This window comes from Vipera berus (assembly GCF_964194415.1).
Source record: "Vipera berus genome assembly, chromosome: Z".
In the NCBI taxonomy this organism is placed as follows: domain Eukaryota; kingdom Metazoa; phylum Chordata; class Lepidosauria; order Squamata; family Viperidae; genus Vipera; species Vipera berus.
The window spans coordinates 112,263,251-112,551,608 of record NC_138205.1 but is presented as its reverse complement, the minus strand read 5'-3'; the positions used below and the strand labels follow the sequence as shown (position 1 = coordinate 112,551,608).

Below are 288,358 nucleotides of genomic sequence, written 5' to 3'. Positions count from 1 at the left end.
TGACTCCCCACAGAAGACAAGCCGAAGGATCAATCTCTGTCCCCAACCAATACTGATTTTGAGAAAGGAAGAGGACCACCATAGAATGGTGGAGCCAGTCCCCAGCCCACTGAGCTGGTTCAAAAGCACACCATACCAGTGTATCAAAAACTGCTGAGAGATCAAGGAGCACAAGGTTGCATGTATCACCTATACCACCTCAGGTCACATACAAGTGAATAATAATAATAATAATAATAATAATAATAATAATAATAATAATAATAATAATAATAATAATAATAATAAGTTGGAAGGGACCTTGGAGGTCATCTAGTCCAACCCCCTGCTCAGGCAGGAAACCTTATACCATTTCAGGCAAATGGCTGTCCAGTCTCTTAAAAACCTCCAGTGTTGGAGCATTCACCACCTCTGGAGGCAGGTTGTTCCACTGGTTAATTGTTCTAACTGTCAGGAAGTTTCTCGTTAGTTCTAGGTTGCTTCTCTCCTTGACTAGTTTCCATCCGTTGCTTCTTGTCCTGCTTTCAGGTGCTTTGGAGAATAGCTTAGCTCCCTCTTCTTTGTGGCAGCCCCTGAGATATTGGAACACTGCTATCATGTCACCCCTCACTCTTCTCTTCGTTAAACTACACATACCCAATTACAGCAACCGTTCCCTATATGTTTTAGCCTCCAGCCCCCTAATCATCTTTGTTGCTCTTCTCTGTACCCTTTCTAGAGTCTCGACATCTTTTTTACATCGTGGTGACCAAAACTGGATGCACTATTCCAGGTGTGGCCTTACCAAAGCATTGTAAAGTGGTATTAGTACTTCACTTGATCTTGATTCTATCCCTCTGTTAATGCAGCCTAGCACTGTGTTGGCTTTTTTGGCAGCTGCAGCACACTGCTGGCTCATATTGAAGTGATTGTCTACTAGGACTCCGAAATCCCTCTCACAGTTACTACTATTGAGCAAGGTACCACCTATACTATACCTGTGCATTTGATTTTTCCTGCCTAAATGTAGAACCTTACTTTTTTCACCATTGAATTTCATTTTGTTAGATAGCGCCCAGTGTTCGAGTCTGTCCAGATCCTTCTGTATCTTACTCTTCTGGAGTATTGGCTATTCCTGCCAGCTTGGTGTCGTCTGCAAATTTGATGAGTTCCCCATCTATCCCCTCATCCAAATCGTTAATGAAGATATTGAAGAGCACTGGGCCCAGAATAGAGCCCTGGGGCACCCCACTACACACTTCCTTCCATGTAGATGCGGTTCCATTGAGGACCACACGCTGAGTACGGCCTGTCAGCCAGCTACGAATCCATCTGGTGGTAATGCTATCTAACCCACATTTTTCTATCTTATCAAGTAGTAGGTTGTGATCTACTTTATCAAATGCCTTACTGAAGTCCAAGTAAATTATATCTACAGCATTCCTGTGGTCCACTAATTTTGTCACTTGGTCAAAGAATGTAATAAGATTTGTCTGGCATGATCTGTTTTTGACAAACCCATGTTGACTTTTAGTGATGACTTCGTTTGCATCAAGGTGTTCGCTGATTTGTTGTTTGATTATCTTTTCCAGAATCTTCCCAGGTATTGAGGTCAGGCTGATAGGTCTGTAGTTTCCTGGATCTACTTTTTTCCCTTTTTTGAATATGGGAACTACATCAGCTCTCTTCCAGTCCTCTGGTAGTTCCCCAGTGCTCCAGGATCTCTGAAAAATATAGCTCAGTGGTTCTGAGATCACATCTGCCAGTTCCTTGAGAACTTTGGGGTGTAATCTATCTGGTCCTGGTGATTTGAACTCGTCTAGGCTGGACAGGTGTTCACTTACCATTTTTTTCCCTATCTTAACTTGCATTTCTATTCTGTTTTTTATGGCATTGGTTTTGGTAGGTTGGACTGTTTTTTCCCTTTGTGTAAAGACAGATGCAAAAAACGAGTTAAATAGTTCTGCTTTCTCCCTATTGCTTGTCACCTTCTTGCCACTTTCCCCCACTAATGGACCAATCATTTCTTTAATTTTTTCTTGTTTTTTATATGTTGAAAGAAGCATTTTTTGTTATTTTTGACTTTGGTCGCAAGCCTTAGTTCATTTTGAGCCTTAGCTTTCCTCACTTCATCTTTGCAGTCACGGGCTGTTTGCTGATATTCTGACTTAGTTATGTGCCCCTCTTTCCAATTCTTATACTTGTCCTTTTTATCTTTCAATTTATCAGAGAGTTCTTTATGCAGCCATGCTGGTTTCTTTTGAGAGCTGTTATTTTTCTTCTTTGTTGGTATTGTACTAGACTGGGCCTTTTATTATCTCACTTTTCAAAATTTCCCAAGCTTCTTGAGTTGTTTTCCCCTTTAGGATTCTCATCCATGGAATTCTTCCCATGGTCTCTCTAAGTTTATTGAACTTAGCTCTTTTAAAGTCCAAGACTCTAGTTTGGCTGTCTTCTATTGCTTGTGCCTCCAAAATGTTGAATTCCAATATTGCATGATCACTTCCCCCCAAGGTTCCTGTGGCTTCGACACCTATCATTTCATCTCTGTTAGTGAGAATTAAATCCAATATGGCTAATCCCCTAGTTCCCTTCTCTACTTTTTGGGAGAGAAAGTTGTCTGCTAGGTTTGACAGGAATCTGTTTGATCTTCCACTTGGTGCAGAGTTTGTCTCCCAGTTGATATCAGGGTAATTAAAGTCCCCCATTACTATTGTGATGTGCTTCTTACATAGCTTAGTTACCTGACTAGCAAAAAGTTCATCTATTTCCTCTGCTTGGTTGGGCGGCCTATAGTATACACCTATGGCAATGTCATTTTTCCCCCTTTTATATTGACCCAAATGCATTCAAGTTTACAGTTTTCGTCATTGTTGTGCTTTATTTCTGTAGAGATAAAGTTATTTTTTATATAGAGAGCAACTCTACCTCCTCTTTTGTTTAGTCTGTTTCTTTTAAATAATTTAAATCCCTCTAGCTGTGTGTTCCATTTGTGGGTTTCATCCCACCATGTTTCCGTAATGGCAACAATATCATATCTGCCCTCATTTACCTGAATTTCTAGTTCACCCTGCTTACTGTTCATACTCTGTGCATTAGTGTATAGACATTTGAGTCTTTTATGACTGACCCTGTGTTTACTTGACCAAAGCCATCTCAAGAGTACATCCTGGCATGAAACCTGACTGAAAAGGGTGTAGACAATCTAGACCAGTTTTTTTTTAGGATTCTTATCAAATGCACATCAACCACCTATCAACAATATGCCCCAGAAAGGAAAGCTTGGATATAGTCTTGGATATAGTTATTGAAACCATTGGGTCCAAGGATGGCCTCTTCAGGAGGGGCACCACCACTTTCAAAGCAGAAGGCATCACCTTCTCCAATAAGGACTAAACTTCACTGAGGGTTACTTCCACGGTCCTTTTTATGGAAAGGGATCTGGATCTAGTAAGCAGATCACTGAACTACCAACATAGTCTACAGGTAGTCCTCGGCTTACAATGTTACAATGGCACTAAAAAAATGACATTACCATTTTTCACACTTACAGCCGTTATAGCATCCTTGTAGTCACCTGATCAAAATTCAGACGCTTGGCAACTGACATATTTATGATGGTTGCAGCATCCTGGGTTAAGGTGATCCCCTTTTGCGACTTTCTGACAAGCAAAGACAATGGGGAAGCCGGATTCACTTAACAAACATGTGACTAACTTGACAACTGCAGAGATTCACTTAACAACTGTGGCAACAAAGGTCATAAAATGGAGCAAAATTTACTTAACAAATGGTTCACTTAGCAACAGAACTTTTGAGCTCAATTGTGATTGGAAGTTGAGGACTTCCTGTACTTCCTTAGGAGTCACTGGCTTAAACTCATCCCACATCATATTACCAGGCTGTGTTGTCGGCCCTGCGAGGTAGACCAGACAGGAAGCACAGCTAAGCTAATTCTACTTTATTGTAAGATTACATTATCAGAATCTTGCAAGTCAGAAAGACCCCCCCACACTGTCTCCTTTACAGCCCAAGAAATTATGGAGGGTCCCTTCTGAACTACTTGTACTGCTTGCATTCTTGCTGCAAGTTAAGTTGCCTTTTATCTGATCCTTGTCTTAGCTGCCTTTCTTTGACCTGTCTCTCACGATCAATCCCATGTGCCATTACAGCAACCTGGAAACCTCAGTCTGTGTTCTCCAGTCATAGTTCAAGTCAGAATGGATTTGAATGATTTCATTCACCAGATAACCTGGCTAATCCTCACAGCAATCCTGGGATTAGGACACCCTGAGCGGAGCTGCAGATGTAATAAGTATGGAGAAACATTGACACTTTGCTTCCCTTAGTCTTCTTCAGATGGTGTTCCTTGATCTGTCCTGGTGTTTCATCTCCCGGTAATCCAGGGAGTACCCTAGGATTGGTGCACATGCAGAATTTGCGTAGGGGTGATGCAGTCCTTGTCTTTGATTCCATTCCAGGTAGGGTCTAGAACAGTGATGGCGAACCTTTTAGAGATCGAGTGCCCAAACCACAACCCCAAACCACTTATTTATCACAAAGTGTCAGGGCTGCTGCAGCATTGTGGTGCCCTCAAGGGGGGCATGGGTGGTGTGGCTGGAGTGAGCATAGCCATCTCGATGTTGCTCATGGGGGATGCCTGTAGGGGCCGGGCAGGGTTGGAGATCCAAGGGGTCTCCGGCGGGTGGGGTGGTATGCAGGAGGCCCAGCATAGATGGGGGGAGGCACACAATCCTAGCTGGGCCTGGGGGGCCATGGCGCTGATGGGGATCTGGCTTTCCCTGCTCGGGGTGGCCTTTGGCTTGCTGGACGTGGGCATGTTCTACCACCTCTACTCGAACTTGCTAGCTGGCTGCTTTGCCTCCTTTGTGTTGGGTGGGGCTGCTGCTCCGGGTGGCGGCCTAATGGACCTGCGCAAGCTGCTGGCAGTGGTGGCACGCATGCCCACAGAGAGGGCTCTGCGTGCCGCCTCTGGCACGTGTGCCATAGGTTTGCCACCACTGGCCTAGAAGCTTGGCCAAATCACCTACCAGATCCTCGGGAAAAATTCCAAGCTCTTTTTGGAAGTCACTTGGGGCAAGCTGATCAAAGAGGCCCGGTCTCCTTGCAGAGAGGGCAACACCAGTGAATCAAAAAGCAATCAGAGAATGATCTGCCCATAACAACGGTTTGTTCTCCATATTCTCCCCTGCTAGATGACTTCTTAACTGCCCTTAGACTACAGCCATATCCAGGGTGCAGCCTCTGGTATGTATTGGGCCATTGGTTACTTGAAAGAAGTCTGTGGTTGTCATGGATGCCACAGTCTCCTTGCCTGTCCTGTATTCAACATTATTAGACAGACTGAAATCTTCAAGCACCAACTACCTCAGGGACTCTTATTGCCAACCCAGCAATGAGAATCTAGGGTCTTGGAAACATTGAAGGGAAGTTAACATGGAATGAATATGTAGTGCAGTTATTTTATTGTTAATGAATATTTACCAAACATCTGTTTCACAAATCATTTAAATCAAGGGTGTCAAACTCGCAATGTCACGTGACGTGTCACGACTTTTTCCCCATTGCTGGCAATGGGGTGGGCGCAGTTTTGCTATGATGTATCTTTTTATGTTATAGGAGATGATTAATCGTAGCGTATGGCTGCCCACTCACTGTCAGTGATTCTGGGCAGCTTGCAAAAGGAAAAACCTACTATACCAACAATAAACAATAACCACTACCATCCCATTCCCTGTTGGCGAATATACCCCTTATTTCTTTTTGCTGCCATAATTGTGTAATTGTTTTATTGTTTGATCAACTGTAAAAGAATTTCTGAATTGAATTACAAATTGACAGTATTCTAGTACTGAAGTAAAAAAAAACTAAATTCATCTACAGTATAGTCATAATGTTTAGTCCTTATTTACAAACATAACAGTATTGCAGTCAGTTATTAGCATCTGCAGCAATCATTACGTGTATGTGTGTGTATATTTTGGACCAAACTTATTTATATAATTATATTGTTCATTGGAAGTAAGGATGTCATCTTATATTAGTAAAAAGGTAATAAATTTAATGTATCAAAGAGTTAAGAAATGGTTCTTCAATACATTGGGAAATACACTTATGAAATTGTGCAATTTATGAAGTATGAGCTCCCTCTCCTGGTAAAAATTAATATTTTTTCTGTAACCCCATGGAAAGAACTTTCAAAGTTAGTAAAATGAATTTGAATTACTGGCTAAATTATGCTGACATTGTTTCCCTAGTTATTTGAAATTTCTAGCAGTGAATAGCTTCATATTTTATAATAATTCAATAATAGTCTATGGACGCGTGAGCAAAAGTTTAAGAATAACTGTTTTTCAAGATTCTTGAAAATTGAATTGACTTTGTGAAATAATGCTTTCAAGCATTTGGATTTTGAAACTGAAAGTTGGAATATCCTTGATTTTATTTTAGTCCAGGCTGGCAACAGTCATATGCACTACAAACTTGCATTTGTTGAAGGGTAGTACCCTCCAAATTGCATTTGGTTATTAATTTGAATTTCCTTCCGTAAACAAGCATCAGTGCTGTCTAAAGCAGGTAAAAATATTAATAGCAGTTTGTGGGGCAGGATGAGAGACGTTGGGCTGCTGAACACTCCATTATAGGATTTCCAGGGCTCTTTTTTCCCCCCCGCAAGTCGTCTTTCACATGTGCATGATAAGACCCCAATACCACCACACTGCTAATGCAGAGTTAAGTACCATTCAGATGACACCTACCTAGGTATTTGCACGCTGGGTCAAATGGTGTAACAATGGTGGCCTCACCTGGAATAGGTTACCCTGAGGACTGTTCTCATGATTTTGCCTACTAGTCTGCAGGACCAGAGATTGCTGTCATTAAAAATAAGGAGAAGGGGTACAGGAATGGGCATTATCTGTGGGGCTCCCCTCTTTAGGACTGTTCAGTGTATTGGATGAGCACTTTCAATACCTCTTAAGTATTCTAAAATTAATGTTTTATCCCTTTTTGTAAATAAGATCTGACATGCATTGGTGTTAGAGGAAAACCATCTGTCCAGAATTTAATAAGGTAGTAGAAAAGGGGGGAAGTGGGAGTGGATGTTTGTGTGAAGTAATTTTAAGTTTCTGCTATTTATAGAAGTAGGTATAAGGTTTCTTTGTTTGATGAAAAAGAAAGATTGGATTTTAAATAGTTGGTTTTAATTTGGCGGTGATGGTAAAGGGAACCGGAACATTTAAATGCTCTCAGCTGTAATGTTTCACTGTAGTAAAATTTCTGCTAGTTAATTTATTTAATACATTTACTGTATATATTCATCCAACTTGCAAGGTATTAGAGACATGCTTAAGCAAAGTTGAATTTTGAAGAAGCAGGTTAGGAAGAATATTGGTGCTTTTTTCACATTGGTGTTGGACGATGTACCTGAGAATACAAGAAAACAAACCAATGAGTCAAACAAGTCAACCCAGAGGTCTCACTCAAATTATCCGCTATGGGCACATTATATGAAGATCTGGGTCTCTGGAGAAGGCCGTAATACTTGGAAACATAAGGAAGGCAAGAGATGAAAAAGAGGACCAGCGGTAAGGAATCCACAGTTGGAGAGCCTGAAAGAATGGATTGTCTTGCAGAAAATCTATATATTATTAGAAGTTAGAACAACTTAATGACAACATAATCCAAAAATTAAAAATGGGATATCCTGAATAAAGTTGATTGAGGAAAGATATGTGGCACTTTACAAGTTTGCTAGGAAGCAGCAGCAGCCTACTCTTTATTATCCCAGAGGGAACGGTGCAGAGTAATGACCAAGTTCAAAGGAAGCAGATTCTAGTTAAATATTTTTTTTGGGGGGAATATAGATAGTCCTTGACGTCCGACCACAACTGAACCCAAAATTACCTTTGCTAAGTCAGACAGTTGTTACGTGAATTTTGCCCCCTTTTATGACCTTTCTTGCTACAGTTGTTAAGTTAGTAACATGTTTATAAAGTGAATCTGGCTTTCCCATTAACTTTGCTTATCAGAAGGTCACAAAAGGCAGTCAGATGACCTGGGACCTTCATAAATATAAGCCACTTGCCAAGGATTAAATTTTGATCACATGACTATGGACGTAAGTGAAAAACAGTAGCAAGTCACTTTTTTCAGCGCCTTTGTAATTTTGAATAGTAACTAAACAAAAAAACTAAGTCAAGGACCTCCTGTATTCAGTATTTAAAGCTGATCAACTGTTGTATCATATATTAAAGGTGCTAATAAACTGTTTTTCTGGATGTATTCAGATAGTATCCGAATAATTGGATGCTTTGATTTGGATTCCTGCATTGAGCAACAGGTAGCAGTCATTGCTCTGAATACTATTGTTTTACTGCACTAGCCCCCTTAACCACTAGATGGCATAGGCACTACAGGAGCCTGAGAGGTTACTAAGGGCCTGGTGGAAATTCAACATTCTGTTGTACTACACATATTTCACTGTTTCCACATGGTAGTTGCCAGAAGAATCTGATACAGTGTGATATAGAAACAAGATATAACTGGAATAATGAGATTTCATTTTGATTTTTAAGGCCTTTTAAATGTCTGGTTTTAACAGTCCTATTGGGCACTGTAAATGCCTCAGGTGCAGTTGATATTCCTTTTACATTCCTGGCTTTTGGCTGTGTTTTTATGGAAAAACACATTGAACTTCAGTTGAAGAATATTTGATAATCCCTCTTAGAACATACTATAACAGCTGGTATTTCTGTGTTGTAGCAAATCTGTTCTATGCAGTAGTTAGCAATACTATAAGCTGTATTCTGCTGCAAAATAAAGCATTTTTAAACCAGTTCACCATAAGAAGCTTCAATAAAAAATGTAACTTAAGTTATGTGTTTTGTGGAGAAAAATATTTATTTCACTTTAAGCTTTTTACTGGTAATGATTTCAGCAGGTCATTTACTGTACTGCATATATACCACACAACTCTTTAAGACATTCTGAAAGTAAATATTAAAGTTTTTAATCAGAATAAAAATGGTAAATGGTATCTATTCTTAATAGTTATTTTCTAAATTTGTAGGACTTTCATTTTTAAATAAATTTTATTAACTTTGCAAAGAACCCAAAGACAGCTAACAAGTTAATGAATAATCCAGCGAGAAATAATGAAAAGCTGTTTGGTTTCAATTAGCATTTTGATTCCTTAATAACTATAATTTTGGGTCCAAGTTTTAATTTTAATTTTTATTTTTGACTTTGCTATGTGTGTGTTACATTTATACCAGGAAAAGTGAATTGATGCTTGCAATGCTTGTACGTACGCTTTGTCCTTGGCCTGATTTCAGGTAACTTTTAAAAACTTAATCTGTAGAGATATTTATACAAGGTTGCATAAATGGAGTTGTGCGTAACAGCCATAATTCAGTGCAGAATTATGTACACTCAAGAAAACATAATAATCCATAACATAGGGCATCTGCCTCTTGAATATTCTGTATTACTATTTTTTTAAAAAACCTCAGATTGAAAATTTTTAACTTCTGTTTTATAAACAGTTCCCTTGTATGAAATAAGTCCTAACTATTTTAAAAGGTTTTAGAAAAGAGTATTCAGATGCTGAAACTGATTGTTTAGGAAAACCCAAAATTACATATTTACACTTTGTTTGGAAACAGTATACAACAAGTAAGGTGTATCATTCATAAAATAATGCTTTAAAGCTAATAATTTAAGTAATACAGTATGAACGTGGCTAAATTCTCCAAGCTGAGAACATATAATGCTAGAGTTAGCTTGGGGATATATATATATATATATTCATAGTTTTTGTTGACATGCCAAAAAAAAGTTCATACTTTTGGCTTTATTCTTAACTCTGTGATTACTGTATTCTACTTAGAAGATTTCAATCAGTTTAAACTACATTTTAGAAGTATATTAATATTTTAGTCTGATGGTACTCTTAGTAATTGCTTCTGACTTGGCCCACTAATATGTTCCTTGGTGCTTTCCAGTGCCCATGCTACGTGTAATAAATATCCTACATAACTGAGAATGAAACAAGGTGATTGTACCAATTTTTTTCCTAAGAGCCATTTTAGAAAGTGGTAGAACTAATTATAATATCTGAATTCAAGGGGCTTTTTCTTAAATAACTTGCCAAAAAACAAGCTAATTTTGAAAATGTACAGATTATAACAGGCGGTTGTTTATGGTGATACTGAGCTGCCATCTTGTTAAATCAAGATTTCCTTGCATGTTCTTTGACACACTACATTCATACGCAGACATGAGTAAATGAAACATTGTAAGAATAATGCATGTGCTATTTTAGGATTCTATAATAACATCTTGTAATGGTTTAAATAAATGTATTTCAAATTGCTATCATTTAGTCACTTGCAGTTTTTAGTAATCTAATTTATCCACACTTAAATGCTTTCAGAGTACTTGTCTAAACGTTATTGAGGAAGGTGTTGTCAACAATTGAAGTGAAGTACAACCTTCCAACTGAAGTTCTTAAGCATGCCAGCTTTATCAACTGGATCTAGTGGTGATGCAGGTAGGGTTCCTGGTTTTCTGTACATTATTAGCTGTTAGTAACTGTTTAGTAACTGTTAACTACTGGTTATTAAGTCCTGTGTAGTTATCTGTATATCCAATATCTCATGGTAAACACAAATGTGGGTAGGGATCTGCATCCATACTTAGATATGCTCAGCTGTATATATCAAGCTCCTGTACAAATAATCTCCCATATGTCAATCTCATTTGTTTTATTGAATTAAGTTTTATGTATAAGAAACCAATCCTCATAAATGAAACAGTTTGGTATGACTTTTTTCTACCAGTTGTATCAATCAATTTGAAATTAACTAAAAATTTAAGGAAAATTGGCTGATTATAACGCTATATAAGCCTAAGTCATGCTGTATTTGAACTTTGTAAATCACTTGCCTAACTCAAGTAAACTTTTAAGCCCTGTATTTTTAGGGGGGGAAATCCGCTTGAAGCAACATTTTTGAGTGGTTTCATGAACACATTCATTAAGCATGTTCAATACATTTAAATTTTGAACTATTTGGAGCTCAAAACATTTTCAGAATGGTGAAAATCAATGCTCAGAACAGCCATTTTTACATTCAAATTGGGGCATTTCAGATTTGAGGTACTTTGAATTCAAAATTTGTTGGATGCTTTTGTAGTTTCCTTATTCTGCTAGGAACAATATAGAAATGGCTTGCTATTACCTTCTTCCTTAACGAGTGGTTGTTCTGTAATTAAAGCATTATGAATAAAGTTGCATGGTTATCACTTACAATTTAATAGTACAGTTCAACGTTTTTAAAACATTTGAATTTTAGAAAATAAAAGTATAGCCTCTAGGCAAAAGTAGTATGGGTCAATTGACCTCACAATTTTCCGATTTCTTTCCAGTTAGTTTCATATTTAGATTGTACAGCATCCTGAATAATAGGAGTCATCTTAAAACTTTCTGAAATAGAAATTAATTGAATTTTAATTAATCTTTGTGAAAATGCCAAATTTACATGTTAAGATGTTTTGATCTATTAATTCATTAAAAATTCGGTGAGCTTAGTGATATATTCTTTGAGTTCATTACCACAAATTACATTTGTAATGTTGAAGCATTAGCCTGGCATGGTTCAAAAATCTGATAAAGTAATTAACAAATAAAGGGAGATAACCACTTGTCATTGTATTGATTTAAAATCTCCCAGACATGATTGTAATACATAAAAGTGATGGAACAAAATGACCATATTTTTTTATCGTTTAGGTTTATTTTATAGCTTCCACAGACTAGTTCTAATAATGAAGCTATGAAGGATATGACAAAAATGGTGATATTAAATTTCTCTAGACTAATAGTAAAATTTTCCATTCTGATGTCAAGAATGTTGAGCATCTGGACTCTTGAGTAGTTTACCACGTGAGCACTTTCCCCATTTTTTTTAGCCATTTATTCTTTTCCTAAGAACTTTCAATCTTAGGTAGAAAATTGCAGTAACAGAAACTAGTTTCTAAAATTGGAAAATATATTTTGCGTTGATCATTTTCCAGTATTTGTAAAAACTATTTTATTATATGTCTCCAAATATGCAAGGCTGTCCATGTATTCAGTAAAATCATTCAGGAAATTGGTAGTTTAAATGTAATATAGGTAATGTTTATCATTCTATGTGGTACTATTGTTTTGTTCTCTGAACCGTCATCCTGTCCCCAGCAAGTTCCTGTATTAACTATTTCTAAAAGCTATATGTCTTGTTGAGGCAAACTTCCTCAGACTTACAAAAACGGTATTATAGTGAATATTGAGTGCAGATAACATACGTTTTCAGTAGCAGAAGATCCATGTAATTATTCTTTTGCTGTTATAGTTCCATCAATGAACTGGATTTTGTGGCTTAAATTGCTGAATCAGTTCTAAAAAAATTCAAAGATCCTATAGTTCACTTCTTAAATAAACAGTAATTCTAGATGCTTATGTTTATTTAATGAAAATAGATGATAGATAGATAGATGGATAGATGCAGACTGTTACAATTCCATTGTAAGTGTAAAAAGCTACAATACTGTGAGTTAAGAAGAAGGTGGGTGGAGGAGCAAAGTAGCTAAGTCCTTGCTGATTGGACCCTCTTTGCTTTTAAACTGCCAGAGGCTGCTGGGAAAAGCTACAATACTGTGAGTTAAGAAGAAAGGTGGGTGGAGGAGCAAAGTAGCTAAGCCCTTGCTGATTGGACCCTCTTAGTGTTTAAACTGCCAGAGGCTGCTGGGAAAAGCTACAGTACTGTGAATTAAGGAGAAGGTGGGTGGAGGAGCAAAGTAGCTAAGCCCTCATATAACTAAAAATCAAAAATAGTGGTGGTACATTCAGGGCAAGTGCATCTGAGATTCCTTTCATCTCAGCATGTCTAGCTTAGTTCAGTGCAACACTTGTGTTGCAGCTGTCTTTCGCAGCACTCTTTTCAAACTGGGAAATTGTTCTATCTACACAAATCACTAGTCTACAAGGACATATTTATTTAGGGTCTGTAATCTGTGCTCTTCAGGCAGAAATTAGGTGTTCAGTTCAGCCCTCCTACTCTACTGAGCCTCCGCGCTATCAGCTCCCTCTACTGCAAAGATCCTGCAGGAGAAGGGCAGTGTGGACAACCGTGGGATCTGGCAGAGTGAGAGCTGGGAACCATAAACCCAAAGCTTTCGCTGTGTCCCTGCATAACAGATACAGTGCCCTTGCTGACCTTAATAGGGACATTAAGGAAACAGGTCAAGGTAGTTGTGATCATAACTCAAATAAGCAGGGGACCATGGTCCGAGATGAACTTGTTTTTGACAGGGAGAAGTGCGAATCAGGTATTACACATCAGTCATGCAAGAAAAGAAAGGTACCCCAAAAGAGAAGCCACCTTCTGGTTGGTGATTCAATTATAAGGGATGTAAATTTAGGAAAAGATACAGAGATTTCAAAAGAGGTCAGGTGTCTTCCAGGTGCTATTGCCAGTAGGGACAAGAAGCGTATTTTCAAAATAGTCAACAATGCCAGCAATGACTGTGATGTGGATGCTATTGTACATCTTGGCACTAAAGATCTGTCCCAAAAGGATGTACTCTGTGTGCAGAATGATTTCCAGAGCTTGGGGCAGGAACTCAGCAGAATAGACTGTAGGCTCACCTTTTCAGAGGTCTCACCAGTGTATAAGGAGCAAAATGGAAAAGGCCAGCGTATAGCAGAATTTAATATGTGGCTAAAGGAGTGGTGTAAAGGAGAAGGCTTTGGTTATATTAGTCACGATGTCTGTAGCTGGTCCAATGAAAAAATGTACAAAAGAGATGGTCTGCATACATCCAAGAAAGGGACTGAGTTACTTGGCAATAAATTCACAGCTTTTCTGGAGGAATATTTAAACTAAACAACGGAGACAGTGAGTTAATTGATACAGAACATCACTGTCCCTGGCAATCTAAGAAAATACGGGAACTCAGGCACCACACAAGTTATGTAGCAAGTAAACACGGGGTCAGTCATAAAGGACTAAAATGTCAATACACCAATGCGCAGAGTATGAACAGTAAGCAGGGTGAAGTACACTGATGATACCCAACTTTTTCTTTCCACCCCGAACCAACCCAGCGATGCCCTCGCCGTGATGTCCCGTTGCCTGGAGGCGGTCCAGGTCTGGATGGGGAGAAACAGGCTTCGTCTCAATCCTGCCAAGACTGAGTGGCTGTGCATATCGGCATCTCAGGTTAACCAGACCATTCCACCTTTAATGATGGGGGGTGAGGTGTTACCCCCCCGTTGATAGGGCTCGCAACTTGGCCGTCCTCCTTGACTCCCGGCTCAATTTTGAAGACCATATAGGAGCCGTGACCAGGGGGGCTTTTGCCCAGGTTCGCCTGGTGCGCCAGTTGTGACCCTACCTGGACCGAGATGCCCTACGCACAGTCACTCATGCGCTCATGACCTCCCGTTTATACTACTGCAACGCTCTCTACATGGGGCTGCCCTTGAGGACCACTCGGAGGCCTCAGCTGGTGCAGAATGGAGCCGCATGAGTTGTGATGGGGGTTTCCCGATAGTCCCATGTAACACCTCTACTCCGCGAGCTGCATTGGCTTCCGGTTGCCCTCCGGGTGAGATTCAAGGTGCTGGTAATGACCTATAAAGCCCTAAATGGCTTGGGTCCGGGATATCTGAGGGAACACCTGCTGCCAGCATCAAGTTCCCTTCGTCCAGTGCGCTCCCACAGGGAGAGTCTTCTCAGGGTGCCGCCGGTAAAAGATTGCCGGCGGGTAACACCCAGAGGGAGGGCCTTCTCTGTGGGTGCGCCTACCCTCTGGAACCAGCTGCCCATGGAGCTGAGGACTGCCCCCGATCTCCGTTCATTCTGCCGGGACCTGAAGACCTGGCTCTTCGAACTCTCTGGCCCAGGCTGAGAATTTTAATTTTAATTTTAACTGGGGTTTTTTTACTTTTTCAGGGACTGTTGTAATTTTTTTAATCATTTTTAACTTTTGTATTTCTTGTTTTAATTACCCTGTAAACCGCCCTGAGTCCTTCGGGAAAGGGCGGTATACAAATCTAAATAAATAAATTAACTAACTAACTAACTAACTAACTAACTAACTAGAAATTCAGGTAAATGAGGGTGGATATGATATTGTTGCCATTACGGAAACATGGTGGGATGAAACCCACAAATGGAACACACAGCTAGAGGGATTTAAATTATTTAAAAGAAACAGACTAAACAAAAGAGGAGGTAGAGTTGCTCTATATATAAGAAATAACTTTATCTCTATAGAAATAGAGCAAAACACTGATGAAAACTGTAAACTTGAATGCATTTGGGTCAATATAAAAGGGGAAAAAATTACATTGCCATAGGTGTATGCCATAGGTGTATACCTCCCAACCAAGCATAGGAAATAGATGAACTTTTTGCTAGTCAGCTAACTAAGGTATGTAGGAAGCACATCACAATAGTAATGGGGGACTTTAATTACCCTGATATCAACTGGGAGACCAACTGCACCAAGTGGAAGATCAAACAGATTCCTGACAAATGTAGCAGACAACTTTCTCTCCCAAAAAGTAGAGAAGGGAACTAGGGGATTAGCCATATTGGATTTAATTCTCACTAACAGAGATGAAATGATAGAAGGTGTCGAACCCACAGGAACCTTGGGGGGAAGTGATCATGTAATATTGAAATTCAACATTCTGGAAGCACAAGCAATAGAACATAGTCAAACTAGAATCTTGGACTTTAAAAGAGCTAAGTTCAATAAACTTAGAGAGACCTTGGGAAGAATTCCAGGGATGAGAATCCTAAAGGGAAAAACAACTCAAGAAGCTTGGGAAATTTTGAAAAGTGAGATAATAGCCATATTGGATTTAATTCTCACTAACAGAGATGAAATGATAGAAGGTGTCGAAGCCACAGGAACCTTGGGGGGAAGTGATCATGTAATATTGAAATTCAACATTCTGGAAGCACAAGCAATAGAACATAATCAAACTAGAGTCTTGGACTTTAAAAGAGCTAAGTTCAATAAATTTAGAGAGACCTTGGGAAGAATTCCAGGGATGAGAATCCTAAAGGGAAAAACAACTCAAGAAGCTTGGGAAATTTTGAAAAGTGAGATAATAAAAGCCCAGTCTAGCACAATACCAACAAAGAAGAAAAATAACAGCTCTCAAAAGAAACCAGCATGGCTGCATAAAGAACTCTCTGATAAATTGAAAGATAAAAAGGACAAGTATAAAAAGTGGAAAGAGGGGCACATAACTAAGTCAGAATATCAGCAAATAGCCTGTGCCTGCAAAGATGAAGTGAGAGAAGCTAAGGCTCAAAATGAACTAAGGCTTGCGACCAAAGTCAAAAATAACAAAAAAAGCTTCTTTCAACATATAAAAAACAAGAAAAAAGTTAAGGAAATGATTGGTCTATTACTGGGGGAAAGTGGCAAGAAGGTGACAAGCAACAGGGAAAAAGCAGAACTATTTAACTCGTTTTTTGCATCTGTCTTTACAGAAAGGGAAAAAACAGTCCAACATATCAAAACCAGTGCCATAAAAAACAGAATAGAAACGCAAATTAAGATAGGCAAGAAAATGGTAAGTGAGCACCTGTCCAGCCTAGATGAGTTCAAATCACCAGGACCAGATGGATTACACCCCAAAGTTCTCAAGGAACTGGCAGACGTGATCTCAGAACCACTGAACTATATTTTCCAAAGATCCTGGAGCACTGGGGAACTACCAGAGGACTGGAAGAGAGCTGATGTAGTTCCCATCTTCAGAAAAGGGGGAAAAATAGATCCAGGAAACTACAGACTTATCAGCCTGACATCAATACCTGGGAAGATTCTGGAAAAGATAATCAAACAACAAATCAGCAAACACCTTGATGCAAACAAAGTCATCACTAAAAGCCAACATGGGTTTGTCAAAAACAGATCATGCCAGACAAATCTTATTGCATTCTTTGACCAAGTGACAAAATTAGTGGACCAGAGGAATGCTGTAGATATATTTTACTTGGACTTCAGTAAGGCATTTGATAAAGTAGATCACAACCTACTACTTGAGAAGATAGAAAAATGTGGGTTAGATAGCATCACCACCAGATGGATTTGTAGCTGGCTGATAGGCCGTACTCAGCGTGTGGTCCTCAATGGAACTGCATCTACATGGAAGGAAGTGTGTAGTGGGGTGCCCCAGGGCTCTGTTCTGAGCCCAGTGGTCTTCAATATCTTCATTAACGATTTGGATGAGGGGATAGATGGGGAACTCATCAAATTTGGAGACGACACCAAGCTGGCAGGAATAGCCAATACTCCAGAAGATAGGCTTAAGATACAGAAGGATCTGGACAGACTTGAACACTGGGCGCTATCTAACAAAATGAAATTCAATTGTGAAAAAAGTAAGGTTCTACATTTAGGCAGGAAAAATCAAATGTACAGGTATAGTATAGGTGGTACCTTGCTCAATAGTAGTAACTGTGAGAGGGATCTCGGAGTCCTAGTGGACAATCACTTCAATATGAGCCAGCAGTGTGCTGCAGCTGCCAAAAAAGCCAACACAGTGCTAGGCTGCATTAACAGAGGGATAGAATCAAGATCACGTGAAGTATTAATACCACTTTACAATGCCTTGGTGAGGCCACACCTGGAATACTGCATCCAGTTTTGGTCACCATGATGTAAAAAAAGATGTTGAGACTAAGAGTACAGAGAAGAGCAACAAAGATGATTGGGGGACTGGAGGCTAAAACATATAGGGAACGGTTGCTGGAATTGGGTGTGTCTAACGAAGAGAAGGGTGAGGGGTGACATGATAGCAGTGTTCCAATATCAACGGCTGCCACAAAGAAGAGGGAGTCAATCTATTCTCCAAAGCACATGAAAGCAGGACAAGAAGCAACGGATGGAAACTAGTCAAGGAGAGAAGCAACCTAGAATTAAGCAGAAACTTCCTGACAGTTAGAACAATTAACCAGTGGAACAACCTGCCTCCAGAAGTGGTGAATGCTTCAACACTGGAAGTTTTTAAGAAGAGACTGGACAGCCATTTGTCTGAAATGGTATAGGGCACAGGTCTGCAACCCGCGGCTCCGGAGCCGCATGCGGCTCTTTCAGCCGTCTCCTGCGGCTCCTGGTCCTCTGCCATGTGCAGTCCAAAAAAAAAAAGTGGGACTAAAAAAGTTCAACCAATCAATTCAAATATGCAGGGTAGGTGCATATCTCACCTTGGCTCCACTCTTCAGTCAAACCCTGTTCTGCGCATGTGCGCATGTACGTCCATGCGCACATATTTTTTGCGGCTCCCAGTTTTTCCTTTTGTGAGGGAACCGGTTCCGAGTGGCTCTTTCACTGTTTGAGGTTGCTGACCGATGGTATAGGGTTTCCTGCCTGATCAGGGGGTTGGACTAGATGACCTCCAAAGTCCCTTCCAACTTCTCCTCCTCCTCCTCCTCGTCGTTATTATTATTATTATTATTATTATTATTATTATTATTATTATTATTATTATTATTGACAAAACATTTTCCTTATCCTCTCAAATTTCTCTTTAGCCTTTCCAAAACTATATGAAAACTTCTAATGTAGAGGTTAGATTTGAGATATCCTAAATGTTAAGTACTCCAAATGTTTTATAGGAGCTACTCAGCATCTGTTCAAATGGGCGGTATAAATTGCTGCTAATAACCAATCAAATATTTGTTTCAGTTTCAAATGTAATTAATGAAAAAAGCCATTCTCATATAGTGTCTTTTCTGTGACAAATGGAGTTAGAAAATACTTCTAACTAAATACAGTAATACACTCCTTAAGAAAGCTGTCAAACTATGTCTCAATGGTATAATTATAAGCAACAATGAAATGTGGTTTTGTTAAATAGTTTATATATATTGAAGACTTGATAAAATATATAATCAAGAGTGAGCTTAATATTATTTAAAGCAAGATTCAAATAATTCAAAATAATATCCATCATAGATATTGGGTGCTAATCCAGAAAGTTCATTTTGTTTATTTTTAGTTCAACTTCATAAAAGATAATATGTCTATATAAAAACAGCTGCCTCACTAAGAATGTATATACTTTGCATAAGTTCTGATTTATGGCGTGATGACTGAGGGTATTTCAGGTAGTTGATTGTTTAGATTTCTAAAAACAAAAATGGATATTTAAAAATTTGAAATGTGCTTTCCAGATTTGGGTAGCTACATTTTGATGTAATACATAAACTAGCTTCTGGACCATAAATGAATTGAAAATACAGAAAATCCTAAGAGTACTATGAATGCAAGTCTCATTTCTCCAGTCAACCAAATGTTTAAAAGTCTGTTAAAGGACTTGGGATTAACAGTCCAGTGGCAGGGTAACTATGAAGACTGAACAGAATTATGTCAAATTTGATATGATGGAAGAAGTGGAGAAAGATTGAGTTTGAAAAATGGCCAGATCTTATCAGGGATGTCGATTAAAAAAAATATCATCCCTTTGGGAGAGGCAATTGAGCAACAGTTCAAAATGCTGCTCATTCCCAATGTAAGATAAATTCCCTGGCCATGTGACCTGGAGCTGAGCATTCACAGCCACTTTGTGCTTCCTGATGCGCACAGATTCAGACACCCTTGGAGGCAACCTGAGGAGAAAGCAATATATGTATGCTTAGAAACATGAAGTGCTACTTCATTCATAAAGCAACTAAATTTCATTGTTAACGCGTGCCATTGTGCTCACAGTAAAAAATGACAATAAATGTTATCTATCTATTACACAGCAACACAGCAGTAATTACAGATACTTTCTACCACTATTGCTGATAGAAAGATTGGGAAAAAATTCTAGAAGCCAGTTTTTATATGTCTGCCTTGGTGATTCTGAATAATGTTGAGTTATCATAACATGAATAAACCCGCTCCCTGATTTTCACAGGACCTTCGTTCCTTGTAGCTGCTACCATGCATACATTCAAGTGTAGCATATCCAGTTCATGCACCTGCCATGTACCCCAAACCTTACTTGTTAAAAAGGACTATATCCCAAAGAAAGAGGCTTTGTATGTAAAGGTGTCAAATGCCTGTGAAAAAGCCTAAAACCCTTGAGTATGGAAATTTTGATCCAATGTTATTCATGATTTTTCTAAAGAATATTAAATGAATGGAATGCTTGTAACATTAGTAAATGATGTCAAATTGAGGACTGATATGAACATTGGGGTCAGTTCTAGTAAGATGTTCAGTTGTGATAAAAGTGAAATCCTGCAGATTTAATGTCTAGGATTGGAGGAACTTCCTGTGAAAAGTACATAAGGAAAGTAGCAAAGCACTTACTGAACATGAGCGAGCAAGGGAATTCACTCGTAGTCTGCATTAAAAACACTGTTTTTAATTGATTACACCAAACATGGTATACAATGTCCAGTTCTGGGCACTGGACTTCAAAATGGACATATAGATCCTGAAGAAGGTTCAGAGATGATCTTCCAGGCTGTTAAGTCTGCATAAAAATATGCATAATAATAAGGATTCAAGAAGTGCAAAAGAAAAGGTTTTGGGGGCATACAGTAGTTAACAAACATATAAAAAGCTGTTACATGAAAAATAGAACATACGTGTATTGAAACTGAAAGCGGGCAAGAACAAATGGATATAAAAGGAAGGAAGTTTCCATGTGGTAGAAGCTATTGAACAGTGGGACAGTTGGTCCACAGCAACAATAGACTCCCCTGCAGGAGATCTTTAAATGGGGGTTGGATGGCTGTCATGTATGGTTTAGTTGATTTGTCCATTGAATGTAGGGTGAACTAGATGACCTACGATAACTCTTCCAACTCTAATATTCTATGATTCTTTGAATAATCATAATTACTTTTTTAATCCATTTTAGATAATTCAGGGCAGAAATCTTCAAACTGGAGTGAACACTTGAAACTAAGGTTTAATAATGCAAAATATGCCATAAGTATGTCTTCTGTGTAACAATGCATTCTCAAACATTTTGGTGGATTTTATTACCAGTATTCTGAAAAAGATTCTGTGATGTTACTGACATGATCTGATCACCAGGGAAAGAACAATGCTAGCGAGAAACTTAAATTACTTTAACAGGTACTACTACACCTTAGAGAACTTTAAAACTCTAGACCTATAAACGAGACTAGGAATTTCTAACTTTACCAAACTAGAAATCCACAACAGTTAAATTAATTTCAAGCAAATACAAATGTACAGAACACAGCAGTGGCTTCAGAGCTTCCTTTTTTCCCTCCTACGGAGAGCCTCTTATTTCCTCACTGAAGACATCATAATGATGAACAAGTTTACTACACTATCTGTGCAGTGCTAACTGCAGGATATTGGATGTGCTCTAAAACGTATTGTTTATTCATTCTGCTTCTGAACAATGGCAGTATGTTTGCAAAGCTTTGAAGAATCTCCTGTTTTCTGGTTCTAACAGCATGAAATATGGCCTCTTGATACTTACCTTTTCTAATCTTTTATAATTTTCAAAGAACTGAGAAGACTTTATCTTGCACAAATGACTGTCACAACAAATATGGCCAGATAGAAGCAGCAGTTAACAAAATAGTTCCTGCCACCCCGTTATGCAGGATCTTATTATTTCTGATTTTTTTTCCCTTTCATGCTTTTCATGGGGAGGTAGGTATAATGCCAACAAACCTGGGCTGCAGCTGCCCTGCATTTTTATTTTCTAACAGTTGGGTCCCTAAGGTATTCTTTAAACGTCTCCTTCTGAAGTTTGGGCCTTTGCTTTGCTGATTCTTAGCTTCCCTTTTTAAAAATAGAATGACCTTTTAAAAAATAAAATGTCAAGTAGGTAAGGAAGGAATCAAGCGAAGGTCATAAGTAAGTTGGCACCACTTTAGATTTAATACCTATCTGAAAATCCTTTTAAGCTGATGAGGTAGGAAGAATTCTTTGTCTGCAGGGATTATTTACTGTTGTAAAAAAGCAATCCAATACTATATTTCCTTTTGCTAAGTTCTTGCTGTGTTAAGAAACTCTTGCAGGAAGTGCAAGCTGCAGCATATACTTCAGACAAACGTGATCCCCTCTCACTTTGAAATATTTAAGTAGCATCCATGTACAAGATATAGGTTTAGCCATCTAGTACTTCCCAGTATTTTTCAATACTGAGTAAGCCATGCTGATGAGTAAGCCTTACAAAACTATAATGTGAAACAGATGGAAGGCACCTCATTGCCTATAGCTCTTACATAAACTTTGCACTTAGTGCTTTGCTTCTGTAAGTGACTTGGCTGACCTGAAGTCTGAACCTATAATCTTTTAGTGTGAATGCTGTTGGAAGAGGTTCATGATGTAGATTCAATGCTTGTTATATTCAGGAAAAACTACAGCGATGTGGGCATTCTATTTTTATGGTTAAAAGCTACTATAAAGAAGATTAGCTTTAAAATAAATCGAAGTTTGAAATATGAGCACTGCCTCACAAAAGACCATAGAAAATTATGTCTGGAAGGATTTTTTTCCTAGCATATTTTATTAAATAACAACAGGAAGACAGGAAAACAATACATTGCTTCCAAAAAATTCTGCATTTAATTTTAGAACCACCATTGAGTGCCACAATTGTGCAATGGTGTTGACTCAAGAGTTTAAACTACAGGCTTCAAGGTGAAATGATCCCATCTATAGATCATTCACTATAACTTAATAGACAGTATAATTTAATAAAATTAATGTAATGTAATACAATATAATTTAATAGGCAATCATTTTGGAAAGGTATTTTTGGTGGTTACTTTGGAAAGCTATTACTGTGGTGGATAGTGCTTAGTCTGATCATAAAAAAAGCACACTTGTTTAATAGACATAATATCTTAGTACACTCAGGATTGCCACAATGAAAGAAAAATAATTGTTGATATTGGATTAGCCAAAAAGGTATCACTGTTTGCTGTCTTTGATTATGACAGGGAAGTATTGTATCTTTTAGGCTTAAAAATTCTCCACTGGATAAACATGCTATAAATAGGCCAAGTCTTGGCGGGAAATCAGATTGATATATTTTTTGGACAGCTTTTTGAAGGATAATATTATGCTCCCTGTTATTGAACCTATATGCTACTGTGTGTCTCAAGAAATTGTCATGGGACGTGACCATACAAACTAGGGCAGCCACTGCTTTAATCTCTGTGAAGGAGTTTGGAGAAATGTTCTGCAGGTGCACTCTTTTTAATAACAACAGCAACAATAAAAAATTAAATATACAAGGGTTTTTTCAGGAGTTATTTATCCATGCATCTATTATACCCAAGATAATTTTAAAAAGCAATGTATCAGAAGTATTCAGAGAAACCGCAAACTCTTTTCAAGGAACCACCCTATCCATTTTCTATACTTACAAGGATGTTTTTCTGTTCATGATTCATTTCATTCCAACATCAAGGGAACTGGAATAACGATTAAGCAAAGGAATGCATGTGTTTCTGGGTTTTGTCCCTTTCCAAAAAGTTTTATGAATTCTTGATTCAGTGTTGAATAAATATGTTGCCCAAAGACACTTTAGCCACGGTTAATAAAGTAAGAGAATACACACCGCTACTGTAGCTTCTTTCTCTTTTAATCCATCTCTCCCCCCCCCCTCTCTCACACACACACACACTAAAATTCTCTTCATTGTTTTATTAGGTATATCCATACCCTCTATTGTCTCAGTATAAAATGGTATAAAGCAGAAACTTACATTAGACTGCTAAACAAAATTAATAAAAATAATTTTAATTTCTACTTTATGTTCTATTTATTATTTATAGGTCTGTATGAACTGCTGGCTTCACTGCCAGCCCAGCTGCAGCCACATGTGGACAACCAAGAAGACATGACCTTCCTCTGGGATATGTTTGGTGAAAAAAGCCTTCATTCTCTGGTAAAGGTAAACCACACTAAATGTTCATTCTTTTTGAGAAACATGTATGGAAAAACGTTTTGAGCAACCTCTAGTACACCAAGCATCAGTTACTCTATGGAAACAAAACAGCCTTGTTTCGCTTCTGTGCTTCTGTGAGGGATGGAAGTTGTTAAAGGTTTCTACCAAAAATATTGCAATGATTTCATTTAATAGTGATGTTTTGGCAGAATGCATTAATGTAACAAACATATGATGTTTGCCCTTGTTTAGAATGAGGCAACATGAATTAGTAGCAGGAAATCTGAAACTCCTTCATGGTCAACATTCATGGCCTGGAGTTTAGCTTACATAAACAAATGTTCACAGCAGAAATTAGATGGCATATATTTTTGAGGTAAAGTATGGCAACTATTCAGTAGCCACATTAATTTAAAATAATTTCCTTTAACAAAATCAATTGAAATTATACTTGGTTCTTTAATTGGCTTGTATCCATCAAAGATTGTGTTTTGTATATAAATATACTACACTTGTATGATTAAATAATTGAGTGAAGTAATTGAATTGAAATGAAGTAATTAATGGATATGTGTCATCAAAAATGATAGCTGTTTATGTATATTGTACTTTATAATTTACAAAATTATTTGCAGTTTTGATGTTTATAATTATTACAAAGCTATTAGATTAGAAATTGGAAATTAGACTTGTAAAGAAATGTGTAAAACAAGTCTGCTACTTTGATTTTATACTAAATTTGGGGTCCCTAGGTTCTTGAAGAAATAAGTGCATTTATACAGGAGAAAACAAAGGGGAAAATATTTTTTTAGACTGTGACAATTCTTTATATGCTCATTTAGATATTTATAAATTATTTGTATGTTGTGTAGCCATGGACTCTACTGTAAAAATACAGTAACAAATAACATCTCACAAAGCCACTAGTTGGCTTAACTGAATTTTTTATCATGGTGTTCATGCCTTCCTGAACATTAGCTTAGGGTGGGGAATGTCAAGTTATTCTACAGCAAGGGAATTACTGCTAAGAACTCCATCCTCTAGGTCTCCTAATTTTTCAGATTCAAGGATCCCATAGAGCTCTCTGCTGGCTAGCATGTATTGGCTGGCGCTGATCCTGGAAGTAACAAGGCAGTATTTATGGCTGCATTTCTGCCAAAAGACAATTAAAAAAAATACAAATCAGTAACTTTAGGATGTTCTGAGTTGATAAATCTTTTCTTAGGTTGCAATAAAGGAGTGCTTTGGGATATATTACTGTATCAGAAAGACGCCTAAACATCTTTAACTCTATTTGGCCAGATGGTTTACTCGTTAGATGGTAACTGCAATTATTAAAGCACTTAAAACTTCTCTTAAAGGTTAACATAGAACTCAGTAGAAGGCTAATCTGGAAGAAACACTTCTGAAAAAAAATGGGGAATTTAGCTAATTGTTAAGAGAGTTATTCAAAATGGAACATTTCAGATGATACTTAAAAGTGTTTGACCGAGACTGGGAAAACCCAGATTCAAATCTATAATCAGTGATAGAAGCCTACTGGTTAATTTTGGGCTTGGTAACTTTTTATTAGTTCATTATTACTTTGGGGATATTGCTTTGTAGGGGGAAAAAGGAAGAGGAAATGTTGTCTCTATGTACATCTTGTGGTTCAGGGTATAAACCCGGATAAAAATCTAATGAAAGACAACAAAGGTGGCTGCTGGAGTTTTTAGGATTGCAAAGTATTAGACATCCTTCCCAATCAATAAAGGAGAACATTTGTAGCTCAGAGTTGAAATGAAAGGTCCTTGGTGTTCTCTGTGTTGTTTGTTTTCTTGCAGACGTTTCAATACCCAAACTAGATAACATCATCAAGTGCTGGTAAGGAGTGGGCACTCAGGCACTTTGATAAATTAGCCATCAGTAGATACATAGACATTAACAACAACTATAAGACTATGCAAAAGAGACAGCCAACCAGCCCAAAAGGGAACAAAAAGATCCAAGCAGCCCTCCACCAGCAATCAGCACCCAGATCAGCATAGATGAACTCCACGGTCAACATCAGACCAACAAACAAGTAAACAATAACCCCAATCAAGAAACTGCCAAAGAAGCCAACAGTCAACAGCCCAGCCAAAGAATCTCTAAGACCACTCCCACCAACACCAACAGGGGAAGGCACTAGAATATAAACAGAGAGCAAACCCCACTCCTCACTAGCACTGATGATGTTACCTAGTTTGGGTAATGAAACATCTGCAAGAAAACAAGCAAGCTCAGAAAGTATCAAGGACCCCTCATCTTTCCCAATCATTTATATAAAGTCTAGAAAACGTTATTTCCCCTTTTTGTATTTATTGATGAAATTTCCATGGGAAGGTTTCAGACACTTGAAGAGCATACATATTGATTTATATATTTATTATTTATTTATTTTATTACATTTATATACCGCCCTTTCCCGAAGGACTCAGGGCGGTTTACAGGGTAATTAAAGAACAAAGATACAAAAGTTAAAAACAGATTAAAAAAAAATATATTCGTCCCTGCATAAGTAAAACCCCAATTAAAATTAAGATTAAAACTAAAATTAAAATTCTCAGCCTGGGCCAGAGAGCTCGAAGAGCCAGGTCTTCAGGTCCCGGCGGAATGAACGGAGGTCGGGGGCAGTAATGCTGTGTAGTTCTTTTTTCCATTTAGTATCCTATATTTCCAAAAGTTAAATAAAGTAATTTAAATGTTAGTAATTTACTTTTATAACATATGAAATATAGAATGTTCTCTGTTTAATATATACAGTATATAATTTATGGACCTTTTTCATTTCTATTTTTGTAAATCCGAATAAATTTAAAAATTGCTGTCTTGAACAAATTTGTTTTATCTAATATTAAGAGAATGAATTAAATGAAAGCAAAGAAAAGAAATTGGATCCAAAATACAGACAGTATGTTTTGTCTGACATGGAAGTACCCTTTTCTATTTAGCATGCTTGTTTCAAAATATAAAAACAATAATTCTCTCAGAGAATGTCATGGCAAGTTCAGTATTCCAATTGCATTTGGTGCCAATTGACAGTCATAAATATATTCTTTAGAACTGTTGAAAATACAGGGAATATATACTGCTCAAAAAAATAAAGGGAACACAAGATAAGACATCCTACTATTAAATACAGTACAATGTGTTGTTTAAGTGTTCCCTTTATTTTTTGAGCATTAAGGTCCACTAAATTTTGCATTGTCTATTGTGAAAATACCTATACATTAATTGTCAAGGCCAAAAATATCAGGACCTAGGAAAAATAGTTCTAGGAAAGTGCCCATCATGTTAATAGCATATGAATTATTTGTGACTTGTGAAGGTAAGTAACAGTGATATCGCTTCTTTTTCATCTTCCCAATTTTTGCTATAATACTTACGATACTAGATCACATTAGATCTTCTTTTTGAGTTGCTAACAAAATTGTGTTCTAAAATGAGAATCTCTTGCTCTGAATTCTATGTAACAGTTGGCAATTAAACTGAATTTTGAAGGTGATGTGAGTCGTAAAATAATTTTTAACTTATTGGAATTACTATATTTTAATAGACACTCTGGGTGATTGTCATTTCTATAATGTGAAGTTCTTTTTTGCTTGGCAGTCTCCTGTAATGGAAGATGCATCACTCCTGGCTAACTTTTGAGGCTTCATAGTATATGCTTTCCTGTCAAAGGAAATTATTTCTTGAATAATTTTATGAATGCATACACTAGTTTACACAATTCTTTCTAAAAACATAATTCTACTAGCTTTATTGTTTCTATGAAATTATGCCAGCCATACATGTTGGAAATATTACTTTTTTTTTTTAAACATAGCAATCTCATATTTAGTTGTAAGATCTCTATGTCACATCTATTTACTTATTTTCATGAATGGAAGTACAAAACAAGAGACACTTATGATTATACCCCTATCTTCACCTCTTCAATTATATCCAACTTTAAAAGATTTTGTAGATTTAGATTTCTCTTGGTAATGTTGCAGTGTTTTTCAACTTAGTTTAAAGTTTCTAGATTTAAACCAGTATCTCACTTGATTATATATTTTATCATATTCTGTTCAGCAGCTCCAACCATTCATAATCCAGTTTCTCTAAGGAATCAAAATAATGCATCCATAGTTTGGTACTCATAGCTCCCAGTGATATTTCCAGTTCGTCATTTCATTGTTTGTTATTTTTGCTGCCCAAAATACTTGAAATACCATAATCTGAAGAAGTCTAGTTTTCTTCTATCTGCTTTTTAAATTATTATTGTCTAGATCTTTTTAATATTAATCATTGCAATGTGTGCAGTTAATATATCTTCATTTAATTTGGGGCAGTAACTCCTGTTAGGTAAATTTTGGAACCAAGAAAAATGAAATTCTGGAGTGATTCAATTTTTCATTGTTCATATCATTTCTATTGCTGTGGAAACTTTAGTCTTCTTGATGTTTAAATGCAATCCAGCTTTTTTACTTTCTTTCTTGACCTCTAGGATAAATTATTTTATACACTCTTCATTTTCTGCAATAGAATGGTGTTGTCTGCATATCTTAAAATATCAAAATTTCTCCTAGCAAATTTGATTACAATATCTGATTCTTTTAAATTAAAGTTGCCTCAAAATTGTCCTAAAGATGCTTTTCAAAAGGCAATTGGACTTTCTTTGTTTGTTTTTTTCCTTGAAGTTGTTTCGCTTCTCATCCAAGAAGCTTCTTTGGTTCTGACTGAATGGTGGAGAATAGAAAGATTTATGTTCCTTGTAATCATCATTTGTTCATTAGCACTCTGAAGGTTGGTCCCTAGCTCTCTAAGAGTCACTGAGGCCATTTGGGGGTTTATCTGTACCCTCAGGCTTACTTGAATCAGAATGCAAATGGGTGTGGAACTTTCTTGGAAGAATTAAAGTATATCCTTGAAGAATTATATCCTAAGAATCACTTTTGAAATGCCATTTCTCCCTTCTGGCCATATAAATAAGATTTCTGAAGATTGCCTTCTACTTCCACCACTGGAACATGGAAAAGATTGGAGCAGCAATCCAGCACACCTTTATACAACCAGCTGTAGGGCTGTTGAGGGATAAGAAGTGAAGATATTTTTTTCCTGCAAGACCTGTATAGCTTGAGGGCATAAAATAGGGTTCTTTTGCGCTCCTTGTCTTCAGCAATGAACATCTCGCAGTGGATGCTTTTGAGAGATAGGGAATAGAACAGGTGCCTCAAAATTGCTTCTGTGTATTAATTGAATAGATGTATCAGTGCAGCCTTGCTGCACACCTGTTCCAGTCTTTAAGCAGTCTGTATTCAAGTTGTTATGGGTTGCATATGCATAATTAATAAACAAGCATATAAACATATAGGAGAAAGGTGTATTTTAAGCTTTTAAATATATTTAAAGAAAGAGAGCATGGTATCCCTTTATAGCTGTTCAAGGATTTCAAGTTTAGTATGTCGGCTGCATTTATAAAACAGGATTGTTGTTAGAGCCTCATGATTTCATGTCAAAAAAGACAAGATGAGAGTTTCTCTTCCAATTTTTGAATCCTCTGAAAGTGTCCAAGATATAAAAAAAACTTGAGATTAAAGTACACAACAAAAACTCATCCAATTTTGAAAACAGTTTTTTCAGCAACTGAGCAGGGAGTTTGGCTGTAAAAGCATAGAGAAATTTATCTTGGAGGAAGGCTAATTTATTTGGCTTTAATCTGAATTTCCTCTTATCTACCATGGGGACCTCTTCCTATAAGCAGAGTCATCAAAACACTCTCTTTATTGACCAAAAAGTTTCATTTGAATGAAGTCTCTGAAATCTCAAATAATAGTTGCTTTATTTTGTTATATGAGGAACAAAGAAGTTAGTTTCTTTCAGAAAGACCAACATTTGGTTTTTAATGAGACTGTCCAAGAAGTAAGGGGTTTATAATAGTATTTAGATTATACACTTGCAAAAATAGAATAGTCTGTATAACTTAACTATTAATTCAGAAGATGAATTTCAGCTTTGTCTAGATTTTTTCAGTTATATCTATAGACTGAAAATTGAAAGGGGAATGCAAAATAATATTGCAGTACAGATAAGGCAAATACATTGAATTAGAAGGAAATTCCAACATTAATTCTAATGAATAAAACAGGATACCATTTTGCAAATAAAACTATAGTCCTAACATTAACGTTTTATAGTTTAAAACAGAATATTTAGTATAATTATCATTTCTACAATTATAATTTTAAAAATACAGCTAATCAAAATTTCAAAGGAGCTTTAAATTCTGAATTCAAACCCTGATATGGTTAAACCAATGATTAACATAGTGGTTAAAATCAATGAGAGCTTTAACTACTGTTAAGCTTAGGGAAATTTTAGAGAAAGTAGCAATCTCTTAAGGGTTCCCAAGTCTTTATGGATGTGTTGACACATCTGCAATTTTATAATTTGTTCTGAGAATTATATACAACTAGAAAATGGTAATTTAGGAGAGTTATTGTATAATATTTTACTATTTTATAGTAACTCTCTTAAATCACCATTTTCTAAGAGTTTATAAAAAAGGAGGGGTGGATCATATGATCAGTTTATCCTTTAGAATAAAGGAAGTGCTTTTTCAAATAACTTGCAAATTGGGTTTCTGGGTATAGAAATATAATAAATAATAACTCACAAATTTTATTGTCTCAATATAAATGTCCCAAGATAAATCAAAATCCATCTTCTTTAGATGGCTTCAAAATTAATCATATGTGTGATAGGTAAATAAGAAATCATATTTAATAGCAGTATGTTTTGGCCACTAGATGTGGGGAAAAACATGAAGGTGGGTTCTTGCAGGTTTTCCAAACATGTTATTAACTCCATTTTGGGCAGAGAAAATGTTAAATTATATTGACTTGGTATAGTCTAACAAAAAAGTTATGTAAATAAGCAATTTGCTTATTGAAATGTTAAAAATAAATCTATTGCTTTCTTCTTTTGGTTATTTTTAAAAAAATGTTGGAAAATGTTCTAGCATTGAAGAAACATTTTATGCAAAATGGAATGCTTGCAAATCATTGTGACAGAATGTCTAGATTTTATAATCCAACTAAACAGTCATTACTTGATTATGTTGAAATATGAGGAAATACTAATGTTAGTTTGTTTAAATGCAGGAATATGTTCTATGTTTTAAATAACTTGATATTTTATATGTTTTAAACAACTTGTAGAAACGACCTGTTTACATCTTCTTACAAATGTATTTTATTCTATAGCTTGTCCAAAAATGTTTAATTGTATGTACAGAGGATAAAAACAGATGTTTGTGACATGGCTATTAAAATCTAAGAAACATGATATCTAAGTATATTTTCTGAATAAATATTAGGAAAACAGTGTAGCTCTTTGCTTGTTTATGTTGGTAACTTCAGAAGTATTGGTAAAGTATAATATGCTATGTATTTTTGTTTTCCGAAGAATTACATCTAAATCGTAAGTAAGGCGTGAGACAGGACAGAACAGAACAGAATAGTATAACAGAATTGGAAGGTACCTTGGAGGTCTTCTAGTCCAATCCCCTGCTCAGGCAGGAAACCCAATATCATTTCAGACAAATGGTTGTCCAATCTCTTCTTAAAAACATTCAGTGATGGAGCATTCACAACTTCTGGGGGCAAGTTGTTCCACTAGGTTAATTGTTCTAACTGTCAGGAAATTTCTCCTTAATTCCAGGTTGCTTCTCTCCTTGATTATTTTCCATCCATTGCTTCTTGCCCTCAAATGCTTTGGAGAATACCTTGACTCCCTCTTCTTTGTGGCAACTCCTGAGACATTGGAACACTGCTATCATGTCATCCTTAGTCCTTCTCTTCATTAAACTAGATGCCCAATTCCAGCAACCGTTCTTTATATGTTTTAGCCTCCAGTCCTCCAGTCTTCTTTGTTGTTCTTCTCTGCACTCTTTCTAGAGTCTCAACATCTTTTTTTACATTGTGGCGACAAAACTGGATGCAGTATTCCAAGTGTGGCCTTTCCAAGGTGCTATAGAGTGGTATTAACACTTCACGTGATCTTGATTCTATCCCTCTGTGAATACAGCCTAGAACTGTGTTGGCTTTTTTGGCAGCTGCAGCACACTGCTGGCTCATATTGAAGTGATTGTCCACTAGGACTCCCAAGATCCTTCTCACAGTTACTACTGTTGAATAAGGTACCACCTATATCGTACCTGTGCATTTAATTTTTCTTACTTTTTTCACCACTGAATTTTATTTTGTTAGATAGCACCCAATGTTCAAGTCTGTCAAGATCCTTCTGTATTTTAAGCCTGTCTTCTGAAGTGTTGGCTATTCCTGCCAGCTTGGTGTCATTTGCACATTTGATGAGATAAAGAATTACAAAGTAAAAAACAAGAGAAAGAAAAGTGAATGTTTAATTTGAGTATATATTTCTCTATAATGGTTATTTTTTTCCATTTGATTTCATAATTTCATCACTTCACCAAAAGGTGATGACGAATTATATCAATATGTTCACTATTAGATGCTTCCGTAAAATCGGTGGGTTGTTTTTTTTGCAGTTGTTTAACTAGCCAGTGTGTATCTCCAGAATATATTTCTGCTGCTAACTAAACCTTTTTGTTCCATTATTTCCTAGATTCATGAGAAATTGCATCACTATGAAAAACAGAGCCCCGTGCCCATGTTGCACGATGCATCAGCTTTGGCAGATGATGTAAGTGTGAATGAAATCTCCATTGAAATCACAGATTTTAAAGACGGAAAGCAGTGGATAGAATAAGTATATGAAGTAGATCATCTGAAAAGAATAGAAAACAGTTTCCAAAGAACTATGGTCATAAGATTTATCATCTTGTTTTGAATTGTATTAGGTCTTTAATTCTAAAAACATGGCATTTAGAAGAGTTCCCTTTCTGTCTTGATAACCAAGATAGATTGTAGGCAATTATATTTTATCATCTATCTTGAAAGAAAAGTTGCCATCTAATACGTTAAGTGAATAGACTGCAGTTTTCCAAAAATACATATAAATGAAGTAGCTAATAAACTGAAGAGAATAAGAGAAATTACTAATAATAATTAAAGAAATGAGACATCATTTCTAATTGCTTTCCTAATTGAAAATGAAATTATGCCAAATGGCACATTATTTAATTCATTGTTACTATAATTTCATAGTAATTTTATCAAAAATTACAATTAAAATAAAAACAATACAAATTAAAAAATAAAGGAATTAGAACACAAAATAGTACAGAAAATAAAAAATAGAAAAAATAAGAATGCAGTAAAAAGAAATGAAATATATAAAGAAATACATCCACTTCATCAAAAGTATAAACAATTTTAGTACGGTAATTTTATCTCCTTTTCTTAAAATGCAAAAAATGATCTCTTCTTTCTACATCCCATCTCTTATCTATAAACAAATCCTTAAAACGTCATTGTTCAGTACTTGTCAGCTAAAGTCCATTAAAGTTTAGCAGAGACAACAATGTATCAGTTTTAACTGATTAAATATACCAACTTTATATTCCTTTTGCTTTTAAATCCTTTTAAATAATGTCCTAGAACTTGATTTCTTTTCATATTTTTGGTGCCTTCTCACAAAATTCTTAAAAGCTTTGCATCTCTTTGTAACTCCAATATAAGAATCTAATATAAGAATGTTATGCAGATCCCTCTCTTGTTTTTTTATTTGTATATCCCTTTTAACTATTAAAACATCAACTGATTTTATTAGTATATCTATGTAGCATCTTTTCCCTTCTAGCCTGTTATTTTTAAATCCACTTTCAGATCGATCTCAATCTTATCCAGTAAAAATTGTTCCTCTTCAATAACATGTTTTAAACAAAGTCTAATTATAATGGCAAACATTCATAAAAGTAACGGGTTCCTTTGTAGCAAAGAAATCATGTGGCATCTCACTTCACAACCGCTCTGCTCATTGATGGAGATTCCAATCCCAATTGTCATAAATTGAGGATTGCTATATGCGAACCCAGTATCATTTTAGATATGCCAACCATTGTTTGAGCAAGATTGCTGTTTCTTCATCTCCCAGTGTCTAAATCCATCAGAGACCACTCTCTGGTAGTCTTTGCGAGGAGCTACTGTCTGGAGCACTTGTGGGCAACTCCTTGTCTGGAGAGGAATTATAAAGAGCTAATCTGCTTTCCAGTTCTTCATTCCAATCTTTTTATCAGCTCCACTTTTAGCAGGGTTGTCTTAAGTTTACCATTTCTTCCCTGGAAGGCCTCTGGTGTTACTAGAATTGTTATTACGGTAATAAAAAATCAACCCTGTATTTTCTGATTGTGTGCATAGTTGTGTAAATTGAACATGAGATGCTGGGAGAAAAATTAAACTGATTTAAAGGAAAAATACATATAGTGATGCATACTTAAAGACAATCTTTGATACAGTGCTGTAATTTTATTGTAGACTGACACTTTCACTGATTTTTATTTAAATATTTTAAATAGAAAATGGGGAGGGTGTGAAAACAACTTTTTACAAATCATAATTCATTGGACTGGATGATTACAGAATATTAGCTTTATGATTATGGATTTGCAAAAAATAAGTTCTATAGCATGCATATCGTTGTATAACAAGAATGCAATTATTGTTATATGAAGTTAGAGCTTCTTGTTATATTATCTAGATCACTGCTTTGGATTATACTCCGACATAGTTGACTTCATTTTCAAAGACTGTTTAAAATGCTTGAATATCTGGAGATTTGATTCTAATTATATTTCTGTGATTCACTTGTCAGACATTAAAAAGTATTTGCTTCTTGTATACAAACATAATAAAATCTGGAGTAGTAACACAACAGAAGCACCATGATTCTGTAATCCAGCTCTAAACAAAAAAAAGCTACTGTGGGTTTTTTGGAAGCACTGTAGATTTCATCTCTTCACTCGCAAGCTAGTATTTATAGACAGCTCTAAGTTTGATCCAGCCATTTTTACAAGCAGTGCTTTGTTTGCATGCAAAGGACCATTCACTTAGATGAGTGTTCTGGGATTTGCTCTTATTGCTATAAATCAGAATGTGATCTGGGTGCTGCTGCCAGAAATGGTCACTTAAGTCAAATTCAGTTGAAAGACTTGCCCAGAAAAGGACAGAAAATGAAGAGCAGTGATTGATTATCTGTTTTCCTTCATGCTAAAACTACTTGAAAGTAATAAATTTGAGCAAGACTGATTTTGGGTTGTCATCAACACATTGAATAAGACAATGTATTGGCTAATGTTCTTTGGGTTGTTTTAATCTCCTTCACAGCTGGCTGAAGAACTGCAGAATAAACCACTAAACAGTGAGATCAGAGAACTCTTGCAGCTGCTGTCCAAACCTAGTCTGAAGGTAAGGGTGTGTTGGGTGTACCTGTTAAGCCACAGAATTGCTTACTCCTCTGTTTTCAAAGTATGGTGACATTTCTCTGAACATTCTTGTGTTCCAGGTGTACATGCAGAATTGCTAGAATAAAATGCTGAAGGGAGATAGAGAAAAAAAATCTAATATAGTGCATTGTTTGATTGTAGCTTAATAATAGATTTTATATCTTATACCATACAGACAGATTAAAAAGCAATAAAGTTTTAAAACATAAATATCAATATTCATTTCCTTGCTACCATCCAAAATCCTTATATGAAAGACTGTCTCAACTTTATTGCTATTAAGCTAAATCTTGCTACATTCTTAGAGTAATATCAATTTTGGATGGGATAATAGCATAACAATAATACAGTTGGAAAGGACTTTGGAGGTCTTTCCAACCCCCTGCTTAGGCAGAAGGATGTCAAACTGCCGGCCCACGGACCAGATGCATCATACCGAAACCGCGCCTATCCCAGCTCTGGCAATGGGGAAAAAGTCGCTGTAGGTCACAACACGTCATGATGTTGCAAGTTGGACACCCCTGCTCTATACCATTTCAGGCAAATGGTTGTCCAGTCTCTTCTTAAAAACTTCTAGTGTTGGAGCATTCACAACTTCTGTAGGCAGATTGTTCTACTGATTAATTGTTCTAAATGTCAGGAAATTTCTCCTTAGTTCTAGGTTGCTTCTCTCTTGGATTAGTTTCCATCCATTGCTTCTTATCCTGCCTTTAGGTGCTTTGGAGCAGGGTCCCCAACCCCCGGTCCATGGATCACTACTGGGCTGTGGCATGCCAGCAACCGGTTCACACAAACAAGCAAAGACCCATCTGTGGGATGCAGGCAGCACACAAAAGCACACACTCTCCTGTCCGCAGAAAAAACCTCTCCATGAAACCGGTCATGGGTGCCCAAAAGTTTGGGGACCTCTGCTTTGGAGAATAGCTTGACTCCCTCTTCTTTGTGGTAACCTCTGAGATATTGGAACACTGCTATCATGTCACCCCTCACCCTTCTCTTCATTAAACTAGACATACCCAATTCCAGCAACCGTTCCTTATATTTTTTAGCCTCCAGTCCCCTAATCATATTCGTTTTTCTGTACACTTTCTAGAGTCTCAACATCTTTTTTACATGCTGGATGCAGTATTCCAAGTGTGGCCTTACCAAGGCGTTATAAAGTGGTATTAACACTTCACATAATCTTGATTCTATTCCTCTGTGAATGCAGCCTAGGATTGTGTTGGATTTCTGGTAGCTGCAGCACATTGCTGGCTCATATTTAAGTGATTGTCCAGTAGGACTCTGAGATCTCTCACAGTTACTATTGAGCAAGATACCATCTATACTGTACCTGTGCATTTGTTTTTTCTTGCCTAAATGTAGGTCCTTACTTTTTTCACCATTGAATTTTATTTTGTTAGATAGTGCCCAATGTTCAAGGCTGTCAAGATCCTTCTGTATCCTAAGCCTGTCTTCTGGAGTGTTGGCTATTCCTGATCAGAGTTCTTTCCAAGATCAGCAACAGCACACAAAACTCCAAGAAATCAGCATTTGTTTCTGACAAATGTCCCTCCCCACAGCGTCTCCTTAAGTCTCAGTCTCCAGGTGTGCCTTTTGGAGAGGGGAGGAGCACTCTCCTCCCGAGTAGTTGAGCCTGCCTGTGTTGTTCCCTCTTCCTCTCCACTTTTCGTGTCCCAATCCTGAAAGGCCCTGGCCTGCCTCGGCCTGCTCTTCCCTACATTCCTCTGAAGCCACAAACACCTCTCCCTTGACCTCCATAGGGTCCTGTTCCAGCTCATTTTCCTTAGCAGATTCAGGCTCCAATGGAGGCATGACAGCCCTGAGGCACCCCACTACACACTTCCCTCCATGTAGATGCAGTTCCATTGAAGACCACACGCTGAGTATGGCTGGTCAACCAGCTACGAATCCATCTGGTGGTGATGCTGTCTAACCTACATTTTTCTATCTTATCAAGTAGTAGGTTGTGATCTACTTTATCAAATGCCTTACTGAAGTCCAAGTAAATTATATCTACAGCATTCCTCTGGTCCATTAATTTTGTCACCTCGTCAAAGGATGCAATAAGATCTGTCTGGCACGATCTGATTTTGACAAATCCATGTTGGCTTTTCGTTATGACTTTGTTTGCCTCTAGATTTTGCTGATTCGTTGCTTGATTATCTTTTCCAGAATTTTCCCAGGTATTGAAGTCAGGCTGATAGGTCTGTAGTTTCCTGGATCCATTTTTTTCCTCTTTTGAAGATGGGAACTACATCAGCTCTTTTCCAGACCTGTGATAGGTCCCCAGTGCTCCAGGATCTTTGAAAGATATAGTTCAGTGGTTCTGAGATCACATCTGCCAGTTCCTTCAGAACCTTGGGGTGTAGTCCATTTGGTTCTGGTGATTTGAACTCATCTAGGCTGGACAGGTGCTCTCTTACCATTTTCTTGCCTATTTTAACATGTTTCTAATCTGTTTTTATGGTACTGTTTTTGATAGGTTGGACTGTTTTTTCTATTTGTGTAAAGACAGATGCTAAAAACAAGTAGTTTTGCTTTGTCCCTGTTGCTTGTCACCTTCTTGCCTCTTTCTCCCACTATTGGATCAGTCATTTCCTTAATTTTTTCTTGTTTTTTACATATTGAAAGCAGTTATTTTTGAGTTTTGTTGCAAGCCTTTTGAGCCTTAGCTTTCCTCACTTCATCTTTACAGGCTCGGGCCCCTCTTTCCACTTCTTATACTTGTCCTTTTTATCTTTCAATTTATCAGAGAGTTCTTTATGCAGCCATGCTGGTTTCTTTTGAGAGCTGTTATTTTTCTTCTTTGTTGGTATTGTGCTAGATTGGGCTTTTGTAATCTCACTTTTCAAAATTTCCCAAGCTTCTTTAGTTGTTTTCCCCTTGAGGATTCTCATCCATGGAATCCTTCCCAAGCTCTCTTTAAGTTTATTGAAATTAGCTCTCTTATAATCTAAGACTCTAGTTTGACTGTGTTCTATTGCTTGTCCTTGCATAATGTTGAATTCCAATATTGCACGATCACTTCCCCCAAAGATTCCTGTGACTTCCACACCCTCTATCATTTAATCTCTGTTAGTGAGAATTAAGTCTAATATGGCTGATCCCCTAATTCACTTCTCTATTTTTTGGTATCTCAAACGTCATCTAGTTCAAGCGCTCCTTCAATGTAGAATCTGCTAAAGCCCTTTGGACAAATGGCCATCCTGTGTCTATGTGCAGATCTTACTGTGGTGCAAAACACATCCAAAGAATTTACCAAAACAACTAGAGAGAATCTAATTACAGGCTTATTCAGTCTTGTAAGTCATTAAACTGGGTCTTTGCAGCAAGGAACCTGAGTTAACATAAGTATACATGTAAACATGTTACACACATGAATGCTGTCAGTGAATCTGCATTTCTTCCTTCACCTTGGTTTATAAGTGTAAAAATGACCAATGAAGTATCGCAGTTCCACATTCAAATACTGGGTTCTCACATTCCTTAAGCCATCGTGTTATTTGTTTTGACACACAATTTGTATAGATCCAACCAAATGAAAGGTAAACAATATATGAACCTTGCCAATTGTAATATATTAAATAAAGCAAGAATAAATAACCCATGGTTTATTTTGTGTTATTCCAGTTATCGTGTTGGGTCTCGATTCACCTTTATTAACTTCTATTATTTTTCAACAAGAGCTAAGTTCAGTTTGTAATAAACTGATTTTGTTTACATTCAACTATGCTATCACTTTCACAGGTACACAAATTTATCTGGGCTTAGAAGCTAGGCAGGGTGGGGTCCGTCTAGTACTTGAATAGGAGGCCTCTATGAATTACAAAGACTGTTGGCTGGATGTAGAAATGACAAATTCATATTTCCATATTGCTGCTGAGAAAATGATCTGAATAGGTCCATCATGTGATCCTGAATCAAGTTCACTTTGCAAAGAATTCACCTTTTCAACTTTTCAAATTTATGTGGTAAACTCTTCCATGCTAAGCCCCATCATGGGGTGATGATAGTGCTTGGTTTAGAGTGACCTAGTTTGGGGGATTCTTAGCTAATTGGCTTTTGCAGTTTCTGCTTAAGTAGACATTTCTGCTTCCAAAATATGTGGATTAAAATAAAAGTTGTGAAAAACAGTAGAAACAGTATGCTTCCTAAATGCAGTTTGGTGATGTACATAGGCCAAAAGCATAGCATTTAGATGAATCTTTTGAGGCATTACAATGATAATGGGGTTGGTATGTATCCAAAGGAAAATTGGCATGTGTGTGGCTAATGTAGGAGACACATCATGCTTTCCTGCGTCAGTGTTAATAACAACTGGAGCATTGCTGCCTCGTGCGATTAGCAGTACACTGAATTAATTTTATGTTTTAGAAAAGAAAGTGCTCTATTTATCAGGATGAAATGTTCTAATTCTGTTCCACTTTGTGTATGATTTTGGGAAGGACTTCAGGAAAAGCATAGACTTCTTATATCCCAATTGTTAAATAGTTGGCAGTCAGATTGCTGCAAATAAATTTGAAAATCAGTGCAAATACATCGAGCGATAAATCTTATGGTTTTGAGAATGACAAAAAAATTAATCAAGCAGTCTTTTGAAATTGCTCAGGAAAGAAAACCAGAACAGTTCAATTCCTTAAAGTAATATAAAGTAAGAAAAAAAAGGAGAGATTTTTATAGAGAGTGAAGTTTTTTGTTTTGTTTTCTACTTTCATGCTATTTTATCCCCCCCCCCCCCCCGGCTTCAGCAATGTAGTTTTATATCCATGCAAGTCTGTTATCTTCCTGGTTACAGTTGCTTACCCATTTTCAGTAAGTGGGTTAATGAACTAAATTTGAACATATGGTATAAGCTGGACTACTGTGTACCTTGCCAAAAATATTATAAATCTTTATGTTTAAAAGTTTCTAAATGAATACTGTAGTAACCTAGCCTGCATGTATGTATGCCCATATGTACCAAGACCAAAAAAAAAATCCCTCCCACCCTTCCTCTCTATCTATCACATTACAATATAGAGTTTATTTTGTTTTATTCTCAGGAATTATTCTTCCTGTTATCCTGTGGTGTTCTGTTTTACTATCTCGTCAGTTCTATTTTATCTACTATACTATAGTCTGTCCAATTATTATAGCATTGTGGTCTAAATAAAAAAAAATAATATTGTTTTCTACTATCTTTAATTATTTTAATTATCCAAATCTCTTTGGTCTAATTCTCCTAGTCCTTTCCACCCACACTGTTTCATAATTGTGTGACCTCAATAGGCTGGATACTGAGTGAAAACCAATCATGTCTGCTCTTCTCTTTCCCTTTTCCCTTTCCCCTTCCCCTGTTAGAGATTTAACTTTCTTGATATGGTGGCTGTGACTTCCTTAGGATATCCTCCTGTCCCGTTCTTCACCTGGCAGACTTGGCCTTTAGAGTTCCAGGCTACCGTTCACCATCAACTTCTGCGCTGGTTCCTGGAGTCAGTTGTAACATCACCGGTCTGATGGGGCCGTAACCCATTTGTCTGCTAGTCAGGAGTGTTGTCTGTTAGGGTCGGGCCAACTATTCAAACCCTAATTTCCCCCCCCCCTCTCTCTCTCTCTCTCACACACACACACACACACACACACACACACCCCTCTATTTTCTGGTTTTGGATGTCTTTTTGCTATTTATTTCTGTTTCATTCTACTTACCTGTCCTTCAGTTCTCTTTCCTTCCACTTTGTGGACTTGTCTTTTCTATGAGGGCTCTTTGCATAGTTCTGTCCATTTGCTGAGCAACGGCTTCAACTGCTGCTCTTCCTTCTCACTCCATCCATCCTGGAGTCCTACTGAACTCTTAGGAGTGGTGACCAAAAAAGGGAGGGGGGAGAGGAAGAAGGGAGCACAGTGGCTTGCCATTGGCCCACTTTTCCCTTTTTCATTCTGTGTACCCATTAGGTGGCTATAATGGGCATCTGTTTCAAATTTGCTTCTGCTTTTCAGAATTTGTTTTTTTTCCATTTGAAAGCTTTTTTTAGAACTTTAAAAATTGGTTAACTAGATGTTGTACAGCAGTATCATCTGTCACGCTTATTCTACTGTAGGGGAGAATTTTAAAGACTCCCTAATTTAATTGTTTTTATTCGAAAGACTTAATGACCTTGTGTGGGCTCAGAAATCAGCAGGATCAGGCATAGTTAGTACTTGGAAGGAAGACTTTCAGGGATTAACAGAACTGTAAATTAGACTGGAAAGCTGAAAAAAAATATGGCAGCCACCTTTGTATCATGTTGTGATTTTTATGTTTTAAGCAAATGGATCTGATTAAATAATTTTTTTAAAAAATCCTTCTGAAAGTATGGATTGAATTAGGAAGGGAGGAAAAAGAGGTGCCACAAAAAAGAAAATGAGTACTTTAACCAGATGGCGTGAAGTAGCTGCTTCTTTGGGTAGATATTTAAGAATATGTAGACAGTCCAGTGTCTTCTGATATTAACAATCCCAAAGAAGAGGAAACGAGTTTAAAGATGGAAAAAAGTGTCTAGCTTCATATGTACTATATCCATATTAGTAAGAGCTGCAGACCAATTCACCAGTGCAGAAGAGTAGATGTTCAATGATTAATTAATTTCAGTGCAGGAAATTATATTTTTTACAAGTAAAAATAAAATTCACATGGTAAGGAAAAACCACGGTAATATTATTCCAAACAGCACTGTTTCAGCAGTCATTGTTTTAAAATAATAAGCATATTGTGTCATATGGATATTGTTGAGCTGCAGTAGTATATATCTTATTTGCAAAAGAGAGAGAATGGATAGAAAGACTTACTATGTATTCATAGTTGGAACTATGATGGTGGTTGCAATTTTATTGAGTTCTAAATTCAGTTTAAGAATAGATTTTAATATATTTTCTTATACATTTAAATGAGAATTGGTACCAGTGTCTTTGTCCAAAGAATATTGTACATCAACTATGTCTGATACAGGATTTTCAATATTACAGTTAGATCATGCATACAAATTCAATATCAATATTTATATTAGCTCAAACAAGAATTTGACTCTTACTAGCTTTAACATTCTAAATGTGATGCATGGTTATATTAATGAATATACTTAATTTTTTTCATGTGAATAATAGCTTTTAGATGGTGAATCTGGAAAAATAACAATCCTGTGAAGACAAGATCTCTAAAATACTCATAACCATTAAACATTTTCTTTCCTTTCATGAACAAAAACAATCCAGTTTTCTGCTTCTCTTCACTGATGTCTTAGAAGTTTATGTTTGTGTTGCAGTTTTGTTAAATTGAACAAATACATCCTTTCAACAATACAGAATGCAGCTCCTTTGATTTTATTCTGGAACAAAGTACTGTTCCTAAGCTGTGAGGCACACTTCATGCCAGATCACTGCTGATGAGATGCAAACTATATCAAGGTCTGCAGCAGTAATAGTAAATTACCAATGCAGATATCTTTTTATGCTTTTTTACTTGATGGTTCTTTTTAACCCAATTTTTGCAGGCTTTGCTTTCTGTACACGATATTGTTGCTGAGAAAAGCTATGATCCTGTATTGCCTCCCATGCCTGACGATGTTGATAACGAAGAAGATTCTGTAAAAATAATCAGACTCGTAAAAAATAGAGAACCTCTGGTAAGTTTTAGCACTTAAATAATAATAAGCAGTAGCAATAGCAGCAGCATTTGACTAATATTCTAAAAATGAGTTAATGGTATCACATGGTTTTATTTTTATTCTTTGCCATACAATTCAGTGAGAACATTCAGTCACATTTAAGCCATACTGATTTCACACAACTAGCTAAAGAAAAAATAATGGAATCAGGATCCAGAATCTGTTGTATTCTGCATCTTTATTTTCAAAGATAGCCAAGAAGACCAAAGAGGACCATATGTGTTATGTTGTTTTTATATCAGTTTGTACAATCTTCTTCACAAGCTGGCTTTATGATGTACTGTTTCTTTGTATAATCTATATTTTGAATCATTTGATGATTTTTCAATTCTTGATTGCATTAAGATAGCTTCCTCTTAAGCAGCCAAAATAAAACCTTCAGTTTCTTTTTTTAATTCCAATTATAAGTCATTGCCATGTTTTATCTTTATCTACTTACCCTCCAATCTTTTTGTAGAAATTGACTATTGTTGTTGTTAGCTGCGAAGTCGTGTCCGAGCCATCGCGACCCTATGGACAACGTTCCTCCAGGCCTTCCTCTCCTCTACCATCTTCTGGAGTCCATTTAAGCTCACGCCTGCTGCTTCAGTGACTCCATCCAGCCACCTCATTCTCTGTCGTCCCATTCTTCTCTTGCCCTCAACCTTTCCCAACATTAGGCTTTTCTCCAGTGAGTTCTTCCTTCACATTAGGTGGCCAAAGTATTTGAGTTTTAGCTTCAGGATCTGGCCTTCTAAAGAGCAGTCAGGGTTGATCTCCTCTAGGACTGACCGGTTTGATCACCTTGCAGTCCAAGGGTCTCGCAGGAGTCTTCTCCAGCACCACACTTCAAAGGCTTCAATTCTTTGGCGCTCAGCCTTTTTTATGGTCCAACTTTCACTGCCATACATTGCAACTGGGAAGACCATAGCCTTGACTATACACACTTTTGTTGACAGGGTGATATCTCTGCTTTTTAGTGTGCTGTCTAGATTTGCCATGGCTTTCCTCCCAAGGAGCAAGCGTCTTTTAATTTCTTGGCTACGGTCCCCATCTGCAGTGATCTTGGAGCCCAGGAAAATAAAATCTGTCACTACCTCCATTTCTTCCCCATCTATTTGCCAGGAATTGAGAGGGCTGGATGCCATGATCTTGGTTTTCTTAATGTTAAGTTTCAACCCAAGTTTTGCACTCTCCTTCTTCACCCACAACAAGAGGCTCTTTAGTTCCTCTTCACTTTCTGCCATTAGAGTTGTATCATCTGGATATCTTAGGTTGTTGATATTTCTTCCGGCAATCTTAATTCCAACTTTTGATTCATCAAGCCCTGCCTTTCTCATGATGTGCTCTGCACATAGGTTAAATAGGCAGGGAGACAGTATACAGCCTTGCCAGACTCCTTTCCCAATTTTGAACCAATCAGTGGTTCCGTGTCCAGTTCTCACTGTTGCTTCTTGGCCCACATATAGGTTTCTCAAGACACAAATAAGATGGTCTGGTACGCCCATCTCTTTAAGAACTTGCCACAGTTTGTTATGATCCGCAGAATCAAAGGCTTTAGCATAGTCAATGAAGCAGAAGTAGATGTTTTTCTGGAACTCTGTAGCTTTCTCCATGATCCAGCGTATGTTGGCAATTTGATCTCTAGTTCCTCTGCCTCTTCAAAATCCTGCCTGTACTTCTGGTAGTTCTCGATCCACATACTGCTGGAGTCTAGCTTGTAGGATTTTAAGCATGACTTTACTAGCATGAGAAATGAGTGCAATGGTGCGATAGTTTGAACATTCTTTGGCTTTGCGTTTCTTTGGAATTGGAATGTAAACTGATCTTTTCCAATCCTGTGGCCACTGTTGAGTTTTCCAAATTTGCTGGCAATTTGCTGCACTTTTACTGCATTGTCTTTTAAGATTTTGAATAGCTCAGCTGGAATACTGTCACCTCCACTAGCTTTGTTGTATCTCAGCTTTTCTAAGGCCCACTTCACGTTCTAGGATGTCTGGCTCAAGGTCAGTGACCACCTCATTGTGATTATCAGGGACGTTAAGCTCATTCTTGTATAGTTCTTCTGTGTAATTTTGCCACCTCTTCTTAATCTCTTCTGCCTCTGTTAGGTCCCTGCCATTTTGGTCCTTTATCATGCCCATTTTTGCATTAAACGTTCCCTTCATCTCTCCAATTTTCTTGAAAAGATCTCTGGTCCTCCCTATTCTATTGTTTTCTTCTATTTCTTTGCACTGTTCATTTAAGAAGGCATTCTTATCTCTTCTAGCTATTCTCTGGAATTCTGCATTCAATTGGGCGTATCTTTCTTTTTCTCCCTTGCCTTTCGCTTCCCTCCTTTCCTCAGCTATTTGCAAAGCTTCCTCAGACAGCCATTTTGCTTTCTTGCATTTCTTTTTCTTTGGGATGGTTTTGGTTGCTACCTGTTCTACAATGTTGCGAACCTCTGTCCATAGTTCTTCAGGCACTCTGTCTATCAGATCTAATTCCTTAAATCTATTTGTCACCTCTACTGTATATTCAACAGGGATATGATTTAATTCATACCTGAGTGGCCTAGTGCTTTTCCCTACTTTCTTCAGTTTAAGTCTAAACTTTGCAATGAGAAGATCATGGTCTGAGCCACAGTCAGCTCCTGGTCTTGTTTTTACTGACTGTATAGAGCAGGGGTGTCAAACTCAATTTCACTGAGGGCCGCATTAACATTGCGGTTGCCCTCCGGGGGCCGGGTGGCTATGGCCTGGGTGGGCGTGGCCTACTGGGTGGGCGTGGCTAGAGTGTGTATGGCCTACTGGGTGGGCATGGCCAGCTCTACATCGTTCACATCAAGGGTGCCTGTGGGGGCCTGGGCAGGAGTGGGACAGATCTGAGGGTCTCTGGTAGAAGGAGGGTCTCTGGGCCAGGGCCAAGGCAGTGGGGGCCGTTCCCTCACTGTTTCCAGGATGGCTTTGCAGGCCACATGAAACCACTTCGCGGGCCAGATCCGGCCCCCAGGCCTTGTGTTTGACATGTCTGGTATAGAGCTTCTCCATCTTTGGCTGCAGAGCATATAGTCAATCTGATTTCTGTGTTGACCGTCTGGTGACGTCCATGTGTAGAGCTGTCTCTTGGGTTGTTGGAAAAGAGTGTTTGCTATGACCATCGTATTCTCTTGACAAAATTTTATCAGCCTGTACCCTGCTTCATTTTGTACTCCAAGGCCAAACTTGCCTGTTATTCCGGTTATCTTTTGGCTTCCTACTTTAGCATTCCAATCCCCCATGATGATAAGGACATCATTTTTTGGTGTTAGTTCTATAAGGTGCTGTAGAGCTTCATAGAACTGGTCAATTTCATCCTCTTCAGCACTGGTGGTTGGGACATAGACTTGGACTACTGTGATATTGAATGGTTTACCTTGGATTCGAACTGAGATCATTCTGTCATTTTGAGGATTGTATCCTAGTATTGCTTTTCCTACTCTTTTATTGACTATGAAGGCTACTCCATTTCTTCTGAGGGATTCTTGCCCGCAGTAGTATACCTGATGATCATCTGAATTAAATTCACCCATTCCTGTCCATTTTAGTTCACTGATACCTAAGATGTCGATGTTCAGTCTTGTCATCTCTTGTTTGACCACGTCCAGCTTGCCTTGATTCATGGATCTTACATTCCAGGTTCCTATGGAGAAAAAATCTTTACAGCATCGGACTTTCCTTTCACCACCAGACACATCCACAGCTGAGCGTCCTTTCGGCTTTGGCCCAGTCGCTTCATTCTTTCTGGCGCTACTAGTACTAGCCCTCTGCTCTTCCCCAGTAGCATATTGGACGCTTTCCGACCTGAGGGGCTCATCTTCCAGCGTCATATCGTTTTGCCTTTTAGTACTGTCCATAGGGTTTTCATGGCAAAGATACTGGAGTGGGTTGCCATTTCCTTCTCCAATGAATCACGTTTTATCAGAACTCTCTGCTATGACCTTTCTGTCTTGGGTGGCCCTGCACGGCATAGCTCATAGCTTCATTGAATTACGCAAGCCCCTTCGCCACGACAAGGCAGTAATCCATGAAGGGGGAAATTGACTATATAATGCTTTATTTTCCTTGCCAGCATTCTATTCATATTTTTATTCCTTTATTTTATATTCATGCTTTATTTCATATACATTCGGTGAGTTCTAATTTTTAACTCGCATCCTTGCTTATTCTTGTCTGTCTTTAGTCAGCAGATGAACACTTTTCTTATTTGACAATTGGTTCAACTTGAAGTAAACCTCTGCCTCCATTTTAGAGGGGCAGATATAGACCATCAAAATCACTACTGGAATATAACACATAGTGAATAGTCATCAATTTTCTTCGTTTTCAGTCCAAGCTGTCTAGCTCAACCTGTGTCCAATTAAGAATTCCAGCCATGTATTATATTCCAATGATGTCTTTGTTTGTGTTTCTATGCTTCAAATTTGTGTTTTTTTCTCACTCTTTGAATATATTATTTAGTAGTCACATTTTTAATTTTCCATGCCTTGATATTATCCAACTGAAAAATTTCCAGATATTTGTGGGCTTCATCCTGATGTTTTTGATGGTTTGGCTATTTGGCATTTCAATTCCATTATTGTTTGTGATTTTACCCCAATTTATTTATTTTTATTTATTCCACATATGCTGCCCATCTCACCTAGAGGTAACGCTAGCACATTTAAGCCAAATTTCATTGCTATATTTACGCTAAAAATTTTATTTGTCAATGACTGAATTTCGATGTCGATCATATAAAGCAAGTGTGAGATTGTATTAGGCCTTTTTTCCTTTTTGGTATCCAAGATGCGTTTTAAAAAAAAAAACTGAAAATGGATCATACTAGTGAACAAATAATAAGGGTGATAATGAAACTCCCTGGAAGATGCCTATCCTAATGTCGACAAGCTCATATTTTTCTAAACCATTTTATTGAATCCAGTTGTTCCCAAATATTTTATGATCAAACAATATAATAAATCAAATAAGTTTTATAGTCAATCCGCACCATACAGTATGTAAATTGGTTCTTAAGCTTTTGCATTTCTCCCAAATCGTTTGTGCCTCTGCATTTCCTTTTATTTCCATTCTGTTCTGTTAAATATTGTAGTCAACGATGTTACCGACCTACAGTTTCGTGGTGTGATTTTTTTAACTGTGGTTTTTTTTTAAAAATCACTGTTTTGCCAGCTACTAACCAATCACTGATGTCTCTTTTATGCAATATTTCATTTAGCTGTTTAATTATGATTAGATATAAACCTGTCAGATCTTCAATCCCAAAACCATGAAATCGATCATTTCCAGGAGATGTTCGGTTGTTAATATTTTCACTTGATTTTTAACTATTGCTGCTGTTATTATTATTAGTCATCTAGAAAATTGTTTTATGTGGTTCAACATTAATTTTATCATAATTCTTAAATTTATTTTTAAAGGGAGCTACTATTAAAAGGGATGAAAATACAGGTGCTGTTGTTGTGGCTCGGATAATGCGTGGGGGAGCAGCAGACCGAAGTGGTAAGAATTTTTAAACTACAGTTATAGATATTGAATGCAGAATTTAATTTCTAAATTTTTAAATGCTAAATCAAGCAAAATCTATTAATTGGATCTTGCTATATTTTAATATGTCATGGAATGTAATTTACCTTCTATCAGGTACAGTTTATTGGAGCAGATGTACAATTATGATATTGTGTACATTATGCATGCAGTACTTTAAAAAAGGAGGAAATTGTCATTTTCTTCATATTGTGATACTATTTTAGTTTGAAAAATCAGTTTCCATATTTAAGCATCAATGTATTCCTGCCAATGTATTCCTGCCACAACAATGCATCACATTTCATGTAGATTGTATATCTAATATATTAATAATTAGAAATTCTGCTTGGTAATGAACAAAGAGGTTTTTAAAAACTTGCCAAAAGAATATAGTGTGTACAGTATTGGAGAAAGTTTATTGAAAAAAGAATTTCACTATCTTTGGTTCTATCTAACATCATACCATTAATCAATGAAGTTTCTTCTTACGAAGATAGATCTAGCCAATTCTAGATGTTTCTCAATTTTCAACGCTGCCAAAAGCGATCACTTTCATAATTACCTCCCAGCCCTTAAGAAAACTAGCTCAGGAAATTTTAGGAGCTGCCAGGTGACGGATGAAGTGGTTAGGGAAGTTCATTAACTTAATGTTGGATATAATTCCTTGTTGATATAGACACACATGAGCACATATGAACACACATATATAAATCATCAGTACATAGCTAGGCTTGTGAAGAAGCAAAACTGAAATTTAGTTGGAAAGAGCATGATTTGAAAAAATGTTCAGGTTGCAGTGATTCATTCAATATAAGAATTATCTGACTGTTACATAACTGTTTCGTAGGTCTCATTCATGTAGGTGATGAGCTAAAGGAAGTCAATGGGATTTCAGTGGAGGATAAAAAACCAGAAGAAATTATACAAATTCTGGTAGGTTGAAAATAGAATATTTAATTGAAAAACACAGAAGACTAATTTTTCAGTATTGAAGTTTTTGATGCTATTTTCTGAAGTTTCTAGTAGATGTTTATAAAGAAAAGAGTATAAAGAGAAAGGGTATAAAGCAGTGTCCATAAAAAAGTGAAGCAACTAAATTACTCTGTGGTAAAAGAACAGTACAAAGCTAATAAAATGTATATTTATTTTACTTGCATAAAATTTAAAATAGATATATTTAGACCAACACAAAAATAGTAATTTAAAAGAAGTCTCCTCCCAGTGTTGTTTTTTAGGTTAAATTCTGCTCTCCACAGTGCAAAAAATTGGGTCATATCATACCTGAAAGATCCATTATTGGCTGTTGGAGAGATTGCACACTTTTGAGTAATAATTACTTCTATTCAGTGCAGAATTAAGTTTCAAGGAAATAATTTATTGAAAAATATCTTTATAGTATATTTATGGTATATATCTGATAAACAGCTATCATCTTCTAAATTACATTACATTACATTACAGTACATAAATACATAATTTCTTGTGATAGAAAACAGAGTAGTTTTTAATGCATGTACAATAGATCAAAATTGTTTGCTATTAAATAATAGGAATTGGACTGTTTTGTTTTTTTAAGTACATAATTTAGTAATTTATATTTACATATTTTAGTCTCTGTCCCAAGGAGCCATTACATTTAAGATTATACCCAGTATCAAAGAAGAAATCTCATCAAAAGAAGGCAAGGTAAACAAACACTTGTTGGATTCAACTAAGGTTCTTCACATGATGGCTGTGCAAAATTTATTACTTACTTACTTATTAAGGCTTAAATGCCAGTTCAATCCAGCATTGCTTCTCCATATTTAAATGTTTTTATCATGATAGGTAAAATTATTTTATGCCAGCAAGCAGCAGTAACAACAAGAGAATTCCATATATTTTAAGTAATTCAGTGTAAAAAATGTATTTTTTTCTCCAGATCTTCATGAAAGCTCTTTTTGACTATAATCCCAATGAAGATAAAGCAATTCCCTGTAAAGAAGCTGGACTGCCTTTCAGAAAAGGCGATGTTCTTCAAATCATGAGCCAAGATGATGCCACCTGGTGGCAAGCCAAGCTGGAAAGTGATACCAATCCCAGAGCAGGCTTAGTTCCTTCAAAACACTTCCAGGAAAGGTATGTTATTACTGATTTCTCATCCTCACTTCCCAACACTTAAAAATGTGATCAGTCTAACCATTAGAGCCGCACTGAAATGCAGTACAAAGACTGAACTTGGTATTCTGTCTCCAGGGAACTCCATGAATTCTTAAAAGTACCAAAGTTTGAAAAATACTGGTTTAAATTGGATGTTATTATTCAGCTGCTTATATTGATAATGACAAAACCCGATACAGCATTTATAATTTTATTTATTTTATTTTATTTTAATCCCATTTATATCCCGCCCTTCTCCGAAGACTCAGGGCGGCTTACAATCTAAGAAGCACAAATCAAAGTGCTTAGCAATAGCCTTCATTCTATGTATATGCCTGCTTATTAGGGCTTTCACACACACCCCAAGTGGCATTATTACAAAGTCAGCTTAATTGCCCCCAACAATCTGGGTCCTCATTTTACCTACCTCGGAAGGATGGAAGGCTGAGTCAACCTTGAGCCTGGTGGGACTCGAACCTGCACTAATTGCAGGCAGCTGGTGTTACTTAAGGAGGCATTAGCCCACTGCGCCACCAAGGCTCCTAATCTTCTTTGCGAGAATAAAACCGATGGAAAAGAGTTCATCAGTATCTACACCACAACTTGTAGAATTTGCTGATGTGTTAAGAAAATGTTACCACTTCTATAAAAAGAAGACAACTGCAGAATTTAGTTTAGGAGAGTTTAAATAAACTTCACTGTTTATTATAATGTCTTAAAATTCTGGGTGATATTTTTTTTAAAAAAAAATATAGATAGCCTCAGACCTACAACCATTTGTTTAGTGCCAATTCAAAGTTAAAATGGCACTGAAGAAAGCTACCTATGTCCACTTTACGAATGTTACAGTATCCCCGTGGTCACGTGATCAAAATTCAGACGCTTGACAACTGACTCATATTCATAATGATTGCAATGTCCCGAGAATCATGTGAACAACTTTTGTGACCTGACAAGCAGGGTCAGAGGGGAAGCCAGATTCATTTAACAACTGTGTTACTAACTTAACAGCTGCAGTGATTCACTTAACAACTGTGGGAAGAAAGATCGTAAAATGAGGCAAAACTCTTAACAATTGTCTTGCTTAGCAACAGAAATTTTTGTTTCAATTGTGATCATAACGTGAGGACTACCTGTACATACTGTTACTAAAAGAGCATTAAAAAAGCTTAAAAGTTTTGTTTTCTTCCCCTCCTCAAACTACTTGATAGGAGACTTGCATTAAGAAGATCAGATGTACACTTTCGGCCCTTGAAGATTTCAAATAAGAAATCATGTAAGTCTGTTGCTACACAACTTGCTTTTGGCATTTACAAATTACACAGTAAAGGAATGATGCTATTCATTCTTTAGGCCCAAACCTCTCTACTTGTATAAGAAAAATTGCTGGTTTTGTTGCTGATTCCAGATCTTAAAGTATATGCTTTTACCATAGCAAAGAAAATAAAATAGATGTAGGAAATAGATTGTTTCCTTAATCATTTGAACCGTTCTATTAATGTACCACTCTTTTTAAAATTCCACGTTAAGTTAGTTTGAATTCCAAAAATAAACAGTCTATAATATAATTACCACTAAATTGCAAGTGTGTCCTTTTAAAAAAAATCTGTTATAAAATATTTATCACATTTAGAATCATATGATCATATTCGTGTATCAATTTTCCACTTCACTGACATGTATTATTAAGAACATTGTAAATAAATGGTATTTTGTTGCTGTATTTCCACTATTCTTTTTTTCCATGTTGGAATCAGTAGAAATACTTCATCAAGCCAATTATTCCGTTTTCTTGAAGTTTCTGTTCTATATTGTGAAAAACATTTAATGTCTATCTCGGCACCATGCTCAATGCTTCACCAATTTTCATTCTGCCAGCATCCAAGGATGATAGGATATAAGAAAATAAGAGGTGGAAAACATAAGAGATGGGTAATTTGATAAAAGCTAAGCAAGCCATGCCTAAAAACAAATTCTATAAATAAATAAACATTTTAAGATCAGGAGATACTTAATTTTCTATTCCTCATGCTATCAGAATTAGAAATAAGAAAATAAAAACTTCCATGAGGAGTTCAAATTTCCATTAATGTATGTCTTATTATCAACGGGACTGATGATGTTATCTTGTTTGGATAATGAACGGTCTACAAGAAAACAACCAAGTTCAGAGAACACCAAGGACCCCTATATGTGTTATGCAGGAAAGAATCATAATGACAGTCAAACCTCTAGCATTTTTCCCACTGTTACTAATGTTTCATTGAAATTCTGGATTTGAAGAAATAAATAGTGTTTTTCAGACAAGGTCTGAAAAGTAACTAAGCCCAGGAATTGATTAATCACAAATTTCTGGAAGGTACAATCAGGCAGAAAATAGACTTGTCAAACATCATGGAGCCAGTGGTAAATGACTAACTCTATGTTTCATGTAGTAGCACCTAGTACCTAGATTCATATATGTAAATATGAGGTATCTCAGTTGCACGTTATCCATTTGATGGTTTCTCCTGAGGACTTAGATCTGTAGTTCTTACAGTCATTCAGCACAATTTTAGATTTCATGTGCTCTTTAAAGAAATAAAAACAACACACGGTTTGCCAGACCTTCATGAGCATATGTTAAATTCAAAAGGTGGTATTCAAAGAAGAGGTATTTACGCATTTTATTAAATCTGAATGAGTAGAACCAAATTTATATGCTGGCATAATTGATAGCAAAACTATTAATCTTTAGAGACTGCTAATTCATTTTTCTTAGTAAAAGTCATCTCACTTTTCATCAACATTTCTGTCTTGTCAGTTAGCAAAATACACTGTGTGGATGAAGCCACCAGCTCAGAGAAAGAACCTTCACCTCATCCTACACCCCAACTATAGATATTTACCACTATTGTAAAATACACTGTTATCTCAAAAACAATATTTTCCTCCTGTTACTGAATTGAGATTTTTCATGTTTACCATTATAGCAAAATAGTTATAATGAACATCTTACAGAAAAACAGGTACCAAATTAGTTATATAACTGTATGGCTCAAGTCCCTGTTAGGAATTCTTTGTACAGCCCTGGCCTTGAGAAGTTTGAACATGTTATTTGAATTGAAGCAGTTAGGTAATGAACTGATCACACAATTATGTGATTGAAGGAGCCATAATACCGGTGTAATGCTCCTGGTAGTTCAGCATCATAGTTAAACTAAACAAATGACTATTTCCGACAAAAAAAAATTAACTACCCTTTTTTTCCCTACTGTCTCAGCTGAATGCTTTGTTAATGAGAGAAAACAGATTTTGGCAAATTTAGCAGGGGCTAAGTATTTCTCTGGTACTGGCTGTTCCACAACAGATGTTGCATCAATTAAAAGAGCAAACTTTGGGAAACTACTTCCCAATGAAAACTACTTAAAATTATGTTCTTAATGCATTCACAATGCTATGCGATTATACATTTTCTTTCCTAGTTTTATTATTATTTGCTGAATATATTATTTTAAATAAATCGTGTCTACTTGTTTGTTTTTTGGCTCTTCTAAGCTGAGGAGACAGTTGAGTGTGGTAGGTGTTTTCTGAGTTTTAAAGTTTTTAATCTTACTGCGTTCTCAGTCTGTAATCTTGCCTCCTGTTTTTCCCCTTTTTTGCTTTTCAGAGAAAATTGAAGGTACACATGTAAGTTTCCCTGCTTGGTGGTAGAGATGGTCTGAAAGCTAGATTAATTAAGGCATCTCTAATTTAGAAACAATTAGAAAATTAAATGTGGCTTATAACAGCACATTTAGTGATAAAGACTAGTAATTTAGCTATTTCAATAGAGTTCCAAAGTGAGTTATCATGTGCTGTGAAGGCTGTAAGCAAGTTGGTCCTGTGCGAGGTAACATACATGCATGATGATAACTGGGGTAAGGCATGGGGCTCCTTGGGTATTACTCATTGCCAGATGTGCCTTTTCTATTTATTATTCCCTACATACTTCTCTTCCCACCTAAGATACTCTGGAAAGAAAAATTCTCCTGCAGAAATATGTTTTGTTATATGGATTGAATTTGTAGGCTTTGGCTAAATTTCTGGTAATTTATTTGAATGTTACTAAAACAAAATAAGATAATAAACAGGTGCTATCATTCAAAACATTTCAGTTGGCCTAAAGATAGAGTCAATGCTGTTGCATGATTCTAAAAGAATTCATTTTTTAAAAAAGTTGTTTTCCATTGCAGATTTCAGCGACATAATTTTAGAACCTATTTTCTCAATTTACAGGGGTCCTTTTCCTTCTTTTTAAGCTGCTGGGCTGCTGTCATTTGCAGAATACATAACAATGGCAGTCATTAATTCACCAAATCAACTGTTTAATATAACTAAAAACGACTATAACCTGCTTTGTCAAGAGACCTCTGGCATATTATGAAAAGTGTGAAAATATTTTGAATTGAGCAAATGTGCCATATGTTCATCAGAAACCCTTTATGTCTGATCCATTGAGCCAAACATAAAACCTCTTTGATATTCTTTGTAAATAATTTCATCTTTGCTTCAGCTACTGCATTTTTATCTTCCACTAAAGCTAAATAGAACACCTTTAATTTCTATCATGAAAAGGCAGTAAAGACATGGAGTATGCATGTTGCTGTGTGTAGAAAAATACTATAGAAAATACGATGCTTTATTTTTAAACTGATTTATTGAAGGCTTTCCATGCTAAGCTTTATACAGTTGTCATTCTAAAGTATCTCTTCTTTTGCATTTATGGCTGGGCATCTAACTATTCTGCTTTATTTCTTGGCTTTTGTTCTGTATGCTTTTACACTTCATCCAGAGGAAGTTGAATGTGCTGGTCACAACAATGGAGCCCTTATAGGTGAGCCGTTGCTTACATAAGACTCTTTTCTTTCTCAGTTTTTTCCTGGATGAGCTACAAATTTGCAGGTAACAAATTGGCATTACTGCATGTTGTGAAATGGTTAGAATAAAAAAAATGGCTCACTGGATTGGACACAAAGGATCAATCTATTAAAAATAATCTATTTTATTCATTTAAAAATAGGGAAATTATTGAAATAGTATCTTTAATTTGTGAAGTAAGTGACTTAATTTTTTAGAAGTATATATTACAGCATTTCAATTAAATTTGAAGTTAGTGTTGGACTGACTCATCCTTAACCTCCTGTTTCAGGAAATACTATCATTGGCAATTCCTTCCACATTATGATCAATACTGTGATTGTTTTTATACATATACTAGGAAGAGGTTACACTTGGACACAATATAAGAATAATTAAAAGCACAAAAGACATAAGTTTTTAAAATCAATGGACCCTGGGGGACCCCGATGTCACAGGGGGTCCACTAAGTCATGAAGAAATGTTACAATTTAAATCTTGAGTTAAGTCTTCGGGATCCATGGCCATGGTCCATGGCCCCAAAAGTTATTTAAAGGGCATCTGTGGTGAAGAAAGAATTGAGAACCACGGATGTAACAAAAAATGTATAGAGAATTAGCCTGCATATTAGTAGCACCAATATATGAAGACTGTACAATACAATGGGACTTTTTTGTCATTGTTGCCCACCTATTTCATCAAGTATCATCCTCAGTGAATTGACAAAACAAAGCTTACTTTGTTTTATATGCCAGGCATACTCATGGTTAAATGCATCATACAATTAACGAGTGAGTTATATATAAATGCCTAAGGAACTGAAAATGTGCATCCCAAAGTATACTTCATTTTTTCCAAATAATGTATTAAAATCTCAAGTAGATTCCATAAGATGCCACAGCTTTATGCCTGTCTCTGTATTTTGTCAATGATGCAAGATGCAGTCAAACATCTGATAATAATATATTGGGTGAGTCTCTTACTTGTGAGATGACAGAAAGTCCATGATTCTCCCACCCTTTTTCTTTTTGAAATAACTTTCCAGATGGGGTAAAAAATGATCTGGAGAATATACTGAAGAAAGTGCTGTCCTTTTTGGTCATTTCTGCACCTTGTTTCATTTTAATTGCTGTATGTTTATTATGTGTTATATCTGTTTTAGGCAAAATACAGGATCCCATTTGATCAGATGTGACAAAAGCAGATTGTGATAAACAGTTAAACTGTGGTTTTTAGTCAAAAAAACCTATAATCATGGGTATCCAACGTATTGACTTGCCTAGGCCACATTGCATGAAGAGGAATTGTCTTGGGTAGCATATAAAAATATATAGTTAATGAATAGAAACATCACTAAAAATCAAATAGTAATATTGAAAGTTTACAGTCTTATGGGGCCACAATGTTATCTGTCCAGGGTTACATGTGCTTGTGGGCTTCCCTGGTCCCTGTAATTGTTTGAAGATGTAGAGGTCTATGCACTTGTTCAGCTGTTTATCACTGTAAATCAAACTGTTTCAAAAGTAATGTATTCGAATAACTGTGTTGATATTTGTTTGCATCCTATCTTAATGATCCAATAGGAGTGTTGTACACAGTGACTAGTCCATATACCAATTCATTATATTTAGCCATACTTCATTGACTACAACACTGTTGGCTTGACAAGTAGAACATGTTAAGCAATATTGACTGACTGATTGACTGTCAGACTACAGTGGAAAAAATATTCCACATTTGCCAGTAAGGAAAAAAAAGGAATGTTTTGTTCTCTTCCTTTTTATAGTGTTTACAAGCTGAAGAGTCTATTTTAGAGGGCATAATGATAATCTAGGATAGTGTTTGGCTGAATGGATTATTTTGTAGGACACTGCAAAATAGAGAAAAAATGACTGCTTCTTCAGTGTATCTGATGTTAAGGTTCTATTGGATAGTAATTCCCATATATGGAAGAGTCGTTCTTCTATTTCAGGGGTTCCCAACAGGGGGTGCGAGACAGTATTCCAGGGGGTGCATAATATATGCATAATTCATTGCCGTTATTTTGAACTTTTGTAAGGGGTGCAAGAATATATCAGAAGCGTTCTAAGGGATACGGGGTATAGAAAACGTTGGGAACCACTGGTCTATTAGGAGGGGGGAAAACCCTTCAATATGAAAATTTTCATAAGAGAAAGGTGGGCAGGTTTGTTTCCATGTGAATTCATTCATTTAATAGATATGTGCCAGTGGCCATATAGTCAGAGTTAGGTGTTAGAGATTGTTTTTTCTCCCATATAATACATATTTTCTTGCAAGCTGAGATACCTATAATGTTAACTCACATTTTTTTTATTATTAGACTCTCAATATTCAAAAAAATGATTTTTCACTTATTTAATACTATGTGTGTATATTTGTGTATAAAGCTGTTATTTATGAATATTTGCATACATGTTACATTTTTGTGCATTTTTTAAAACGGTGATTGATGCATCATTGCCTCAATTAGGATAATATTTTTATAAGTAAAAATTATAAAGAATAAAACTTGTGTCCTATAGTTTGTTAGTAGATCAGCCTTCAAACCAAATATAAAGCAAAAAATAAAGTACATTATTGCACACATACTGTAATGAGGAACACAGATTTCTTTTATCGTCATGAAACTTAACATTCTTAGCATGAAATCTTAGAAGATAGTTTTTAAATTTGAGTGATTTTTGTTTATTCTCAAATTTGAAAGCAAGTTTATTTATATATTTATTTCTGTGTGGGATTCAAATGTTTAAATTTAGCAGCTCTCCCATAATAAACTTTGCAATTTAGTAAGAGCTGAGCACGTTTAGTATATTGCTTTGGTGTGTTTGGGTACATTGTTTGTCATGGAAGGCCAAAATGTCAAGCATGCAAACTGCTGTTGGTGATATATTATTTTGGGTTTCTATGCTCATGGGTGTGTGTGTGTGTCGGTGAGTGTGTGCATTTATGCACACTTCAAAGGCTTCTTGAGATCTAAGCTGCAAACCTAAATGGCATCCTTTCTGAAGCTGGAAAATGTTTAGTCTTGCTCCATATCTGTTCCTAGTGTCTGAATTATTCATAAAACATTTTTTAAAAACCTCTTTGGATGTATTGGCTGTGAAATGTTAGTTGAAAAGCAGACATAAACATTCTGTAAAACCTGTTGTGCTCTAGGCTGCAGGAGAAACGAGGGCCAAGGATGAGGTTTCTGCATATAGGAGCTGACTTTTCAGGGTCTTTCATTGACATTATGTGGGACAAAGCCTTTAGGGAAGAGTTTGCTTTTCCTCAGCTATGCACTTTAGAACTGGCAACGAGCCTAAACTTGCAGCAATAGCTGTACTTTCTGGAAAGTTGAGGCCAAATGAAAAAGAGAAGAATTTTCATGCTGGGACAGAGACTTATTGGATCAAATTGTAGCCATGTTCTTTTTTTGTTCTTTAAGTAAAATTGCTTTGCTGTTGAAATTTGGATGGGGTTGGCAAGAGTACCCTTGTTTCCCCCCTCAACAATGTCTCAGGAATTACAGTATATCATGAAGTAGCATCGTACCTAAGGCACTATGGAGAAATGCTACTTAAGTTACTTACCATTTTGGTGGTTTTGAAATTTATTTCCTCTGTTGGATTGATTGATCACATGCTATCAAGACAGAGTCTACTCTTAGAAACCACAGAGATAAAAAAAAAATTAGGATAATCTGTTCCCAACCTGGCCCTTCAGATTTACTGCTGGTGTGCTCTTTACCACTATAGTAGGTTCCATCCACCTTGCTCCTTGGTCATCCTCTTCTCTTTCTTTTCTCAACCTTACGGACTTGGTATCCATGGTCTTCCTCTCCGGCTTCTTCCTTGTTCAAGTTTGCTCTCATAGTGTCACAGGGAAAACCATTGCTTATACGTATGTGATCTTCTAGATGTTGTCCATCCTCCCACCCCAATTATATTGATTTCAGTTTATGTTTCATATTTTTGAAATGTCTAACCAGCCCTATCTAAATACATGCAGTATTTTTATTTCAGTTTTAAAACAAAATGAAATATATTTTTTCTTTCTTTCTTAGACTCTAGCATTACAGTATATAAAACAGTTTTGACTTTCTGTGCTTCCCCCAATTGAAGTTCTTTCATTTTTTTTTATTTCCGTGATCTCTGTAAGTGAACGATAGACTAATAATTTGTTTCTGTGTATAAAAGAGAAGTATTATTCTTAGAAAACAGTTGAGTAGGGGGAATATTTGACTATGTTCACTGATCCTTAATGATATTAGTTTCTCTGAAGAGTGATGTTCACTCTATTTATATAGAATAATAGATTGGTTTCCCCCCCCACACACACATACACATATCTTCCCCATGTTAATAATAAGCCTGACATCTTTACCAGATTTTATTTGTACATTTCCATCAGCTTAAATTTTCACTAATAAATACTTTGTGAATTGAACTTATACTGCATTGTTTTGGCAAAAATAGATTGTGCAGGTGTTTTATTGATGAAATATGAAGCATGCCTACAACAATCAAGTACATAAATGTCTAAAAATCTTTGTGATTTCAGTGAATACAAGTCAAGCAAAGAAAGAAATGCACAAATAAATACTAAAATGTTGTAAGGGCCTCGCTGTATCTGTGGTTACTACTTTATATTGCTGCTATGATTTATTAAACTGCAGGCATTTTCTCATGGCTGATCAAATAGGAAATTATTTTATTTGAATTTCTCCAAAGTGAGGCCTACATACAGGTAGTCTTCATGTCACAATTGTAATTGGGACTGAAATTTCTCCCGTTAAGCAAGATGGTCATAAAGTCTGATGTCACATTACCACTCTGCTTAACTTGGAAATTCCAGGATTTCTGGGTGCTGTCATTAATCAAATCACTCTGGATCTTTAAGTGAGGACATCATGTGAGTGCCATTTCCAACCTCCCGCCCGTTTCTCCATCAACTTTGCTTGTAGGAAGTTGACAAAGAAAGTTGTAAATGCCAAGTATGTGATCATGGGGATGCTGCAACTTACATAAATAAGTCATGAATACCACTCACTTAGTGCCATAGTAAGTTGAAATGGTCACTGAACAAGTGTTATTCAACGAAGGCCATCTCTATTTCTAAAAGCCATAAGGTTATTTGCATTTTCACTAGAGTTAAATCATTCATACTCCTTGTAAACTCCACATATCACCTTGAAAGTTGCACCTGTGCAGATCAGTTCTACAACAGCTAGTCCTTAACATCCTTCATCTAAGATGAAAACGCAAGAGCTTCATTCACTAACTCCCTAAATTCAGCCCAACTGTCAAAAACTAGTTTTTTCCACAACACTGTTCAACACTGAACAGTGTTGCCTACTACAGATTTTCCCCCCCTCTCATTTCCTTTTTCTTCTAGATTTCTTTTCAGCGTTTTGTCCTTTCCCAGGTTTCTTTTGGAACTACTTGCTTTTGAGCTACTTTTTAAAAATGCTGCAGCTTTTCCTCTTGACAAATAGTTTCTATTTCTATTTCAGCTTTGTGGATCACTGCCTTAGAATTTAGGCCAAAATTTCATGCCACCATCATGGATTCACGTTTCCTTAGAAAGGCAGCCTGTGAAACAGTCAATTAGGATAAGAACTTCCAGTTCTTTATTATTCTAAACTTTACTCAAGCCCCTCTTACCCCAATATCTCATGAAGCTCATAATATTGAAACCATCAAAATTTAAATGACTTCTAGGATTTCTCTCAGCAATGTCATTATTGGTCACCCAGAGAAGCACCCGTTCAAAATACAATTGATACTTAGCACTACAATACTGTTCCATCTTTACAAAATTTCATCTCATTTAGGATTTCCTTGGGTTCATAATGCTTCTGATAACAACGTGTTGACAGTATCTAAACCACCTCCTGGTGTAATCCGCTCAGCAATATCTATGCCACGTGATTCCTTATCAGATATAATTATCATCATATGAAATAACAATGAATCCCAGTTGGAGAGTAAATGATCTGTATATCTGAAGTTTGCAGACTTCTACTTTTAAAGGAATATACAGGTAGACCTTGCTTGATTACTTGCTTCTTTAGCAACCATTCAAAGTTAGAGCAACACTGAAAAAATAATTTTACGACTAGTCTTCGCATTTACTACTGTCAGTGTCTCCATACCCACATGATCAAGAGTTGGTCACTTTGCAACCAATGGTGGTTTAGGACAGTCATAGCATCCTATGGTCATGTGATCTCCAGTTGTACAGTTCAGAAAAAAATTGGATCATTCATACACACAGCCCAACTCATTGCACCAAACAGTTATTGTAGGGAAAATAGGAGAAGGAAGGAGTATTACGTGTGTTCAACATATTGAATTGTATATGGAAAAAAGGGAAATATCCCCCAAAATGTTTTTGTACATTATTTATATTGACTATTCTAACTTTTTACTCCTTTTAATTTCAAAACTATATTACATGGTAATTTCCTTAATTGTTCTTTATGTCATTTTAATGAATACATTATGATTTTGTTGTTAAAAACTTGCTTATTGTGACTGAAAAGATTGCATTATTTCTAATGGAACTAGACTATGACATTATTAATCCCTGTCTATAAATATACCGTATGTCACTTTGAACCAGGATGGATATCAACTATATGAATTTTGCTGGATCTAGTAGGCATATATATATATAGAGAGAGAGAGATGATCAACCTATTGTATGCATTCTATAGTTACTTAGTACACTTCTGAGTATCTTAGTGAGGGTGGAGAGTTTTTAAGCAAATAGTGCAGATTTGAAAGACAAAGTATGTTCTTGGTTTGAGTGGAGATATGCCTCTTATGTGAAACTGAACAAAATTTAGACAATGTCTCTTTTTTAAATCAATAATATTTATAGAATAAGAGCCTCAAGAAAAAAATAACTGAGTAATCCAAATGAACTTCAGTGTCTTTAAAGAATTATCTTGTCAACAGATTTTTTTAAAAAAAAAACATTTATTTCAGTGTCCTAATGTATGACTATATGAGAAAAATAATGTATGATATTTGGAGGAATAGAAGCATTTTGTACTATAATCTGTATATACTTATATATAAAAATAATGGTGAAAATATTGATAGCAAAAGTAGTAAGTATTTTGCTTGGAAGAACATTTGTTATAGTTTATTGGCTAATAACATTTATATTTGCTTTTTAAAAAATGTAACCACAGCTGGCTTTAGGAGAAGTTTTCGCCTAAGCAGAAAGGATAAAAAAACAAACAAGACAATGTATGAATGCAAGAAGAGTGATCAGTACGACACAGCAGATGTCCCTACCTATGAAGAAGTAGCAAAATATAGGCGGCAGCCTAATGAAAAATATAGACTTGTTGTCTTAGTTGGTAAGTTTTAACTCCTAAGTTAAGAGGTTAAGTCAAATGATGGAACTTGAGCTGCATTGCTTTTAGTATTATTACAGTTGTTTTTCATTACCATGCCTGTTTTGTGTTTTTAAATTTACAAAAAATTCAAATCTTGACCAAAACTGTTACATATGGAGGTCAGAAATGTCGTAAATTTCAACCTTGATTCATCTGTTATAATTTCCTGCTTTTGAAAAAAATTAATAATATAATCAAATAATGCAGTAGATTAACAAGTCAAGATAACTGCTTGTTCTGTTCTTAAGGCTTTAAGAGGCATTTGAATGTTAGAATTTTCACAGAAAGGATGTTCCATGGTTATAGTTGCCAATATTTAAGGTCCTGCTTTATATTAAGCATTTCACCATTTGAAAATTAGCATTTTCAAGTTTCCAAGCTTTTCAGCAACATGTAGCTTTTTCATTAGAGTCTATATGTATAGCTTATACAAAAGGAAAGTGCTGGATTTCTGCCTAAGAATTCTGAATTCTGTTACCCTAAGACAATAGTTTCAAAACCCCTAAAGAATTTCTCTGCTTTTCCTTTCCCAAGTCATCTTGTTGCTATATGCTTACTTACTGTTGGTCATTTTCACCCTTCCCAGAACAGATCTGCATATCTGTTAACCCCTTCAGCAGTCCAGCGCACCCATTTTTTTCTTGGAACACAATAGTACATGACATCGTCATTCAATCTTTCAACTGATCACAAATACATTCCCTGCCCAGATTTTCAGAATTGCTTTTTTCCCATCATAAATGTTATTACAAGCCCTTCCAGGTAGATGGGCTACAGCACTTCTTTCTATTCAGTTCCAATTAGCTACAGCACCTGGCTCCCATCTCATGTGGTTGGTGGCTCCTATTCCCATGCAGCCATTTCACCCTGAGCTGTTACTCTGCATGTTCTTCACTGGTTAACCATCATCTCTCCACCACCACCACCACCACCTACTACTACTACTCATTTTCATTATCATCTGGTGGTTGATGCAATGATTACATTATAATGAACTTTCTCCCATGTTTTTCAACTTCCTCTTCTTGCATCTCCTATTTCCCAGTGGGCAAATTCCTTTCAATTTCTGATCCTGCTGCGTAAATCATTTCCCCTTTGTTTTTGAAGACTGTAAAGCTTCCCACCTACCCAAATCTTTTTAAGTTGCAGCATTGTCATATTGGAATAAAACTACAAAGCTTCATTGAATCTGCTTCCATAAAACTGAAACATCAGTTCTTTCCTTCCTAGACGTTTATGTAATCCCACAGTAGGAACATAGAAGCAAAGAACACCCTCCTTGCCTGGAATACTATTGTATCGGGCAACAGTGATATATTAATGATGTGCATTTGTTGTATTGTAAGCTAGAGTCATATAAAAATAGCTAGAGTCATATAAAAATGAGATAGGCTAAGATATAAAATGGATGGATGGAAAAGAAAGAGTGTGATAATGTTGAAGAAAAAGAGTCTATGGATGCAAACCTTTGGGAAAGCAAAGGAAAAGCATGTCATTTAGTGAAGTGGAAACATTCCTAAAAGGAAAAGGGCAGACACTGGAAGACCCATTCAAACATGGTCAAGACAAACTTGTCTTTATTCTATAGATGGGAAGGGTAAAAAGCTATTGCGTGATCACTCAGGGCCTGTGGTCCCCTTAATCTGAGCATCAACCCATTACAGTCCAGACTGGAATTTCAAGATGGTTTCAGGAACATCTAGTAACTTAAGCTACAATATGGAATTGCTTCTACTGTCTTAATTTGTTACTGTTCTCTAAATGGGCCATTTGGCCATGTTATGTAGGATTCCCAAATCCCCCCAAAACTAAAATAAAAATGGCATTGAACAGCTTTTGTAGTAGCTTTTATAACTATCATTAGTTATTCTTTCCTTAGAGCTTTAGAATGTCATGTTCCTATCCTTTTTGTGAGTCAAGAGTAAACTGCTAGGACTTCGTTATGCGCCACTAATAATACTCTAATCTTGCATAAATTCTGAAGCTCAAGAATGGTACCTTATAATAAACAACACATTCATACACTAAGGCACTATGTTATATAAATATATGAATTTGAAGTTTCTCTAGATACCAGGTCAATCTTTACTGTGGTTTAAAATTATGTAAATTTCTCTGTCATAATTATTGGAGACTATTAGTTGCCTGTATAGGTAGAGGCTGTGTCCTTTTGTGCTTGCTATTGCCATATTCTCCTTATAGCTAAAACTATTAATTAACTGAGCTATGTATTTGTGCTCCAGAACATGACTTCTTCAGGATTCTAATCAATTACAAAGTGAAGTAGAGTTAGTATTTTCACACTAATAACTTTTCTTTAAGATGTTTTCTTAATCTAATTCAAAATCCAACATTTTCAACTTTCCTAGTATGTGTTGCATTACATTTTTGCTGGCCAATGCTTCATTAGTAGAATTTTTCCATTTAAAAATTGCAAACCAGAAGAATATGACCCTAGTGCTGCTGTTTTTATAAAACTTATATCCAAGGGGGCACTTAAAATCAGTGTGTAAAAAGAGCATTCCCATTTTCTAGTGCACAAATTCAGGCACCTACCACTGTGAGCAAGAAATTGTGGGTTCTACACAGTAAGTAATAATATGGTTGAGTTGCTTTTACACCTATATCAACAGAACCCTGTGAAAAGTGTGATAAGTAGACTTTTTGTAACAAATCACATATGCTAGCTTTAAGAAATATCTAGAAATTTTATTTTATTTTGGAAATAATAAATCAAGTGAAGAAAGTGTGCTTTTACAGTAACAAAAGTAGTTCACCAATTTATTGCAGTCCTCAGTCATTTTGATTTTTTTTTCTCTTGGTATTAGAAACAGCATAAGTCTGGCCAAAATCATAAAATTGTCTTAGGTAAAATGTGGAAAAACTGGCAGTATTAATTGAAGCATGATACAGATTATCAGATTTTTAAAAGCTTTATGTGAGCTAGTAGTCGCATCCAATATGACGTGTGAAATACGTTTAATATTATTATCAGGGAACAGAAAGTCAGTTAATTAATTTTTTCACATAGTTTGAGGTAAAACTGGATTAAAATTTTTGATGGAATTTGTTTAAAAAATATTGCCTAGTTGTTTTAAATTAAATTTAGTATTATAGCCAAGCATAACTTTTTATAACATGATTTCAACCTTATTTGGCCCTGTTTATCTCATTTTTAAAATAAGCCTGAGTAGTCTTATTGATTTCACTCTTGGTCTTCAGAAGCCTCATGATTGCTTTTTTGTACGGTTTCTGTCCGAAGTTACAACAGTATTGAAAAAATAGCATTTTTCACACATCCCCATGGTCACATGATCAGAAATCGGATGCTTGGCAACGCTCATATTTATGATGCTACATAATACATAATGATGCTACATATATACCTTTTGTGACCTTCTGACAAGCAAAGTCAGTGGGGGAGCCAGATTCACTTAACAACCATGTTATTAATTTAACAACTGCAGTGGTTTACTTAACAAATGTAACAAGAAAGGTTGTAAAACGGAGCAAAAATCACTTAACAATTATCTTGCTAAGCAACAGAAATTTTGCGCTCAATTGTGGTTGAGTAAGTTGAAGATTATCTGTATACTATTCTGTCTTGGTTCTTGAAAAGCTGACTAGTGCAACTTCTGTTTTGTTGGATTACAACCCCCTCGCTCTTCATTCCTGTGGGGATAGTAATAGCAGTGGAGAAAGGCCTCCATGTCTTTTCTGTTTTTATTTCCTTTTAGAGGTGTATTTCAATCTATTGAGGTGGAGTGGGATGAAAAAAGGTACATTCTTCTTTCTGTTTTATCATTCTTCCAATACATAATTCAGCTTTTAAGTAGTGATATGTACAGTAGTGACCAAAATTGTGGAAAACTTTTGGAAAAAGTGTACAGTAGAAATGCCACCTTTGGTTAAGTTTCCACCAATTTTTCTTCTAATTTCTATATAACTGTAGCCTTGTTCACTTAATAATACTATTTTACATTGCTTTCTGGGCAACCAGTCAATTCTTTGCACCATTACTTTAATTTTATTACATTTTACAAGCTCACTAAATGAAAAGAAAAAAAAACCAACCAACTTGGTAGCAATCACATAACACACTGACAAATGTCCTCCTCTCAATTTCAATACATGACATCAATAACTGAATCCTACTCTGATCTGATTGGCTCATTGCCAAAATGAGATGACACCTGATTGGCTCTCTAAACACTCATGCTCATTGGCTACAATCAGATGAAGGAAAGCTACCTGATATCAACCTAAGCAAGTTGTGCTTCCTTTTCCTGGTTATTTCACTATAACTTTTCATAGAAAACAGTTGAGGTAATTAAACAAACTATGTTGCATTACATTCTTGATTAAATTATCTTTCCATTGATATATAATTTTATGGTACTACTCCAAAATAAAGTGGAGTTATTAGCCATCAAACCTCAAAAATACACTTTTCCCAAAAGGTTTCCACAATTTTGGCCACTACTGTAGAATGTAGATGGTTTTGAATTTTTGAAATACCCTATTGCTGCATATGAAATAGACTGTTTCAGAAGTATTTTTGGCTTGAGACTCTGAAACATATGGATGTTTGGGAGTTTTAAAATAGTTGAAACAGCCTATTTTGCACTTAAAATAGTTGTATCATCCTCAGAACAAAGTTAAAACACCACACATACTTATATCCCATTCCCTGCCAGGGAATGCTTGCTTGCTTGCTTGTTTAGTTGCTTTGGCTGATGACCCCGACATAGTCTTCAGTCATGTCTGGCTGGTGATTTTATTATATCAGGAACATAACATCCTGATATATGGAGTAGTATGGGTCTAAGACAATTTGCTACAGCCAACTCACTGTGGGACAACTCGTCCTGGCCAGTTCATCACAGGACAATTTGCTATGGGACAAACTCAATATGATAAATGTTGTCCGCCCAAAAATGTTGTCCAAAACAGCTTGCATTCAGTTATCCTGTGTGAAATTGTCCCATGGCGAATTGGCCATGGCGAGTTGTCCCATGGCAAATTGGCCGTGGCAAGATGGCCATGGCAGGTTGGCCACAATGAGTTGCCCCATTCCAGAGTGGTACTGCGACTAATGGAGTAGAACTGCCTCACCTATTACCATTAGGTCATTTCTCATGATGTTCCAAATAAAACTTTCTTCTGTTAGTTGAGTCTGCAAACACATCCATATTCTAATTGTTTAGGTGCTTGCAGGTTTAGGTAATTTTTTATTTTGATAGTGCACATACCACGCAAGCTTACTTATTCCCAGTGAATCAATTTTAGAAATAAAATGTCAGATACTTGAGCAAAAAGCAAGTGGCACTGAAAGAAGGAATTCTCCCATGAATAGAGGATCTCTTCCATAGATATAACAATCCTTCTGCTTATATAGAGCCTTGGTGGAGCAGTGGGCTAATGCCTCCTTAAGTAACACCAGCTGCCTGCAATTAGTGCATGTTCGCATCCCGCCAGGCTCAAGGTTGACTCAGCCTTCCATCCTTCCGAGGTAGGTAAAATGAGGACCCAGATTGTTGGGGGCAATTAAGCTGACTTTGTAATAATGCTGCTTGGGTCTGTGTGTGAAAGCCCTAATAAGCAGGCATATACATAGAATGAAGGCTACTGCTAAGCTTGTAAGCCGCCCTGAGTCTTCGGAGAAGGGCAGGATATAAATGGAATTAAAATAAAATAAATAAATAAATAAATATAATCAAAAGTTGGAATCCAAGCTAAAATGTTTCCTGAATTCCTTTTGAGATATTTGCCTAACCTCCAAATAAAATGTGTTATCTGACTGAGCGATTAATGACAGTCAACAAAACAACATAATTATCAAATATTCACTGATTGTCCTAAAACTTTCTTGGCAAAACTGTGGATAGGTAGAAATCAAGATATATGTTTTTTTGTGGAGAACTTCAGCAGCAGATGTATAGTTGATTTTTTTCTTAACACAAATATATTTATATTTCATTCTTTAAATATAACAGTAACTACTGAATAACCTGAAAAATAGATAATCAGTTCCATGCAATTATTTTCTATCAGGTAGAAAAGTAATAGTATGTGGCACCATTTCGCAGAAGCACCCACAGTATACACATAACAATTTGACTTTTTGGGGAGAAAATTTAAGATTTCTTAAGAATTTAAGATAAATTTAAGAGGAATATTTGTCTTCATTTATATGTTTTATATGTCATTTTGAAACCAGGGTGTACATTTCCTGTATATTAGCAACGTCCTATAACAAACCACAAGTAAAGTAAGAATTCATTATCTTGTCATTAATTCTTGGCTGATTTGTTTAATTGTATAAGGTATCTTCTGTTTGTAAAAAGGTAAAGGTTCCCCCGCACATGCGTGCTAGTCGTTTCCAACTCTAGGGGCCGGTGCTCATCTCCGTTTCAAAGCCGAAGAGCCAGCGCTTGTCCGAGGACATCTCTGTGATCATGTGGCCAGCATGACTAGACGCCAAAGGCGCACGGAATGCTGTTACCTTCCCAACGTAGTGGTCCCTATTTTTCTACTTGCATTTTTATGTGCTTTCGAACTGCTAGGTTGGCAGAAGCTGGGACGAGTAACAGGCGCTCACTCTGTTATGTGGCACTCCAGATTCGACCCACCAAACTGCCAACCTTCTGATCGACAAGCTCAGCGTCCTAACCCACTGAGCCACCACGTCCCTCTTCTGTTTGTACTTTTGGCCTAATCTTTGGCCATCCAGGAGGAGGGCAGCTTCTCCCTAGAATCCAGGTACAAATAGAGGGGCAGGTGACAGTGGAGAAAAAAGTGGCAATTGCCCCTTTTCCTTTATACCGGTGGCTGGCTGGGGAATTCTAGGAATTGATGTCCACCCATCTTCAAGTTGCCAAGGTTGAGAAACACTGCTTTATACATTGGAATGTTGCTCCAAATAAAGAAGAGAAAAATACAGCAGGAACTAAAGCAAAGTTGGAGAGAGGAAAAGCATGAAATACTAATCCTATCTTATATGTCAGTGTGCTTGAGGGCACCGTGAATATCTTGTTGGGATCCATAGGGCTCTACAGCTAGCAGTAGTTGAAATGTATCATCATCTTTAGACTTTTATAATACATTTAAACTTGTTAGTGTTCCTCAATAATGTGCTTCCTGTGTTAATCTTGCCTAAATTATAAGTAACTCTTGTAAAATTTGGAGTTTTGTTTGAAAGTATATATTTAATCTCTGAGTATTTTCATCTAAGCCCAAAAAGTAGATGAACTAAATGCATTCCTGAATAGCACACAACTTTTATTGAGGAAAACCAAAGATTTCTGAAACAGCTTTTTTTTTCTCCCCAAGAAGATGTAATCAAAGATTTCTGAAATGGCTTTTTTTTTCCTCCCAAAGAAGATGTAATCACACATTGCTATTTTAAGCCAAAGTATGGTACATATTAAATATACTGAGAAAAAAGGAAGGATATAACATCATGAATTTTGAGATTAGTACCAGCTTAATCTTTATATTCCATCAACATTCTTTTTTAACATTAGCCAATTGACCATTCAAGGTTGTGTATCTTTGGCAGAATAAATGACAGGCTATTGATTTCAGAGATAGTAAAAAGCCAAAGTTTGGGAAACCCATACATAGACTTTGGAAATCCTATCCGCCTAGTGAATACTGAAGACACTGGAGTTGTTCCAATAAAACACTTGAGTAACATTTTGGATTTTTAAACAGCTACTGTATTATGTTATAATATTAATAATCAGAACAATTAACAGGAACACATTTAAACTTTCAGGTCCTGTTGGTGTAGGACTGAATGAACTAAAACGGAAATTGTTAATCAGTGACACTCACCATTATGGTGTAACAGTTCCACGTAAGTGAAAAAGTCTGCTCTATAAATTCCTAATGTATGATTCAGCTTCCTTTTAATTAGCATAAATATAATCTGTTTGGAGTTGAATAGGGATAAGGATTATCTGAATTAAGTTTTTTTAAAGTGTGTTCCACTTCATGAGGAACGTAAATGGCTCTAGTTCTCCATTATTGCATGGTGGAAACAAACAAAGGGTTTTTTTATGCCGAGGAAACAAACATGGTCCTTGTATTCTTGTTTTGCCAGCCTACAACTATGGAAATCACTAGAAAGGGAATTTGACATCAGAGTTACAGTAGTCAGATATAATGGGATTATTGCTCTTTGATATAGAAGGTACAAGAGAGCAAGAAGAGGATATGTACCAACCAAAACCAGTTCCAGATTAATATTTGAGAAGAGAGGATAGATTTCTTAAATTCTCAAATGAATTTCTGAAGTTGAATTCCATCTACTTGAATTTCAACAGTTTGTTGGTAATTAAAACCAGTAGAATAGAACTGTTCATTTTCATTTATTTCCAAAATGGTTTTTAATGCTTCTTTCAATAAAACCAGACACAACAAGACCTCGAAGGAGCCAAGAAAGTGATGGTGTTGAATACACTTTTATTTCCAAGCACTTGTTCGAGACAGATATACAGAATAACAAGTATGTGGGAAGCACGAAATTCATGTCTCTGTGTGTGTGTGTGTGTGTGTGTGTGTGTGTGTGTGTGTGTGCGCGCGCGCGCCATTTTGCATTGCTAATGTGAGAATGTTTCTTCATCTCAGCGTTCTGCCAAATGCCAGAGCTAACTTGAATGAGAATTCTTGGATGACAAAAGCATAGTTTAATTTCAGTTTCTAGCATAAACCATACTGTATGTTCAGTGGGCAACTTGAACATTACCTGCCATCATTTGAAATTAAGTTTTGTCTAAAGACAAACCCAAGATGAATCTATCAGAAGTTTCAGTCTCTGTATTTAAAGGATATTTTGAAAATAGAAAAGAATTAATCATACTTGTTTTGTGCCCAGCATGTATACTGTGAAGATTTACACTAATGGTTCTAGCATTGTTCAAGGTTCGAAAGCTAAACAAACAAAGTTTTGAAATAATTTGAATTTGAAATAAGATATTTTGTAGTAATTATGATATTCAATTTTTAAATATCTGGATTTCTTTAAAAATGTTATTTGGCACTTGATTCACAAGGTTGACTTTGTCAATAGATACAGTAAAGACATCAGGAGGCTTTTTTAAAAAAAAAGATATATGGAAATAAGATTTGTAAAAGAAATATAAAATATTATTTTTTATTTCAGATTTATTGAATATGGGGAATATAAAAACAATTACTATGGTACCAGCATTGACTCAGTTAGAGCTGTTCTGGCAAAAAATAAAGTTTGTTTGTTAGATGTACAGCCCCACGTAAGTATTAAATTTTCCTACCATTAAGGTAATATGTCTTTCACTCTCTATTAACTATTCCAGGGAGAAATTACTAGTGAAAGTAGAATTACTAGTGGAAGAGAATTAGTGTAACATCCTAGCAATAGTACTAGAATTGTTAACAGAATGAAAATGTGGAACTGAATATTAAAATGTACTCTGTTTAGCCTAAAATCTTGTTCAGAATTATATCACTCCTTATTCACATTTTCATGTTAAAGATACTACAGCCAATAATGACTAGCATTTCAGCAAATTCTGCAAAAAATTGTTTGAATGAAACAGTGTATGTTATGCTAAACAATTAAAATGCTACATAAATTGTATCTAATAACAGTATCTGTTATTAGGGACGAATGCCACAGAGAAACTAGAGATGACTTGTGTTGTTTCAGAGTAAATAATTTTTAAAATAAACATGTTCTTAATATTTTCAACTCTCCAGACAGTGAAGCATCTAAGGACTTTGGAATTCAAACCATTTGTGATATTTATAAAACCTCCATCAATTGAGCGTTTAAGAGAGACACGAAAAAATGCCAAAATAATTTCAAGCAAGGATGAAAAAGATGCTGCCAAGCCTTTTCAAGTGAGTATATTTTGCTTTCCTAGAAATATAGAAATAAATCTTAATTTTTGTACCTTTAAGATTTGGTTATCTTCAAATAGTCCATTTCAGGCACAATCACCCAATACTTGTAAAACTGATTTTTTTTCCAAATTAAGTGCATTCTTTAAGATGTCTGTCTTAATTTTATACGGTTATATTCATTTTTTTCCAAAAACACTGGCATAAACATTGAACTGTAAAAAGAGATCTAGGAATCTAAAAAGAACTACTATTCGGATTCTTTTCAAAATTCCTATTGAACCTCTTGCTTACAGCAGACCTAATTTTAGGTAATATGCATCTCAAGGCATCACTCATATAAAGTTTAAAAACATTTTTTCTATTTCTGTTTCTAGCACACAGGCATTTTATAATTATCTATTAATGTCTTACATGTATCAGAATGGGGATTGTTTGGAAGTTGGGTAGAATAAAGTTTCAAAATAATTTTAATTTGAGATAACATTTTGTGTTAATTACAATAATTATTACAATTATTAATTAATTGTAATTTTAATGAACTATTAGATAATGTTAAACTTCCATCCTAAATCACATAGCAGTACTGAATGATACAGTGAGAAGGGAACATTGATTCACCATCTAAGGCTACTGAAAACTAAATATTGGGCTATTTACAGCAGGGGCAGTATATAGGGCATGCCTTATACAGGAATCCTCGACTTTGTTTTTTTTTTTTTTTTTTTTTTTTATTGAAAAGTTTTAAAATACAATTTTCCCTTAAAAACCCCCCTTCCCCCTCCCTCCTCCCCCCCTACCTCCCCTCCTCCCCCCTCCCTCCTCCCCCCCCTACCTCCCCCCCTCCCCCCCCCTACTTCCCAGAGCTGAATACAAGGTATATATATATAAAAAAAAGCAAACCTAAGCAGCCATATACTAACAACTATAAATTCTAAAATCCATCACTCTCTAGCTTATATAGGATAAAACAAACCTTAACAATATTAAACATATATATAAAAAAAAAAAAAACTAGAATAAGAAAAGGACACTCTCTAGCTTATATAGAATGGAACAAACCTTAATAGTATTAAACATATATTAAAAACAAAAAAAAGGAAAAAGAAAAAAAAAAAACCCTTCTCAACCCTATACTTATCCTAAATAAACTCCATCCATTTTATCCATTCCATGATATAACATTCTTACAAATAGTTTTCCAAATTAACCAAGGATCCCAAATCAAAAAACTTTAAAGTCAACTCTTCTGTAATCGACCGGTCCTCTTCCCGTACCACATCTATAATTATTCCAAACACAACAAAAAAGGAAAAAAAAAAAAAAAAAAATTGCAAACAAAACTTGAACTTTAATCCAAAAAAGCTCACCCTCTCCACAAAACCACCAAATATAGAAATATATTGCGTCTACACCCAAATCTTTTCCCCCCTCCCCTACTTGACTACTTGACTATATCGTAAAAATTCCAAAGACTTCTGCGATTCCTGCTACTTTCTCTTCTTAGATCGTTTTGCAGCAGCACGCGTCACCCTCTGTTTTATAGATTCATCCAACGAGGTTGTATCTTGGTCTCCTCCAACACCGTTGTCTTCTATCTGACCATCTTCGGCCTCTTGATGCACTCCTTCTCCAGATCCCTTTCCAGCTTCCAAAAGTGTTAATGGCGTTGCATTTAAAACATTATTGTAGAAATCACGCGCTTGCATCACAGTAACCAAACGGTACTTTTTACCTTCGTGCGTCACCATCAACCCCACTGGGATCTCCCATCTGAACCTTATATCTCGTTGCTTGAGCTCTTGCACAAGAAATGTAAAATCCTTCCTTCTCCTTAGAATCTTTGGAGGAATTTCTTTTAAGACCAAAACTTCTTGATTAGCAATCATAACTTTAGTATCATAAGCAGCTTGTATAACTTCATCTCTAATTTCCCTTTTTGCAAAATATACCACCACATCTCTAGGCAACTTCCTCTGTCTGGCAATCCATGAATTCACACGAAACACTTTGTCCATGCCTCCTTTTATTTCAGATGCTGGCTGTTTCAACACTATTTCAAAAGCCTCAGAAACCAGCTGCTTTAGATCTTCCTTAGTATTCTCCTTTAAGCCTCTAATTCTAATGGCAAACTGCATCTGGAAATATTCAGCAAGACACAGTTCCTTTTCCATTTTATTTTCATTCTCCAATACTTTTGCTTCTAATATAGCATTCTTTTGAGTCAAGTCTTCTAGCTTTTCCTCCAATTCTTCCACACACCGAGCCACTTTACACACTGAAGTCAAGATGTCTACCCTCATCGCTTTGAGCTTCTGTTCCATCCTCTCCTCCATTCTCTCCTCCAATTTCTCCAATTTCTCCTCCATCTGTGCAAATCTAATATTAATTGATTCCAAAATTACCTGGGTATGTTTTTCAAGAGCATCTTGTAAGTCCTTTGATGTCAATACATCAGGAGGATGCAGCGCCTGCAATAATGATTGTTGCACAGGAGAAGTTCCAGCACTCCGAAGAGTTTTAGGGGGTGGTTTAGCCGCCATCTTTTACCAAATATGACGCACTTTCACTTCAAATTTGTAATCCAAAAAAGTCCATCAAGCTGGAGAGTAAAACATAGTAATCCTCTTTACCATTTCCTCTTGTATCGCTCTGCCTGCTCCTTTAAATCATAGTCATTCCTTCAGGCAGGGGTGGTCGCAGACGGCTGGCTCTGCTCCAAGAATCAGGAGCAGAGGCGACGGCCAGCTGGGAGCAGCCCAGGCTACGGGGGAGTTCAATCCTTCAGCCGCCCAAGCCATAAGCTCAGGCGGCCCTGGAGAACTCTACCCCTACCTGGGGGCTCGCCCCCTCCTCTTCTCCCGAGGAGGGGGCTTCGGATTCGCCCGAACAGCTGATCGGCGCTGTTTCGGGCGAAAAAAAACAACAGCTGAGCCGCGGGCAGCCCGGGAAGGCTCCCTCCGTCGCCGCGGAGCCACCGGAAGTCCACTGGAATCCTCGACTTTGTTGTTGTTGTTAGTTGCGAAGTCGTGTCCGACCCATCGCAACCCTATGGACAGTGTTCCTCCAGGCCTTCCTGTCCTCTACCATCTTCTGGAGTCCATCTAAGCTCACGCCTACTGCTTCAGTGACTCCATCCAGCCACCTCATTCTCTGTCGTCCCCTTCTTCTCTTGCCCTCAATCTTTCCCAGCATTAGGCTCTTCTCCAGTGAGTCCTTCCTCCTCATTAGGTGGCCAAAGTATTTGAGTTTTAGCTTCAGGATCTGGCCTTCTAAGGAGCAGTCAGGGTTGATCTCCTCTAGGACTGACCGGTTATCCTCGACTTACAACAGTTCATTTAGTGACTGTTCTAAGTTACACTAGCACTGAAAAAAGTGACTGATGACCATTTTTCACATTTAAACCATTCACATGGTCAAAAATTCAGAGGCTTGGCAACTGGCTCATATTTATCATGGTTGCAGAATCCCGGGGTCATAAGCAAACACAATGGGGAAGCCTGGTTTACTTAAAAATTCTCTAATTAACTTAACAATTGCAGTGATTCACTTAACAACTGTGGCAATAAAGGTCGTAAAATGGGTCAAAACTCACTTAACAAATGCCTCACTTAGCAACAGAAATTTTAGGCTCAGTTCTGGTTGTAACTTGAGGACTACCTGTATATGAGTGATGCTTTCCAATTATAGAGATCTGTATCCAAGATATAAATTATAATTTCCTGTAAATTTAATAGTGCTATGACTTGATTTGCCTTTATACTTGACTGATTGCTTCTCTTTATTTAGGAAGAAGATTTTCAAGAAATGATTAAATCTTCCCAGATTATGGAAAGTCAATACAGCCATCTTTTTGACAAAGTTGTAGTGAATGATGATCTTACCACAGCATACAATGAATTGAAAACAGTTTTTGAGAAACTGGAGAGAGAAGCATTTTGGGTCCCAGTCAGTTGGGTGCATTCCTAATGCTACAGTTGCAAGAAAAAGTATGTGAACCCTTTGGGATTACGTGGAGTTTTGCATGAATTGGCCATAAAATGCGCTCTAAACGTCATGTAAGTCACAACAATAGAAAAACACAGTCTGCTTAACATAATACTACACAAACATTAGCTGTTGTCATGTTTTAATTGAACATAAGATGGAAACATTCACAGTGCAGGGTGGAAAAAGTATGTGAACCTTTGGACTTAATAACTGGTTGACCCTCCTTTGGCAGCAATAACCTGAACCAAACGTTTCCTATAGTTGCAGATCAGACCTGCACAACGATCTGGAGTAATTTTGGACCACTCCTCTTCACAAAACTGTTTCAGTGTAGCAATATTCTTGGGATGTCTGGTGTGAATCGCTCTCTTAAGGTCATGCCACAGCATTTCAATCGGGTTGAGGTCAGGACTCTGACTGGGCCACCCCAGAAGGCGTATTCTGTTCTGTTGAATTACTGTTTTGTTGAATTACTTGTATGCTTTGTATGCTTTGGGTCATTGTCCTGTTGCATCACCCATCCTCTGCGGAGCTTCAGTTAGCGGACAGATGGTCGTACGTTTTCCTGCAAAATTTCCTGATAAACTCTGGAATTCATTTTCCCATCATGACAACAATCCGTCCAGGCCCTGAGGTAGCAAAGCAGCCCCAAACCATGATGCTCCCTCCGCCATGTTTTACAGTGGGGATGAGGTTTTGATGTTGGTGTGCTGTGCCTTTTTTTCTCCACACATAGTGTTGTATGTTTTTCCCAAACAACTCAATTTTGGTTTCATCTGTCCACAGTATATTTTGCCAGTAGTGCTGTGGAACATCCAGGTGCTCTTTTGCAAACTTCAAACGTGCTGCAATATTTTTTTTGGACAGCAATGGCTTCCTCCGTGGTGTCCTCCCATGTACTCCATTCTTGTTTAATGTTTTCCTTATTGTAGATGTGTCAACAAAAATGTTAGCATGTGCCAGAGATTTCTGTAGGTCTTTAGCTAACACTCTAGGATTCTTCTTTACCTCATTAAGCATTATGCACTGTGCTCTTGCAGTCATTTTGACAGGACGACCACGCCTAGGGAGAGTAGCAACAGTGCTAATCTTTCTCCATTTGTAGACAGTCTGTCTTACCGTGGACACATGAACATCAAGGCTTTTGGAGATACTTTTGTAACCCTTTACAGCTTCATGCAAGTCAACAATTCTTGATTATAGGTCTTCTGAGAGCTCTTTTCTGCGAAGCATGGTTCACATCAGACAGTGCTTCTTGAGACCAGTAAACCCAAAACAGGTGTGTGTTTTTAAAGGGCAGGACAGCTGTCAGCAACACATCCACACTGATTGGAGTCAAGGTTGGCTCACTCCTGGCTCCAATTAGCTCTTGGAGAAGTCATTAGGCTAGGGGTTCACATACTTTTTCCACCCTGCACTGTGAATGTTTCCATCTTGTGTTCAATTAAAACATGACAACAGCTAATGTTTGTGTAGTATTATTTTAAGCAGACTGTGTTTTTCTATTGTTGTGACTTACATGACGTTTAGAGCGCATTTTATGGCCAATTCATGCAAAACTCCACGTAATCCCAAAGGGTTCACATAGTTTTTCTTGCAACTGTACACAAATGTCTTCATGGTAGTCAGCTTGGGTCTAAGTGGACGTATGGTTGCAGGGGTCTTTTTCTAGTTATGTTGGATGAACATTGCAAAAGACAGTTGACCTTGTTTTCTGTGGGTTGATAATACAGTTTTCTAGGCAGCAGAACAAAGTGAGGCCTTATTTTTATTTAATTGTTTTCTTCTTGTTGTTTTTTTAAGTGTCCTCAACTACTATAGTACTATCTTTCATAAATAATTTGCACTCCCCATGACATTTCCTTTAAACTAAGAAGATCTTAACATGCAAGATCATTGCTAATACTATATCTGATTTTGGTTAGCACTTGAGAATATATTATAACTGGAGCATTTATTTTTTAAGAATATAAGTGTCTGTTTAGTACTGATCTATAATGCAAATTGCTTCTCTATATTCATATTGACATGGAGTAAATTTAAGTTACTTTGGTGGAAAAATTAACTTGAAATTTCTTTTCAATAAGAAATATGTAATATTTTACATCTTGAGTATTTGTATATTGTCTTGTTGGATTTAAGACAATGGGATTTTCATTTAAATCAAGCTTGAAATTGTTTGAATAATTCTTACATAAGAATAAAATGTTGTGGAGGATCGTAGTAGCCTTTGTAATTGAGTCAGTTGTATACATGTATTTATACTTTATTAATTTAAATATATATCTTTCTAAAACTGCCTTTGAGAAGAACCAACAAACTGTTTCAGTGGGAAAAACCTGTGAATCTTTCCCATTTTACACATGTCACAGGTAGTTAATACTTAAAGCTGTATTCTCTCAAATGAAGAAAGAAACTTTAAAATTTTCTCTAGACACCAAATGAGTTACTGGATAAGGAGCAATATATGTTATGTGTTAGTGAATCTGTCTTACCAAGGGCATGTAATGATTATGCATCATAGCCCTAGCATGCAAAGAAGAAGCTCAGTTATTTTATGCTAACATACTGTATAAAGTGTTAGCATCTTATATAAAGGTGTATACATACACACACACACACACACACACACACATACACACACATATATACATATGTGGTGTGTGTGTGACAAAAGATCTGAGTAGATTTTTAAAATATTTCTTTATGCAATTTATTAAACAAATCCCATTGGTCTTTGTGGTTTGAATACTGACTTGACAGTTCAACATTCCATGTAAATGTTTTAGTTTAGGTAGAGAAAACTCACCAGGCCTTTGCCAAAGTAGTATAAATAGGCGGTTGCATTTATGTTTTCAAATTATATTACACACAGGAAGTGCCAACAATTACATTTTAGTCTTGGAAATATACAATAGTTTGACACATCTGTAACTTGGCACTGAACATATGCAATGTGCTCTTCAATGTCTCAGGCTTTCTTGTATTTGGTGAATTAAATATGGTTGTTTTTCAGTACCATTTCATTTGCATGAAAATACTCATCAGGATTAAAGGTAGTCCTTGACTTAAGACCAAAATTTGGACCAGAACTTTGGTCCCTTAGGAATGCAGTTATTAAGAAGGGCGTCAGATGACCGGATACGATAATATGGTCATTTTACCACAATTGTTAAGCAAATCATGTATTTATTAAGTGAATCATGCATTTATTCTGCAAATCCCCAATTGATACCGTGTATTGGAAGCCTCCTGCAAAGGTCACAAAACAGAATCATAAGACTGTAACTGTTGCAAATGCAAGCCAGATGCCAGTCAGTCACACTCTCTCACACCAACTCACCTCACAGGGTTGTTGTAAAAAGAAGAGGAAGGAGTAGTACATATATTTGCTGCCTTTCATTGTTTAAAAATAATAAAGATGGGATATCAATAAAATAAATAAATTGTAACTTCAAGCTGTAATTAAACATTTGTAAGTCTAGGACTACTTATCTTTTTTCTACTAAATGTTCCATTTTAATTTACTTGATCACATCATTGTGGTTCTTGCAACTATTATGTCCTAAGTGTCTTTGATTAGCAGTGGATACCACAATACCCAGAGTGCTGAAGTGCCTGGTATCTGCCAATGTCTACATTTTGTATATCCAATAATCCAAAGGGGTTCTTTAGAAATAGATTTTTCTCTTTGGATATAGCATGAAAGACTATTCTTAAAATGTTTTTGTTGAGAGTAAGCATTTGGCATGTTACTATAAAATATTGTCTTAGCCCAGGGAATCTCTAGACACATAACCCTAGACACAAACTATATTAACATTGTGTTCATACTAGTGATAGTGGAAATTATTACTCTGTACAGGATTCCTTTTGTTCTCTGTTTTGTGAGAAAAATTAACACCTTGGTAGCTTGGATGGAGTGGCCCAAGTTGGTTGGTGGCTTTGATGTTTATTTTAATGAGAATATAATTGCCTTGGTCAAAGAGCACAGGTGTCTGTGGAGCTTCTCATAAGTGAGAGTTGGGCTTTTTTTAGCACACTGGAACCCTCTATGCATGCACATCTGCACTGTATGGCGCTTTGGATCATATACTTCGCATCCAGAGGTTTGAATAAATGACAGAGACAATAAAGTCAGTTTTGCTAACTATGAAATTGACCGTTTTATAAACCTCAGCAAATTGTATTGCATGGTTCTTGATAATTGTGTTTTTATACAATACCTGTATTGTATTTTTGCTGTTTTGTCATTGTAAAACAATGTTAAACTTTTTATACTGCTGGATTCAGAGCAATACTTGAAGATGTCATCAATTTCATTTAAACTGATAATGTGCTTGAAATACAACTCTTTCACCAGAGAACAATAAATTATTGATACAAGTTTACTCAAGAAAATTTTGGTTCTTAAAACACCACATCTTATTTTCCTGGATTTCAAGTCATTCCACTTAATAAAATTGTATAAAAGTAAAATCAGATTTCTATTAGCTACTCCCCTAATAAAATTATTAAAGGTAAAGGTAAAGGTTCCCCCGCACATGCGTGCTAGTCGTTTCCGACTTTAGGGGCCGGTGCTCATCTCCGTTTCAAAGCCGAAGAGCCAGCGCTTGTCCGAGGACGTCTCCGTGGTCATGTGGCCGGCATGACTAGACGCCAAAGGCGCACGGAACGCTGTTACCTTCCCACCGTAGTGGTCCCTATTTTTCTACTTGCATTTTTACGTGCTTTCGAACTGCTAGGTTGGCAGAAGCTGGGACGAGTAACAGGCGCTCACTCTGCTACGCGGCACTCGGGATTCGACCCGCCAAACTGCCGACCTTCCGATCGAGAAGTTCAGTGTCCTAACCCACTGAGCCACCGCGTCCCTTTTTAATAAAATTATTGCAATACATTAAAGAATAAATACCTAAATTTCAGCCACAGTTCTCTAGGAAGGAAAAGAAATGTATTAATTGACACAATAGTCAATGCAGCAGTCATTGTAAACTTCATTCTGTGATTTTTCAGTTAAAAGTTGAGACTAATTTTCTAAATAATGTATTGCTTTCCTCTAATTCATATTTGAAGATGGGCCCAAAATTAAGAGTCCAGTAAAGAACAAACTGCTGAATTCCCACTGTGAATAAGTGCATTTTCCTGCAGTTTTCTAGGAATACTAATTAGTTTTGGTTGTGTTCTGTTAAAAAGGGGTCACCTGCAAAGGCTTTTTGCCTAATTGGTGTATAGCATTTTTATGTGCTGTGCTATAATAAAACATGCCTTTACATTTACATATAATGCCTTTCTGCTTGCTTTCTTTGAATAGGTACAGTATTACCCCCAATTTGAGATTACCTTTGTTGTTACCCAGCTTGGAGATTACTCCAGTTCCCATTCAAGGTGTGTGTCCCTCATGGCAGGTTATGACTTAACGGCAGACTGATTTAACGATGCCCTTTGTTAATTAATCTTTGCAAGTGATCAGATGAAAATAATGTATTCTGCTGCTAGATGTGTGGCCAAATTCTGTTCCATTTGTATGGTTGCTTAAGAGATTCTTGGTGTTTTATTAATATCTAAATTTTGTATAGACAAGTATTTTTAGAAATCACTTAATCTTGTGCACTCCTCAATTTTTGTACATTTGTTATAAGTCTCCTACACACACACACACACAGAGGTAATGTTTTCTTGTCCAATTCTAGGACATGATTCTAATCTCCGTTTCTTAGTCTAAGAAGCCATTGTTGTCTGAAGACAATTTCTGTGGTCATGTGGCCAGCATGGTTATATGCCAAAGAACATGGAATGCTGTTATCTTCCAACCAAAGTGGTACCTATTAATCTACTTGCATTTATTTGCATGCTTAGTATTTTTGGTTCTTACTTAAAATCGAGCTGATTTAGCTTGGCAAACTTACATTTTATTCAGAAATAAAACTTTTAACAAAGCTTGGGAAACATAATGACATTTCCAAAGACACTGCATTTTCTTACGTTATTAAAATTGATGAAATTTGACAGAATCCAGGCAAAATATTTCTACTCCAAACTCAAAATGAAATTTGGGCAGCCGTTAATGCAAATGTTTTATCTTTTTTTTAAAGGGCCTTGTTTTATATATTGCATTAGCCAAATGCAATGAAATACAAACCTTTCAGGAATTGTATTAGAAATAGGCAAAACATCAGCGTGCTTAATTCTGCTTAGAGCTCATCTAAAGGAATCATACAATTTTATTTTTTGTACCCGCTGAAGTCGAACAGTAAAAATGGACTGCCTAGTTAAAGGTACAGTCATGGGAAAGGGGTGTAGGAATGGAGGACTTGGTTTAAGACTTAGAAATGAATTTAATTATATTTTTCCAGTGATAATCTCATACCTGGGACAGAACTAGTTTGTGGCTAAGTTATATCAGACTGGAAAGTGGAATACCTTGATTCTAGTCTTGCTTAGCCAGTTGAGAACCAGCTGGGCCATTCTCTCTCTTTGCAGACTGTTGTTGTAGGGTAATAAAAAATCATCTGGTCCCTAGCAGTTATTAAAAGTAGGTAAATAAAATCTCAGATAAACAACAAAAGGCAACATATTACACCATGTCATCATTTATTTTGCAAAAAGAAAGCCAATTTTTTCCCCTATATCACTCTTGTATCGTGTTATTTTAAATCCACTTTCAGATCGGTTCCAGTTCTATCCTGCAAACTGTGTCTCTTCTCCAACATCTTAAAAGCCATCTATAACGGCAGACATTTTAAAACTGATCCATTCCTTACAAATATCCTCAAATATGTCCAACGTTAAAGTATACAGCTCTATTCTGTCTTAGTCAAATTTAAGTGTTCTTGTCCTTTATAATCTTCAGTCCTTTAGGTTCCCTCTAGTGTCCAGTGTTCAAATTCCTCTGCTATCATGCTTTCTTCCAAGTATTCAAAACAACAGAATTTTTCCATGGAAAGTATTCCCATGATGAATTTCAAAATCAAAATCTTATTTTAAATCTTTGTGCCTCTATTCCATTTATAACTTTGCAGAATCAATGATGTGATCGCCCTTTTGCTTCCCTTCTCCTTTCCCTTTTTACCTTTTTGGGTGTCAAGGGAACTGTCTGATCACCCATTGTTGCTTATTAAAAAAATGTAGTTCAATTTTTTGTTTTTAAAGGATTAGAGGAAGCTCATCAAGTTCATCATATGAAACTTGTTAATCAAGAAGTTCACTATAGTTGAAAAGCAAATAATAAGCTATTTCCAAAAGTAATTAAGAAATGATGCTTAGCAGAATGTTGTGTCCTCAAGGCTATGTTACACTGAGTTTGGTGGATATCCCTTGATTCCCAGCCATTCAGTTCACAAATTGCCGACAGAAATATCAGCTCCTTCAGTTTACTCACAAGGAGCAGCTGTCCTGAATGCCAGTGGGGCTCTCACAATCTCCTTTATCCAGAGAGATTTGGTTGGCCAGAAAATGTCAATTGGCCATCAATCTCACCTCAATGCCATCTCCACTCCCTTAGAGATCTAATTTACCATGAGTCCTCACCATATGTCCAAAGTACAACCATTTCTTAATTCAATGAACTAACATTGCTCTTTCTGGATTGCTTATACTCTCTTAGATCTTTGCAGTTCTTTTCTTTTCTTTTCACAGTCATGATTTGTTCCCAACCATTTCATTTCATGCTAAGGCTTGCTATTCAGAAACTATTCCAAGCTGACTGATGGCTGCCACTTTCTGCCTCTCTTCCCCACTTTCATCACGATGGTCTTCAATCTGCAAGAACTAATAGACTGTAAGCTCCTTCCTTAGCAAACAAGATGCAGCCTGCTTTGTGCCAAAGCACCCTCAGATCCTGAGGTAGCATTTCAGTTTTAAAAGGAGAGGAGGAACATTACCTGTTGCCTCATGTGACTTCATGCAATTTCTTGTTTAAAGAAAACTCAGTAAACACATCTGCTAATGTCCAAGGGAATTAAAACAGCAATGTATCCTACTCTGGTTGGAATCTCTGAACAGTAACCATATTTAATTTATTGTCTCGAATATTGTTTCTAAATTAACAGCCAGTCTTTATTTTTTCACCCATATATGCATGCATACATTCACACACTTTACAAATCTAATAAAATACATTGCCAGTTGACAGTATGTCCAAAACAGCCTAGCAGACACATGCTATCTAAATATACTGAGCAAAGTTGACAGAATTTTGGCCCAAGGAATGCTCCAAGCTTTACTCCTGCAACTGTTTAAAAATAAGTGTCTTTGTCAGACATGGCCCTGATGTCACCTGAAAGAACATTTTGAGCTTGCAAAACTGACACTGAAATCCTCCACAGTTGGAAAAAATTGTGGCTAGATCAACATTGCTATAAATCTCAAAAGCTGTTTTGTGGCATGCAAGCAAGATGTAGTCAGAAAGGGAAAGTACACTTTATTCAGAGTAAGAACACAAATATCCTGGTTTATTTGGAAAAGAAAGGGGAAAAGTATTAAAATAGATGCTTGAACTGTACTTGGTAGGTTTGTTTTCCCTTCTTCCATCGCATAGAAGTTTATACTACATTATTTCTCAAGAGGTAAGTCTGGAGCTCTTACGTAATTCTGGCCACTTTACAAAAATTTCCCATTTTTAGCTTGGCCAGTGGCCATGCCCACTTTCGGCACGTAATATTTTTCACTGCTGACTTGCAAGACCCAGAAAGTTGTTCATCTCTTACCCAACAAAATATGTCCTTTACCCTTCTGATCTTTACTTGCTCTTTCCATACCAAAACTAGATCAACCAAGTATTTTTTTGTATTCTTGGCAAACAATAAACAAAATAGTTCCTTGATGATCATGTCTTGAGATGTAATCCTGTACCACCAGCCTGTTGATCCATTGATCATTAATTCAGAAACCCAGTTTGGTGTTGTGGCCAAGGTGCTACAGTAGAAACGAGGAGCCTCAACTTGGAAGCTCGCTAGTGACTGAATTTATTTCTCCCGTTCAGCCCAATCCACCTCACAAGATGCTGATTGTGTGAACAATAGGAGAAAGAACTGTACATCACTGAGTTGTTCAAAATACAGGATATAAATATAATAAATTGGTGCTGACACTTTCAAAGTCTGGAAAAGCCATGTCTCTGGATGGAGAACCAGAAACCACAGTTGCAGTGGAAGATGATTCTGGTAGAATCCCATGCTAGGCCCAGGATTAAATTTAAATTTTCCATCTCCTTGTTTGGGGGCATCTTTGGTAAGAACCAAAGCATGGAAAATTCCATCTGGAGAGTGAAAATAATGGGCACTAGGTTCCAGGGATATTCTCCAAATGCTTAAAACTCTTTGCTTGCTTTTCCCCCGAAACTGAGGAAACTCCCAGTTATAGTCTGCCAAATTGGACTTAATTGCTCTTTGTGCTCTGATACCGACCAATGTCTTATTCTATTCTAATTATTTGTGTGTGCTTTGTCTCCTACAAGTGGTTTTTTTTTCTTGCTACTGTTGCATGATCGTGGTGATGGCAGTAAACATTTTAACCACTAATTAATGAATAACATCTAAAATTTTGCAAAAATGAAGCTTTTAGTGTGATGGGTACATTGTTGGAAGACCTGAAAGACCAATTTTGTGAGACATATCATGGAAAAAAAATCTTTATATGTAGTTGCTAAAAAGTTGATACCAAATTAGTGGCACATAATCAACAATCAAGGATTTTTTAATTTGTTCTATTATTGCTTTTAAAACAATGACAGAGAAGTGAAAAGGCCCTCCCACAAAGATGAAAAAAGCAGTGTCAAAGAAAAAAATGTGTAGCGTTTTTATTAAAGTGAAACGTATGACAAAAGAAAAAAGATATAATATTATTTTAGCTATAAATAATTACAATTCTATATTGCTTATTTAAGGCAATTATTCAAATGCTTGTATATTTTTAATTCATTCATATAACCCATATTTATAACCTACTGTATTTTGTATAAATGTCTCACATATTTTATTATATTTATTCATACAAAGTCTACATCCCTAAATCAGGGGTGTCAAACTGCCAGCCCATGGGCCGGATGCGTCATGCCAAAGCCGCACCCACCCCATCTCCAGCAATGGGAAAAAAGTTGCGATATGTCGCGACACATTTATTTATTTATTTATTTTATTTAGATTTATATACCGCCCTTTCCCGAAGGACTCAGGGCGGTTTACAGGATATTTAAAAGAAAATCAATACAAAAGTTAAAAACAAATTAAAAAAGATTAAATGAAACCCTGAGAAAAATAAAAACCCAGTTAAAATTAAAAATTAAAAAATTCTCAGCCTGGGCCAGAGAGCTCGAAGAGCCAGGTCTTCAGGTCCCGGCGGAATGAACGGAGGTCGGGGGCAGTCCTAAGCTCTGCGGGCAGCTGGTTCCAAAGGGCAGGCGCACCCACTGAGAAGGCCCTACCCCTGGGTGTTACCCGCCGGCAATCTTTAACCGGCGGCACCCTGAGAAGACCCTCCCTCATAAGACACATCATATGACACAGCAAGTTTGACATCCCTGCTATAGATTATCTGATTATAGGTGGCATGTGCAATCTGGTTCTCAATCCATTGAGTGAAAAAAGCCATACATCTATTTTTTCAGTGCTGCTGTATCCATCTTTTACCAATAGTAAGGGCAAACAACATCCATTTACAGTGTTTAGTTTCAAATGCCAAGTACTAGGTATGTGGTTCATCTGAAACTTCTAGCTTTTGTCACACAATTATAAATATAGAATCCAATGCTTTTTCTGAAAGTTGGTAAATGTAAAAAAATGTAAAAACCCTCCGTGTGTTTAAAATAAGCATTAGTCTTATTACATCACCAATAAAATGCTTGTTTTGATGGTCCTTTTGTTCTACATAAACATAAGAGTCCAATAAATTCTAAATATTTTGGTTGTATAAGTAATAGTTTTAAGTCCATTGACACTCTTGTTAGAGTAGTTAAAATACTCTCCCATTGTCTAGGTAATATAATAAAAATAATTCTTTATTGCATTCACTTATTAATACCTCCATATTAAATGGATTTATTGATAACAAATATATATAGAAAATAGCAGTAGTTTTTTTTTAGTTCTAGTAATTTAACAAATTGCTTTAGTACCTCAGGTGCTAGAAAATGCTGCTGATGCAAATTATGTTACTAACTAATGTTGTAACTGTAAGTAAAGTCATTGGGATACACCTCAAGAATAATGTTTCTCTCCTAATACATAGTATGTTAAAAAAATCATCTTCATCTATTAATTGTCCACATTAATATCCTCTCTTCCCTCCAATTTTTCCATATCATAATCTATTTCCCAATTTTTTAAGCTGGGTTTTCCTGTGAAGTCAATTAGTCTGGGGAATCTTTATTAGATATTGCATTGTTTTCTAAATAATGTAATTGTTTCCAAAGATACTAGAATTATACTATATTTAAATCTTAATACTGTCCATTCAACCAAAGGTGCTTTTAGGTATATTCCAAGGTTGCTCAAATCAGAAAATTAAGACCAACTGTTGGGATTCAGACCAGTAATCAAGGTTTTCAATCATTTTGCTTATTAACTTTGGCACAAAATGCTGTTACTTTTGGCCCCCAAATTACTGCATTGTAAAAGAAATCTAACATTTCTGGATTAAAATAGTAGCCTGACATTAGAGGAACAAGTAGTTTTAAACAAAACATATTCCTTTTACTTTCTTCACTGTGTGAGGAAAGAGAGGCACGTGTTTGTTTTCAGCAGTCTTCAGCTTAATTCCCTAAGACACTTATGAAAATCCCTTAAAACCAATGTTGATATGAACCTGCACTATATTATAACCTCACACATTTTGAATGCAAGTAAAAACAGAATGAATTTCTTGTACAAATGTATGCAAAGTAAAATAAAATATACAACATGTTGAGAGAGTTGTGTAAAGTAAGGATGTTAAATCAGGTTGTGCATGCTTCAGAAATGATTTAGAGAAAGGACTCTGAATCTTGCATGACTACAGCACATCTCTGCTATTAATTAAAGCACTTATATCTTTTTTCAAACTTCTGCACGAGCCTGAAAGAAGAGGCAAGTTTTATTTAGAGTTGCATTAATTTTTCCGAGTTCATTCCTCAAAGCAGTAGCATTTCTCCCCCCCCCCCGCCCCCGAGACCTATGCTGAAGCCTAGGATAGATTTGGCTGCTTTAACTAAAAATGGAAAGATGTTATGTGTTTATCAAAGCATTTTGAAGCAGTCCTAATATTGATTAGAGATAGTCCTATTGTTATAACTGTAATGAGGCTACCTATTGTGATCATAACAGTTGCAAAACAGATTTTACTGATTTTACAACATTTTTGCAGCAGATGTTGACCAAATCACCCTGGTGGTTAGGTGACTGCAGTCATTAAGTGAACACCACAGTCATTAAATGAACCTGATGTCATTAAGTGAACCAATGGCTTGCTATGGCCATGATTTTGCCAAAAGAATGGAAGTAAATACTGGTTTTCAACAAAACTCTTGTAAAACATTATGTGAGCACAGGATGCTGCAAACTTTATCCATACGATAGATTTTTCTTCAGTTCAATTAATGTATCATCTTCAAGTTGAGCTTGACTTCTGATAACTTAATGAGCACGCTTATGTAGCTTTCTTGGCAGTATTAAAAAAAGGAGTTGTCATTGTCTTTTTTTTCTTACCCAATCTGTTGTAAAGCTATGACACTGAAAAGTTTAGCTTTTGAAGATTAGTCAAAATCAGCTGATGTTTCCAATGAATTGTATCTCAGCTAGGTTATACTATTGGGTGTGATCACAGAATGGTGAGGTTCCAGACCTTCTGTGGACATTCAGCCGCTCCATCACAAATGCTATAAATTAGTAACTTTAAAAAAACTAACTTGATGTAAGAAACACATGAAAATGAAGTGTAACCTCTAAAATACAGTAGTCTTCAAGTTATGACTACAATGGGAACAGGAAATTCCATTGATAAATGATGCAGTCATAAAGTGCAATGTCACACGACTGCATTGTTTAACAACAGAAATCCCTCCAAGCCATATTGCCGTTGTTAAGCAAAAATTACAAGTTGCTAAGCAAGCCCCTTTTGCAACTTCCTGCCAGCTTCCCAAAACCAAATTTAGTAGGGAAGCTGGCAAGAACAGGTAAGTTGCTGCTACCAGATAAGTAGTAAGAAGTGCTCCTTTGCTGTTTTAGTGGCTTGGGAGGTGTAGGTAAGCACAACAGAATTTCAGGTGGCTGCTACCGGGTGAAGGCAGGCACAAGAGTGGCAGAGAGGGTGCAGTATGGTTGGGCTTGAGGCGGCTTCTGTTAAGCAGGCAAGGGTGCACAGAAGGCCAGGGAAGATGCACGTGTGGCTGGAAAGGCACAGGGCAAGGGTGGCAGGGGTTTGGTGGGAGAGGATGTGTGAATGGTTGGCAAGGCTGAGGGATTTGGGGAGGATGCTTATGTGGGGGAAACCTACCTGGGCAATTTATATCATTCCCCACTAACTTCCCTATTGATTTTTCTGTGCGAAGTTAGCAGGGAAGCTAGAATGATCACATGTTAGGGTGAGCCAGTTACCAAGCCTCAGATTATGATCATGTGACCATGGGGTTGCTGGGACAACTTGCTTGAATTCTGAGGGTCATTCATAACTACCTTTCATTCAGCACCATTGTATCTTTGAAGAGTTGTTAAACAAGTGGCTGTTAACCAAGGACTTTATCATTATGGAGTGGGGGGGGGAAACCCTGCATTATCAAGAAAAAAGCCTCAGGAAAATAGAAAAATCTGGCTCTATGGGTATAACAACCTTCTTAATTTTGTATCATTGCCAATCAAATGTGATCTTCATTATCCCCACATATGTTACAGGTGACCTCAGAGTAATAAGAGTTTGCCCATCTCTACTTTATAACTACTAGGTGTATTCACATTATTTGATTTTCCTCCTCCTGTTCAGTGAGTTTTATGGAATTCCTTGAAATTTCCTTGGGACTGATCTCCATATCTAGCAATTAGTGTTGGAACTCAGTGAATTCTTCCCACATTCATAGTTTTATGATTTCATGTATGACAACTGGGATAAAAATCGAATAAACCATGGTTAGTTTGACCATTTAAGCATTTCAGGAAAGCCCAGTCTCAGTCATTTCTGTGCCCTAACATACCTTATATTTTTAATACAATTGGGAACAAATCTTTATTTACTCCACATCGAATAAAGCATTTATATGTTTTCCATTATTTTCTATAAAATACATTCTCCTTTCCATACCGATGAAAGCTTATTTTGATGTTCTTCATATAAAAAGGATACTTTTACTATCTGGCAAAAACACAGTAAACCAGTTTTACTATTAAACCTCCAGTACCATCATTTTAAGCAATTCAGAGTAAATAATTTTCTGGACCTGGTTATATGACTTCTCGGAACACCAGAAATAAACACTGAATAAATTCAGATCCACATCTTCACTACATTGCTGAGCACCCGGTGAAAGTCTAAGAGCAAATTACTAGGGCTCTGTAAACTCTTAATTAAAAAAGAAGAAGAAGAAATCATTAGATCTGGTTCTTTCAACAACAAAACAAGAAGCTGCCAAACCTGGCTCCAGTTAAAAAACTTGATTTATATGAGTTTTACCAGTAAAGGAAATGGGGAGGGGGGGAGGAATAAATATACCCATATGGACAATTGGAATATCCATGGTAGAAACTTTGAAAAAAAAATAACAGAATGTTGGCTGAATAAGGAGTATCAGAATGTACACTATGCAGGGAGACACGTATTGTAACATTAACTTCTGCTTTGGTTAAACAATAAAAGAAACCGTGTTGATAAAAGGGTAACTTTTGTTCTATAATTTGGCTAACTACTTGAAATAGATGTAAAATAATTTTAATTTCCTTCTCTAACAGTGTACATCTGTCATCCAAGCTGAGTGTGTTAGTATGGGGGCAGGGAGAATATGTATCCCTTTACTTTAAAATAATATTTCTTTCTGTTTTGCTTGACTGCTGACATAATATGATCAGGATGGTGATGGAAACCAGATACAACTGCAATAGATTTTTTCCCCTCTCAGTAGCTGAACTTACATTTAACCAAGCTGCATTTATTTTAGAACCTGTTTTCTTAGTGGAAATCAAGGTTGATTTTGTCATCACTGGCTGTGGTTGCACAACTACAATTTCTGTTCCAGGTCAAGCGGTATTCAAAACATGCTCTTAAACCTCATCATATTTCTATTTATTACAAGTGGCTCAGATATTTAGATTTAAAAGTCATTGGAGCTGAGACTTTTTCCTCTTTTCTTTATTAAGTAAAATTTCTTGCCTATTTACCTTACACGAGATATTCCCCCCACTGCTGGTGCCATTTCTCAAGGAATACTTTGAACCATCTTTATCACATCATAATGATATAGTGATATAATGTATCACTTCATTATCAATATTGTTATATTGGCACAATAGTTTATTTGTTTATCTGGTAAATTTATGTAACAGCCCATCTCACATGTGGGATTCTGAGACAGCTCAGAACAAAAAACAAAAACCTCAAGAACCAAAATAACCAAAAAGGAACAGCAAAAATCCTTAAAAATATTAATCTGTGAGGTAGTGCACTCATTTTTCCTAATAATAAAGTCCTTTTATAGATGCCACAACCCTGTTCCTAAATCCCCAGGCAGGTGGCTAAGCCATTGTTCAGGCCCTTCCAGAAAAGCCAGCAAGATTGAGGCCAATTTGACCTCAAGAGGGAATGCTATTATTTTATTAAATTTATATGCCGCCAGTCTCACTGTTGAAACAACTCTGGGTGGCTATATAACGATATTCCACAGAGCAAATGCTGCAGTAGATAGGCTTTCTTCCTGGGTCCCCACAGATACATTTCTTCTTCACAACATGTCCTTTCCTTTCAGATCTGATTTTTCCAGTTTATGAGTAGAAATTACAAGTGGTGAGAACAAGCCATGTATCCTTGTAATAGTATGTGAGAATGACCTTGAGGGACAAAGGGATGAGATGCTGCCTAGGAAATAATCAGGCAAGAAAGGGAGGATCTCCAAATGGTTTAAAGATCAAAGGAAGAAACTTAGGAAGGACTACCCTAGTCAACTGGGTGTTTAAAAGTGATGGCAGAAAACTTGTACTTTCAACTTACAAGATTCTGTTACATGTAGCTATACAATAAAGTAGAATTGACTCAGATAGCCATGTTTCTGTCTATGGGCGACATGATGGCCATAGTGGTGAAGATGCTCGCTTTCCATTTGGAAGGCGGAGAGTTCAATCCTAGGTAGCAACAGATGTTCTCTCTTAGGGAGCAAAGAAAAAATATCTGTGGCGTCAGGAAGGGCATCTAGCCAGTAAATGCTCAACTCCATACAGTTACCTGGACTGTACCCCAAATTAAGGGACAACAGGATCATAAAAAGGAAGAAAAAAGTCATGATTCTGTCTGATTTACCTGGGAGAGTTGACAATTTTAATTAATTAATTAATTAATTAATTAATTAATTAATTAATTAATTAATTAATTAGTATCCCACCTTTATTATTATTACAAATAACTCAAGGTGGCAAACTTATCCCATATACCTTTCTTCTGTTTTCCTCACAACAAACCCGTGAAATGACTTGGGCTGTGAAAGAGTGCCTGGCCCAAGGTCATCCAGCTGGCTTTCATGGCTAAGGCAAGACTTGAGCTCCCACTTTCTAGCCTGGTGCCTTAACTACTAAACCTATTTGCTTCTCAATTGTGAATCAACAGCCTAAAACAAAGCTGGGCATGAAATCTGCTGTTCCATTGTTGATTCTTATTCCATATAACTATATATCGCTGCTGAATGTTGTCCTGATACTGATACTGATACTAATTATAGGGAAACTCAATAGTTTTCTTCTCTGTATTTGCTGTTATTTGCTATATCATATCCAGCAATCAGGGTGCTGCAACAGGACTTAGGTAGGTGACATCAACACCTACCTAAGTGTTGGACTCCTATAGACTGGCTTGACCCACATCCCATTTGAACATCTTCCAGGTTTTAAGAATATACCTAAGAATACACCAGGACAAAAAAAAAATTCACAGGGAAGACAGGCAGACTGTACAATAAACGAGGTCCTAAAGCACAGAACAACAATTGATTAACTGCATTGGAAACTTATCTCTTACTTGAGTGTAGAGAAGTGTTTTAAATTGGCAAATATAGGAAAACTGGTTAAAAAAAGTAACAAAAGTTCACTTCTCTCTAATTCCAAATACTGCAGTGACAAAAAGGAAAGCTGCTGTATTTTAAGCTATCTATCATCTATCTATCTATCTATCTATCTATCTATCTATCTATCTATCTATCTATCTATCTATCTATCTATCTATCTATCTATCTACCTACCTACCTACCCACCCATCCATCCATCCATCCATCCATCCAGTGGTGAGATTCAAATATGTGAACCACCAGTTCTCTCTGTAGATGCCGCTCTCGGAAGTCCATTCTGGCCCTAGGCAACAAAAAATTAGCTACAGGTTCTGCCAAACTGGTGCGAACCGGCTGAATCTCACCACTCTATCTATCTATCTATCTATCATCTATCTATCTATCTATCTATCTATCTATCTATCTATCTATCTATCTATCTATCTATCTATCTATCTATCTATCTATTTTAAAACTGCCCAGAGGCATGTATTTATCTATCATCTATCTATCTATCTATCTATCTATCTATCTATCTATCTATCTATCTATCTATCTATCTATCTATCTATCTATCTATCTATCTATCTATCTATCTATCTATCTTAAAACTGCCCAGAGGCATGTATTTAAGAACAGTGTTAAAGCAGAAGAGCATGATTACTTCAAATTACATTCAGAACAAGTCAGCAATAATCTGTTACAGACCTTGCTTGTGATAATGTTTAAAGAGAAAAATTCTTGATTACTTTAATATTAAAATGTAATATATAGTTTCTGATAACTAATGTCCAGTTTCTAGCTTTTCCTTGTTAGGGAAGATTGTTCTGCAGTTCATGAGATTGATTATCTAGACCTGTTTCTGTGAGGTTTCAGGCCAGGATTTAATACTAAAACAGCTTTGGTCATGCTTGTAGTGGAAACAGAATGGAAGTGGTGCATCTATTCTTGTGCTGATTTTTCAGCAGCTTTCACTTCTGTCTATCATGGTATCGTTCTAAACTGGCTCCGTGGAATTGGGGAGACAGGTTTACAGTGGTTCTCTTCTTTTCTCCAGAGCTGGTTGCAAGCAGTGGATTGGATTTGCTTAATGACCACATGGTTTACTTAATGACTATGGTGACTCACTTTACAACTAACATAAAATGATAGTAAAATCAAGTCAGGTCAGATGATCTGTTTAACAATCACAATTGACTTATGGACTTATGATGCAAAATCCAGCTCAATTATGGTTGTTAAGTGAGGATTAAATATAAAACAAATTGTGCATGTCCAGTTTGGTTAACTGATCTATTTAGCAAAAATCCCTGTGATCTTCTACTAGTTATACATTGTACATTTTAAATTCTCCAAAAGAAACAGTGTATTAAGAAGAAACAAACCATAATGCTGAAAAGAGATTCATGGATTGTTTATACTAAGGTAACCATGCTGATTTTAATGCAACCACTATTTCTATAGCTCATCATTCCATCAAGGACAGAAATGAATCTTCTTCAGCCATGATTTCCTCATGTGATCTTGTTTGTCACTCTTCTTTATAAAACAAATGCTGAAGTGATTGTCTACCAAGTCAATAGAACCACAGAGCTAAGCTAGAAAATAAGCACAAGATGGTCTTCTGATTTAGTCTCCTTCTCTTTTACTGGTTAAGTTCTGCTAAATCTTGGACACTGTGTTGCCATGCATTCCCATCTGGAACCCATTTCTCGAAGTGTCCTGCAAAATCTCCTGCTCTGTCATGCAGAAAAGAAGCAACTGCTTGAGTATTAATAAATCCTTGATTTATTATCCCCCCTAAAGTATGTCTCACTTCAAGCAGGCCTTTTTTTTCTTGCAGTTTTTTGAAGGCATCATCCCTTGGCTAGACAACTTGCTCAGAAAATTACATACTTTCCCCATGTCACACTAAATCCTATCTGAAAAATTTTTATTTTCCCACTGCAACCAACTTAATTCACAATTGAGACCATTTGTGTTTTGGTGTTCTGTCTTTCAAACTGCCATCCCAAACTGACTGTTCTTGGATGAGGTGGGAGTTCAACCCGTAGAATTTCCATCCTAAAGAAGCCAAAGAACTTTAAGTAGATCCAACAGATCAGGAATCCCCCAGACTGAGAAATAGAGTCTTAAAATCTTTGGATCTGTTTGGTTCTTTGCTTTATTAAAGACTAAAATAGTATTGCTTACGTATTTCTGAGAGATGCTGCTGTAAGCCTGACTATAGCTTCACAAAGATAAAATTAACTAAAGCTGACAAATGCATTCTTTTCTACCTTCTGTATTTGGAAAAGACTTAGGACTAAATCAATTCAGCTTCCCAGTCAATTAGACCCAACTAATTTATTTCTGAGTCTTCTCTGATGTATTTGAAACTAGAAAAGTGGGTGCTTTCCATAGAATTGCTGTGACTCTACAGAGTTTGAGAGCAGCTTGCATTCTTCTTGCATCTTTACATAAAGGGGAAAATAGACCAACCTATTAAAATTAGTGCCATAAAAAATAGAATAGAAACACAAGTTAAGATAGGCAAGAAAATGGTAAGTGAGCATCTGTCCAGCCTAGACCAGTTCAAATTACAAGGACCTATATTTTTCAAAGATCCTGGAGCACTGGGGTACTACCAGAGGACTGGAAAAGAGCTGATGTAGTTCCCATCTTCAAAAAAGGGGGAAAAATGGATCCAGGAAATTACAGACCTATCAGCCTGACCTCAATACCTGGGAAGATTCTGGAAAAGATAATCAAACAATGAATCAACAAGCACCTAGAGGCAAACAAAGTCGTTACTAAAAGTCAACATGGGTTTGTCAAAAACAGATCATGCCAGACAAATCTTATTCTTTGACCAAGTGACAAAATTAGTAGATCAGAGGAATGCTGTGGATATAATTTACTTGGACTTCAGTAAGGCATTTGATAAAGTAGCTCACAATCTACTACTTGATAAGATAGAAAAATGTGGGTTAGACAGCATCACCACCAGATGGATTTGTAGCTGGCTAACCAGACGTACTTAGTGTGTGGTCCTCAATGGAACCGCATCTACATGGAGAGAAGTGTATAGTGGGGTGCCCCAGGGCTCTGTTGTAGCCCAGTGCTCTTCAACATCTTCATCAACGATTTAAATGAGGGGATAGATGTGGAACTCATCAAATTTGCAGACAACACCAAGCTGGCAGGAATAGCCAACACTCCAGAAGACAGGCTTAAGATACAGGAGGATCTGGACAGACTTGAACACTGGACAGTATCTAACAAAATGAAATTCAATGGTGAAAAAAGTAAGGTTCTACATTTAGGCAAGAAAAACCAAATGTACAGGTATAGTATAGGGGGTACCTTGTTCAATAGTAGTAACTGTGAGAGGGATCTCGGAGTCCTAGTGGACAATCACTTAAATATGAGCCAGCAGTGTGCTGCAGCTGCCAAAAAAGCCAACACAGTGCTAGGCTGCATTAACAGAGGGATAGAATCAAGATCACATGAAGTATATTAATACCACTTTACAATGCCTTGGTAAGGCCACACTTGGAATACTGCATCCAGTTTTGGTCACCACGATGTAAAAAAGATGTTGAGACTCTAGAAAGAGTACAGAGAAGAGCAACAAAGATGATTAGGGGACTGGAGGCTAAAACATATAGGGAACGGCTACTGGAATTGGGTAGTCTAATGAAGAGAAGGATGAGGGGGGGGACTTGGTAGCAGTGTTCCAATATCTCAGGGGCTGCCGAGTCAAGATATTCTCCAAAGTGCCTGAAGGAAGGACAAGAAGCAACGGATGGAAACTAACCAAAGAAGGAAACAACCTAGAACTAAGGAGAAACTTCCTGACAGAACAATTAATCAGTGGAACAACCTGCCTCCAAAAGTGGTGAATGCTCCAACGTTGGAAGTTTTTAAGAAGAGACTGGACAGCCATTTGTCTGAAATGGTATAGGGTTCCTGCCTGAGCAGAGGGTTGGACTAGATGACCTCCAAGGTCCCTTCCAAATTATGATGATGATGATGTCATTGCTTCAGTGTGCCTCCTAACTCCTTGCCTTGGCAGTCATTACTTTTTCTGATTCTGACTTTGTATTTCTCAACCTTATCAACTTTAAGATGTCTGGACTTCAACTCACATAAATTCTGTAGCCAACATATTCTGTGGAGTCTTTCACTTCCTGAATTTTCTCTGCCACTCCAGCAAGCATAAGGAACCATGGTTAATGATACTGTGGAAAGTACCCACAGTTGCAAAATGACCAGTGCTATCATTTCATTTTTACAACCCTCAGCAAGGAGGGGACTAGCAGCCAGGAAACCATTACATGGTTGAAATAGTCATGCTTGCATTTTTACAAACTGAATATATAGTTTTCTCTCCTAGTAATTGTTCAGAAGTGTTGGCAAATTACCAGCTAAGCACAGAAATAAATACTCTGAAAAATGTGAAAGGGTACACCAGAAAGATATTTTATTTCTTTATTAAGGGCACGTGCATCTAAGGGGTTCTTGCTGCTCTCTGAGCTTGGTTGTTTTCTTGCAGAGATTTCATTACCCAAACTAGGTAACATTATCAATGTCTGATAATGATGTTATATAGTTTGGATAATGAAATGTTTGCAAGGAAATTTCCAAGCTCAAAGAGCACCAAAGATCCCTCATTTCAATGCTCAGCTACAAATATCCTCCTTTATTGGTAGCACACATATCTAAAGGACTGATGGGAGAAAAAGTAAAGGTGACAGATGCATCTATGTATTCAAAATCCCATGCTTTTTTCCATGTGTGTTGCACTCTGCAATGCATGCAAATGAGGAAAGATACTTTGATTACCTTTACTCTATATTTCCACCTGATGACACAAATGATGCTGTGGCCACACTTTCATGGTGCCTGGAGGCTGTGGGGGACAATAGGCTTCAACTGAACCCTGGTAACACTGAATGGCTTTGGGTATGTGGGGCTCCAGGATCCAGGACTTTGACATCTTTGATTCTGATTGGGGTGACATTGCCCCAGAAAGACCCGGTCTGCAGCTCCGGAGTTCTCCTGGACTCATGACTTTTGTTTGAGGTACAGTGGCAGTCAGGGCTAGGAGAACCTTTGAACAACTTCATGTTGTGTGCCAGTTGTGGCCTTTCCTGGACCAGGATTCCCTGTGCTCAGTTGTTCAGTCCTCAGTCATCTCATGACTGGACTACTGTAATATGCTCTACATGGGGCTACCATTGAAGAGCATTCAAAAGCTGGTGTAAAGTACAATAGCACAGGTGGGGGGGGGGTTGGGGGAGGGAAGAATGGCCTTTGTAATACCACTGCTCCGCAAGCTACATTGGTTACCAGTCTGCTTCCGGATGTAATTCAAGGTGTTGGTGATCAGCTTTAAAGCCCTTCACGGCATGCGTCCATGTAGGTATGTCTGTGTATGTCTCTGTGTGTGTGTTGTGTATGAAGCCTCATGATTTTTATTTATTTAACTTAATTGTATTCATGTCAAAGTTCTGTAAGATTATTGTTATTTTGGCTGCAAACCTGGCATTATAGCTACTACTCTGAGGAACTAATTCTAATAATCATGGAAAGAATTTTCAAGGAAAAAAATCACTATGCTTTCTGTGTAATGCAAATATAAATTATATACATAATTTATGCTCACACCTAAATATCACACCTAAAAAAGCTATTGCAAGATTTAGAGCATATGTAGATTTGATAAAAGCTGTCATGTTATTGATTTCTTTTAATTTAAACTAAATTTGTATATCAGTGATTTCATAACCTCTGTAGATGCCATGCCCATAAATAAAAATGATTAGTTTTGAATGTATAGGACACAAATATAAAATGTAGCAAAATAAATTCAGTTTAATTTTTTCAGTGAGCACACTTTGAAGTTTGCACATATTTTTTTAAAAAGAAAACAGTCTTGACTAAGCTAGGCTCCCTGTTGGGGGCTCACAAGTGTTTATTTTAGAATTGCACTGTATTTTGTTGGGTTCATTTTTAAAAAGAAAAAATATGTTTAACTTGATATGCATTTGTAATGAAATAATTACAGAGAACTAAACAGACATGACAGAAAATGCCCTCATATAAGTACTTCTTTCAGTAATTTATCAGGCAGTATGTAAACATAGCACATTTGTAAAATGTTAATTTAAAATTATAATTTAACTAGTATATATAAAGTTGGAAAATATCCAGAAACAGTTATATAATTGACTGAGCTTGGGACATAAAAAGACCATAGAAATATATTATTTATCTTATTTTTTTATCTTTTTAAATTTAAAGCAGTCGTTTTCTAACTGATTTATATGTGTTTAGATTGCTTTATTTTGTATGCCGCCCAGTCACTACGTGAAATGGGCAGCGATGCATATGTGATCAATTAATAAAAATAGTACATAATAAAACATTGCAAATCAGAAGTTTAGCCCAGTTTTTTTAAATTGAAGAGCCAAACTCCTACTTCTAATATTGCACAACTGCCCAAATTAATCCTAGTCTTTTTCGACATGCTGCTTTTTTAATATTTTGCATTGCAACGCCCCTAACTCTTGTCTATTTGATATGCTGACCAAGGATCATGGGAAATGCATTCCGTCTCATGTAGCCTCTTGCTTGCAGGTGCCTTTCGTTTGTCGAAGTCACTGAAACAGATGATAACAATAAATGCCATTTAGGAAATCAGCAAAAAAAGCCTGGGTGAGCATGCACGTAAAGGCTAGAGGGAAATGATTGACAGCTCAAAAATGGAGCCAAACAGCCCCAAAGGCGGCAGACGCTTGTCTGATAGAATCCAAAACAACCAATGAACAGCAGCGAAGAACTCCAGCGCGAGAGAAAGGGGAAGGTCTAACCTACAACGCGCGTTGTTTACTACAGGAGAAAACTCCTAGCAACCGAAGAGCTAACGTCCCCATGGCGACCAGCTCTAGCTATGCAACAGAAAGAGCGGTGGACAAGGCCGTATCTTCTTAGATTCTAACAATTACGGAGCGAACCGGCATTGGCTCAGTCTGGTAAGCAGCTGCGAAGAAGTGAGTGTGCTGTATATTCAACATATATTCAATATAACACAGTTTGAGCTGTATATTTGTTTTCTTGTGTTTAGCATCTTTCTGCAAGATTCTGGGATGGTCATAAGCCATGGGAGTAGCCTTGACTAGAGCAGCTCAGTGGACCGCGGCTGGATCTGGAACGGGCACATTAGAAATTACCCCCCTGAATGAATCTCTTTTAAATGAAATTATCAAGTTTACAGAAACGTTTAGTAGCAAACATCCCCAGGAAGCAGCCTTTGTCTTTAAAGAACCACTTGAATGGCATACAAAACTAGAACCATCTGCATTTGAGGCAGGCTATGAAGCCAGGTAAGACTGTGACCAGATCGCTGTCCCCAGAATATACAGTATAAGAATAAAATATGTCTTCAAGATACCTTTTTATAAGTGCAGATTTTGGTTTCCCCATTTCCTAAAAAAAATATTAGGCTGTGATTTGGCTCTTCTTCCCACTTGATATCTTAATAGATGTGCATAACTTTGCATCTTCAGATCTTCAGATCATCCACCATTTTTATTTTATGAATTGGTCAAGATAATTTCAAGGCATGTAAAAAAATATAATCACAGTAAGAGGGTGGAGTTCATCAAAGAGAATGTTTGATATAGTGACTAAAGTGCTGAGCTAGAAATCAGGAAATGGTGAGTTCTAGTCCTCCTATAGCACAGGTGTCAAACTCGCCACGTCACTTGATGTGTCGCGATGTATCATGACTCTTTTTGCATTGCTGGCAGTGGAGTGGGCACGGTTTCGGTATGATGAAACCAGCCCGTGGGTCGGCAGTTTGACACCCCTGTCCTATAGGCATGAAAGGTGACTGAATGACTTTGGGCCAATCATGCACTCAGTCCAATCGATCTTTCAGTTTCCCATTGTGGGAAGCTGCTAGGGAAGGTTGCAAATGGCAATCACATGAACACAGTGCATTGCAATGTTGTAATTACAAAGTGGACCAGGGCACCCTAATCACAATTGTGACTGTGAAGACACAATGATTTAATTTGTGGACCAATCACAAGTCCCCCTCATTCAGCATCATTGTGATTTTGAACTGTTGCTGAATGAATGGTCATAGGTCAAGGACTACCTGTAAAAATAAAGTGATTTAAATCTAAAACCTAAAAAGAAATAAAATTTAAATTTGGCTAGATGTGCCTATGATGCATTTGAGTGTACCAAGTATACATACTGAAAAGATCCTAAATTAAAAGACTTATTGCCTAGAATGAACTGTCATTAAAAAAATTGCCATGAAATGTAGATCAAGGATCATGAAAATTATCATTCAAAATTCTGGAGAACCCAGCATTGAAAAAGCTGATCTGTTATATTCTTTTTGAAAAACTAATAGGTGCAGCGTAATTTCTAGATTCTGTAAGGCCTCTTTTCTGTTTCTTTCCTACAACGGGAGAGAATTCCATTCTGGCAAGTTGTTGCCTGATATGTCCTATAATGTCTTTTAAAGATAATGAGCAGTATTTTGAATTGGTCTCAGAAGCCAACTGGCAATTTATGTAGTGACCTCAAATAGGCTGGTGAGGTTGACCCCTCAGGTGTAATAGATTCTGTATTTTATTCTATCTGTAGTTTCCAGGCTATATTTTGGGGAAGATATCAAATTGAAATGTGTATATTCCAATAAGTAAATAGCTACTAAGGATTTTCTTTGTGAAGAAATATTTAGAGAGAGAATGTAAGGGCAAAGTCAACCAACTTAGAATGTACTGTAAGGAAATGTTACTTCCTCTGGAGTACATAAACTAAAGATGTTCACATGTTGATCCTAGTTTAATTTGCTACAAAAATATTCTTTATTCTCTTCTCAATGTAATCCAAGCTATTAAGAGACTGCTCACAATATTTAATAAATTAATTCTGATAAATTAATAAAAGAATTAACATTCAAACCTAATATTATTTTATTGGAAGGCAAGATCCTACTGTTAGATGGATTAAAAACAGTTTGAGAAAATGATTTACAAATGATCATTGAGAAAGAGGATCTGAATAAGACTTGGGTTTATATTTCAGTTTCCAAGAATTGGTTTTCACATCTTCTGCCCAAATTAGAAAAAAAAATATCAGAAAAATGCATAGATAAATGCAACTGATAAAGGTGGTATATATGGCTAAAAGGAAATCTATATTGGAATACCTGCAGTGAAAAAAAACAAGCTATGTTTAGTTATTAAGAATTACTGCATTTTAAATTATTACTTTATTCTTTCAGTGAAAAAACTGTTCAGTCTCAAGAAAGAGACAAAGATGGACAACCACTGCTCCTCCTCAAAGGATCAACTATTAGCGTTCGCAGTTTTGGGCAGCTGTCTCATTTACTCTCTGTTGCTGGGAAAAAAAGACTAAAAGAAGCACAGGCATGTCTTGAAGGTATTCTGTAATAATAATAACTTTATAGTCACTTTGAATGTACACTAATCGGCATACATTAAAATGAAATTTCATTGCACGTTCTCTGAAAACCTGGATATTTCTGAATTACATGATGATTTAAGATGCCTTTTCTCAGTTCTTGCCTTGTTTGGCCTTGTTCTATTAATTGAGAAGGAACTTGTTACTAGTCAAATCTGGGAGGGATAATTTATCATGATTCAAAATAAAAAATAGGCTAAATAATGCTAAAATTAGATGTTTTACAGCTAATGGGATAATTTTTCATCCAAATTCATAAATATTTATTTGTAATTAATCAAGACGTTCAATAACTCAATCTGAGATTTTTATGTAATATGAATAACTTATAGCCAACAGAGATCCCATTGTGAAAATCCTTGGCCCTGGATATGGAACAATAGAAGGAGAGGATTTGTCCATGCTTCGTTTACTAGACAAAATTAAAAAGGATGATGCATCAGACAATGAAATTAAAATGAAAATTTCCCTACTACTTCAGCAATTGGATATGCAGTTGCTGAACAGCTCGCTGAAACAGATATCACAGTGAGTCTATTTCAGATGGTATTTGTTTATCTAAAATGAATTATGTCCCTCTCAGAGGGCAAATCTCATACTTTTACATTTTTTAAAATAAGATTTATGTCATATGTTAATCTGAAATCTGAACCTAATTTTTGGTAGTTTCCTCTTTGCCCAACAGCCCTTGTATACTCTTTCCCAAACCAAGTGGTCCAGGCTTATGTATGAGAATTTCTGCCTTAAAGTGAATTAGCCAAGCAGTTATAGTCTTTCTGTGGAATATGGAATTGCTTTGAAAAATAAATCCAGCATATTTTTTAATTGAATCTTTAAATGTTGTTAGAATGTAATTAATTTATTCTAATTACAGAGAAGTGAGATTAACACCAACTGCTGTGAAAAATGAAGTAGAATTGCTTAAGCATTTCTCTGGGCCAATGGAAGATGCAGTCCTTGAATCACTAGAATATTTATCAGGTTCAAATTGTGTTTTTTTATTCTTATTATTGAAAAAACTGTATATTAAATGCAGAATAAAAGATAGGCTGTCAAACTTTTGGGGTTTATGATGATAATGGAGAATTTGATAAATTGACAGGAGTCCCACCGTACACTGATCTTATTAGGGAAGAGGGAAGTCAACAACATTTATCTATTTATACTTACTATTTATAACTTTTATATCCACTTCCACAGAGTGCCACAGGAAAAATTACTACTTACACAGTTCTAACCTTTCTAGGGTATAGAGATATTATGACATCTAAATATATTTTCTAAGGCTTTCTTTGCTACCTTACAACTGCTAATCTGTGGCATATTTTTTGATTGCTTTATTCCTTTATTTTTGACAGTTGATTCTAAAAGGCAGAAATTGTCAATGATTTCAATATTGTCACAACCAATTCTAAGGATGGTTGCTATACCTGTTGTCATTTATTTCTGTTTATAGCTCTTTCCCCCCCCCCCCATCTCATACTTGTCTCTGGACTGCACCACAGTTAAAAACACAAGCCAAACAATGACATAATTAAAACAAAACTATTAAAATATGGTTACAATGATTACAACCTTAATATAGACTAGGAAAACTTACAGACAATGTAGCCATGTAATGGGTTCCACACTTCCATGGATCCCCAGACCTGATGACTTCACCCAGTATCTTTTATATTTTATTTTTATTTTATTTTAATCCCATTTATATCCCGCCCTTCTCCGAAGACTCAGGGCGGCTTACAATTTAAAGCACAAATCAATGTGCTTAGCAATAGCCTTCATTCTATGTATATGCCTGCTTATTAGCCCCCCCCCCAAGCGGCATTATTAGAAAGTCAGCTTATTGCCCCCAACAATCTGGGTCCTCATTTTACCTACCTCGGAAGGATGGAAGGCTGAGTCAACCTTGAGCCTGGTGGGATGCGAACCTGCACTAATTGCAGGCAGCTGGTGTTACTTAAGGACGCATTAGCCCACTGCTCCACCAAGGCTCTTATATGGTTGATGTTAAATAAGAATAGAGAGGATGCCAAGCCTGGTGACACACCCCATAGTAGGGATGAGGGAATAATCTCTCATAAATACAGACTGGAACCTGCCTTGAAGAAAGAAAACTAGCATAATATGGTGCTGCCCACTTCTAGCTCCTGCTAGAGATAGATTGATGGTATCAAAAGCTACTAAGAGGATAGATGCACCATCTCTATCTTGTTCTCATTACAGGTCATTGTTTATGACCTTTTTACCACTTTTTGTGTGTGTGTCTTGGAATCAGTGTTAACTTTTGGCAACTGCCTGGGCAACTTGGTTGACAAAGAGTGACTAGCCCAAGGTCATCAAGTTGGCTTTGTGCCTAAATTGTAACTAGAATTCATGGTCTTACAGTTTCTACCCTTCTGCCTTAACCACTATATGAAACTGGCTCTCTTTTTTAGTAATCTGCACTGACTGAATATGAAATATTTTATTTGCACTAACATCACAGTGGAAGTTTATTACGTTTTTTCCTCTATCAGGTAAATTAAAGTGAACTAAAAAATTGCTCTTGTTTTTTAGACTATGAATTCTTCAATGGATGCCGTGCCCCACCTTGGAGACAAGTACATGGGGAAATTTGTTATTTATCAATTAAACCACGTGACACAGATATTATGTTTGTTACTTGTAGCACAGCAGGAGTATTCTTAAATGGAGTAAGTAATTACATTCACAAGCAAAGCTTCATGGCATTTATTTCAGAGATTGCATATATGATCTAAATAAATGTTTGTTTGCTTACTGGCTAAAACTGTTAAGCTACTTGGAAGTCAGTAACATAAATACCTTTCTTTTAAAAAGACATTCAAATACATAATTAGCTTAGTTTTCAATTTTTACACCAAAATAATTTTGTGGTAATGTGCACCTACATTCCATTCCTGCTGTTCCTTTATACAATTATGCTATTTTTATTCTAGTTATGAATTAGAATACAAATTGTTTTCTGTTATTGTAGCACTTGTGATTGTGAACTGGATCACCATTATGCATACAGTGTAATAATTTGAATTTTTAATATAATGAGGTTTAATACTGCTGAGAGAAATAAGGATTATAATTATACAATTTTATTGAAACAAGAAAATAAATAATATTGAAAGTAATGTGATATGGATAGCTTCACTCACTTTAAATTTTAAGAGACTTTTCAGAATAGAATGGATTAAACCAACTTAAATCATGCCAGAGATGAAGGTTGACTATGTAAACAACCTGGAAATAAGTTCCATTAAATTCAGTGTTAACTTACTAGGAATGAGTATAACTTATGTTTCTGAGAAATCTGTGGAACAGTTTAAAATTACATAAAATTTGGTTTTCTTATAGGGAAGAAGCAGTGAGAGAGATGAAATTGATTATGAGAGGAAGAGTGACATACAAAAAGATCTTGTCACATTTTTAAGAGAACGATCAGCAGCATTTGCAGAAAATATGGCTAAACAGGTATGCATTTCTTGTTATTATACTTCTAGTTATCAACCATAATGTGAACAGCTTGAAAGCTTGTATAGCTTAGTTCTTTTTATGTGACTTTGTCTGTATCTTATTTTGGTTCGGTCTGTTTATGCAATATATATTTATACATGCACACATTCAAACACACATTGGCCAAGTTCACACATATTAAGTCATAGACTGGGTTGTTTGGTTTATTATGTTGTGTGAATGTTGGATTAAATGCAGGGAGACTCAGATTCTAATCTACCCTCATCAGTGGAACTCACAGAGTGACTTTAGGTTAGTGACTCTTTCTCAGACCTCATACAAGATTGTGAGGAAAAAATATCTGTAGAGAACATTATGTGTACTTGAACTCAGTACCCCCCAAAATGGCATGTAAATTCAATAAAGCATTGTTAAATAACCAGGGTTCAATATTACATGTAAGCCTACCACTAGGTTTTTCGACTAAGTTCTTTTGGTGATTTTCAGTATATAGAGACAAATTTTAATTATATCAAGAACATTGCCCAGAATTATTAAATCTGGCTGATATTTAAATTCTGCTAAAGAAGTATACAAGTCATTGTTGTTTTATAGACTGAATTATTTGTGCTTTCATAAACATAGCACAGCGGTCAAAAATTATATAATTATAATTTTCAACATTTATTTAGATAATCTAATGCTAAACTAAGTTACCTAGAAGTGAGAATAGAGTGGGTAATAGAGATTATGAGAAACTTTGTAGAAAAATGGAATTTTTTTTGATGATGAAAATTATTGGTAAATACAATCCTCATTTCATTGTCAAAAACCAAATGCAACAAAGTATTTTGAATGAAATTATTAGGAATCAGTTTTTAAATATTTTATCCATATTTTTTTTAATTTGTGCATGAACCTTAGAAAATATCTATGGCTGGCTCAGAAATTTATCTCTGGAATTTTGCCAATAAATTTATTTCCTAGATCTTTAACACACTTATTTGGAAGCTGTTTTGATTTTAATGGAACTTATTCCAAGCTAAGGACTGCAGCAGTTGGCAAAAAGTCTCTGTTCATCTTTCTACACATGTTTTTCCTTTAAGCAGTAGTATAATTTTAAAGCAGGAAAATATCATATTTTAACAAAAAAGGTCAACTGTCTTTGACAATGCTTTAAATAATCAGAACCATTCCTCTTTCTAACTTCATCTCTTATGATTTGAATAAAAAGAATATTCATTATTTTATAATTTTCTTTGATTTCAACATTAGGAGTACTTCAAGCTGACACAGCACATATTACATGTTACAATGTAGCAGCTCTAGTATTTAAATATTGCTGGCAAATCAATAATATGTTTAATAAAAGATAGCAGTTATAATGGTATTTATGGCAAAACAATTTCTTTATATTTTATATATTTCTTTATATATTCTTTATATTCTTTATATTTTTAGATGTTGCATTTTTATAGGAATATTAATTGCAAGTAAGCTAAAAATGGTTAAGTTTTGAAGTAAGGAATAAAATACCATTTCTCATAATTTATAGAGAAATAATGACATCAATAAATAAAAATCTAAAATAAACCTGCACACTGACTGGAAGGCTACAGTTTATTCAAAGAGAACTGACTCAACCAAAAGGAAAGGATTGTTTCATAGATCATGGAAATCCTGTTGAAAGTGTTTGGATAAGTGATAAGAAAAATAAAATTCATACAGTAGTAAGGATTTGTTGTAGACCTGGACAAGCAGAAAGTAGGTTGTGTAAAAGGTGTATTGTGTAAAATGACTAAAAATTTAAAGGAGCTCACAATTTTGACATCTGCTAGAAATGTAACTCTGCCAAAAGTCAGAAGTTCAACAAATTTGTGTCCTTGTTGACAACTTTATTTGTTAAAAGATGGAAGAAGGAACAAGGATTTACTATCCCAAATCTAATATTTACTAATAGATAGAAATTTGTTGAATAAATTGAGGAATCCGTGGTTGTTGTCTTTGATTTCATGATAGCAAGGGGAGGAAGAAGAGTATGTTGGGCTTCAAAATAATAGATTTCAGTAATTTTAAATAGATGGTAGGCCAGTTTCGATGTCTTTACATTCTGAAAAAAAGTGTATTAGGGAGGGAGATCCTGTAAAACATGATAGTACAGTATAGTCATATCTGAAAGAAAAATGGAAGATATCTATTGGGACCATTCTGAATATACATAGTGCTTTCCAAATTGATGCAAAGAAAAAGACTTGTATAACAAATGTCCAGGGAGTCTTTATTCAAAAAAGGATACAAAGCAGTTGCCAGGTTTGGTAGGGATTGAATCAAAAAACGTAAAGTGAAGAAATGCCCCAAAGAACTCAGAAAACATTTTCAGGAACATCAGAAAGAAATGATTGGTAACAGGTGATGATAAGAAGGAAGCATTCTTAACTCATCTTTTATATCTGCTCTAAGAAGGGAAACAAATCTGTAGCTGGCCTCACTTCCAGTAGAGGAACGCAGACTAATCAAGAAAAAGGTAAAAGCTTCCCCCCTCCTCCCAGGAGAATGGCAGAACCTGAAAAGAATAAGAAATCCCATGCACCCAAAACATAGGATTCTGACAGGAGGCTTCAGGTTTTAATAGCAAAGTGACTGGTTATCTACATAAATATCTGCTATGCAGTTCATATAGCAAAAGTTATTTAATATTAATATATTCATGTTCAAACCATTAATTAGGATTTTAGCTAATAGGTTTACTTCTTAAAATACAGAATCAAGTTTATATTTTTTAATCAAAAGTTTTATTTTGTTTCATTATGGTTATCTTTTTTAAAATCAAGAATTGTGATTGGTAACTTTTATATGCTAAGAAAATCAAACTACCTAGCCATCCTCTGATTTACTAATTTTAGCATGTTTTACTCATTTAGAAATATGATTTTTCCTAAACATTTTCATCTCTTATTAGAAATATACATTTTTTGATGAACCAAAGTATGAAAAGCATTATCAGCATATGGTAGCAGTTGAGGCAGATGAATATGGCCAAGACCCAAAATTTTACGACTATGCAGAAAAGAATGTTTTTGAAAAGCCTAAGAGTCCTCTTGTAAAAAGTAAAACTCCTGACAGCAAGAAATTAGAACCATCTCTTAAGTGGAAGACTACAACAGGCACTCGAGAGTATGTAATTCTTTTAGATTTCCTGACAAATATAATTAATTAACCTGAATTTTTGCAGTGTAATATTGTTGTCATTATTTTTAATTTTTTTTTGAAACTGAACAAATTTAAATTTGCTATAATTTAAAATCTTTAAATAAATTGTGTTTTCTAAATATGTTATTTTTCCTTATTTTGTGGCTTCTCAGCAATTAGTAAAGTTTTGTATTCAAATAATGTTTCTTCCATTTAAGTACATGTCCCATAAGCAGGCACACGATTTACAAAGGTGGGTAGGAACAACTGTATCTGTAGGATTTAGAATGGAGCATTTAGGATTCAAGAGATGAGCTTGTGGCTCCAAATTTTCACACTTGACAAGCAATTTAATGATACCTTGAAATTTTAGTGCTTTGTGATTGACCAGTCTGGCTGGTTGTTTCATTTATATCGTATTTTCTTTTGACATATATGTTGATTTCCCTCCATCCCTTTTATTAAGGAGCAAGGGCAAGATTGAGAAGTATAACTGATCTCCCCAAGACAATAGTGATTTTACCTTTGCTTCTGAGAAACTGAAATTCTAATGATTACATCATAACAGGTTCTTTACCAGTTACCATTTCACACAAAGAACAGAATATGTGCAGATAATACTGTCAGTATTTTGTTCAAGCAGCAAGGCTAATGTTAATAATTGGTGACTATTCATAAGCTAGGTTGAGATTCCACCCAGAACCAGTCAAAGTAGAAGACAGGAGGAGCAAGTGGTTTGGTCTACAAGCTCAAAAAAGAATCCCGGGATCAGAGTCAATGGAAGCTGGGCGGCATATACATTTAATAAATTATTTGTGGTTGGTCACACAAATGATGATAATTGAGACACGTGACACTTTTTCACTGGATCTCTGAAATGTTCTAATTCCATTTTCATGATTGGTAACATATACAGCATAAAGGGGGAAAAATAAAAACCACCTCTAGAAGCCCAACAACAGTAAAATTCAAGTGTATTGCTAACACTTGTATAAGTTACAAGATAATTAAGCAAATAACTTTTCATTGTGGTTACCATTATGCAAATTACTAGATAATTGGTCCTTTTAAAACAAAACTTTTAACAAATTCAATATTTGTTGTTGTTGTTGTTAGTTGCAAAGTCGTGTCCGACCCATCGCGACCCTATGGACAATGTTCCTCCAGGCCTTCCTGTCCTCTACCATCTTCTGGAGTCCAGTTAAGCTCACGCCTACTGCTTCAGTGACTCCATCCAGCCACCTCATTCTCTGTCGTCCCCTTCTTCTATTGCCCTCGATCTTTCCCAGCATTAGACTCTTCTCCAGTGAGTCCTTCCTTCTCATTAGGTGGCCAAAGTATTTGAGTTTTAGCTTCAGGATCTGGCCTTCTAAAGAGCAGTCAGGGTTGATCTCCTCTAGGACTTACCGGTTTGATCGCCTTGCAGTCCAAGGGACTCGCAGGAGTCTTCTCCAGCACCAGAGTTCAAAGGCCTCAATTCTTTGGCACTCAGCCTTTCTTATGGTCCAGCTTTCACTGCCATACATTGCAACTGGGAAGACCATAGCCTTGACTATACGCACTTTTGTTGACAGGGTGATGTCTCTGCTTTTTAGTGTGCTGTCTAGATTTGTCATGGCTTTCCTCCCGAGGAGCAAGCGTCTTTTAATTTCTTGGCTACAGTCCCCATCTGCAGTGATCTTGGAGCCCAGGAAAATAAAATCTGTCACTACCTCCATTTCTTCCCCATCTATTTGCCAGGAATTGAGAGGGCCAGATGCCATGATCTTGGTTTTCTTAATGTTTAGTTTCAACCCAAGTTTTGCACTCTCCTTCTTCACCCGCAACAAGAGGCTCTTTAGTTCTTCTTCACTTTCTGCCATTAGAGTGGTATCATCTGCATATCTTAGGTTGTTGATGTTTCTTCCGGCAATCTTAATTCCAACTTTTGATTCATCTAGCCCTGCCTTTCTCATGATGTGCTCTGCATATAAGTTAAATAGGCAAGGCGACAGTATACAGCCTTGCCGGACTCCTTTCCCAATTTTGAACCAATCAGTGGTTCCGTGTCCAGTTCTCACTGTTGCTTCTTGGCCCGCATATAGATTTCTCAAGAGACAAATAAGATGGTCTGGTATGCCCATCTCTTTAAGGACTTGCCAGAGTTTGTTATGATCCACACAATCAAAGGCTTTAGCATAGTCAATGAAGCAGAAGTAGATGTTTTTCTGGAACTCTCTAGCTTTCTCCATGATCCACCGTATGTTAGCAATTTGATCTCTAGTTCCTCTGCCTCTTCGAAATCCTGCCTGTACTTCTGGTAGTTCTCGATCCACATACTGCTGGAGTCTAGCTTGTAGAATTTTAAGCATAACTTTACTAGCATGAGAAATGAGTGCAATGGTGCGATAGTTTGAACATTCTTTGGCACTGCCTTTCTTTGGAATTGGAATGTAAACTGATCTTTTCCAATCCTGTGGCCACTGTTGAGTTTTCCAAATTTGCTGGCAAATTGAGTGTAGCACTTTTACTGCATCGTCTTTTAAGATTTTGAATAGCTCAGCTGGAATACTGTCACCTCCACTAGCTTTGTTGTTGCTCAGCTTTTCTAAGGCCCACTTCACTTCACATTCTAGGATGTCTGGCTCGAGGTCAGTGACCACCTCATTGTGATTATCAGGGACGTTAAGCTCATTCTTGTATAGTTCTTCTGTGTAATTTTGCCACCTCTTCTTAATCTCTTCTGCCTCTGTTAGGTCCCTGCCATTTTGGTCCTTTATCATGCCCATTTTTGCATGAAACGTTCCTTTCATCTCTCCAATTTTCTTGAAAAGATCTCTGGTCCTCCCTATTCTATTGTTTTCTTCTATTTCTTTGCATTGTTCATTTAAGAAGGCATTCTTATCTCTTCTAGCTATTCTTTGGAATTCTGCATTCAATTGGGCATATCTTTCTTTTTCTCCCTTGCCTTTCGCTTCCCTCCTTTCCTCAGCTATTTGCAAAGCTTCCTCAGACAGCCATTTTGCTTTCTTGCATTTCTTTTTCTTTGGGATGGTTTTGGTTGCTACCTGTTCTACAATGTTGCGAACCTCTGTCCATAGTTCTTCAGGCACTCTGTCTATCAGATCTAATTCCTTAAATCTATTTGTCACCTCTACTGTATATTCAACAGGGATATGATTTAATTCATACCTGACTGGCCTAGCGCTTTTCCCTACTTTCTTTAATTTAAGCCTAAACTTTGCGACAAGAAGCTCATGGTCTGAGCCACAGTCAGCTCCTGGTCTTGTTTTTACTGACTGTATAGAGCTTCTCCATCTTTGGCTGCAGAGCATATAGTCAATCTGATTTCTGTGTTGACCGTCTGGTGATGTCCATGTGTAAAGCCGTCTCTTGGGTTGTTGGAAAAGAGTGTTTGCTATGACCATCGTATTCTCTTGGCAAAATTCTATCAGCCTGTGCCCTGCTTCATTTTGTACTCCAAGGCCAAACTTGCCTGTTATTCCAGTTATCTTTTGGCTTCCTACTTTAGCATTCCAATCCCCCATGATGATAAGGACATCATTTTTTGGTGTTAGTTCTATAAGGTGCTGTAGGGCTTCATAGAACCGGTCAATTTCATCCTCTTCAGCACTGGTGGTTGGGGCATAGACTTGGACTACTGTGATATTGAATGGTTTCCCTTGGATTCGAACTGAGATCATTCTGTCATTTTGAGGATTGTATCCCAGTATTGCTTTTCCTATTTTTTTATTGACTATGAAGGCTACTCCATTTCTTCTGAGGGATTCTTGCCCGCAGTAGTATACCTGATGGTCATCTGAATTAAATTCACCCATTCCTGTCCATTTTAGTTCGCTGATACCTAAGATGTCAATGTTTAGTCTTGTCATCTCTTGTTTGACCATGTCCAGCTTTCCTTGATTCATGGATCTTACATTCCAGGTTCCTATGGAGAAAAAATCTTTATAATATAATTCAATATAATCTAGGACTATTAGGACTGACATGTCATAAAGAATTCAAGTAGAGGAGAGAGGCAGTTCTGTTGAGCTCTAGTAACTCTAAAGTCTGCTTTCCTATGATCTGGGAGTGATAGGAGGTTTTGCGGGCCTCAGTTCTTCTAGCCCAGCTTGTATATATTTGAAAAAAGGAATGTAGAGGATTAATATAGCAAGTCTTCTGATAAAAAGCACCATTCAGAGGCTTTAGCATAACCACATTTTGTCTATGATATCCAGCTAGCTTGCTTAATGGAACAAGTATTCTGTATATACTGCACATAAAAAAATAGAGGTAGTCGCGGACTTACAACCACAACTGAGCCCAAAATTTACGTTGTTAAGCAAGACAACGTGAGTTTTCCACCATTTTATGACCTTTTTTGCCACAGTTATTAAGTGAATGACTGCAGTTGTTAAGTTAGTAACGTGGTTGTTAAGTGAATCTGGCTTCCCCATTGACTTTGCTTGCCTGAAGGTTTCAAAAGATGATCACATAGCCTTGGAACACAGTAACCCATAAGTATGAAACAGTTGCCAAGCATCCATATTTTGATCACATGCCTATGGGGATGTTGGAATGGTTGCGTGAAAAACAGTCATAAGTCCATTTTTTCCAGTGCTGTTGCAACTTTGAACGATCACTAAATGCATGTAAATTGAGGACTACCTGTATTACAACATTTAATTATGTGTGCAATCTTCTAGATTTTCACTGTGATAGTATTTTCAACATCAGTGATCATTAGTTTTAACTGCCTATCAGCAAATTCAAGAAAGATCACAGAATGGATGTATGGTATGTGCTAATGACTCTTATCAGCAGGGCTTTTTTTCTCATAGAACGCTCAGAACGGAGTTCCGGCACCTTTTTTGGATGGAACCTTGTAGGGTAGGCAAGGCGGGTTGTATGACATGTGTGAGTTCCGGCACCTTTTTCTTTTACAAAAAAAGCACTGCTTATCAGAGATATATTATTTCTTGCAACAATTGCAATAGTTATCTGTACAAGTTGTGAATTGCACCATGAACTGAAATGCACTATGGTATTAGAACATTACTATTTTCATTGTAGCTCTTGCCCAGGTTCACACAAATGTCTGTTAAAAGTAATTTTAAAAAGTCAGATGAATAGCTGCAGTAAAAAAAATGTTTAAAGAAGAAAAGAATCTGAGTCTGCTTTTAATATCAAAAGGCCATGACCACAATTCAAGAGAGAATTAACTGTGCTTAGGTCCATTGAAATCATTAGGTTTATTCTTTGCTGCACTTAACTGAGCTGAATTATGGCCCATTTATAATTCTAGATTCAGCAAATTTTGCTGATAATTTGTGATGACATCAGTTCTTTATGCTTCTTTAACAAATTATTCAATCTAAATGGTATGACATTAATCAGTTTTAGCCTATAATGGACTTAGTTCAGAAATTAGAACATTTATTACGTATTCATTATACCCTTAATTGTCAACGAACAATGTTAAATCTGTTTAGAAGCAAAGCAGCAAGAAAATCCGATGAAAAAGAAATCAAGCATGCCACTCCAGAAAGCAAGAAAAGATCCAGTGGAACACCAACTGCCTCTCTTAAAAGGTACACAGTCTTAATAATGCATAGCTTTCTTTTGCTTGAATTAAAAGCATAATTTTCCAACATGAACAAGATAGCAAGAAATGATTTCAGCGTCTCAAATGAGCAAACTGAAATGGTTAAATTAATGGATTTATTTAAGTTTTTTTTTACTATTTTTATGTGCAGGAGTCTGTAAAATCAGTTTTAGTCTCAGATATGAATCTTACTTATTAAGTTTTCAAATGGAAAATTTTCTGGTGTTCCCACTTCTCTGCATGACCAAACAGGGAACTCCCAAGCTGAAAATATAAACCTGTTGGTTCTGGCAGAATTGTGTTATATTTGCATCTGCTACCATTTTTCCAATCACAGACAGAGAAACGATGATTGCTTGGCTTATTGTTCTGGCTCTTAATAGACATTTCCTTAGCTCACATTTCTTAAGCAGTGTACAGGAACAGATCTCAGTTTTGAACAGTGTGCCCTGAAATTTAAATACCCATTTGGAGAGGTTTTTGTATTGCTTTGTTTTTATTTTTAGTAATCTCGCTTTCTCTCTTCTTCTGTGCTCTGGGACCAAGTTAGTATCAAAATCTGAAAAGCAAACAAATATATCCATTCCAAGAACCTTCATAGTCAGTCACATTGTTTCTCCAATTTCACAGTATTCCATCAGCAGAAAATCGTGCAGGTTAAAACAAACAATTTTAATTTTTTTCTACTCTGTGTCGGTTAAGTGAATTATGTAAATTTAGATAATTTGTTTATAAATTAAATAATTGATATCTATTAATGAGGATATTAATGCACAGTTTTGCATGCTAATTTTATAAAATAATAGCATAGTACAGTGAGAACCTATTACATATGATATATAGGTCACATATAATGTCTTCTGATCATTTTTTTAATTATTACTATGTGGCAAAAGATTGTTCCAAATATAATTGAAACCAGGAAGGACGCTTTATCCTTCTTCTTTTACAAGCTTTTTTTATACTGAACGTTGCACATATATTATTTCTCCAGTAGTTCCAGATGAAGAGGAAAACATACATTTAGCTTCAGAGATAAGGTGCTTAACTTTGGAAAATTGTTCAAAAGAAAAAGAAGACCTTTGGAAAATGAGTCAATCCATTTCCCAAATTCTTCTACAACTTTACTAAAAATCAAAAATCAAAACTGGAAATGTTTTAACATTTAGTTTGTTCATATGAGATAATAATCCAGTCTCTCCAATCTCATCTCTCCACGTGGAATGGGGTAATAATACTGATCTATCTTATACTTTCTTAACAGTGTTGCAGTAATTCAGGTAATTCAGAAAAATTATTTCACTCTATTGTTCAATTTATATAACATAATACTCTGGGCAGCTAACAAGAAATAAAAACAAGATATGTACCTTGGTGTTCAGGAGAAAGTGATTCAGCTGCATAAATGGTTTCTGATTAAATGCTAGTTTCCTTTATGAATTGTATGCAATTCAAAATGATTTGTGAAAAATGAGAACAAATGCATAGCACTTCTTTAAAACAATGGAGGTATTTTTCCAACAGCAAAAGTCCTATGTGGCTATTTTAATGAAATGTTTTAAAGACACAATTATATTAATAAGTTGGGTCATTAAAATGCTGCATCTTGTAACATGTTTTCTGACTTGGAAAATTGAAAAAAGATACTGTTTTAAAAGATGCTGCAATCATCAGTGGAACAACTTGTCTCCAAAAGTTGTGGGTCCTCCAACACTGGAGGTTTTAAAAAAGAGATTGGACAACAATTTGTCTGAAATGGTATAGGGTTTCCTGCCTGACTAGAAGTCCCTTCCAACGCTGTTATTCTGTTACCCATATTGTCAACTGTTATGGAGCACATTTACCAATCTTTTTCAATACATACATAGGTCAAATAGATTATTCCCATCTCAGTGTGGCTTGCATTAAATTTCTGTCTCTTAATAATTTCAGATTCATATACTTACAGATTGCGCTTTTGTTTTAATGTGTTTATCATTTCTAGCTGTCATTCTCCCTTTTTTGCTCCACTTTTCCTTCTTTTTTGGTTTAGTAAACCTCCACCCAAAATTGAAGATCTAAGTGAAAGTTCTTCTGAGAGTGAAGAAGAGGATGAACAGCCTGAACGCCATCAAGAAATTAATACTGATTTACCATCAGAATATTGGCAGATTCAAAAATTAGTGAAATATATAAAGGTAAAAAATTAATTTTTAGGAAAGACTACAAAGAATCACATTGCTTCTCTTCTAATTAAATTATAAATTCAAAATTATTATTCTAGAACCTCTTCGTTTTGTTTTTATTTCTCTAATCAGTTCGCATCCTAAAATCTTTTTGAACCTTTTGAACTTTTGTTGTAGTAGATCTATAGAATATAATTTAGTTTAGTTATAACGATACCCTTTCAGCCCAAAATATTGCAAAATAGACAAGTAATCTAGTGGTACCTATTATAAAGTGGCAAAATATTAAATCTTCTAAATTCTGTGTTATTTATTGAATTTATATAGACATTTATCTCAATGAAATATCTCTAGCATCCTTCAAAGTTGTGACATAAGGAAAAAAAAACAAGTAAAAACTTGACCTAACAGCATATCAGGTCTCTGTGCATGAAGATTTTGCAACAATCTGGAATTAGGCACTTCTGATCACATGATATCACCTGGCCAATGTTATTATTATTTTTCACTCTGTTGGGATTTATTTATTGATAGGTCTATAAATTTAAGGGACCATTTATGGCTTTTATTTTTATATACAATTCCTTGCTGGATTATATTTGTACATATAAACCATGTTATAGAACATAGTACATAGAATAACAGAGTTGGGACCTTGGAGGTTTTCTAGTCCAACCCCCCACTTGTGTAGGAGACCTATACCATTCCAGACAAGTGGCTGTTCTGTCTCTTCTTAAAAGACTCTAGTGATGGGGCATCTGCAACTTCTGAAGGTTAATTGGTTAATTATTCTCCCTGTTAGGAAGTTTCTCCTTAGTTCTAGGTTGCTTCTCTCCTTAATTAGTTTCCATCCATTGTTTCATGTCTTTGGGAAATAGGTCATAATTTTGAAAATAATTTTGAAAATAATTTTATAATTATAATTTTGAAAATAGGTTATAATTTTGAAATAATATAATTTCAAAAGACTAATTATGAAAGATTTAATCCTACTTTCAGATTTGAATTAAATATCCCAAACAAGCAGGTTGACTCTTAATAGTTCATGCTTCTGATGTGGCTTTTCCAGTAACTATAGGCACACTAGGTGCAAAAAACCCTTTTATTATAATTTTATTTTTTCATTTATTATATAGTAACATATTAAAAAGAATATTTTCATAAAAAAAGGTTTCACATCGCATCAATTTAATTGCTGTGATGGAAAACAAAAGAATGTAAAAAAAATAGCAAATCCTTTATTTGTTTCATTTTACTAAATTATCCACAAGTTACTTGTGAAAATGCTATAGAGGAATTTCTATTAAATTTAAATAATACAACATATTTGGAAGACTGGAAAAAACAGTAGACTTGTTCTCTCTGGGTGTTTATATAATTAATTCCAGAATACGTCTGCTTGAATATGAGAAATATATTAAAATAGCATTGGGTTTTGAATAAAACAGTATCTTGTATTAATAAGCTAGCAAATAACATACGGTGTACCCATGGGTGGTCATTTTGTCTTTTTAAATATTTTTTAAAATGAACCTTAATGTTTGTACTCATTATTTTTGGCTGTTCCATTGTAAATCACTCTGGGCTCCATCAAAAGGAAAATTGGTATACAATTATTATCTTCACAACAATGTAAAATCACAGCTGCCAATTCCATAGCTAGTGTTGGCTTTCCTATACATTGAGTTCTTCCCAAGAACTTAGGATATCATAATGTATCAAAGTAGCATATATATGGATCCAAGTAGATCCAAATCTGTTGCAACTGAGAGATGGAAATGCACAGATTTTCCAAATGCTGTCCAAGATGTTTTGATATAGCAGTTATAACAATAATATTATTATTAACAATAAACTGAGAGATAAATTAATAATCTGTAAATGGACACAAATAAAAATGTACATTATGAAGAAAGATTATCTCCTTTTGCTCCATAAATGCAATGCAATATATGTAATGATTTATTAGCTCCAAGAGAAAAATAGCAATAGTTATATTGTAATGTCCTTGGAGTTATTCAGTATTTCTAATTAGGTGATGTATCACTGAAGCTTTCCAAAATAAATGTTTGCCACTTGTTATCTATTTGGATGAAGACCTTCACAGTCAAGAAGTAGTGAATTGCTTTAGATTGGCTTACAAAAAAAATAAAAATAAAACACAAGACATCACTTATATACGCCCATAAATGTCAACAGTTACAAAAGACTTTTTAATTGGTTTCATACTTTTGTTGGATGAACTTTTTGAAATAATGTATGATGTTGCTGGATCAAATTAGTTTCTCAGATAACAGCTGGAAAAGTGACTTATGGAAGGGTTGTATTAGAAAGAGTTCTTTTTATGATCTATTAAAGATAGAAAATAAGTATCATTGCTCATGAAAACAGTACAGGAAAAGAAAAAAATTTCAAGACATGAAGGGCTACCAGAAGGGGGAAAAATGCTCAAAGAAGCCACATCCCATCCAAATATAGGAACTGGATAAAATAATATTAATTTAATAGTGATTGAAATCACTATTAAATAAGTGCTTAATTTATAGGGGTGATCTGCCTTTTTCATGTGCCAAGACTTATTTGTTGTGTACGCAGTCTAATACAGAGAAACATAGAATTGTGTATAAAAATCCTTTATTCTGAAAGCGATAAAAAAATTGTTTTGGGGACATCCCTATGATCTTGAAATTATGATTCTAGATTTTGCCCTTTTGTTTTCCACCATCTATTCACATTGTGAAAGAGTTTAATATGACCAACAGTGCTGGGAAGCAATTCTGCCCAATCAAAGAGTTGTAGGCTGTGCTGGGGGTTTGCTTTCCTCATAGATAGATTAGCCAATTTTCCCTAAACCAATCGGCATTCCTCATTTTAGCTAACCAGTAAGAGAATGCAAAGAAGACTGTTTAACCTTATCCCTCCTTTGAACCATCACAATTCTCCTAATAAACCTCAAACCTACCCTATGCATAACTTGCTCATAACTTCCCTATCATCATCATCAGCAGCAGCAGCAGCAGGAGCATAATTCTATGATGAGAAGCTATATAAAGGAAGACCACTTGTAAAAAAAGAAAATACCCAAATGCATCATCTGTTTGTTGCATATAAAACATTTCAAGAGTGAAATGATAATATATCAACAAATAGTAAATATCAACAAATGTATATTGCTGGCAGTATAAATAATATTGATACAAGTAGGATGGTGAATTTCTACAAGAATTGGCAAGAGAGAACTCAGGAGCTGAAGGGAGAGAAGGATCACTTGCAAAGCTACAATATTTCAAAGGAATATGAGCTTTTTTTCAGATTCAAATAAACCCCAATAGACTGAGAAAAAAATAAAATTGGCTCTCAAAGCCAGGCAACACCATTTAATCGGTTCCAAATTGCTTCAAAACCTTCATGCACAGAAATATGATATGGTTAGTGTTAGGTCAAGATGTTACTTTGCTGTTCTCACTGTCACAACTTTGAAGGCTCCTGGAGACATTGGGCCCAGTCCAATATAGGAACTAAGTAAAGTCATGATATCCTACCATACCAAAAGATAACTTGCCTTAGGTAATAAAAAGATGTAGTTTTTGAGGTACCAGTGCAGACTGGGGTTTATGTTCTATTTATGCAGCTGGTGGTAGACATCACAGTCTACCCCGCTGCCCCCTGTGTTTGAAAGACAAACTACTAAGCAGCAGGTATCAGCTTACCAAATCTTACCATTTCCCTGTACAGAAAAAAGCCCATGTAACCTACGACCCACAAAGTTGTAGCTAGATCTCTTTATCCATAGATCTACCTTATGGACTCAGGTAGTCTTTCATCTAACACTTACCTGCTAATCACTCCAAAGCCTGCATGATGTTTTTTTAGAAATTATTCACCTTGTTGGAATTTATGAATAACATCCCTTCTTTGAATTTAAGGAGTTTGCTTGCTGGTCTTGTTTATTCCCTGAAAGCATTGCTCCCCTCATATTTGAATACTCTGTTCATATGGTTTAGTTTTTCCTTGGAAAATCTGTTGGCTTTAGTGCAATTCAATTGCCCAACTTTTTATTCAAGCTCAGCTGCTTGTTGTTTTCTTGACAGTATGAAACAGTGATGGGTCTTCCCAGATTAGTCTTGTTAAATGTCTTTTGCAGACACTATTTCAGGCCCAGCCATGACCCCACACCCACTTGTGGCAGTTGCAACTCTTGCCAGATACTAAGAGCAGAACTTCCCCAGATTCCTCTCTATTATCTGCTCTATTTTGAGAAGAATTCAGCAGTTTCCTCTGGTGTTTGACATCAAGCAGAAAGACGGCCAGGAAATGATGTGCCTTCCATACATTCTGGTCCTGGAGTGGGAGGGAAGGTGGAAGGAAAGAAGTTACTGTTAAAAGATCTATTCAGTGTAGCACCCATGGCTTTCTGTATGCCATGCCCTACAAGTAATGGGTAAAGTATACTTTAAATTTCCTGTAAAATGAATAGAGGCAATATGGATATTTACCTCCTTTCTAATATTCAGTTCTCTGTGATGAAAAGAAGAGATCAGAGTGGAAAAAACAAACTGAAACAAAGGAGAGCAGCATAATTCTGTGTTTTGCTTTTCCTCAAAATCCGTTGTGTTCTTTGTTGATCCCTTGTCACTTAAAAAACAATATGGAATTGATGGATGGGCATAGTGAGGCTAGCCTTTCTTATGCATAGTAGCTCTCATTTTTTTAAAACCATGCTGAATGAGTTTGTGGCTTTCTGATAAATAAAATCATTTTTATTCACTCTGGGCTTTATGCTAATTTGGTAGAGCCCAAGGGGTGAGGTCCGGGATTGATCACGTGGGAGGGGCGGGGTTGGTTGCCTCCGGAGCTCTGGAGCGGGTCGTGGGACTACCTATTCCCACGACGTTAGGGAATGGCAGCAGGTGTACGAACAGAGGGCCGTATTGACATCCGGGAGTGCGTCTCCGCTATTTACAAGCGGTGAGGCGCTCCGACCCTCTGTTTTCGCCCCGAGGTTCCAGGAGCGAGGATGTGCAGCCACCTGAGCTCTGGCTGGTGTACTTGAATGCCAGGTCCGTTGTCAATAAGGCTCCTCTCATCAGGGATCTGGTTGAGGGTGAGCATGCGGACCTGGCTTGCATCACGGAGACCTGGTTGGGCCCAGAGGGTGGTATCCCTCTGGTTGATCTTTGCCCACCAGGTTTCCGGGTGCTGCACCGGCCTCGGGCTCAGGGTAGGGGCGGGGGAGTGGCGGTAGTTATGAGGGAGACCTTGTGTCCGCAGGAGGCCACCGTTCTCCAGATAGTCGGGTGTGAGTCCCTCCTCCTGAGATGTGGTCCTAGGGCGCAGCTGGGCTTGCTGCTGGTGTACCTTTCGCCTAGTCATGCAGCAGCAGCCCTGCCTGATCTTCTCGATATCCTCTCAGGGCTGCTGATTGAGTTCCCCAAACTTATGGTTTTGGGTGACTTCAAACTACCATCCCTGGGAGGATCATCTGAGTTAGCTCGGGAGTTCATGGCTTCCATGATGGCCATGGACCTGACGCAAGTAATTCATGGACCGACTCATGTGGGGGGCCACACCCTTGATTTGGTTTTTCTATCTGGACGGTGGTTAGATGATCTTGGTGGGGGTTTCCCAATTGTTTTGCCCCTGTCATGGACTGATCATCATCTCCTGCGGCTGGTCTTCCGTTTTGCCACTCCCCGCCGTGGGTGTGTTGAACCAACTAGATGGTTCCGCCCCAGGCGCTTAATGGACCCTGAGAGGTTCCAGGCAGCGCTGGGGTCCCCACCTGCCTCCTTTGCTCACAGCTCGGCTGATGCCTTAGTGGAAGCCTGGGAAAAGGCAGCCATGGAGGCACTTGACCGAGTTGTACCCTTGCGGCCCCTGACCCGGTGCAGATCCCAGTGGGCTCCATGGTTTTCCGCAGAGCTCCGGGAGATGAAACTTCAGAGACGGGGCCTAGAGAGATGTTGGAGATCCAGCCGGTCTGAATCCAACCGATTGCAACTAAGAACCTATATTAGGTCTTATCTCGCGGTGATAAGGGTGGCGAGGTCTAATCACTTCGCTACCCTCATTGCGTCCGCAGATAACCGCCCGGCCGCCCTGTTTAGGGTGACCCGCTCCCTCCTTAATCAGGAGGTGAGAGAGGAACCCTTGCAGGGTCATGCCGAGGAGTTTAGTCAACATCTGTCGGACAAAATCGCTCGGATTCGGACCGGTTTGGACTCCGACTGGGCAGAGTCTGACGATCAGGACATGGGTGGTCTTGTCAATGTTATCTGGGAGGAGTTTGATCCTGTGACTCTGGAGGAAGTGGACAGGATTATGGGGAGGCTGAGCTCCACCACGTGTTTATTGGACCCGTGCCTTTCCTGGCTGGTTTATACGGCTCGGGAGGGGACACGAGGCTGGTTCCAGGCAGTTATATCTGCATCTTTGAGTGAGGGTAGTTTCCCCACCGTCTTGAAGGAGGCGGTGGTGAGACCTCTCCTCAAGAAGCCTGCCTTGGACCCAGCTGTGTTAAACAACTTTCGTCCTGTCTCCAACCTTCGCTTTCTTGCGAAGGTTGTTGAGAGCGTGCTGGCGCATCAGCTCCCTCTGGTTCTGGATGAAGCTGATTATCTAGACCCGTACCAATCGGGTTTCAGGCCCGGGTACAGCACGGAGACGGCATTGGTCGCTCGTGAATGATCTCTGGAGGGCTCGGGACGGGATATTCCTCTGTCCTAGTCCTATTAGACCTCTCAGCAGCTTTCTATACCATCGACCATGGTATCCTGCTGCGGCGTCTCAGGGGTTTGGGAGTGGGAGGCACGCTTCTTCAGTGGTTCTCCTCCTATCTCCTGGCACGCTCGCAGTCGGTGTTGGCAGGGGGGCAGAGGTCGACCTCGAGGCCTCTTGTTTGTGGAGTTCCTCAGGGGTCGGTCCTCTCGCCTCTCCTGTTCAACATCTATATGAAGCCGCTGGGTGAGATCATTCGTGGTTTTGGAGTTGGGTATCATCAGTATGCTGATGATACCCAGCTTTTTATTTCGACCCCAAACCACCCCAGTGATGCCCTCGACGTGATGTCCCGTTGCCTGGAGGCGGTTCGGGTCTGGATGGGGAGGAACAGGCTTTGGCTCAACCCTGACAAGACTGAGTGGCTGTGCGTACCGGCATCTCGGGAAATTCAGAATATTCCATCTCTTTCTATGGGGGGTGAGTTATTACCCCCCATAGATAGGGCTCACAACTTGGGAGTCCTAGATTCACAGCTTTCTTTAGATCATATATTAACTGTGACTAGGGGGGTGTTGTGATTCAGGGTCAGCCTGTGGGTTCGGCAGTTGGGTCGGATGACTCAGATGAGGGGGAGGAGGGGGGTGTTGAAGAACTTGCTGATGATGGTTTTGAGGCTCCGCAGAGCCCCCAGCCAGGCCCCTCCCACCTGGTGGAGACCCAGCTGTGTGAGCCTGACAGCGTGGATGAAGATGACCCACAGCTGGCCCTGTTCAAGGACGCCCGACGCAGGAGGCAGTCAAGTAGGAGTAAACAGAGGAAGGCAATGGGGCTTCTCGGAAGGAGGGAGAGAGGATCCACGCCCTGAACTCTTTATAAAGGACTTGTGTGGGGAGGGCTGGTTTGCTGAAAGCAACCGCTCAGATAGTGTTTCAAAGCTCCGGTATCTTGGTTCGTGTCTTGTTTGTTTTTGTAATAAATTTGGCAGACGTATTCCAGCCTGTTGCCGTCTGTAAAGGGGTTGCCTTTTCTGCAAGGCCGGTAGCAGGCTGGTAGAGAACAGGGGGCCTTCGCCCAGGTTCGCCTGGTGCGCCAGTTGCGGCCCTATCTAGACCGGGATGCCCTGCATACAGTCACTCATGCGCTCGTGACCTCTCGTCTTGACTACTGCAACGCTCTCTACATGGGGCTGCCCTTGAGGACACTCGGAGGCTCCAACTGGTACAGAATGCAGCCGCGAGAGTTGTGTTGGGAGTCTCCCGATACTCCCATGTTACACCTTTGCTCCGTGAGCTGCATTGGCTTCCAGTTGTCTTCTGGGTGAGATTCAAGGTGCTGGTAATGACCTTTAAAGCCCTACATGGCATGGGTCTGGAGTATCTTAGGGAGCACCTGCGGCCAGCATCAACTTCCCTCCGCCCAGTGCGCTCCCACAGAGAGGGCCTCCTCAGGGTGCCACCGGTCAGAGAATGCCGTCTGGTGGCCCCCAGGGGGAGGTCCTTCTCTGTGGGTGCGCCGGACTTGTGGAACTGTTTACCGGTCAAGCTCCAGATGGCGCCCGACCTTCGCTCCTTCCGACGGGATCTTAAGACCTACTTGTTTGAACAAGCCGGCCTGGCCTGATGGGTTTTAGGTTTTATTATTGCTTTTAACGTATTTTAACTTATTGTTTTAAGGCATTGGGCACTTTGTTTAATCTTTTCTTAATTTTTATATCTTTGTATTAGTATTTATTGCCCTGTTCACCGCCCTGAGTCCTTGAGGAGAAGGGCGGTATACAAATAAAATTATTATTATTATTATTATTATTATTATTATTATTATTATTATTATTATTATTATTATTATTATTATTATTATTATTATTGTTGTTGTTGTTGTTGTTGTTGTTGTTGTTGTTGTTGTTGTTATTATTTCTTTTGCACAAGCATATGAGTTCTCTGTAATTTGAATGCTGCTATCTATAGGCTAGACCCACATTTCTCCTCCCCCTCAAGGAGTTTGACAGGGTGTAACCAGCTAACTCTGAGAGGTAATCTACGTAGGTTTTTTGTTTTGTTTTGTTTTTGAGAAAGATAGTAATTCTGCTTTGTTTGAAGGAAGGAAGTAATCTCTTTCTGAAAAAGGCCATTCCTTAAGCCAGTTGTGTTTGCCTACTCTCCAACTCTACCCTTTAAAACAAGTTTGTTATGAAGGTATTGGGAATCAGTTACAAAGGATTACAGAGGAAACAAATTACCTACATGTCTTTCAGTCAGGATTCAAGCTAAATCAAGGGACAGAAACAGAATTTGTTACTCGGGTAGCTGACTTAGATTGGGGAATACATTGTTTGATCCTGTGAGACCTCTCAATAGGAGTATCCTTCTGGATCACCTACAAGGGTTGGAAGTAGTGAGCACTGTTTTACAATGATTCTGTTCTTCAGTCAGTGGTTCCTTATTCATATATCCTGGGGGAAAGTTTTTGAGTTCATGAGAGGCCTGCACAGAGCCTGACAGGGCTCAGAACTCTTTCTCATGTTGTTTTAACCTCTGTGTGAAACCACTGGAAGAGATCATCTATCAGTTCAAGGTGATATGTTATTAGTATTACTAGACTGAAGGCACTTAATTATATGTTGCTACCTTGGGCCAAACCAGCGATACTCTGGAAGTTCAGAACTGGTGTCTAGAGGTTATAAGCATCTGAATAGGACAAAACCATTTCAAATTAAATCATATCAAAACAGAGTTGCTTGTTTTCAGTAAGCATCCAATAACATTGGATTATGTGCTAGATGACACTCTTTCTCTGTGGTGGCCCTCATTGTGTGGAACTCTGTCTTCTCTTTTCATGAAGCTATACTTTGATACCTTAGAGAACCTTGGCTCCTGGTGGTCCCTGTGGTATTATTCACCCTTTGTATTTAACTTTTGGATTTTATAATTACATATTTTTCTTTTATATATGGCTGTATGTGTGTGCCTATAGACCTCAGGGATTGGACAGATTATAAGAATTGAAAATATTGTACAAAAATCAGGGGGAAAAATGATTAAAAAAAGAAATAGCAATAAGGAACAAGATAGAGCATGTATCAGATGCTCCAACAGCAACATGGGTCAGTATTCCAATGGGATGTAACACCTGCATAGCTGCAGACTTTGCCTATATAAATACATTTGCAGCTCTACGAATTTAAGAGGTCAGAAAGTCAGGATGTAAAAAAAATGCCTGAGAGACGTTTGAGCAACAGTGGAAACCTACATTCTGAACCCAGTCTGGAATTTTTTTCTCTGTATCATGCAATTTTGTTTTCATTCTTCATTTTTTTAAAAAAACTGGTGATGGTTTTAATTTGAAGTTTGCTCCATGTATTCCTTTGTTACTGAGACATACCAGGCTTGACGGTGTCAGTGCTTAATTAGCTCTTAAACAATACTTATTTTCCACGCATTACAGACATGTAATGTGAACATTATGGAATCTGTGATTTTTATCATGGTTATGATTTTCCACTGGCCCTGGTTATTTTAATCTCTGTGTTTCATTCACTGCCAGGCTATAACCCAAGAACTGCAGAGGATTCAGGAAATGGGACAAGAAGTTATTCCATAACTCTGTAATACTCCTCCATAACTCATCACTAACAAGTTGCAGCTTGACCTGTGTTCTGTAAAACAAAATGAAAAGTTGGATCAGACAATGAATATTTAATAAGATATTGCTATTAAAAAGTCCACCATAAAACCATAGCTGAAGTAATTATGCCTTTATTCTAGCAAATAGCACAAGCATATTCAATAAAAGAGACTAGATCATCACAAGCATATCCACCTGCTTAGATCAAAGCTATGCAACTAAATGAGAAACTAATAAGCTCATACTTTTAATATATCTGACTTAGTAGTGTATTTTGTTTTGATATAATGAATGGAAGTTGAACTAAGCTACCTACAAAAATTCATTTGTAGACAACAGGTAGCCACAAGTTAGATTTCAAACAATAATCTAGATTTTTCAGATTCATTTGTAAGGATAACTTTTAAAGATAACTTGACATTAAAATTGAAAAAATCTGGTAGTACAGTAATAGGGCTGCTTGGGAGGTTAGAATGCGAATGAACTGAAACAGTAGAATTATCTGCCAGGTTTTCTTGGCTTTAATCCCCTATTGAGTCAAGTACTAAGGAACAGAGGAATATCTGTTTCTTTCTTGGGCTTTTAAAAAATGGCAGATATTGTAAGGATAAACCAATGGTTTGTAATGTATTCCTGCAAACATTTTGTATGTTTGATGCCCCCTTTTATTAATCTTTCCCTGGCAAAAGTAAAATATGACTAATTATAGAACTTGTTTTGTACTAGGGGTAGAAAGCTGAGGGCAATGTGGTTGGAAACAAGACATTTCATTTCTTTTTTGGATGGGATTTGGATGTTAGATAATACCCTGAACAGAATTCTACAGGAGCCATATGGACTCCAAGGAGTCTGTGGAGCTTGTGAACTAGTCCCATTGTATTAACTGACTGAGAAATTTCTGTAAGGAGAAACAGAGGCTTCTTTTTCTATTTCCCCCCTTAGTTTGGCTTTTTCAGAAGAAAAGTAAATAAGGCAACTTTAGATTTGTAAGTTTTATATTAACTAATGTTTGTGATCTTCTCATATACCTATCTACATTTTTTGTTTTAGTGGAATCTTTGTTATTGTTCTTTAAGCCCAGTGATGAATGAAATGAAAAACGTTATAGGTCTCATTTCAGAAAGATGGTTTTTCTTTACTTACGGCTGTTACTTAGTATAATTATGTACTTCATCTATCATCCAGAAAATACTTAGAATTTTTTTCTCCAAGCATGCCTTTAATTCTTTTTTTTAGTTTATATTCTGTTTTCATTTTTATTTGTGGATATTTGTGCTGAACCATTGCTGAATCATCCTATAAGTGGAGCTAGATTTTTAGAAATAAAACCTGCCATTAATTTAAAGCTTTAAATTTAAGTGTTGCACTGCCAATACTATATCCAGTTTCAAAGATTTTAACAACATGATGCAGTTTTTGTGTACATTTAATAGAGAACTAACAATTTCCATGTTGATTAAAATCTACCCTTGAAAACTTTCTCTAATAGCTACTAGGCAGAAAAATAATTGTTATGGTAATCAGTAGTAATGGTTTATTTATTTATTTATTTAATTTGTATACCGCCCTTCTCCGAAGGACTCAGGGCGGTGAACAGGGCAATACATAAAAACAAGATACAAAAATTAAAAATTATTAAAAAGTAATTAAACAGTGCCCATAATAAATTAATACAGATTAACAGTTAAAATCCATTTATAAAATCCAACCCCGTCCCATCAGGCCAGGCCAGCTTGTTCAAAAAGATGGGTTTTAAGATCGCGCCGGAAGGAGCGGAGATCGGGCGCCATCCGGAGCTCGACCGGAAGATGGTTCCAAAGATCCGGTGCACCCACAGAGAATGCCCTCCCCCTGGGGGCCACCAGTCGGCATTCTTTGACCGGTGGCACCCTGAGGAGGCCCTCTCTGTGGGAGCGTACTGGGCGGAGGGAAGTTGACGCCGGCCGCAGGTGCTCCCCAAGGTATTCCGGACCCATGCCATGTAGGGCTTTGTAGGTCATTACTAACACCTTGAACCTCACCCGGAAGACAACTGGTAGCCAATGCAGCTCGCGGAGCAAAGGTGTGACATGGGAGTGTCGGGAAACTCCCAACACAACTCTCGCTGCTGCATTCTGTACCAGTTGGAGCCTCCGGGTGGTCTTCAAGGGTAGCCCCATGTAGAGAGCGTTGCAGTAGTCAAGACGAGAGGTCACGAGCGCATGAGTGACCGTACGTAAGGCATCCCGGTCTAGATAGGGCCGCAACTGGCGCACCAGGCGAACCTGGGCGAAGGCCCCCCTAGTCACAGCTACTATATGGTCTTCTAGGGAGAGCTGTGAATCTAGGTTATGTTGTAACACAAATGTTTGAAAGCATATAAAAAATATTTTGAGTTTGTTTTAGAATGTAAAACAGTGGAAACAATTTTTGCATACAAAAAACATACTGAGTGTCACTAATGTGAAAGAAACTTTCAAAAGTCAGAACTGTTATCTTCTCTTCTTTAGTTGATTAAAATATTTCACTGGTTTATCAGTGATAATTTAACAGAAATAGGCTTTTCATCTATTCACTTCACTAACAAATACCACCAAATTGAAATATGCACATTGCTCTTATAATTTTGCTATAGAACTTTTTTTTATCTTGATGTGTCTGTTAAGTAAAAACTGTAGTAAAACCTATTGTATCCTGAATTACACTGATGGTCTCATTTATAGGCAGGTAATCAGACGGCTACTGTAATTGCATTGTGTTCAATGAGAGATTTCAACTTGTTTCAAGAAACGTGCCAGTTGGCAATTAGAGATGTTGGGGGTCTCGAAGTGCTGATTAATTTGCTTGATACTGAAGAAATCAAATGTAAGGTGAGTTAGTTACATACTGAGCAGTATTTTTTAGGATTCTAGTAGCTTTCACAGGGGGTGTTCATTTTGACTTCCAAATCCTCTTTCTTTTAAACAGCTCTGCAACTATCGCTTATCTTGTAACACTGTGTATTTTAATTGAAGCCTCATAATGAGTCTTAACACTTAAGCCACTGGGGAAATTTAAAGAATTAAAACAATTAAGAACTTGTGCATGAATTACAGAGCAATTTGGAAAATCCTTCTGGCTTCCATGTACAGGAACAATGGAAATCAAGATTTCTTCGGTTATTTCCTTTTTGCATCCTCACATTAATTCTCTTTAGAGACTTTTGCCATCATGCCTAGGAAGCAAAAGAATTTGCTTCTTCAGCTTTGTCACCACTTGCAGTCATCCACATCACAGTCATGGTTGATAATAGCAATTTTCTATTTGACAGCATGATAATACCTTCTTCTCATTCCATGACTGAAACAATCATACTCAGGAGTACTTAAGTTTTAAAATAATATATTACACTTTAAATCATTACCATCCCACCTTAGCTTCAAGGTATATAAAATCTGTAATGCTTTGTTACCTATTATCTTGGAGGAAAGGTCAGCTGAGAAGATTATAGGAGTGCTTGTGCAATGGGGCCACTCCCAATAATCTGCTAATTAAACAGCCCCTGCCACAGCTTATTTGCCCCTGCCACAAAACCTTATTTGGTTTTGCCCTTTTCACTAGTATTATGTTCTTTTCGTGCTTGTCACTTTTTCCTTATCCTTCACTTTGGCACCAACTTTTCTCCAGCTTTCCAGAAGGTAGAGCAAAGAAGATCAGACTGTCAGTATTTCATTTTCAGAAAAGGGGATACTCTGGGGCTTATTTGTTATTTTGTTTTCATTTGTCTCTTACAATCATTGTTCCACTCTCCTCTGATTTGTGTGGTTAGTTCAATTAGTCAATTTCAGTTCTTCTAGCCAATTTTACAGTTCCAACAGTCCCTGTGTTCTCTTTTCTGTTACTATTTCTGCGCTGGCAACTTTCTGTATTTTATTTTATTTGCTATTATTTTAAACTTGGGAGATGATCTAAAGAGGTAGGAGGAGTAGACAAGGATAAGCCACACATGAGAGGCAAAGTCCCCAGTCAGAACCTCAGCTTTCCTGCTGAAGTGATCCATTCGATGGATGAATGGTTTCTCTGCTGACTAGTGAAATTCTAAAGGGGAAAACAACAAAACCAGAGAAGAAAACAATCATCCTGAATACAATGAATAGCACAATCCCCAGTTAGAACAACACCACTTGATAATGACTCAGAACAGATGCTGTAGAAGCAGAATATGAATTGACAGTGCTGCCATTGTCTGAGTCCTGGATGGGTGGAAAGTAATAGAGGAAGACCCTTTGCCTTCTGTTTTTTCATTCTGTAATCAACCTGTATGGAAGAAAGAAAGGCATGTAGCATCTCCTGTGGCATGAAAATCTGCACAGTACAGGTAGTCCTCGACTTACATTTCATTTAGTGATCTTTCTAGGTTACCATGGCATTGAAAAAGTGACTCATGACCATTTTTCACAATTAGGAACTTTGTGGTGTCCCCATGATCATGTGATCAAAATTCAAATACTTGGCACTGGTTCATATTTATGACTGTTGCTGTGTCCCAAGGTCATGTGATCATCTTTTGCAACCTTTTGACAAGCAAAGTTAATGGGGAAGCCCGATTCACTTAGCAATCAACTGCAGTGATTCACTTAACAACTGTGACAAGAAAGGTAATAAAATGAGGAAAAACTCACTTAACAAATGTCTCACTTAAGTTTTGGACTCAATTATGGTTGTAAGTAGAAGAGTACTTACATAGAAAACTTTTTTAAAAAATTTCCAGTATAGAAGAAAGCAATCCATAACAATGCATTTTTGTTCCATTAGATTGGTTCATTAAAAATCCTGAAGGAAATTAGTCAAAATGCTCAGATAAGACGTACAATTGCTGATCTTGGAGGATTGCAGATCATGGTTAATATACTTGATTCTCTAGATCAAGATTTGAAGTGTTTGGCTGCTGAAACAATAGCTAATGTAGCTAGGTTCAAACGAGCCCGAAGAACAGTCCGTCAGCATGGTGGAATCAAGAGGCTGGTAAGTTGCTTATATACTCATATAAGTTTTGTTATCAGAATTTCACTCTAATCATGTCTTTTTTCCTCTAACAGTAATGGGGAACTAAATGTATATCAATATAGTCAAATAATTTCCTTTTTTCATGTGACAGAAAGGTTACTCTGCTTTTTTTTTTAATGCCACTATGGGGCATTGCATGCCAAAACAACTAAACACAGGGACATTTTTTTTCTCTAGTGCCTTTACTCTCCTCAACATCTAATTCCACAGCACTGTCTTATGTCTAAAGATATTTACCCATTTGGTAGGGCTGTATTACTTTTATCCTTCTCCTCTATTACCTTCTATTATTGGTATCTTATGATTATATTACTTTGTTGTTTGTATCTACATTGAGATCTTATGTACCAGAGACAAATTCTTAGTGTGTCCAGTCACACTTGGCCAATAAATAATTATTCTGTTCTGTTCTATTCTATTCCTGTTTCTATTTCTATTTTTTTCTATTTCTATTTTTTCTATTTCTATTCTAATTCTACCTTATCCTACCCTACCCTATAGCAGACATTAGCAGAGCCATGGTGGCACAGTGGTTAGAATGCAATATTGCAGGCTAATTCTGTTGATTGCCAGCAGTTTGATTCTGACCGGCTCACGGTTGACTCAGCTTTCCATCCTTCCGAGGTAGGTAAAATGAGGACTCAGATTGTTGAAGGCAGTAGGTAGACTCTGTAAATCACTTAGACAGGACTGTAAAGCATTGTGAAGCGGTATATACAGTAAGTCTAAATGTTACTGCTATTGCTACGTGTAGCCTTTTTAAAAAAGAAAATGAACAATCCCCAGTCAAAACAACAATTATCTTTAAAATGAACAGTGCCAGTAGCATCTCTCTGAAATTATAAATATTCTATTTAAACTGATAAGATCAGAATGGCATTTCAGATTACAAATACCTCCTGAAATAAATAGTTTTGCTTGCATTCTAAACCAAATGGGAAATGCATTAGCAGTCATTCCTTCCAGCAGTTTGGAATAACTGATTAAAAGCTCACTAAATATACTTCTCACTTAACTGGGAGAAGCAGGAGGGTTTTCATGGTTATATAAATGGAAATGTTCCCAAACTTGCCCATTTTTATTGTTTATAATAGTGTGAGTAGTGAGAGAATCCAGGGGTAAACCGCCTTTTTGTGGTATTGAAGAGCTCTGTTTTACCACAACTGCTGAAAATCACCAGAGCATTACTTGCCATTTTGAAGTGGAATACAAACATAACCTCTAAAATAGACCAAAGATAATTTTTAAAAAAGAGCCCGCATCCCAAGAAAAACTTTAAATTTCTAATCTTAATCCTTTGACCCATCCATAGTGCTTCTTTGCCTTTCCCAAAATCTCACATGGGAACTCTCCTCCCCCTGCTCCACCGGAAGATTGCAGACTTTTTTTTATAATCAAAAGCTTATAGGCAACAAGAGCTAGAACTGGAGTAAGATATTTTTTTTATTTTTTATTTTAATTCCATTTATATCCCGCCCTTCTCCAAAGACTCAGGGCGGCTTACAAGCTTAGCAGTAGCCTTCATTCTATGTATATGCCTGCTTATTAGGGCTTTCACACACACACACCCCAAGTGGCATTATTACAAAGTCACCTTAATTGCCCCCAACAATCTGGGTCCTTCTTTCATTTCTAGAACAAATGTTATAGGCATCTTTATGCTATCTTTTAGTGCCAGGATGCATATTTGATTAGTGCCCATCATGGTGTACCTGGTCAATTGTACTGGATTTTTGTTTCTTACTAGGTTGGGCTGTTAGACTGTTCTGCAAGCCTCAATCAGCTTCAGGGAAAGGAAATTGAAGTAGCACGTTGTGGTGCTTTGGCACTGTGGAGCTGCAGCAAAAGTTCTAGGAATAAAGAAGCAATCCGTAAAGCTGGAGGCATCCCTCTGCTGGCTCAGTTACTGAAGTCTCCTCATTCAAATATGTTAATACCTGTGGTAGGAACTTTGCAAGAGTGTGCCTCTGAGGTAAGCAGTGTTGCTTCTGAAAATTCAGATATCGATCCTCCACAGGTCAAATAGAAAGCAAAAGTAGTTAGTGACATTAAATTGCAATGATATTCTATCTATCCATTCATCTATATACTAATCAATCACAAGTGATATATATAATTGACTACAACATAAGGTAGTTTCAGTGATTTCCTGTAATTATATTCCATTATATTTAATTCTTCTTTAAATTAATAGAAGTTATGGTATTTACTTGAAAGAAATATGAGGTCATTTCCGAATAATTACAAATAGAAATAACTGAAATTTGTATTTGGGTATGTGCGTGTGTTTGGGTGTGTGCGTGTGTGTCACAGATCAGGTGACAAGCTGATCAGTCAATTCCTGTGACAACCAACAGATCCACACTTAGTTGATTAAAAAAAAAGACCCTGCACTTGTGGAAAAATGCTAGGGAGGGGGGAAAAACCCTCACTATCCTTAGGATATTATCTCCAGATTTTGTAATCAATCCTTTTCTGTCTGAGCAATAACAAAATATTTGTATACCAATATGGGTGCTAGTGGGAGATCAGTTAATTTTGAAATTGAATTGCCTTGTTATGTAACCTATTAATTGTATCAGGCTTTTTTTGGCCCAGTATTGCCTTTTTTTGAAGAGAGGTTTCTGACCAATGTGTACGGCTAGTCCTTGATTTACAACAGTTCATTTAGTGACTGTTCAAAGTTACAACAACAGTGAAAAAAGTGACTTATGACCATTTTTCACAGGACCATTGCAGCATCCCATAAACATGTGATCAAAATTCAGATGCTTCGGAACTGGTTCATATTTATGACCTTTGCTGTGTCCCAGGGTCATGTGATCACCTTTTGCAACCTTCTGACAAGTAAAGTCAATGTGGAAGCTAGTTTCATTTAACCAGGTTACTAACTTATCAACTGCAGTAATTCACTTAACAACTAATGGAAGAAAGGTTGTAAAATGGGGCAAAATTCACTTCACAAATGTCTCACTTTACAAAAGAAATTGTGGGCCCAATTGTGATCTTAAGTCAAGGATTACTTGTATTACACATTCTTATTGTACAGTTATACAGTAGGGAGACAGATGGACATATAAATTTCCTAATTGGTTTTGGCAGGAATTGTCAGCCTTAACTCACAAGAAAAAGAGGCTTTGCAGTATAAAGGAATATTTGCTAGTTTTATGGTCTTCTACTAATTTTCATTGTGAGGGGGACAGCAAAGACAAAAAAGCATTTAACTTTGTCCACATTGGCAATTTATTTTCTAAATGTTTTTTAAACCCCTTTCTAATGAGTGTTTATTTGTATTTGTAGCCCAGCTACAGACTAGCAATCAAACAAGAGAAAATGATTGAAAATCTTGTGAAAAATCTGAACAGTGACAAGGAAGAATTGCAAATGCATTGTGCCAGTGCAATCTTTAAGGTAAACATTAATCTTCTGAGACAAAAAATGTTCTCTGTGTACTATTTCTCTTTTAAAAATAATGGGACAAACTGGATACCTATTTAGGAAAGAAATGGTGGAATCTCTTCACCTGCTCTTTATCACAAAAACTGAAATAACTTAACAAGAGCCTAAATAATCTATGCTTATGAGAAAATACATACAAATGGGCTGGAGTGTGAAGGAGAAATAAAGAAATAGTAAGTAATTGAATTTGCAACATGCAAAATTTGTCAATTTATTGATTTTTAAGATGTTGTCAGTTATCTTGCACTGGTGGCACAGTGATTAAAGTGCAATATTGCAGGTAAACTCTGCTCATTGCCTGAAATTCAATCTGACAGGGCTTAAGGTTGACTCAGCCTTCTATTCTTCTGAGGTCAGTAAAATGAGGGCCCAGATTGTTGTGGGCAATATGCAAATAATGCTTTTATTGCAAACCACACAGAGGGTGCTGTAAAGTGCTATAGGCAGTGGTGAGATTCAGCCAGTCCGCACCACTTCGGCAGAACCAGTAGCTAATTTTTTTGTTGCCCAGGCCCAGAATGAACTTCCAGAAGCGGCATCCACACAGAGAACTGGTTGTTCACATATTTTAATCCCACCACTGGCTATAGGGTAGTATATAAGTCTAAATGCTGTTGCTATTTACTGTACAGTAGTTACAAATCCTCTAGAATAAACAAAGCCTTATATTTAAAAAGTTCCTGTTGGGCTACAGTCTTACTATTCTTTGGACCGTGTTCTAAGAGTGCTTAATTCGTCAGGATCCTCCCATGAAGTTGCATACAGGACTCTGAATCTGCAATGGAAAATGCAGTCTTGAATAACTTTGTTTATCTATCAGCTCTGATGTGTCCAAATCTGACACCATGAAATTCAAAGGAAAATGATAATAAAAGCTTTAGATCCAAAGAAAAACTAGCCCTTTAACTTGGATAGTATTAACTCCAAACCCACTCCCACAAATTAATAATTTAAAGAGGATGGTGAATTATCTATTGCTTTGTCATTCTGTAGTTAGCATAATATTGCTCTAGTTAGCATTGTTTTGTAAATAGCTTGCCATGTTTTTTTCCCTACTTATCTCCCTTCATATGCTTGTTTGCTTATTTATTTAGGAAAAAATATGGCTGCCCATCTACCTATACGAAAATTTTGGGTATTGAACAAAAATTAGAGAATTTTTTTTCAATGTATATTTTATTAATTTTTTACAGTAACAATCTTTAGTATTAGTAAGCAACACATTGTCTGGGTTTATATGTTTGATATTAATAGTAGTACAATTTCCATTCTTACCCTTTATTCCATTTTTCTAACCATTTATAAAAATTTTCCCATGTTTGAAAGTATTCTGAATCTTGTTTCCCCTTCATTTTCAATGTGAGCCTATCCATTTCTGCACAATCCAAAATTTTCTTAATTATATCTTCTTCAGATGGTATTTCTTTATTTTTCTCGCTGCTGTTAATATATGTAATATTAAGTATACATGTTTTTTATTATAATTTTCTGAGATTATACCTAAAGAAATAATTCTGGTTTATAGTCTACATGTGCTCCTATCGTCTTTTTCTAGCCACCTACTGTATGTATTTTTGACCAATAGTTCTTTGCTTTAAGGCATGTCCATCAAAGATGATAATATGTGCCTGGATTTTTGTCTGCATTTCCAATAATTACTAGACATATATTTAAACATTTTTGCTAGTCTTGAAGGTGGTAGATACCATCTATAGAACATTTTATATAAATTTTCTTTATAAGTAGCTGACCTTGTTATTTTGTAGTTTCCCATAAGTTTTGCCATTTTTCCAACTCTACATTGTTTTGCCCAAATTATCATTGTTTCTTTAACTTGTTCATCTTCCATTTTTAAATTTAACAGAAAGCTGTACAGTTTCTTAATCAATCTGTCATCTGATGACAATAATACCTGGTTTAACGCTGTCTGGTCTTTGTAAAAACCATATATTTCTGCATCTTTCTCATATCTCATTTGCATTTGCAGGTGTGGCTACCATGATAGCTCAATGCCCTATTCTTCCAATTCTTGTTTGGTTTGTAGTTTCCCATCAGTATTCAAAATACCTTTATAAGTCACAAGTTTCTCATAATTAATTAAGTTTGGGTGTGAATGCTTCCATTGTTGAAATCCATCCTGGTATTTTCTTATAAGTTCTTGATTTTACCTTTTCCCATGTCAAAAGCAGTGCATTTCTTTCATAGTGGTTTTGAAAATGTTTGTGAATTTTGTTCTTCCCATACCATAGGAAAGCATGCCATCCAAGTTGTAGGTCATGTCCTTCTATGTATAATAGTCTTTTATTTCTAAGATTTATCCATTCTTTTAACCATGTTAGTGCGGCTGTTTGATAGTACAAGACCCAGTCTGGTAGCCCAAAACCTCCATTTTCTTTTGCTTTTTATAACATTTCCACTCTGATCTAGCTTTTTCCCTTGCCAGATAAATGTCAATATAGATGTATTTAATTCATTTAAAAAATTTTTGTCAATTTTTATTGGTATTGTTTGAAATAGAGTAGTTTTGGTAAAATGTTCATTTTCACAGACGCTATTCTTCCCAAGATTGATATTTGTAGATTTTTCCATTTTTCCAAGTCTAGTTTTATTTGTTTTAATAATTTTACATAACTATCTTCTTTTATTGTTGCACACCCTGCTGTTAGATATATCCCCAAGTATTTAACTTTCTTAGCTACTTGAAGGTCTGTTTTTTCTGATAATTGTTTTTTTTAATCTGTGAGGTTTTTAACTATAACTTCAGTCTTTTCTCTATTGATTTTCAGTCCTACTATTTCTCCAAATTCTTCAGTCTTTGCTAATAATTTAGGACTTGTCTCTAATGGATCCTCCAATATAAATACCAGGTCATCTGCAATTGCTTGTACACCCTAAAGAGAATTTTAAACCATTAAAGCAAAAAAGATAATGCTGAGGCCCCAATGAAACTTACATCCATAGATCAACCATACCATGCCAGCCTCATTAGCATCCTGGCTCCAGTATCTGGAGGAAAAACCATTGTTTTTCTGAAGGCCAATAAAATTAGGCCATCCATATTTCTTGATTGAAACTGTATTTGCCAATGTTCATTTTGAGACCTCACTGGAGTGATGAAGAAATGGGCTTGAGATCTATTTATTTTAATAAGATTTAAGCCTATACTATTTGTTTGCATCTTTCTAATTTAATTTAGGAATCTAAATATTGCTTCTAGGATTTTAAATTTAGTCCATTTAAATCATAGTGCTATCTCTAAACAGAACATGGTAGGATTTGATCTGGATGTAAAATGTGTTTTCAATGTCTCTATATTTATATTTTCTTTTGTTCGTTTGTTTTTACATAGTGTGCTGAAGATCAAGAGACTCGTGACCTTGTTAGGCAACATGGAGGCCTGAAACCTCTTGCTACTTTAGTTACTAATTCTGGAAATAAAGAACTTCTGGCAGCAGTGACTGGAGCAATCTGGAAATGTGCAATCAGCAAAGAAAATGTGACAAAGTACTTGCAATATTTGCTGCCTTGAAATATATGTATTATAGTTAGCACCTCCTGCTTATAACCAGTCATAAGAATTTACAAACCGTTAGGATTTTAAAATAATTAGGACTTAATAGTTATGTATGAGTAACATCAGGAATATTTAGGTGTTGTGTGTGCACTTTAGATGGGGTTCTGTCTAAAACTTGCTGAAATATTTATTAGAGAAGTTGGCAATCTAATAATATAAGTTTAAGCCAGCATTTATTTTTCTAGAATACCAGTAGTTATCATCGACTGTATTCTCTATTTTAATATCACCTAGATAGATTGGAGTAAAAATTAGTTTTTGCCCTGTTGGGTAAGGATAGTGGGAAACATAGTCTAATCCATTTTACAGTTCACTGAATTGAGGAAAGGATACTCAAGAGCTATTGGTATCTGCAAGCAATGACAGGTTGGCCTTTTATGCATTTATGTGCAGTGTAGCAATACAAATATGAAAGGGTGGAACTGGTGTCATGGGACATGATGGACATTTTGTCAATTTGGCATCATAATAGATAGGAACAGATATGCCTGGAAGTTAGAGAATTAAAATTTGTGATGTTAAAGCAAGCAGCAAACCCTTGTAAAATAAGGCATATTAGAAGTAATTATAGTAGTAATGTCAAGATTTGGGTGAAATGGGTTTGTGCATATATGTATTGCCAGTTTCAATTCAAATGTTTATGAATCTTGAATTTTATGATTCCTAGTTAAAAGACACAGTCATGACTCAGAACTATAAAATTCTGGAAAATACAGAAAGTACAAAACTTCTACTAAATTTATTTATTTAAATACATCATTCCTATTGTAATATAGAGTGATAATAGCTCATCTGCCTTTAAACCACCCAAACTATGAGACAGAATAATGAATTCCAAATACTTTGAATTTAATTATAGTTGGAGTAAGTCTGTTGACAAATATATGTATATTTAGTCATGAAACTTTGATTTTTAGGTTCCGGGAATACAAAGCCATAGAAGCTTTGGTTGGCTTGCTAACAGATCAGCCAGAAGAGGTTCTTATAAATGTGGTAGGTGCCCTTGGTGAATGTTGTCAGGAACAAGCCAATCGGACCATTATCCGTAGATGTGGTGGAATCCCATCTCTTGTTGCCTTACTCACCGGAACCAATCAAGCTCTACTTGTGAATGTGACTAAAGCTGTGGGGTCTTGTGCAACTGAACCAGAAAATATGGCGTAAGTTTTTCTCTTTAGCATATATTATATGTACATTGCCATATTTGTCATATTTGAAATTAGTGCTATGAAAGAGACATCATAAATAAGAATTACATTTAGCAAATATTTAGTACATTTGAAATAAAAGATTTCAACTAAATAATATTTGAAATATTTCAATAACTAAAATATTAAAATTAAACTATAAATCAAGCTTCACAATATTTTTGAGACTCTTTTTTCTTCATTCATTGATGATTTTGTGATGGCCTGAATATGAAATTATCCTTCTTCTTTGGCTATATTAGCAGAATGTGATCAATGGAATTTTAAATCCTGATTTTTATTTAAATGGGAGCATTAAATGAATCCTAACACCCAAAAAACAAATGATATATTTCTTTCTAAGTGCTTTAGCACAAAATGTTTCTCCTTCTGCCCACCTAAGCTTTTAAAAATCTTTTGCATAGTTGACATTATAAGAGTTATCCTGAAGTATTTAAACATTTAATAGCTGTGCATGGAAACTAAAAAATATCAAACCATATTTTCTTTTTTTCTTCTTCCCACATTGCACTCTTATGTGTAAACAAAGTTATTGGTTTTTGACTTTTATAATTTAAAACTTAGATCTGAAATTTAAGCATTTCCTTTTGGGATAAATGTTTCATTAAAAGCTTCAAGTAATATTTTGCTTTATGTGGAAAAAGTCTTGACAAGGGCATGTAGAATAGTTCTTTGCTTCTGTACAACCAAGATCAAATGAATATAGCCCTTGTTTCCTCCCATTATTTTATTTTGCCTCACTTGCTTCTCTTAGTGCAGTGATTTAATTTCCTTGAAAGCACCATTTGTTTTCATGCTTTGGCTGTCACCCAGTGGCAAGATAGGGCAGAAATGTAAATATGGCATAGATGAATGAAGCAAGTTCAATGGTAGAAAGGTATGCATAGAATTAATCATTATTATATCATATCTCATAAAAGATGGTTAGTTCACATGTAATTTTTGTATTAACACTGGTAGAGTCATAAATTGGCAATGGAATCCAAATAAGATATTGTAGAGCATTAACAATAACACACTGCTTGGAGGCTATTGCTTTTGTCTCCAGTTTTATACTAGAATAGACAACCCATGACCTGCTTGGTCATCATTTCAGAAGTATTTTCTTACCCAGTTCCTCAATATCTTAAACAATGGCAGTGCCTTCACTGAAAAAGTTCTTAAAGATTCTGAAAGATATTCAGAGATGTATCTACCTTGAAAATAGCTCATGTTTAACTGTATAGGAGAGTCATACTTCAGGAGTTGTCTACAGGACTTTTAATGATATTTTGAATTACATCATAAAATGTTTATAAGTTTTATGTCATGAAATGTTTTATAAATTTTGCAAAATTGCAATTCTTTGTGGGTCATGGGTTCCAGATTTTGGATGCATTCTATAAGCCCATTTGAGGTACCATGGTCAAAAAGGTTTTGCCCCATGATGTACTGTTTGCCCAGTTAAAGGTTATAGGCATAAGAATTTTACTAGTAAATAAAATGGATATCAAAGCATGGTGGTGAACTGTGATCTGAAAGATATCACTTTATTTAAGCAAAAGGAAAGAAACTGTTGATCGTTTGAGTGGAATCAAATGAATCTTGAGTTAAGGTATGCATCACTCCTTAGTTTATTTTCTTCTTCCAATTTGATTCTTCAATGCAAGAACATTGCTGAATGCTATCGCCATCATAGCTGGAACTTTGAATAAAAGGTACGGCAAAGAACATACAAAGGAGAACAATTTGACATCCTTCTAAGTATAGTTTGTGTCATCAAGAGTGATTGAGTTAGCTTTGTTTAGCATGTTCTCAGAGGTCCTATTCCAGATTCTCTCTCATGCTGAGATGTAGCAAATGGTTATCAAGGTGTAGGCATTCTTGGTGTTATTCCTTCAGTTTGAAATGGCTTTCCAAAGGATGTGTCTAGCTATTCTATTCTTCTGGTTGAAGGCTAATACCGGTATATTTTATTTCATGCTGCTAATATATTATTTATGTTTTATTGCTGTACTGACAAAAGGATGTTTTTTTATAAACAGTCTGTGTCTAGGTATGTTGTGTTAACATATGGTAAACTTTTTACTAGTTTTTTAAATGTAATTTTAAAATGCTCTAATTTATCTGAAAAAAACTCTGTTTTGAAAAATAATGCTATAATAATAATAACAATTATTTGGCATAGGCAAATGTACTACAACAACAATAAATCAGGGTAAAATCATGAACAATAATGGAATTGAAATGCTGAATGGCCAAATCATCAGGAGCCATTAGATGAAGTCCTCAAGTATCTGGGCATTTTACAGTTGGATAACACCAAGCATGGATAAATTAAAAATGTGATTAGTAAAGATTATTTCCAAAGAGTGAGAAAAGTGCTAAAGAAAAAAATGAATGGTGGAAACACCGTCACAGTAATCAATACCTGGAATCATTACATGAGGACAAACTGAATTGGACAGTGAACCACAAAACAAGAAAGCTAATGATTATTGTCTATGCATTACATCCCTATAGTTATATTGATTGATATGAACAGTGTGTTGTCCCAGTGCAGGGGTCCCCAACCTACAGTCCATGGCCCAGTCCTAGGCCGTGGGCTCTTTGCCAGAAGGCTGCGGAAACGGCTGGCCACTGTGCGCACGTGTGGGTGTGCATTTAGCCCCCATGCTAGCGCCTGCAACCCCATTTGCACCTGGGTGTGGGTGCGAACAGGAATACTAGCATGGGGCGGGTGTCCGCAGCCCATTTGCACATGCGCTGCTAGCCCGGGCGGTTTGTGTGGCCCATTTGTGCATGCGTGAACTGGTGATAGCCGCCGGGGGGAGTGCATGGCTGCTCACACATGCACGCGGTGCCAGTGCATGCTGCATGCACGAATGGAGCTCCTAGTGCCGTGCCAGTGTGTGTGGCTCCATGTGCACACGTGCATGCATCCACACCAATTTTGAAGCTGCTCTCCTTCCCTCTGGTCCTCAAGCCAGAAAGGTTGGAGACCTCGGGCCTAGTGGTGAAGACTCCCATTTGAAAGGTTGAAAGTTCAATTCTAGGTAGGGGCAAATGTTCCTTTCTAGGATGGCAAAGAAAAAAGGATATCTGCTGCTAACTCCACATGGCATCAAGAAGGTCATCTGGCCAGTAAACCTCAGCTTCATCCAGTCTCTCCAATTCTATCCCAAATTAAGGGTTTTAAAAGGAGTTATATTAATTGATATATCTGCCCTACAGAAATGGAGGCCAGAGATTTACTTCAAGTTAAACAATCTGTCAAGAAGAAACACATGCATTGGCTTTTACATAAAAACAGCCTAGAACAAACATTGATGCAAGTTAAAAATTGGAATTTACTGAATGTCCAAAATATTCACAAAATATGAATATAAAAATAAAGTAATAAAACGTCAAATAGAATGCTGGCAAGGAAAAGTATTATTTGATCAATTTCTAAAAAAGAATAAAGGGAAAGAGGATAAAGATAAAAATTGGTAATAGCTTACAATTGGAACATTAAAAAAAAGAAACCAAAGACTTGATTTTGGCTGTTCAAATTATTCAAACTCATGCAATCAAGGCCAGAATTGAAAAAAATAATCAAACAATTCAAAGTACAGATTCTGCAAAGAAAGAAGAAGAAACATTGGATTATTTGCTCAGGTCATGCAAGAGGATCACAGAATCTGATTAAATAACAACAATATAACACAGTCACCAAAATTTACTGAGACATCTATAAATATTATGTTCCAGTAATGAAAAATTGGTGTAAACATAGAGTTGAAAAAGTATTTGGAAATGAGCAAGTTAAAATATTGTGGGATTTTCTAATACAAACTGATAAAGTCTTGACTCATAATACTGGATTTAATTGTAGCTGAAAAGAAAAAGAAATGTGGGTATTTAATGTGGCAATACTGGAAGATAGTAGGCTAGCACAGGAGTCCCCAACCCCTGGTCTGTGGACCAGTACCAGGCCGCAGCATGCCAGCAACCGGTCCACACAAACAAGGAAAGCCCCATCCGCAGGATGCAGGCAGCACACAAAACCATGCCTCCTCCAGTCCACGGAAAAACCTCTCCACGTAACCAGTCCCTGATGCCCAAAACGTTGGGGACCTCTGGACTAGAAAATAGAGTTGAAGATCACAAAGTATTAACATCTGAAAATCAAAATTGAAATATTTTGGCATAAACTGGCTATGGTTGCTCCAGTGAATCACCTGATTAGCTGCACAGACTGACTACAAGCAACAGCATGACAAAGTAGCAACAACGCATTGAAAGATCTGTAAGAAATGCCATTTGCCTGCAAGCAAGAACTGGTGGGACCATAAAATAGAAAAGTCATAGAAAGTGAAGAAGCTAAATTGCTATGGGACTTTAGAATTCAAACAGACAGCATCTGCCACATAACATCCAGACTTAACAATTGTTGATAAGAAAGATAAAAAAGTATGGTTATTGGATGTGGTATTACCTGTAGATAAACAGAATTGAAGACAAAGAAAGGTAGAACCAATAGTAATATGCGCCTTGGGTACAATCCCAAAGCAACTGGAGCACCACTTAAACCTATTCGCATTGACAAATTTGCCATCAATCAGTTGCAAAAGGCAGCTTTACCAGGAACAGCTTACATCCTGTGATGATACCTCTAACACCAGCAAACATCCAGATCTCCCTATCCCAGGTCCTTGGAAAGGACTTGATAGGTAGACAAAAATGCCAAATCCAGTCTGAACATCTGGCTGACTGCAACGAATCAATAATAATTCACATAACATGGTATGCAATAAACAATCCATAGACAGGGTTCAAACATTGCACGAAGTAAAATGAACTAATGCACATTATTTCTTAGTACAGGGGTGTCAAACTCAAATTTCATTGAGGGCCGCATCAGCATTGCGCTTGCCCTCAGGGGGCCGGGTGGGTATGGCCAGGGTGGGCGTGGCCTACTGGGTAGGCGTGGCTAGAGTGCGTATGGCCTACTGGGTGGGCGTGGCCAGCTCTACATCGTTCGCATCAAGGGTGCCTATGGCGGCCTGGGCAGGAGTGGGACAGATCTGAGGGTCTCTGGCGGAAGGAGGGTCTCTGGGCCAGGGCCAAGGCAGTGGGGGCCGTTCCCTCACTGTTTCCAGGGTGGCTTCGCGGGCCACATGAAACCACTTTGCGGGCCGGATCCGGCCCCAGGGCCTTGTGTTTGACATGTCTGTCTTAGTACAAGATGTGAGCCAAGCCACTGCTTGTCACATTTTTCTGGATTTATTAACTTTCTGGTATTAATTTAAGCAGGATTTAAGTGATGGAACCATATTAAACAGTTAGAAAGGACACTTCACAAAATACAGGTAGTCCTCAACTTACAACCACAATTGAGCCCAAAATTTCTGTTGTTGAGACATTTGTTAAGTGAGTTTTGCCCCATTTTATGACTTTTCTTGCCACAATTGTTAAGTGAATCACTGTAGTTGATAAGTTAGTAACCAGGTTGTTAAGTGAATCTGGCTTCCTAGTGACTTTGCTTGTCAGAGGATTGCAAAAGGTGATCACATGACCCTGGGACACAGCAAAGATCATACATATGAACCAGTTGCCAAGCATCTGAATTTTGATCACATGAACTTGGGGAGGCTGCAAAGGTCATAACTATAAAATGATCATAACTCACATTTTTCAGTGCTGTTATAACTTTGGATGGTCTCTAAACAAACCATTGTAAGTTGAGGACAACCTGTGTCCCCAAGGCCTGTTGCTCAAAATACTAAATGTCTCACATCAGTAGTTGGAATTATTTGTTGTACATGCGTATACATGTATATGCTCAAAAAATGCAAAGAGAGTTGGAAGCGGCCACAATGAGTCATTGGTAGGATGTGACAGCTCAATGCTTTGGGTTTAAAGAGGCGTATGATGACATTTTCCTCCAATAGTTTACACAATCTTGTTAACTGAAATATTTCAGCAGAGTAACAACTTTATCTGAATGCCCTGTATGTGAAATACAGGCTTGAATCTGGTGACAAGATTTTTTGTTACACAGATACCTCAAGCTGATAATAGAGCACAGGCATGTTGTTACTAGTTTAACAAAATGCTCTTGTTGTTTTATAAAAGAGTATTATGCAACTCACCCAGCTTTCCTTTAAGTAGTTTTTTACACAGACCTCTCCTAGCATTCCTAAAAAGTCTATTAGCCAAGTTGACTGAAAAATCTGGGAGATTTTGTACAAAGCATTTGGTGAGTATCAGGTCACCATAGTCTAGACTAGAGGCTGGTCTAGACTATGTAAAACATGTCCTTAGAAAAATTCCCCCAATGTATTTGTTTGAGAGTGTTTGTCTTTGTTTATCTATCCCGCACAATCACATTATAAATTTTTTAAAGATTTTATGTTGTATTTTATTTAACTTCAAACCACTCTTTCAATAAGTCTTATGAACTAAAATTTAAGATTTGCTAAACCAACCAGATGTAGATTGACTCTCAGATTTACAATACCATTTATCAAAGCAGTTTGCAACTTTTTGTTTAAGTTTACAAGAGTTGAACTGTGGTTTTCCAAAAGATGAGATTGTGCTTTGTAAGACTTGAAACCTGTAATCTTACCAGGGAGTGCAATATATATATTCAGTATAACAGTGTTTACATTTGTGTATGTGGTCTCAATTGGCAGGAGATGCAGTTAGACTTCTTTAGAGTCCTGGCATATACTGGTGTAACAAAAAGGATGATAGCTATAAGAAACAGATGTTGAGTGTGTGCATGTGTCTTTGAGAAAGTCTGAGGCTTGTTTACCCTGGAAATATTCAATATCACATTATTAAAGCACAAAACTGGCTTGCTGTAGATTCACTTAGAACTGTTGCTTTGGCAGTAAAACAAATATAACCCTGCAATCCATTTTTTTAAAATGAGCTCATGTATTAGTTTAGAAAGCAATTGCATAACTAACAATCAGGGTCTAGCAGACATATTCCAGTATCAATTGCAAAAGTAATCATTGTGACCTAAGATTGTTTTACATATACAGTATTTTAGGAAACCATTAGTGTTTTGTAGAATGACTGGCCTCCATATCTACTGTTCAAAAAGTTTGTTTTTTATGTTTTCTGTTCTTGTTTAATGGTTTTTCTTATTTGCAAAGTAAGGATGGGAAAACACAGGAGAGTTATAATTCTGAGGTTATAGTGAATCTCTCTTGAAGAATGATGATTATACTATTGATGGCTTTTCTGGAGCTGGAAACAACTTCATCCAGGTGGGGATGATAGAAAAGTAATGGAAAGTAATCAAACCTAGTCTTAATGGGGGTAGCACAAAGGGAACTCAAATTAATTTTGGTGAATAATGTTCTAGGAGCTCAAACATGTACATATGATTAAGGAATCATTCTAGTTCTTTAGGAAAAGCAAACATAGCTATGAATTCAGGTTATACAATTAGATCAAATGAAACCAGCAGAAAGATAGATCCTTTACAGTCAAACTACTGGTAGTTCTCCCTTAATTGATTTGGTGACAGTTCAAAATTATAGTGATGCTCAACAAAGGGACTTATGATCCTCGCCTAAAGTTATGACCATTGCAGAGTTCCTGCAGTCACATGATTGCAACCTGGGCACTTGGCAACCTGTTTGCACTTAGGACTGGTTGCTACGCACCTCCTGATCATGTTATCATCATTTGCAATCTTTCCTGTGAGCTTCCCTAGAAAATCAGCAAGGAAGCTGGCAGGGTTACAAGCCACTATCACCTGCTAACTTTTAGAGGGCATTCTTGACTCTGTTCAATATTGCAATCCAGACTTCAAGATTCCATCTAAATATTTTTTTCCTTTCTTTTCTTTTCCTTTCCTTTCCTTTTTTTCTGGTTCCTAGAAAATATTCTTTAAAAATTTGTTCTATGACATAAATAAATGAAAATGAATAAGCTTTCAATTCCTTAAAATGACTTCTTTTTTGTAATCTAAGAATATTTTTGTCCATTTCTTTTTTATAGTTTGTGCTTTTCGTGATTAAAATTCTATAGCTGGGTCAGCAGGGAAAAATAGGACTTCTATTAAAATGTTTTGATTTTGCTATGGCTTTCAGCATAGACCAAAAGTTTACTTGTCACTTGATGCTTATATAAGACATAGTTAATTCTAAAATCAAGCAAGCAAATTTGTCGTTTTGTCTTAGAGGAACCACTGTGCTTGGCAAGCCATCACATTTTCCTCCTAGTTAAACAACAATGAGCCAAGGAGTTTAGCAAAGACAAGGTCAGTTAGCAGTTCAAGAGTCAGCTGAGGTAGCAAAACTGTTCCATACTCCAGAGTGCAAAGATTGGGTCTGCATCCAAATAATCAGGCTAGAAAATGAGTCAATGTTTCTGGCAACTGGTCATAAGAGCATCAAGGTGAAGATATTATTTCCAGCACTGGTTTATCACTAACAGGCCATTTGGACAATTCAGGGCTTGAGCTTCTACTCTAAACCATCTGGATTCTATTGCTGGTTTCAATAGCAAGCCCAGCATAAACCATTATTTGTAAAATGTCTTTCTATTGCAAGCTTGTGGTTCTATTCTTTCAGTCTTTTGGCTCTTACCATTGCCCTTGTGAACTGAAACTCTTAAGAATTAGACCTCCAGGATACTCATGTCTTGATAAATGGATGGAGAGTAAATGATACTTTAAAGAGAGTGTTATGATTAAAACAATAAGGGATTGGTAGAAAGCAGAAAAATAGGCTCATCAGAAGTGATTCTGAATATCTTACTCGGCCTGACTATATTTTTTTTATTTATTTAGCGTATGGTATATCATATATGGACTAGTAATGTATTAGCATTTCACCTAGATTGGTAGAACACATTAAATATAAATGCTAAAAGGATCTATTTTCTAATACCAATGTCTAGGCCGGCTAACCATTGAAATGCAGCATTGTTTACATGAAAAAAATCATACACTAGTCCAATACATGCCCTTAGCATATAGTAGGTCACAATGTGATCTACAGTTTGACGTGAGACCCCAAAGTTACACTGAGGGGTGGATACAATGCCCCATTTATACAGTGAGTCCCGGCAGATGCCATGTGAGATGCGAATCCTATTCAGAATTGCTGGTGTTGTAGTTCAAAGCTGACTGCAAATGTACTTGTACAGATAATGAAAGTAGAAAATGTGGATAAAAAATAGTGGAAACAAGGAAAACAAATTTAGAGTAATGTAATGCTGTAGCAATAGCAACAGAATATTTCAAATCTGTAACTAGATGGGTTAAATGGTCAAAATCAAGAAAGTAAATCTTTACCTTGATAAGGAGAAGTATGGTGCAATTGATATTGTGCAAATCTTTGATTAGAAGGCATATAAGTCTGTAAACCAATGTCGTGCATAGCCTTGTTGACAGTTCTTGATCAGATTATTGTTAGGCTTGGCTGCCTCATTCTAAACTGCTATAACTAAGATCTGGGTTTTAGAAGTAGGATGGTTTGAGAGATAATTAAACAGAGATTGAAACTAAATGCTATTGAATGTGCGTGTGTATTGATTGTAAAATGTTACAAAATATACAAATGTTTGAAAAATATAATCAAACTATCTGAAATATTGGACTAGAAAATAGAATTCATTATATAGATTTTAATGTTCCTTTTTATCCTTCTATCACATGTTTTTAAATAGCTTTTCATTCTTTTTTTATCAACTTTTTATTTGTTAGTCTAAAATTTTATTTCCTACATTCCAAGCAAAACTCTTTTTTTTGCATTATCTATGCTGGCAGTATAAATTTGTCTGCATTATGTAATGTCTGAAATTGACATTAGTCATCTCCAACAAATTAATATTAGTCTTTTCCAAATTACCTGGATGTTGGAAGCAAAGTTATATAACCAGGTTGCATTGATTTAAGTAATGCTGCAGTTACATTAGACAAAATTGTGTTTCCTAAAGCATTCTAGCTGGATCATAATAATTGTATGATTATGTACTAGGTTGATTTTGTGCTTTTCATTTCTTGTAAACTCATTTTACATAATGAAAAGAAATTAGATGTTCTTGTTTGATTTCCACATAGGTAAAATCTCTATTTTATTTCCAAAATAATGTATTCCCAATTAGAGGCATGGACAAACTTTAGAATTAAACATGAGGTTATAAATCAAAGTGTGCTTGAGTTTCTTTATCTTCACCTCATCTGCTTTGAATTTTGCATATCTTCCTGAACAAAACTAAGTTTGTAAAGGATATTAAGTTTTGTTTGGTCTTCCTCTCTATTTTAAAGTACGCTGTGGATTTTAATATGAAGTTATGATCCCCTAGACTGATTGATATATAAACATAAGACAGATGGTTTAAAGATGGCTCTGATGATAATTCATTTTTCAGCTAGACATGAAGATACTTTGATTACAGTATGTTTAAGCAATTATAACAGAGTATTCAGTGTTAGTCTTGTCTTAGGGAATGCATGGGAAACAAGTTGTACGTTATTCATATGCAACAAAGAATGCACTGTGATAGTGTGATCCATTTTCATTCTGAATGTTAGGTGAGCACATAGATATTTAAAATATGTCATAGAGCAAGTTAAATAAATTAAGCATAGACTCAATATAGAGTTAAATACATAGCTTTTGGGCATAAATATTTGTTTTGGAAAGTATTTATTGCTATATGAAAGAAACCAGTATGTTTGAATTTTGGTCTGACTTTGCATAAAGCTTGTTAAAAAGTCACATGGCTTGTTTGCAAAGTTTACTAGAGTTCTTCTATATCGTACCATTTATTTTATTTTCTTGATGAATCATTTTTTTAAGGCAAAATATTATGAAACTGTATATCTCACCCATCAGATACAAAGTAAATATTTTTCTGAATATGTACAATTATATTTCTAAATGATATATATACAATCATCCAATTATAAAAAAATTAAGTTTATTTCTATTTTAAAATATTATAATAAATCCATTCATAAAGAATATCCATGATATTAATGATTGAATTGAATAAATTGAACTTGGATAAATAAGATATCATTTAATTAATTAAACACCTATTTTATATTTTCTAATTTTCAGTTAAATATCTTCCATATTTCTCTCTGATAGGATAATTGATCGCTTGGATGGTGTTCGCTTATTATGGTCATTATTGAAAAATCCTCACCCAGATGTTCAGGCCAGCGCAGCCTGGGCTATCTGTCCTTGTATTGAAAATGCAAAGGTAAATAAATACTTTGAAATTATAATCTAAACAATCACCAAATGTTGTGAATTACACAATAAACAACCAAAAAAAGTTTATTTCCTAGCAAGGTATTTGACAATGTATCATTGATATTCTGATTAGCAAGTTATTTAATGTTGGCTGAATGGTATGACAATTAATTGGCTACATAGCAAGGTTGAGCTGTGTCTTATCAAACTGGAAATAGTTATTAAAATATTGAGTAGAGTAACACAAGAGTCAAGTCTTTGTGTTCTACTAGCACCTATCGCCAATATTTTAGTTCATTATCTTAATGAATCCTTATCAAACATGTAGATGGTTAAAAAGGGGAAAAGATAGCTAATAATCATATATATATAAAAAAAACCAGCCACTACCACACACTTCTCCCAGAAGAACGAAGCTGAAGCCACCAGCCTGAGGATGACGGATGAGATTTCGTCGAAACATTGCCCTGATACCTCCAATTCTACGTGGGGAAAAACCCAAATGACCAACACATATATAATAATATTCAGTTACAAAAATGGCTTTAAAATAATATAATAATTTGCCAGAAAAATAAACATTTTTAACTTAGGAAACAAAATCAATGCACAGATACAGGATATACCTGGCTTGGTAATAGGACATCTAATAAATGTCACAGAACTGACTTCAAACACAATATGAGTTAGTAATACAATATGGCTGCTGCAAAAAGGAAGATGCAATTTTAAGCTACATGAATACAATCACAGTATTATAGTTCTATGTTGTTGTGTTTTGGTCATACCTCTAATTATCTTATTTTGAAATATTGGTTTCTCCTTTTAAAAACTTGATTCCTCCTCTTTCTCCAAGATACTGTTTTTTTAATCATAGGGTCTCTAGAATTATATTGAAACATTAGCTACACTAGGTGAAACAGCTAAAAATCTCTTTTGCTAGTTAATTAAACTTTAAAGATTCACATTAGATTTTTAACCCACCTTATTGCTAAATTACTTTGTATCCTGTGTCAGTGCACTCGGTATGCCTCTGAGTTGGTGAAATGCAGACAATAGCATATTGACTTCCAAGGGTAGGGATTTTAACTTGCATGGAATAACATGAACATATCTGCAGTAAAACTGGGCTTTGTACTAATGATGTTCTAAGCTACATGTGCTGAAACTGACCAGTACTGTCCTTACCTTAGTGGAGAAATTTACATGTGGGACAGGTGTGACTAAGACTGGATATTAAGTCTACATTTTTTACTATTTTAATAAATGTTACATGAAAGCCTCAGTTAATCAAAGTCATGATGGATGGTGGAGATTAGGGTTTGTAGGTCCATCTGGTGATGATCAAAGCACATAGAATATCGTGTCTTGGATATAAAAGAAGTAAAGGATATGAATTAGCTAATGAATAAAGAAAAATAGATGTGTGTCTGTAAAATTAAGCATAATAGAACTGAATGAAGATAACCTTATCTTCTGCAGAGATGTTGTTGCCAACCATTCAATAACAACAACAATAATAAAGTTGGAAGGGACCTTCGAGGTCATCTAGTCCAACCCTCTGCTCAGGCAGGAAACCCTATACCATTTCAGACAAATGGCTTTCCAGTATCTTCTTAAAAACTTCCAGTGTTGGAGCATTCACAGCTTCTGGAGGCAGGTTATTCCACTGATTAATTGTTCTAAATGTCAGGAAATTCCTCCTTAGTTCTAGGTTGCTTCTCTCTTTGGTTAGTTTCCACCCGTTGCTTCTTGTCGTGCCTTCAAGTGCTTTGGACAATAGCTTGACTCCCTCTTCTTTCTGGCAGCCCCTGAGATATTGGAAGACTGCTATCATGTCCCCCCTCGTCCTTCTCTTCATTAAACTAGACATACCAAATTCCAGCAACCATTCCTTATATGTTTTAGCCTCCAGTTCCCTAATCATCTTTGTTGCTCTTCTCTGTACCATTTCTAGAGTCTCAACATCTTTTTTTACATTTTGGTGACCAAAACTAGATGCAGTATTCCAAGTGTGGCCTTGTTCAACCCTCAGCCGCTCTATGGATCAGCACTTTGTGGAGAAATGTATAAATATAGGATCAATTATATATAAAGAATAAATGAAAGAGCTAATATATATGTCCAAAGTATGAATTGGTATCATGTAGGTTGTATTGTACTTTGAGATGTACATACTTTTTCCTATGCTTTTTGCATAATATTGGAGATATATGGGTGTGCTTTGATGCTCAGCTTTTTTCTCTAAACATTTAATTGCATTACATATTGCACATAATACATGCAATAATATCCAAACTTTATTCTGCTTAATAGATTAGACGAAGTATTACTCACATATGTTCTAAGAATCCTCTGAACTACATTTTAGATTTGCACATGTTTTATATGGGTGGCAATTGATTTGCATGTGAATTAAATCTTTGGTTATATCTTTAATATGTCCTAAATAGAAGTTAAGTCTATAAAGCTGTTGATCATGGCTTTGTCAGAGTGTCACATCTGTAAGCATTCTCTTGCATTGATCACATTATTAGTTTATATTAGGTTTCTACCATATCACTGAGAAAATAAAACTGGATATCAAAATATCCAATTTTGATTCATACCAGATACCATATTCATTCCTCTAACAAGAAGGAAGTTTATCATTCCCTAAAAAGAACAATATTTGACCAACTTGCTGACTTGTAGTTTGAAAAGTTTGTGATTACTAAATTCAGAATATGCTTCCAAATCAGGAAATAGTTTATTTAGTTTTAATTCATCTGTTCATGTTTACCCATATACTAAATGAACATATAGGGTGGCAGGGAAATCTATTTAGAATACAAATAAGGCATAGCAAATTTGGCAAGGGCAAAAAGGGAAATGAGCAGGAAGACAAAAACACACAAACTTGAAGCAATTGGATATGCTTCTTTAATATAAGAATAATTACCAGAATTTTGATAAAACATGCACCACCTCCAAGAAATAGGAGATGGAAAGACACAGTGAAACATCAATTGGATGGAAGAATAGAAATGTGAGGGTGTGATGACACAAAAGAAGATGAGAAATTAATATAAGCCAGATACACATAAAGGAAACTGAACAAGGTTAGGAAAAGGGAGCCAAAATATAACTAATACCATGCCAGAGTCAACAAGGGATGTTTAATGAGTTAGGCTGAAGACGCCTATTGGCTTCTTCCCCAAATATCAGTGCTGTTTACACACTGTTGGGTGGTACTCTACATGTTCCTCCCAACTCCGTAAGCTGGCTGGCACTTGGTCCAGCTGTCCAATATAGGGAAACAGTGGCTAGCTGATGCTCCACCCAAGGGCACGGCACATGTGTTCCTCCCATCAGAGGAAATGCAAAGATTAAATAGTTAAAGGTACCATGGGATTTTATTTATTTATTTGTATCCTACCGTTATTATTTTTACAAACAACCCAAGATGACAAACATATCCAACAGATCTTCCTCCTCCTATTTTCCCCACAACAATCCAGTGAGGTGGGTTGGGCTGAGAGAGAGAGAATGACTGGTCAAAATCAACCAGCTCTCATGGCTAAGGTGGGATTTGAACTCATGGTCTTCTGCTCTCTAGCCTGATGCCTTAACCACTAGACCAGACGGGCTCTTTTGCTCAGGAGGAGAGTGGGAATCCCTGAACATGGGATGAATTGGGAGTTCTTGCAGTAAGTAATTGCCTAATCCACATTGCTGAGGAAATACAGCAAATTTAGCCTTATTATGTTTCCTCTGAAGCTCATTAACTTCTGAAGATAGAACATAACTTTTATACCAATATATATCAGCACTGCCCTCGCCTTTGGGAATGGAAGCTAGAATATGAAAAATGTATCTTTTAAGGTAGAGACTTACTTTGCAGAATAACACTGGGCGCTATCTAACAAAATGAAATTCAATGGTGAAAAAAGTAAGGTTCTACATTTAGGCAGGAAAAATCAAATGCACAGGTATAGGTGGTACCTTGCTCAATAGTAGTAACTGTGAGAGGGATCTCGGAGTCGTAGTAAACAATCATTTCAATATGAGCCAGCAGAGTGCTGCAGCTGCCAAAAAAGCCAACACAGTGCTAGGCTGCATTAACAGAGGGATAGAATCAAGATCACGTGAAGTACTAATACCACTTTACAATGCCTTGGTAAGGCCACACCTGGAATACTGCATCCAGTTTTGGTCACCACGATGTAAAAAAGATGTTGAGACTCTAGAAAGGGTACAGAGAAGGGCAACAAAGATGATTAGGGGACTGGAGGCTAAAACATAGGGAACGGTTTGTGGAATTGGGTATGTGTAGTTTAATGAAGAGAAGGGTGAGGGGTGACATCATAGCAGTGTTCCAGTATCTCAGGGGCTGCCACAAAGAAGAAGGAGTCAAGCTATTCTCCAAAGCACCTGAAGGCAGGACAAGAAGCAACGGATAGAAACTTCCTGACAGAACAATTAACCAGTGGAACAACCTGCCTCCAGAAGTGGTGAATGCTCCAACACTGGAAGTTTTTAAGAGGAGACTGGACAGCCATTTGCCTGAAATGGTATAGGGTTTCCTGCCTGAGCAGAGGGTTGGACTAAATGACCTCCAAGGTCCCTTCCAATTTTCTTCTTCTTCTTCTTCTTCTTCTTCTTCTTCTTCTTATTATTATTATTATTATTATTATTATTATTATTATTATTATTATTATTATTATTATTATTATTATCATCATCATCATCATCATCATCATCATCATCATCATCATCATCTATTGGGAAACACAGGAATTTATCACTGGGTTTCTTTATCTTATTACCTGGAAATTATCACTAATCTTAGATAGGAATATGAAATTTGCTTTCTATAGGCATTGCCCACTGAGTGCCAAACATTATAGAACTATTGAAACCTAAACCTGAATTCTAGTCAAATGCTCTAAGATAGTACAAAAAAGAAAGGGAGGAACTGATTTTCTTGATGAACAAAGACTAAATTTACTTTTTCTTTAAAAGACATTATTTTAAAAACTTGCTTTAAGGTTAGCAGTATTAACAGTTGGGTTGAATAGGGTTAAAAATATGGCAACACAATCCAAACTCATCCATTTTATGTTCCTTATCCCTTTCTTAAAAATGTATAGTCTGTTATTCTGTATTTTGTGTATTCCTCATATTTTCTGTATGGTATTCTTTATTTTTAGAGCTCTGAATTGATAAATAAGCAAGGAATATGACATTTACATTTTCTAATATCCCTCAACTACTACGCAGAGAGTAAAATCTATGCTGCTTCTGCATTAATACAAGGATTTTACCATTTCTAATACTGTCCTTACTCTCTTAGACAGCAGGGAGTAAAGATTTTAGGAAGATACTAGCAATACCCAAGGGGTATACTTTCTCAGTATCAGAAATAAAAAAACTTGCTTTTGCACTGGCTTAATTAAAACAGAATTATCCTATTAATGTTTTGATATTTTAAAGATTTAGGGTGTTCACATAACTCTATGGGAAATCACTGGAGTTAGTGCATTTATAGTTATCATTTGTCCCTCTTTTTAATTTCTATGTAATTATTCTCTTTGATTCATATTTGAAAATGAACCATCTTTCGAAGATTTTATTACCATCCCAGACAATATTATTGAATTGATAGATCTCAAAACTTTGAATGTAGGATTATATACAAAATATGAAAAGTTGCAGAATTGACGTGGAAGTTACTGGACGCTAAGATTAAGGCAAATAATTTACAGGATCACTTCCTTAATGTCAAGCTAGGGAGTAGAGCCAGTGTTATTATAAATGATACTTTGTATTTATGAGGAAGCTTTCCTCTTTCATCACAGTCAAGCTGATCCAGGTGTACCTTGGCTGCCTGCATTGGTGCATTGAGGAATTAAAAGGCATACTGCATGGGCAATAGAAGAGCATTTCTGTACATCATGGCAAATGTTGCTCCTGCATGGTGCTAATGATTGTTTTTTTGCAGTGGTAAAGTATATATCAGAATTAAGTGTGTGTGTATGCGTGTGTGTGTGTGCGCGCTCACGTATGTGCACATGTGTGCGTACTTAAAGAGCAGTATTGAGCAACAGAATCTTCTTAACAGAAGTAGATTTAGATTAATTAGCCGGTTAATTCAATAGCTACAAACCATAACGGTAGAAGTAATTGCTGTGACAGAGTGGAAGTATATTAGCCAATCTAAGCAAATAATTATGAAGAATTGCAGTGAAAAGTGTTCTGAGCTCTGTTGATATTGGAAAGTCAATTTGTACTCATGATACTACTTTATTCCCTGTGGTGAATAATGTAAACATAAAAAAACATTCAGGGATTACAAAGTCTACCTTGTTAGAAGAAGGTTGCCATGTGGATCCCAAACAAGGACTGATAGGTTCCAAAATGATTCAGGCACTTTTAATTGCATATGTTGATAGCAATATGGTGAATTTTAAACAAGGACCTTTATTTCAGAAAATAAAGAAATTTATCACAATCTGCATATACAGTACAGCTTGTAACAGTTACTTAGATTAACTTTAACTTTTTAGATCTTCAATACTTCATAAAGCTATGAATGAAGATCTAGTTTGTGGTAAGAAGAGCTATATTTGACCGCCTGAGCACATGTAATTTACAGATAGAGAATGTAATAAATTTGTAATCTGATTACTAATGCTTATGAAAGAAATACATATTTCAGCAGTCAAAACTATTAAAAGCATATTTGCTTTTAAGTGAAGTGAAGTTAGGGGTAACCAGAACTATATTTTTGTTTGTGAATAAACAGCCATTAAGGTGATTCATGAAGGAACTCAAGAGCAGGACATTAATCTTTCACTGGGCTCTTAGAATCTCAGCGAACTTTACTTCCATTGGACGAAGCAGATAATTGTTCTGATCAGAGCAGATTTTTATTATTGTACATAATAAATATACTTTCTTATATATTTCTTATATATATATTTCTTCTGATAGAGTTTTCAAATTATTTATTCTTCTTGTCCCCATGTGACTGAAATTTAAGTTGTTAAGTAGAGTAACATCTTGCCATGATTAAGTCTTCTTCAGTTCTTCTTATCTGAAAAATGTTAACTAACCTCAAAATCTCTTTTTATCTTCTCACTATTGTAAGACATAATCTCATCTAATATTAGACAGTTGTTATACATACTATTTATGGTAAAATTGTTTTTTGTATTTCATATGCAAATATTTTGTATTAATTTCCCTGTTTTGTTAGAACCATCCCATAAAAACCCCTATTGTATATTATTTAGGATACTTGAAATACCCTACATTTTAGTTTATTGGTATAAAGTATTAATAGGTGAATTTGTATATTTATGTACGGTTGGCAAATTAGTTCAAAATAAATTATTTGGGGACTGATATAAATGTCTCAATTGACTCTTAGTATGTGAAAGTAATAGAAAAAATATTTTTATTTTAAAACATTAAAAATATGCTTTAAAAATACTTAAATTTAATAACTTAAAGGCTGTAAACTGAAGATCTTAACTGATTGTATGGTGATAGCTTTCTTCCCTTGTTAATTGAGAAATCTTTTAATTCAGGCTTATAGCGGAAGAGAATAATGATTTACTTAAAATGAAATTCTAAGCTGGTCCAGGGACTTAGAATATATAGAAATAACTAAAATAAATATAGGATAAATTGACCCAATGATAAAAAGATGAGAAATATATATTTCAGATTTTCTAAGCAAAATTGGCTTTAGTTTTGCAAGCTATGACACAGACAATGAATGAACTAAATTAATATATTCATTTTTAGCTGTTGTTACCCAACAATAATATTTTTAAGGACAAGAGAATGAAAATGTGTTGTTCTGATCTGTGGAATCTATACTAAATCTTAAAGAAACTTAAAATATTTCTCTATAATTTTACATAAAATATTTACCATAATGTTTTCACAAGTATTAAATTATATGTATTCATATTTCATAATGGTGAAGTCTTTACAGGTAGACAATATTAACCATCAAAGAACTCATTTTGTATGGCATCAGACTGGACTAACAAAATATTGCTTCAGAATTACATTCCTCAGATGTATATATAGTCTTTTCCAAGATGCTTGCCCCACATATTAATTACTTACTTTATATTATAAGCTCATTTTCTTATATAACAGTGATTTATGAAATGCAGAAAAGACATACTGATTTTTCTCTTTTTCCTATCCTCCTGTAAATGGACTTCAAAATGGTTTCCTTTAAAATGGTAGGCAGTGGAATTGGACAAAGACAGGTTCTCCAGAAGGAATCATAGTCCACAGAGGATTCTTGGTAACTCAGGTTTATTTGCACAGCCACACCATCACATTTTTGGGCAAAAGCAACCAGAGTTGATAAATTAGCTTTGACGTCTTAAGCTTTCTAAGATGCTCCAAATGGAAAATACTACTGATTTTTTTGGGTATGCTTTTATCTGTAAGGATATAATGTTTATAAATAGTGTACCTTTTCAAAGCAGCATTTAGTTTATAAGAGTTTAGACTTAATATGAGATGTAAAATTATGATTCTGAAACATGAAAGAGATACAACACTTTAGAATTTTGGCAAATAAGTATGTTTTTCATGGTATGTTCATTTGAAAAGCAGTAGCTGGTAATGATCTGGTCTCACAAATCACATGCAATTCAGAGGTGTGATTGTGAAATACATTGAGCTACTATACTTTTGAGGGTAGAAAATAATTATTTCTGCCATGATGCTAGAAAAACCTGGTTATCTACGAAGATATTTCTATCATCCCTATTTGCTGAGATCTAGTTATAATTTTGAAAATTGCTCACAGAAATAAAATGTTATAATTTGTCTTGCTTTTACTTAGGATGCTGGTGAAATGGTTCGTTCGTTTGTTGGTGGTTTGGAATTAATTGTTAATCTTTTAAAATCTGAAAGTAAAGAAGTTTTGGCAAGTGTGTGTGCTGCTATCACCAACATAGCAAAAGATGAAGAGAATTTAGCTGTTATAACAGATCATGGTGTTGTTCCTTTATTATCCAAATTAGCAAATACAGTAAGTAAAACTTTGTTCTTGTTGCTAACATTCTGAAATACACTGTATGATGTCATTTTTTACTTTTCTTATGCAGTTTAAAAGTAAAATGGTAGTTCAGAATCTATATATTCTGATAAATATATAATTTTTCAGAGGTCCTAAAGATATATTTTTTAAAAAAACTGATGTTAATAACCAATAAAGCATTGAGAACAAAGAAGCCCATCCTTTTTCTTTTTAAGCTCCTTTCATATTTTTAATAGTTGCTGTTATGTGAAGTGTCTCCCTTTAAGATATCACGGGATGCATTTTTATTATAACTTATTTTTCCTCTTGGTTTAGAACAATGACAAATTAAGACGGCATTTAGCTGATGCTATTTCTCGCTGCTGCATGTGGGGAAGTAACAGGATTGGTTTTGGAGATACCAAAGCCGTTGCCCCTTTGGTACGTTACCTGAAATCAAGTGATCCGGAAGTTCACCGAGCTACTGCACAAGCACTGTATCAACTGTCAGAGGATCCCAACAACTGCATTACTATGCATGAAAATGGAGTGGTGAAGGTAAGATAGATAGATAGATAGATAGATAGATAGATAGATAGATAGATAGATAGATAGATAGATAGATAGATAGATAGATACAGACAGACAGACAGACAGACAGACAGACAGACATTCAGTATCATTTATCCTTCTCATAATCTCTTGGTATTTCTTTAATGTATTGTATTATTAAAAATAATTTGAAAATCATATTAAGCTAAACTAAAGCTATTATATTACTAATTTAGATTGATCAGTATATTTTGAAATGCTAGAACTTCATAAACTGCAGTGGCTGGCTCCCAGTCTCTTCTAGGACTAGTTCAAAGAACTGGTATTATCTGGAGATCCAAGTTCTGATTCTTAAATATTCCCTCCCAGCGTGCCTAACCAACTCTTTCATTCATCTTTGGTAGTCCAATGCACTTAGGTAAATTACTATCAGAAACGACCTTCTCTATGATAGAATTCAAGTTACACAATATTCTTGCTTGTGGGCCACAATTATCCCAGCACTTACAATGCTTTCCCTTTGTGCCTATCTACTTGGCATTTTATACTTAATATAGTATACTTTTTATGTGAGCTTTTACCTTTTTAGTTTCTCTACATGTAACTAGAAGAAAACAAAAATAAGTTATGTGGCCCTGCTATCTCCCAGAATTCCTCATTCCATTTAAGTTAGATAAACTATATTGTACTTTGCCTCATAGCAATATTATCCCACTTGAACATCTGAATAGATATGAGTAATTACTTCTAAAATAATTTTATAATTGACTCAAAGGCTTAAAATCATGTCACATAACATTCAACTTTGGAAGACTCAAAAGAATAAATAAGTCCTTTTATCCTACTCTCAATAAGAAAAATGGAATTTTATAGTATACATGTAACTGATTTTTAAAACTTTTTAAAATCTGAAAATCTCAGTTTCTAGCACCAGGTAGGATGGCAATTTTCCATATTGTTTGAGAATTGATCTTTAATATGTGGGCTAATCTTAAGTCTGTTTCACTAAGGTATGAGAAAAAATTATTTTCATTTTGTGGAAATTAGTCAAGCCTACATATTTATTTCAAATAGAGTAGAATATGAACCTGTTTGTATAGGTTACATTATTTAATTTGAATACTTTCATACCTTCTTTTGTTTGCTTTAAAAAGTTACATTTGGATGCTACATATAATTTGGGAGCCTTTTTTGAAATAAATACCAATAGCTATGAGCATTGCATAGTAATGGACAGACAGTGGTGCTGCTGTCCTATGTACTAACTATATTGATAAGCAGCAGTGATCTGTCATCAAGCTGTGCAATGGATGGTTGGCTGCAAGAATTGATGGAGCAATAAAACTAGAAGAATACAAATTATACACAGAATAACCATGCCTTATGAAGACTTTTTTTAATTCAGTAGATGGCAATAGCAAATGTCTTTGGCTTATCTTAAAAAAACTAAGCAGGGTAGCATTTGATTAGTACTTAGATGGGGTTGTAGCTTAGACTAGAAAGTCAAGAAATTATCCCTAGACAAGGCAGTGGCAAATCCTTTTCACATTTTCTGGAGAGCATTATATATGTCTGGGTACAGTCACCTGTTAAGCTATAATTCAGAGAATTTTTGCCTTCTATGTTTTCATATATTTTTGTTCAAATGTAAAACACATCCTAGGGTTTTTCTCATAGTCTTCTAGTAGTCTCACAGTAATGAAAACAGAAGACAAATTTTGCTTTATTTTTAGAAGATAGAACTGTATCATTGCTTATGCTTTGGGGGGCAGCTGTTGCACAATTATAATATGGTGGAAAGCAGTACAAAGTATTACAAAAAGGTATTTTTGGCAACTTCTTGGTAATTTACTAGTGCTTCCTTTAAACAGTAGGGTGTCTTGAATAATACTGCTAGTTTTTCATCCTTTATCTACCCAATTCCTTTTTTTTAATACTCATACCATGACTGACATGTTGCTGTCTGTGTTATTGCTAGATTCATTGTAGATAGTGATTAGTACCGGTAGTTGTTGAGAATCATGGTTCTGACTATTAAGCAATTTAAATCTGCCTATCCAGAAATAAAACCACTATGCCCATTTTCATGACCTTCAATGAGCAGAGAAATCTGTCTAATACAACCCAGTACTCCATATTCATTAAAACAGGTTGATGGTCACTGACCAAGTCTGGTCACTGACCACATGTTTAATTAAACCAGTTCAATATTCATCTCTATTGAATATTGTTCTCAGTATTCAAGATCAGCTTTCCAAATCTGTTTTCCAAGTGATATATTGTAAATTAAAGATGATTCTGAAAAAAGAGCCAACAAACACAACAAAAATCAAGGAACCAGGGAATAAATTTGTTCCTTGGAAGCTCTCCTGATAGGATAGGGTGGAAGATTGACCACATGTACTCTGGATAGCTGTTTCTTACAAGGAGACTATAGGACAGTGGTTTCCCACAAATTTGAACACTGGGAAATAAAGGGGTTAATCTTCTTGCTTGCAACCACAGTGGAGCTTTTTAATTTAAAGGACACTACATTTGCAAATTACACTTTCTAATCACTTTAAAAATTGTTTATTACTTATTTTAACGCTATTAAAGACTTTCAGAACAATAAGATTGAAAACTATTCATTGAGTGGGGTTATCTTCAATTCTGAACAAAAAATAATATTAAGTTTAAGAACTTAAAGAATCTGAAATAAATAGCAAGTGTAAATAAAATTTTGATCTTAGAATGTTATAAATGAACTAAGAATCCAGATTAATTTAGAATATTGAAACTTTTGTAATACAATTTTGGAATTAGTTATAAAGAACACAGTAGGAGGAAGTTTTTGGAAGATACAACAGAGATAAGCAATTTCATGATTTGAAAACGATGTTATTGGCGATTAAAAATTTTAAGTAAAGAAAAAAGATACAACCTTTAAAATTCATATCTACAATGGATTTTTTCAATGAAACAGTTTTACAGTGAAAATGCTAAAAGAGTCTTTGGAACAATGCAGTCAGTAATTAGTAGCCACAATATTAACAACGTCAATAATGTTGTCTGCTTCTATAGTCATACTGTAGATGTTACTGAAAAAATGAGAAATGTAGAACAAATTTTATCTGACAAGATAAAGAGGGTATCAAAAGTAGATTTACAACTACAGCTCAAAAAATGATTTGGAAAAGTGTCTTTCAGTGGATCTACTTGTACTGGTCTTTGATTGTAATAGACATTTGACTGGCTGGCTCGCTGGCTGGCTGACATTGGATCTATAAAAGAAATTGGCTGAAGTTTTAAAAGGGGAATACAAAGGATAATCCAAAGGAGCATCCTAGGCAATTTTTCCTATTATATTTATAAAAGAATCTTGTTAAAGCCTTGAAGAACTCAGTTGTTGTTGTTAGCTGCGAAGTCGTGTCCGACCCATCATGACCCTATGGGCAACATTCCTCCAGGCCTATCTGTCCTCTACCATCTTCTGGAGTCCATTTAAGCTCACGCCTCCTGCTTCAGTGACTCTATCCAGCCACCTCATTCTCTGTCATCCCCTTCTTCTCTTGCCCTCAATCTTTCCCAGCATTAGGCTCTTCTCCAGTGAGTCCTTCCTTCTCATTAGGTGGCCAAAGTATTTGAGTTTTAGCTTCAGGATCTGGCCTTCTAAAGAGCAGTCAGGGTTGATCTCCTCTAGGACTGACCGGTTTGATCGCCTTGCAGTCCAAGGGACTCGCAGGAGTCTTCTCCAGCACCATAGTTCAAAGGCCTCAATTCTTTGGCGCTCAGCCTTTTTTATGGTCCAGCTTTCACTGCCATATATTGCAACTGGGAAGACCATAGCCTTGACTATACGCACTTTTGTTGACAGGGTGATGTCTCTGCTTTTTAGTGTGCTGTTTAGATTTGCCATTGCTTTCTTCCCCAGGAGCAAGCGTCTTTTAATTTCTTGTCTACAGTACCCATCTGCAGTGATCTTGGAGCCCAGGAAAATAAAATCTGTCACTACCTCCATTTCTTCCCCATTTATTTGCCAGGAATTGAGAGGGCCAGATGCCATGATCTTGGTTTTCTTAATGTTTAGTTTCAACCCAAGTTTTGCACTCTCCTTCTTCACCCACAACAAGAGGCTCTTTAGTTCTTCACTTTCTGCCATTAGAGTGGTATCATCTGCATATCTTAGGTTGTTGATATTTCTTCTGGCAATCTTAATTCCAACTTTTGATTCCTCTAACCCTGCCTTTCTCATGATGTGCTCTGCATATAAGTTAAATAGGCAGGGCGACAGTATACAGCCTTGCCGGACTCCTTTCCCAATTTTGAGCCAATCAGTGGTTCCGTGTTCAGTTCTCACTGTTGCTTCTTGGCCCACATATAGGTTTCTCAAGAGACAAATAAGATGGTCTGTTACGCCCATCTCTTTAAGAACTTGCCACAGTTTGTTATGATCCACACAATCAAAGGCTTTAGCATAGTCAATGAAGCAGAAGTAGATGTTTTTCTGGAACTCCCTAGCTTTCTCCATGATCCAACGTATGTTGGCAATTTGATCTCTAGTTCCTCTGCCTCTTCGAAATCCTGCCTGTACTTCTGGTAGTTCTCAGTGCAATAGGACAAAGAAGAAATGAAAAGAAAAAAATTCTATCACAATATTTGAATGAACTATGTTAGAAATACAGGTAGTCCTCAAACCTCAACTATTCATATAATGACTGTTTAAAGTTACAACAGCTGGAAAAAGTGACTTACTACCATTCCTTGCACTTATGACCTTCACAACATTCCTGTAGTCGTGTGGTCAAAATTCATGTAATTGGCAACTAGTATGTATTTATGATGGTTACAGTGTGCTGGGATCATGTGGTTGAGATTTATTACTTTCCCAGGGGGCTCTGGACAAGAAAAGTTAATGGGAGGCTGGATTTGTTTAATGACTGCATGACTCACTTAACAGTTGTGGTGATTCACTTAATGACAGCAGCAAAAAAGATTGTAAAATTATGATTCAACAACTCCATCACATAGTATGGATGTTTTAGTCCCAATTGTGGTTGTAAGTCAAGGACTACCATTAAAAAGAAGGAATATAAAGTTGGTTTAACATGTTATGTTATATTCTGGCAATCATTTATAGATTTTCTGCTGATACCAGCACTGAAAAGATTATGCTTTATGGATTTGTCCATAGATAAAGGTAAAGCTAAAGGTTGCCTTGCACATACGTGCTAGTCGTTTCCAACTCTAGGGGCTGGTGCTCATCTCCGTTTCAAAGCCAAAGAGCCAGCTCTTGTCCGAGGACGTCTCCGTGGTCATGTGGCCGGCATGACTAGACGCCCAAGGCGCACAGAACGCTGTTACCTTCCCACCGTAGTGGTCCCTATTTTTCTACTTGCATTTTTACGTGCTTTCGAACTGCTAGGTTGGCAGAAGCTGGGACGAGTAACAGGCGCTCACTCTGTTACGCGGCACTCGGAATTCGACCCACCAAATTGCCGACCTTATGATCTACAAGCTCAGCGTCCTAACCCACTGAGCCACCGCGTCCCTTTTGTCCATAGATAAGGGATGGGATATTGGGATGAAGGGGTAATTGTGAAGGGGGGATAAAGAGTCACTAAATTTGTTTATACTGTTTGGAATGAAGGTTGGAAGACACTTCTTTGTATATTTCTTTTCTCTTTATTATATTTTTACTTCTTTATGCTCTCTTTATTTTCCTTTTCCTTGCAACATTTTTCTTATTTCTCTTCTCTTTTACTTTGTATTAGATTTTGCTATTATACTAAAAAATTATATATATATATAACAGACATGCCAAGTACTTCATGAAAGCTGTGTTGCTGTGACTAAATTCTGTGTTTCAGTCAGGTTTAGCCTCTTGGCTATCACAAATATTTCCACTGACAAGCTGACAAGTACATTTATGTTAATTTTTTTAATGATAACATACCTGGAGATTAGTTTACAAGAGATTCTTCTGTATTAGATAGGGTGGACTCACTCCAGATCCCCTCTCTTAAATGCTGTCCTTCTATTACATGTTGATAAGAGTGAAGAAGTGAGCACTTGCCAAACTTGCTCCAACCATATAAAACAGCCTCTCCCTTGAGATGCATATGTGTGAGGAGGAGTGTGTGGATGTGGATGTGTCTATGTGCTTGCATGCATGTTATTTTTTCTTTTAGAAAGCTGTTAAGACTTGGCTTTTCCCTTTAGTTTTGCATTTTGGCATTGCTAGTGTGTTAAGAGGTTTTTAAAATAATTTTATCTATTTTATTATTTGCATACCTGTTTCTTAGTTGTCTAAGATTATTTTGTATAATAAGGGTAGCCATATAAACTAATGAATAAATTAATAAAGTATGGTTCAAAACTGATTTACACAGACAGATAGGCCATTACAGATGTAATTCTATGGAGAGAACATGTGCATAAATATCATCTTTAAACAACTTCCTTTTTGGAGTAGGATTTAGAGGACAGGTTTCAAGTAAACAGCAATAAGAGCATATGTGAGACACATTATTTCCAGTCTAATCCTTAGTAAGGGACAATAATTTTGATTATTGTTATTAGTTTCTCCTTTGGTAGCATTTTAATTTAGGAATTAAATTAAGAACATTTGGGAGGGGAAAAAACCTGTATGTTGGCATCCTCTACTTGGCATGTTCTGAATATCTTTTAGTCTTCTAAAAAGAAGCCTGTCCCACCAAGCTGTAGGTTTGTTGGAGCAATTCAACAGAAGCTGTGCCCTACAGCTCTTTTAGTGATAAATGAGCCATTTCAAATAAGTGGTGCTGCAGCCAATTTATAAAGAAGGAATCATTAAAGCATTTTTAAATAGATAGTTTTGAAGGTTCAAAATGTATAAACAAGGTATGCTAAACCCCACCGTATACTCCAAATTTTAACGGAAAAGGTTGTAGCTCTTTGACTCTTCCAACTTCAACAGAATTTGCCAAAAAACCAAGAATCTGGCATGAGCCATAGATAACAGTTCCATCTTTCATCTAGGTTTCTCTTCTGTATTTATCTTGCTTTAGAGAATGCAGGGAATGTCCTTTTTTCTGACTTGGCACTTTTATCTAAACCACAGAAAATACATTGAGCAGCTTCTTGCAATTGTCTAAAAACAAATTCCAGTTCAGGAGATTTTGTAGAAAAGTCAGGCTGAGATCCAGAGATCCCTGTGCACAACTGGAAAACATTTCTACACATCCATAGAGGAGTCACTGATTTTCCATGCAGGCACAGAAAATTCCCTGATCCACATATGTAGCTTTTTAGGAGCAAAGAGGAATGTAAGCTATAAGAGAACCCCCCTATGCAATTGGCATGCCCATCTCGATTAACCTGAGGTAGGTGAAAAGCAAAACTCCCCAAGGAATACTATTTGTAAACAGTGCTACCTTAAAAAATAATTGTACAGCTAATAAAATGAATTTCTTTTCACTGGCAGATAGCAGACTGAGCACATTGAGGCAAGGTGCCAGGTAATTATTTTTGGCAATGAGCTGAGCAAAAATAGTTTCCTTGAGGGGAAAAAAGAGCATTCACAGAAGCTGAACATAAGAAAAAACAATAATAATGTATTTCAGACTTCTTGACTAGCCTTTTTGGCAATCATTAAAAATATGATACATTTCTGCCTGAAAACAGCAAGTTTAATTTTACCAATTAGCTGAATATTGTATGTATTGAATTAAAGTTCTGGCTGCTGGCTGTAGTAATTAACCATCAGAACACGGTTGTCAATATCTTCTTTCAAAATGGCTTGCTGTGTTCTTGGTAAGTTTCCTACAGACTATAGATTTTACTATCTATTTGATAGTACATCATATTATAGGATATTTTTACACATTTAAAATGTTTGTTTGTTTTTATGTACCCAAGGCAGCTGTTAGACATTTACATTTATACAAAGGAAACTGGCGAAGGAAGAGGTTTATTTTTTAGAAAAATTCTTCATGTCTTTGTAGATGCAGAAGAAAGGAAGGAATGCATTTCATTCCTTGTTGCTTCTTTGCCGGCTTGTTTGGCAAAGCCGATCAAATGATGGATGTACATTTATTTGCAATCTTTCAGTCATGCAACATCTTTAAAAATCTTCAGTCTTGTATGAGTGTTGAAATGCAGCAGCTGGTAGGGCAATTTAGGACTGAATAAGGCCACAAGATGGATTTTGCAATGCTTCCTTTCAGAACTAGTCTACAGATGGCAGAATTTTCTCATAATATTTGTGATCCCTTCAGTTGGAAATCGTTGCAATACCTGAATTTGATTTTTTTTTAACTTGTCAATTTTGTATAAATTTTAATGATTTTTCCCCATTTCCTTTTTTATAGTATCATGATTTTTTGTGTCATAATTTTGTTTACAGGTACTGCAGGGTCAGATACCTGATTGTTGATTATGTGCCATCAAATCAGTGTTGAATTTTATTTACCATGGAGACAGATCTTCTTCAATATGATTGATCCTCGGTCTGCCCATTCATTCTTCCAATAGCACACCATCACTCCTACCATCAAGTCTATAACATCCTATTGTTACCTAAGTTATTGATTGAATCACTTTATCATCACATATTGTACACAGCACATTTTAATGCAGGTTTTTACTGATAGTTTTCTTTTAATATTTGTTATTTTAATTTTTTACTCAGTTGCATATTTTGTTATACATTGCTATAGGACATCAGGTAATAAAAGTAATAAGTGACAAGTAATTGTCCAGCTTGAACACAAGTGATTTTTTTTCTTAGCCTTCAAAATTCCTGAATCTCAAGTTTTAGAAATGAATCTTGATTCACTTTTACCCCATTAGCAATTTTAGTGAACATTTCTTAGCTCCTAAGGAAAAAAAAAACAGAAGGCAACCAACCATCTCCTGCTTATTATAGAGTGAAGAATTAACAACATTTTGGTTTAATGGTTTCTTAGATTGTAAGCCAAAAGTTAGGTTCCAGCCCACATGGGATTTTCCTCATGTCCATTTTCAGCTGGAATCTGTTCACTTTTGACCACGATATTTGAAGGCCAACTTTTTTCAACAACATACAGTATATATTCCAAATATTATGTTATCCTTTTATTAGTTGAGAAGAAGAAAAAGAATGGAGTTAACTAGCAATGAAATGGTAACTCAGTTCTAATCCTATTTAGTTTTGGATTATGCCACATGTATTATTTATCATTTAATTGAAACAGAAGCTTTTAAGGAGGAAATTATATGTGTAAAATAACACATACTCTTGGATGTCTCAAATAGTTCCAGGCTTTGGTTGCTAAAAACAAAAGCACAAGCTCTATCTAAATTGATACTTCTTTGGATAGATTTTGACCATATGTTTTTATTCAAGGCAGTTTTTTATGTATGTAAATTTTTGGAATAAAGCTTAAAAGTCCATTTCCTTCCTAATTAGAGAGTCAAAAAATTCAACATCCTTGAAAAACAAGCAACTATTGAATTGAAAAAGAAAAATTAATACAGTAATTTCTAGAATCACCAGAATAATAAACTTCAGTTGTATATATTTTAGGCAATATATGTAATCTTATATATTTATGAAGTTTTATATTTATAAATTTATAAATTCCTTGATGAGGACATGGTATTTATTTAGGTAGCTAAGTTAGCTCTGATTGGTGGTTTCCAGAAAAGAAAGTTTGTAATACAAACCAGAGATTCCAAGGGACTGAACTGGAAGCATTTTGCATGTAAAATCTGTATTCTCCAGCTTATCAGTGGTTCCTCTCTAGGTCCATTTTTTACCTGTCAAATCAGAAGAAATAATGAAAAATAACAAGTAAGTGATTTAATCTGTATTTCCAGTTTGTAAAATTCTCAGCCTCCTAATATCTTTGATCCAAGCTCATTCCACAATAGGTAGACACAATTCCGTTGAAATAAGGGCTCCTTTAGAGCAAATCTCACCTCAATCTTTCTCCCCCACCCCCCATTGCATTTGTTCATTGTTTTAACAAATTTAACAAAAAAGCAGGGATTAGACTAGAAGGTCTCCAAAGTCCCTTCAGACTCTGTTATTCTGTATTTTGTAAATGGCATTTATTTTCCCCATTTCCTCTCAGTGTTTATTTAGCCATAGGTGAAAATTTTGTTTCTAAATTTTTCTTTAACATTAGGATTTGTAGATTGGCTCTGACATTTTGCATATGATGTTATGGTAGGTAATAAAATAAATTAGCAGCTCTCTATTTAAAATGAATTCATTAATGTATAATCTATATAATATTTATAGATCTACAAAAACTGTAGAAGATATAAATAAGGCATGCTATCTTGAAAAAGCTTCACACCAACTAGAGGTTAGCATTTTTATAAGAATTTATTAGATGACGTTATCAATTAACTCTGTTGATGCCCTGTGTTAAAGAATAATCCCTGCTGAATACACCACATCACATGCTCATTAAATCACTTTTTCAAAATTCTAGAAAACATTAAGTGTATTTTAAAAAACTGGTATCAAATGGCCTGGGAAAGAAATAGGATGAATGGAATTATTTAAAAAGAGACTGGTCTGGTAGTCCCAAAAATGCTTTTCAAAAGGCAAGTGAACTTTCTTGGTTTTTCCTTGAAAACATTTAGCTTCTCCTCCAAGAAGTTTCAGTTCTCTTCTTCACTCCTTCAGCTTCTTGGAAGAGAAGTGAAATGTTTTCAAGGAAAAAAACAAGGAACTCCAGTTGCCTTTTGAAAAATATTTTTGGAACAACCATGACCTGGATGATTGAGTATCTCCATGGAGACTTGTCTGATAAAAAACCCATTTCTGTTAATGCTACTAAAGAACATCTTTTGGGGAAGAAAAATAATAATGCTTTTGATCATAAGAATATGATAAGAACATTTTAACCCTGAGCTACAAATATTCTCCTTTATTGGTATCACAGGAATATAGCAGAGTGGTTTTATTATCAAGCCCCCAAACTCTGAAGAGAATATTATTCCAAAAGTTATATTTGAGATTTATTAAGATTATTAAGATATTAAGAAAACAAAAATTGATCTGTGAATATACAATTTATAATCATGAAGAGTTGTATTTTCCTTGTTTCAGGTCAAACTTTATGGAAATCATTGTAGTAACCACGTACATACATAACTGGTTTTAAGTCAGGCATATGATTATATTTCTGCCTTTAACTCATCTGTTGGGTTCATAGGGAAATTGCTTCACGAAGCAATATTAAGCAGTTAAAACTCATCAGAACTGCAGATTGTGGCAGAAAATAAAAACAGGAGATGAATTCCAGGAACTGAATGGAGGAAGGCACTTCAGAAAACACAAGTGGTTCATGGGAAGAAGCTGTACCAAGTTGTGTCTTATATTATCTATCAAGGAAGTATAGCAATGTCAGGCTCTTAAAGCACCATATTCATGTCATTGATAAAATTCAATAGGCTCTGTATTTGGTAAAGCTGATTTGCAACTCTGGAGTCATGTTCATTCCATAATAACAACAAATTATTAACAGCTGTGCCTTGATTAGGAGCCTTTTGGTTGGGTTCATATAATTAGTGTCAAAATCAATTTATTTGTGTATTGCATTTTTCACAAACAGATTGAGTTTGAAGGTTGTTCAGGTACAAATACCACTATGTATCAAACAGATTACTTTAATGTAATTACTGTCCAGTTAAAAGCGTATCAATTTTAAATAATCACAAGACAAATCAGTAGACCAGTTAAATATTTCCAATAGCAATAGCAACATTATACTCAAAAAGCAATTCATTCAACTCTTCACATGTTGAGCTTTTCTGCATAAAGAAGTTAGGGGAACCATGGAGTGCTTAGTTAACTCTCAATTTGCATACCATCTCCATGAGACAACCTCCCCAATCTTAATGATGATAAAGTTTTCTGTAATTGAAAACATGCAGTTTCCCCCAATCAAGCACACCTCTTGTAGGTTTCTTGCAAGTTATATTGTTCTCAGTCCTTGAGGGCAATACAACCAAGAGATGAGGTCCATGCTAACTCTGAGATTCATTTTTTTTGTCCAAGAAGTTTATTTTTCTGTGAGTACAGCAAAGGGCTGTACCCCCATCTCAAACCTTTTCAAAGATTACCTTCAAATAACTGAACAAAGTTCCACAGGCTACGTGCACTTTTATTCTTCTATCAACCATATTGTTCTTATTACAATTATCTTATGTATTAACAGCTGGATCATGCACGTGTAAATGAGAAAGAAACTAGAGGAGATAAGCATTAACTGTATAGTGATATATTATATTTAGTACTCCCTGATTTACCAAATCATTTTTCAATAGACATATTTTGTGAACAGTTGAAGAAGAGACATGAATAATGAATAGTTATCCACAGAAGAACTTATATCTAAAGATTATAAATCAAACTGTCTTGCTTTACATCTCAAAGATAGTATTTCAATATCAGCAATTTTCAAACACAAGTATACAGATTGCCTGAAAATCCTAGAGTTTTGAGCTTTCTTTATCAACTCAGAAAGGAATAATTTATCCATCAGCTGGAGCTGGAGTTGGCTGGTCAATTCCTGACACCCATCAATTGTCACTACGTGCTTGGTGTTGCTTTAGGCTCATAGAAACAACATTATTTTTAGTCACTTGATTTGATGCTTTGACTCATATGATTTTTTAAATTCTATTTCTAATATCTTACTTCCTTGCATTAACACTGGCATTTTCCTTTGAATGAAATCTACTGATGATATTTGGGATTAGAGCAAAACCTGCTTTTTCTCATTAGTTTAGCTGACTCAGTGCAAACAATAACTTGTCCTGAAAAGTTTGCCCCTCAAAATCCAGTGATTCTGTAGATCAGGGGTATCAAACTGCTGGCCCGCGGGCTGGATGCATCATCCAGAAGCCGCACCCACCCCATTGCCAGCAATGGCAAAACCGTCCCAATATGTTGCACGACATCATGTGATGTCACGAGTTTGATATGTCTGCTGTAGACTGTTACAGAAGTTTGTAACACATGTAACACATGTAAGTCCTCAACTTACAACCATTTGTTTAGTGACTGCTCAAAGTTACAATGACAGTGGAAAAAATATTTACAACTGTTTTTCATACTTAGGAAAATGTATGCAGGATCCAATGAGCATGTGATCAAAATATGGGCACTTGGTAATTGGCAGGTATTCATGACATGCACGGTCCTAGGATCATGGCATACATTTGTAACCTTCCCAGCTGACTTCCAACAAGCAAAGTCAGTGGGGGAAGCGGGACTTGCCCCATTAAGTGAAGCAACAGCATAATTCACTTAATAACTGCAGTGACTCACTTAACAAATGTAGCAAAAAACATCGTAAAATGGGGCAAAACTCACTTCACTGCCTTACTTAGCAATTGAAATTTTGGGCTCAGTTGTAGTTGTACGTCAAAGATTATCTATAGTTATTCTGTGCTAAAGATGTACAAGCTAAACAAATGGAAGTGAAGCAAAACCTTGAATGTTTTACAGATGACATCTGTAAGATCAGAGAGTAAGAGGCAGGGCTTTTTTTCTCATAGAATGCTCAGAATGGCATTCCGGCACCTTTTTTTTTGCAAAAAAAAAAACAACTCCCTCTATTGGTTTTCGAAAGCCTATTGCAGGGGTAGGCAATCTTGGCTCTTTTTTATGACTCGTGGACTTCAACTCCCAGAAATCCTGAGCCAGCCATGCTAAGGGGAAAGGGAGAGGTTTCCAAGCTGAGCCATGCCGGCTCAGGAATTCTGGGAGTTGAAGTCCTTGAGTCATAAAAGAGCCTGCACTAGAGGAGGGCATTAAAATTATTTGCAAGGTTTCTTCTTTAGGAACTAAACTTTTAGAATCTAAAACAGCTAATTCAAAAAAGCCAACAGGAAAAAAACTCACATTTTTCATCTGCTTCTTTCTTTTGGAAGGTAAAATTAGAAAACAAAGTAATCTATTTCCTATGTTAACATCTCTGCAATGAAATCAATAAAGGTAACAGGAAAGAAATGAGAAACATTTTTCTCAATGTAATATGTCTAATTTAGCTGATGCTAGGAAAAAATAGTATCTTTTGTACTTACTGTATTACAACTAAGCCACTTTAAATTAAACAAGTCTTAAGAATGAAATATTCTTAATTTGGACTTTACTTTTACTGTTTGGACTGTTGTGTGTTTTGAAAAATAGATTATTTAGAATCTAGTTATGTTGCACTTCAGTCTTTAAATAATTAACCTAATATATACATAACAATATATGATGTTTTCCATGGTGAGCTTAACATCAATAACAACATTTATTAAAAAGGCTAAAATAATTTCTGGTGGTATTATCTGTACATTAAAATTTTGTTTAGTCACAAACTTTCACTTTTCACATTCTGGACAAGCAGTGCTCATGTATCCTAGCAAACGATGTTACATATGTGCATAAGCGTAGTCAGTAGCATATGCCTTTTTAAAAATATCAAACAAGCAAAGAAACAAAACTAAGTCCATTCACTCACTCAATTACTGCCCCATTGGTTCCAAATGCTTCCAAACGCCACTTGCTCGCTCACTCACTTACTGCATTTGGAAGCGACAGAGCAGTAAGTGAACGAGTGCTGTTGCCGGAGGCCATCAGCTGTTTGGCGCCAGAGACCACTGCCACGAGGAACACAGCTCTGGGTTGGGGTTTGGAGCAGCTCCAGGCGGGGGCTCAGCACGGGCCATGGCGTGGCAACTGTGGGGAGGGGAATCCCCACGGCGGCTGTGGTGAGGGGAATCCCCGCGGCATGTGGCTCAAAGCCTCAGGTGGGGGTGCAAAGGACAGGCGGCGACGCCGTAGCAAAACACCAGCATCGCTCCCTCTGAGTTCCGGCACCCTTTTTTTTTTTTTTTTTAGAAAAAAAGCACTGGTAAGAGGTGTCTGACAAGATGCTTATATTCTACACAAATACTTCCTAAAATATAAAATTGATCTTCATAAGCATATTCTGAATGTGTGTAGTTATATTTCCTGTCTCCCAACTGTTGTAAGGCTAATGAATGTTAGTGATTAGTATTTACTTTTGTGTTAACTTTCTCCTTGTATGTGTAGCTGCTTCTAAAGTTACATAATGCAGCAGTATAAAAAAATGTGCATAAGAATTGAAGGGTAACATATTTTTGTGGTTTAGCTCAATATTGCTTATATTCAGAACACTAAATGCTACAGATTGAAAAATAATTTTTAATTAAGGCTACAGGCTTTAAAATCCTGAGGTTGCCATAATAAAAATTGGGAGACTTTATTGAAATTGAATTGACCACATTGCTTTCCATGAAATGTTTATACTGGGTCATGAATATAGGACACAGTTGCAGTGCATGCCTGAGATTGTAATGGATAGCTGACTTAAAGGGAGTCCCCCATAATCTTTATTCTTGTACTCTCACCCTCTCATATGGAGAGCTTGTTTTGTAGCTGGGCTGCTACTCTTTTATAGAGAAAATCCCTTTGTGTACATTTATTCAGTAACAAAGGAGTGGAAACTTGTTCTCTGTTTTCTTGCCATTTTATAGCTAGCAGAGTGGCTGGATTTATAGGCTTAGTCAAAAAAGTCAAGATGGCAGCGGAATCATGGGGTTATTCCTGAGTGCACTAAAAAATTGGAAGCTAAATTCCCAGTTGAATACAAAGTGTGTTTTTTTTAATTTAGAACTCAGCTCAGATTTGAAGAAAATAGGAGAAAATATTCTCATTCTTGCAAGCTTTAATTCATAATTTTCCGGGATGAAATACACATACACATGCTAGTGACAAAACAAAATAAGTTTAAGAAAAGAAAGAAACTGTTCAGATCAGACCATAAGATAAATTAAAAATATGATTCTACTTTTCATTTACCTCCACATTTCCCCAAATGAATATTTCCTTCTGATTTCCCAACCATCTGCTGGGTTGGGATTTTTTTTTTCCTGCTGGAACCAGACTGATAAGTCCCACCATCTTCTTTCAGAAAGAAAGACTAAATAAATAAGGTCACTGATTTTTATTTTGTTTTGTTGTTATTTTGTCATTTTTAAAAACTCACCAGAGAAGGAAGATTCCTAATCCTGACAGGTTATTCAGAGTTTGAACAGTTAGTAATCTCTGCACGCTGTCTAAAATAGATTTAGGTTTTGAATGATCAAATTGTATTTGAATTTTTGGAACTATTTACTCCCCATAGACAACATAAATCTATTGGCCAATGTTATACAAAAAACGGATTAAAGTTCTATTGCTAAGAGCAACAGTTTTTTTAAATAGAACCATTTAGGAGCATCTAAACTCTTGGAATGTTTCCATTGGAAGTGGGAAAACGTGGAACTTTGTTGAAAGGCCAACATTGAAAATGGTGTAGTTTAAATGCCAATCCTGCACATTTGCCACTACAATACCAACGTAATATTTTTATAATGCCTTTGTGCATAACAGGATTGGTCTAAACTTTTTCCCCCGATATGCTTATCTTAAATGCATCTATTCCATTCTTTTTAAAATGTATTGTGCTGTTGGCTACTATACTTTCTCTAAAGAGGTTATTGAAAATCCAGCTTTGAGCAGCTGATTCCAGAATGTGGAACACATGGCTATTTTCATTCATTATTGGATGCATTTCTGCAGGCGTGTTATTTTAAAATAATTTATTTTTAGTGTAATGTTTTTGGTTTGGAACCCTTTCTCATTTTATTTTTTTCCCTGCACTTTTATTTTTAACAAGCTTCTGCTGGGTATGGCAGGCTCTACGGATGAAACTCTTCAGGAAGCAGCAGCTGGTTGCATAGCAAACATCCGCAGGCTGGCTCTGGCTACAGAGAAAGCTAAGTATGGCTGAAACTCCAAGCAGCTTTTATCAGGCCCTGGAAGCTTTTTCTGTCTAATGTACTATGCTAGCTCAGATTGATGGGCAAATGATGATTGAGAATATGTCAGAAATATATATTTTCAGTTATTTGTTTTAGTGTGGCATACCTAATCAAAAATAAATGAATGCAAAAATGAAGTATAAAATAAAAAAGTGCATGATATTTTAGCATTTACCCTTATTACTGTATTTTAAAAATGATTCGTATTTTATTGCTTCCACTGGATATATTTTACATAACCCAAATACATCACTATATGTCCAAAAGCGTTGTAAATCTAATAATGCTACCTTTCTTGTTTGGAATGCTGTGTCCTGTAACAAACGTACTTCCTTTCATTGTATGTGGCTGTACAGTTTTTTGCTAATGTGTTGAGCTAAGTCTGTCTAATCATTCCATTATTATGATTTTCCTTAGTTAAGTACTAACAGATCTCAAGAGCACTACATTCACATATACCAGTTTCGCATCTGAAAGTATACAAGGACTTTTAACACATGGACTTTCCTACGTGCTCCCAACGTTCCCTCAAATACCCGTATTTTAGTACTTTAATGCTATCTGTACCCACAAGGTCACTATATTTGATTAGAAATACATAGTGATCCAAATACAAGTTTAAGTCTTAAAATTCACAATTAAATATGTTAAACCAATTTAAAATGAATAGGCATTTTCTACTTCATTACACTATCTCTGGCCATCTCCTGTTTTTAGCTCATGGTACTGCTACGCGGCAAATCCATGCTAGATTCTTGATAATCAATTTTAGAATCATGGCTTTTCCCAGAGAATTTTGGAAATTACAATTTGCAAAAAGTGTGTACAAATCATTGCTCCATGTTTCTAGATTCCCTCAAATTTCCAAGATTCCTTATGGGCTTTCTACCAGATTCAGTCTGTGATATAGCCATACCCATAATTAACATCCCTATGGAAGTAGTTGCTACTGGTGCAATTCCTGTTGACTAGCTTTTTCTCTTATGTTGTATGTAGGAACATTTATAAATGATCACTCTACATTAACAATTCTTCCCTAAAGACTTTAGCCTTATTAAATATGTGAGATGGGTAGTTATTTGCAAACATTAATTTCCTTTTCAATTGCAATAAATACCTTTTCTTTATCAAACTTGTCAAACCATTGAAAGCCTAACTTTTTAATATCTGCTGTATAAAGATTTGTATCGTCATATATTTCTGTCCCGGGTAATAGTTTAAGTATTTGGAAGAAGATGAGTAAGTTTTTGCAAAATGAAACACAGTAATAAACTGGCCTTTACTGGCTGTTAGATTGATTTATAAGCCGTATATCAGCCTTCTCTAAGATCATGCCCTCCAGATGTCTTAGGCCTGTACCTCCTAGCTTCTGGGCACACTGCCTGAGAATTTTTGAATGTTGTGGTCTAAATATATCCCAAATACATTGCAATGGTCAAAGCTGATGTGTAGATTATAATCCTTATAAAGTATACATCAAAGGAAGTAATTACCCAAATATTTAAATTTTATATAGGCTCCTATAAAGTTTTCCTTTTGCTATAGCAATCCTGAGGCCCAAAGCAATCTGTACTGAAATATTTGACATTGTTAAAAAAAATATGATACCCGATCAAGAGGCAATTTGGAACATGTGTGTTAATGGCAGATTGGCAATACCGGTATTTTATTTTACACTTGGAGCTCAAGCTTTCAAAATGCATTTAATATCTTTTCCAATTTGGTCATGGTCAGTTTCTCAATGACTGTAAATCAGCTACCCTCCTGTAGATGTCAAAAACACTAAACTGCACTTTCATTAAAATGCTCATGGGGAAAATGCCTTTACACAATCATTCTGCAAGGGAAATGCTATACTGCAGGAAGAAAGCTGAGAGAGAGAACTTGCCTTTCTTTGAACTGAAAATAAAAAGTTTTCCCTGCAAATGTCTGTCAGCAGACAAAAAAGGCTTTCTTTATCATTTCCTGAATGTATGATTTATTGCCTGATGACAGACATTTATTATCAACTAATCAATTGTCCCAGGATGCTCAACTAGGCACTGAAATGTGAGCTTTATATTCATTTCCTGCTAAAGTTCAAGTGAATGAAAATGTATGTTACTGGCCACTTACACGTTGTTTTAGCTTCCCCCCCCCTCCACCAGCAATCTTACTTGTTAAGCAGAGCCCGAATGTCCATGTATAACAATGTATACTTCTTCTTCCTTCTGTTTTCCCCAGAACAGCAGCCCTATGAGATGGGTTAGGCTGAGATAGAGTGACCGGCCCAAAGTCACCCAGCTGGCTTTGAGTTCACAATCGTCTGCTTTCTAGCCTGATACTATAATCACTAGACCAGACTGGCTCTTTTATATTGCTGATTTTTTCATGCTGGACATTGTGTAATAACTCATTGCTTAATGATTTCTTCACTTATGGATAACCATGGGCTGTGCTTATAGAGCTACTGGGTTCCACATGAGATGGGGAGGCTGAGCTGTTTGCTGTGGGATCCAACAGTCCTACATGGGGAGGGGGGTGTTTCATCTGTGGAGGCACTTCTGGATGTTCTTCTACAGCAGACAATCATGGCCATCCTGGTTTTAGAATTATTTCCCCAGGGAAACCTTTCTGGCACCCAAATAAAGTGAGACCCTTTTTCTGCTCCTTATTACCCTTGATGTTGTTGTTGTATTTTGAACCGCAGAAGTTGTGGGATAGCAATCTCTAAGAAGAAAAAAGAACAAGGTTTCATTTGAAAGAGCGGCCGCATAAACACCATCAACAACCCCCCCCCCCAAAAAATGGCTTGACAAGGATTATTTTTTTTCTTTTACATCAAAAATACAAACTTGGCTGTCCTACTTAATTATTCCTTTGGGATAAACCAGTGTTTTTAAACTTGGCAACTTTAAGATGTGCGAACTTCAACTCTCAGAATTCCCCAGCCAGCATGCCATAAGATGGATGGATACATGTAGAATATGGATGAGATACATGGAGAAAGCAAAATAGCAAACCCTTTTTCTATTCCTAGCTTGTTATCTGCCCACTGATCCATAGGTTTTCCCTATGCTTTTGCCTAATCCCCTTTTGCATCCATTTCAAAATGTTGCATTCATTGCTTCCAGCAATTGAATGTCCCCGATACCCCATTCCCTAACCAATGTATCCAGCCTTCAGTTTAATCTTTCCTGGATCCCGAAAGTGCTCCATCAGCATTAATCCAATACACTTCTCTGACTTTACTTTTAAATAACAAAGTGGCAGTCACACATTGCCCATAGCTGAGGCATACTGAGACCTCTCTACCTCAGTACTTTGATACTGATTTTACAGATTTGAAAGCAGAACTGTTCCCTAACTCCAAGGCCTGGCTTCCTTGTCTGTCAGCTCCTCAGCTTTTCAGCATGCTCCCTGGGACACAGGAACAGTAGATGGAGTAAGAGATTGAATAGCTCAGCCAGCCCAGCAGGCTCTAGAGTTTTGATGACCTCCCATTTACCTTTAAGGGGCCAAATCCTAGGTTAGTCTCACTCCACCAAAACAAAAACATTCCCTCTTCTGGAACTAAGCCAGGAGAAATTTTTGGCCCAAATGCAGCAGGCAACTGGGAACCAATTCTGTTGCTGTTACTGTTGTGCTATGTGTATAAATATTCAGAATCATATTTTACTACTTTGGCTCAGCTATAATATTCACTGCTACTCAGTAGTTTTGCTATTATCAAGATGCTGATGTGAGTAAACTCACAAAGCAACTGGCTCCTCTTAGTTGGTAAACCTTAACAAGATGATTTGGAGTTGTCTTTTAATATACAGTCTCCAACTGAAAACATACCTATCTCAGGGACTGGGCAATGATGCTTTGCATTAGTATTTGTTTTTATTCTATTTTTTTGCTTGGTGCCTCTGATAGCCAGTTCTTGGCCAGCTCCTGCTGGTTATGAAATGCTTAATATTTTTTTTAACCAAGTCTATAGTCAATTGTGTTTAGAGCCACAAATTTGCTTCTCCTCCAAAGGGCTCATACTCCCCACCCACCCCCAGAGTATCAGATTGCTTGATGCTGGGTTGATATTGGCCAACCACTGTGAAGGCACTCAGAGGAAGCCTAACTGGGCAGCAGGGAACAAATCTGCAAGACTATTTTGAGGGGGGTAAAATCAAGGCAATTCAATGGCTACATGGGAAAGTTGTCTTGTAAGCAACAGTTGAAAATCAAACTCTTTTGCATGAAAAAATGGGGTGCGGTAAAACACACTCCTTTGCGTCCAGTGGCCTGGGCTTGATCTATACATTAGGAAAAAGCCACTGTCTTAGTGGCTTGTAGCAATACACAAATAGTGTAGTTCAACTTTTCCTTTGCCATGCTAGCCGAGGATGATGGACATTGCAGTCAGCATGTTTGTTTGTTTATTAAATTTATTTGCTTCCCGTCTTGTTTCAAATTATTGTGGGCAGATTACAGTATAATAAACATTAAAAAACATTAATATTATCAATATATGATGAAAAACAGACAAAATATTTGAAGGACATCCAGTTGAAAAAAGTTGCAGTAGTTTCTTCTCTTTCTGCCTTCTTTAACCTTTGCTCTTTTAACATAGTTTATCCTCTTACATTTTTAAGGCTTCAGTTTGAATGTTAGGGCCACACAGAGCTTTGGTTCAATTCCATAAAAGTATTTTGTGAGCACAAAAGGTATGAACAGATGTTCTCTGTAGCTCTTCTCCAATGGCAGCTGTGGAAAGCAGCTGCACAATCCCAGACAAAACACAACTGCTTTAAAGAGTTGTAGATATGTACTACTTTTGGCACAAGATGCTTTCCAAAGCATCCTTTTTACATCAAATCCAAAACACTGCACAGCCCTATTAGATGCTGTGATTTGGATCCTGACATCTTTACATGGCAAGCATTACAGAGGAAGACACATGACTGCATGCATATTGGCCACACACAATAAATTGTATACTGTGTTTACAATGCAAATAGTGTCTTGTGTCAGTGATGATTGTTATGAGAAAAGTAGCAGCAGCTGAAACAGAAAACCAACATTCATTTTATCATTTATGTTTTTAACTTGATTGTATGACATAAGCAGCCTAAGAAAGCAATTGTGGAAGGAAGTTGAAAGAGGTCAGGCTGCTGAGCTGCTGTTCAAGAATGCAGATTTCTTTGTGGAGGTAATTAAGCTTCTAGTAGAGGCCAATGCATTTATATGTTCAGTGGAGTTGCATATAGTTTTAGTTTCTCATTCATCCATGCCACTGCCAATTTTTCAGTTTTTGACAAAGTCTGATAAATACATTTACAGCCAGTCAAAATACAGGTTTAAAAATCAAGGTTGGATGATGTTCCATAGCTGTCTGCAAATTTTCTACATCCTCCTCTCCCCCATTTGAGATAAAGATGAAAACAAAAGGTTTGCCAAAATGGTTCTCTCACTTTAAACCTCCATGGTGAGCTATCAAGCTTTATGTCACTAAATAAGCGCACAAATATGTCGGTCCCCCCCAGGAAACAGCTATCACTGAAAATGGTAAGTAAAAGGTAATAATAGCACCCAGGGGACATACTGGAGAGAGTGCCATGTGAGTGAAGCAGATATCACAGTATTGGGATAAAAGATGGGCCCAAGGTACAACTCCTAGCTACTTGCTTATGCATGATTAACAATCCTCGTTTTAATTCAACAAATGAGATGGTAATAGCTAACTCTGAACCACTTTTTAGCCGCAGTGAAAATAATTCCTCTGAAAAAAGTTGCTCATATATTAAATGGACCCTCAGGCTGCCCCTGCGCCTTCTGCTTCTAATAGAAAAAAATAGTATCCAACAGAGAATGTGTTCATTGTCTGGTGCAATCAGCCCAAGTGTTCCTTCCTTATGAGATCTCTAAAATCTTATGTGGCACTGTTTCTGTTTTAATCCTCAATGAACAATTCTCTTTTGTGTTCCTCTCATCCTGTTTGGGAAAACAAACATGAGAGGGAAGGAAAATGGTGTTTGTGTATTTGCATAGGAATGGAGCCTCAAACACTTAAGTAATTTGGAGAAAATCTGATGAATGGGTCAGCCCTCTTGCTGCGAAGAATTTTAGGAACAGTTTTGATAACTTGGGACCATTTATGGTTATGTTTTAATTCAACCTTCAGACAAACATGCTCAAATCCTAGGGGGTGCACCATCAGGGATAAGGCAAGAAATTTGATATTTTGGTTTTGAATTTAAATTCAGCACTTTGCTTGTGACTGTTGTGTCAACAGAGGAATGAATGCAGTTCAAAAAAGAGTAAAAAGGATGTGAGAATCACATACATAGCTTTTCATATCCCTTGTTTCAGGCCACAGAAGAATATTCTTTGGGTCACCTCTTTACTAGAGTGAAGTATAAAAATTACACACAACATCTACTATATGCTTGAAGTGCACACTTCCTTTTAAAATGTTTAGCAGCATATGTAGTACAAGGCTTTTGATGCTCACTGGGAACTTTGTCGGGGAAATAAAACTTTGCCAAAGAAGGTAATGACAAACATTCCCAAGACAGAGCCAAGGACACTGCATAGATGCAATGACCAACCCCTGAACTCAACTTGAGACTGACCTCTTTTAGAATGCCATCCAAAACACTTTGGATCTTTCTTTCCATCAGGTTGCTTTCCATCTATAAGGTTCAATGCAATTTAGATGCTGGTTGCATCCTCTGCATTGCATTTGAATTTCTCAGAGGCTGCTGGGAATAGCTGCTCGTTAGGGTTAGGGTATAACCTATAACTAAAAATCTAAAACAGCAGTAGTACATTCAGGGTAAGTGTGCCTGTGATTGCAATTTCATTTTATTTCAGAATGCCTGGCTTAGTTCAGTGCAATACTTGTTCTGCAGCTATCTTTCGCAGTACTCTTTTCAAATTTGGATAGTGTCTTATTTGTAAACAAATTACTAGTCTACGAGGACAGATTGCTTATCTAGAGTCCCTAGTCTGTTCTCTTGAGGCAGAAATCAGGTGTCCAACTCAGCCACTCAGTTCTATTGAGCTGCCTCGCTATAAGCCCCCTCTACCACAAAGATCCTGCAAGAGAAAGGCAGTGTAGACAACCGTGGGATCTGGCAGGGTGACATCTATGAACCACAAACACAAAGCTTTCGCTGTATCCCTGCATAACAGATACAGTGCCCTTGCTGACCTTAATAGGGACATTAAGGTGGCAGGTCAAGATAGTTGTAATGATGATAATTTAAATGAGCAAGGGATTGTGGTCTGAGACGAAGAACTTGTTTTGGATGAGGGAAAGTGTGAATCAGGTATTACACATCAGTCATGCATGCAGAGCAAGGCATCCAAAAAAAGGCATCTTCTGGTTGGTGATTCAGTTATAAGGGATGTAAATTTAGGAAAGGATACAGAGGTTTTGAAAGAGGTCAGGCGTCTTCCAGGTGCTACTGCCAGCAGGGACAAGAAGTGCATTTTTAAGATAGTCAGGAATGCCAGCAAGAACTGTGGTGATGATGCTATTGTACATCTTGGTACAAATGATCTGTCCCCAAAAGATGTACTCTGTGCAGAATGATTTCCAGAGCTTGGGGCAGAAACTTAGCAAAATAGGCTGTAGGCTTACTTTTTCAGAGGTTTTACCAGTGTATAAGGAACAAAATGGAAAAGGTCAGTGAATAGCACAATTCAAAGTGTAAAGGGGAAGGCTTTGGTTATATTGGTCATGATGTCTGCAGCTGGTCCAATGAAAAACTACAAAAGAGATGGTTTGCATCCATCAAAGAAAGGGAGTCAGTTACTTGACATTAAGTTCACAAATTTTCTGGAGAAATATTTAAACTGAACAATGGAGACAGTAAGTTAATTGATGTAGAACATTCCTGTCCCTGCCAATCTAAAACTAATAGAGTTATCAGTGCATGTAACATAGATGTGTGTGCGGATAAGAATATAGACCTTGCTGTCAAGCAAAATTAAGCTTTTAATACTAAGTACACTAATCAAACAGGTGGTAAGGAAGTACAGGTTATGTAGAAAGTAAACACAGGGTCAATCATAAAGTACTCAAATGTCTATACACCAATGCACAGAGTATGAGCAATAAACAGGGTGAATTAGAAATTCAGGTAAATGATGGCAGATATGATATTGTTGCCATTATGGAAACTTGGTGGGATGAAACCCACAAATGGAACATACAACTAGAGGGATTTAAATTATTTAAAACAAAGAGACTAAATAAAAGAGGAAGTAGAGTTGTACTATGTATAAGAAATAACTAAATATCTACAGAAATAGAGCGCAAAAATGATGAAAACTGTCTTATATGCATTTGGGTCGATATAAAAAAGGAAAAAATGACTTGGACTTTGTAAGGCATTTGATAAAGTAGACCACAACCTACTACTTGATAAGAAAAAAATCCATCACCACCAGATGGATTCATAGCTGGCTGACTAGCTGTACTCAGCATATGGTCCTCAATGGAACTGCATCTACATGGAGTGAAAGATGCAGCGGGCTGCCCCAGGGCTCTGTTTTGGGCCCAGTGCTCTTCAATAGCTTCATCAATGATTTGGATGGAGAACTCATTAAATTTGCAAATGACACCAAGCTGGCAGGAGTAGCCAACTCTCCAAAAGAGATGCTTAAGATACAGAAGGATCTTGACACTTGAAGATTGGGCACTATCTAACAAAATGAAATTCAGTGGTGAAAAAGTAAGGTTCTATATTTAGGTAAGAAAAACCAAATGCAGTATAGGTGGTACCTCACTCAACAGTAGTAACTGTGAGAGAGATCTTGGAGTCCCAGTAGACAATCTCTTAAATATGAGCCAGCAGTGTGCTGCAGCTGCCAAAAAAGCCAACACACTGCTAGGATGCATTAACAGAGGGGTAGAATCAAGATCACATGAAGTGTTAATACCACTTTATAATGGCTTGGTAAGGCCACATTTGGGATATTTCATCCAGTTTTGGTCACCATGATATGAAAAAGATGTTGAGACTCTAGAAAGAGTACAGAGAAGAGCAACAAAGATGATCAGAGGACTGGAGCTAAAACATACAAAGAATGGTTGCTGGAATTGGGTATGTCTAGTTTAATGAAGAGGTGACATGATAGCAGTGTTCCAATATCACAGGTGTTGTCACGAAGAAGAGGGAGTCAAGCTAGTCTCCAAAGCACCTGAAGGCAGGACAAGAAGCAACGGATGGAAACTAATCAAGGAGAGAAGCAACCTAGAACTAAGGAGAAATTTCCTGACAGAACAATTAATCAGTGGAACAACTTGTCTCCAGAAGCTGTGAATGCTCCAACTCTGGAAGTTTTTAAGAAGAGACTGGACAATCATTTGTCTGAAATGGTATAGGGTTTCCTGCCTAAGCAGGGGGTTGGACTAGAAGACCTCCAATGTCCCTTCCAACTCTGATATTCTATATCTCTGCTCCCTGAATTATCTTCTGTTCTGAAGGAATGTGTCCTCAACCTGTTTTTGAGCGACCACCCAGTGCCATGTGAATATGTTCCTCACCCCTGCCCCGTTGTGAATATCAGGTATATAGCTCTGATGTTCTTGATTAATGGTCCTAAACTATCATATTGCAGATCATCGTTCTGTTTAATTTTGAAGCTCACTAAAACAATGGCTGCCTCATTAACTTCTAAGGAAGTGTAAAGGGCAGGGTGGATGGTTATCTGTTCTTTAAGGAAACTTTATTCTGTGGGACTGTCTGTATTCCTCCAACAGTAAGAAGAGGTAGTGCTGTCTCTTCCTAAAAGATAATTGTCAAATAATAGTTACTGAATAACAATGCTTAAAATAAGTATTATGTATGCCAACTGCATAACTTTAGCAGATTGTTCAATTTTATTTAATAAATTGTTTGCTAAACTTTGGCAATTTATTTTTCATACCCCAGTAATTAAATAAGTGTTTAAGGCAAACTGGGTTGACAGAGCACACAATCTGTGTGAAGAGGTTGAAAATAGGATGCAAATGACAGGATGTCCATAAAGAAGTGTTTTGGCACTTAACACTTGATTTCATGTTTGAATTTTTTAGTTAAATAAAATTATGCTGTAAGAAGATTTCACAGACTAACTATAAACAATGGCAAGACAAGTAGCAACAATGGTGCATTGGAAGACCTGCAAGAAATATCATTTGCCTGTAAGCAAGAACTGGTGGGACCACAAAATAGATAAAGTAATAGAAAATGAAGACGCTAAAGTTCTCTGGAATTTTAGAATTCAGACTGACAAGCACCTGCCTCGTAACATACAATTGTCAGTAAGAAAGTTAAAAAAAACTGGTTAGAGGACATGAAAGTACTTGAAGACAGCATAATAGAGGAGAAAAATGGGGGGAAATTGCAAAATAAAAAAGCCCTGCAAATAGAAATATAATGATTGTGGCAAAAGAAAGCAAAGATAGTACCACCTAGTGCAATCTCAAAACATGTAGAACACCACTTGAATACTATCAGCATTGACAAAATCATTATCTGTCAATCGCAAGAGGCAGCTTTACTTAGAACAGCCTACATTCTGCGACGATACCTTTACCATTATCAATAACATCTGCCTATCCCTAGTCCTTGGGAAGGACTAAATAAATGGATAAAAATGTCAGATACAGTCTATAAATCTAGCTGTAATAATAATGATAAGAGATGATAGTAATAATGGCAACTCACAAAATATATCAAATTCCAATATATCTTTATTTAGAAAAATGTTTCTAAGTTCCACATAAAACAAAAATGGCATTGCTACTACCCAATTAATAGTTTGAAAATGTGTTTACTTTTCTAGAAAGTAAACTAGAAAACCTCCCAATGGACTAAAATGCGGAATAGTCAGCCTCATCAGTTTCAAAAATGGAAGTTTTGTAATTGATGGTAAAGTCTTTTTTGATGAGTTTACTAATCCATGGTTTGGTGCAGTGTGGTTAGTTGAATAAGTCAAAATCTATTGTATTCTCAGAATACATGCATACTAAGCCATAAACTGTGATTTGGATAGATTCACAGAAAGGAACAATCTTTAGGAACAACCAGTGAAGCTTCTTGGATGAGAAGTGAAACATCTTCTTTCTCAAGGGAAAAAAAACCCAGCACCTCTGAGAGAACTATCTTTAGTGTGCTAGAGTGTGATATATGAACCCATCCATAAATAATTGAAATAGCATAGTAGAAAAAAAATGGAGGTGAATGTTTTCCCTTGTTGGTATAAAAAGATTCTGCATCCTTTTGCATCTAAATGGTTCTTCTTCAGGCTTTAATGCACCATAACAAGGACTCAAACAGTACATGAATTTTCAATGCATATACCATGTTTTACTGAAGGCATACTTGTGGAGGTGTGGAATTCATAATATGGAATTCATGAGATGAGTTTGATATCTTTGTTGCTTTATACAGGGACAGAAGTCAGAATGAAAAGCAAAGACGAAAGTCAAACAAACCACAGGAAATGAGGGATGGATGGTGAGCAGAACACAGCAATGCGGATGTCAAAGAGACAGAATACTAGGCTGAACCAGGAAGCTCTTATAATAAATCAATGACGGCAGCCAGTTCAGGTTCTATGCCCTAGGATTTCTTGGCTGAGGCTTTAATAGACTCCTCTGTTTTTCACCGGGAGGGAGCGTTGCTTCACAAGCTTTCACACAACAATGCTGGAATTGCATAAAAGATTATTATTAGGTTTTAGAGATTCTATAAAGGCCACTTGGTGGGGCCTGTCACTGTGTCACTTTTTTCCTTTCTCAGGTTCAGCACCTTGTTAGATAACTAGCCAGAAGAGAACAGGCTGATGTAAGAAGGCATGATTTATAACTTGGGAATTTGCATAACTCTATTCCTTCTTTCAGAATATCTCACCGACCCACAAGCACTCATAATATTTTGCATAATATTTTCCTAAGGGTTCATAGGAACCCTTACTTAAAACAGTAACAATAAACTAGAATTGCCATCCTGTTGAGCAGAGGGTGGTGTTGGGATGAGATTTCTGGCGAGAGATTATCAGGATCTTAGAATCACAGGATTGGAAGGAATCTCGGAGGTCTTCCAATCCAGTTGCCTGCCCAGTGCAGGGATCCTTATACCATTCTAGACAAACAGCCAAGCAGTCTTTTCTTCAAAACGTGCAGCGATGAAGCTCCCAAAACCTCAGAAAGCCCAATGTTTCATTGCTTAAGAGCTCTCAGTCATTTTTATGCTAATTGACTAATTTATACATAGTCCTAAATCTTGGGAGAAATTCCAGCAAATACATCTGAAAAACATCAGCCTGGGGAATATTGCAATAAGGCTTCCTTAAGATGGAACCAAATAAATGTATTCTTTGAGATCATCTGTTTGAAAATGAATTAACATTTGATGAATCAAACTAATATTCTACTGGACTTTTTTATGGTTCTTTTTCATTGTCCTGTTCCTTGTTTAGAATGAATATTATACTAGCAGTATTCATCCCAAACTATAGACCAGAGTCACACATTCTGCTAAACCACAGTTTGCTTAACTAATATTTATTTCTTGAATAGACCACAATTGACTAATTTGCTGAATACACTAAATCACAAACCATGGTGGTAAGTTCACAAGTCACACTAAGCCATAATGTGGTTTGTTTGGCTTACTATGATGTGAAAAGCTATCCATAATGTAGATTGCCAACTACATTATGGTTTGAAATAAACACACTGTGGGTCTTTGACATATTCAGAGACTGTCCTGTAATAGCTGTTGTGACAGGCCTTCAGTGCAGGGAGTTTGCAATGGTAAGATTTATACAAGTTAGTCCTTGCCACAATGCAGTGAATAAAAATGCTGTAATTCAATTCTAGTAAAGAAATGTTGGTGCTGCTGCTTGCTGGTAAATGGAGCTCAATTGGGAATAAAGTAGCTATGTTTAATAGCATAGTCATGTCTGCCCCAAAGGATGAAATTATATACAAAGTTCAATTCTCACCTCTTTACCCTTTTATTAAGAACAGTCATTTGCTTTTATCTTTTCTAATTATCACCAAACTAACATTATAACTCATATGCCATGTCCTGATTTACAGTGCTTCCACACTGGTTTAAAAGTATGTATTCCCCCTCCCCATTTAAGCCAGAACTATCCCATTATAATATGTCTTCAAAGTGTGTTAAATCTGGATCATGTTGTCAATCAATACCTTTTAGGCAAATGTAGGTATCTTATGGTGGGTTTGATCAAAGATGTATTCTGAAAGTCACAGGGATTCCCCTCCCACTGATCATTAGCCAGCCTCTCACAATTATTTCCTGCCCAGCATTTGCTTTTGCTAATGGTGCTACAATTCCTGAGTGCCTTTCATACTTGTTCCTTCCTCAATTTCTGCAAGTGAAGAACTCGTACTATTTTGTTTAGAATAAACAAGGGACAGTACAAACACACACACACACACACACACACACACACACACAAACCATCTTTCTTCAACAGTGTTCTGAATTATATTTTAAGATGCAGCAGTCTTGATTTTTCTCATTGCAATATCCAGAAATTTTTTTAAAAAATATTAAAACCTACAAATTGGTGGTGACTTTCCAAAGCTTCTAGATTAGGGCCTTTAAAGCTTTGAGGTCCACATGTATGACTGAGGCTTCAAACTGGGCAATCCCAAACCAATGACTGGATTTCCCTAGGCCTAGCTGATACTTCTGAATTCCTTCACACAATCATATATTTTTGTGATGGAAGCTACTGTCCTATACAACAGAACATCTAAGTAACATCATCAGTGTAGTAGGGTTTGCCCTCTATTTATCAGTGTTTGTGGGAATAGATTTGGTGGTTCCTTGACTGGGCTTGTTTCTCTGAGTTGATAGTTTCTTGATTGGGGTATTGTTTGCTTCTTGGTTGATAGTCTATTAATCTTGGTGTTAATCGCTAATCATATGGGTATTGGTTGCTCATGAAGAGGTGTTTAGGTCTTTTCATTTTCTTTTTCGCCTTTTGATTGTCATTTTAAAATATACTATGTAGATGTTGTTTATCTCTTATTGATAACTGATGCTATCAATGGCTACTACCTTCCTGCTAGCCTCCTACATTACCTATACACCTCTAGTTAATTATGATTTATTCTATTGACCTATTTTTATGGATTTATAGTACACACAATTATAAATGGACTGAATAGGCTCTGTTCACCCATTATGCTAAATTAAAATGAAGTTGGCTACTTTCAGCTGCGTGGCTGAAAAGCACTAACTCCTGGTTTACTTCAATATGATTTACTGCACTAACCCAATTTATTGGATTCTCACAATACACTAAAATAGCCATACTGCCTGAATATACCCAAAGTGTTGAGCCATAAAGCAGCTACCCCCATTTTATTTTAGTAGGTTCTGCAGAACCACTGTGACTGAATCTGGATGTTCTGCTTTGGATACCACAAAGCCTCCTCCCAGAAGGTAACAAGGAACACAGGTTATGAAGAGGATGAGTAGTGTCCCAGATAATCTTACGGACCCTGCTCAAGCAAACGCTTCTGTGCTATGACCTGGATGGAAGGGAGGAACTGCCAATGAACTTTTCGGCTATCCTCACCACTCCACCACCTTCCTGTCAGAAGCAGTGATGCTTCCAAACCAGACTATGATGCTGTATGACAGGATGCTCTCAATTATCCCTCTGTAGAAAGTGGGAAGGACAGGGGAAGGAAAATGTGCTTTTCTCATGCGATGCAGAAAATGCAGGGGCTGCTGTGCCCGCTTCACTAGTGTCTCGCTGTTGAGCGACCAAGCCAGCCTACTTGTTAGCTGCACACCCAGGAACTTGATGCTGGTAACCATCTCCACAGGTGAATCATTAATGCACAGAGGAGTGTGGCTGTGCTTGCCTTTTCTGAAGTCAACAATGATCTCTTTGGTTTTTCCAATGTTTAAAGCTAGGCTGTTTTCCTTACACCAGTTCACAAAAACCTCACCCTTCTTGTGGTAAGCATCCACATTGTCATCTTGAATAAGGCCCACTACTTGGGAAGGATATTTTTTTATATCAGCAGACTTGTTGTAGGGTTGTTGCTTGGATTCTTGGCCTATTGTGATGAAATAGCCAGTAGCAGATCTTTTCTAAAAAAATGCCTTTATGTATGGTTTCATTAATTCAAGCCCTTGAATGTGGAACACTTTTCCACAAACCTTTGGTAGTTCTGAGTAAATTTTTGCCAGTGAACCCTCCCATACTTGACCCCCACACACACTGGGGAAAGGAAGGTATTTAAATGGGCCATAGTTAGAATTTTGATAGAATACTATTAATTAAAAACACATCTCTATTCTGGATCCCATGTTAAAACAAGTTCTGAAAATAGAAACAGGAATTAAACTTGTTTTCATTAAATACTTTTTTTTCAAATGGTGATTTAATGAATGCATTATAGAAATGAATAGTGGTTGTATGTGTCAACAGTAAAATGTTACATGGGATTATTTGGTGTGTCTTAAAATTGCAGCTGGTGTTGCACTGATGCCAATTTCTCCTGCTGTTCCACTACTATTTTGGGCATATCATTTTCTTCACAACTTTTGTTTGCATTTTCTTTTCCAATTTGATTTTCGAATATTGAACTCCACCTCCATCCTTACCTTTCCTCAAATTTCTTTTCACTCAGGTAATAAAATTGATTCAGCATTTGAATGTTCATCCATGGCCACCATCTGCCCATCTACCCCAGCCTGCTCTCCTTCAACTCTGTTAAGCCTGCAATCCTCAGAATTTCCAGCTTTCAACCATCTGCCTCAGCATAATAGTAATTTCACTTCCAAGTAATTCAGAGATCACCAAGTAGGAGCAGGATAATCAATGTGAAAAGCATCCTGGAATTAAAAGGCTGATCAAATAAACAAAACTTCTGATTCAGGGTAAACTCCATCTTCATGGAAGTACATCCAGGTGTTGTGTTTCTAGCAGCAAAGAAAAGTATTGTCAACTCCATTAGGTTCCAATGGAATTGGATGACAATGACAAGTACCCACAGAGGTACAATTTGCTAACAGGATCTGTGAGCAGGCTGCAGGTTTGATGAAATTATTATAACAATAAGAAGAAGAACAGAGTGATGCTGATAGATTCAATGGTATATGGCAAGTAAAAGAGCATGGAATGTTGCAAGTATGCCAGATAGCTGAAGAAGTAAAATGAGCATTGGAATAGCTGAAGGACAGTGAAGATGCCCGAAAGCTAATTCACCATGGAGGCTCACTGAATACCAAAGAGGCCAAAGTGGCCTGTAAGAAAGATCAAACAAAAATAGAAAAGATACATGGCAAGGCAAAGTATTACATGGTGAGTACATAAAAAACTAGCAGGCAAAGTAGATAACATGGCTAGGCAATGGCTAAAAGCAGGAAAGTTGAAGAAAGAGGCAGGGTGGTTAATTCTGGCTGATCTTGAGAAGTCACCTCTGCAAAGAACCTGAAGATACAGTGGATCACCTGGTTAGCTGTTGCAAGAAGATCCTATAGATTGATTACAAATAACAGCATGACAAAATAGCAACAATGATGCATTGGAATACCTGCAAGAAATCTATTTGCCTGCAATTGGTGGGACTACAAAGTAGACAAACTAATAGAAAATAAAGAAGCTAAAGTGCTGTGGGACTTTAGAATTCAAAGAGACAAACATTTGCCACATAGCATTCTTGAGTTAACAGTTATCTATAGGAAAGAACGCGGTGGCTCAGTGGGTTAGGACGCTGAACTTGTCGATCGGAAGGTCGGCAGTTTGGCGGGTCGAATCCCGAGTGCCGCGTAGCAGAGTGAGCGCCTGTTACTCGTCCCAGCTTCTGCCAACCTAGCAGTTCGAAAGCACGTAAAAATGCAAGTAGAAAAATAGGGACCACTACGGTGGGAAGGTAACAGCGTTCCGTGCGCCTTTGGCGTCTAGTCATGCCGGCCACATGACCACAGAGACGTCCTCGGACAAGCGCTGGCTCTTCGGCTATGAAACGGAGATGAGCACCGGCCCCTAGAGTCGGAAACGACTAGCACGCATGTGCGGGGGAACCTTTACCTTTACCTTTATAGGAAAGAAAGAAACTATAACCTGCTTTGTCAAGAGACCTCTGGCATATTATGAAAAGTGTGAAAATATTTTGAATTCGTGGTGCGTAAATGAGAATTTGTTTAGAAATCAGAGAAATGTGGAAGAATGTAAACAGCAGATGAAGGATTTCTTTGAAATTAATATGAATAAGGATACCTCTATGGACATGGTTTGGGATGCTAGCAAGGCCTACATGAGAGGGGTGTTGATATATATGAATAATAAATGCAGACGTACTTTGGAAGTCAGAAGGAAAGAACTGGAGAATGAAATTAGGGAAAAAGAAAAGGCCCTAATCTTGAACCCATTGGATGTGAAGACTAAGGAGGTTATTAAGCTATTAAGAGGACAATTTGATAAATTGATGGCTGATCAAGTGGCAACCAATTTACGGTTTGCTAGGCATAATACTTTTTGCAATGCTAACAAGCCAGGTAGATGGCTAGCTTACAGACTAAGGAAAAAGCAAAGGGCTTCTAATATAGATAAAATTGAACATAAGGGCCCAGAATATTCAAGAAGTTATTACAATGGACACTTGGGAAAAGATCTGGGTGAGGAACGCAAAATTTACACAAGCTCAAAACCTAAGAGAGAACTTTTATAAAATGTTTTATAGATGGCATTTAGATCCTAAAAAGCTTGCAAGTATGTATCCGAACTATCAGCCAAAATGTTGGAGGTGTGGTGGCGAAGATGCAACATATTTTCATATATGGTGGACCTGCAAAAAGGTTAAGGCTTTTTGGATAAAAATTTGGTGGAATATGCAGAAGATCTTCAAGCAAAGGATAAAGTTTTGTCCGCAATTGTTTTTGTTGGGCATAATTACAGATGCTACTGTTGTGGACACTAAGTTGATGTTGAATTTAATTACAGCAGCAAGACTTTTAATAGGTCAATATTGGAAGAAGGAGGAACTGCCGACTATAGAGGAATGGACACTAAAGGTTTCCGACCTGGCGGAAATGGCAAAGATCTCGGCCTATTTGAAAGATCATTCGCAAGAACGTTATATTATGGAGTGGAAAAAATGGATTGATTATATCCAGAACAAATACGGGACTAAAAAGTTTCATTTAGCATTTGAATAAGTCTTCCTTTCTTTTTTCTTTATTCCTTCTTTTTATAATATTAATATTGCTTGTAGTTATCTTATATGAGCTAGAGAGCGATAGATTTAAGAGTTTATTGTTGTTAGCATATGGATGTTTATGATTGTCCTTTGTTTTTATACCTTGTACTTAGCTCTGGGAAGTCGGGGGGGGAGGGGGAAATGGGGGGGAGGGGTAGGGAGGGATAGGTAGGGGGGATTGTTAAAGATAAAATGTATTTTAAAACTTTTCAATTAAAAAAAAGGAAAGAAAGAAAGCAATCTTAGCCAATGTTAATAGTGCTTTGGGTGCAATTCCCAAACATCTGCAGCGCCACTTGAAAACCATCAGCATTAACAGAATTACCATTGGTCAATTGCAAAAGGCAGCTTTTCTTGGAACAACTTACATTCTGCACCCTTTAATATTATTAACAACAACATCTGTCTATCCCAGGATTGCCAGGTCCTTGCGGAGGACTCAACTGGTGGTTAAAAATGCCAAATCCAGTCTAAACATCTGCATAAATGACTGTGCAACCAACCTTAATAATAATGCTCTGGACAGTTTAAAACAAAACAACACAAAAAGGAGTAAAGATGGAAGATAACTAACAGATGAGAACAAAGACAAAGAAAAAGGGACTTCATTACTTACCAAATGCCTGGGTGAAGAACCAGGTCTTCAGGGCCTTTCAAAACAACAGTTCAGAGTTCAAATCTCATATAATGATTTAATGTTCCAGGATATCATGCAAAGTTTGGAATGGCAGTGCAGCATCTTTTGGTAAATCAAGGACAGCATTCAGTGCCCAATGACAGGACTCAACATCAGTAAGCTCTGCCAGCATATTGTTTTGCTGCACATAAATATATGATTACTACACAGTACGGATACAGCCAAATTAGAAGGGAAATCGACACAACTTGTCCCAATATTTAATATTAGCACTTTAGACATGGATCTTGTATAGTAAGCTAAAGGCCATACTCAGAAAATGAGTATGCTCATGAAAAAGCAAGTGAAAACCAAAACAAGAAAATGTATAAATAAGACAGGGTGAATGAAAGAAATATTCCACTTCCAGTTGTAGCAAAATAGATATTCTGCTTCCTGGAAGTATTAAAGGATAGTATGGAACAGCAGTTCAAACCATACAACTCTCTCATATTTTTTCTATTAATGTCCTATATTTTCCCTTAAAACTGAAAGTAAATTTTTATCAACTGTATATATTTTTGCTTTTAAAAACCCACAGAGTCATTTGAAAATATGATAATAGCTAGATAAAGCTATTAAAGCTTAAAAGCTAGATAAGTCAGTTTCAAATATTTATAAAGAGTGAGTTCACCAATAATTTTTAAGTTATTCCATTGATGGGTAACATGTGACACCCCCCCATTATTATGGGAGCTGTATTGGTCACCAGTGTGTTCCTGGGTGCAATTCAAGGTGCTAATTGTCACCTTTAAAGCCCGACCTGGCTTTGAACCAGGTTAGCTGAGGGATCATCTTTTTCCAAGAGTTTCTACCCATCCAATTCAATCCAGCTGGGCCTGCTGCAAATCCCCTCAGCCAAAGAGTACCAACTTGTGGAAACTGGAAGACAGGCCTTATCTGCTACATCCCCTGCCTTGTGTAATATTCTCCCCTTAGAAATTAAAATGGCCCAACTCTGTTGGTAACGCTTTAAGAACTTGACTATGTACCAGGGCCTCAGATTGTGTTAAGGGCTCTGTTTCGTGACTTTTATATTAGCTGGTTAGTTATCTTGGCTGCTGTATGTATTTATTGTTTGGATGTTTTTATTGTTTTAAATTGTTTTATAGTTTCAGAACTGTCAGCTGCCCAGAATCACTTGGCTCAGTTAGTTGGCTGTAGAGATTGATTGAATAAATAAAGACATAATTAGTACCAAATTTTCCTTAGAACAGTGTAAATACTAACACATTAAAACTTAATAGATAATATTTCCACTATCATTTACTTATAATTGTGAGCTCAAGGTATATAGTTCATCTCTCAACAAACTGCTATCTGACACAGTTGTGTACTTTCCCATTTAGCCCAGCAAACTGAATAATTATGGGCCAGGCTGCTGAAAATACTGGACTACTGCCAACTTTCCCAAAAATCTTAATTGGAATTAAAAGCAATAATAGTCTAATAACTGGGATACTGACTGAGAAAACATTGTATGGGAAGAGGGGGATACAGTACATTATGCACCATTTGAAAATACTATTGCAGTCTGAAAGGTTTTAAGTTTCATATCTTTGACATAAAGTAAAAATATTATTTAATATAAGAAATACTCATACATTCACCACTTTCGCAGAATAAGACCCCTGTATCCAATAATAAAGTGATTTGTTTGTTTGTTTGTTTGTTTGCCACCCATCTCATGGTCAAGCTACTCTTATATGTTCAATATTGCAGGGGGAGATGGGTGTGAAATGTTGTGAACAATCCACCTAATTTCTGATTTGTGGAGAACACTTATCAAGGCATCTAACTTTGGACAGCCTAATCTTCTGCTTCATGTGCTTTGTGGTACTGGCTGCTAAAAAAGCATTTATCCAATTTTTGATAAATTAGGGTATCAGACTAGAGTTCAGAACACCTTGAGTCCTAGTCCCATCTTAGGCACAAAAACAGCTGGGTGACCTTGGGCCAGTCTCATTCTCTCAGCCCTAGGAAGGAAACAATGGCAAATCACTTCAAAACCTTGCCAAGAAAACAACAGGGACTAGTCCTAGGCAGTTACCAGGACTCAATAATGTCTCAAAAGTGTGTGTGTGTGGGGGGGGTGTGTGCAGGGATTTGCACACATGTACACACACAAATATGTATTATCCAGTTCTCACTTTTTCACTAATACTAATTCTCACTAATTCACTAATAATTCCCTTTTCTACTGAGCCTTCACTGTTTTATACTTTTAGCAAAGTATATAGAAAAACCATGTGGTTATTAAAATCATGGGAAAGTTGTGATTCTCTTGATGCTGATAACTACAAGTTCCAGTTTCTTTTTCTCTTGACTATGCTGATGGGATTGCTGAGAGTTGTAGCTCAGAAAAATCTAGGGGTATAGGTCTCCTCTGCTGGATAAAAGGCTTGCTTTACTACAAAAATATGGCTTCCTCACTTCCTATGGTTTGCTCCACGAGAAGAACATTAACTCTTATGCAAGGACTTCATCAGGATTTTCTCACTTTGGAAACTAAGGTGGAACTGCCCACTCCTATTAGAGTTTACTCATCCTAGTAAATTCAGTGGGGCTACTTATAAATGTGCGCATTTAGTGTCACAGCCTTTTTTGAAATGTTGCCCAATTCTTTCCCTCCTTGCTTTATTAAAACTTACCAAATGATTCAAAAGTAGTCACACCCCGTCATCCAAGGTACTCCATAGCATTGCTGTGAAGAAAACAATTGAGGCCTCTATAAAAGCCACTCTTTGCTTCTGGAACCGTTTTTTGATTGCAGTGCTGGCAGATGTGTGGGGAGATCATCCCCCCCACCGTCTGGTTTTCTCCTGCCAGGGGACCCTGAAAAGGGTCAAAAGTCACCCTGGAGGGGCGACGAGCGTGAAGAGGACCCCTGAGTGATCGTGGAAGGGAGGCATCCCTCCCATTTGATCCCAGTCAAGGACAATTCTTTACTTGGAACAAACTTTCCTGCCCACCAGTGGATTCAGCAGAAACAACTTAAGAACAACGTTTGAAGGAGGTGAAGTAAAGATTTTTCAATTAAACTCATTTCCCTTACCCAGGCCATTGAAGTCTAATACTTTTATTCCCATTGCATCCTATCCCATCTTTTGGAACTTGATGATTTGTCATAATTTCTGAGGCAACTGCAAAATGTTTAAAGCCTGCATTTCAACCAGGCATTGCAGACGTGAAAAACCCAACATATCTGAAGTCCACCAAGTTGGGGATGTTGATTTAAACTTTAGTTGGAAGAACTTGTATTCAAGTTATACAGCATATGCTATGTCTGCAAATCCATTATGAGCACGTGTGTGCAGGGCCTACCATACACAGTCATACTCAAAATACCTTTATATTGTCATCCAAGAGGACACACTAGATTTAGATATATAGTGATAGACTTATGAATGAACAAATAATTGAGTGGAAAGAGAGAATTCTGCTGCCCACCTCCTTGAGGTGAAAGATCAGGGAAAAGTCACCCTTTGGATATGGCTAAAAGCCTGTCTGAGTCCCTGGATCATTTTGGGTTGTTTCAGCTTCCCTTCATTCCATCTCCAGAGTGAACAGAATGTGCTGCCTTCTCCAGGACTTCCCTTATCTTTCCAATGAGCTCACAAATCAGTGTAAAGTATACAGAAACAGGTTACAGCTTTGCAAAATTCACTAGCTTCCTCCATAAATCTCTGTGTTTAATCTGTTCTGATTTATCTCTTTTGAGCCTAAAGAGGCCAGGATCTTGCACCCTCTGAGAACAGGTAGAATTAAACTGAACAGGGTTACTTCTGAGCAGTCATGCACCTTAAGCATCCAGTACCCGGACAATCGCCTTTCAGATTGGGTCTCTACCAGACTGCAGCTTTTAGGATTCCCAGATTATGTTGCTCTTCATCTTTTAGAATGACTGAAGATTATGGCCACTGGTGTCCAAGACGATCTGGGAAGTACCAGGTGGAGAAAACACAGCGAAGTAGTGAAGTGTCTCTCGGCTCTCCTTCAGCGTTTTGATCCTCTTGGCAGATAATTCTACCAGCCAGAAGGGTCGTGTTTAATTTCTTTTTGTCCTTTGTCCGCCTTGAACAAGACAGGAGTCGCCTCAGGGGCATGCAACAACCGCGATCCTCCTCCGTGAAAGGATCGGCCGGTCCACGGTCCTGCCGCGCTCTCTACCTCGCCTGGGTCCCTCCCTGTCCATTTGACAGACACCGCCGCGGGCTTCGCAGACCGCCGCGGCCCCGGAAGCTGGATACGACAATGGTACGATGTTCGCAGACTGAGCTAGCTAAAGGGGAAACATGAGAAGACGCGGCTATTCATGTTCCCGGGCTAGGGCGCTAGGGTCTGGACAATAAAGGCGAGCAGCCGCCGCCGCGGGGCGAGAACTCTCGCGAGCGGTGTGCGTGCCGAAAGCGTGTGGCGGGAGCTGGGATGGGAGCAGGGAAGAGCGGAGCCAAGCAAACCAACGAACAAGCACGCAGTCAGACCGAATCCCGGCCCCGCAGCCATCGCAGCTCCCAACAGCCGCCAGGTACTGACCGCTGGAGGCATCCCCGGTAGTGGGAGAGGGCGCGCGCGCGCTTGCCGAGCTTGACCTGAACCAAGGCAACGGGAGGGAAGGGGCCCGTCCCCGCAGACCTATCTCAACCTCACCTTCGGGCACAGAGTGGTCCTTTTTGTACCAGCAAGCTCTCCCCGTCCCGGTTTTCCTCCGCCCTCCTTTTGCAAGAGATAAAGGCTCTGTCCGCAGCTGCTCTCTTGCGGTTCTGACGGGGGACAGAAAGTGAGGATCCTGGCAGGGCGGTGGGGCTACAGGTGAAAGGTCGCTAAGGTTTTGCCGTCCAAAGGGAGAGCTAGTGAGTCCGCCGGCCGTGTCCACCACGTCCGGGGCGCGACCTGGTCTTCGTAAGCGCTCGGTTTCGCCGCGGCTCAGCAGTCCCGCTCGCCTAGCGCGCGCGATTTCTCTCCCTGTTCGTTCCCGTTTGAAATGAACCGCGCGTCCTTCAAGGAGTGAGCGGCTTCTCTGTCTAAAAACAATATTACTGAGAATACAGCCCGAACGCCTTTTCTGCCAGAAGCATCCCCCATCACCACCACCACCACTCCCCACACCCCAGGTTAGTAAGATTCATAGTAATAGCAGTGAGAGGCTGTGAGGACTAGATGCGCAAAAGATTCTGCTCGGCGTCCTAAGGGAAGTGAGTGCTTTATTTTTGCCTTTCTGTTTGCTGACTGGGGGCAGGCCCGGCGCTTGATCTCGTAAACCCATCATCGCTAATGGCACAAGTGAACTGCGCCTTGTCCCGTTTGTGAGCGGAACTGCCGCACCTCTACCGGTATTAAGCAAGTTAGGGACGCGCAGATCCGCAGGAGAATCATCCGAGGGAGTCGGCGCAGCATCCTCCGTTAGGCGCCGTCTGTTCTCCAGAGTGCGCATCCGCACTTCTGCGAAAGTTGATGGGGCCTCGGCGGAGGAGCGCTTGCGAGGGGCGGGTTGGTGGTATTTGCGGCGACCTTTGCGGAAACTGGGTCCCGCCGCGGGAAACGGTCGTCGCTTTTTCCTGCGTGCTGTTCTCCCACCACTCCCACCAATGACCCGTGTCTTTCAAGTGCCGCTCTGTATTGTGCCTTAAAGAAGGAACTTGACACATCTAGACACGATTGATGCGACTTTCGCAAACTGGATGTTCTCCGAATATTTGAAATTCGCGTGCTCTAGATTTTGAAATACGCACGTTTCGACTTAATTAGTGGAAACTATATTTCGGCAGTGGCTCTGAGTCACTGGTTACAAATCGCAATAGGATTATTATTGCCCCTTTCTCCCTCCCAGCGGACGGGCTTGTTTCTAACTTCTTTTGGTTCTGCCGGAAGGGGACCACCCTGGTTCCACCTGGAGTACGCGTGGGAACGCCTTTGTCAGGAACAGAAGAGTCCGGCGAACATGAACCAGACCGAGGCCTTCGAATGGTGGCGTCTTCAGAGGAGTGAAGGAAGGTTCTTTGGACGCCCTCAGAGGCAACCCAAGATGCTACCGTTTAACTTTGGGGGAAGTACCACTGGTTCAGCTGAGGCCATCCTAACGGGGTAATGTGATGGTGCCCGGAGGCTTTTCTTTGTTGTATCTTTTTTTCCCACCAGAGGAAGACCTGTATGATGCTCGAAACATGACAATGGTCTTTCCGGTGCCAGATTCGCTCTTGGGAAAAGTCCTGAGGGTTGGCCGGCAGGCACCTGGCGAGGGCGGAGGACCAGAGGGGACTGTGTGGGGCGCGAGAGTTGTCTGTTGTCTGGGCCCAGATACGCGACCGCCGGCAGGTTCCTGTCCTCTTTTGGTCCAGTAGCGCTTGTCCCATTGCCTTGGAGTCCAGTCCCCCGCCGACCCGCAGAGCGGCCTGCCATGCCGACGTGCGTCCACAGCGTGTTTTTTTTGCGGACAAAGCCGAAAGAAGTCTAAACAACATCCTCGCAAATATTGACAGTGGCTACTTCAAAGTTTTTTGGGAGTGGAGAGTGAGGAGAAGGCGGCGCGATTCCTGGACGTGGCGAAGGCTTAGTTTCTTTGGGATGGGGATGGCACGAGGGTGGGGCGCTGTTGGCGCTGATCTCTTGCGTGGCTTTGGTCAACAGAGAGGCCAAAGGGAGCTCCGGCCGCGAAAAGCTCCCTGTGTGGGTTCTGACGAAGCAAAGGCGAGCCGGTAACAAAATTAGTAAAGGGGGGAGCGCAGCGCTGGAGAGGACAAGAAAAAGCAAAACAAGGCCGACGACGCCACCCGGGACTCTGCTTTCATCTTTCCGCCTTCCCCCACCCAGAAACGCGTAGATGTGAATCTGAACGAGCTTTCTGCTTGGGCGATGCTACGTTTTTTTTGTCATGGATTGGAGCAGGGCAAGTTGATAAACTTATCTCGCCTCTCAAGGTGGGGGCCCTTCAGCCTTGAAAAACCCTTAACGCACACGCGTTTCAGAAATGAGTTTTCCAAATTTGTTGGGCTGCCTCTCTTTCTGCGCATCTTTTGCAGACTTCGCCTCTATTCTTCTTCCTGTCCTGCCATCTCTCCAGCTGAGTCTACCCAACACGCTAAACCAGGGTGCCACTGGAGGGTGGAATGGTGTGCTCACCAGGCCATTATAAACACAGTCGTTGTGAAGCAAACCAACGATAGTTATTAGTAAAACGTGGTTAAACAAGCCATGACTTGCTTATGCAGCTGAGACTGTAATTAGCCTTATCTCTAGCAATGAGCACCCATAGGGACAGGCAGCATCACGTGCCTTTCTTTTTCTGATTGGGAAGAGCCCTCCTCCGCCGCCCCCCCCCCGTTTCTTTTTCTAACCATAGTCCATTCTGGGTCGCCTCTCTTCTATTTCTGATGCCCACCTGCCTCTATCAGACTGGTCTTCAAATCTCGGAGGTATGTGATATTTGATCAGACACTTTTTATCCATATTAGTCAACCATATGTGAATGCTTATGGGCATGCTTCTCAATTGGTCCGGATGAACCCAGAGACCCTGAACCAATGGCCCCTATCTGCGAGGTGCGTCAAAATTTCCACTTTTGTATTTGTTTAATTTAATCTTTTCCCACAGGCTCGCCTGCGTTAACTTGCGGTGTGTGAAGGGTGGAGGGGGGGGTTGGGGGGAACCTACCAATGGTATCCTGTGCAGGTTTCTAAACTAAACTAAAATAACATTTGGCTACAATTCAAAGTCAGTTGGGACTAAATCCTACTGAGTTCAGTGAGTCTTGCTTTCTGCTAAACTTGCAAAGATTGACCCTGTTTGAAGAATTTCCCATCACAAAGTGAGATCTGTTTCCAGAAGCTTGTAGGCACGTTCATGGAATGTTCTTGGGAACAGTACAGTGGTTTGTCTCTTTTTTTCCTGTGATTTCCCCCCCTTATTTCTCAATTAACCTACAGTCCTGGGATTTCCCCTTAGTCTCCCATCCAAGGACTAACAAGGTCTGATCTGGCTTAAGTTCAAAAGCGGATAAGGTCAGATCGTAAACGTGTTGGCATACCTTTCTGTAGGTGTTCACATTTACAGACAAGAAAAACTGATTTAAATCCCGGTTGTTCAAAAACAATTCATAATAATCCTGGAGTTTTACTATGACACTCAAGTGCTGTATTCACACATACTTATTTATATCCACATCGAGAACATAGCAGAATATTTTAGGCTTGGGACAGATGTATCTGCTTGATATGCAGAATCCTCCAGTGGTTTAAAGCACACAGAGAAAAAAAGAAAGGCTCCCACGCATTCACAAGTCCCATGAGATTTAACGCGTGTACATTCTCAAAAGAAGGGGTGCAGGCACATCCTTGTTTGCTCAGGATTGCCTTTGTTTTTCTAAACCTCCACCACACAAGTGGGAGAGACAATGTTTCTGTTCTTTTCCTTGAAGCGCCAGTTTGGATCCTAGGTCTGTTGATGGTCTTGCAAAAAAAAAAAAGGAAAAAAAAGCAAATTTCAGCAAAAACCTTTCCCCAACCGTTTGCGCTTATAACCGTTTGTTCATTCTTTAGAGTGGCCTCCCTCCTTTTCTGGACAAACAGTGCTTGAGGCTGCTAAGAGTAATAAAATACAGACAATTGTTCCAGTTTAATAGTAAATTATTATTTTTTTGGGGGGGGGAACCCTTAATAGAAGGAAACAAATAAATATGTAATTTAGGCGAAACAAGTCCCCCAGCCTTACATTAGCAAAGTGGGCACCTCCATTGCAAAACCTGTCTGCTTCTCAGGCAAAGAAAGAAAAACACAAAAGCTTATCAAAGTTGTATCAGATCTAATAATTGGCTGGGGAAAAAACACACCAGAAAATCTGTGCTGTACATTGGGAAACAAACCAACAACAGAAACGTTCCGGGGGGAAAAAACAGTGACAAACTATTTTTGAACAACCTGGAGAAGTCGCAGTCCTGGTGGGAAAGAGAGTTGTTTGTCCCCCTTTCCTGCCCGATCTTTCTATGCGTACGTGTTTGTATATGTGTGTGTGTGTGTGTGTGTGTGTGTGTGTGTGTGTGTGTTTGGGAGGAACAGTCTAATTATTGGGAAAACTCTCTTTGGCCAAAGTTCCTTGTTCGCTTGAAGAATTGGTCCTGTCGCTAGGGGGCGTGCAGACAGGTGTAAAGGAGGCGGGGAACGGGACCGGCCGGGAAGGGGAGCCCCCAGACACCCACATCAGCTACGCCCTCTGCCCAAGCCGCCTGCCCTCCGGACGGAACTTCCGTCTCTCATTCGCGGACGCGACGGCAAATTAGCGGGGTGATGGTGGGTTTTGGTCTCCGATTCGGTGGAAGAAAGTGATGCTGCAAGAGATGGAAATAGCCAGGTAAAAAAAAAGGAGGCGAGTCCGCAGAGAGTAATTGAAACTTCATAAACGCAAATCGAGGTTAGAATCGCACAGTAGCTCAGCTGAGCCGGCCTTTGATTAAAGCGCGCCGCGTTTCCACCTCTCTCCGAGCGGCGAGCCTTGTCTGAAGAGGCGCAACGCCCAGGTTCGCTTTTCGCTCTAGCCCTGATTAAACCAGCCACCAGATGCCTTGGCGGGGCGTGTGAACTGAGCCATGGGATGTTGGGTTTAGCGTTTCGAGGAGCGACTGATGTCCGCTCTTCAATGTTGGCAACTTTTCGATCTCCCTTCTCTCCCGCCCCGTTGCGGGGGGTGGGGATGGGGGTCAAGGGTAGCCCTGACGGCTACTGCAGCTGCTGCTGGCGGCTCTCCCTTGGCGGACAAGTTCTCGCCCTTGATCTCGTGGGTTTCCCTCCCCTCCTCCGCGATGCGTCGGGTGCTGTCCTGGACCCGAGTAACCCGAGGTTTCTCCTTTGCAGAGCGCGCCTGCCCCCTCTGACCGGAACTGCCTGCCCGCACCCAGCCGGCCTGGTCTCGCCTGAAGAACGTTGCCATCCTCCAGTCATGAACACCATCGTCTTCAACAAGCTCAGTGGCCAAGTGCTCTTCGAAGAAAGTGCCAAGGAGCACGACAGAAACAGCAGCCGGCCTTACGGGGCGGTCTTGGAGGTCTCCCCTCATCCGGAGGTCCTGCTGCCCGACCGACCTCCCAATAAAGACAACCTCAGCGTTCGCCATAAGAGGACGGGGTAGGCGCCCGCAGGCTGCTAGAGGCTGGGTAGGGGCTTGGAGGGGGGGCAGGTGGGAGGAGAGGAGGTTTGCCTGGGGCAGGAGAAGTGAGAGACTGGGAACACCGATTGAAAACATTCTGGGGTCGCTGTCCCTCCCCCCTCCTCTTCTTAGCCTTTCCTAACAAGGGCCTTGTGTGAATGACCCAATCAACCCATCATTTATGCCCATTTAAGCAACACCTTCACTTCCAAACGTTTCTTGTTGAGCTCAGCTCAGCATTCTAGCGTTTAGTTACAATTATGTTCCACTGAATCCTTTCCGAGCACTTTAAAAAGATACAGGCATGCTTTGAAGATGAAATCCCACCGATAGGCTTAGGCTCGGCAGTTGGCATAGCAGAAACAGTGAAACTGTGTACAACTGACATGAACTGGTATTTTGCTGGAAATCAGCAAATACCTAAATACTGTGAGAATAGGGAAAAGTTGTGCCAGGACAATAATTCAAAATTGAAGTGGCTGAGCATTTACCTAGGAGAGAGACCTCAGTGCGATTTACATCTGAGCAAACTGATGTTGCTGCAGATAATAGTAATAATAGTAGTAGCAGTAGTAATAATAATAGTAATAATGATAATTTCAAAAGAAAGGAAACTAGCCATATCTATTAATCTACATTACATTTGAGAGGCAGCTAGAGGCAATAATCACTATGGTGTTAATTAATTGATATAGAATTTCTTTTGTTGTGGATGTTTTAACCATGCAAAGCAAATTTACTGCTGTTTATTATTGCTTTTCAAGTGATGGATAATATGATTTTATTTGCTGAACATTTATCCAGACTTGGTTGGTTTTTAGGAATGCTTTTATACAATTATTTTGCAATTGACTGCCACAATGCTGCTATTGACTTGCTATTGGGTTAACATGTAAACCATGATGTGTCTACTGTGTCTACATTATGAAGCTAAAGGAATCAACATTTGCCCCTTTTGTTCAGAAACAGGCATAAAATGGATGGGTGGGTCAGCTGATGGCTTGTACATGGACACTTATTATAAGATCATTGTAGATGCTTTCATAAACAAAATGAGACAATCCTAATAATAATGCACATAGATCACAATGCTCATTTGTGAGAAATATCTTCATCAGAAATTTAAGGGATATCAAAAATGGAAAGGGAGAATAGATTCTTTTCTCTCTGAAATGAAAAGTTAAAAAAATCATACCAGGTTGAAATGCTGAAATGCTGAGATGCTGCTACCAACGGATTCATACTGAATTACATTTCAATAATAATAGTAACAAGTAAAAAGACCAAAAAGAAATAAAAATAAAGGGGGCATTCATGGATGGGGTGGGGAGGGAATAAGCATCGTTTGAGGGCAGCCTCCTTGGAGGAAATAGAATTACAAGATCAAACTTCAGAACCTTAACCAGAAATTGGCAATAATATGGAAGGACAAAGAGCAGCAGAATAGGAAACTGACAGAAGAAAACTCTGGATGAAGAGAAATCAATAAAACGCCTGCTCTCAAGCAGGTTCTTGATATTTCTTGAGATTTGTGGAAAGATCAAGTCCAGTTGCTTAATTTGTATACTTGCATGCCCATCTTCTCAGTGGGGAGACCAAAATTCCTGGGCCAGTTTTAAGGGGAGATCAACCCTGTCCCTGGTTATAATCTGTTTCTCTAAAGATTCCCCTTTGTGTCGTGATTTTGGATACAAACTTATGTAAACTTGCCTCTGTGTAAATTCCATGGAACTTTATTCAGTAAAGCTTCTTTCCACGAAGGGGGACTGCATATGGTTAGGCTTTACATTAATTAAACAGGACATGTCTAAAAAAACAATACATGCCTGAAAGATGAGACTAAGTTGTTAATGTCTTCCATTGGATGAACTTCTGTTGGGATAGGAATGTACAAGCATCCCATCAGGCCAATATTTGCCTTTGCCTAGAGAAAAATTCAGAGTGCAATATTATCTATTCATAATATTGGATAGATAATTCTGTGTATCTAGAATATTAATTGCTTATCAGTACTGAGTTGTTTGCAAAGGTCAAATTTAATTTCATTTAAGATTGGTCATGTGCAGAAATTACTAATTAGTCATAAACAGATGTAAGACTCAGAGCGCTGGAAGTGGGAAGGAAGTTATTGTCCGAATATCTTGAATAGCCAAATGTGTAAATTGCTTGATCTCAAAACAAAGTGGGTCATGATCACACTAGCCCCGCTATCAGTTAAACTAAGTTCCTCAAGGGAAGGCTTGCCCCAAGATAAACAATATACAAAATGTTTTTGTTGTGTTACCAGATAGCAAGATTACTTAGGTGTCTTCCCATCACATCCTTTTGTCCTGCAAGTTGATCTCAGCTTCCTGGTTCATGTTTGGGGCTCATAGGCAAACTGGCACCCAGGTCCTAGATTAGTATGAGAGTCATGCCCCCTTTGATTATATATTTACCAGCTGGCTTTGGGGGTTTTGATCTGAGTCAGTTGTCTTATTTTAAAATATAAGTAGAAGTACCTGGAGAAAGGGATGGAATTTAACTCTTTATCTCCTGCTCCAATCTAGGAAAGTTTTTCATATGAACACATTGTTGATCTTGAGAGGACACCCCCTACTGTTGCCTACCCTAATAGAGCAATTGACTGTCCTCAGCCTAGCTCACAGTGTGTTCAGCAACCATATTGTATAATGAAGCTGTGAAAATGAAGACCCAGGAGACCACTAAAACCTTGGGTGCACCCTCAGGTTCTCTCCTAGTATTGATACTAAATATTAACTGTAATGCAAAGGAAAGGAGAACATAATAAGTAGAGAAGAGTGATATTGACTGTGTTTAATCAAAGTTAATTCTAGTTAATAACAACAACAACAACAACAACAACAACAACAACAACAACAACAACAATAATAATAATAATAATAATAATAATAATAATAATAATAATAATAATAATAATAATAATAATAATTTTATTTATATACCGCCCTTCTCCCGAAGGACTCAGGGCGGTGAACAGGGCAGACATATAAAAAATACAAAAATACAAAAGTTAAAAAGAATTAAACATATGCCCAAGCTAAAAACAGTAAATACATATATTAAGAATGACAATAAAAACCCAACCCATCCTCCATCAGGCCAAGCTGGCTTGTTCAAATAAATGTGTCTTCAGATCGCGATGGAAGGAGCGAAGGTCGGGCGCCATCCGGAGCTCAACCGGCAACCGATTCCATAGCTCCGGGGCGCCTGCAGAGAAGGACCTCCCCCTGGGGGCCACCAGACGACATTCTCTGACCGGTGGCACCCTGAGGAGGCCCTCTCTGTGGGAGCGCACAGGGCGGAGGGAAGTTGATTCCGGCAGCAGGTGCTCCCTAAGGTACTCCGGACCCATGCCATGTAGGGCCTTAAACACCATTACCAGTACCTTGAATCTCACCCGGAAGACAACTGGTAACCAATGCAGCTCACGGAGCAGAGGTGTAACATGGGAGTATCAGGAGACTCCCAACACAACTCTCGCGGCTGCTTTCTGTTAAATTAGTTAAATTAATATATATTTTTCTCTGGCCCAGGATGTTTTTGCAACTCTTATTCCTGCTCCTATCTTGGCTTCCAGCACAGATTGTGCACTCTAAAGGAGCAGTAGAATAATGACTGAAAATAAACTAGGTTTCTTTAGAGAAGCTCCTTCAGAGAAAGCATTCATTTTAGTTAGTAGATTTTTACCTCACCTTTCTTAGTTAATTAATTAATTTAGGTCCAATTTGCTTTAAGCAGCACATGATCCATGATGGAACTTACAAAAATGGCGTGCCTGGAAATTTACATGTGGTCTCCCACTGAGGCAGATTTATCTAATTTCAAATATATATGAAAATGCTCAATTGCTTAAGGAACCTCAGTAACTTTAAGATGTATGGTCTTTGACTCTCAGAATTCCACAGCCTGCTCTCTAGGGAATTCTGGGAATTGAAGTTCACACATCTTTGAACTGCTGAGATTATGAAGCACTATCCTACATGCCCCCATTGTGGGGCCAATTATTAGTAAGCCCAGTTACCTCCCATTGACTGAATGGGTTTGGGAGTAGGGTACACTACTGTTATTATTGTGGTCTGTTGGACTGATACTAATCCATGGGGAAATCTTTGTTTTTTTGTGCTCCTCTCTTGCTACCTACATGGGGGGGGGGGGCTCTTTTGCATCCTAACAGCAGCCATATTGCTAGATGCTGAGGGTAGTAGATCCTTTGTTTAAAGGTAGAATTGAAAGAAGAGTGCAGGAGAGTTTGTTGATTAAGCCAGCCCTTTACTCCCCAATGCCCTGGATCAGGGGTCCCCAACCACCAGTCTGTGGACCAGTACCAGGCCGCAGCATGCCAGCAACTGGTCCACACAAACAAACAAAGCCCCATCCACGGAATGCAGGCAGCACACAAAACCCCACCCCCTCTGGTCTGCAGAAAAACGTCTCTCCACGTAATCAGTCCCTGGTGCACAAAAGGTTGGGGACCTCTACCATAGATATAATGGGATGGCAACTCCTGACATTTTTGCTAGCATGGCTGAAGAGTTCTACATTGGAGAAGATTGCTGAACTTGCTTTCTTTGGCCGCATTGCATGGTATATCTGTGTCCGGTGAGACATGGAGAGAAAAGCTAAAGACTTGTGTCAAGTACCAAATGTTTTCTGTTAGCAAACACTGTTTTGTCTGCAATTTCTTTTCTTCTCAAATCCAAGGTCAGACAATGTTTTAACAGCTTCCTTACTTGAGAAAGATCTTTTATCTTCATAAGAAGTTGAGATATATGCAGGCCAGAACTGGACGATGGTATTTAAATTATCAAAGCCTCCAGTTTGGCAACTGCTTTGTCCCCCATCCCTTGGGATGAGTTTTGCCCTTGGTTCACATGCTTATATATTTGCTTTCTGCAGCATTATTTTGATTTTATGAATATGAGGAGAACTATCAGAACTGTTACAGATAGTCAGGATGATTTTTTTTTATACAGTTAGAGAGGTAAACATGCAAGCTCCTCTTGGCGTATTCTTCCATAAAACCTGAATAAATGATTATGCATAGTTTGTAAATCCACACTCCCTCATATGTCTGTATTTGTGGGCTGCTCTGAATGCCTTTAGATCTTTGTTTAAAGAACTGTGGCCTTCATGCCTCAGTTGCCCCATATGTCTCAGAGACTGAGGCTGATCCTTCTGGGGAATATTTGGAATCAATTGACCTTTAGTTTAATCAGCAGGGTTCTCCTTTATGTTGCTTGTGATTACCATTGATCATGTACAATGACAGGAATATGTTAGAAAAGGCTCCAGAGTCATTCCCATGTATCATGTTGACTTCTAGGATGGTACTGATAATCCAGCTGAAGTTGGAATTATTGTAATCACATTCCTGTGAAAGTACAGTTGCTTAATAGCAATAAGACAGTCCAGACCTAAGAAGCCAAAAGACACAAAGCCAACTGAGCTGAAATTCGGGGTGGCCAGATCCATATTCTGACTCTGTGCTTTATCCCTATTCAGCCCCTAGCAGGAGAAAACTTGGAGGGAAGGGAGAAGGGAAGTTCCTAATCACAAAAATAATGCTGTAGTGGCTCAGTGGGTTAGGATGCTGAGCTTGTCGATCAGAAGATCGGCAGTTTGGCGAGTAGAATCCCGAGTGCCGCGTAGCAGAGTGAGCGCCTGTTACTCGTCCCAGCTTCTGCCAACCTAGTAGTTCGAAAGCACGTAAAAATGCAAGTAGAAAAATAGGGACCACTACGGTGGGAAGGTAACAGCGTTCCATGCGCCTTTGGCGTCTAGTCATGCCGGCCACATGACCACGGAGATGTCCTCGGACAAGCGCTGGCTCTTCGGCTTTGAAACGGAGATGAGCACCGGCCCCTAGAGTTGGAAACGACTAGCACGCATGTGCGGGGGGAACCTTTACCTTTACTATAGGTAGTCCTCAACTTACGATCACAGCTGGCACCAGAATTTCCATTGCTTGGCAACACAGTTGTGAAAAGAGTTGTGCCCAACTTTACAATCTTTTGTGCCATGCCTGTTAAGCAAGTCATTGCAATTGTTAAGTGAATCAAGTAGCCGTTAACCCAAATCCAGCTTCCCCCATTGACTTTGTTAGATGCTGTCTGGAAAGGTCACAAATGGTGCTCAAAGGACCCCAAGGACACTACCGACCATTGTAAATACTTGCCAGTTGTCAAGTGCCTGAATTTGAATCACTTTTTAAGTGACATAATAGCTTTGAATGGTCATTAAACGAATGATTATAAGTTGAGAACTACTTCTAGTTAAAAAAACAATAAAATTATTTGTGTGTGGAGGGCATAAAGAAGTTGGTCTCTGGTTGTGTTAGCATTAATGGGCACTCTATTGGGGATCTACACATGGGGAGCCATAATGTAGCCTGTTCGATTCTGGCATAGTGTATTGCTTGAGCCTGCCATTATGATTTATGGCTTAATTTCTTTCTGCTAATCCCGAGATCTGTATATTTAACAAACCGTGGGTAATGTTGTGTCCACATTGATTATAGTCTATATCTACTATTCTGACTTGGGAGAAAGGGAGAAGCTATAGATCAGACTTTCACAAATGGAAGCCAAGAGTTCATTTTTGTAAAACATTTCATCAGTTTCATTCTCAACCCTGGATTGGAGTAGCAACCTGATATATACAGTCATGACGAACAATTCCCTTTCATGACTCACTGATGCCCTGCTTCTCCATCCCATGAGTAGTTGTATAAATGCATAGCTTTCTGCCTTTTACTCCTGAGACCTAGGAGGCTAAGAACTCAATATAGCTTTTCTCTCCCCTCTGTCCTGCCTCATTCACAGCGCCCGGCAGAACAGTGGGAAGGTGAGGCACAAGCGCCAGGCCCTGCAGGATATGGCACGACCACTGAAGCAGTGGTTGTATAAGCACCGGGATAATCCCTACCCAACTAAGACAGAGAAGATATTGCTGGCTCTTGGCTCCCAGATGACTCTGGTCCAGGTAAGAAGAAAATACTCTGCAGACTCTGCTTTAAAAAGTCTGATTGGTTACCATCAGATGTACCAGCAAGTATAGTTTACATCTAAATAAAACATGCATGATGTAAAGACCATTTGCAGCCTCTGAAAATCTTAGATATGACCCATCTGGACCACCAGAAGTTACACACTTTTTTAATGTAATAGAAGGAGGAGAAATAATAGAGAAGAGTAAAATTTGTTTACTTGTGGCACTCCAGAATGCTCTGTCTCCCTTCAGATTATCCCATTCCAGAGGTTTGTTGGTTTCTGGAAGTAAATTCTTCAAACCAGACATGAAGGATTTACTTTCAAAAACTGCCAAACTTCCCTAAGACAGGAAAAGTTTTGGCATGTTTCAGAATAATATTTGGGAGCTCTCTTGAACATTCTGTTCTTAGAGTGACAAATTTTGCATGGCTGTAATGATTGGAGAGTAATATTAAGCACGTTTAATTTTAATACATTTGAGAGTATAGGATGCCATTTAAAGGCCAAGTATGGTTCTCAATCTGGAAAGATGCACATCTGTCCTATAACAATTTCCCCCAATTTTGTGTCTTCCAGTGGTATTGAACAAATAACCGAAGTTCTTAGAGCAGCTGGAGTGTACTTCAGCTGCTCTTTCAAGTACATGTAGATTTATTTTTCTCTTCAATTAAATGGAAACTGAATACCAGTTATTTCGTTCCAAAAAAGCAGCAGCCACAAGCTTTTATCTGAATATTAATTTGATTTTATTGTTTTGATCTGTTCCAGAAATAAGTATCTATCTGTCTCTTCCTTAAAACTATTGGTACTGGAAGGAAGCTGGGAATTAAACTATGGCAAGAAACCATTATTGTATGAGTAAATTAAATAATTTCTCTGGAAAATATGGATAGCTTGATTTAGGCTTCCAGATGACATTTATTACATCAACATGACTGTCTGTACATGTGGAACTGTAGCATCCATAATTGTGTTTGGTTGGATGAAGATCACTTGAACAGGGTGGAGGAAATCAGGTTGGGGAATATTATAGTAAGAGTAAATCAAGTGTTTGATTTCAGTGTTTTGGCTTTATTGTGATTTCTTAGCAATAGCAGTAGCATTTAGACTTATAGCACTCTCTCACTGGTTTATAATGTTAGCTATTGTCTTCAACAATCATCATTTCACCCACCTCGGAAGGATGGAAGGCTGAGTCAACCTTGAGCCCGTTAAGAATAAACTCCTGGCTGTGGGCAGAATTAGCTTGCTTTTTAACCATTGTGCCACCATGGCTCCTTGGGAATTTTGTTGTATCAAGTCTATTGTGAAATGATGTATAATAAAACTTAGCCAGGTATGGAGATATGTTTTCATTCTAGTCCAACCATTAACCTTATCATTTGACTATTTTAACTGTGTAGGAATAAGTTGGATACTCCCATTAATTTTTTTCCCTTTTTTGAAGGATTTTTATTAAATGTAGTCCTTTTGCCTTCTTAACTTTTCATGGCAATATGTTCCACAGACGTTAAATAGCATGTCTGGTTAAGAAGAAAAATGCTTAATTTTACTGACCATCTATCTTAGTTGACAGAAGCGTGTGGTCTGAAAACAAACAAACAAAAAAATTATAATAAAATATTCCAGATGTTCCTTCCATGCTTGGTCCTGCAATCCTGTCATATCTGCATGAAGGAAAAGAAATGGAGGGAATGAATTGTGGTTGAGATCTAATTATTGATTATAAGAAGCCAATCTTCAAGAATAATAAAGACAGAGTATATTCAAGTCACACCTGAATGTAGAATAATTTCTTTGCAACTATACCAACTCATATTTTATCTTGTGAACTAGGTCATGTTTTAATATGTACTTGAAAAATAGTTCTCATTCCTTAAAGCTGTGCATTCCAGATGATCAAATAGTGTTGGATGACTGACTTTAATCTAGGATTGTTAAGTGCCAGGACACTTCTGGAGTTGACCAAAATAAGTGTTCTCATGATCTGCATTTCCTTGTCATGCATTCCATATAATGAGGTTGACGTCTTCCTTTGCATCATTCTGTCAAATTCTATAACACGTTGCTATGTTAGTTTTATTTGGTTAAGTTGATATAGCATTAGAGTTATGGTTTTATTTCAGTTTCAGTCAAATCTTTCTTATGATGGGATTGGTGCCAAATTGGAAAAAGAAATTCTCTCATAACCCACCACAGTCGATTATTGTTATTAATTTTGGCCATTTAAATTGCAATCTGAAGCTGATCTGCCTTGCCCTAATATCCACGGAAATTAGTGGAACTTGTTGCTGGGTAAATATGAATAAGATTGCATTAAGACTCCATAAATATTCTCGTGAAGAAAAAATATATCTTTGAAATAATTTGCCTTATGTATAAAGAAACTCTTTATATCTGTGCTGAATCGATAGCCCCCTAGGGACATTCCTAAAGTTATCTCTCATAGCCTCTTAGCTTTATGGCTTAGACTTAGTTTAACTTTCCTGGAGGTCCATAGGCTTGTTACTCTGGGCCCTTCATCTTCAGTTTTAAGTTACTGCATTAATTGTGTGCATTATATATATTTGAATATTTAATAGAAGAGTGGAAAGTCTTTTTAATCATGTCAGTTCTGCAGTCTTAAGTCAAAATCATTCAGAAAACCTACCATGTAAATATTTTCCTATTAACACTGCCTGTTGTTGCTTCTCTTTCAGATTGTTTATTACTTGCTGTTTCTTCTATCAGAAGAAGATTGTATTTATAATCTCTTAATCCAGGGTTGGGGGATTATGCAACCAAAGGAGTGCTAAATTGTAAAGTAAATTATACGTTTTCTGAATCCAGCCGGGGAACCCTAAGATTTCTTACTAGCTTTTTTCTTCAGCCAGCAATGTTCTAGCTATGGATGGTTTTCCTTTAATCCCCCAATCACACACAAATATGATAAGTATAACCAGAAGCCATTGACCATTCACTAGTTTGGGACATTTAGATGGATGGAAATCCTGATGAAGACCCAGTGGAGACATTGTAGAGTGACAGAGAAAGCAAAGGTTTTGTACACCCTCTCAATTTTATTCACTACAAGTAAGTAAGTAAGTTAACACAAACACTATAAGCAGGTTGGAAAAATTAACATCGAGTTTCTGGTGGAAAACAAAATCTACTGTTTTCCCAAGAATCTATTTCCCAACCTTGGCATTTTAAAGGTAGATCAATTTCAACTCTTAGAATTTTCAGCAATGGCTATGCTGGCTGTGTAATTCTGGGAGTTGAAGTCCATATTTATTTATTTATTTATTTATTTATTTATTTATTTATTTATTTATTTATTTATGGGACTTATATCCCGCCCTATCTCCCGAAGGACTCAGGGCGGCTAACAACAATAACATATAATAAGTACAGAAATTAAGATAAAATTAAAATTAAAGTCCTCTGTGCAATAAATTAAAATTAAAAATAAATTAAAAATTGTAAACATAATTAAAATGCCTGTCAGTCCAGGTCAGCCAGGTGGAAAAGGAGTGTTTTGAGGCCGCGGCGAAAGGACTGGAGATCTTGGGCCATCCGAAGCTCAGGGGGGAGCTGATTCCATAGGACTGGCGCTCCCACAGAGAAGGCCCTTCCCCTGGGGTTCGCCAGCCGACATTGTCTAGCCGACGGTACCCTGAGGAGGCCTTCTCTGTGTGAGCGTACTGGGCGATGGGAATTCATTCCCGGTAGCAGATGGTCCTGCAAGTATCCCAGGCCTAAGCCATGTAGGGCTTTAAAGGTAAGTACCAGCACCTTAAATCTCACCCGGAGGGCAACCGGTAACCAATGCAGCTCATGGAGCAGAGGTGTTATATGGGAGTATCGGGGAGCTCCCATCACTACCCGTGCAGCCGCATTCTGTACCAGCTGAAGCCTCCGGGTGGTTTTCAAGGGCAGCTCCATGTAGAGAGCATTGCAGTAGTCTATACGGGAGGTAACGAGTGCGTGGGTGACTGTACGTAGGGCATCTCAGTCCAGAAAGGGGCGCAATTGGTATACCAGGCGAATCTGGGCAAATGGCCCCCTAGCTACGACTCCAATATGATCTTCAAAACTGAGTCGTGAATCTAGGAGGACGCCCATATACCTGAAAATTGCCAAGGTTGGGAAACCCTAATTTAAGATGATAAAAGTAGTAAGCTAGGACTTGGAGATCCAGCTTCAACTGAGCCCTGGAAGTTCACTGAGGGACTTTGGGCCATTCCTTCAGCCAATCCTGTCCCACTGGGGATTTGATTTGTCTGGTGTATGTGAAAAAATGGTGCCATTTGCCTTTCTGAGTTCCTGGCAGGATATAAATCTAGCAAACAAGCAAATTGTCCCTGTATTAGATAATTTTGGCTTAAGGAAAGGAAGAAGGTTTCCAAAAGAAGATTTGGGAAAAAAAATCTGTACAGCTGAAGTCAGCTGAATATGGTGCCTAATTCATGTAACTTAAACAAAACCAATGGAACAGCCTGTAGTATGACTCGTAGACTCCTTTTCTCCTATTTGCTTTAGAGCCAGAAACATTATACTCCAAAACTACAGAACTGGAGCAGGAAGCCATATTCGACTAAAAGCCACAGCCTATATTTATCTCACCAATTAGCCCCCAATTTGGAGGCTAGCAATTTGTCCTGCTAATTTGCAATGAATGCTGTGTGTCATGTTTTCATTTGCACTATTCCCGTAGGGGTGGATTTATTTTATTTTAAATTTGGTTTTAGCCATTCCTAGGAATTAAAAAAAAAGCTGAACATTCTTTCCAGGAGGGGAAATATGAATGGCTTTATTGTTGAATATGATTTGCCACAGTATGACTAATGGCTTGCTTTTGAGCTTCTGAGGCTCTGGCAATATTCAACTATGCAAAAGCATATACTGCATAGGATATAATTTACTCAGGAAGAGAGAATCACTTAGGTGAGCCATCTTCTCCCTTTCAATCACCTCCAATCTTCATATGTCTTGAACTTCAACTCTCAAAACTTACAGCTAGCTTCATCCTATTATTGACCCACACATCTGGAGAACACAGTTTGGAAAAATTGCTCTTTTAGATGTTTATCCTTGTGCAATACGATCTGCAATATCCCAGTAATCTTTTCCCTTCAAAGGAGATAAAGAGAGGAACGTACTTTATGATTTATATTTTAAGTATGATGTTTATTTAATGCATTAGAAAATGGGAGACGTGCCCTAAAACCACCTGAAAAACACATTTGCTGAATAGAAACAGTTCATCATAATAGTAAATAAGAAAAAGAAGCAAAACAGAGTGAAGGGCATTTAAAAAAACTGGATTAGTTTAATCCAAACTTTCTCCAGCTTCAGATACTCCAGTTTGGTGAGAGCACAGTGCATTGCCCCTGTTGCTTAGAAATTATGGAAATTGTGGCCCACTATAGCTAGCATCATTCCAGGTCTGAACAACAATTTTCCTAGTCCAGCTAGGACTATGCATCCTTCTAATTTTTGTTTGTTCTGTTGTGGAATTTTTATAGCCTGCCTTTTGTTCCAAGATGGAATTAGAGGTAGCAAATGCAGGATTCATAAAAGAGCTTCATTTAGGTATTCATGAAATGCAGAAAATTATTTGATAAGGGAGGGAGGGGGAGAGAGAGAGAGAGAGAGAGAGAGAGAGAGGGAGGGAGGGAGGGAGGGAGAGAGAGAGAGAGAGAGAGAGAGAGAGAGAGAGAGAGAGAGAGAGAGAGAGAGAGAGCAGGAGCAGGAGCAGGAGGAGGAGGAGGAGGCTTTCTCCATGCCCCTCTCTTAATGGATTATCATTTGTAGGTTCCTCAGGAACAAACCTTCTAAGCTACAGTTAATTTTGAACAAAATTTTCCTCAGGAGAGAGAGAGAGAGAGAGAGAGAGAGAGAGAGAGAGAGAGAGAGAGAGAGAGAGAGAGAGAGAGAGAGAGAGAGAGAGAGAGAGAGAGAGAGAGAGAGAGAGAGAGAGAGAGAGAGAGAGAGAGAGAGAGAGAGAGAGAGAGTGAGTCAGTCCAGGACTTCAAACCACTGTTCACTGTTTGGGTCCAGGACAACTAGGGGAACTGCAAAGCCTAAACATGTGCTTCTGCTGACACCTTTGGAAGCTATGATGGATGCTCTAGTTAACAATCTGGTGGTGACTGTGGGTTTGGAACTGTATGCAATGGTTTTATTTCAGGCTTTACATGCTTCTGGAATAGGGCCAATTCATATGAACAGAAATGTAGCATTTTAAGAAATGTAGAAGCCAAACAGAGATAGTAATGACAGTTCTGAGAAACCAATAACTGATGCAGTATTTATCAACTCTAAACTGACTGTATTGCTTTGGTGAAATGGAATACTAAAAGTTGCTCCTTGACCAACATTGCAACAAGTACAGCATTTTAAAAAAATTATTTATTGAAATATTGTGATAGCTACAGTGCTTAGAGTAACAACCTCTTCTCTCCTTTTTGAGGCAGTATGAATTGTGAGCTTATTTCATTTAGTCCCTAAATTGGCAAAAATGATGATTTCATAATTGTTTTCATGAGAAGACAACACCCAAAATTCAAGTGTTTGGAGGATGCAGATACATTTTCTTGAGATGACCCTATTTCACACTGGATAGCTGAACTTTAAACAGGGAGCTGTTCATATTCGTGTGAATAATGCTTGTTATTGACATGGAAATATTGAGCGCACAAGGCTTCATTTTGGCTTTTTCCATGAAATAGAGATGCATGCATATAAATCTCACAAGTTTTATATTGCCTATGTGGATAAAACTCTACTTATTCATGTGGCAGGGGAGGCTTATGCAGCTATTAAGCCAACAAATCTTTCTCTCTCTCCATCCCCCCAACAAATAAATGATGCAATCATTAATGCAGACTATTCAACAAAGAATTCCGAAAGTATATACATTCTAAACATTGGCTCATCTAAGTTTGTGTTATAGAATAATACATGTTCCTGTGCTGATCCCATGGTACTCTCTAGCATAAGGAATCAGCAGAAATGGGAAGCTGGTCTGGGCTACAGGGATCAGAAAACTGATCTAGCACTCTGAAAGCCTGAACAATTGCAGCAGTCTCTTGCATTTGGTAGCCTAGTTGTACAGCCGTCCAGATCCTATTTGTATCTGGGATTCTGCAATGTAAGATTCTATTATTGGTCATGTTTACAGAAGTAGGTAGCAGGTGGCTCTCCAGATATTTTTGAGCCAATTCACATCTTTTTCAATATGAGCTGTATTAACTGGGATTCAGGAAGATCTTCAGGAGCACAGATGGACCTTTAATAATCGATAGACATAGAACTCGATATCATGTTTTTCCAGTGCCCGTATAACTGTTAAAATAGGACTATGAATCATTTCTCTGCCTTTTATACTTCTTTCATCACATTTACAGAGGAGAAATTCAGTTCTCAATGTTCTGGGTCAAAGACAAATTTGATGCATTTGTCTTTTATTTAGGTGTCAAATTGGTTTGCCAATGCAAGGCGGCGTCTTAAAAATACTGTCCGCCAACCGGATCTCAGCTGGGCTTTACGAATAAAACTATACAATAAGTATGTTCAAGGAAATGCTGAACGGCTTAGCGTAAGCAGTGATGATTCATGTTCTGAAGGTTTGTTTTTGATACTTTCAAGTTGTCTCTATAAAAAGTCTATAAAATTGAAAATAATTATTATTTCTCAAGGTCAATAGTCTTGCATGCTGTTTTTGCCTTGATCTGTGCTCCTCAACTATGTCCAATAAGCAGCATCTTCCTGGACTCTGAAGAAGAATGAATGTATCTAAAAGTCACTTCAAAGATTAAAAGCCTATTTATATCCAGAGGGACTATATTCTTTGATGGTATGCAATGATGGTTTAGTAGAAAAGGAATAAATCTTATGCCTACTTCATGCCCTCTCCTGCAAGAATTCTTCCCAAAGTTAAGTTTGGCAGGAAAATGTCAATTCTTTCTGAATTATTTGAACTAATCTTTCTTAAAGCCCAGTTATAATGTATTAAGAGACAAGAGGGAGTTCACTGTATATTTACATAAAAATATTTGTCTTCTATAGCAATTGCAGCAGTCCCACTATTGCAAAGATAAATTATGTATGAAGTGAACCCTGTCTTGTTTCTTTGGGGAACTGCCAAAAATGTAGTAGATAAACCATGTAATAAGTTGTTTCTTTTGGGGGGGATTTTGTTTCACTGCTTTAAACGGGTGAATCTCATATATATATAGTATATGAGCAACCGATGGGAAGCACATTTCACCCATATGGCTGGGAACTGGGAATTGAGGATGGGGCAGGTTAGAGAAGTCTATGTAAATGGATTTTAGAAAAGACATCATGATAATGTCATCTGAACTCAGTTTTCCACTGAATGCTTCTTTAGGAGTATAAAGATACATAAGAAAAGTTTCTGCTTGATTGTTCTTCTCTTTGCAGATGTTGAAAACCCTCCCCAAAATGAAGGAGAATACAACACACAGGTTCATCATACAGTGATTAAAACAGAAAGTTCTGTCATAAAATCTGGAGTAAAGCCAGAAGGAAGTGCCAATGAGGACTATGTAGCACCTCCTAAATACAAAAACAGCTTATTAAATCGCTACCTGAATGACTCGCTGAGACATGTCATGACCACAGATACAGACCTGATGGAAAAAGCAAGACAAAGGAATCATTCTGGATCATTCAGCTCTAATGAGTTCGAAGAAGAACTGGTGTCGCCATCATCCTCTGAAACTGATGGAAATTTTGTCTACCGGACAGGTATGTTCCTTTTCCCAAAGACCCTCCTCCTTTTCTTGTTCCTTCATAATTATTCCTATTTTTGCAAGAAGGTTGTTTTAGGGAGAATGTGCATGTAATATTTCAAAATTTAGAAGATAAAGGTAAAGGTTTTCCCCTTTCTAATCATGTCCAAACTCTAGGGGACGGTGCTCAACTCTGTTTCTTAGCTGAGGCAGCGAGCAGTGTTTGAAGATATTTCCATGCTCATGTGGCCAGCATAACCATATGCTGAAGTGCATCGAATGCTGTTACCTTTCCACCAAAGTGGTACCTATTTATCTACTTGCATTTACATGCTTTTGAACTGCTAGGTGGGCAGGAGCTGGGACAAGTAATAGGAGCTCACCCCATCATGCTGGCCTCGGGCCTCGAACCTGCTCAGTATCGCTAACTACTGAGCCATTGCGCCCCAATGCTGATGCTAATCTGATGCTAGTATCTCAGGATTTAGAAGGCTGTTGTAATTAATATTGTATTTCACTACTTCTAATTGTAAGAAAATCTAGGTTTCACTGAATGCCTGAGGTTAGAAAGCCAACATTAAAAGAATATGTTCCACCACAGAAAAAGAAACCTCAGTTCCAATATATTATATCTTGCCAATATAATAAGTCTTGTTAACAGGATTCCTTGGATAAATTAATGAGGCTTTAGGGCTTTCTTAAAAGCAGATGTAGATGGAGTCTGATACATTTGAAATGGCAAAGCACACTACTAGATATGAGGCTCCACAGGAAAGACTGGTTTTTTTTCCTTATTTTGGATGAACTTTGTAGCACTCAGGGAAAGTTAAGAGGAAAGGTCTGGAATCTGGGCAAAGTGTCATAAGAGAAGAAACCTTTTCAATTTTTGATCCCAGATCAAGATATGTTAGCTCCAACCTGCTACTGCTTAGTCTATTTACACCATTCTACTATTTGGTTAATTGTTCTGAAGGCCTTGGAGTTTGGCCCAGATCTTTAGTGCCAACAACTCAAGTTATTTGGACTAGTGGTCTGGCTCAGAGTCAAACAGTTCCATATGAGAAATTCTCTTCTTGCCTGCTTTATTAATAAATATGGATCCTATATTTTTCATCTGTTGCATCATGATAAAATTATGCTCCTCTAACCTGCTCTGGTAGGCCCGTTTAGACCTACCATGAACTGCATTCGTATGCACTTCTGAATGAAACATGAACATCTGAATGATTCCATGAGTGAAACTTCATAATGAAATCCATGTTTTTACACTCATATATGGGAACATTCTTCAACCCAGGGGTCTTCAAACTTAGCCCTTTTATGACTTGTGGACTTCAATTCCCAGAATTCCTCAGCCAGTGTGCCTGGCTGAAGAATTCTGGGAGTTGAAGTTCAGAAGTCATAAAAGGGCCAAGTTTGAAGACCCCTGCTTCAACCCTTACACTGTAATCTTTGTCATTTCTTCCACAGTCCTTTCCCCAAAATCTTGCAATCTTTTTACAGTTCTTGTCTCAACTTCCAGGGCTTTGCTTTAAGGTAAATCCCAAGTTAAAACTGTCTATCCCCATGGAAAGAAAATAAGTTTGCTCTTCTTTGAAAACAGGCTTTACTTTTTTCATTCTCTTGTTTCTATCCTAATTTACAGTATGTTTCAACCAAAAAACATAGCTGTAAGTTATCATCTAGCTTCTTCTAATCTTCCAACCTCCAGGTTTTCTAGTTTTCCAAATATATCAGATATATCGAAATATATCAGACATTCCAAGTTTAGTATGTGTTTGCATTTAAGGCAAGACAGGATTTCTAGAAAGTTAAATGAAATACTGTAAAAATATAAGAAGATGTTTTGGAAAGGATTATGAAAAAGTTGGTAATAGAAGATTGGACAACAGACCATAGTGTGGTGAAATACGAAGGGATTTTCTTTAGCTCAAAATATACATGGGGTGAGTGGTGGGGAGGGGCAGGTTAAGAGTAAAAAAAGTCAAAGTCATATGAACTGCTAATTCTGAAGTGATAATTCAGAGTATCTGTAGCATCAAATTGGGGATGCTATTATAGATCATCTATATTTTGATTCCTATATTTTCAAAGTAACTTTCAAAAAGTGTATTCCTTCTTTTATTGTTTCGGGAAAAAATAATAATAACTCATCTCTTTGATCTGTTCCCTGAGTTTCAATCTTATGTAGATCTTCCATTTAAGTTAAAATTATTGTGCTTTCCTTCCAAGTCTTGGGCTTGAGCAATGGACTTTCCTTGAAGTGTATTCATAATTCTAAAAGATTTTGTGTAAAATAGGAGCTGTGGTTGTCTAGTTCAAGTGTTTTCCAAGTGAAATCTCTTGGTTTTTTAAATGCTGTTTTTCAGCATTCCAAGTGCATTTGGTCTACATTACGCGATAATCCTCTGCCAAATTTTAGTTTAAAACGATTGTTGCTCAAATGAGAACACAGTGACTTAAGACATGTGAACTTCTGGTTTTTGATACTTATACAATTGGAATTTAAAAATGGGCATACTCTTGTGTAATAGAATTGTTACTGGACTGGGCCTGTTTTCTGCCAGTATTTTTTAGCTTTGACTGGGAGCTGGAGAAATTCCCTGAAATGGCTGAGGCATCCGTATATTAACCACTACATCAGGAACAAGCGGAACATTTGGAAAAACAAGCTATAAATTGTTACACAATCATGCTAATGTCTCTCTATGTATGCAAAAAGCATAAAGCAACATTTTTAAATAGACCAGGGGTCTTCCAACTTGGCCCTTTTATGACTTGTGGACTTCAACTCCCAGAATTCCTCAGCCAGTGTGCCTGGCTGAGGAATTCTGGGAGTTGAAGTCCACAAGTCATAAAAGGACCATGTGTGAAGACCCCTGAAATAGACAAATTTAGCTTTCATAGGTACATTTCTCTTTGCTGGACAAATTTAATTTGCAAGGCAAAAGACATTATGTAATGCACCAATGTTATTTTTAAAGCAGGGATATGCTTCGAAGAAGGAAAAGGTAAAACCCCAGGCAGCCATCCTGGAAGACACCTGGATGAACAAGGTGCATGTGAAGAGATCAAAGAACTGGGTGGGGTCAGGGCAAAACTTGATTTAATTAACAAAATTACTTTCTCTGTTTATTTAACATTTCCCCCTTTAAAAATTAGCATTTGGTAGCAGTATTTTAAAGAATTTTGTGGACTCACTTAAGTTGTTAAGGAGGTATAATACAAGTGGTTCTAGGACCTCAAATTGTACCACTCCCATGCATCCAATTTCTAAACATGTTCTATAATTCTACTAGTTCTCCTACAAATGCTGGACCAATAATTTAAATTTTCTGAAAATGTCTTAGAGTACCATTTTCTTGACATGTTATGGTTTTCTGGCATCTTTCATAATTCTGAATATGAGAACATTGTTAGAAATGAAAAGGGTGACCTCTTCATGTATTCTTACTTCTCTTTAAGTAATTCAAATTATATAACAAAATATATACTGCCGGTACAATTGTTTAGCTTAGGTGCCCCATCAGGTTATGTGGGGATTCTGTCAGCTGCACTAAGTAGGCCAGAATTCAGGAATTCAGTGCCACAGAAGACTAGAAGGCCTACCTCAGCTACATCAACAGAATCCTGCAAGTCTAGCTTTGCTATAACTTCACACAAACACACCTGACATTCATCCCTTCAATGCCCCAGTGAATCAGGGAGGTTTTTCTGAGCTGTTTCTAAATATTATTTTGTTTATATAAGGACTTTAAAAAATGTTTCAGTTCCCTTTGGCTAATTAATGGTTCTTGCATATTTCCAACAAGGTCATCTTCCTTATTCTTTGCAGACTTCAAAGGACCGAGTAAATCTTTTCATACACTGATACTCCAGGTCCAGCCCTCCCTCACTCAGGACTTCCAGATACACTGAATTTTAATTTCCATTGTCCTCCAGACAGCCGTCTATGTCGCCCTAGTGTGTTCCAAGTGTATTGTTCTAATCAGACTCTAATGCAGAACAGAAAATGTGGAATCCACTATAAGGTGAACAGACCCATATTTACAGAAATATGCAAATTGGCTTTTAACCAATTAAAGTTTTAACCGCATGTCACTCAGAATGGGGCACTGCCAACTAGTATAAAAAGGAGGAACCAGTTATTCCAGCATTTATTTCTCTGAGATGTCTTTTCCCTGACTAAAAATAGTTCACAAACATGCATATTTTCTTTTCTTTCTGTTCATTTCTATATGCAATTTTGTTCAGTGGGAGGAAATATTGAGAGCATATGCCATATCCAACAGCACATGAATATGATCTGATTTGGGCTGTGCCTACAGATACCTCCTTTGGCAACCATCAAGTTTTTTAACAAGGGACACGGTGGCTCAGTGGGTTAGGACACTGAACTTGTTGATCGGAAGGTCGGCAGTTTGGTGGGTCGAATCCTGAGTGCCGCATAGCAGAGTGAGCGCCTGTTACTCGTCCCAGCTTCTGCCAACCTAGCAGTTCGAAAGCCCGTAAAAAAGGCAAGTAGAAAAATAGGGACCACTACGGTGGGAAGGTAACAGCGTTCCGTGCGCCTTTGGCGTCTAGTCATGCCGGCCACATGATCACGGAGATGTCCTCAGACAAGCGCTGGCTCTTCGGCTTTGAAACGGAGATGAGCACCGGCCCCTAGAGTCGGAAACGACTAGCACGCATGTGCGGGGGAACCTTTACCTTTACCTTTAAGTTTTTTAAAAATATATTTTTGTGGGGGGGGGAACAGGAATTTGGTACTTGAGTTTTTCTAATTTGGTAGCCATTTGAAATGAATAAATAAAACATTTCCAATGCTGTTTCTGGGCCATTGCAGAAGCCATATTGGAATTCCTGGAAAACAAAGTAGTAATAAGAGCCTACAGCCAATTCTCTTTTCAGAATGTGCCCACCTATCTGGGAAAAAAAGACAAGAGGTAAACCAGGGTGCTAAGAAAGATCATGAAGAGCTAGGTGGAGTGGCAAGAAGTGACCTCACTGTTTGCCTTTAGTAAACAGTAATTTGTAACTGACCAGCCCACCGCGACAGCCCTTTTCTGAGAGAGCTACAAATTTTCTCCGAAGCACCGACTCCTTCATATTTGCATCAATTTTCCAACTAAGTTAATTCCAGATTTTTTTTATCTTTATATTCCAGATTCACATCTCAGTCAATTTAACCTACCAATTATGCTTTGCATCATTATAAGCTACATTTTAATTACAGGGCTTTTTTGAACTTAGACTATTTTTTCTCCTAGACTGAAGTAATGTTTGAATATAAGAAAGAAACAGAGATAGACAGACTTATATCAGTTTCCATGGCATTTCCAGGCACTTGTTCAGAGATTAGGCATAGCAGTGTTTAGTTCACATGAAATATTTGACCATGTGTGTACTAAATGGCTACAGTATCTCATAACAGAGTTTTAAGAATTCCTTTGTTGAGGGATGATGAGCAGGACAGCAACAGAAGCAAAGTCTTTGGCATATGTGTATTTGCAGTGCTTTTTTTGTAAAAGAAAAAGGTGCCGGAACTCACACATGTCATACAACCCGCCTTGCCTACCCTACAAGGTTCCCTCCAAAAAAGGTGCCGGAACTCCATTCTGAGCGTTCTATGAGAAAAAAAGGCCTGTGTATTTGTGTATTTAAGGAGTTCGGGAATGATGACATCTGGAAAAAGAACTTCCCTCAGAACTGATCAGTATTCAGAATTTGAAAGTGGTGGGGTTTTTTAGATGTTTATGTGGAGTAGAATTTTGTGGGCTTCTGGAATTGTTTTTCTTACTTACTCTTCAACTCTTCTTTCACTCTATATTTTGCTCTTAAGGTTATGATGTTGAATCTTTAGCATCTTCCATTGCAGGAGATTGAAAACCACAATTCCCAACAGCCATTCTTAAAGGTTAAATTACTTTATGTCTAACTGGTAGACTTTATATTATGTATCAGATGTATAGATATTTTATCTTGTTTAGCTTGCCAGCATGTTTTTTTTCTTTCCAGTTAATATTTGCGAAATGAAACATCCATTTTTTTTAAAAAAAATGTGGCTGTTAAGTGTATTCTTCTTTCACAACTGTTTAAGAGTTGACAAAAATCTTCATATGAGCCACTTTTGAACATCTGCACTGTATTTTTGTGGAATATGTTGCAGATTAGTCTATAAAAAAGCAGGGATGAAGATAAATGCCTACTACTACAAAATGAAAAATACTAAAGCAAGATAAGCATTTGAATATCAAGTACGGCAAAATTCACATTACTGATGAGTACAGTACCTATCTGAAATACTATAGCATCAACTGGTTAAAAGATGTGGCTATTTGTGCCATAGAAGTTTTTAAATTATCTCTTTAATAACACATAGGATTATCATGATCATTGATCAGTTTTATGCAATACATACAGCCTCAGAGACAAAAATATATAATTTTCATAGCATTGATGACGGAGCCATCATTTTTGCAAGTACAAGATCTGTCCTCTGCTGTTGAATTCCAACCATACTTTGGGATTTCTGCAGCCTTTTGACCAGTGAGCTGACTAAGGCATGAACCATATTGTGATAAGAGCTGTTCTGCAAACTAAATGCTTAAGCTCCAATTAATTAAAATTCTAATTTCATTCTGTCTAGCAGCTCTCATGCTGTCCTCTGCCTCCAAAAGTAAAGCATTGTGGCACTTCTTTTTGAATTGCCTTGATTTTTGAAGTGACTTTTTGCTGGGGGGAAAAACAAAGGCAGCAAAGCAGCAGCAAAGGGCGGAAGGATGTAGCTCTGATTGGTTGCTGATTTTGGGGTTCCTCTCTTGACCAGCCATATCAATATCCAACAGTGTAAGGGCGTTACTGCTAAGGTTCTTTTGGAGCAAACCAACTATGCTCCTTATGGGATGAAATCAAAGTATTTTATGGAAGTGCCTGATAGATTTTCTTGAATAAAAGTTACATCAGTGGGTTATTTCTAATGAACTTTCTACCTGTGGAGGAGGCCATATTGCTTATCAATTTGAAAGCAGTGGCTCTGATTTAAAACTCAGCTATTAAAAATTTTAGTTATAGCATGATTATTACTATAACAATTGATGGAACATGCATGACTCCTTTCTCTAAAGAAAACATGCATCCAAGCTGTGACTGAAACATGCACCTCCTATGATTTTTCCCTTTATATTCCTAAGATCTAGTTATGAAATAAAAGGAAAGAGTGGTTTCCTGGTATGTAAATGAGCAATGGTGAACCCTCAGATTCTTCTTGTTGTTCACTAATGGAGATCGGAAGCATATGCTTCGATTTTTATGCTAACCATTTAAAGTTACCAAGAGTTCTTGTCACTGCCACATTGATTTGCTTTCTTTAATACTTCATGCTGCCTTTGCTGCTAAACCAAGATCTGCCTCAGAAATAAGGCTGGCAAGTGGTGTCTTACTCACACATTTAGTGCAAGACAACATAGGAAAGTGATGGCTGGATTCCCATGGGGCCATGTGCTGGTGGAAAAAAATAACTGGCAATGGTTCTTCTTCCAAAGAAAGGAGATGAGTTTATCAAATGGGTAGATTCAGAAATTTGGAAACCTATCAAAAGTCTTGAAATGGTTAATCCACAGAAAAAGGCTGCGTGGTAAAGCAGGAAATGCTGATTCTTGAAGATGAGCTTCCATTTCTGTGAAAAAGCATAAAAGGAAGCCAGGTGGGTTCAAGGGAGAGTCCAATTTGAAAGTGATGGGGAAAAACAGTATGGCCCTGGTAAACAGGACCAAAGGACTCAGGTGAGGAGGCAGAAGCTCTACAAATGGATATGGTGAGCTAGGCAGATTTTATTTCCTGACTATGTCTTCCATTCTTCCATTGTTTCATCATGGAGACCATTTGGAAAGCAAACCTATGTTAAAAAAAGAGGGAAAATACTGCTGCTAAACTAAAACAGCTAAATACAAAGAGTCTTGCTGTGAGGTGGATTGAAGATGGGCCTCTTAAAACAGAGAATGCACCATCTTTATGCTATGAGAAGCAGCCTAAAATATCGAATTAACTAGGTGGAAATATATTTTAAAGGATGGATAAGGAATGTTTTTCCTCTTGGGGACCATACTCAAATTAATCTCTGAAGATCTGTAATAGCATGAATGATGATGTGGTGATCTTTACGTTAACTGATGTTTTTCTATTATTGTGGGGTTAGATGGACAATTGTTTAATGCAAAGTTAGTTAAGCCTTATAGGAACTCAACATACCAATCTAACCTTTTTCCCCTCTGCAGAACATGAAGATTTGCTAAATGATATTGTCCAAGATGTTGAAAGGCTCCAGGGATTGCAAAAAGGATATAATTGCAATCTTTTTCACATCATTTATTAGTGTTTGGTATTGGGTCCAAATATGGCTCTACCTGGTTGCGCTGAAAGTTGATTTTCTTCCCTAATTATACAGACAGGAGCAGTTGGTCTTCTTAAACATTTTAAACACCAAACAATCCCATAGTTGAAAAATATAGAACACTCTTCATGTTTATTTGTTTCCTCAAAACACCCCCACCTCAAATCATGAAAAAAAATTATTGGGAGTGCTTTTCTTCAGTTGAAGATTAATGCCTAGTCTCTGACTTTGCTAAGTGAAAAGGAGGTGGTGGTAGAACAGACTGTAGGAACTAGGGCTGGTTTCCATCTCCTGTTTTATGCTGGTCTTACTACAATATGAGATGGAGAAAGAGCCATGTTTAAATGTATACTCCTATTGCCTTCCGTTTTGGTTTGGCCCAACTAAGCTGCTTCCTTGGGACTTAGTCATGCTTTATTGCTCCTGAACTGGAGCCAAGAAATATTCTTGTAATGTATATCAGGGTAAGGAAGCCAGTGATCCAGACAATAAAGCACGATATTCTAAAATTTCTTATGTTCCTACTGTGATGCTGGCCTATAGGAAATTTTCCAGAACGTAAGACTATTTTTAGGCGTGTGGCCAATTAAATTAATAAAAAGAAATTAGCATGAAAAATTAGGATATTTTAAAAGTGTGAAAAATGGAAAAGAAAATGAAACCATTTATTGAACAATAGAAGTAGCTGATTTAACTTTAAACCTGCTTTATGGGTGACTAGGGCAACAGTTCTGTCTTGTGGCAGAGGCAAAATATTCATTTTCTATGCTGTCAGTCAAACTTCTTTACAGATTTAGCTTCACACACATCCATCAGATTAGAATGAGATCAGGGCAATCCTGTTCTGTTCATCTATTGGTTACAAATAACTAATAATATTCTTGGTAGTAGGAAAGGTCCTTGTCAATCCACATAAAATACAGTATTATAATAAATAAGAATGAAATATATTATAGACTAATACATGCTGCTGGTATGATGGTGGTGATGTTGCTTCACTCAGATCTATATCAATAGGGCATTTATTTATACGGTCAATAATCAATTTAAGTTAACTGAAAGACCTCAGTACAGGTGAGGATATTTGAAACGTCTTGATAGGCTTGCTTCCAAGCATGGTTCTGATGAAAATTTACCTCTTTCACTTGCTGTTACACCTGGAAACTGCTATCATTAAGATTTTTTTCCCCTTTCCTTGCCTTTCCTTGCCTGGCCTGGCTTGGCCTTGCCTTCCTTTTCCTTGCCTTGGCTTTCCTTTCCCCCTTTCTCCCTTTCTCCCTTTCTCCCTTTTATTCCCTTCAAGATTCTTTCTTTCCTATATGTTTTGAAACCAAATTGGAAATAACTGTCTACTTTCTCTTTAAAAAAACAACAACTTTGAAACTGATTATTCTCTTCCACCAATGATTGGTTGGTTTGAATATTCCAGTTTTGACTTTCAAATGAGGTTTACTGCAGTGTTTTTCAACCTTGGCAGCTTGAATACGTATTCAGCTCCCAGAATTCCCCAACCGTACATCGTCAAATTACCAAGACTGAGAAACACTGGCTTAATGCATATATTTTCAGCACTGTACTCCCGATCTCAATGGCTAATGCCCTCCTCCACCATCCCCTAAATTTCTTTTATCAAAGGCTTTTCTGCAAGAGAATGTTGACATTCATTCAAGTGTGAACCATTCTTTGCAAACCATAGAGATAATTTCATGCTCAGGAGAATTAAAGCGAACCAAAAACACATACTAAAACAGTTTTGCCAAATCTTATTCCTTCCAAGGAGTTTGGAATGTCAGTTCTCAGAATTTTGCCTGGAAGTTATGGAAACCGAAGTCTTAATGTATTAAGAGGGCACCAGGTTGGGAAAAGCTGGTTTGGAAGCAAGGCGTTTCATTGAAGAAATGCCCAAAAATATAAATCCCAAGAAAGAAGATTGGTCTGGAATTAGGGATCCTGTATTTCTTGGCAGGATACCTAAGAAAAGGGAGTGGGAGGGGGGCATAAAAACTTTATTTATTTTTGGAAAAAATGTCTGACTTCAAACCTAATATCTGGAATGGCATTCCTTATGTTCCAGGTTTTTTCCATTTCTTAATGTAAATAAAACATTTGCAACTCACAATCTGGTAAATTCTGTCCGTACCACTGTCTGCTGGATCTGTCCATACCTCTAGTGTAATATTAGCCCATCACAGTGCTGTTCATTCTTGTGTGTTTAAAGTTGTATCAATATTTCCATTTAAAAAGGCTTTTCTAAAACATACAGTTCTCTGATCCAGCTGTAAAAATTCAGTCAGGTTTGAACTTGGCAAAGCAGGAGACACATTCTCCAATTTACATGAAGTGGATTTAGGCAGGTATGTCTCCGATACCAGCATTTGCATAAATTGAGGCAAATTAAAGGAAGTCGATGTACCTGGAAAAAGGGGGGAAAACCTCTCTCTCTTGCAGATCTGATTATAAAACAGGAGTTTAAACAGCTTTTATGCTAATGCAATGTTTAGCAGAATAGATTCAGTAAAATAATGGCAATTGGTACTGTTTATTTCCATGAAAGTGGTCTTCATTTGTATTTCATTGTAGTTTTCCTTTACTTTCATTTCTGTTGAGTAGATTTTTTCCCCTTGTGTCAAATGACTCTTATTTTGGTTTTCTATTCCTTCTGTATTAACTCACCTATGTATTTATAGAGAGTTGTTTTGGTGTGGTGATTAAAGCACTAGGCAAGAAACCAGGAGACCATGAGTTTTAGATCCATCTCAGATACAAAGCCAGCTGGGTGGGCCTGGGCGGGTCACTCTACCTCAGTTCTAGCAAAAAGAGACAACAGAAAATCACCTCAGAAAAACTTTGCTAAGAAAACAGCAGGAATTAGTCGATGCAGTCATCAGGAGTCAAAAACTGACTTGAGGCGTGCGTGAATGTGAGTGTATTAATATTGTCTGTACTTTTTGCAATTGAATAATTGCAAAATTATTCTGACTGTGAAGGCCCTATATCAGGAATTTCTTTTCTCACTTTTCAAAGTCTTCCATAGCCTTAACCTTCACTCTTGGGGATGCTTATGATCAATTTCAAAAGGTATCAGAAATGACCCATAACTAAACTAGGATAATTGTAAAACCATCTGGCATAATTTAATCAGATATGTTTGCATCTAACATAGTTTTCAAAAAAAGTAAACATTAATTCACTTTAAATTGTTCTGATTCGTTGCTTTTAAAATGATAACCATTTTCAATAAGAGATATTTTTCTAGGGTTAGAAAACCAACTCAAAAATGTTTCCTTGTGATTTAAAAGTTTTAAAAATATTTATTTAAAGTAATAGAAAAATATATACTTTTTTCTCATTTCTCCAGTCTGTTGTGCTAATCTAGCTTGGTCTACTTGGGATTTTTGTATGTTTTGCTGCCACACAATGGTTATTAAAAAACCAGTTGCAATAAAAAATAGGGTACTGTTTGTGCAAATCCTGTTCCCCCTTATGAAATTGTGGTTTGTATTTGACTTCCCATAATTTGAGGGAGGGGACAATTAAGTATTTCCTTGAAGTTGGCCATTTGTCCATAATCATAACAGCAGAGACACTTGGTAATGGAAGCATTTAGCTAAAACTAGAATTCTTGTAGCACATATCAATGTGCCTTCACACCGATTTATGGTGTATTCTAAAGAGGATTTATGAATAACCCCTAATTGGCCATATAGCAAAACCATAAGACAATATGTGCCTTCTGCAATAGCTATTGGTTATGTCTTTATAGGAAATTACTAACTTAGAACTTAAAAAAGATTGACTCTCACACAAATGCATAGGTAGGTAGGTAGATAGATAGATAGATAAGAAATGGGTGATTTCAGCTGCGTTACATGTTCTCCTTATCCATTGATGATTTATGTCTTCATACAATTCCAAGAGTGATTCAGAAACTTATCAGTTTAAAAATCTGAAAGTCTTGGGGACACACAGACAGGGAAATGTAAGCAGATTTCTAGTAGCAGCAAACGCAAGCAATTCCCGTTTTCATCATCCAAAGCAAATTGAGCTGTAGTTCGATCAAACAGAACATGAAAGTACAGCTCACTGGCAGGGTTTCCTTAGTTACAGATTAATGGAATTCACATGTTATTTCTTTTCAATTAACATGGTTCTTTCAACCTGCATTCAAACACAAATTGGTCCACTAAAAGGACCATTCTATATATGACTGATCGTATTTTTATTTAGATTAAAAAACAAATATCACATGACTTTTTTGATATTGTTTGTCATTTAATATCATCTAAATGGATAACTGCAGATTACTTTCTCTTATTTAACAGCTCTGAAAACTATTCAGTGATGATCCAAGCTTTTCATGGATTGGCTATCAATTACCAAATAAATGGCTGTTGTTTACACTGAATTTATAAACCTGTCATTATAGTAATTCCTGTGAATATTTAGATTTTATGTAGCTGTTATAAAGTCTCTGTTGAAAATTAAGTATTGTTCAACCCAGCTTGGTAAAGGAAGAATTAAAGATGTTTCTTTTTTCTGGGCTTATATATAGTTTTTCTGTATTAAAAATAGGAATACTAAATGAATAGATAAAAAAGTAAAATAAATAGAACACTAATAGCTAATGCCAACCATCAAATAAATCAGAAATATGTCTATGTAATTAAAATTTTATTTAAAATTTTATTTTATACTTTGCTTTTCTTGCTTTGGTAAGTGAAAAAAGAGGGGAAAAAGAGATAAAATTAGTGGTAATTTTAGCTAGTAAAACCAGCTAAAATTACCACTAATTTTAAAAGAATGGAAGAAAGTAAATTCTAATGAAAGAGAATATGTTGATGCTATTTGAAGTTTCGTGAAATTATTTGCCGGTGATTTTTTTTCAGAAGTCTCTACAAATCTCATTTTTCTGTAAAATTTATTGTATCTTTGAGGTAAAAATTTTGATGTCTAGAATCTTTCAATTAGTTGCATTGATAACTTTGGTGGACCTGTCAATTGTACTGTACAAACATTTTACTGAATTCAAGGAAAAGAAAGCATCGTATGATAGAATTTCAATATGCAATACATTACTAGTATAAAAATCTAAACAAAAAGGATATTGATTTTAAAAGCTATGTCTCAAGTTAGGAATAATAATAATCATATTCACAATAAAAATATTCACTTGAATGGTAAATCTTAAGCAATTCTGAAATTGTATGTTTTCATGCTTCATTGAGTATGGTAGATCTAGTTTTTCGTTTTGCCTTCCTCTTAAAAGCAAAAATATTTTATATCTATGTAATTCTTAAATTTTGAACCAACGTACCACTTAACTCAAAGTAAAATTACAAAAGCTGTGTATTTTTTTCTTAACTATTTTTTATAAATGTGTCCCTAACTGTCCAGTAGGGATGCGGTGGCTCAGTGGGTTAGGACGCTGAGCTTGTCGATCAGAAGGTCGGCAGTTTGGCGGGTCGAATCCCGAGTGCCGCGTAACAGAGTGAGCGCCTGTTACTCGTCCCAGCTTCTGCCCACCTAGCAGTTTGAAAGCACGTAAAAATGCAAGTAGAAAAATAGGGACCACTATGGTGGGAAGGTAACAGCGTTCCGTGCGCCTTTGGCGTCTAGTCATGCCGGCCACATGACCACGGAGACGTCCTTGGACAAGCGCTGGCTCTTCGGCTATGAAACGGAGATGAGCACCGGCCCCTAGAGTCGGAAACGACTAGCACGCATGTGCGGGGGAACCTTTACCTTTACCTTTATAGGAAAGAAAGAAACTATAACCTGCTTTGTCAAGAGACCTCTGGCATATTATTTACCTTTACCTTTAACTGTCCAGTAATTGAATCTTAAAAATCTGTATCAAAAATGAAGCAAGAATTGTAAGCAGCAAGACAATGGCATTTTCCTTTGGGCATTGTAAATGTAGATCATCATGTAAGCAGCAAGGAGAAAGGAGAGATCTGAATACTTAATTTTCCTCTTGAGCAGTTTAAGCATTAATACTTCTTCTATCAGTCACTGTTGCTTTCATCCTTTGAATTCCTCACTAGCTCCCTCCCTTCCTTCCTTGTACCTGATCGGATGATTTTGCCAGCCATAAAACTCAAAGCTTCCTTGGACGTACTTTTGGCTCACCCTAGCAAAGCAGTGATCTAACAGTGAGAAAACTTTTTTAAAGTTTTTCCTTTTCCCCCTTGAGGACAATACTTCAAGGGCAACCTGCTTGTCCAGCAAATGAACATGTGGAAAATCCACTTGAATGCAGTAATGGTTTTCAGATGGCCCATTGTTCCCTCAAATTGTCTTCAAGCAGCTGCTGCTTTAACCCATCTTGCCAAAATGGGACTTTGTAGAAAGCCTTCTATTTTCATTTGTATCGTGGTGAAAAGTGCTACGTTGCACATACCTGACACCAAATAATTTAATCTCGGCAAATGAATAAATTTTTCAACAAGGGTTAGTGCTTAATGCGTGCTAAGGATAACCCACCTTTTCATTTCTGCTTTCCTGCCGAAAAGCTGGAAAAAGTCTGATGGGGCCAAATATTCACAATTGCAGTGGCAAAAATCATCCAAAATATTGTTCCGTAAATGAATGATTTTCACATATTTTGCTTTAAAGCCCAAAGAGACAAGGAATGAAAGAAGAGAGAGAAAGTTTCTCCTTCTGGTCTGGCAAGGGAAGAATATATTTTATATTTCAAAAAGTTTTCACTGTTTTCAAATACATTTTTCCCCTTCAAAGTAGAAGCACATTCTTTATAAAGAACTTCCTCTACTGAGTCTTTAATTAAAGACAACATTTTCTTTTAATTTTAAAAGGCTTGACTTGGATTAAAGTAACAAGAAAGCATTGCAAAAAAAAAAAAACCTGTCAGAAGCAAGCTGAAACCTTGGAGCCTGTAGTTAAATGCCTCACTTCATTAGACAGACGGCAGATTGTTTTTGTGGTCAATAGGGACTGAGTTTCTGAATGCCAATCAACCAAACAAGCAAAATTGCTTCTGTGGAGTCATTCCTCTCCAGAGCTTTTATTCCTGAATGGCTTAAGCCTTGTTGTCTAATCAAGTATTTTGCCAACAACATAATTATGCAGAGATTCTCCCCTTTCCACGTTCACTTTTCTCTGCCGCTGAAGAGCAATGGATAGTAGGAATGATAAGAGCTACAGAGTTGGGAGAAGGGTGAAAGAAGCTATGAATGAGAACAAGACTTCTAAAAAGAACTGTGCAATTTTCAGTAAGTGGGGTTACATCATTGCAACAGTTCTTAAGAAAATGAAATGGAAATTCTTATGTTTGCAGCTGGCTCAAGACATAAGGCATTGCCATATCCATACAGGACAATAGAAGACGGTAAAGAATTCATGAGATTTTGGTGTACAGATTGTCTTTAATTGTCTTAGCTTTTATGATCTTTTCTTGTGCTATAATGAATCGTATGTTTGATGATAATTCATTCTTCAAGTGTAAAGGCAGAGGAATCAGTTTTGAATTTCCCCAGGTTGTCAAATGAGGTTTTGGTTGTCACTTCACATATACACAACGTCTTGTGTTCTGTAAATAACATATTTGTCTCACAAGACATAAAAATAGCAGATTATATTGGTTGTCATACGGAAAATAATAAGCTGCATAATTTCTTTTCCACAAGAGGAAATTCATTTTAAAAATCCCCTTGAAAAATGATAAAGACTATTTTCACAGCTTCTATAAGGTAGAACCAATAGAAATAATTGTACTCATATTTGTGTTCCACTGGATTAAAAGTACTGATATTAAAAAATATTCAGGTAAAATGGAAGAATAAATGAAGCATAATCACACTAAGAATTTGGGCAACTGGAGACCTACTGAGAAGTGAAGGATAGATCTGTTGTTTGGTATAGTTGTATATGTGCAAGTATATAATAATAATAATAATAACAATAACAATAACAATAATAATAATGATGATGATGATGATGATGATGATGTTGGAAGGGACCTTGGAGGTCATCTAGTCCAACCCCCTGATCAGGCAGGAAACCCTATACCATTTCAGACAAATGGCTGTCCAGTCTCTTCTTGAAAACTTCCAGTGTTGGAGCATTCACTGCTTCTGGAGGCAGGTTGTTCCACCGGTTAATTGTTCTAACTGTCAGGAACTTTCTCCTTAGTTCTAGGTTGCTTCTCTCCTTGATTAGTTTCCATCCGTTGCTTCTTGTCCTGCCTTCAGACGCTTTGGAGAGTAGCTTGACTCCCTCTTCTTTGTGGCAGCCCCTGAGATATTGGAACACTGCTATCATGTCCCCCCCTCATCCTTCTCTTCATTAAACTAGACATACCAAATTCCAGCAACCGTTCCTTATATGTTTTAGCCTCCAGTCCCCTTTGTTGCTCTGTAAGTACTGTATGTTTCTTTTTGTGAGTTCCAGAATAGATGAGAATATTGTGTACAGTTGCTTTCCCTATTCCTGCACACGTATAAAGTTAGGGTTGTTTTTTGGTTTATAACCTGAGCCAGCATAGTTGATCCTTATGCTTTTATGAAGATGGCAACATGTCCAGGCTATTCAGAAAGAGGCTGTGTCTTATTTCAGGTGGATCTTTTATGGATGGGTCACTTTTTCCAAGGGTCAAATAACTTTGAACTATCATTAAATGAATGGTCATAAGTTGAGGGCCACCTGTGGTAGTAGACTGGGTTTTACCATATTATTATTTGGTTGCCCTTTATAGAATCACTTTCAATTTTTGACATATTTTCATTTCCTATCTAGAGGGTCCAGATTTAAATGAAGGATTTATTTTGCCTTTTTTCTCATTTACATAAATCAATGTGTTTTAATTTATCCTGACCAGTAAATTCTGGTAGCTTTTTGTCTCAGTATGCCTCAAATCAGAATGTGTGCTTAGCACACATGGTTTATATTGTACAGGCGTACAAGAAATATATGCTATTTTTTCACTGTATAAATATCTTCCAGCAAAATAAACTATGTAATTCTTAGACTTTTAGTATATATTTTTGTCTATGTATAATTATACATTAATGATCTGCCTCACAGATAATAAATGAAAATTTTCTATTAAAGTCTAAATTTAAACATAAAAATCAACCCTTCTTCCTTGTCATTCTATGCAACATGGATTATACTTCTTAATCAACATGGCTATCCAACTCGTAGTGGTCTGATTTAACTGTTCCCTCAATTGTTCATATATGAGGATGAGCTACTAACATAATCTAAATTCACCATGCAATTATGATTTTAAGCCTGTTTCATGGCCAAGTTTCACTATCTTTATTTTTTTTTCACTGTATAAAGTATCTTCCAACAAAACAAACAGGATTCTGCTTAAAATACATGTATTGGGTTCTCAAGGCACAACAAACTGTGTTTATTCCACTTCCAGTGCTAATCAGTAACATAGTTTTTTAACCCAGATTATTTTCTTAAGAAGCAGCTGAGTAATTTATCTTTACACAGAGTTTTTTTATGATTCATGCACTTTGTTTTGAAAAGAAGTGAAAGTCGTCATTCTTGGGACATTGTGCTTCACTTGGTGTGCCATTATTTTTGAAGTGGAGCTTTTGAAAGTCAGTGGGAGGTAGCTATTGATATTTCTTAGGATGTGGCCCCAAATCCCTGACTATTCTTCAGCAATCTATGATACAAGATCACTAAATATAGAAATGTTTAGTTTGAATAAGGCATGGAGGTCAGAGAGACTAATCTCTTGTTCAGTAAAAATATTTATGTGCAACTCCCCAAAATGCTATGAATCATTTTTGGTGTTTTAAAGTCAGGATGTAGAGTAAATTATTCCAAAAGTTATGGTAGCCAAATATTCTTCCCTCCAAAGGTTTGTGTAATATCTGTTTATCTGTGGTCAGATGACTGCCATATATAATTAGAGGCAGACTTTGTCAAGACACAGTTGCGTCAACATAGCTGAACATAAGCATGTTGAAGATACTGGTGTATTTCTTTTTATTTGCTACCAAAATGCCAAAAGCATTTAAGAAGGTTCAGACCCAAATTCTGCCAAATCTTTCAGCTTTGAGGTAAATATTTCCCAGCTTAGTGACCTGTAAACATGTTGGACTTCACTTCTACTAGTTGCCTAATTGGAATGAGAAGAACTGGAAAAAGCTAATTTAGGACACACACACACCCTGCCCAGGACCAAGCACAAAAGAGATGGGCAAATCTGTACATTGAAGTCTTTCTTAAAATGGGGATGACATCAAAGCCTGGTTTGTTGTTTCAAAACGTTGAAACAATTTCCTTTAACTTAAAAAACAATCATGTTGTGCCTCTATTTTCCTTTTCTTGGGGGTTTCTTTGCTGTTATAAAGGACAGCAGATTGTTTTGAAAATCGAGTTGGCAGGAGGAAAAGTGGTTCCTGCTCATAGTCTCTACTTACTCCTCAGCTATTTCTCACCTAACTCGCTGAGCTGTGTGAATGGCAGCAGTATGAGAACAGGAAGATTTAAACTAAAAATAGTTTTTGTAGGCTGTCTAAAAGGCACTGGAAGGGTCTACCCCCTTACTCCCTCTCTCTCCCATACACACACAGTCACAAGATGTATATATACATATAAAAAGTAGGAATCAGAGGTTTCATGCAACTGCTCAGCATTCAAAGGTAAAGATTTCCCCCTGTCCAGTCATGTCCAAGTCTAGGGAATGGTACTGATCACTGTTTCTTAAATGAGGGAGCCAGGGTTGCCTGAAGACACTTCCATGGTCATGTGGCCAGCATGACTATACCCCAAGGTGCATGGAAGGCTGTTACTTTCCCTCTGAAGTGGTGCCTATTTGTCTACTTGCATTTGCATGCTTTCAAAATGCTATGTGGGTAGGAGCTGGCGCAAATAAGGGGAGCTCAGTCTGTCACATGGCGCTCAGGTCTCAAACCTGGGCTGTTAGATTTCCAGCTGACAAGCTAAGTGTCTTCAACTGCCCTGCCCAGCATTCAAAACCATATGCAATTGTTCATGGCTTTTCCCCTGCTAAATTAATGGTTTAATTGCCTTTTAATACCCCATAAAACAGACATGTCAAACACAAGGCCCAGGGGCCAGATCCAGCCCGCAAAGTGGTCTCATGCGGTCCGCGAAGCCATCCTGGAAACAGTGAGGGAATGGCCCCCACTGCCTTGGCCCTGGCCCAGAGACTCTCCTTCTACCAGAGATCCTCAGATCTGTCCCACTCCTGCCCAGGCCCCCATAGGCACCCTTGATGTGAACGATGTAGAGCTGGCCACGCCCACCCAGTAGGCCACGCCCATCCAGGCCATACCCAGCCCATACCTTGAGGGCAACCGCAATGCTGATGCGGCCCTCAATGAAATTGAGTTTGACACCCCTGCCTTAAAACATCCCAAAATGGCCCAAATTGTCATTTGGGAAGATGATGGACCCCCTTGTTTTTTTTTCAGAAGGAGTTATGTGTGAGAATGTGAAGAAGTGGGCAGCTTCTGAGAAGTCATATGCTCCCATTCCTTAATTGAATAACCGAGTTGGAAAGGACCTTGGAAGTTTTCTAGTCCAATCCCCTGCTCAGGCAGGAAACCCTATACCATTTCAGATAAATGATTGCCTAATTTCTTCTTAAAAACCTCCAGTGTTGGAGCATCCACAACTTCTGGATGCAAGTCACTCCACTGATTTATTGTTCTAGCTGTTAGGAAAATTCTCCTTAATTCTAGTTTAGTTCTCTCCTTGATTAGTTTTCATCCATTGCTTCTTCTCCTGCCTTCAGATGCTTTGAAGAATAGGTTGACCCCTTCTTCTGTGTGGCAGCCTCTTATATATTGGAACACTGCTATCATTTCTTCTTTACACTAAGGTAGCCATACTCAAATTCTTCAACCATTTTTCATATATTTTATCCTCAAGTTCCCATTGTTGCTCTCCTCTGCACTTTTATAGTCTGAACATTTTTTTTTACATCATGGTGACCAAAACTGGATATAGTATTCCAAGTGCGGTCTTACTAACACTTTTTAAAAGCAGTACTAAAACTTCGTGTGATCTTGATTCTATCTCTCTACTATTAATGCAGCCTAGGATTGCATTGGCTTTTTGGCAGGTGCAGCACACCTCTGGCCCATACTCCCTTTCACCCCTTCCCCACAAAGAGGGGACTTTAGAGCTGATACCATATTGTACAAGAGAGATTAAAGAGCCAACCAACATCTGCAAAAGTTCTATTCACATCAAGGAAACCAACATCAAAAGCTACAGTTCAAATTCATTTTACCAGTTCTGACAAGGAATTGGGTGCAAGGATTTGTTCTATTGTCCTTTATTGTTATTTGCGTGACACAAGTTCTGGTTGACACGGGCCTTGTTTGCTGTCATTTCAGAGGGTTATGCAACCAGCTTGGTGGGCTTTTTCAGTGAGAAACATTTCAAAACTGCATCTAGTGCGAATAAACATATCTCCTCAGTCATTCTGTCAGTTGAGGTGTTCAATTAGTCAATGTCAGTGTAGCAATTCATTTTTTACTGCTAATGTTCTACAAAGAGGGCTGTCTAGACGGTAAAATTTGGCAGGAATAAAAACAAAAGTAAAGAAGATGACTTGTAGCATTCAGATCCTAAAGTGACATTTTGGCCCCATGGAAGAAAATGTGTGATGGATCCTATTTCCTCTTCTCTGCCCGCTTCTGACCTTGACTTCATTCCAGAAGAGACCCATCTGTAATTATCATTATGTCTTAGTACTGTTTTTAATACAGCACTTTGTACTTTGCAAATCATATTTTATTCTTTTCCCTCTTTCCTGGATTTTGCATCTAGGGTGCAGTTTAATGTAAAGTTAAACATGCATCAGCTAATTCATTTTGCTAGGCTTGTGCTTCAGACCCAGCAGAACAGCCATCATGGGGAGATATCAAGGCAAGAAGATTTAAACTCTAGAATCTGGACCATAACCTGACCCAGATATGGAGGGCCAGAGTAGCACCTGAGTTTGTACTCTTAGACTCTTCAGACTTCATAAGCTAATTTCAGTTTATTAGCTAACCGAAATGAATAGAATCAAGGGTCTGGTCTTTGTCATACATAATAAGTTTTAAAAACATGTTTTTATGTGGGAAGAGTAGAAAAACAAGACAGTTCCATTATTTTGTCATTTTGCTCTGCATGTGTATGTGAAAAAATTAGGAATGACATTTTCTGAATGTCTACAAGTTTTAAAAATAGTGACATTGTGACCTCTGAAATCCATAACTGCATTTTTTTCAAAAAAAGGTGTCTGAGAGATTGGTTTATGCCATCTTAAACAGCTGTTGTGCCTATATTGGTGGGGAGGGGGTAGGAGGTGGGATAGGGAAATTGATACCAGATAAATTTTTAAGGTATCTTGGAGCGGGTTTTTTTTAGATAAAAGTAAGTGAAAGAAGAAAACCTACAGTAAGTGGACTATTATAAAGAAATGCAGTTGATTAAAAATTGAGTGGGGAAAGTGTTACCTACAAGAATATTGTATGTACTTCAGTTTTTCCTTTCTTCTGAGTAAGATTTATCTTCTCTAAGAGCAGGTCTTATTTGTGAACAATGCAGAATGTTGATGCTCAGCAACTGGTACACTTCTGTCATGAGCATAATACCCCTTGTGGTTAACCTATGGAGCACTATATAATTAAGGAAACTAATGGAAATGCTTATTTATATTTTTATATTATAACATTACAGTATATCCCTTTTTCCCCAAAATAACAATTCAGGTAGCAAGTAAACACAATCAAACATTTACTAAGTGCCCCCCCACTACAAAGGGCTTTTCCTGCAGAATCCACTTTTTGCAGAATGTTTCTAAGTGAAGGAAAGATTTGTAGCTCAGTCACGTGATTTCTCCTTTGCATGCAGTGAAGTATCAGATTTTAATTCTTGGCACTCTAGATAAAGTTGGGAAAGACTTCTGAAATCTAGAACACTGCTGCCTAGTGGTGTGGATGATCATAGGCAGGTGAACAAGGCTGTTGTTCAGTATGAAGCATCTTCCCATGTTCCTATACACAGGACATGAGATCATATTCCTGACAAATCATGTCTAATTGTTAAATAAGATTTTTTTTCATATATATATATATATATATATATATATATATATATATATATATATGCAAATTATTCAAATTGCTAATAAAGAATTTTGGGAGGCTGAGATGATCATTTCGAACTCTTATGTTCTCATCAGTCAGTCATACCCTTTATCTGAGATTCGAACCTGGGCTAATTATATATTAGGCAGTTGTTTTAACTTCCTGAGCCACAGGTTCTTTCTCTCTTTTTATTAGCTAGAAGGCAAGGCAAATGTGTGTTAAGTATTTGTCAAGGCTTTTTGAGCCTTGACAATATATATTACAATACCTTTCCAGAAAAATGGGCAGGTGTGTTGTGTGTATGCTATATGCACAAATTAAATCACATCCTTCCTTGCAGCTTTCTTCTCCCTCATCTGGAAAAATTCCTGTAGATGGCTTTGGGATTGACTTCATCACTGAACTTGAAGCTGGTAAAACTTGGCCCAGACATGCTGTCAAATAAGCATAAGAAATGTTGGACATACAGCTTAAGCTAGGCTGATGTCTAAGCTGGGGCTACAAACCATGTGATCCGTGGAAGTTGGCTGAGACACAATTGAAGATGGCAGAATGGGGAATCTTTTCTCCCAAATAAGAAAAAACAGTTGCATGCCCAAGTTTTAATTCCTATTCAGATTTTAATTCAATAAGGATACATATATATTTTAGTGATTATACCTCAAATTCTGTTTTTAATAAAAAACATTATTAAGTTTCAGCAAAAAATAAAATATAAGAAAATTGAAAACTAAAGAAATGGGTAAAGGAAGTCACCCCAAAAAGATTAGGAGTGCAAATAAGGAGTGGGGAAAGGGAGGGGGGAAATAAAGGGAGTAACTTCCATCTTTGTTTCATACAGATAAAAATATAAAATATAGTAATGTTTGTCCTAAGTTTAACAATAGGTCTCAGTATTTCTATAAATAGTTTTAATTGTCAACTCTCAAAATTAAAACTTCATTTCTTTTAGTTTCAAACAAAAATAAATGAATAACCAAAAGTGCTTTCCAGGTAGAAACAAAGCTACATAAAGACGTTTCTTTAATCAAAATAGTCAATTTTGCCATTTCTGCCAACTCCATTAGCTTTACGATCCATTCTTTTTCGTTGTGGGAATCTGTAAGCCCTCAAATGCCCTTTTTTGATAAATTGCCAGATTTCAAGTGCACACATGTTCTAAAAATGAGGCAGTCTAAAATTGGAATGTAACTAAACAAATAAAGAATGTTTTCATCATTAATATGTTGTTGATTTTAGACTTGTTATCATGTTGGTTAAGTTCCATTGAGACTTTATTTTTCTAATCTGCAGACACTTTTTCCTGTGAACATTCATGTGAGTTCCTTCCAACATAATGTGAACTCTGGTTAACTTAGATTACCCTGTGAAAGTATAGCGCATACTTCATGCCTGCCTGTAAACTGCAGTTTGGGAGAACTGTAGTTCTAAAAACCTAGTAAATCACATTGAATCAGCCATGCCCTTTGTTTTCTTCTTCCCTTTCTTTCTTTCATTAGATTATTTGAAAAATCTGGGTCAATACAGTCATTTCCAAAAGTAACAAAAAAACAATTCACACAAGATGAGTTGAAGGTGCTCATGCCAATTTGATAATAAAAATTTGAAGTGCTAGTAAACTGCCAAAAATTTCAGATGTGTGTTTTACTTACCGTATTCTTCCTTCTTTGCCATTTCTTAGTTCCAGAAGTAGCCAATGTCAGGGTGCTAGAGTTGTCAGTTAAGATAGACCTGTCCTTATGAACTGATCTATCATCATATGTTTTCATGTCCTAATAGCTGTGAAAATAATCAAAATGGCCTTGTTTAGATGTATTTTCAACTAGATTTGAAAGGGTTCCCATGAAAAGCCTAGTCACCTGGAATTGTCCATAGAACATACAGAAAAGAAAATGAATTTAAAATACGGAAGAAGAGTCTTAATTTGAACTTTTAGGAGGGAAAGCATGTTGCAACATTTTGTTGAATGACCCATTTTCTCTGTTCTTCTGTTCTCTGGTCGTGCAATGGTTTTGCAGTTCTTTTTCAGTAGTGGAAATGAATCATGCCTTCTTTTGATGAGCAGCCATTTCAGGATATTTCCATATGTTAGATAAATGTCTATGGAGATTCTCGGTCATCCAGGTCATAGTTGTCCTAAAGGTGCTTTTTTAAAAGGCAACTGGGCTTTGTTTTTAGCTTGAAGATGTTTCTCTTCTTAAAAACTGAAGAAGCTTCTTGGATGAGAAGCGAAACATCTTCAAGCAAAAAAACAGTCCGGTTGACTTTTGAAAAAATACCTTTGAGACATATGTTAGATATGAAGACAATGCCTCTGCTGGGGAAGGACAGCAAAGATAGCAAGATGACAGATGGAATATCACAATGCAAACCCTACATTTTTAGGGCCATGCATCACTACACTATGTCTACCATACTAATGATTTTGATTTCACATCACCCAGAGATCATTGTATGAAGACATTATGTAGGAAACAGAACCGGAGTTATGAATGGTTACCTGAATGGGTGGCAACATGTGAATTTCAGAAAGCATTGTAAAAGAAACAGCTCTGTAAAAAACCTAATATTGCTGTGAGCTCTCAGGAGATTTAAGGGTTAAACAAAAATGAAAGACCACCAACTCCCTCAGGAATGCTGTGCAGAGAATACAGTAAGTCCAACCCTTCCTGCATTCTTACAAGTTTTTTTTAATATGCGGTGGGATTGAATACTAGCCAGACTGTGCTTATGGCTAGCATTCAAGCCTTTGTGGATCCCGGATTCTCTGTTTAGTGAAAATGTTACAGTTTGACTTTCCGCATTTTCAAAACTATAAAAGTGTCCATGAATGCTGAAACATTTTTCAAGCATAAAAGACATATAAGTAAACTGCAATGACAGTAGATAGAGAACATATAATAAAACAAACCAAGAAAAAGAAATTGTCTGCATCTGATCTGCAAGATTAACATCACATTGGTTTTTACGAAAGGCATCTGAAACACCACAGTAGGAAAGGCCCCTAAAGAGGAAAAAGACATAGGAAAAAGAAAGCAGGTATAAATGGATGTTTTCTTAAAAATAACACGGCATCTAGCTGAAGAGTGTCTTATCTATCATCTTGATCATGCCTGGAAACATGACAAGATTGTTTAAAAAATATAGGAGAGGGATGTTCTGCTGATCTGAAATTGAGACAACTCAGGAAATGATATTCTGTTCTGTGAAAGAAGATTGTCCTTGACAGGAAAAGGAGACACATCTGGCATCTAATGTACATCCAAAGATGTATAATTTTTTGGATGAGTGACTTATTTAACACTTGCATGATTTGACCCAGCTGTGGCATAATTCACTGCAGCATTATTCCATTGTTTAAATTTTTGCAAAATTCCTGATTCTTTGCACCCAGTTAATGTTTTTGGAGTGATATGCAATGCCTAAACTCTTGAAATAAGCATTGGACTTGATTCCCAGGAGGCTTTGTGAGTGATAAGTCTTGGCTTTGCTGTTTACTAAAGGAAATATAGTGGAAAGTCATCAGAAAATGAGCTCCCTTTCGCTCTCTCTCCCCCTTTTTTTCTTAGCTTTCCTTTTTACACATAACAGACCCTTTGTATGTAGAGTCACTTCCTCATCCTTCTGTGCAGCTGAGCTGTTCGTTTCCCTCCCTTTCGAAGGATCTTTCACACAATGAGTAGGAAGTTAGGAAATGAGGCATAGCACCGTAATTCATGAAAATTGTCCCCAAAGATGTTCATCTGGGGGTAAGATACAAGGCTACTAATTAAGCAAAATGCTGTCCAAAATCCAGAATACTCCAGAATTCATTGGCAATTTCTGAGTTTCCCTTCTCTAGAAGTAGTAGCTGACTCACCAAAGGATTTACGGGAGTTGAAAAGACTCAAATAAGAAGCATTTTAAGAGGAATGTTGAAGTCCTAACCATAAATAGCAGAGTGATTCCTGAACATGTTGTTCACCTCTATTTTAGTTCTTCGTGTTAGTGGATTTATTTATATTCATTTGGAGGCTGCCCTATGGTTTTTAATGTTACTAAAACTTTAAAACACATCCCCAGCAACCTGCATCACTGTTGAATTCTAATTAGGGCTTTTCTCTCTAAAAGCCTTGTCGAATAATGAGACTTCTCTTTCTCCAGAATCAATCTGAATTTACTAACAGAAATCTAGAAACAGCATGGGAAATTCTAAATTGGATCTAACATAATGCCTAATCTATGTGAGGTAGAGAGACAGTTTGATATCGTGGTTAAGACACTAGGCTAGAAACCAGGAGACCGGGAGTTCTAGTTCCACCTTAGGCTGAAAGCCAGATGGGCAACCTTGGGCTATTCATTTTCTCTCAGCCCTAAGAAGGAGGCAATTATAAGACACTTCTGAAATCTCACCAAGAAAATTTTATAGACTAGTCCAGGCAGTCGCCAGGAGTCAATGTTGACTTGAAGCACACAAATATACAAAAACAAACAAAGTAAATTTCCCTATAATGCTTTGAACTGTTTTCCTCATTTTTAAAAACTTCTCAAAATAGTTCTAAAATAATTCTAGGGCGGGGATTTTGTCAGTTTTTCTTTAAATTCCTGAAAACTTTGTGAAAGAGGCAAAATTCTATATAATATCTGACTGCAGTCTGACTGTTTATCATGAATTGGGGCTGTATTGAGCACGATGGGGTGATTAAAATAATTATATGGAGAAACTGTAGCATTATTCCAGACTATTAGATATGCCAGCTTGAGTTTCTGAATAAATGGTAGGTTATAAATCAAATAATTTTTATTTTATTTTAATTTGATGTTGCCCTTGGCTGGAACTAGAATATTAGAATACTGTTGTAGCACTGGTTACAGCTAAGAATGATTTCGTATTGTTTCATTTATGAGTTAAGGGCAACATGAATGCAACATCATGGGGATACAATAGAAGAGAAAAAAATATTATGGAACATCTTTGTAACATGGTTACATGGTCTTCGTTCAGTACATGGATATGCTTTCTGAGGTGTGTTGACCAGGAAATCACAATCTTCTTGTAAAATAGTAAGAATTTCAGAGGCAAGCAAGTTAAGAAGATGCTACATACAGAGAGATTTTAACATAAAACGTAAGAGGGTCTTTCATCCTCAAGGATTCTAGGAAGAGATCATTTCTTCATCAAACATGACTGGCATTCACTTTCAGAAATGGCTTTCAAAGAGACTGCCTTCCACAATATGCTGAAATCAATGTAATATGAAGGCCCCCGACTTTTAAGAAATTGAATGCGTTAAGTACTATTAAACCTCCAACTGTCTTCATGATAGGTTTCACAGTATTAATAATGAACATTACATTCTGAGACCATACAATCATTTCTACATCCTATACTGGCTCTAGAGAATATTTTTGGCATGATAACGTTTAATTTGATTTTTCCACTTTCCTTTTTTTTTTTTTACAATTCTGTCACTTATTGGCATTCACTTGATACAGATAACACTGTTCTTTGGTCTTTAAATAAAAACATGCATTTTTCTGTTACAGGCAGGCTAAAAGCTTTTATGGTACGTTTGTCACCCGGAAGATACTAATCAGAGTTGTTATGTTGTTGTAAATTGTTGGGGTTCTAAATAGGCTCCTAGGCGTGTTTTTTTTAGAAAATCAGACTGAAGAGTGACTGCTTTAGAAACAGACAACTATCCCAACAAAAATATAAAGATAACCTGGACTAGGGTTAATTTCACCCCAATTTTCTTACAGATTCTACTAAATGGAACAATAAATTTAGAAAGCAGAGAATCAAGAGATTCATCTCCCCAACATCTAGCAATTGAGTGTTTTGTAATTTTAGGGCTCAGTTATAATCATAACTTGAGAATTACCTGTATTACCTGTAATTACCTGTAATTCATAGAATTCTTGTAGGTGGTAAACATTATGTAATAGATTAAGTGGTTAATTGACAAACAATGCATACCTTTTGAATATGGATCTAAAATGATCCCCTCTATTGGAAAATGAAGATTTTACTATAACAAATTTTCAAGAACAAGATATTCTCAGGCCTATAGAAAAGATCACATTTTGAATGGTACTTTTTTTCAAAATTTTCCTACAGATCTACTAAATGGAACAATAAATTTAGAGAGCAGAGAATCAAGAGATTCATCTCCCTATGTAGCTTGCTGAATAACGATTCTGCATTGTTTACATTGGACACACAATTCAATTATGCCAAAAGGAGGCAATGTACAACACCATCCAGCAATCCCAGCCAGCTAGCTAATGATGAGGGATGCTGGAAATTACAATTCAGTAACATTCAGAGATCCAGAGGTTGATTACTAGGGCTAGGCAGATCAACAGCAAACTTCCTGTGGTTCCTCCCTTCATCACATATCACCTGGCAGAATTAACAGAGCACCATCTAAATTCAATTGGCCCCTTAGATCAGAGGTTCCCAACCTTTTGGGCACCAGGGACCGGTTCCAGGGAAAGAGCTTTTCCACGGACCAGAGAGTGTGTGGTTTTGTGTGCTGCCTGCATCCCATGGATGGGGCTTTGTTTGTTTGTGTGGACTGGTTGCTGGCATACCGCAGCCTGGTACCAGTCCACGGTCCGGGGGTTAGGGACCCCTGCCTTAGATTCAGTAAGAGGAACTTTGGCACATGCATTGCTAATCATTTGAACTGAAGTGGGACAACCAGTTTTCTGTGAAGCCATCACTTGAAAAGGATGCTCAGATTTAGCTTTGATGAAGCAGAATCCCCTTTTGAAATCTAGTTTCATTAGCTGTCCCAAACTGAACTTTCTTATCTGTACATGGAGCACGTTTAACAATTAATATAATTTCCTTAAAGTCTCACCTGCTCAGCTAGTATAGGATATTATAAAGGTCTTGCTTCCTTTGGGGCCTTCCATATCTGATAATGGGTCTGCTGTAAATCTTTGATTTAACAGACCATCTTGGATAAAAATTGCCCACTAAATTATATCAATAAATGTAATTGACCTTTATGTCATTAAGGCACTACTTTTAGGTCATTGGTATTACTTTACATAATTATGCAAGTAGCATAACTTGATGGAAACTGTAAAAATATCAATTACATAATTATGCAAATGACGCCAATTATAACAATTTTCGGGACTGCTGCAGAAACAATGAATTTCATGTGCTGTTTGGAGTGAAATCGAAAGGGGAAAAAATTGTCTTATGCATCCAAACTGCACTGAATGAAACTAGAAAATCAGTTGGGTTGTTTTGCATTATTTTCTCAAGCTTGGTTTTAACATACTGTAATGTTGTAAGCCCTGCTGGTTTTATTTTGTTTGATCTGTGTCACTTTTAGATGCTTTTAGTCTGGGTTGTCTGTGTGGTTTATCTGGTTTTATGGGTGGGGGTTGGTTTTGTACACTGTCCAGAGTCCATTAGAAAACGAGCAAAAGAGTTGGAATTGAAACAAGGCATTCTCAATTATTAGAGAAATGTCCTCTGGTGCTTTGTAATATGGGACATACGATTCAATATTCATGCTGTGTTTGTTTTTCTTTTTCATGGATCTCTTTTTAAGTTCAGCAGGCCTTTCACTTTTGAAATATTTGCCTTTAGTAGAATAAGAAAGTTTCTTAGTACTGTACAGATTAGTTGGAATGGAGCAAAATGACATATTTTACCCACAAACAAATTATGCAATGGCTCACCTATCACAAGTATGCATCAGACGACATAAGCTAGTGAAGAAAAACAATACTGCTACCACCCAGGAGACAACAATACATTGGCCCTGAACCCAAACACTTTCCAAATTATACATATGTGGTAAAGCTCTTATGAAAATAATGGACAATATTAATAACCTTTTACTTGTACCTAACAGCCATGTAAAAGTAAGTTATTCCACAATTCATAATATGACGACTTGCTTTTTTCATGGATGTGATTTTCCAGTATCTGTAATATCACTTAGAGACAAACACGGTGTATCTTTTACTCCTCACAGAGTAGTGAACAGCTTACTATGCTGACCGGTCAGAGAATGTCGGCTGGTGACCCCCAGGGGGAGAGCATTCTCTGTGGGTGCACCAATCCTTTGGAACCGCTTACCAGCTGAACTCCGGATGGCCCCTGACCTTCGCTCCTTCCGGCGTGATCTAAAAACTTATCTATTCGAACAAGCCGGCCTGGCCTGATGGATTTGGGTTTTAAAATTATTTAACTAATGTATTCTTATTTTATTGCCCTGTACACCTCCCTGAGTCCTTCAGGAGAAGGGCGGTATATAAATCAAATAAATAAATAAATAAATAAATAAATAAATAAATAAATAAATAAATAAATAAATAAATAAATAAATAAATAAATAAATAAAATACAAGATATAAATATAGCAATTAAATAAGGTAGAGAAAGATGTATTAATAGTAATACCAAATTAATTAATAACTATAATTAGCAGTTAATAACACCATAATAATAAAATATCTAAAACAATTAATAGTACCAAAAACAATGTATGGAGATCATAACCAAATTAGTTCCTTAACTTTTATTATCTTCTCCATTGCTTCTTGTCATCCCAAGTCATTTCTACTACAGTTCCACAAATCTGTACTTAGCCAAAGTAATTAGAAAGATACACTAATGAAATATGAGTAGTTCCTGGTTACTTGAACCTACCCAGCTGTGTGGGGCTTCATAAGACATTCTTTAAATGAACTTTCTGAAGTGGTACCAAAGGCTCTGCAGTGAAACGTCTACACATCAATACCTTCCCACTGCCCTGACCTGTTCCAAATCCAATTCTGTTGCTTTGCAGATACACAGAGTACTTCTATACCAGAGACAAATTCCTTATGTGTCCAATCACACTTGGCCAATTCAATTCAATTCAATTCAATCCAATCCAATATCTCTACCCAAAGTATTGGGATAGGGAAATAGCAAAATAATTTTGAGATGTGCTTCACGTTAGCAGTGCTGTGCTTTTATAGCTCAAAAGGTCACAAGGATAGTAAAAAAAGAAAAACAATGTCAGGGAAATCTGTGTTATTTTCTTCAATTTTGATATGAATTTTATCATGTGTAAAGTTGCTACCAACACTGAAGTGTGCTTTAGTCTCACAATATTATGATTATACACATTTATTGGATATATTTGAAATCATTGGATTGGGTTCAGACCCACTTGAATTACTGTAAATCTGGGGTCATTCCATAACATCAAACCAGGAACTCTACTTTATCAAGCCTACTAAAATCATTTTAAGCATCTGTTGCTTTAAAAAATACTAATGCTAAAATGCTGTAAAAATGGAAATTAAAAAACAATTCTCTATTTTTTTCAGAAACTCTGGAGAATGGACCTAACAAGTGTGAAAGGTGAGTAAAATTTTCCGTTGCCTATTGAATATTGGTGTCCCCACCTTGTGAAGAGCCCTTAGGGCAGCGATTCTCAATCTCGGCAACTTTAAGATGTCAGTATTTCAATTCTTAGAATTCCCCAGCCACTATGCTGACTGGGGAATTTGGGGAGTTGAGGTCCAGACATTTTAGAGATGCCAAAGTTGAGAAACATTGCATGCTTCTGCTGTCCACATGGTGTTCTCTGTTTAGCAGTTGACTCATTCTTCTGCTTGGACTGGAAGACTATGGGCCAACTGGGGAAGCCTCCAGTTTTCCGGAATATGGGGATGGTTCTTTACCACTTTACCTTCTTTAACAATAGACAGTCTTTTAAATAAAGTGCTGAGCTGCAGCTATTGACCATTGTTTTCTAACAAAGTCTTGGAGAGCTGTATGAAGAATGAAGATGGAAGGCTGCATTTGGCAGCACTTCAAATAAACAAGCAAAATAAAGTTAGGTGAAACTTAACAGATGCTGAGTTAAGCTATGCAGGAACTCTACTCTCCAGGCCTTCCCTTATTTATTCAATTCAATAAAAATGTCTCCATCAGTTTGAATGAAGAGGCTGCTTTAAAGAGCCACTTATATGGAAAGGACAATGGAAGAAGGCTGTTGACTCAGGTGCAGATATTGTAAGACCATTGGATCTCATGAGATGATAGGGGCTGGGACCAAATTTTGAGTGGGGAAGTCAGGCTAAAAAAGGTAGTTGTTCTAAGCTAGAAACCAGGAGATTGTGATTTTTAGTCCTGCCTTAGACAGGAAAGCCAGCTGGGTGATTTTGGGCCTTTCTCTCAGCCCAATTCATCTCACAGGGTTTTGTGGGGAAAATAGGAGAAGAAATCAGATACATTTCTGCCTTGAGCTATTTATAAAAATCATAAAAATGGGAGAGAGGGAGGGAGGGAGGGAGGGAAAGAGAGAGAGAGAGAGAGAGAGAGAGAGAGAGAGAGAGAGAGAGAGAGAGAGAGAGAGAGAGGCCCTTGAGAGGCACATCACAAGCATTCTTACTTTTAAATCCGATCATCCCTGAGAAATAGCGGTTTTCAGGCTATGTGTTGGAAAGCCAAAGGTTCTTTGATTCAGTAGAATTTGAGGTTCTGAGAAGGTGTGTTTGTTTGGTGTGTTGTATAAGCCCAATCCATTGTAACTAATTCAATAAACCAGGTAAAATTGTGTCTTGTGTGAACCAGGGGAAGGGAACTATGTCTGTATACCTGTATTGACTTGACAGGAACAAGTCAGTGAGAAGGTTGAAAATGAGTATGTCACAATGTGAGAAAGGGGAAATTTCAGAAGCTTAGGACAAAATCTTAATTGGAAAAATGTTCCCTTCTAATCCAATTGCCCTACTCAGGTCCAGTCCTATCAAGAGGACAGATATCGTCTTTGTTCTTAAAACAGATCCAAGATGCACCAGGAGAGACAGGCAAGATTCTTCCCCTTGTACATTCTGTAGGAAATACATTTCTTTTCAAACACACAGATTTTTATATGCCTAATAGAGACAAGTATTGTTTCATTGTTTGAGGGCATGAGTGTCATAATAATTAACAAACTTGGAAACATTTCTTGATGTTTCTTTCCAGTGGAGCTAACAGGAAAAGATCAAGCAAAGACGAGACATATTGGAAGGAGATCAATGCAGCGATGGCCTTAACCAATCTTGCCCAAGGAAAGGACAAACTGCAGGGTACAACCAGCTGTATCATTCAGAAATCCTCACACATATCAGAAGTGAAGACAGTCAAAGTTCCACTAGTGCCAAGGCCATTTTAAGAGAAAATGTGATTTCCCTATCTTTTTCTGTGTGGACTTTTTCATGCTGTTCATTTTCTTGTAAGATCACAAAAGATCTAGAATAGGGATTGAAGCTCCTATTGTAGTCTGTGACAGTCAGGACGAATAAGAATGAGCGTAGCTCATCGAAAAGGTCTCACCAGCAAGTACTAGCAAAAAGATCCTGAAGAGGTTTGTGTGGTTCTCATTCATTTTCTTGTTTTGCGTGTAAAAGCTATTCCCAATTAATTGTGTTCTGTTATGGTACAGTAATCAAGAAATACTCTCAGGCTAAATTGTTTCTTAAATAGTTATTGGGGGGAAGTCCCCTGCTTTTTTCTTTTTAAGTCAAATTATTAACTTATTTTATTGTATTAATCAAGCTGCACATTAAGCATCTGCATTGCTATAACAATAAGTGCCTTGCTTTCTTACAGTAAGCTACAACGTGGGCATAGCTTTAGACATCTGTGCCTCAAAATGTCAACCACCTAACACTTAACCTTGCATGTAGTTCTAAGTGCATCCTGACCATTCAAAGCTGACATCAGAAAGGGTATTATTGCTGGTTTAAAGCCCTCAAACGTTTAGTTTATCTGAATTAGAGACCCAGTAATATCTAAAATAAAATTGCTATACTTTACCATGGAAGAAACATTGATTATTACCAGGCAATACTCTGCTTTGCTCAAGTGAAATCAAATTGCTATATTTTGTTTGATAAGATATCAATTGCAATTAAAAAAAATGAATTATTTTGATAAGTGTAATATTATGACTTCAAGAGCTTGGGGTCCAGATTAAAAGCAAAGAAATAAACCTCAGTCATTTTAAGAAGCATTCTAACATCAAGCACATTTATATGAGATATGAAGCAGCCTTCATTTCAGGTGCTTTGCAATTTGGATGTTGTTGTTTCTCAAAATGATTGAAAAATACAGTGCCTCTTCTCTCACTGACTGCTCTTTTTACTCTTATTATTGTTGAGCCTGAGAGCAAGATAGCAGGTCAAAGAGAAATTAAATCTCACCTATGAAAATGTTCCTGTTCTTAGCTTTATATAGTGCTTAATTTTTTTTACATGAAAACGTATCCTGTGACAGCTTAAGAGTTGTTCTTGTTGCAGTAAAGCTATCAATAAGTCCAGTGTAGATTCCTCCCTTTTAAAGTCTCCTTTAGATTTATTGAAACTGTTATGTAAGTAAACAAAGCAGCTCACTTTTTTGGTACCAAATCAATCTATGCTTCAGTTTATTATTTACATTGGAGCTCTGTAACTTTCCACGACGGAAACCGTTATTGCCTTAATGCATCCAAAATGTTTTTTATTTTGGTATGGAATGTATCAAATGAAGGCAATCCCCATTTCAATGAAGGAAAAAGGGCATAATGAAATCTATATATTATATAAAGTGAAAAGCCTGAATTAAAAACATGTGGGGTACACAACAGACAAACAATTGTGGCACTGACTCAATTTAAAGTTAAAATAGATGCTAAATTAGGCATTAAAAACAACATTTTAAACCCCTAGATTTGACTGCCATTGAGTCAAGTGAATTGTATAAAATAGTTTTTATGGAGGTATATCAAATTTTTCTTCAACCATCCAAAAATGTTCTAATCAGGTTCCCTCCCTTATGTAAACAACAGTAAAGCTCCAAATAGTTTATATTGAGTGGTAAAAGAAAATTAGAGAAAAAAAGTTGATTGTTAGAGTTTGTTTAGCAAAGTTGAAACCAAGCTTATTTTCCTTTAATTGTTTGAATGTTACATTTGAATAACAATATCCAGACTAAATTGTAAACCTAGTTTTGAGAAAATATCATTTAACCTCTAATCTTGCTTTTCTTCCCAGCCTAGCTATATATAGCCAATAAAAGAAAAAAATCAGTATATGTTAGCTGAGATAGACAAGGCAGAATCACTAATTTCTTATTTATTTATTTTATTTTAATTCCATTTATATCCCGCCCTTCTCCGAAGACTCAGGGCGGCTTACAAGCTTAGCAGTAGCCTTCATTCTATGTATATGCCTGCTTATTAGGGCTTTCAGTTCTCACCTGATGGAATTCTCCCTCTAAAAGGAGTGGGTGACATGTACCCTCTGCAGCCTTAGATCTTTTGGGGCAGTATTCAAATCCTACCTGACCATAATTCCCAAAAATGCAAAGCATCTTTCCCACCACTTTAAAGTGTAAAAAGCATGAAAATGGTAATATAATTCCTAATATAGAAATATCCCAGTGAAAAGAATAAGGAAACAGCTCTTCCCTCACATTCTGTCCTGACCGTTTGATATGCAGTCATGGTGTGACCCCATCAACACTCTGGTCCTTAGCCTCCCTAAAAAGTTCAATATCCACCAGAATTTTGCCTACTTTTACCTGATACTGTCAGGTTGATACACCCATGAGGTGTTCTTTGTGTATAGGACTCCCAGAAGAAGAGCAGGTAAGAATGAATTAATACTTTGACATGTTCATACAGTCTGCACAGAATTCTTTTAACATGTGCTAATTTTCTGGATTCTTTGCAGTATAACCAATCAAAGTAAACCAGATTAAATCTAACCTGGATTGCAAAATCAACCAGGTTTCATTCTTAAACCTAAACTCTGTTGTGAGGGTAGGTAACCTTGTGAATAATTCAAAGCTTTCTGTTTTAAATAAAACCTACCGCATGTCTAAATTGACTTCTAATTTCATGATTGTGGACAGCACTGTGTAGGGCTCCTTATATGAGGAAGATAAGTGGGGGTTAAATTGTGCAAGAAACATCTATAGTCAAAAGAAAGCTTCCTAAACTCACCATGCACACATGGAAGCAGTGGATACAGGCTGCAGAAGATTTGCACCTGTTGCACTCCCTCCATGTAGAGAGATGTTCCTAGCAACATGAGAGAGGCAGGACAACCATCCTTTGATGAAGCTAACTTTCGGGTATGCAGAATTATTTTCAAGTGTAGCCAGTTCCAATTGCACTAATATAAACTAGCAGGTATCCGTCTTGATGTAACTTGTAGAATGCATCTTGATGTAACATAGAATTTTGTGATGATGGTTATTTCTAAACTGTATAGTTAAAATGATTTGATATGAAAAATATATATATTTTCTACACAAATATATATATATATATATATTTACTTTTTTAGGGGCCGTTTTCATTGACATGAAAAAAGCAGGAAATATACTGTATGTTATGACTGTATGAACAGCTGAAGTTTACTTTTGAATGATTTACATCATTATGCAAAAGAGATTTTCCCACACTTATGGCTTTGACAACCAACCTACTGGATTTTCTCATAACAATGTGAGTTTTTAAAGTAAAAACAGAGAGTAAGTGCTTCGCTTTAGTTCATACTATTGTAAATTATTCTGCTATTAACTATTTTGTGAAAATAAACTGCCTTGCCAAACTTTTCTGTAATATGTTTTCTGTTTTGTTTTGTTTAAAAAAATTCAAGTGAATAACACTATCAATAAAATTACTACTATGTGGAAGGAACAACCCAAAGAATAAATGTTACTATACAAAACAAGGCTGGTGTGGATCACGTGATTTCTTTTTGAAGAGAGGGGCAAAAAAAAGACTCATGTATACTGACTCATGTAAGCAAGACCATCTATTCTGGGGTGCAGTCATTTGGGGATCTTGACATCTGTCTTTTTTGTAGTGGCCTGAATGCAAATAGAGGGTCTATGAGGGTAACTGAAATCCTCCATTGTTACAACTTGTCTTTTGAATGCCCTAATTTTGTAGTATAACTAAATATTGCTACCAAGTTTATAGCATCTTCAAATTTAATTCAATGGAGAAACACAAATAAGAGTATTATTGTTGGATTTCAGGAGCAAATGCAAACTACGATTCCTAACGGCATTTGAGTGTGACAAACAGTCAATCCAGAAATTCCATTATATTTATTTAATCAATTTATACAGCTGCCCATTTTAACAAATGATTCTGGGTGGCAAACAATATTAAAATAAAATTTAAAACAGTTACATCCCCAAATACAAAAATTAAGGCACATATTGCAACCAACATTTGCTAACACAGTGAGGAGATGGAATCTTTTTTATACTCAGGCCCCAAATCAGGTCAGTAAGGTTGGGCCATCCTAACCCCCAGAGATAGATCAGATAGAGGCTAAGGCAGAAAGGGCTCGCCTTCTGGGCTCTGTCAGATATCACGGGAGTTGGAGCATGTCCATTCTGATCAATTGGATGGTAGAAATAACCAGGTGGAGATGGTCCTTCAAGTATAAGATACAGGGAAATAATTGATGTTATGTTGTTTTATTCTCTTCTCTGCCTGAAGACATCTATGTCTGGGCATTTCTGAAGTTCCAGCTAGATGAACAGATTGGATAATGTCAAATGATTTCTAGGCAATGAAAAGTAAAGCTAAACATTTGTGTGATATTTTGTTTTTTTTTTCTTATTTTCCTTGAATTTAATCCTCCTATTGTCACAAATGTAAGCATCAGAAATATGTTCAGAACTCGGTTATTTATCAGCAAACTTGCTGGTCTTTGCCTAAACAGGCATGCTCCTTTTAATAACATAAGCAACTTTAAAAAAATTCCCTCATGCTACTTTGGAAACAAATTTTGATTCCAAAAGTTGTTGATTTCAAATACATGTTCTGCTCAGCTTGTTTCTCAGTATTGGAGATACAATCAAACAGAAAATTAAGCATGCAGAGGATCACTGGATTTAAGCATACTTAATAAGGTTTGGGCTGATAGCCCAGAAGTTTATGAAGAAGTGTTCCAGGACTTAATGGTAGGTAGCAGATAATAGCAATGAGCTTCCTTATAGCAACAAGTGGTCTCTATAATTTCTATATGGAAATTCTTTATATTTCCAAAACCCTAAGAGATGTGGAGTGTTTGAAAGATAAGCCTAGCTGATGTTGTGATACAGGAATATGTGCCAAAGCTTTGGGCTGCTTTAAAAGCATTGAAAGGACGTGTGTCATATTTTGATCTTTTATGTTTTTGGTCCTGGCTCAACAACTAGTGGTTTGCTTTCACTGCCAGTTCAGTTTCATCATCTATTGTTCAAAAAAACTATTACTGAACTCCACTGACCCAACTGGACCCCAGATTACCTTGTTTCATGGCAAGTTTAGAAGAATAATGGTTCAAGAACACTGTGTAGTTTGTCTAGTGTTCTCAACATCTTCCATGAACTTGAGATTTCAGGGCAAGAAATATTAAAGTTCTATCTGTTCATTTCTACCTCCTTTGTCTCTTTCTGACTTACCAAATAGGGCTACTGTTACTGTTTTCCTGGAGGGACCCATTATAGAGGTCACAAAATGTTTGTAATGGAAAAACCAGAGGTATATCTATATTTATTGAAAGTGTCCTATAGTCTCTGTTTTCTAAAGGGAGGCTAATTTCCTGAAAGGTCCATGCATGTCCCAGAAAGCCTGCTTGACAGAGAAGCCAAAGCACCTACAGACAAAATGCTATGTTTGTATTCAATTAATTATCATTGATAGTAGTGCTTTGGGTGTCAATTAAATTAGGAGAAGAGATCAGGAGAATCTGGAACAGTCCTGTCATCATTCTCATAAAAACATTTAGGTGAGGCAATTTTATCAAATCAGTAATGATTACTGAGTATAATTTAGGACAGATGTGGGATGAAGGCAGAGCTGAGGTTTCCAATTTCTATCATCACTAATTGATAGTGATTAGCATTAATTAAGGATGTGGGGGGAAAGGCCATGGATACACAAATTGATAGATTTTCCACATCTCAATCTTTAGTCTCTCCAACTCAAATTCTTTTAATGCAACTATCATATCTGCTTGGTCAATTGGCAATAGATATCAGACCTAACTCAATGTAGCTATAAATCAATGCAGTTGAATTTTTCAGCAATTGAGGTCTGGTTCCCTAATGGATGAGGTCATTCATTTGTCTTGTTGAATCTTTTTTCAGATAATTTTTTTTCCATCCTGTTTTTTGGATAGGATCCCAAGACTTTCTCTTTTTTTCTCTGCCATTTCTTGGAGATGTACTAATGCTGCACAGGTTCTTTTAAGCTGGATATAAATCTTCTGCAGAGTTTTATTTATAACTACCTAAATAGTTGTTATTAGTGCTCTCTGTTGATAGACTGTCTTCTTCCCAAAGAACATCATTTAAACAGCAGTCTGCAAAAACAAAAACCCTCCTCTATGTTCAATGTAAGAAAATTATCATCCCAGCAGATGCTCAGAAGACGTATGTCTGCAAGTGTTTAATGTGATCAAGAATAACTTAGAGACTTTACTCAACATGTCATTGTCCAAAAAGAGTTCACATCTTTTAGCCATTCTGGCTGGAAACAGGAATTTCAGTCCTAACACATCTTAAAGGCTGATTTATAGTTTTATACATGGATTTTCAAACTTGGCAAGGAGAATTCTGGAACTTGAAGTCCACATCTTAAAGTTGCCTAGTTTGAAAAACATAGCTTTAGTATATGATATTAATAATATACCTCCCTCATGATCTGCAAGTTATTTTTACAATTCCTTTGAAATCAAGCTGATGATGATGAATGAAGAAATACTATACATACAGCTAGACATATAAATATTTCTTTAAAGGAAGGAGGAGTTGTGAAATGTGACAGTATACAAAACCCTGATTGGCAATTGACTTGCAGCAAGCCAGTGAAAATTTCACAGTGACTACTGTTTAGATCCATTCATGTAGAGCATTCATGTAGATCAAATCTAGCCTCTTATGCCACTGAAAGTTCATTTTTATAGCCTAGCAGAGTCCTCCTTCTCTTTCTCCTGTCATGTCTTGGCAGCGGCAGATTTGGATGTGTCAAACAGCCGTGTTTATTCATCCCAGGCCTGGGTCAAGTTCTTTCTTGCTAATCTTAGCCAACCAATTCTCAAGGTGCTAAGACATCAAGTGTGCACCAGTGCAAAATTGCCTCACCCAACTTTTGCCCTCATCTATCACTCTGTACTTAACCATTAGTCCTTGTGGCTAACTTAACTCCCTAAAGGAGTGTCATTCTAACCATAACTACCTAAAACCTGCCAAGTGCTGTTTTATGCGCTGCTTCTGAGAGTTTTAAGGTTGATTTTTCAACAATTTTCACTGGCATTTGATGGTACATGCTTGATTTACAATGCTGTAAATAAATAACCATAAATAAGAGGCATTCCTTTCTTTTAGGATAATGCAATATGACATTCTTTTGAGGCAGAGGAAAAGACAGATTTCTAAAGAGGTTCTGAAGTTTAATTCTGAGTCTGTCATGAATGTGTAGTAGGGCTGTGAAAACAGGAACCTCTTTATGTAAAAGCAAAACAAAAAACAGAAGCTTCATGATATCAGGGAAAGCAAAGGGCTCTTCAAAATAATGAAGCACCTGCTAATGACAAGAGGGCAAAATGTGGGAGTTGAGAGATCTGAACTAGTGGCTACCTCTGCTGAGAAAAGCTTCATTTGTGCAGCTGGACAAGAATTTCTTATGGGTTTGTCCAGCCACGTTTCTGTATTTCCTGGGCCACAGAACATATAAAAGACACTGAATCCCTTCCTGTGTGTAGGAAAGCAATTGGCAGTTTCTTCGTGACCAACATCTAAAAAAGTTCAGCTGAAAAACAAAAGGGGGAGAGGGCACGTTATAATAGTTCATTTATGTGCAATTCATGTGAAATGAATGAAGAGACATAATTCTGGTTACTCCCATTGTCCACTGATGAACTTAAGGAGAATAAACCTAAGCACTGGAAAGGCTGTTTGGGAAATCTTTTGTTCTAGCAATTGACTTAAGCAACTGAATCTTGTTTCAACCATCTATAAAAAGCTTGAACTCAAAAAGCTAAATAGGTTTGGACCTACCGGTAGTTAATACTTGGATGGAAACTATTAGGAATGACAGACTAACCTTCAGCCTGGCACTTCAAAAGAAAAATAGCAAGCCATTTATTTATTGTGGTGAAAATAACAATATGGATATATCCATGAATTCTTCAGAAATTAAGCTTGATTGGATTCACATATTTCACTAAGTCATAGCTTGTTTAATTGTAGTCTATTGCAGGGGTGTCAAACTGCCAGCCCGCAGACCTGATGCATCATAGCAAAACTGCACCCACCCCATTGCCGGCAATGGCAAAAAAGTCACAATATGTCACAACACGTCACTTGACGTTGCGAGTTTGACACCCCTAGTCTATTGTATAAAACACAATTGTCTTAATTAACACACAAGCTATAAACACTGCTTACCAATAACAATGTCAGGGTTGACAGAACACTGTAAATTCCAAACCTACCTCATGATGGTTTAAAATGTGTTAATCTAATCAGATGCTCTTAATGCTACATGAGCCACCACTAAATCTGCCTATTGGGCTAGCTCAAGGGTAGGCAACCTTGGCTCTTTTATGACTCATGGACCTCAACTCCCAGAATTTCTGAGTCAGCATGGCTGGTTCAGGAATTCTGGGAGTGGAAGACCACAAGTCATAAAACAGCCAAGGTTGTCTACCCCTGGGCTAGCTGGTTGAGCATTATCTGCACTAAGGAGCAACATTTATCCAGAAACCTTTATTACCCTTCCTGGAAATGTCAAGAAATGAACCCGGAATTTGCCTTTCCATGGAGCAAATGACCTGTTCTTCTTTTGAAGCAAAAATTAAGGAGGTAAAGCAGCTTGTAGGATTTAGCAGTGCCCGAGTTTTATAAAAATACCACGACTGTTATCAGCCACTACCCACTCAGAAAAATTCCCTTTTTCATTTCAGGTTTGCAATCTAGTAATCCTAGATAAATTTGCAAGTCTCCCTTGCAAATCCACATTATCCTGGAATGCTATGGTTGAGGTATAGGTTTCTTTTGTATTTTGGTGACGGAAATATAGCCCATGTACATTCTTGAGGATAAATTGTCCTATTGTGTTTGCTCCATAGCAAAGAACCCGATCAGTTTGAAATGCCTGCGGCTTTGTATCCAAAGCAGGAATGTTTGGCCCTTGTTTTAATTAATCATTGCAGGTTTTTGTTGTTATGGTTCTAACAAAACATCCAATTCCTCAAGAATATTCTTGGATTCGCCTGAGAAAAAGTTATTACAAGGCTGCACAAGTTGTATAACTAGGCATTGCATTGTTCTTCACAAAATATAATAGGGGGGGAGAACTAACATAGGTGACAGAAAAAGATAAAAGAAATCTACAGGTATTGTGACATTTGTACTACTTATTCTTATATGCTACCTTTTTCTGAAAGTTCACGCTGGCTGTATTTTTTTCCATGCTCCAGCCTTCTGAGATGAATTGGCTGTGAGTGTGACTGGCCAAATTCTCCTTTCTTCAAGTGTGGATCTGAACCAGGTTTCTTTTTCCTGGTTCAAGTCCAACAATGTAATGATGTTATTACTTGGATTTTCAATTAAGAATAGAACTCAGTTTTCTGGGTGTTTACTCAGAACTAAGTTTAGAATGAGCTAAAATCTAAAAAGAACCTATAGAAATCTAAAGAAATCCTTCATTTCTACAGCAACAGTTTAATGAGATCCACTAACACTGTACAGACAGTAGCACTGAATGGAGACTATTAGTGTCCATCTTGTTCCATTCTAAAAAGAAACCCGAAATGTATGTTTGTTTGTGAATGATAGCTCTAACAAATGTTTATACATTTTTAACGTAGATCCTTAAAAATAATGATTTACCTCAGAAGAAGCACATAGTTTTCATTAAAAAGAGCAATTTAATATGTTTTTAAAATGGTCTCAAGAAATCTATGTTAAAGATACATATACTAAGGGCAATTTCAGACAAAACTATTTACAGATTTTCTATAGATTAAAAAAAAGAACATTATAAAAATGATACTGTACTTTCATGTTAGAAGCACCAAAGCGCTTCCGTGATGAAAGGATCAGCCAGTGACATCACCATTGCCCAGGAATACCCAGTTGAGGGCTCTTTTCATGCTCTCCTTAATGAGACCACCAAAGTGGTACCTATTTATCTACTTGAGTTTGCACACTTTGAAACTGCTACATCAGCAGGAGCTTGAGCAAATGATGGGAACTCACCCCATCATGCTGCAGCACTTGGGCTTTGAACATGGACTTGCAAGTTGTCAATGCTGAATCCTAACCATGTAAGCAATTGTGCTCTGATAAAAATGATGAACTATAATTATACTAAGCTACAAACATGAGCCCCAAAGAGACCCAGTTTATGTTGCTCTGCATCATCATCATCATCATCATTGAAGGGACTATCAATTCTTACCCACTTACTAGCGACTCTCATTTATAATGGTCGCATGGCCATTATGTTTGTCTAAGAAAGGAATGCAATGGTTATAAAATCTCTTTTTTCTGTAAAAGCCACTATAGATAAACATTTTTCATACTTTCTCCTCTACTGAAACTCTGCTCACTTATGTATCTCTTCCTTGAAAAGTCTGACATATTATGCAGCAATAGCCAGTTTATTTATACAGCATGTTAATGAAAATATTTTTAAAACTTTATCATCATAGTGTCAGTTTTAGATAACACAATTTTGTCTATCAATTCTTTTAATACTTCGCAGCTAAAATTAAAGATTTGCTACACCATCACTCACAAATCAAACTTAACATTAAACCTAGTTGCTGCGGGAGACATTTGAAACAGAAACAAACAACAAACAGAACAGTGCTTTAAAAAAAAAAACCTTACAAGGAAGGGATGTGAGAAGTTTGTCTCCAGGTTATGCAGTGAAATATGTCTCAATACTTGTTTTACTGTGACACCCACACACCAGCTTGAAAATAGCAATTTTTAAAAATTCAATTTATTATGATAAATTGATAAACAAATGGATCATCAAACTAATCATTCAGAGTTCTCCATCAAGCCTCGATGACCAGGTTCAATTCATCCTACTTCAGACACATTGTGCAAAGACCCAGCTCTCTGGAGGAAGTTGTAATGCTGGGAAAGCTGAAAGGAAAGAGAAGAAAAGGATGGCCAGGTGGATGGACTGAGTTACAGTAATGATAGATCACTTAGAGGACCAGATTAGGGGCAGATGATTATGAGGAAAATCTACCTATGTAATTGCAAAGAGTCAACAACAACTTGATGTTGACATAGTTGGTCAAGTGATCAAATATCGGTTTTAAAAAAGCATTTTGTATTTAAAAATGTATTTTGTGGTGTAAGGATAAACATCAATATGTGCATTCATAATGAAATCAGTTAACACTTTGCTACCATTCATGTAGAATTTTCAAATTAGCCAGAACAACGTTGTTTATTTTAAAATAACTTTCACTCTCCTACCTATGGTTTTATCAAAATATAGCAGTCAGTGACATGGAAGGATTTTGTTAATGAATTAGGAATGAGGACCCAGGTTTGAAACCCTCTTTGTAATGGAAGCTCACTAGGGATGTTGGTCCAGCTGTTATCTCCTAATTTATAGGTTGCTTGATGAGAGAATAACACTAGAAAAGGGAACGCTAGGAAGGAAAAGATGCACATAAATCCTTCAACGTCTCTGAAAGAAGGCATTGGGAAACAAAGCAGTCCAGCTGAATGTTGCACCTGTTCTGTTTCAGGAAATTCACCACAAATCACCAAATCCTGGTTCAGTTAGAAGACAACAATTTTCAGTTTACAGAGTTGCACAAGAATGTAGGACTCTGCATAAAACACTCTAGAATTATCAACGTGAGAAAAGATGCCACAGCAGAACATAGATCTGCCACCATAAGTTTTAACAGGAACAAAATTCAAGGCAATTGCAGAGATTTCCTCTTCAACTGAAGCATCTAGGGGACTTTAAGTGAAACAGAAAGATTTACTTAAATAGGTTGTGTATGTTTGTTCTAAACATTTTGCATCAAGTTAGCTTCAAAGTCAGGGTTTGAAGCTTAGGGTTTGTTTTTTTTCCTGGACATCCACATCAAAGGAACAAATGAATCATGAATTCAAGGCCTACCTTTCCTTCTTTTTGGACCCACTGGGAATAGGCTAGAAAGATTCAGGTCTTTACCAGAATGTGCATTTCTGATCAGCATCGCATATTTAGCTCTAGCCTGAAATGATGATCAATAATACGATTCCACTGCATCTTTCCAGCTTTGTCTCCACTGCTGAAAAGACACAAACAAGCATTTTCCAAAGAACAAAAGTCAACATGATGGGAAAGTTACCAGAACTACTCTTTCCACTCACACACTTTCAGTGATCCAAGAAACCCAATTATTGCTATTTGGTTGCTTTGTTCTTTAATCAAATTATTTCAGAGTGGTCAGAGGACCAGTCTGTTGGAGGAGATTCTGCACACTGAAGTAATTAGGAACACCTTTGATTACAATGCAACAAGTTTAAATGTTTTTTGGAAAACTGTTCACAAGAAAAACACAAATTGCATGGAATACTGTAGATTAGAGGTGCTGATGAATGGTGTGGCAATAGTTATGCATTTGAAGCGTAACATTGGCAGTATATCAGGGCAGACCCAGACATAGCATTTGAACATAACAGACCTTCCCTTGGCTTTTAAGTTAGTAAGAACACAACACATGCCAGGATATATTTGTTTAAATACTTCAGTTCTCCATTGTTATTTTAAACAAATGGAGAATTACAAAGAAAAGCTACAAAGAAAAAATAGATAGCAATATCAGAACACATACACTTTGGTATTCTGAAAAAGGAAACAATACAATGTCTTAGACACAATATGATAGAGCATAGCTGCACTTTGGTTCTTATGGGTAAAATGATATCTTGTCTAATATGATTAGAAGTTTAGCCAAAGATTGCAGGTGGGCTTCATGGTCAGCCTGGAGAGCTAATCTAGAAAAAAATGATAATATTTTTCCATTCTATGCAAGCAGTATAAATGTTGAATTATATTCACACAATGCCTGGACAATATACGTCAAGGTAATATGAAATAAGATTTACCCAAGCTTACAAATAGCTTACAAGCTATTTCTGTTTGTGCATTTTATACTGCTATATTATTTCATATAATAGATATATCAGCTCTTGCCAATCTTCAGTTCTTCAGATAATTACAACTGCTATGATCTCTGACTTATTGGACAGACTGACTTGACAGTAACAGTCAGGTAATTTTATCTGATCTTGGAAACTAAGGAAAATCAAGCTGGATTTGATTTCAATTGGAGAACACTAGGAAATACCAAGGTTGAAGGCTAGATTGGGAAGTTGAAAACTATTCCAGAAGGTGACAGTGGCAAAGCATTCAATCATTTTCCCAAGAAAATTAGCTATAACTATCGTCACTTGGAACTGAGCTGAACCTGAAGGAGTCTTGATCTTTCCTGAATTCCGTGTCTGAAGATACAACCCAAGAGAAGTTGGGTGTCTAAATCTGCCCATATCATCAGCAAGAATGATATAATTAGACACAATGCTGATTTTGCTTCTGTTATGGCTTCCAACTCTCACACATACATGTGACCTCAGGATGCATGTACAAAAAAAGTGGGACCTAAATCATGGTTCAACCCTACTTTCATCCTTCTGCACTCCTTCCACTCCTGCAGATGCTATTCAACATATCTTCCCTAGCTATGTGGTGGAGTAGGTGGGGCTTATGTGCAGTAGTATGAACCAACCAAAATCAAGGGGATGGTATTGATGAGCACATACGGCTTCTTTATTCAACCCATATTGCTGTAGTCAGCAGTGGAATTTTCTTGGGCCAAATTTTTACCTTGGATTCATGAATTAAACTAATCATTAAGTTAATCATTTAATATCCCAACCATCTCATATTTTCTCACAATTTGTCTCACCACTTAGCATTTTCTGGAAAGATTTTGGAGGGAGCATGGTAAATTTCTCTTGATAAATTGAGTAAGAGTAGGAGAACTATTTTTGGTTTGGGGGGGCTACATTTCCTTCTTCTGTCTAGCCCAAGGGCCAATAAGACATTCTCTTTTTCTAACCATAAGCCAGCCAGAGTAATCAGGAATTGGGAAGCCTCCAAATTGCCTTCTTACATCAATTAATCAATATTAAATTAAAATGAATTCCATCTAAGTGATGATGACATTTTTATGGGTAACATGAGTGCCCTAAACTTCTTAAAGTTACCTATTTGGTCTCTTAAATCCCCTCAAATCTCTCCAAATAAAAGGGGAGTCTAAAGCAGTGAAGGGAAGCAGTTTGTCAACCAGTGGTTATTCAACCTACCTTTGATTATAGAAACATAAGAAGGTTGTCACAATTTCAGGAAGACGTTTTCCCACTCCACTTAGAAATGCCAAGGCTAAACATAGAACTTCTTATACTAAGAGGTCATTAGGTCACTCTTCTTTACTTCTTCTAACTCTTCTTCTGTTTTATTGTGAGAGAGAAGGGGAAGAGAAGTGAATACATTGGGAAAAATAAAATAGATAAAGGGATTAATTTCTGTAAAACATTTGCAAGCTGCACAGTTTCACTATAGGATTTTCAGTCAACATAGATGCTAAGCTGCTGAGTTTGACATACAAGTATTTTATAGATCAATCCAAAATATTCAGCTTTACAAGGTAAACATGATTGACTGATTAATCAGATATATTCTTAAACATCACTTTTGTAGGTTGCCTGTCAATTATCATTCTGAATAAATCCTGAAGGAAATCGAACAAATCACTTATTTTCTTCTACTCTTATAAGTAGGTAAAGACAAAAGTCAAGGTGCTTAACGTAAACCTATTCCAGACCCCAATCCCCAGTCTGCGGACAGTTGGGAACCAGGCCGCACAAGTGGCAGGTGAGCACACGAAGCTCCATTTGCACATACATGGGATTAGGCTGTGCACACAAAACCATCCCCTCCCTGGGAGACCCAGGTGACGCTGTATTGCATAATTGGAGGTAGTATAAAAATTTATAGAAGTATATACCGAGAAGGCCAGATTTATAGAAATATTGATGTAATAGAAAATTAAGGTTATTATATCTAATATAGATATTGAAAATCTAAGGAGAGGAGCTGCTCGGACATTACCCCTGAATTGTATCAGAAGAGCAATGGGAGGGAACAAAGGAGAGGAGAGAGGGAAGAGAGTAGAGGAGGGAGAAGGAAGTAGAAAGGTTAGAGGAAAAGAGGAGGAGAAATGGGGAGAAACGGGAGTAGTGAAGGAAAGAGGAGAGGAGAGGAAGAAGAGGGAAGTAGGAAAGAAAGGAGAAAGGGAAAAAGAAAGTAGAGAAGAGGAAAGAGAGAGAAGAAGGGTGGATACAGTGAAAGGGGAAATGGGCGAGCAGCACCCAAACTTACGACTATGTATTTATGTATTGCGGTATATGCAGTGCTTTTTTTGTAAAAGAAAAAGGTGCTGGAACTTACACATATTGTACAACCCGCCTTGCCTACCCTACAAGGTTCCATCCAAAAAAGGTGCCGGAACTCCGTTCTGAGCGTTCTATGAGAAAAAAAGCCCTGGGTATATGTGTTGACTTGTTTGTGGAAGAAATGGGGAAATAAAAATAAAAATAAATAAATAAATAAATAAATAAATAAATAAATAAATAAATAAATAAATAAATAAACAAACAAACAAACCATCCCCTCCCTTCTCACTGTCGCCACCTGCCACAGCCATGCTTTCTGTCCATGAAGCTGAAAAGGTTGTGGATGCTGATTTAAAGTTTTTATGTATATTTAAGTATTTGATATCCCATATTTCCACCAACAAATAGCTTTCAGGACAGACTGGAAATGAAATGGCAGGTGAGACAACATTGATATGCACTAGCCGGTGACCACTTTTACAGTCATATGTGAATTAATAAGCTTCTGGAACATTTGCAAAGAAAACTCCAAAATAATGCATGGCAACAGTCCAGAAGGTTACTGGAACAGAAATAATGGAGGCAGGAAAAATACATAGTCCAAAGCCGTGTTCCTACATCAATGTTCTAGAAGGTTGGCTTGCATTCATACTTCAACCTATAGAAGACATACATACTTGGTGACACAAGAGTGACTCCATACTCTGCATGGGTGGTACTCTAGCTATTTCTTCACTGTTCTAATCTTATTACCAGAATAGAACCCACCACATTTCAGTTCTGCAGCAACTCAGTCTCCTTTTCTTGAATGTTTCTGTTATGTACTGGGCGTGTGGTGATACACCATGTGCGTTGCTGGAGCAGCTAATGGCTCTCCAGCAACCCAGACTAGCTGTCTCCTGTCCTGCAATTGGCAAGCCCCAGGCGGCAAGAGTGGGTTCAAACCTATTGGCTGCCGCCTAGGGGCTAGACTATATATTGTGGCTGGTTGCAGCCCAGGTTTCAGTACAGTTCTAACAAGAATAAAGTATGTGTTATCCTGTACTCAGCCTCGTGCCAACGGGGAAATTCGCATTTGTGCTGATTATAAATGCACATTGAATAAGGCCCTCAAGCAGCATGCTTATCTGGTTCCAGTGGTCAACCATATTTTAGCCTCTTTGCAAGGGGGAACCATTTTTGCTAAACTTGATTTAGCACAGGCCTATCAGCAATTGCCGGTTGATGAGGCCACAGCTGCGGCTCAAACAATCGTGACTCACAGAGGGGCATTCAAAGTCAAACACTTACAGTTTGGAGTCAGTGTTGCACCGGGTATTTTCCATGGGATTATGGAAAGTACACTTAAGGGTATTCAGGGCGTGTGCCCTTATTTTGATGATGTTCTTATTGCTGGGGAATCCCCAGAAGTGTTGGCCAGAAGGCTCAGGGCTGTTTTCCAGAGGCTTCATGAAGCAGGCCTCAAATTAAAAAAGAACAAGTGTAGTATTGGAGTTTCATCAACAGAATTCTTGGGTTTCCATATTGATGCTAATGGCATTCACCCCATTGATTCTAAAGTGAAGGCCATTAAAATGGCTCCTAGGCCCAAATCAAAAGGAGAGCTGCAAGCTTTTTTGGGTCTCCTAAACTTTTATCACACATTCCTACTTCATAAGGCAGCAATAGCAGAGTCCCTCCACAGGCTGCTTAACAAAAAAGCTCCTTGGAAATGGACTAACTTACAAAAAAAGTTTCCAGGATTTGAAAGCACTATTGTCAGAAAAGTCCACTGTAACTCATTACATAGAGTCTAAACCTGTATGTCTTATGTGTGATGCATCTCCCTATGGGGTGGGAGCAATCTTAAGCCACATAGAGAAAAATGAGAAACAGGTCCCATTGCATTTTACTCAAGGACCTTGTCCTCTGCTGAGCGCAACTATGCCCAGATTGACAAAGAGGCCCTGGCCATAGTTGCTGGAGTTAAAAAATTTCATGATTATTTATATGGCAGGGATTTCACTGTCTACACTGACCACAAACCTCTGTTGGGACTGTTCACAACAGACAAACAAACCCCCACATACTATCTCCAAGAATGCTGAGATGGTGTATTTTCCTATCTGCATACAATTTTAAATTAATTCATAAACCAGGAAAGGAAATGGGCCATGCTGATGGCCTCAGCAGACTACCACTGCCACTAATGAATCCAGATCCAGCTCCTGCTGCTAGAATACTGTCCATACAGGACATACCTGAGTTTCCCCTCCATGCAGGGGATATTGCTGCTGAAACTGCCACAGATAAAATAGTAAGTAGAGTGTTGTCATGGGTATACATGGGCTGGTTAGAAAAAAGTCCAGGCTCTGAATTTCAAAGTTATTTTGTCAGGAGGCATGAGTTGTCTGCACATAAAGGGTGCATTTTATGGGGGAACAGAGTCATAATTCCAACTTCCCTAAGAGACAGGGTCTTACACTCTTTACATGAAGGCCATCCAAGCATTGTCAGAATGAAAGCCTTAGCTAGAAATACCTTTGGTGGCCTGGCATTGATATTGTTCTGTACCAGCCTACTACTGGCCCTGCAAAAAAAGCAGGGACAACCCCTTTACAAAAAGGCAAGAGGCTGGAACTAAGCCTGCCAAAATTTATTGACATAAAACAGAGCAAACAGAGCCAAACAAAAACATGAACCATGAAACAGGAGCTATTCAAATGGTTGCCTTCAGCAAACCAGCCCTCCCACACATTCCCCTTTTAAACAGTTCAAGGCGTGGCTTCTCTCTGCCTCCTTCCGAGGTGCCCTATTGCCTTCCTCTGTTTACTCCTGATTGACTGCCTCCTGCATCGGGCGTCCTTGAACAGGGCCAGCTGTGGGTCATCTTCATCCACGCTGTCAGGCTCACACAGCTGGGTCTGCATAGTGACCAGATGGGAGGGGCCTGGCTGAGGGCTCTGCGAAGCCTCGGGGATGTTCTCTGCAGGCTCTCCTCCTCCTCTGAATCGTCCGACCCAACTGCCAAACCCACAGGCTGACCCTGAATCACAACAGATATGGCCATCGAGGGTCAAGTCCATGGTTGTTATATATGCCAGCAATCTAGGCCTGAAATGCCACAGACCCCAGTTCACAGGTGGGAGGAAATGCACACTCCCTGGTCTAAGGTTCACATAGACTATGCTGGGCCTTTTCAGGGGCAGCTTTTCCTGATAGTAGTGGATAGCCACTCAAAAAAGCTGGAAGTAATTCCAGTTTTTAACATGACTACTGCTAGGACCATCCAGGTGCTGAGAAAACTCTTTGCAACACATGGGTTGCCTGATGTCTTAGTTTCTGATAATGGGCCCCAATTCACTGCTGCTGAATTCCAGACTTTTCTTAGAGCTAATCTCATCAGACATGCAACGTCTGCACCGTTTCATCCATCTTCTAATGGACAAGCCGAACGCATGGTGAGGATAACAAAGGAGGCACTCAAGCGCATTGTCAAAGGTGACTGGCATCACAGATTGGCAGATTTTTTTACTCTGCCAGCATTCTACGCCCTGCACTGCCACAAGTAAAAGTCCTGCAGAACTACGTTGGGGGAGGCGTTTGATTACTAAACTGGACAGGTTGCATCCAGACAGAGTGGCAGCAGAAGCTTCTTGACCAAAACCCCGGAGGGGGTTGCACATGGGCAATTGGGTTTGGGCCAGGAACTGTGGTCAAGGGAATTTATGGGTTCCTGGTCAAATAACCAAGGAATCCGGACCCCTATCTTATGAAGTGGGGTTGGAGGGAGGGAGAGTTGTCAGAAGACACATTGATCAACTCAGGAAAAGGTTTCCAGAACGGCCACTAAGTGAGGACTGCATCATAAGTCCCTCCCAAGGTCCTCAAACCTGTGGCCAAGCCAGCGCTCACTTGGACCACCAGGGTTTTTCCTTCTCAGTGGAGATGGATTCTGAGGAAAAACCGGGTAGCACGGGAGTGCAACATGGACCCCCTGGCGAAGCAAGCCAACCAAATTTCAGCAACTGCTGTGCCTACTCTGCTGAACAGACTGACTCTGGGGTGGGCCAACCTGGTGAGGCCAGCCAGAGCATTTCGAATCCCCTTGACACTGGAGCACAAAGGGACATGAATCTACGCAGCCCATTGGGTAAGCTGGTAGACCACAAAGTGATGGGAACTCCAAGATGTTCCTCTAGACCACACAAGCCTCCTGTGTACCTCACAGATTACATTGTAAAATAAAGTGATGTATATTGTTGTAAAACTTGTTACCACTAACTACAGAACTAGTGCATTGTGAAACTGCTCATTACTGCAATGGAAACCTGTTCATTAGACGTTGTTTAATCTCATTGTAGCCACAGTGATTTTATTATTTTTATTATTATCACTACAGTTGTATGTGAATTGATTAATAAGTCTTGACAACTGTCAAGACTAATTGCGGTTGTCATAGTTTGATCTAAGAGGGGAGGGATGTTATGTACTGGGCTTGTGGTGATACACCATGTGCGTTGCTGGAGCAGCTAACGGCTCTCCAGCAACCCAGACTAGCTGTCTCCTGTCCTGCAATTGGCTAGCCCCAGGCGGCAAGAGTGGGTTCAAACCTATTGGCTGCTGCCTAGGGGCTAGACTATATATTGTGGCTGGTTGCAGCCCAAGTTTCAGTACAGTTCTAGCAAGAATAAAGTATGTGTTATCCTGTACTCAGCCTCGTGTCTTCCTTCCTTCACTAAAGAGCCCACTACTTAACAGTTTCCACAACTATTAGCAAGGACACTCCTTGATTTTTAGACACATATAAGGAAGCCAGTGCTACTTCCATTTCTATAATCACTGAAGTCTTCTCTTCTACCAGCAATGGATCCTTTTTTTCTGTAGGAGGCCAGAATTGGCTTGCAGTATCCGAACAGGCAGTCCTCAATTTATGACCAGCATTTCTTCTGCTAAGCAAGGCAGTAATTAAATGAGTCACACCCAATTTTGCCACAGCTATAAGCAAATCACTACAGTTGTTAAATGAATCATGCAGCATTAAGCAAATATGGCTTCTCCCATTGACTTGCTTGTTGAAAGTTGGCTGGGAAGGTCACAAATGGCAGCCACATGACCCCAGGATGCTGCAAATGTCATCAACATATGTTGGTTGCCAAGCACATGAATTTTGACCATAACATGAGGATGCTGTGATAGTTGTAAGAGAACTGGTAGTAAGTCTTTTTTTTCAATGCCATTTTAACTTTGAATGGTTGCTAAACAAATGCTTGTAAGTCACGTCCTTGTGTATCAACATCCTCTCATCTTCTCTGAAGATGAGAAATGTTTCTGTGTAGAATCATTTTATCATAGCTAGAAAAACTGAGTGTAACAGCTACATGGTGAAAGCAGGCTGATTAGGAAGCATGGAAAGAGATTCCACCAAAGTCAAAATTAAAGGTATGCCATGACTTTCACTTTATAATAAAAAGTAACCAGCTGTTTTCAATATTTTCAATTAGTCTTTCAATTATTATATTTCAAAGTTACTTACAGAGTTAATGAAAATAATAAAACCAAGCAGAATGATTGCAAAGTACAATAATAAAAATGTGAACCTCTGATGTAGTCTTTAAAATGAGCAGAAATAAAATATTCTGCACCACTCATGTAGTACCAGTAATCCTTGACTTATGACTACCAGAATTTCTGTTGTTAAGCAAGGGAGTGGATAAATGAGTCACATCCATTTTGTGATCTTTTTGCCATGGTTGTTAAGCAAATCACTGCAGTTAAATGAATCATGTGATCATTAAGTGAATCCTGCTTTTCCTATTGACTTTGCTTGTCTGGATCTGGCTTGGAAGTTTGCAAATAATAATAATAATAATAATAATAATAATAATAATAATAATAATAATAATAATAATAATAATAATAATAATAATAATGTATTAGGCTTGCTGTGTTAACACCACGTGGTAATGGCTGGTAGGCTGCTTGAGCAGGGAGCTAGCTAACGGCTCCCAGCATCTCAGATAACCTGTCTCCAGCGCTGCTATTGGTTGCCCTAGGGCAGCAATAGGTTGCTTCAAACCTATTGGCCACTGCCTAGGGGTCAGGTTATAAATTGCTGCATCTGCAGTCCTGTTCTCTAGTTCAGATCCTGCAAGCAATAAACCATGATCTTTACTGAACTCACTTAATTTAATTTAATTTAATTTAATATTTGCATTTGTATACCGCCCTTTCCCTGAGGACTCAGGGCGGTTTACAGGGAATTAAAAATCAAAACATACAAAAGTTAAAACCAATTAAAAAGCATTAAATTCACCCTGTACATTAAAACCCCAGTTAAAATTTTCTCCTCAGCCTGGGCCCGAGAGCTCAAAGAGCCAGGTCTTCAGGCCCCGGCGGAATGATCGGAGGTCGGGAGCAGTCCTCAACTCTACCGGCAGCTGGTTCCAGAGGGCAGGCGCTCCCACTGAGAAGGCCCTATCCCTGGGTGTCACCCGCCGGCAATCTCTCACCGGCGGAACCCTGAGCAGACCCTCCCTGTGAGAGCGCACTGGGCGAAGGGCGTTTGATGCCGGCAGCAGGTGTTCCCTCAAATAACCCGGACCCAGGCCATGTAGTCTTCATTCCTGCGCAACAAACCCAGTACAGAACACTGGAGACGAGGATGGGATCCTGCTTCTCTGTCGAAGCTGAAAGTCACTAGGGGAGAGGAAGCGCATGCCTGGTGGGAAAAGCAAATTTCCCCCCCCCCTACGGTCGGCTAGCTAAGTCACGCTAGCAACCATGCGCTCAGAGGACCAGTCCCTGGGCAACGGAGAGGCAGGAGTCAGAGACGCTGACATCCAGCCGCAAAGACCAGCAGAATGCCCAAGGTCGGAAGGCTGCAAGAATTTGACATCAAACAACCAGAAGGATGGCCCTTGTACCTGTCCCAGGTCGAGAACTACCTTCAGATGAACCAGGTCGCAGAGGACGGACTGAAGGCCGCCACAATGCTCTGTGTGTGCAGCCCAGCAACGTTCGATCTGGCCGAAAACCTGTTTGTGCCCATGCCGTTGGAATCCGTCTCCTACGCTGAACTGAAGAAGAAGCTTGGAGAACATTTCCAACCAAAGATGTCAGTGATTGCATGGCACTACGCCTTCGAACAATGAATACAGCAACCGGGAGAGACCACATCCGAGTACATTGCAGCCTTGAGGTAGGCCGCACACATCTGTCGATTTTCAGACATCGAATAGCGATTTTCAGACATCGAATAGCGACTTCGAGACCGGCTCATCTGCGGCCTCCGCAACCAAGAGTTGCAGCAGAAACTGTTGTCCTGTTGTTCGCAGATGCCCAGAACAAAGTCATGGCGGATGAAGCTGCCGGTGGAGCCGTCTGAACGATCTGGCCCACCAAAACGAGGCAACGTGAAGAAGCCTTCCACCACGAGGACACAGAACTCACCGAGGACTCTGAAGAAGACACCAAAGTCGACAAGTTGCACAGACACCCCAACCAACAGCTCCACAGCAGCAAGCAGCAAGAGACTACTTACAAGGCAGATCTCTTGCCTAGATGTCCAGGTTGTGGCGGCCGCCACCAATGCTCAGACTGCAGGTTCCGGACAGCCACATGCTGGGCCTGTGGAAAAACCAGCCACATCGCATCAGTTTGCAGAGGTCGCCAGAGGGGCCGGCCATCAAATCGCTAGTCGGAAGATCCGACCAGGAGAGGTACTGGGGCCCCAGGGCCATTCAGCATGGGGTTTTGCTCAAGCTGTAGAAGTGTCTGCCGAACCGGGGCCCGACGCCCCTTAAACCCAAGTATAGATTTCAGGTGGAACTGCAAGGGGTCCCCTGTAAGATGGAGCTGGACACAGGCTCCACTGTTTCCATTATTTCTCTGGACACATTTAATTTTGTGTGCAGTCACAGTAGGAGATGGGCCAAGCTGAGGCCCTCTGACATACTTTTAACAGATTTTCAGAACGCAAAAGTCGCAGTCAAGGGTGAAGCCACCTTGGCCGTTAAATTTAAGGGGTTTTCAGGGCACCTGGATGTTGCCGTAGTAGGGGGCCAGAGAACAAGCCTAATTGGGCTCGATAGGTTTGATGCACTAGGCATCCAAGTAACCGGTATCAACCGGACACAAGTCGTGAGTCTAGCGTCAGTTTGCGAGGACTTCACAGACATATTTGATTCAGGCCTAGGAACTTACACAGGCCCACCAATAGCATTCAAGCTAGACCCAAACATGGTTCCCATCAGGATTAAGCCCCGCAGGGTCCCCTTTACTCTCAAGCACAAAATAGACATGGAACTAGACAAGCTTGTGGAACAGGGCGTTTTGCAACCAGTAGATGGTGGGGAGTGGGAAACTCCTATTGTAACACCACTTAAAGCCAACGGGGAAGTCAGAATATGTGCAGATTATAAATGCACAATTAACCGGGCCCTTAAACAGCACGCATACCGAGTCCCAGTGATGAGCCACATCCTGGCATCTTTGCAGGGTGGCACCACTTTTGTGAAATTAGATTTGGCACAGGCCTATCAGCAACTAACTGTTGATGAGGCCACGGCCGCAGCACAGACAATTGTGACCCACAGGTGGGCTTTCAGAGTAAAGCGTTTGCAATTTGGAGTCAGTGTAGCCCCGGGCATTTTTCAGGGAATCATGGAACACACACTCAAAGGCATTCCAGGGGTTTGCCCCTATTTTGATGACGTGCTTATTGCCGGAGAATCCTCAGAGGTGCTAGCAAGGAGGCTCAGAGCCATCCTGCAGGGACTGCATGAAGCAGGCCTCAAACTAAAAAAGAGCAAATGCAGTATTGGGGTTCCCTCAACTGAATTTTTGGGGTTTTGCATTGATGCTAATGGCATCCACCCAGCTGAGTCCAAAGTAAAGGCCATTCAGATGGCACCTAACCCTAAAACAAAAGGAGAGCTGCAAGCATTCTTGGGCCTCCTCAACTTCTACCACGTGTTCCTTCCTAACAAGGCTGCAGTGGCAGAGCCACTTCACAGGCTCTTAGATAAAAAAAGCTTCTTGGAAGTGGACCAGCATTCACGAAAGAAGTTTTCAGGACCTGAAGGCACTTCTGTCGGTCAGTCCCACTATCACTCATTTCAGGGAGTCTAAACCAGTCTGCTTAGCATGTGACACATCCCCATATGGGGTAGGTGCAGTCTTGAGTCACTTAGATAAAGATGGAACCCAAGTTCCCATTCCGTTTTATTCGAGGACACTGTCCTCTGCTGAGTGTAACTACGCTCAAGAGGCATTGGCCATGGTAGCTGGAGTTAAAAAATTCCATGACTACCTATATGGCAGGGACTTCACAGTCTTCACAGACCACAAACCGCTACTGGGGCTATTCACCACAGACAAACAGACACCCCATATATTATCCCCTAGAATGCTGAGATGGTCTATTTTTTTTATCAGCGTACACGTTTAAGCTGATTCACAAACCTGGCAAAGAAATGGGCCATGCAGACGGCCTGAGTAGGCTTCCACTGCCACAAATTGAACCAGATCCAGCCCCAGCGGCCCACATATTGTCCATTCAGGACTTGCCAGAGTTTCCCCTCCATGCTGGGGACATAGCTGCAGAAACAGCAGCTGATAAAACACTAAGTAGAGTGCTTTCTTGGGTGCACACAGGGTGGCTGGATAAAAGCCCAGGCCCTGAGTTTCAGAGTTATTTTACTAGAAGACACAAGCTATCAGCTCACAAGGGTTGCATCCTATGGGGGAACAGGTCATAGTCCCCACCTCACTAAGAGACAGGGTCTTACAATCACTGCATGAAGGTAATCTGGGTATTGTCTGTATGAAAGCTTTAGCTAGAAGCTACTTATGGTGGCCAGGATTAGACAAGGCCATTGAAGCCCAGGTGCATGGATGTTACACATGCCAACAATCAAGGCCTGAAATGCCGCACCCTCCAGTTCACAGGTGAGAGGAGACTCACACTCCCTCGTCTAGAATTCACATAGACTTCGCTGGGCCCTTTCAGGGACAGCTCTTCCTTATAGTGTTTGATAGCCACTCTAAATGGCTTGAAGTAATTCCAGTTGCTAACATGACTACTGCTAGGACCATCCAGGTGCTTAGGAAACTCTTTGCCATACATGGGTTGCCAGACGTCATAGTATCTGACAATGGAGCCCAATTAACAGAGGCAGAATTTCAGGCATTCCTGAGAGCAAACCTCATCAGGCACGCAACGTCGGCCCCATTTCACCCTTCTTCTAATGGTCAAGCCAAACGCATGGTCTGGACCACAAAAGAGTCACTGAGGCATATAATGACTGGGGACTGCCATCACAGATTGGCAGATTTTTTACTTTGCCAGCATTCCACGCCCTGCATGGCTACAGGGAAAAGCCCAGCAGAGCTGCACTGGGGGAGGCGACTGATCACAAAATTGGACAGGTTGCATCCAGATAGGGTGGTAGCAGAAGCTTCGTGCCCAAAACACCCGAGGGGGCTGCAAGTGGGGGATGGGATGTGGGCCAGGAACTATGGGCATGGGAATTTGTGGGTGCCTGGAAAAATTACTAAAATGTCAGGCCTCCTCTCTTATGAAGTGGGGCTGGAGGGCGGGTGAGTTCTCCAGCACCACATCAATCAGCTTAGGAAACATTTCCCAGAACGGCCACAAAGTGAGGAATTTGTCATAAGTCCTTACCAAGGTCCACAAACTATCAGCCACGCCAGCCCATGCATAGACTCTGAAGGCTCATAGAGCCCAAGCAACAAGGAGTTGGCCATAGAGGAGGGGAGCCCGGACGTGCAACATGGGTCCCCTGATAGAGAAAGCCAACCTGATGGCTACAGCTGCTGTGCTAACTCAGCTGAACAAACACTCTGGGGTGGGCCAACCTGGAAAGGCCAGCCAGAGAGCACCGAGCCATTCTGAATCACTTGAACTAAGAGACACTGGTCTACCCAACCCGGGTTCCCTAGGCATTCCATAAGGCCACGCAAATCTCCTGCTTATCTGCAAGATTTTGTTCTGAAATAATAAAACTATAATGTTGTATGCACCCTTGTATTTAATGCTGACCTACAAGATTGTACTGGACAATGGAGCTATAATATTGTAAGTACTTTATTCTGCTGCTAAGTGGAACCAATTCACACCACTGTTAAGTCTTTGTAAATTGTATTGCTGTAATTACTTTCTGTTGTTGTTATAATGTTGTTCGTTCTAAGGGGGGAGGGGTGTAATGTATTGGGCTTGCTGTGTTAACACCACATGGTAATGGCTGGTAGGCTGCTTGAGCAGGGAGCTAGCTAACGGCTCCCAGCATCTCAGACAACCCGTCTCCAGCGCTGCTATTGGTTGCCCTAGGGCGGCAATAGGTTGCTTCAAACCTATTGGCCGCCGCCTAGGGGCCAGGGTATAAATTGCTGCATCTGCAGTCCTGTTCTCTAGTTCAGATCCTGCAAGCAATAAACCATGATCTTTGCTGAACTCACTCGCCTCGTCTTCATTCCTGCGCAACGAACCCAGTACACAACACATAATAATAATAATAATAATAATAATAATAATAATAATAATAATAATAATAATAATAATAATTAGTAGTAGTAGTAGTAGTAGTAGTAGTAGTAGTAGTAATTGGAAGAGACCTTGGTGGAGCAGTGGGCTAATGCCTCCTTAAGTAACACCAGCTGCCTGCAATTAGTGCAAGTTCGCATCCCACCAGGCTCAAGGTTGACTCAGCCTTCCATCCTTCCGAGGTAGGTAAAATGAGGACCCAGATTGTTGGGGGCAATTAAGCTGACTTTGTAATAATGCCGCTTGGGGGGGGTGTGAAAGCCCTAATAAGCAGGCATATACATAGAATGAAGGCTACTGCTAAGCTGAGTCTTCGGAGAAGGGCGGGATATAAATGGAATTAAAATTAAAAAAAATCTAGTCCAACCCCCTGCTCAGGCAGGAAACCCTATACCATTTCAGACAAATGGCTGTCCAGTCTTTTCTTAAAAACTTCCAGTGTTGGAGCATTCACCACCTCTGGAGGCAAGTTGTTCCACTGGTTAATTGTTCTAACTGTCAGGAAGTTTCCCCTTAGTTCTACGTTGCTTCTCTCCTTGACTAGTTTCCATCCGTTGCTTCTTGTCCTGCTTTCAGGTCCCTTGGAGAATAGCTTGACTCCCTCATCTTTGTGGCAGCCTCTGAGATATTGGAACAATGCTATCATGTCACCCTTCACCCTTCTCTTCGTTAAACTACACACACCCAATTCCAGCAACTGTTTCCTATATGTTTTAGCCTCCAGTCCCCTAATCATCTTTGTTGCTCTTCTCTGTACTCTTTCTAGAGTCTCAATATCTTTTTTACATCGTGGTGACCAAAACTGGATGCAATATTCCAGGTGTGGCCTTACCAAGGCATTGTAAAGTGGTATTAGTACTTCACGTGATCTTGATTCTATCCCTCTGTTAATGCAGCCTAGCACTGTGTTGGCTTTTTTGGCAGCTGCAGAACACTGCTGGCTCATATTTAAGTGATTGTCCACTAGGACTCTGAGATCCCTCTCACAGTTACTACTATTGAGCAAGGTACTACCTATACTATACCTGTGCATTTAATTTTTCATGCCTAAATGTAGAACCTTACTTTTTTCACCATTGAATTTCATTTTGTTAGTGTCCAATGTTCGAGTCTGTCCAGATCCTCCTGTATCTTAAGCCTATCTTCTGGAGTATTGGCTATTGGCTATTGCCAGCTTGGTGTCGTCTGCAAATCCCCTCATCCAAATCGTTGATGAAGATGTTGAAGAGCACTGGGCCCAGAACAGAGCCCAGGAGTACCCCACTACACACTTCCTTCCATGTAGATGCAGTTCCATTGAGGGCCACATGCTGAGTACGGCCTGTCAGCCAGCTACGAATCCATCTGGTGGTGACGCTGTCTAATCCACATTTTTCTATCTTATCAAGTAGTAGGTTGCGATCTACGTTTGTCATGTGACATTCACATGACTGCAGGATGCTCCCTCCATGGTAAATTCTTGCCAGGTACTGTGCCCATATTTTGATCACATGATTGTGAGGATGCTGCGATGGTTGTAAGTGTGAGGACTGGTCATAAGTCACTTTTTCAGTGCCATTGTAACTGTGAATGGTTGCTAAACTAATAGTTGTAAGTCAATAGTTGTATTTACCTTATGTAAACAACAAGTTACATCCACAACTATTGGATTTGTGTGTGCATGCATGTGGATTGGTAGTAATAGTAGCACATAGTACATTAATAGTGATAGTAGTCATTTTACCTGCTTTAATTATGTTATTAAAACAAGCAAACAAGTGGACAAAACTGCAAATGATGCATTTATATCTATAAAAACACACAAAGAAAGTCCTAAACAAGGCAAAAATATCAGAAAATTTCCCAAGCCAGCCTTTAAAATAAAAAGCTGTGTTTGCTGGCACACTTTGAGCAGTTGCCTGAACAATATATGCAGAGATTCGCAAAATATTAAGCATTCCCATCAAGAAGGAAAGCAAAGGAACTGGATATATATTCTGATCCTGACAGTTAGAACAAAATCAGTGGAACGACAACTCCAGAAGTTGTGGGTGCTCTAACACTGGAGGTTTTTAAGAAGAGACTGGACAAATAGTTGTCCGAAATAGTATAGGATTAGGGTTGGACTAGAAGACTCTAAGGTCCCTTCCAACTCTATTATTCTGATCCCTTTTTCCCACTATATAGCTGCAGATTTGGTGCTTTTGTTTAAACAAATATTTATAATATCAGTTCTGTTTTGCCGTTCAGGAGCATCAAAAGTGATCATTGCTAGAATAAAGACAAGAGATGCACATTTTAAAACTTGTTGCAATTCATTCATATCTGCTATCAGGGCTATCCACCATGCAGTCAAAATAATCAAGATGTGGGTGATGCAACAGTGAATCCAACCTCTGTCTGGTTTGTGTCTGTGTGTGTGTGTTATCATCTTGCAGTCACTATCTTGGCTTTTTTTTAACCATAACTATGGACATCCGTCATTGCTGTACAGGTTATTTAAAGGCAACAAACAAGGAAACCATTGCAGCACATGCGTTGAATTTAGACGTGGACTGGGAGTTGCAGATTTAAACCTGCACCTGACCCAAAATTATGGTATGGTTTTGGTCCAATCGTTCTCTTGCAACCGAGGCTCACTCATCAAAAATTTTACTGCCTTCAGTTTTAATAAGAAAAGGAGATGAGTGCTCTTATAACCATACATTCATAATAATAATCAGTGCTTTTTTTGTAAAAGAAAAAGGTGCTGGAACTCACACATGACATACAACCTGCCTTGCCTACCCTACAAGGTTTCATCCAAAAAAGGTGCCGGAACTCCGTTCTGAGCGTTCTATGAGGAAAAAAAGCCCTGATAATAATAAACCTTTATTGTCAAAGTACAACATGTGTACATTGAGACTAGCTGAGCCTCTCCCCATGCTCCCTCCCCCCAACACACAGTGACAACAAACCCTCCATCCTACCACACCATGTGAACCAACTACACCACACACCGGCCTCCCAAGTCAATTCTGCATAAGTTCACAGAGATTATATCCCATTCAAAAGCCTAACAGCCCACGGATAAAAGCTGTTTTTCAGCCTGTTGGTACGGCTGGCTATACTCCTATATCTCCTACCTGATGGTAGGAGAGTAAAGACATACCGTCCAGGGTGTGAGTCATCCCTGAGAATCTTCCTCACTCTTCCAAGGCAATGAGCCCTGACGATGTCATCCAGTGGTGTCAGGGGACAGCCCACAATGTCTTGTGCTGTGCTCACTACCCTCTGTAATACTTTCCTGTCCGCGGCTGTCAGACCAGCATACCAAACCACAATACCATACGAGAGGACGCTCTCTATAGTAGACCGGTAAAAGAGGGTCATTAGCCGTTGTTCTACCCTGTTCTTCCGCAAGACCCTAAGAAAGTGAAGCCTCTGTTGGGCCTTTCTAGCCACCTGGGTTGTGTTAACTTTCCAGGTCAGATCTTCACAGAGGTAGACTCCCAGAAATTTAAAGGAGGAAACTCTCTCTACACAGTCCTCCCCGATGTAAAGTGGGGCAGGTTCCTCCTTTTTTCTCTGGAAGTCTAACACCATCTCTTTCGTCTTGCCAATGTTTAGGTGCAAGTTGTTGTTACTACACCATATGGATAGTTTTTGTACCTCCGCCCTATATGCTGTCTCATCCCCACCTGTAATAAGACCCACCACAGTTGTATCATCTGCAAACTTGATTATCGCAGTGGATGGGTCAGATGATACACAATCATATGTGTATAAAGAGTACAGGTAGGGGCTAAGCACACAGCCCTGTGGCGTGCCGGTGCAAAGCTTCAGGGAGGTGGACAAAGCAGACCTGACCCTCACTGT

General features: G+C 37.6%; 2 protein-coding genes across 4 annotated transcripts in view; both read left to right on the top strand.

Annotated features, from left to right (window-relative positions):
• The window catches only part of MPP7 (MAGUK p55 scaffold protein 7), an 89,239-nt gene extending 11,908 nt beyond the window's left edge, over positions 1-77,331 (top strand). Inside the window, exons 2-17 of one of the 3 annotated variants that reach the window (XM_081346362.1) lie at positions 10,436-10,552; positions 23,835-23,947; positions 32,597-32,674; positions 35,257-35,337; positions 42,887-43,018; positions 48,480-48,561; positions 49,436-49,521; positions 50,200-50,274; positions 50,510-50,706; positions 51,939-52,003; positions 62,810-62,980; positions 70,800-70,880; positions 71,438-71,531; positions 72,189-72,297; positions 72,764-72,907; positions 76,697-77,331. In XM_081346362.1, the coding sequence (XP_081202488.1) occupies positions 10,516-10,552; positions 23,835-23,947; positions 32,597-32,674; positions 35,257-35,337; positions 42,887-43,018; positions 48,480-48,561; positions 49,436-49,521; positions 50,200-50,274; positions 50,510-50,706; positions 51,939-52,003; positions 62,810-62,980; positions 70,800-70,880; positions 71,438-71,531; positions 72,189-72,297; positions 72,764-72,907; positions 76,697-76,876 (1,725 nt within the window). In that variant the 5' untranslated portion in view covers positions 10,436-10,515 and the 3' untranslated portion in view covers positions 76,877-77,331. Of the gene's footprint in view, positions 1-10,435; positions 10,553-23,834; positions 23,954-32,596; positions 32,675-35,256; positions 35,338-42,886; positions 43,019-48,479; positions 48,562-49,435; positions 49,522-50,199; positions 50,275-50,509; positions 50,707-51,938; positions 52,004-62,809; positions 62,981-70,799; positions 70,881-71,437; positions 71,532-72,188; positions 72,298-72,763; positions 72,908-76,696 lie in introns of all 3 variants that reach the window. The other 2 variants (XM_081346361.1, XM_081346363.1) reach the window with 2 other exon arrangements.
• A 23,912-nt stretch (positions 77,332-101,243) lies between these two features.
• On the top strand, positions 101,244-257,668 carry ODAD2 (outer dynein arm docking complex subunit 2; the record flags this gene model as incomplete). The annotated part of the gene is made up of 25 exons (XM_081345475.1): positions 101,244-101,467; positions 103,390-103,547; positions 103,922-104,117; positions 104,464-104,570; positions 106,149-106,285; positions 106,959-107,075; positions 110,017-110,231; positions 115,721-115,819; positions 117,866-118,010; positions 131,042-131,188; positions 133,113-133,322; positions 135,112-135,336; positions 136,665-136,775; positions 140,173-140,327; positions 141,315-141,557; positions 152,693-152,807; positions 161,661-161,849; positions 162,174-162,395; positions 179,087-179,190; positions 207,967-208,236; positions 215,104-215,263; positions 222,728-222,881; positions 223,702-224,028; positions 255,831-255,864; positions 257,479-257,668. 25 exons carry the CDS (start codon positions 101,244-101,246, stop codon positions 257,666-257,668), a joined length of 4,254 nt encoding a protein of 1,417 aa, XP_081201601.1.
• Between the last annotated feature and the right edge of the window lie 30,690 nt (positions 257,669-288,358).